Source organism: Haliotis asinina, chromosome 15, assembly GCF_037392515.1.
Source record: "Haliotis asinina isolate JCU_RB_2024 chromosome 15, JCU_Hal_asi_v2, whole genome shotgun sequence".
Lineage (NCBI taxonomy): Eukaryota > Metazoa > Mollusca > Gastropoda > Lepetellida > Haliotidae > Haliotis > Haliotis asinina.
This window is the reverse complement of record NC_090294.1, coordinates 13,121,815-13,383,466: the sequence shown is the minus strand read 5'-3', so window position 1 is coordinate 13,383,466 and position 261,652 is coordinate 13,121,815. Positions and strand designations below refer to the sequence as shown.

Here is a 261,652-nt window from a genome sequence, read left to right as displayed (position 1 = left end):
CAATGTTCTTATTCCAGCTAAAACATCATTTTCATACAGTTAAGTGTAGTCATTTGGGTTAATTGAAATCTAATATGTCATTGGAAACATCAAGGTACATAAGTTCTTGGAAAATGCATATGTTTATACATGGCAATCCTGTTGAATGACAGTGTTATTTTGATAGTGACAGGTGACTCAAAGGTGTTTGATACACAGATGATAGAAAAACTATGATCAAATTCTTATACAATAACAAAGATTTTCACCTTTACAGTACTGCTTGATCATATTTTGAAAATCTTCAGACATCTTCTTACTTTTCTAGCAGAGACCAACAACAAACACCAATGTTTACCTCTCATAAATCTGCTTTGTGATTCCCTTATGATATTGAAAATTTTAATAACGATGTTTGATATGTGTATTTTAGAGCACAAAACCATTCAAAATATAATGTATCATGGCACAGATGTGTAAATGTGATGGATTGTTTTTAAAGATGTTAGTTTATGTCAATGTTTACTTTTTGAGATGTTGTATGGGGCAATTTCATAAACCGAAAAAATGTACTTTTTTAAAGATTTTGATGTGAGCAAAAGCGTGACCCACCACAATTTTTTAGGTGTACATTCTAATTTACTCGCTTCATATGTGGTGAAAAAATTGGGATGGGTCACGCTTTTGCTCACACTTTTCTATCACTCTGAAAATCAGAAAATGTAAGTTTCTAGAAGATATTGTAAAATATGTTAACTTTGAGGTCTTCAAAGAGGAAAACTAACAACACTAGAAACATAAAAATGCAAATGGAGGTAACTTCGACAATTAATTTAGCTCCTTTTATGCTAAAATTATCGTGTTGTAAAATTTTGATAATCATGACATGCTGTGGGCCAGTAGGGGCCTCTATCATACCTTGTCCTTTCCCAGGAATTGTTTTCAGAACATTTTGGGATATTGCAAGAAAAATGACATGGGCATCGAACAATCATGTCTTCAGAATGGGAGCAATGTCTCATTCGAGGGTGAGTGTGTGAGTGACTTTATTTTTACGCTGCTTTTAGCAATATTCCAGCAATATCACGCCCTGGGACACCAGAAATGGGCTCCACATATGTAGAGAATGGAAGCCGTGTTTCCGGCGTGACAGGCGTATGCCTTAACTACAAGACTAAGACTACCCTGCACTGCCCAGCAACATGAATTGGGGCCTCTAATTCTTGTAGTCGTTTTATTTACCTACCTCCATACACTTCTACCTCGCACAACACTAGAAGAATCGATCCAGGTGATTGTATTCTTATTTCGCTGCCAGTCAGGACGCTACCACAGGTCAAGGTCATACCACTGACCACACCATCATAATCAGAGCAAACGTCTCCGTCAACATAGACAACGAGGTGAGCCCCCTGCAGAGCTGTAACTGTACGTCGTACACATTTACAAATCGGACATGTACATGTTGGCAAGTAAATTTCAGCAAATGTTGGTACTTTATTACGTTTTATCAAAAACAGTCACTAGTCATTGAGTGAGTACTTGTTTAAACCGCTTTTAGAAATGTTCCGGTTGTGTCACCTGGTATTGGCTTCACACACCGTATCCTCCTGGGGAAGCAAACAAGGGTGTTCTGCTCGACAAGAAGATGTTTTAACCTCTGCTAATAATGTCATAAGAAGATTCAAATCGGTATTGCCTTTATTAGCTAATTTAAAGTGTTTGATTCCCTTTATGTGTGCAGTCTGTGAAACCCATTTCGGGTGTCCCCCGCCGTGATTGTGGTGGAATATTGCTAACAGCGGCTTAAAACAATATGTACTCGGTCACTAGCATCAACTAAGTGAGTTGGGTCGCATGATCACGTTACTTGCCTTGTACAACGGGAACGGGTTGATGAAAACTGTATCTTCACGTCAAACGTGGCAGGCATGGACTTCATTTATATTAATTTATAAATCTGACTTACTGATTACCACTCGGGCTACTTGGTAGTCATGTTGCAGTTGCACACTCCACCATGGGTTTGCTTCTAGATTTGTAGCGCTGCATTGCCCACTCAGACCATCCACAGCAAGGTCAGAAGATAGTGCCTCCTCTCCTAACATAGTTGTTGATGACTGCTCTGTCGGCTTTCGCAAGGCAATATTCGAGGATTCATCTGACGATTGAGAAATTATCATACTATCACATATCAAATTTGGAAGGTTGGGTAGCCTAGTGGTTTGAACGTTCGCTTATCCATGCCGAAGGCCCGGTTCGAGTCCCCACATGTGCTCAATGTGTGAAGCCCATTTCTGGTGTCCTGGCAGTGATATTGCTGGAACATTGCTAATAACGGCGTAAAACCCAACTTACTCACTCACTCACTCAGCCACTTAATATCACATTGGTTTCATAATCAGCTGGCTGGATTCTGTTTACAGTAGTGTTGGTTCGATTATTCGCCGATTGGAACACTATGTCTTTCCTTCATCGGACCATAAGCCCGGGTACTGAGCCGGGTATCATAATCAACGAATCCCGAACTGGTTATGGGGCCCAACTCTGTTGTCCGCTACATTGAACTTTTCAATCACTGATTCGACTGATTTGACCCTTTCGTATAACAGAGATATAAACAGATTGGCTCCCATTCCTAAACTGGCGCTAATGACGAAATTTCTTAAAGGAAAAAAACAATTCAGTAAACACACTCTAGGGGGTATCTTGCAAAGACTCAGTCGTGCATTCCAACAGGCTCAGGTAAGGATTTTAAGTATTTTATCAGCACCTAATTCTTTACACATGAATATATACCGTCCACAGCTTTAGAATACGTGAAGACTGAGTGAGTGAGTTTAGTTTTACGTCGCACTTAGCAATATTCCAGCTATATGGCGGTGGTCTGTAAATAATCGAGTCTGGACCAGACAAGCCAGTGATCAACAACATGACCATCGGTCTGCGCAATCAGGAATCGATGACATGTGTCAACCAAGTCAGCGAGCCTGACCACCCGATCCCGTTAGTCGCCTCTTACGACAAGCATAGTCGCCTTTTATGGTAAGTATGGGTTGCTGAAGGCCTATTCTAGCCCGGGAACTTCACGGGTTCAATACGTGATGAAATGGAATTAAGACTGTACCTAATTCATTATCGCGGCCTAGCTGTATGTCACGCTACGCCATACCTCACATCGTATTTGCATGGCGTGGTTCTTACCAAAAACTCCTCTGAGAAGGCAGACATTATTTATCCGTTATGTAAGACTACTACAGCCATTAGCATTCCCATTTCACAAGGTCCATATCTAGAACCACGGCATTATGCATCCATATTTTTTTTGTTTCAGGAAAGACATATTTGAATGCAAAGGAAATAGAGGTAATTAATTATAGCATGTTTCCATTAGTATCCGGTTGGAATTGGCCTTCAGCAACCCATGCTTGTGGTAAGAGGCGACTAACGGGATTACGCGGTAAGGCTCGCTGACCTGGTTGGCACGTCATTGTATCTCACTTGCTTATCGAGGCTTATGCTGTCGGTCACGGGATTGTCTGGTCCGATACCATTATTTACAGACGATCACCAAATAGTTTGAATATTGCTGTGTGCGGCGTTAAACAACCAACCAACTTCACACTCTCTTTTTTTCGTTCTATCGATACATCTCCTCCCAAGAAAGTCTGGATTTTCTGTCAACACGGCTGTAAGTTTTGGTGCTGCAAGGATGGGTAACATGTTCTTAAATCAGTACGGGTTTAGGAGCATCAGTAGCCATGTACCATACTTGACACGACATCCGACACGACAACATGAAACACGATACGTTACACGACATAGGTTATCCATATGGGGCCCAACTGATTTTGAAAGACACATTTACTCAATATTTCACCAGGAGGTCATTATTCGCAGTATACTTACTCGTGTATACTTCAACCTCGCACAGATGTAACGCGCTGATTTGGTGGATCTCTATCTGTATGAAGCGGCCGAAGCTGTCGCAGGAGATGTTGGTGACACGATCTGCAACGTCCTCGTGGAAGGCGCACTGACTGGAGCTATGGCCCGGCCCTCCATTACAGCTAGCACCCCCGAAGATGTCCACAGAGAAGTTGGACAATCGGGACACTGAGAAGTACAAACAACAAATATGCTATAGAGATAGATAGATAGATAGATAGATAGATAGATAGATAGATAGAGAGATGTTTGCTTGGGCTGGCTTCTACAGATCGATAATCGGCAGCTATCAATGTTTATCGATATGAAATTGTGTCATTCATATTACCATACATAAAAATCAGGTTGCAGACGTGTAATAAACCCTAAAACCGAATTTCATTGGTCAGTTATCCGACCATGACCCCATTGGAATGTGGAACTACTTTTTTCATTCATAACTTTTTACTACAAATTTACTACGAATGTTCAGTCTCACTACTACGAGAACAAACTAGTGAAATGGTATCAAGTACAAATTGTTACAAATAAACAATTTTCACATACCGCGTTTATTGATATGAGATTTCAAGAGAAGGTATAAAGAAACTCGGCTCGATCAAGACAAGTGGAGCACACGCCACTGGCGACAAGCGGCTAACTAATCACAGTGCCCGCAAACATTTGATTCAGAAGTTGCAAGACAATTACGTAGGTTCAACGCAATTCAAGCAAGTGTCTGGACATAAAAATTATTCACGCCTTTCTGATGCACAACACTGGGGAAGTGAGGAATGTGTTGTCTTCGACCGGAAATCAGCCTGCCATGTTTGATGCTCGCGTCTCGCGTCTTCAATCGTTCCGTCATCGGCAGTTTCTCCGAAATAAATCTAACATCCCAATGCATGTCGTACACAAACAGAAGAAAAGCCTTGTCTAGTGATGTTGTTCACGCTATCTTCGGAGGTCCAATATACAGGGGACATTCCACATCAAAATTGACAAGTCTTTTATGGCAGTGAGTGAGACCCTGCCGTTGCAAACCCTGCCGTCGCCGTGTTGCTCACTCTCCTCCCAGTGACTCTTCTGGCGACGAAAAACTTTCCCATTAACAGTGTTTCCAGTTATACAATTCTTAATGTGTTTGTATTTTTTGTCTTCGTGCAACAATAGCTAGTCAATATTGCGCGCTCTTTTCTTAGTAGCATTACACAGCGAGTTTACGCGACCTTGACCTTGATTTCGTTTTACATGACACGCTCGCTCGTGTATTAATCTCTATGTAATGAAATACAGTGCTAGTGTATCGACACAATATACCAAACTATATAATTAATTTTCTATTCATGCATTGTCTCTAAATTGTCATCCGCATACGTTTATGAATTATCGCGTTCTTGAAAATGTGTGCCTTTCCTGTCTCAAAAGCAGCATTCGCTACAAACATATGCGAAGGCAAAGCAAATTGTCCGTCGTGACAATGAAGGCTTTTCAGTGGCACACACCTGTAAAAGGACCCTATGTTACATAAAATGGATTTCGGTGCTTATAGCCACACCAATCTAGATGTTTCATTACATCCTTTGAATAACGAACCCACTGCTAGCAAGTTATTCGTTATTCGACACACAACAAAACACGAGTCCAATGGGATTTTGGTTCCTAATATCTATCATTGCATGTCTGAATGGCAAACCCGATGTTGGATAGCTTCTATCTTATATTTCACTTTTGATAGAAACTATAGAACCTATACTGAAGTGTGCTAGCTGCTTTATTCGGAAAGCGACCGACGAATCCACCGCTTCAAGCTGCCAAAAAGACTAGAACGGTTTCAATACTGTCAGAACATCAGAAAGGGGGTGGTGGTGGGGTCGTTCATTTTGACCCAAGTTTCGATGGTTGTTTGACAAAATGTCAAGACAAAAGATCCGAAATGCACTAACCGCAGCATGCATCTGTCCGACTGAAGATAACAACGTTCTGTATTTGGTATGTTTCGCCAAGATCAAGAACAAACCACGGGTTTCGAGTATACTTTGTTGCTGTACAGGAATCATCTGTGAAACGTCCGCTGGTGATACCGTCCGTGGCTCGGTCTGCATTGCCGCCATTGCTTGTAGTACTCTGGGTTGCATCTTTCCCACGGGCAATATTAATATACCCTGGTGACACTGAAATTAGATCGTATACGCTTCTTACAATAACATTGTTCACCTTTTGACCATTTCTGGTCTCCCCTGCTCTGATATTGCTGGGGTATTGTCAAAAGCGACGTAGAACTATATTGGCGACGTTATCGAAAAATGACGTCATGATGACAGTGTATTCTCGTGAGATTACCCAAACCTAGTTCTTCATTGTTCTTTGCGATTTTCCCCGCAGCCCCCTCTGCTGTAGTCCAGTAATATGTTTGTGTGATATCTTGACCTTGCGGGGCAGTGGGGTAGCCGAATGGTTAAAGCTCGCCACGCTGAAACCCCGGGTTTGATTCCCTACATGGGTACAAAGTGTGAAACCTACTTCTGGTCTACGACCCGTGATTTTGCTGGAATATTGCTGAAAGCGGTGTCAAACATACTCACTCACTCTTCAACTTCAACATGGCATTTGACAAGAACATTCAAATGTGTATTATGTCTATCATTATTCTTTACCATTTCTTAAGATTATTAAACCCATCACACTCACATGTGCTTAAAAGGTTGGCTCGTCACGCCGGAGACCCGGGTTCGATTACCCACATGGACACAATGTCTGAAGCCTATTTAAGGTGTCCCTAGTTATTACTGGAATACTGCTATAAGCGACGTAAAACTAAGCTTATTCACTCACTCATTCACTCACTAACTCACTCACTCATCCAACATATATGCATATTATTCTTAAAAGCTAAAAGAGCAAAGTTCGTTCACTTAACATCAACATGAAATGGAAACTAAAAACACCCAAGCGTTTATCAATGATATCAAAAGAAGAGCAGTGCACCATATTAGAAGGGCGAATTTCTATCAATTATGTTCAGTTATCCATGTATATGATTCTTAAAGACTCGAAGAGTACCGTTATTTCATTTCATTTCAACATGAAACAGAAACTTAAAACATCCAAGCGTTTATCAATCATTTATCAAAAGAAGAGCAGGGCTCCAAATAAGAGGGCAGGATGCCAAATGAGAAGGGCAGGGCACAAAATTAATAGAGCTCATGCCCATGAATGATGTTAAGTTATTCATGCATATGATTCTTAAAGGCCCAAAGAATACATAGGGTAGCTGAAACATCTACTTTCGTCTGTTACGTACCTTCCGAAAGGGTCGTCATAAGGAGACATACGGCTATGATTACAGCTTGGCATCCCATCCCTGCTGTATCAACTGTTGAAAAATGCGTTATCATTGGTATATGTGACTGCAGCAAGGGTTCTATGTATTCATCCACGTAATCAATAAGTAAATATTTAGATCCCTACGGCCGCATTGCAAAGACGATAAAAGAAGTTTCGAATCGGTGGTAGATAATACCATTCGATATATACTACCCACCAAAAAAGATTCCAGAAATTGTTGAATGAAGCTATTATTGATGTGTACAATTACAACACATAGGCATTGACCACGCTGAAGAACGTCACGTGATGTTCATGCTAAAATGATTGTTTCAAACTAAGAACTGCAAAATAACTCAAAATAAGGAGTGGTCTATTAAATATCAACACGGCGTACTAGAACAAATACCCTGTACCTGACATTACCTTTGTGTTTGTAATTTTTAAAACTTTGGGGATTTTGAGTTCTCAGTGGTGTAGAGAACGCTAACAGCTCCACTTCCGGGATGTTGTAAAACATGAATCGCATTGTGGTGTGGAGACACGGCAGAGTGTCGCCAGCAAAGTCGCCCGGTACTCCGGTAAGCTACGTGCCCGTCTGTACAGATCGCAGTTATGGCTGGTTGATTGATGTTTAACGGCACACCCAGCAATGTTCCATCAATATGCTGGAGGTGTGTAATTAATCGCGTCTGGTCCAGACAACCGAGTGATCAACATCATGAGCATTGGTCTATGCAGCTAGGATACGTTGACATGTGAGAACCAAGTCAGCGGGCCTGACCACCCGATCCCCAAACAAATCTTACATATCTACTATACTTCGAATGTTGACATGTTTAATGTCATACTCAACACCATTTGTTTGAGAGTCATTTTGGAAGTTGTGAAGATGAGGGAAAACCTAGTTCTATATATGGACAGTCAGCTCCTTTGCTGCAGTGAGGAAGTACTAACAAGACGTACTAGCAAGTACTAACACGGATATCAAGCACCACTTTCCATAGAACTTGGTTTTTCCCCAGTATCAGTGTCTGCAGGGCGTGTCAACTGACCGAGGATAGCTTTATTAAAAGCAACATTCTCAACTTGCGGAGACTGTACCGCAAGTCCTTGTACCACATGCTTTCATCTTTCTCTTTTAAGTCACCGGATGATGTAGTTTGGATGTATTCCAAGAGGACTATAGTGTCACTCATATATGCTATCCACTTTATCTGGTAGATATGTGGAGGGTTGATATTTGTTCAGCTCTTCAAGTCCATCCCAAAAATTTTTTTAGCTTTCAACGATCCTTTTGTGAATTCTGTTATAAGACAGTCTCTCTCTCTCTCTCTCTCCCTCTCTCTCTCTCTCCCCTCCCCCCCTCTCTCTCTCTCTCTCTCTCTCTCTCTCTCTCTAAGTGGGAACTGACCCTCTAAATTCCCTCTTCCTACATCAGAACCATTGTCGTTACACATTCACTATCAGTTCATCAATTCCCATGTCTATATACTTAGTATATAAGTCTGACTAGTCTCACTCGGGGCCATACACTCAAAGAACAACCAAAAAAACACGAAACGAATAATGCCGATGGTCAATTCCTTCAAAATAAATAAAAAACCTTCGGAATGTGTAAACCAACAGATGAACCAGTATATGATGAATCAATAGGAAGGGGTGATACCGTATGTGTAAGACCTCATCATATTGCTTCACCAGTGCGTACATAGTAAATATCCGCGAACAGACGTGATGAAAGACTGCTCTAGACAATTACATCTATAATCAATTAAAAACAATTTCTGAAGAAAGAAATAACAAGAAATGTATCAATGACTGTCAGTATTTGACCATGTGAATAGAACATGTCTACATTGTTTATACTGTGGCACATATGTATCTGGGCTTTGTACAAGTCTATGGCTCAGGGTATTCACATCAAGTAGGGCAAGTTGGACAAAAGGGCACATCATTTCTCAAGTGTTTAGTACTGAGGCAGTAATGTCCATGATCACTTGTTTGTCATCGAACTGTATATTTACACCGAGGTGCACTTGTACTGGTATTAGGAACAAATTAGCAATATAGCATCGATGATCAATTTCTTGTAATAAAACGGCATTCGAACTGTCCATTTGTTCGACAACATATTAACATGCATAAACTATTAGGTCATGTGCACTCACTTTAGTCTCCTTAATACTTGCCTGAAATCGATAATTGAGACTTCGAGACGAACATCCCAATTCAGAGAACATTTGCCATTTATGGAACTTAAACCACTGCATCGAAAACTGTCGCACACTGTGTTCTGGGTGTTTGCCGACCTGGATTCAATCACAAGCTGTGGGTAAGATATTCTTGAAAGAACGCTCCAAGGGACATAACTCTGTGACTTTTGCTTCAAATAATATTAAGCTGGTTGAGCGGGGAGAGTTGGTTTAATGCAACGTTGCATTAATTCATCCGAACTTTTTGTTTTAAATTGTAATCTAAACGTGCAATTGTTTTGGAATACATTATATGGTAGCTTCCATAAGGACTGATAATCAGTATAATAGAGAGAAATGTATAATTGAGAGAAATGCATTAGATATTTTTAGAGAAGTGTGGTGTGACATTATTGCTTGTTTAAAGTCTACACTCAGTGAAATTAGGTATGCTATAACAAAGAGTTATGTGGCTCTGCTTCCTATGGTTTTGATAATTGTGTGCTTAACGATACCATTAGCAGAAAATTCCAGAATGTTTTCATTACTGTTCTTCCCGAGAAAGCTACAACAACATATGTCTTCAACATAATTATACTGATATTTTGAAGGGACACGTGTTGTATTTGAAAAGAAATCTTTATGGGAATCGTTCCCATATTCTGCAGTAACATGTTTTCATGAGTTATATAGAAACTGAATTATCATTTCTTGAACAACATAACTATTTCTTTATGTGTTATCATTATACTTACCTGAAAACAAACCTTGTAAGTAGTAAGCATTCCATGCAGAAATATGTATATCAACACAGCTTGTAATCTGTGCCACGAGGCCTTCATTACTGGAAAAAGACTTTAAGACTTTAAGATAATTATGTTGTTAATTTAGTTCCTTTCGATAGCAATTCGATGAGTGCCATTGTGACAAATATCCGTGTGCAAACAGTCACTACTCAGAAATACCAATGATGATAAACGTTTGCAGCCGTTGTAGTAATGACACCATTTATCACATGGGGGATATGTATGTCTTTCCCACCATCCCTTTCAAAATTCTTAGATCTGACCTGGATAATTTGATTTTAATGACGCTTCGATATAACTGCCTACTGCTATATGAAATTTTATCTGAGGTCCTACATGATAAATACCTAGGTCCGATCACAGGGCTTGTATCGCTTAGAAACAAAAGTTAGGGAGACATGTAGGTATGTAGACTCTACCCTATTACTACATAAAGGAACGGTATCTCACAAAAACAACTCCCTCCTTGATCCAAGTTCAGTTTCACCACGTAAAATACTTGTAAGGCCCCGCCGAGACCTACGGATCGATGGCTTCCCCACGTACGGTGCTGTAAATGGCCACATTGGGATTAATACTTCAACAGCAATATATATGCCACGACTCTCCGAAAACAGCTACCTGTTCAATTCCACGCCAAACCCAACGGAAAACTCACCTTTTGAATTCGTTTAATTCCAGCCATGTTTACAGCACCCAGGTAGCGCTATAGTACTGTCGGGAATAGATAAAACCGGGTTTTTCACGTTTATCTCTACATTTTATGTAATTGATATGCGAAAGTGTGAAATATCTGGTAAATAAGTTCGGCCTAACTACAGTTCCAGTGGTAGGGAGATAGTAAACGTGAAAAAGAACTTTACTGAAGAGAGATTAGCGCAGAAATGAGCAATGCTGATATTTCCAAAACCCAACGCGACTTATTTGGAACTGACCATGGCTTTATGCAAATTAGTGTGCAATGATATTGTATTACAAAGGGGGCTTTTTAAATGAAATGCCGATTTTGAAATTAGACATAGCTTCATTATAATGGACAGCTGTAAAAAAATAACTTTCATGCTGAAACTATTAAGGATGTAGTTACCATGGAGTCTCACGATCCTTATGAAAAGAAACAGGTAAAAGGGGTCATCTCAAAAGCAAAACTAGGACGGGTGAAGCAAAGCAGACCATGGTAGGGGTCGGGCTGGGGATATAGATAACAGCTAAGATATGTTAATCCCATAGGGGAATTACAGTAGAGAAGTACACGGCAAGTCCTAACATATCTAACAATATCCAGTGCTTTTCATCTTCAGGTGGTCATGCCATCAATATATTTGAGATATTCAAAACGATGCTTCTCTCTGGGTATCAGGTATCATACTATCTTACGTGCCTCAACATACACTTCATCAACGAAAGACACGAAAGATGTTCTACAGAAGAGACAACAATAAAGAAGATATTCAACAAATAGCACAGTTGCCCCCTTGCGCCAGTAAGCAGCGCATGCATTTCATGTCAGGTGTGTCGACTTTCCATCGTCATAACTCGCTGCGCGGCCTCATTGCCCAGTATAGTCTGATCTATTGTTTTTAGCAGCCATTCGTATTTTTTCTAAGTTTTCCCGATTTTACGTCCTTCACTTTGGCTGTTGAGCATACGCTTTGTAGTTGCATGAGTACTGAAAAAGATTTTCCAAGTCAAAATCCAACATGGCAGCATGTTGGTCATCAGTATCCCTAAGAGGCCATGACAGCGCAAAAACTAACACCCGGTTGAAAATACCAGCAGCCGCATTCTCCATGTAAAATTAATTATAAGCTTTGAAAAGGCAGGAGCAAGTATCGAATTATATGATCAGTTGTGATCTGAAAAACAATTACACGAAATCATTCAATCACAGCTCCTAAAAAATCTGTTTGTGAAACTGCCAAATCGTGCAGTATGAAGTGTAATGCAGGAGCATGAAGAGGTAAGTAACCCTCCGCTCGAGCGTGTCGCGTTAATTTAGTATTACATCATTGCAAGTTCGAGTTCGTCTGTTAAAGACGCGGAGTACTTGCTACGTTTTCGTCAGATAGGAAGTATACAACACATTATGTTCCGGTGTCTGAGAACCAATAGCATTGAGCTTCATGCCAACGGAAATAAAATAATATGAACTGCGAACATGAAATCGAACAAACTACAATATCTTTTATTCAACAATCTGTACACCCAACTACATGACATAGTATTCAGATCGTATTCCTGGAAAGGCTGTGTATCAAGAAGAAGAAATGGGGTAGGTATACGATTCCCGCATGCTTGACAGATGTACCATATCTGATATGAATCCAACACAATTTGCAGAGCCGTCCGTTACTGTTTACCACACGCCTCAATCACCACCAGACTCCGGAAGAGACTCTATGTTTGAGACACCAACCGTGACACAGCCAAAGACGTTATATTATGCTACTCGTTGTTCTCCTGCCTAAGAAGTGGGCGTGGATAAAACAAGGTCGGGTAGGAGATGGGTCTTAAAGTGCAACTACGGTATGACAGTTCAGTAAGATGGCTAAACCAGCGACATTAAAACAAACAAACATCCCCTTTAACTCTTTAGTTTATGGTGACAACAAATATGTTGTTAAGTGTATCATGCGCAACGACTCACGCCGTCGTGCTTTAAAAACAGTATTCTCAAGACAGAAGACTCCATTAAGAAACATATGTTTCACTGTAAACTGCATGTTTCATTCAAAGTCGTGACTCTTTTGTTTCCGTGGGATTAGTACGCTTTAGTATTAATGGAAACGCCACGAACATTTAACAGATCTGTTGTACTATGAAAGTATTACTGCTGGGAATATACACACACAGCAGGGCTTCAATGTCAATATCACAGCATCTGGTATACGGCAACAATGCAACAGAGTTGAAATCTACTGGGGATTGAGCACCATGCTTATGCAGATCAATTTCGAGGTGAAAAGGAAAGTCGAAAACAGTCTTTACTACGAAGTATCCACATCCCACATACTGATGTAATGTTTCAGCTTAATTATTCATCTATGCACTGGGAAAAGGCGTTTTTGCAATACTGGATAGATAGCGCGCCAAATCCAGTATATCCCAGCCAACAAAGACAAAGAAAGGCGTTGAACACACCAGAAAAACAATTGTCCCAACGGAATTGGCGACAGGGCTTGCGTCAAAGGCACTCCCCTTGGCTCTTAGCTGTTTTGACAACATAGCTTTGGGCAAGATGAGCTCCCGTACAATTTCGCTAATATTCACATCCGGCGTTTCTTCTTGATTCTCCTCGCACCAATTATGGCACTGTAACAGACGTGTGTTCATCCCCAGTGGAGCTGTTGTAGATATGGTCGTGTTTTGAACTGCTGTGCCGCTGTGTCGCCCACCTATAGAAAGACGCTCATATCTGAATATTTAAACACGCATTGATATCTTGATTTTGTATCATGCAGTCTTTTCTCCTTTCATGCTCACAATAATTAATGAAGTGAAAAAGACAATAACATGGATAACATGGCTACTTTCTGTTGTATTTCCCTTCTGGATGAGAATGAAATCTCGCGGGAAAGTCTGAATTGTAAGGTTGACATGACCTACAGAACCTGAAATACTCTTGTTTCCAGTCAGTGGTCTCAACTCTTCTTGTTTGAAATTACTTGGGATAGGATAGTGGTAAACAGTTTTTACGTCAAGTCAAAGACACATTCAAATCGTCAGTTTTTCACTATGTAAGATCATTTTGGTGTATTCCAGCGTGAATTTACTTACATACTCTTAAACATTGCGCAAGACCTTATTCATTCGTATTCCAATAAAAATTCCGCATTGTTTCATAGTAATGTAAAATCTTTGATAAGGGGTGCCATATGAAACATACAGACCTAGAGATGACCTAGAGAGACCTGATGATTAATGAATACATTTTAAACTTCTTTAAATATATTGACATTAAACATGTCTTACCCTGAGTACCGTGTGTGGTGGACATTCCTTGTGTTGTGGATCCAGATGATTTCGGAGCTGAAAATATGAAGTCAAAACGAAATCCCACCATTCTAAAATTCACATTACTCACATAAAACTGGAAAACCTGGATTCCTACAACTTAAACATGGACTTATACTTTTCTAACCGAAATGGGGATAAGTTACAGGCTTATTGCAAGTGCCCTCAAGTCTTTATGCTCAAGAGCTACGCTTGGTCATTACTCAAAGGGGCATTGCAATCCTCAAAGGCAAACATGATGGTGACATATTTTCTTTCACTGGTAATAAAAAAAAATGAAAAATGTTTGGATTTAAATGAAACAAAGAGTTCTTTGACTGACATTCTAGAAGTTGAGGGGATGAAGAATGAAGATGGATATAGAACTTTATTCTGTAAACGCCTCGACTTGGGTTCAAATGTCGTTGTCAAGTCACTTGCTAGACACCGACATCAAAATCTACGTCAAAACTTTGTCTATACGCAATGAGAACATGTAAATTTATATCTATTCAGAGTTATCTTCATTCTTCAGACAAAGATCGTCGAAGAAACGCAACCTAGCAGTTGTTCGCATTGCTCTGGATGTGCAAGAAGCAAGACATTGGAAGGAGAAAAAAGCACACAACCACCTGTAGTGGTTGTCTTGTCTTTGATTGACGTACCCCTTGAAGTGAAAGCTCCAGGATTGCACCAGTCTGGTACCGTTACGTTTCCACAGAAATACCATTTGGCACATATGGCAACGTATGGTTCAACAGTCAAGTTGACGACCACCCACACAACTCCACCAAATATCTCCACGAAGACACGTTCAGTGACCTCACTGCACAAGGTGGACACACTCGCTACTTGCTTGTGAACTTGCTTGTGAACCCTCACATGCTTTGAGGCTAATTTGTATGCACCGGGAGTGCTGTCTTTATAGACTGTTGCCATGATACCTTGTAACAACCGATGTTTTTCTTAGCCTCCATTTCGCCGCAGTAACATGTTCGCACTGACATTGTTTGTATGTCACAATACCTTTTGCCTTTTGAGTTAATATGCAGCTGATCCTCCTAATTTCTAAAACATACTTAAACAGGGACTACTGTTTCCATTAATTTCTTTTTAATCCGTCTATATTCAAGCTATATTTGAGTGTTTGTCTCGATTTACGTAAAACTGGAAAGCGATAACATGCATCGACAAGTTCATGGGTCTGGTCGGCAGATATTATTAGTCGCCTCTGGCGACATGCGAGGATCAGTGATGACCTATTCTAAAGTGGATCTGTCCCCTGGTAATGACGAATCCTGGTCTCATATTGCGAGGTCTACCTGATGGTGGGGTACCAACACGGGTACACTGTAAATGTTCATTTCTGGTGTCTCACGCCGTGGCTTTGCACGAATATTGCTAAATGCCACTTCAAACCTCACTTACCCATACCAAGGCTCTTTAGTTATTTACATTAGTTATTTACTGAATTAAAAGAATATTTTAATTACCATTCGGCGTTGTGCCAATGTTTCCTGGAACGCCGGTCGCATCATCTTCAATAAAAGTAAACGTAAACATTTGTTGTCATCCATAGAACAAATCCTGTTCAAATCTCTCTTCGGGAAAAAATAAACTCTAATTAAATTGTGACAAACTACTTTGCATTCCAACCCCAAGGATTTCTTCATAACAATAATTGTTTCGATACGGATGCATTATGTGCCCTCCATATTAGTTACTCTTATTGGTATTATTTAACAAATAATGCCGTTTATTTGGCGTTATATTACCACATCGCACAGCAGCACGTTTACAAACTCTGTTTTCATTCGGTCTGTAATTTAACCAGCAATGTTCACTCCATTTCAGGGGCGGTGGGGTAGCCTAATGGTTAAAGCGTTCAAGCGGAAGAACCGGGGTCTATCCCCCAATATGTGGAGCCAATGTTTGGTGTCCCCCGCCATGGTGCTTCTGGAATACTACTCAAAGCGGCGTAAAACCCAACTCACTCACTCACTCACTCACTCACTCTATTTGATTCTCAAATCTGTAAGGGTTCGATTCCGTACTTGGGTACAACGTGTTAAGCTCATGTCTGGTGTCTCCCTCCGCGATACTGCTAATACCGGAGTATCACGGCGGGGAAACCCAGAAACGGGTTTCACACATTGTACCCATGTGGGGAATCGAACCCTGATCTTGGACGTAACGATCGAACGCCTTCCCCACTAGGTTACCCTACTGCCCCTGAGACAAGAGAAACGAATATGGAATGTTTTTAATTTTTATACGATATTACATACAAACGTGAAGGACGAAGGATAGAATTACCGTGATGGGGCAGCTTTATCAGACTATATATATAACAAACCATTATATTACTTAGGAAGAATGACTGCAACAAGCTCCTTCTTGTGAAATCTTACCTCTCCCAGTTCCCGTCATACTTCGATCTGCAACAAAATTAAATAGTGATTTTAAGAGTCTGAACAGCTAGCGCTCTAATGACAACATGGCATGTGCATGCATGGTCTCTATGTGCACAGAAACAAAGCTACCTTAATTATTTTCTTCCAGTGACTAGATGAAAGTCTGTTCAAATCGTATGACATAAACGACATATTCTGAAAAAGATGCGCAGTAAATTTGTGCCTATCTCACTGCTTAAATTCGCTTGAACAAAATTTAACATGTATTTGATCTTCAGAATTTTTTCATGTTATTCAAAAAGCAACTGTAACTGTTGTTACAAATTATATAAACAGAAGTGGCAATCACCACCTAGCCCGTTTGATGTTAGAAAAAACCCGACACGATTCAGATTTCAGAAGTTTACCCTTTTAAAAGATTATCTTTGGTAGTCTATAAATACTCGAGCCTGGATCAAACAACCAGGTGATCAATAACATGAGCAGTAACCTGAGCAGCTGGAATATTATGACACGTGCTGACCACGTCAGCGAGTCTGACCACCCGATCCCGTTAGTCGCCTCTTGCGACAAGGGTTGATAAAGTGTGAACGGCATCTATCCCTGACATTTTAACATGTGCATGATTGAGTGTATATCGTAACTAAAACTTTGACTCACCCTGACACAGAAAAGGAAACAAAACTTCTCCTAATCCCCTTAAGTCTTCGTAACCTGCCACAGTAAATCGGTTCTCACTGGCCGGTGATGTCACGACATTGTCCACTTCCTCCAGTGAGGCCAGTCCAACACCGACAGCAAGGACGTGAGTCCCGGTCTTCTTCACTTCACTGGCTTCCTGGACAACTCTGTCCTTGTTGATGTTGGACCTCCCATCGGTTATCAGCAAAGCAACATTCTTCACATTGTGCCGGTCGCCCGTCCTCGGCGTGAACACCTTAAGTCTTAGTGTTTGAAACGCCTCAGCAGCGTTTGTCCACCCTGGAACATAGGGGATACCGTCAAGGGCGCCGTACATCTCCTTGCTTGTTTTGAAGTCGTTCAGATTGATGTGGACAGCGGTGTTTGTGCTGTAGGTCACGACGGCTGCGCGTACCTTTCCCCCATCAATGTCGGAGGTGGAGAGAACAGATTTGATATAGTCGACAACGAGAAGGAAGTGGTCATTTCCAACACTGCTGGAGGCGTCTATGACGAAAGCAATGTCCAAAGGGTTGTCAAGACAGACTGTGAAATACAAAGAAGGAAACAAATGGTCAAAGCTAGCAAATATCACTTTATATCTCTGTCTGCTGTAGATGATAATGATGTTCCTCAGTTTGAGATGCCCATTTTGCCAACATCGTGTGTCTTCGTATAATCGCACAGTTTCTAAAATCATCCCTACGGCGTTGAATTGACGTTGACGTTGACGTGATGTTAAGGTGACGTTGACCTTTACTCATAACAGTATGGCAGTACAGCATAACATAATCACCATGTCGCTGAAACCGACAAACTGATATTAATCTACGAGCTGATTCAAGTTTGTTTCAAATATCTTCAATTATGCTTGAGATAAAAATATGAACAGAATATGAGGAAAGAATCAATGCATCAAAATTCCTATTTATCCTTTTTTTCTTCACGCGTGTTTTCATTGCAATATGGGATTAGATCTGGATACCGAGTCGTACAATTAAATATGTTCATTTAATCGTTTATTTTCCACAGAGGTTTAATAGATTCGCGGAACTCATGTTATCTTGCATCAGGTTTCCAAGTTTTCTAGCTTTAATATCAATTTTAAGGGCATCAGACGTTGGGGCTTATCTCATACAGGAATTATTCTGTGAGTAAGTGAGTTCAAATGTAACGCTACCTTGGCAATATTTCAGTGGTATTGTTACAAATTATTTTGTGAGTACCTCTGGAGTCTGGTGTGGTCGAAGGAACAACTGCAGGTGTTGTAGTGAGAGGCTCGGAAGTGGTAAGGACTGTTGACGTTGTCGAGGGCGTTGTACTGGTCGTTGTTGGCGTAGTGTCTGGTGTGGTGGTCGTGGTTCCTGTAGTAGTGGTTGTTGATATACTTGTAGAAGTTGTAGTACTGGTCGTTGCTGATGTAGTGTCAGGTGTGGTAGCTATAGAGGTAGTTGATGTAGTTGTGGATGGAGTGATAGATGTTGTCGAGGTTGTTGTACTGGTCGTTGTCGGTGTTGTATCTGGTGTGGTGGTCGTGGTAGCTGTAGTAGTAGTTGTTGATGTACTTGTAGAAGTTGTCGTCGTGGTGGCAACTGTTGGAGTTGTTGTATCTGTGTTGTCAATAAACAATGTTGGTGTTAGCATCACGTGAATACAGTAATTGTTCTAAGAAACGACCGAGTGACTCACTGAAGTGCACCCTTTACTGTTTATCCATCTCTCTAATGTAATGACAAGAACTGCCAAATCTCCAAACAGAAAGTTGATGATGTGTAGGTGGATCTAGATGTTACCTTTAAAAATAAAGACAACTATGTACATGGGTATGGAACTACTCTATATTCTGTTGGGGCTTCTCTTATCTGTCTCAAAAACAGTTTATGTACCCGTTAATCATACTGAACAGCAAAAGAAACACAGTTTTTTGACAATTCTAAACAGAAGACATAAACAAGAATGCTTAGCTTTATGAGATTGCATTCCTTTAAACTTGCGTTTCTTTTGCTGTTCAGTATAATCAAGTGTCTGTCGTAAGGCAGAAGTACCGTTTCATACACTTTTGTATAACAGCTTTGTGTGGCGCATCGAGAACAGGAGATGAAGGTCCAGTGGGCCATAAGTAGGTCACGGCACTTTGCGAGACCTCAGTACTTCCGGTGACAAACAACGTTTTCGAATGGTCTCATGGTTGTCAGTAAGGAACCGATCATCCTGCCAGGAATAACCAATTCCATCCCCAAATTAGCCAACTATTCCCACTGTCAACAGTTCTGACAGTCGTGCATGGTTCTACTCTTGTTCCCGCCAAGTAAACTCATATTTGACGGTCGCGCAATTTGGATCAGAACTTGTTCCTAAATAGACACTTGTCACCAGGATTCTAATTAAGCTGGACCCTGTCTCGAATATCGAAATATGGACCCCGCAAAGGGACTTGGGAACCAGCTTATTACCGGAAGTAGCGCCTCGTGAGACTTACAGACCCTGTTCTCTATTGATCAGTAAACCATCCCTAGGGGTTTGCTAACTGCTCTGCCATTTAAGCATTCAAAACCAAGAATTTCTTGGATGTCGATTCTATATTTGAAGAACACGACCCTTCGGAGTATACTATTACTCGTTTGTCAGGTGAATGTTGTGGAATATGACCCATATGCTAGAAGAATGCGTAAGAATATTTTTGGAAACGTCGTGTTCTTAAACATATAGACGTTACGTTCATGTGTGTCATTTGTAAAGACTTTTCATTTAAGCACTATTGGCGATTTCCTTGAGTATAAATTATTCTTAAGCTTACCTTCAGTAGTTATTGCACCTCCATCAGGGGTGACGACTATAATACCGGTTGCGATGCCAGTATATTCCGGTATCTCTGTGATTTCTTCTGTTGTTGGGTTTGTCTCATGGGTCGTAGATGATGTTGTAGTAGATGTGGATGTACTAGGAGATGATGTGGGATTTGTGGTAGTGGTTGCGGCAATTGTGGTGGTGGTGGTTGGTGTTGTAGTCGTAGATGTCGTGGTTGTTGTAGTTGGGGCAGCTGTAGTGGTCGGCGCCGGTGTTATCGTTTCTGTGAATGCAAGAGCAGAACTTCAGGCGTGCTTGTAGCTATAGCGACACATATATAATGATTTCCATACAGAATTAGATAGATAACTGAACTTGACTCATTTTCAGCATCTTTTTAATTTCCATGACATTTTTGTTGTTGCTTTGTTTTGTATTTTACAAAGATAGAAGCCTATGCTACACAATGCCAAAGGGCATTTTGTCTCAAAAGGGTGATTACAATTATTGATTCAACTTCCTCATTTCCGAACACTGAAACGTTCTTGTGGGCTTACATGCATAAACAGCTCACAAAATGCTACGATACGTCGGAGTATTGATAAAATGGCCATCATCACATTGCACAGAAATGAACAGCACAAAAATAGTTAGAATCGACAAAAAACAAAGTAAGTGTTTTTACCCGCACAGGTAACAGACAGAATAGAACTCGATAAGCCAGCGAGTTTTGTAAAGTCGTCAACGTCAATTCGATGATCACTTAAAGGCAAAGAAGCAAGTTTGTCAAGTTCGTCCTTCGTTCTGTTGCTAGTGGTTATTCCAACTGCAATAATCTTGGCTCCGGTCTCTTTCAGAAGGTTTGCTTGTGGTATTGTACTGCCTTGATTGATATTGGAGATCCCATCAGCAATGAGTATGGCAACGTTTGGAACGTCACTTCGATCACCACGCTGCGAGACAAATATATGGTTGTTGGCTGCCCACAAACCTGCCGCTGTGTAGGTGCTGCTACTGTCGTAGCTGATGTTCTTAACAACCTCCTGGAGGGCTCTGGCTGTTGTGTAGGAATTTAGATAAGCATAAAGCCTGACTGAATAGGAAAAGGTTAATACTCCTATTCTGACCGTTCCGTCGTCCATGCTGGCAATGCCTATGAATTCATTCACAAAATTCTTGACTAGTTCGAAATTCTGGATTCCAATACTTCCTGAAGCATCGATGATAAAGGCGATGTCAAGCTTGTCGGCGGAGCAAGCAGCAGCCGCTGTGGAGTCAAGGAAGGAAAAATGATTGAAATGTCAATGTAAAAAATCAGAGAGAGAGAGAAAATCAGTATTCCATCTATTCCAGCGATCTGTAAATAATCGAGTCTGAACCAGACAATCCAGTGATCAACAGCATGTTGCAATTTGGATACGAGTGACATGTGTTAACCTGACCCCTCGATCCTGTTAATCAAACATGGTGTTGGTGTGTTTCAGCTCGCTTGTTTTAACTGTTTTTGTCATTGTTTCACTTCACTCAGACTATTGAATCAGTTGCTTCACTGCAAGTTCCAACTTGCCGTTTAAGTGCCCATTAAGCACACAAAAAGTTGCAATCAGCTTTCAGTATAGATGACCTCTTCTGGAACGTTAACGGTTTGACGGACAAAATATACGACTCTGAAATGTTAGTATATCTTCTGCAATTTGAAATAGTATGTCTGGTTGAAAAATTCCTTATCGATATGTTAGACTTGAATTAGTTGGATGGGTATGACGTTTTCTGTAGCCCCGAAGATTAGCTATCTGATTTTGCCTAGACTTTGGAAGTGTATGTATTTGTATCCAACATTCTATAGGCAAAATGTGCACTGTACTATTGACAATCTAATCTCCTTTAAAATTAATTATCAGTTGCAAAATATATTGACTTAAGATTTACTTTCAGCCCACCCTTGGGTTCGCCGTACTATTCTAACAGAGATTACAAATGTCACATTGAACAGTTTATTATTCAAACCCTTCCAGATATCAGTGATTCATTTACAATTCTATGTGGAGATATTAATGCTCGCACAATGTTTAACACTGGAGATCGCATTGATTCGTATCATTTCCCACTAGAGTTAACATGTAAATTTCCATGTGAAAACAATTCAAGTGAACTGGCCGATTTTTGTTATGATAAAGTTGTTGTTGTTGTTGTTGTTGTTGTTGTTGTTGTGTGGAATGAATCTCTGTGTAAATACTTTGTCGATAATGTATCTGACAAAATGTTGTCCTGTAGTCAACATTTACTTGCTTGATATTGACTTAAATGGTGCTTTCGATGATGTTAACCTCGTCCGACTGTATGAAGTATAAGATTAATGCTAAACATATTAACAGTACTAGAACGCCCCAACTGAAAGTGGAATGCTTATCAGAGAGGCGTGATGCCCATAAGACTCTTAGCGCACAGAATCGAGTAGAACGCAATATTGCAAAAAGAGAAATAAACACAAGAATTGATGCATAAGATTTAAACCGAAACTTTGTAAATAAAAGCAAGACTGACTCAGCAGTTCGATCAAATGTCCTTCTAAGTTCTGGAAAGAAATACGCCCCTTACAAAATCAACCGCACCATCAAAATACTATTCATAAAACCGAGTGGCTAATACATTTTAAGAAAGTCTTTTCGAGCGAGTCTGCATTTGATATCAATCAAGATAACGATGTTTTAAAAGACATGCTGTAACAAAATGGACAAAAAGTAACAAAATGTTACATGGATGTGGATGAATTGATTCTAGAATCACCAATATCAGAAAATGAAATATCAAATGGTATATCACATTTTCAAAATGTGAACTTAGCCGGCCTTGATCATATCATCATAGAAATGATAAAATGTTCGGAATTCGTAATCATGCATTTTCTAAAAAATGTTTTAACAGACTATTGATAATAGTATGTTTCCAACAGGCTGGATTTAATGATACCTATAACTATAGAGGCATTTCAGTTATGAGTATTCTGGACAGAATATTCACCACTCTGTAACAAATTGAGCAAATATGGGGGACGTAATCCCAGAACCACAAGCCGGTTTTCGAGAGAAATATTCTACAGTAACTTCAGATAACATTTTTAGATTGCATGCAATGATTCAAAAATGTCTTTTCCGCAATAAACACAAATTGTATGTAACGTTCGTCGATTTTGAAAAAGCGTTCCATTCTGTTCTAAATTCTGGTATTTTTCTGCTAAAGGTCGGATTACAAGGGAAAATGTATTATGTTTTGAAGCCTATGTATTCTAATATAAGATCATGTGTTCACAGTGGTGATGATTGTACAGAATATTTTGATTGCCCAGTCGGATTAAGACAAGGATGCATTTTAAGCCCTGTGTTATTTTCATCTTTCAATAATGAACTGTATTATGATATGGCTAGTAATGGAAACATGGTATTATGATATGGCTAGTAATGGAAAACATGGTATTCAGATGTTCCCGGATTTGTTTGAAGTGCTGATGCTACTTTTTACTGCTGATGTCATTTTAGTTTCAGACACTATTGTAGGATTACAAAATCGGCTTAATACTTTCGGACATTACACAAAAGAATGGAAGTTATTGGTTAATTACGACAAAACAAATGTTGTCATTTTCAGAAGGTGTGGGTCGTTATCCGTAAATGAAAAGTGGGTATTAAATGGGATACGTCTTAAGGTTGGTGGTCATTATAAATATCTTGGTCTTTTGTTTACCCAGACATTGGACGTTTCTAAAAGCATAAAAGCTTTATGATCAAGAGCATATAAAGCCTTATTCAATGTTATGTTGGTTCCATATAAAATTCGGATTACCTCACCTAAAATATTTGCTAGACACTTTGATTCGCACATACAACCAATAGTGTTTTATGGATCGGAGGTTACCAAAGATATGATTGTTTATAAAAAAAAAACCCTCATCTTTTAGCATATAAACGATATTTATCCATTGGATTATCTACACCAAACTGTATGATTTACGAAGAATGTGGAAGGCACTCATTATATATAAATTCTCTGATTTGATGCTTGAAATATTGGATAAACCATATTGCTGTTTATGAAAATAGAATTCCAAAGCTGGCTTATAATATGTTTTCACATTTAGACAACATCGGTAAAATTACAGGGGCATCCCATGTAACAAATATTTTGTTTCCTAATGGTTTTGTTTTTATCTGGATGAACCAAACTATTGCAAATATCAATCTATTTTTGTATTATTGCAAATACCACGCTATTGCTATGTTCTATCACGATAGGCATTCTACCCTTCATGTTAGCTCAAGGTATGATTGTCACATTTTTTTTATAGTTTACATCAGCCTGAAAAATATTTGTCTATATCATACTCTAAAGATCTGAGAAATAATTTTAGCAAATATAGACATGGTTTGTTATATTTAATAATAAACGAAAACAGGAAAATGTCCATAGATATGAACAGGAGAATTTGCCCGTTATATAAGTCCGCATTTGAAAATGAAATCCACTTTAGTTTGTACATCTTATTCCATTCTTAGAAAGAAATACATTCCACACCCGTTTCGGTCAAAACCAGCAGCTCTGTCCTTTACATCCTTAATGTCTTCTCAAAATTATGAGAATATTCTTTAATCCGTCACTGTTTATCAAACACCGTATGAGACTAAGGAATAAGTTGTTAAACAGCTTAGAAGGCTAAAACGGAACTTTACTATTGTCTGTTATTTTGCTCTCTCCATTATTTGTAATGTGTTTTATCTGTATACTGTGTTATCTACAATTGTATATTTGTATGTGGGCCGGTGACCTTGAGTACTGTAAACTCTTTTGACCTTGACCTTGAACTTGAACTTGACCTCACCAACTTTAAGTTTATACATGTACGTGAATCTCCGATTTTAGGATGAGCCTATACTTTTGTCAATAGGATATGTGTGTGCAGATGAACACTTGACTTGCCGTTACAAGAATGTGAGGAAGAATGGACTTAAGACAATGCTCCGTTTGGTCACAAGTTGTTTGAACAAGATTGCAACTTTGCAGGCCTAGGTAATATTTTATAGCTGTGTAGAGCATTTCAAAATTTGACTTGTGAGTGAGAAGTCTGAAGTTTGATGCATTTCGTTATTTCCATTTGCGCCAATTGTCTAACTTGAACAACTGTTTCACATGGTTTTAATAGCAAAGGTAACTTGAACAATGTTACAAACGGCGTTAAATCAAACTAAATTTCATCAACCCTCTGTGCTGAATAAATAAAATTCGCATACACAAGATACATCACAAATAGTACAAATTTGCTACAACTGGCAATAAATATGGAAAGTGCCACTAAAAACTAACATACAGAAATAAATTCATTCATACGGATCATCTCTCATATATATATACATAAATGTTCAGACCTCCCTCATTGCCGCCACCTGCAGCAACGTCCCCGTACACAGCGATGATGAGGATGAGAAGCAGCCGCTCCTTCATGATCCCGACTGTCAGCATCCCGTTCTTACAGTCCGCATCGTCTGTTCTGTCTTTATACGTTTTCGTGGTACAGAAGACGAGATCTGTTTACAGGCATCCAACAAATCCATGCAACGTTAACAAGCTAATCACATGTCACGTCAGTCAGACTGTTCTCTTTGCCCGTAGGGTGCTTCTGACAATACTTTGTGTGTGTGTGTGTGTGTGTGTGTGTGAATACCTATCCACCGTGCAGCACCCAAGCGATTCGGTATGAATTATACATGCGATGAGTAGGTAAATGAAACAAAAACCAACAACTGGACAGAACAGTATGAACAGTATATAATTTAGCAACAATGTTCTATTATCGTTAAAAGGACACCTCTGTGTCAGTTCTTTGTTTTTTAACGCCAAGAGAAGGTGAATGCGAATCCTTGTGGTGAAATTGTGGTCCTTGGGGCGTTAACTTTGAATCTGGCTTAACATGACTTTAAGCCTTTTGTATGGCGTTGTTTGAACCGCTCGTGCATGCTCGACTGCACCCAAAACCTTCAGATGGGAGGCTTCTGGAATATTGATGTGAATATATTGACAGGTGAAGTCATTTGCCTGTCATTCAGCTTTGGTGCCTGTAAAAAGGAGGATCGATATACCTGAGTAAGTGGGGGTGAGCATGGTTGTATACTGTGTAGCAATATTTATGAAAACCAAAAGCGGTGACAGAAGTAAATGGCCCCATACTTTGTACTGTAATAACCACAGTTAAATGCTATGGTAATGGTACTTGATACCTTCACTGTAGGAAAGACTACAGACTACACAATTTGCATTCAGGACAAAACCAAAAAGAATAATTGATGCATTGTTCAGCCTTTCGCAACAGCGCCGTAAACACGGGGAAGGACAAATTAGTGCGATTGTAAACTTTACAGAACCCATGAGATTTAGTCTGTTCATTCGTTCGGCAGCGCTCGTAATTGCTTGCACTTAAACTGGTCTACGTCAGTAATAGGTGGCTTTTATGTCCGTGTGTCATCGTGTTTTGCTACAGTAAGTAAAGGTAACACTTGAATGATTGAAGTCTGTATTTACAATGCAGGTGTATATGGCAATCTGCCTGTTTGACAAGGGCCCATTATGTCTTCAGTGAGCTTTTGTGTACGTTGAATGCTGAGCTATAGTTGATTTCAACATATTTTGATACAACTGAACTAGGAATAAGTTGCACCTTTTAGGGAGTGCATATTTTTAATAATATTTAATAGTGTCAGTGTTTACGGAATATAAGAACATACAGAGAATTTAAACTGGTAGATGGAATCACAATATTGCCGATTTTCTAAAAATACACGATATATTTGAACCTACAGTAGTTGGTACACTGTTTTGCAATGTAAAACGAGTTAATATTAGATTGTGTTTTTTTATAACGAAACTTAGCATGCTCTCATGAATCTTTCAGTGGGCTATTTCTAGATCGGATTGTACATTCAGGATATTTAGTCACAAATTTGGATATTATTGGGGTGAGTGAGTTTGGTTTTACGCCGCTTTTATCAATATTCCAGCAATATCACGGCGGGGGACACCAGAACATGGGCCTCACACATTGTACCCATGTGGGGAATCGAACCCGGGTCTTCGGCCTGACGAGCGAACGCTTTAACCACTAGGCTACCCCACCGCCCCTGGATATTAACAATAATAATGTTGCTATTGAACGTTTTCTGCGCGGGTTGAAAGCGAATGCCAAGTGATATTTCGCATATTCACTGCACGTAGGATCTGTATTTGAAACACTACACAGCTGGGGAAGTGAGCGATGGATTGTCGATGCCACATCCACCAATGCCAAAGGTACATCACGAATAAATGTATCTTAGTCAGACAAACCAGATGACAATTCCATTCACACGGGGTGGTCATGACACTACATGCGTCATGTCCCACATTGCCACTACCCAGTCCTCGGTAGCTGACTTACAACCACAACAAACAGGTAATCCTGGGGCTTGTTCTGTACCCGAGTCTCAAAGGATCAATATAAGGTGACGAATCAGCTTTGGCTCTATGCATATTAAAAACGAACCCTTTCTAAGCATCGTGGTCGGTTTTTTATTTGACATAGTCAAATGCACGTGTTTCTGAAGTACGGTATATAATTAAAATCTGGTGTCCAAATAGTTTTGACTTGACCATTGCAAAGAGTTACAAAAGAAATACTTTGATATATATCTTACAGATCCTATAATATGACTAGCACTCAATGGATGTTGTCATCAGCGGTAATGTTGGTCATTCATAGAACGACAACGTTTCAAACTGTAATTAACCTGATAGTTAATGTTTTGTTTTCTTGATGATCGGAATCAATCTCTGAAAGGTGCGAAAAGCAACTGATGTTCTGATCTGAACACTGACGGGCTGGAGCATGTTATTGGGGTCTGGAACCGAGGATACCAACACATTTTGGGTACACCGAATCCTGATCCCACAGCAGTTTATGATGTCACAGTGAGATACGTGTCTCAATCTTGTTTTTAGTACCAGTTGAAGAGTTGTTAAAATGGCAGCCTAGAGCCTTGAAGTGGAATGATGCATGTCTTTAAATGAGGAGTTGGCACTTTCATTGCTTTCAACACAGCCATATTCATGGTGCCTGCAGAGGCATCTCACTTTCTAACCGTAAGTTCAATTTCAGTTCGCCATATAGCTGCAATAATGTTGAGTGTGGCGTAAAACTAAACTCGCACAAATTCTCAATGTCTGTGCTCCGATTTTTGCTGAACTTTACAAGATGGTTCACTTTAAAACATTATACTATTGTTGACTTATTTATGTGAAAGGTATTGTTCGTATCAGCTTAAACAATCTTCACATCTGATTTGACAGTGTCAACAGATTTATCAGGTGCTCAAAAGTGTAGCTCAGCAGACAAGCTATCAACCAGATGACAACGATGAACTGTTCTGTGAACTACCGACCAAGAATCTGGACTCGAGAAAGTATTTAATTATTCGTAACTTTCCCACTGACCCATTCTGATGGCCATGCTAAATGCGTGTAACAACCCACGGATCAATGTCAATACTGTGTGTGAACTCAAAGGTCACCCCCAAAACTTGACGGCACTTAGTGTCGAAGAGAGACCCCTATCATGCATGTCGTAAGATAGTGACAAATGACGATCACGATGTTTTTCTTAATGTTGATGAAATGACAAGTGATGAGGTGACCTTAAGCTTCTTCTTAAAGTGTTCTCTCATTCTGACAAGTTATCTTGTCTATTGATACTGATATCAGTTGTATTGTACTTGTCATATTATACATGCATACTTCTTATGCGCATCCTTCAGGTTGTCAGATTTATTTCAGTGATCCTCTGTGACTGAAGAAGGTTTGACGAAAAAACACGTTCATGCTTAATAATGGCCATAAAAATCTCACCTTGCACTTTAAAATGCAATTAATAATAATATGCTATACAGTAGAATGAACATACTGCTTTGTTGCATTTAAAGGGATAAGTGAGCGACTTCTAATGTCACGGTTTTGAAGAGCAAAGCTCAAATCCCGTGAATATTTGTTTTTAGGGAATATATAAATTTGAAGAGGCATCGACATGAAAAGCCGTGTTAATAAATTCATACTTGGTCTGCTTTTGTGAATATTTTTATTTGTTTTAGTTATTATTCTCTCAAAATATCATAGACATAAAAATGTGTATCTGAATTTTATTCAAAATCTTCAAAAGTAGATTTTGCTTGTTACATACATATATCAATCATGGTGAGTAAGTGATGTTTTGCTCTTGAAAGGAATGACAAGTTCTTCACTAGTCACGTGACCGGCATGAGTTGATGTACCCTCATTGCTTGCTTATGTTCAATGAGCCCGAGAAGCGAGGGGAACATATACAAACATCGAATATACATCAATCCATTTGCCAGAGGGACCAGTGAACAAAGTATTGTCATACTGAGCACCTCAATGTTAATTTTGTTCTGTTTAAAGCATGTGTATTGGATCGTGCACTTCAGCCAATCTGTGTCAATCAAACGATTCGAATCTTGCACCTTGCTGTTTTTCCAGCAGGTATTGTCAAAAGTCGTCGAGGTGTAATTCCCCGTCTTAATGTTCACATGGACTACATTTGTATGTTTTGTTAAAATTTATTTATTGGAATGCGAGGAAAACCTTTTCGTAGCCATGACCAGCCTTTGCTGACGACACAAGGAAAAGAGTTATCTCCCTTCCATCGATTTGCATACTTGAAACCTAGTTAATTTCATATTCGAAATAAAGAAGTACTATCTCATTGACAGCGGGGTACATTGAAATGTACCTCGCTTGCAAGCAGGGTATATTGGAAATCATAGAAGAGCGCTCAGTCAGTCATAAAACGATATTTATTTGTGAGGTGAGATAATTGTGTTTGCACCAGTTTATGTTATGTCCGTATAGTCTTGAAGAGCCATGACAGTCGAAGCTTGTCTACCGAGGCTTGGTGGTCGTTTCGCACCACTTACTAAGGTCCACACGTGGAAGAGCATAACACGACTGGTAGGGGTTCCTAAAAACACAGTAGTTGAATAGCAAATATTAACAATAAGATATAATAATTCTGGGAATTATATTTCTCTTGTCACGGCAAAGGTGCGACATTGTTGGTACTATTGTCTGGCTATTAAAGTGTCTCCGCTCTCGCTGTGTTACTTAGAGCAATGTTAATGCTGTTGATCCCTGGATTTTCTGGTGCAGACTCGATTAGTTGCAGACCGCCACCATGCAGCAGGAATATTACACAGTGCTGCGTTAAAGAACAAAGCAGCCAGCCAACCAACTCTCTCACTTATTGATGGTTTCTCATCCACGGTGTAACTCACAAGCGTACCCGTGTCACTGTAATCAGCAGGGTTGAAACACCCAGTTAAACCGTCTTGGTCAGGGCAACCGGTGGTTGATAGCATGAGCACAATAACACTACACCGGGGTAATATGACGCGTAGTTGTTTCAGGTTACATTTGTAACCAACCAATCACGAATATGTTCTAGCCACAATTCCGGGTAAGTATGTAGTGCTCATGAGAGGCGGGCAAATGGTTCGGTGGTCAATATGCCTCAGTTTGTGAATCCCATGTCATGGAATCCATAGCGTGATATGATGCTCAGTATATCAATCACACGTTTTGACGGGCCCATCAGTTCCCATCAGTTCGTCATATTGCTGGAATGTTGCTGAGTGTAGCGTTAAAGAGAACAGATACCCTTAATCTACGACCTCAGACGGATTCCAGTAACGTACCCGGGACACTTTCCTCAATAAGACACGTGTGTCATGAGCGTAGAACGATGTTCATGCTGTTGACCTCTGGATTGTTTGGTCCACACACGAGTATTTACAGACCACCGCTATCAAGCGACTCAGTCGTAGAACAGGCCATGTATTTCACAGTAAGGTGAATGCAAGAGAATGCAATAAGTGGGAGCAAACATACCTGAATCTACGTGCTTTCCTGAAGGCATTTGCTTGTATGAAAAAGGTGTCTGTGTTGTCACAGATGATCTTGGACAGACTGGCCTTCCTGATCTCAGCCAACTGGGCTGTGGGTGATACAGAAGAAGTGACTTAGTAGTCATCAATAGAGCTCTACTCCTCCAACATCAAACAAATAAATACTAGTGTATCGCAATTATCAAGATGTTCGACTAAATAAATTTCAAATTAAAAATACAGCAAAATGCCAGGCTAAAATATATTTTGTTTGAAATTTAGGATCGACGCACAACATCTAGAACTGACAGAATTATTTCGTAAGCGTTCCTTCATGATATTGGATGACAAAGTAGACACATTTTGCGCATAACAATCCCTTTCAAATACTGTTATTCCCTTGTCAAACAATCTATCGTAATCTGGTTATTTTTTCTGATGGTATTGTTATGTGGTTAACAGATAACACTTATATTAATCCCTTTCAAGTAATAGTAATGGTCAGTTTATATGGCGCTCATATCCAAACACACGCCCGCTCACGGTTCTACGTCACATCACTATCCCCAGTCACAGTACACTCCTATGGAGATCCTTTGGGATCACACCACCATGCTGCATGTAAGACGCAGTGAACTAAACACTCACAAGTATGTTAATCCTTCACCAAGCGTATAATTTATGCCACGCTGAACATGCTTAACAGTGGTATAAGGTTTTATATGGAAGCGTCGCTATGATAGTGCTGCTATAACAAAGAGTTACTGGTATTGCTCAGATTGGAGTCCAGTATTGTCGCATCCGTTTCCACAGCAAATCCATATCATTCTTTACAACTTACCTCTTGAGAAACCTGTCACTGGTCTGTTTAGTTCGTACCAGAAGCGATCTCCTTTCTTGATGAGCCCAAACTGTCTCCCGATTAAACACGCAAAGGTTGGTCCGACAATGCCACCTGGCACAGGTCTTTCCGATACAGCGCCGGGGAACACATCAACATCATCGGGGCTTCTACAACAGAACTTACATCTTTAAAGCTGTGTGTATTTTGTCCAGTGTGTCACACCTCACGCTTATTGTAAATTTTCATTTCGTCGTGAAACATACGTACTTTACCTAGCACACGATCCCTGGTCTTTGGTGTGTCAAGCCAACACTTATACCACTGGGCTAGCCAACTGTCTCAAAAGACAATGAACAGTGGATGACAGTGATATTCTCTAAAAGGTCACAAACTTAAAGAATATGTATCACCTTCACAACAACAAAATAATTCTCGCCAGCTGAACCAAGAGAAAAGGCAAACGTCATTTGGAACAAATTTGCTAGAGATAGTTGAGATAGATGGGTATACCCACAAGCCTGCATATGCTTTCGCCAGTTGGCTCACGGCATCCGCGGTGTGATCAACGAAGCCTCCATATCCTGTTGTGAAGAAATAGGCCCTAGGGAGACCACAGAACTCTCTCCAGGCGTTGTAAGACTGAGTGCCATGATCCCTACCACGTTGGATGTTGAACGCTGCCAGGTCAAAACTGTTTGTTGCGCTCTTGAACAACTCATTAGTCAAGGTAGGGGTGATGAAACGGTCAAACCTACCAGCAGAATCCACGAGCTGACCTCGTATGAATTCATGAACAGCATTTCCTCTGGAGTCTCTGATGATCTTGGTCTTGCCAAACAGGTCACTGGTTCTGTGGATGACGTTTACGGAGTAGTTAGGAAGACGTCGACTGAAGAATGTGCGGACAAGGGTATGGCCAAACCGAAAGGCTGCGGCTCCAAATACATTCCGAATACTGGGGTCGATAGTCGGATCATAGACATTGGCAAAGCCAGACTCGGTTGAATCAATGTTATTTATCCCTCTTGTCTGGGGATCAAGTATGAGTTGCAACCAATCGCTGTAGGTTATTTTCTGAGCCATTGCACCAACGATCTTTCTACTTTCTTGAAAGAGTTTCTCATCGTTCCAATGTGGGTTGTATTTTTTAAGAGTCCTCGCAATTCGGTTGTGCTCCCTCATCATCAGAGTATGCATGCTGGTAAGACCCATCTGTTCGTTTCTACGAGTATCACCTGTAGAAGAGAATCGATCAGGTTACTGTCGCCGAAAACCATAGACTTTAAAATGGCCAGTTTGAGCCCGTGGATGTCAATACTATTGATGTATAATTACTACGTTAACCCACATTGAAGCGAACTCTTGGCGTAATTGATAGAGTTTCTTCTCGAGAGCTAAAGGTTATTGGTTCAATCGCCACTACGACATATCAAAAAAAAAAAGATTATACTAATATTTGTATAGCGCCATTGTCCAGCTCACCTGCTCAAAGACGCTTTGTTTTTCCCTCGATCATTGGATGTAAATCTTATACGTCACGTCATATTATCAATATCATCTCCCTGGAGATCATGCTATTCTTCTAGCAACTCGCTGAGGTAACGTGGCTTTCACATCCTCACGGGGTTCCCATTCACAACCGGGTGGACTGGGACACATAGTCACAGTACTTTGCCCAAGTGTACTGCACCTTGCTGTACCCGTAACTAGGTGTTTGCATGTATTCATAGGGTCACCGTCTGGTCACATACCAATGGATTCGTGGATTCTTGTAAGAGCACAGGGTTGTGTAATATACACTAGGGGTAGTGTCAACACTGAAAGAGTCCGCACAAGGCTTTTACACCCGGTCACTGCGGGATCGATCCCGGTATCTCAAGTTCTCTGGATCACTAGCCTGTTGTCTTAGACAGCTCGCCCACCAGGTCATTTGGGTGAGCTGATTCTTGTTACTCTGCCAAGCACTGATCTGGTTTGGCATCTTCGATGGCTGGCGCTATCAAACCGGCATTACTCCATACTTTTATAAGTAGCCTTTACCCAATCGCGCATCTCGGCTAACTGATTACCAAACCGTACAGAAATCTCAACAAATAACACTGACCTGCATCGAAACAAGGCGCATTGCAAACTCCCTGAGCTGTTTCCTCTTCGTCAGTTGGGAGAAGGTTATAGTCGGTGAAGTTTAGGAGACCTGAAGGTATTGCATAAAATAATCAACACCAAAAAACAAGCAGTTTCGATTATCCTCGATACCTGATACTTCCTGACCTAAAAGGCAAATTAGCGACGAATGTTAAATGAATAGTTCTGACACCCGGTGTTCGTGAATTCGGTTGGTCTGTCTTGCCAGATCCATATTACACGTCAATCAGTCAATTTGCATTATGTTCCGCATATGCATAGGGTACACCACAAAATATCTTCAAATTGCACTGCGAGTGATTTAATCAGGACCTCATTTGGCAAAGCACTTAGGTGATCCAAAGTTACTCAGGTAACCTTATTGCAGTGTTAAAGAATGGGAGTTAAGGTTAACCGTAGTAAAGGTTGATTCGTGACAGGAACCCCTGTTGTAGTTGCGTGATAACGATGTACAAACTGGTAACACATAACATATGGCAGTGACGTTTGACGATTGTAAGGGTTATTTGGTGTGAAATGGGGAATTTAAATTGCCGTTTCCTCTGTTGTAATATCGCCACGACTTGCCAAGCATTCATAAGTTGATGAGACATACTCCATTTGTGGCAAGGAGGAACAGTACGTACCACCTTGACGCCACATCGTTTCGGCCGACGTCGTCGGTGGCCTTTTACGTTGACGCTCACCTGTTACCTGGCGTTCCCTGAACGGTTTCGGTTGTCCATTTTGGTAAAATTGGCAAATTGTGAAATCGGTGTCTATTCTATAGGCGGCTAATCGTGGACCTTCCATACATTCAACTAGACACACCACGCCGTCTTCTGTAGACACTCCTCGGTAGTCCATCAGTAAATGAACTCGAATCTCAACACTATGACGATTAGAATCAGTTAAGACTGACCGAAGTGATGATCCACAGAGAACACCGACCTTGTTTGAAAATGTCTGGCATTGAAAGTTTCTCGTCAGCATTTATCTTTGCACTAATATTTGATATTAACGTTCATATTTCATGATCTACCCTACTTTTTAAGTGATTTCGACCAGAGCCTAATCTGTTTTGCGGTGAAAACGTACTGTTCTTTGAACAAGGTGAAAGTATGATTGTGACTTCTCATAATTTTATCTTTCCATTTCCATCTCAGAATTCTCAGTCTCAGAATTCAGAAGCCTCAGAATTTCATTCAGCTTAGGGTAAAAGATAAACTTAGGGTATAAACGATCACAGCTTCAAGTTTCTCTTTTTTCAAGTGGTATGCACATTACATGAAACACCGAGAACAAGTAGGGTTGGTCTAAGTTAACGCTCATCACATACCGCACGTGCAAATGTTTTATTGTTCCAACTACTGCACTTTCGCCCCGGTAACACAAACCAATAATACAGATTCGAATGTTTAAAGTGAAATTGAACGTTACGTTTTCACTGCAAACAGACCATAGTAGCAATGTATTTCCAAGTATCAAGCATGGTTGGCATATGCACATTACCGTCCACCCACAACCTATGGCTGTCAGACTCCTCCTGACTCGATCCGTACACGTTCGACGAATCTAAGAAGGCCGTTATGGCGTTCACCTGCTCAACTGGCCCTGAAAACATCAACTTTATTTATAAATCATACAAATAAACAAATTAGATAAATAAACTCTTGTTACGTTGCATACGTGTTACTTTCAAAGTGGCATTGAAAATACGTACTGACATCACGTGTACGCCAATACAGACAATAATGTTGTTAACACTTCGTCTTATAGGGGCGGTAAGGTAGCCTAGTGGTTGAAGTGTTCGCTCGTCACGCCAAACACCCGGATTCCTACATGGACCCTAGCTGGATTTACACCATCCCTTCAGGTGTTAGCGATCTTGGAGAAACTCAGTCGAACATTAAAAGAACAAATATCGTACTATTGAAACGGTGATTCTTCTTTTCCAGTCCAGGCCATGGCCACAATCACATCTAACAGGTGAAGATGAAGATATATAGTACCTTTGGTTTAAGTGACGGACCGTTTTATGTTTAAGCATCTGACTGAACTATTCTTTCTTGCACCCATCCATATCACCTGAGACTTATCTTAGTTGATTTAAGCTATAATATATGATCAAACACATTCAGAGCTTCAAAAGATTTCTGTGAACGAACTAAAATTAACTCTGTATCTCCGGGATATTGCGTCATCAAACACTAATTATTATCAACTGCAATTCCATTAATAACACTGTTCTTTCTGATAAGACCAGCCATGATCTCCACACAGAGGATGAAAATATACGGAGAAAGAGGATCGCATTGTCGTAAACCCGTTCAACAGCAAATCAAAGAAACATTGAACCATTAATAGTCAAACAAGGGTCAGGAAATAAAAAATTAAATATTTCAATTAAGGAAACAAAAAACACACTTACGAAGTAGCGTAGCGATGATGTCATTTGTTCATTTATGGTCTCAGCAGTGGCGGATTACGTACTTCCATATTGGGAAACACATTTCAGTATTGCAACGTGATTCTTCCTGAACTGCCACATATATGTTTAGAATAGCTCACAACCAACTGTAAAGGTGTTTTAATCTTGTTTCTCTTTTAACATTAATTGATAACAAAATTGTAACCATAAGTAAACTATAGGTGTTAAAGCTGCAATCTCTCATTATGAACAATGATATCACTCGCTGATTTTCACGTCAAAGTTTCTAAGTCATGTGTAAAAGTGTTTTAATGAGTGTCTGTTTGTCATTTCATGCATTTACCGTCAAGTTGGCACTGTAGATTAGGCGCTTGTATCGATCTCGTGAAGCTCAAACACGTGCGACCAACAAAAAACGGATCATTGGGTGGAACTGAGATGGGAAAGCAAGGATTTCTGAAACCGTACACAGTAAAGTAGTTAGGATTATTTTGAAACTGTTTTAGAAATATTTATTTCTCAAAATGTATTAGTAACTGGATTCTTTCTTAGACATAGATAGTCTTTAATGCTTATGTGACGGAACACTGAAAGGTGGGAAGCTCTCAAGCGTGCAGCACCTAGTTGTCAGCAGAGTTAGCGATCTAACCTACTCAGCCACCGAGTCTTTCACGTATCCCGGATGTACTAACACCTAAATGGACTAGGAATTCTTTTTTATTGAAAAAATTTAACCCAGTTAGATATGTTACATTTAATCGTTATTCTAAATATCTACTCGTGGTGATACTTACCCTCCGGGTAGTGCGCGCGCAGCGAATGCGGCGGCTCCTTCGAGACAACAGTCAGCAAGTAGTGGCCTTCTGTTCGGACCTGAATAAAGATAAGTGATTATAACGGATTCAAAGATTCAACTGATGTTCATACATTGCAACTGTAGTTCGATATAAACATTTCGGCTTAAATGTACCGGCTAGCGACCTGTTATCACCAACACCTGGCTATAGTGCTTGCAAAGACTCTCGTAGCCTATCGCTTTAGTGATGTGTCAACGTGTGAAATGCTATGAAAGTACAAAAAAAAATAAAAAAATCTTATCTTGTCTTATCTTATAGGATATTTATATAGCGCACATATACATGCAACTATTGCTTGCTCAAGGCGCTTGTATTTGTTTTCCCTCTGTCAATGGATGTCCCTCTCAGCGTCACATCGTATTATCAATCTCAACTCTCTAGGGAGTTTATTGTGGCTCTCCATCCTAACGAGGTACCCAATCTGGTCATATACCAACGGATTCGTGGGTTCTTTTAATTGCACATGGTTATGTACTGCACACTAGGGGTTGTGACAACCCCCAAACTGCACACAGAATTGACAGCCGGTGGGCTAGATCCCGACACCTCAACCTCTCTGGATCACTAGCCTGGCACTATAGCCATTCTCTCGCTCGCATTCCTGTGGGTACAAACCAAACACAAATTCACGGTACGGTATCCCAACATTATACTGGGCAATGGGGTAACATGGTGGCTCAAGCGTTTGTTCGTCACGCCGAGGACCCGAGTTCGATTCCCAGCAGGTGGAGCCCATTGCAGGTATCCCCCGCCATGATGATGCTGAAATAGTGCTAAAAGCGACTTTAAACTACACTTACTCGATATCATTATATTTGAATGTTCTTAAGTTTCCTATCTCAGAGAACGCAACTAAAATGTTCTACATTTAGTTGAACAGTACAATGCATTTGCCTAAATAGAACCTGTGGGGATTCGTTAAAGTGAAAAACTCTTGAAAGGGCGTCAAGCACAACTCAATCCGTCATTCTCTGACCTTAAGGGTGAGTGAGTGAGTTAGTTTGATTTTACTCCGCTTTTAGCAATATTCCAGCGATATCACGGCGGGGGACACCAGAAAATGGGCCTCACACATTGTACCCATGTGGGGAATCGAACCCGAGTCTTCGGCGTGACGAGCGGACGCTTTAACCACTAGGCTACCCACCGCCCCCTCTGACCTTAAGACATTCTAGGACATTATTTGTATTACACTATCTGGTATAATTTTGGTATGAGTGGGTATCATTTTTAAATTGTCATTTCTGGCACACATTTGTATCCCTACCAACGAATATAAGCGGGTTAGTTAAGGTGCTGACGTATTATCTGGATACTCACGGGTTTGCACTGGTGAGTGGGTGATGTCGTGGTCGGTGAAGTGCCCCCACTGCATGACCATGTGGGTGAAGTCTCGGTACTTGGGGATGTCATCGGGGTCCTCGGTGACGTGGACAAGCAAACTGATGAGGCGCGCGCTTGGAAGATCTGCACCAGTCACACTCTTTGTACGGGGAAGACTTATGCCTGAATTACGAAAGGAATTTGGTCAGTGTAGTTCTAGCACCACTCTCACAATATTACCTCTCTTCTCCGACCCATGGACATCCGGGTTACAATTGGTCTTCAGTAACCCATGCTTGTCGTAAGTGAGGTAGGGCGAGAAAAGTATATATTCCATAATTCTGTCCTGTCCGCATATGACGTTTTGCCTGCGTATGACAACAGGAGGCTTTATCGCGATTTCTCTTTGTGATATAGTAACAAAATGCACATGCTTTCAAATTCTGAGTCATTTTGGTAATTAATCCTTTAACTTATACAAACAATAATGCAACAATAACTCCAGAAAACGAGAGAGATTTCGTTGAAATAAATGATTGTTTTTAAAAAGTCTGTAAAAAGGATAGCAACCATACTTGTTACGTCACTAATTAGACCTGGGGTAATTCCTGGCTAACATTGCTATATTGTCACTTCCTTTGTTAAATGCCATCATTGGTATTCTCATCATTCATGTACCTGGATTAACAATCCCTGGCTTCCATTTGTCCACCCACTCTACCAGTGTTATGCTAATTAACTACTGGTTCCCCTTGTTATCAAAACACTGTTCTTTCAAACGTGCGGATATGCCTTTCTGCTTCTCAGTTTCTTTAATCACCTGATGAATGAATACAAATATGCTCCGTAACACAGTGTTCCACAAACATAAGTTGACTGACTTGGCTGACACACCGCAACACAGTTGCGTTGATCTATTTTCATTACATTGATCATTGGATTGTCTGGTCCAGACTCGATTATTTGTAGACCACCGCCACATAGCTGGAATAGTGCTGAGTGCATGTTAAACAACCAACCATCTAAAACCAATTCCCCACGTGGTTTAACGTTGCCAAAATCATGTTAAATTCTATCCTTTATTATCGGTGATGGAATTTTATACACTCTGTGGCTCTCATCTGTTGTTTTCATGTGTGTATATTTCAAGCGAGACGAGAAAGCGATAGCACGAGACGAGAAAGTAATAACACGAGACGAGAAAGTAATAACTCGAGACGAGAAAGCGATAGCAAGAGACGAGAAAGCGATATCATTGCATGATAGAGCGAGAAAACGATATTACCCACAATTCAGCCCACAGTACCTTTAAGAAGATCCTCAACTTAAAACCGGCTGGTAATATTCCGACCTACCATCTCCGTAAGCAGGTGGTAAGAAACGTCTCATCTGAGTAGGCGCCGATCCCCATCTTGGGTAGGCCAAATTGTTACAGACGCTGTTTGGGGTTCTGTAAGGGTACCAGATGCTGCACTGTTCTTGCACCGAGTTACAGAAGTACTCAGTCAAATTTGTCATTTCACTCCTGGCTAGAACCCTGTAAGAATAAAATAACCAATCTGACTCATAGCTATTGATGGCTGTTGGGTAGCCTAGTAGCCAAAGCCTTCACTCGTCATACTGATGACCCCCTTCGATTCCCCACATGGGTATAGTGAGTGAAGCTTATTTCTGGTGTCCCCTCCTCGCAACCTCCACCCCCTCCCAACCCCCGCTCGCACACTCACTCAAACCAAGTGTCTCAGTACGTGGTAGTCTGTAGTGTCGGCTGTAAGCACTTGGAACCCGTTCCCCATGTTACAGATGGTGAGTTTGATCCTGACACCTGACATCCTGATTCAGGATGTTCCGGTAGTACAGATGTAACCAGTATCTCTGTATCTCTGTAACATGTCGAGATTTGACTGTAGTAGTCAGTATATGTAAAAAGTCGACATATGATTGTAGTAGACAACATCTGTAGCACGTCGAGAGGCAACTGCAGAAGTCTCCATCTTTAACACGTCGAGATTTGACTGTAGTCGTCAGTATCTGTACCACATGGAGATGCTGCTGTAATAGGCAGTATTTTTAACGTGTCGAGATTTGACTGTAACAGTCTCCGTTTGTAACGCGTCGAGATTTGACTGTAACAGTCTCCGTTTGTAACGCGTCGAGATTTGACTGTAACAGTCTCCGTTTGTAACACGTCGAGATGTAAGTGAGTTGGCATTTACGGCGCCTATAGCAATATTCCAGCAATATGACGGCGGATGACGCCAGAAATGGGCTTTTAAACCCCTGTGGAGAAATGAACCTGGGGCTTTGATGAGACGGGACAACAAAAGATTATTAGGCTACCCACAGCTACGAAGAGTAACTGTAGTAGCCAGCATCTGTAACACGTCCTGGTGTAACATTTAGACAGCCGTCATATAGCTGGGATATTGCTGAGTGTGGCGTAAACCTACACTCACTCACTCACTCACTTACTGTAATATTTAGCATGTGTGATATGTTCATATGATATGCTTCATCTGATGTACAAAGACCAAGTATGGATTCACCTGCCGGCTCTGGTAGCCTGGAAGGCCTGTCCCGCCTGTATCACAGAATTCCGACCCCCGACAAAGGCGGCGAACTGACGATTTGTTAGATCGGCTCCACCTGGGACAAATACAATTACATAAATTCAACACTTGTTACGACCTGGAACCTTGTAACAAAACACAAACTCTATAAAAGACTCATAGAAGGTACACTGGACTCTGTTGAACTACACAGTTTTCGGACTCCATTCTGAAACTATGTCTGGAAACTGGTGTCTCCTGAATGATTCCCCAAAGCGGCGTAAAAGTAAATTCACTCGCTCAGTCACTCGTAAAACTTATGAACATGTTGCGGGGTGGCGTGTGGCATTTAAGGTTGTGGAGATATTGCATTCTTACAATGTCTCAAATGAATCTATTTTAGTTCAGGTACGAATCGCTTTGTTTGTTAATTATTAGCTAACGCCCTATATATAAAAGCAGAGGATTATATATGACATGTAATATTTTACATTTCACACGAATAAATATTTTTAACTAAAGTAAATTGAGGATATGCCATTCGCATTTGGCCCGTAATTGTGTCTTAAGTAGTTTTTAACCAGGATATACGTGACATGTGTCATCTTAACTTACCGCCAGATGGCTGTGACGTCACGAGTAAAAAGACAGAAGTCAGGACCCATATGACCGATATCCACGTGGAAGACACCATCTTTTATGAACGTAAGGGGGCCAATATTAAATATTAAAATACAGGAAGAGAGTTTCTAATAAAGAGGTTGAAAACAAATAAATTGTAGCATCACACGATGTTGCTTTTTGAAATATATCTGATATCTTGAGAATTATTTTTTTTTTTAAAACAGGAATGTTCATAAACGCTAAAACATTAAAATACATTAAAAGGTGTACGATTTATCCCTTTAAGAGGATTTCGTGGAAGAACTATCTTATGTTATTTATCGTCCAAGATACAAGATATATCTGCACATGTCAGATAAGTTTATGCATAATTTGATAGCATACGATCTGAGAAAGATATGACCAGTTTTCATATATAAGTCTTTCTGCAGAGGTTAAGTAATTTATCCTGGGACTCTAAAGTCTTAAAGCTTGACCATGTCTTACCTTGCACAGCTATCTACGGACTGACTTGAACCGAAGACAGCTCGTGCTTGAAATCCTCAATAAATGTTCACGCACGGTGACAGTGTGTGACATCTTGATTACAAATCCAAGTATGCACACGGCAGTCATAAATCCGTAAATAGGCGTTCTGCCGACTTGCAGATTTTATTGTAACTGATGTCATCTGGGCGGTTGAATTTTCCCAAACAGTATTGTTACTCATCGAGCACAACATGCACATATATTTTTCTCCGTTTTTAAGCCACAGTCAGGTATACTCCAGGTACGTAGACGTCGCTTAGACGTCGTTGAGGGAGATACCAATACCGACATGGTGAAATGAGTAAGTGAGTGAGTGAGTGAGTGAGTGAGTGAGTTTAACTTTACGCCGCACTCAGCAATATTCCAGCTATATGGTGGCGGTCTGTAAACAATCGTGTCTGGACCAGACAATCCAGTGATCAACAACATAAGCATCGATCTGCGCAATTGAGAACCGATGACATGTGTCAACCAAGTCAGCGAGCCTGACCACCCGAGTCGCCTCTTACGACAAGTATAGCCGCCTTTTATGGCAAGCATGGGTTACTGAAGGCCTATTTTACCCGTGGCCTTCAAGGGTCTGGTGAAATGAAAGAAATGCACGGGTAGATAGATAGACTGTTAAATACATTTTGAATCCCAGAAAATATGTACTTTGCACCTTGCGCCTTGAAAATTATATAAATATTATTATATATAAATAATTATATATATCCATGGGAATATGAAGTAACCACGCTTGTAAGAGGCGACTAAAGGGATCGTGTTGTCAGATTCACTGACTCGGTTGACACATGCCATTTCATCCCAATTGTGTAGATCAATGCTCATGCTGTTGGTCACCGGGATGTCCAGTCCAGGTTGGATTATTTACAGATCATATACAGACGCATTACAACTGAGTGCGAAGCGAAACAAGAAACAAAATCGTGCCTGTGACATGAAAGAGTAGGTCGCCTCTTACGACATACCTGGGTTGCTGAAGACCATCTCAGATCTTCACCTGTTCATCAGTTCGGAAACACCATCACTCGCGAAACTAGCCATCACTAGCCAACCCTCGGACTGATAACATCTGCCAGTCTCTTTTTTACTGACAATAAGTACTATTCAATGGAATCACGCGCTGCCCCATGTTTTGAACAGGAAAATACCCTAGCTAGAAATGGAAGTTCATGACAGTGTCACAGATATTTCATGGGAATTCTTGTTCTGCAATGGGCGATAAAACTCCTCGTTATTCGTGATGTCCAGCACTGACCTTCATGAACATCGGACGACTCACAAGGGGGTGGTTATCAAAATGTGGTACGAATCCCGTTTATTCAGGTGTTGCTTAATTTATCCCTTGTGTATAGGATATTCCAGTATGACAGCCACGTTACAGTCACATACATATTTTTAATACATTGAAATAACCATATTGCAAAAATAGTGGTTACGTCACGTCTTTGCATGACAATGTTGCTTACGGCCATGACAAGATAAATGATTTCCGCCATATCGTGCAGGAAAAATTTAACCCCATGTACATCATCACGTAAATAAAAAGGAGAAACCATTGTACCAGTCATGTTTTGTTTTCATAATTCTTATGATGACATATTTTAAACTATATACGCACTCAAAAAGCATTCATCCTAAAATCGTTGGACGGAGACACAGTTTCCAGAGCTTGACCGCGCCCCAACAGCCGCGACCCCAGGTTAGACACACCCTCTGTAAGGGAAACGGACGGAGCCCCACAAGACATACTGGCAACACGCCATGTCCTGGCAAACCGCCATTTGTTTCATGCCATTGTGTGAGGTCAAGCTTGGGGATATGGAAGCAAGACCTTCGGGGATTTCTGGAAACATAAAAGTCAATTGTCAGAGGTGACAAGTATGGATTATTGACTGAAGCTGCAGGAGTTACCATTCGACCTACAGGATAAAAGTAGCGGTGAATATTATATAAATGGATACATGGAAACCAGTGATGGTGTTTGTGAAGGATATCCTGATCACACACACAAAACTGTGCTCGAAATGTACTAATGGGAACTCATCCTTGTAATCTGCTCATCAATTATCTACCTTAAACTCGACAAACATTTCACTTTTAAACACATTCATGTTTTGTGGCCATATGTGAGTGTATTGTTTGTTGTATTGTGTTTTCAGTGTTAACCGTGCAAATCTTATCTCACCTCACCTCACCTCACCTCACCTCACCGCACCGCACCGCACCGCACCTCACCTCACCGCACCTCACCTCACCTCACCTCACCTCACCGCACCGCACCGCACCGCACCTCACCGCACCTCACCTCACCGCACCTCACCTCACCTCACCTCACCTCACCTCACCTCACCGCACCTCACCTCACCGCACCTCACCTCACCTCATCTCATCTTATCTTATCTTATCTTATGATGCTGTGGGGGAAGGGACATAATTCCACTCCAAGCCATCACGTTTTTCTATGTTACATATATGTCAGGATGTCTTACCCTCAAGATACGGGTTTGAAGGCGTCTCTCTGCGCGTGGAAGGCGTTAGTGTTGTCACAGAGGATAAGAGACAAGCTGCTTCTCCGGATCTCCTGCTACGAACAGAACATGACACCAGCTCGACACCAGCTCGATACCAGCTCGACACCAGCTCGACAACCGTCTAAGAATCAACACAGATACGTCGCTCTATGCAATACATGTATACGAGACGGTGACATCCCTAAAATTATAAGTTCAAAATTATGTACACGGGTGACAGTGTGCAAAGAGGTACGCAAATCATGGGTGGTTTGCATCTCAAAAACACTCGGCCGTAGTAATGGCGTTAGGGAACAGAGGTTACTGTTATGTTACAATGTGCCTCCCCACAAATGGTCCTTTTAAGGTGAAGTATAGACCCATTGTTTCTGACCATGAAGTAAATTTAATGTTCATGATGTTGATCACCGGATTGTCTGATGCAGCTCCAGATACAGACCGCCGCTATATAGCGGGAATATTGCTGAATGTGGCCTCAAACAATAATCAGACGTTATATTTCAAACATGTAATGTTCTGAATTGGAGAGGGGAATTGAAATTCCTTCATTATTCATATTTTTGGTTTTACTTTAAGCGTGTTGCTGGGGCGACGGGGTATGTGAAGACAGATATCCCGGGGTACTCTAAAAAACCAATGAAACCATGTGGGGTTTTTTTCTCACCAAGAGAAAAGCGAGTGTAAGGACGATCGACTTCAAACCAGAATCGGTGCCCCTTCTTCAAGGCGGGAAACTGATGTCCGAGAAGACAGCCACAGGTGGCACCCATCAAACCTCCTGGGAGGGGTCGCTGCTGACGCTCTGAACAGGTCGATGTCAGCAGGATCGCTGAAAATTAACAAACGTCTTTATTATGAGTTTACTGACCGGAAGCAGGAATTCCATTGTAAATATCTAAAATGTACACAAGCCACGAATTCCTCCCAAAAAGCAAGTCTGGAGACTATGAAAGTCTTAATTCATGGCCCAGTCGAACACAGAAGCACACGTGGTGTCCCCTTGTTCAAAAGGCTGTTCATTATCTGGGTACCCGGTAGTATGAGATGGAAAGGTGATTTTAATGTTGTGGCATTTCACAGGCGATATGGGTTGTATACTCCCAAGCGTGCTGATCCACTGACTAGAGTAATAATAAAGTATAACCTTGAGAACACACTATCTTATGGCCAAGCATAGGACACTATATTAAGAACAGTAGCGATAGTTGTGGTGGTGTGGAAACCACTATCATAGGTTCCTGGTGGGGTCCAAGGGACGCCACTCGTACGTCTGTAAAGCGCATTGTGGCGCCTCAGGCGACCGTTCCCGGACTCTTCCATATAACTGGAATATTACTGAGTGCGGCGTAAAACTAAACTCACTCACTCATGACACCTCCCTCCATCATCAACTACCAAGTTTTCAAAATGTCCCACTTCATGGGCACTTTCCTAATCAGCCGCTATATCAACAAGATGTCCTACATCCAGGACTTCTGGACTTCCTTCCAGATCGAGACTGGTGTTGGCTTGTCTGAAGAGGAAATCCGTTACTTCCCGGGTCATGAATCGGTCTGGTTTGTTTGACCGGTCAACCAGCGTCCCCCCTCAGCAATTCATGCACTAACTCACCACTGGACGCAGTTATAAGACGCAGTGTTGTCAAACATATCTCGCACCGAGAAGTTCGGCCTCCTGCTGCTGAAGGTTGATCTGATCCAGGAATGTCCAAATCTATAGGCTGCTGCAACGAAAGCGTTTCTTATGCTTGGGTCAGTGAGCTCATCATATACATTGTAATAACCTTTAGATGGAGACTTGAGCCGGAATTGAGACACGGTAGCCTTGTTCAACACCAGAGGAAGGAAGTGGTTGTAAGTGATCTTCTGGCAGATCGCACCGATAATTTTCCTACTTTCCTGAAACAGTCTTTCGTCATTCCAATATGGATTGATTTTCTGGAGTGTCAGTGCTATTCTATTGTGCTCTCTCATGAAGACGATGTGTATGCTGGTCAGGACTACCTGCTCGTTAACGCGCAAGCAATACCAATCACTTTGTGACTGGGCATAAAAAGTGCACACAAAATAATTGAAATTATTATCCAGACGAAAATAACATTTGTCCCAAAGGATAAAAGAGTTGCTGAATCGTACAAATCACGGATGAAACGTGCTTGGTTCGGTTACATTCATATGAAAAGAACTCGTATTTTGTTAACCAAACTTCCTTCACAAAGTTGTCAAATGAGCCGTAATTCGTTCTTCACGTTTGTCAAGCCTGACGCTTGTTTTGGGTTTTTTTGTTTTTGCTTTTGCTTGGGGTTGGGGGAGGTGTTAACTTTTGGGCGTAGTTAGTTTGCTGTGTAGAAATATTTGGTGGCGGTCTTAAAATAGTAATTAGAGTGTGGACCATAGATTCCATTCATCAACAGCTTTAGCATCGACCAACGCAACTGGGATACGTTGTGTTGTGTCAACAAAGTCAGCGACCATGAACATCCGAACTGTTTAGTCGCCTCTTACGACACACATGGGTTACTGAAGACTAATTCGCAAACGAATCTTCAAATCTTCAAGGATCTCCTACGCAGCGAACTGAATTCACCAGAACTGGATAGGAAATGGTGGGTAAATAGAATTTAGTATAGTTTGAGTAAAGTTTGGAGGTATGTGACTGGTCAACACAACCGAGGAATTCGAGATATCCGTTTCAAAATATGTATTACTCTGCAACGAATTTTAGTGTTCTATTTTGAAAAGAAGATATTTACCACCGACCACGGACCACCGACCACGGACCACCGACCTGGGAGATGACACCCGTTCGGGTGTAGAGCCGTAGACAAGAGAGGCGTCTATAAAGGCCGTTAGGATGTTCATCTGTTCCGCTGGCACTGCAGATGAAATTAACGGAAGTTTATTTTCGTTTGGTGAGTGAGAGAATTATTGAATTTTGCTGCTTTAAACAATATTCAGACAACATCACGATGATGTGACAATACCAGCATCTGGACCAGACAACCCGGTGATTGACAATATGAGCATCGATCAACGTAAATGGAGCAGGATGACAGACATCACTGAATCTGTTAAAGAGAAATCTTCCGGGACTAGCCTTGCTTTTGTTAAAGTATTTTTGTCATATGGATTCCCGGATAATATCCCCAAATTGTTGCGCCTTACGTAGAACGGATTGAAAGCAAAATGGCATAGCCTGAAATCGACAAAGATGTTTCACATAAGACTGTGTCAAGACTGCAACTAAACGGTTTGTGAAAGCAAGGAATGAGTGTTACGTGTCTTGCATCAAAGTACGTTGCAACGTGAATAAAGAGGAATGATTCTCTTCTGTGATTCAAGAAACGAATGAAAACAAAAAGCAAACACTCCAAATTGCAACTATTCACACAAAAATCATTTCGCTAGACAACAGCGATCAATCATTACAACTTAATATCAGTTATTCCTTTCAACAGGCACTGGGTACTCATTTAGCATTCATACATAAACACCTTTGACTAATCCACTGTGCAAGATAACAGTGATTAATCGATCAACGTAAAATTGTTAATCCTTTGAACGATGTTGGTTTTTTTATCTCAAGTGATTATTCCTTTCTTGCTGCGCTATCACATGCATATTATATAACATGTAACACATCAGTCATATTAAACGAGATACATGTACTGAACAGCAAAAGAAACGCAAGTTTCAAAGAAATGAAATCTCATAAAAGTAAGCGTTCATGTATATGTCTTCATTTTAAAAACTAGCTCGTTTCTTTTGCTGTATATCTGCTTGAGTAATTACTTACACCCTGAACACCTGGTGTTATCCACCTGGATGGATCTGGCGAAGTGGATACACCTTTGCTTGAAGTGACGGTCTGTGGGGGGAATTGGGATTGGAAAACATTCGTCTCTGTCGAAAATAGTGGAACTGATTACCAAGTGAATTTTCAGAAATGTTTGCTTAGTAAGACTGTATGACGGCAGCGATAGCACTGCAGAGTTAGGTCTTAACAATGCAAGACAGTCCCACAGTCACGCTCAGAAATAAACTGCAGAAACCTGCTTTCACAATTAGCCCGTTTATGTTGAAAGGGCGGGTAAATGTTGTTTTCCGCCCCTCTCTCTCACATTACACATTTTTCTAAACACTGCAATCCTACGTTGTTATCTCTGGGTTAAATGTTATACATCAAACACTTCATACAGTACTGAACTATCGATGAGCCCACCGTAAACTAACGTCTAACATGTTCCTCATTCTATGCCGGACATCTTCAGGACAACACGTCAAAGGATTTCTGGTTTTTTCCTGTGGAATAAAAGCGGCATTGATAAGGAACACATTTTACTTTTCCGACCATAACACAAGCAAGTAATTAATCCATATCAGTTAGAAAGTTTTACAATCCTGGTCCAGAAATGCCCTTTCAAAAATACACACTGAAAAATGTGGGTAAAATTCTCTCCAGGTCAAACAGGGTAACATGTGGTGCAGGTCAAAACTGGCAAAGGAATGTTATGGAGAGGGTGAAACAGATGGTTGTGGAGATAGAGTTTTATGGAAAGGAGAAACAAAGCGTTGTGGAGAAGGCGACTTGGATTATTATGGAGACTTACGGGGATTTGTGGAGATATTGGAACAACGGCTTGTGGAGAGGATGGAACTGTACGTTGTTGAAAGGGCAGACCCCAGTGGGACCGAATGTTGTGGAGAGGACGGAGCGCCGGCGTGGAACAGAGGATTGTCCAGATAGCAGAGCACAGTTTTAAGGAGCGGAGAGAAAGACAGTTGTGGAGAGGGCGGAACGCCGGTGTGGAACAGAGGATTGTCCAGATAGCAGAGCACAGTTTTAAGGAGCGGAGAGAAAGACAGCTGTGGAGAGGGCGGAGCGCCTGTGTGGAACAGAGGATTGTCCAGATAGCAGAGCACAGTTTTAAGGAGCGGAGAGAAAGACAGTTGTGGAGAGGGTGGAGCGCCGGTGTGGAACAGAGTATTGTCCAGATAGCAGAGCACAGTTTTAAGGAGCGGAGAAAACGACAGTTGTGGAGAGGGCGGTGCAGAGTTTCATGGAGATTTACTGAGATTTGTGGGGAGATTAGAATACAGAGTAAGGGAGAGGTTGGAATTGATCGTTTTGGCAGGGGAGAGTTTTGTCTAGAGAGAAGTACCGAATGTGGTAAAGAGGGCGGGATAGAATATTGTGGGAGGAGCAGTTTCATCCTTGTTAAGGGAAGATAACTACGGACCTGGATCGACCCCAGGTAGCTGAAACATTTTTGCGAGCGGTAAACAAACAAACAAACATAATGATCGTTGTGTACATGGTACCAGAAGAGTGGTGATAAAACTCACTGGTCATGGTCGATGTTGGGAATGACAATCATTTGCGCTTACTGTAGAGACTAGAGATGAACCATGCCCCTGGGGGAGTCTATGGGGCAACTTTGTTGTTAAAGCGTTCGCTCGTCCACGCAAGATCCGGTTTCGATTTCCCGCATGGGTGCAGTGTGTGAAGCCCTGTTCTTATCTCTCCAGAGTCCTCAGCTGAATGCTAAATGCGATGTAAAACTATACTTACTCACTGTCTTAAGAATTTGCATAATGTCAACACCCGTTGAGCAGTGCTTGATCTTGAGCATTCAGTTGTCAGTGGCCATGGGATTAATACATCTATTCCATGCCGTGAAGCATGTTGGTAAATCTACCTCCTGGAACGCCATAATGCACTAGTCCACCTCTCCTGGAAGGCGTCACCAAGTGCTCGAGCATCTGGACTGCTCCCTACAAAGGCGGTGTGTTGAGCTCTAGTCGATCTTCCCCTGCCGTTGTCCACATCTGGCGTATGTAACAGAAGAGCGAGTGAATAAGTCGGGTTTAACGTTGATATTTTAGTTACATATCATGGTCTGTCAGCTATATCAGAGAAAATGCCATGATGAGTTAGGGCACTAACACCTAGGATGACTGAGTATGGTTTTACGCCACTTTTAGCAATATTCTAGCAACATTACGCCGGGGAACACCAGAAACGGGCTTTACACAATGTAGGGCGGCGTCGAACCCGTAATGATATCAGAACGTTACCGCACCCTACCCAGAACTAGTATCTACTACTACATGGGAAAATGGTACTTGCCTGCATTGTTGGACGATTGGTATTATTGTTCCAATTTATAAACATGGTGATGCAAATAACCGAAATAACTATAGAGGAATAAGTTTTCACTTTTATAGTTAATAAGAGACTTGCAAACTGAGGAGATAAAACGGATAAGATAAATAAATCGCAAGCTGCAGCTGGATTTAGACATGGATGTACCACTGTTGACAGCATGTTTGTTTTACAAGGTATGACACGAACATATTTGAATTCAAAGGGAGAGAAGTTCTACGCCCTCTTTGTGCATGATGCGAAAGCTGTTCAAAGCAACAAACTATGTAAACTTTAGTCTAATATGTGTGATCACGTGAAGCACCTGTTAAACGTTCGACTTGGTGTAAGGCAAGGATGGATACTTAGTCCATTTCTGTTTTCATTTTTCATCAACGAGCTTGCTGTTCAAATCGAAACCAATTGCTCAAGTGGCAAACAACTTCATCCACAAATATTCACAACTTTCCTGTGTTGTTTGCAGACGACGTCGTGCTGTTTTTAAGCACCTTAGTGCCCTTCAAATAATTGCATTTGAACATCAGTATGGTAAATCGAAATAAAGAATAAATAGAGAGAAAACAAAACTTTCTAAAACCATTCTAAAATAATTTTGGTTAAGGGTATACATTTGTGTTAGCTGTTATATATATTTGGGATTTATTTTACCAATGTTTTTTTCTTGGACCATGCTCGTCAAATATGCTTTTCTTATCGGTATCATGACGACAACAGGTATACTTGGATATATTAAATTAATTACAAACCTGTTTTAAATTCCTAATGCAAAAATAAAGTTCTCGATTTTGACGAATGGGATGAGTGACGTTAGTTTTTCTCTGCACTCAGCAATATTCCAACTAAATGGAGGCGGTCTGTAAATAATCGAGTCTGGACCAGATAATCCTGTGATCAACAACATGAGCATCGATCTGTGCAACTGGGAATCGGTGACATGTGTCATCCAAGTCAGAGAGCCTGACCATCCGATCTCGTTAGTCACCTCTTATGACAATCATAGGTTACTGAAGGACAATATTCTAACCCAGACCTTTATGGATCTGACGCATTGAACAGAAGTCTGGGAAGTAGTAGACTTTTATCAGACAGAAAGAATGCACGTGTATGCATGCAAGAATCTTACTGTTAAACTGAATACAGTTAACGCTGTGGTTTATGGTATCAGATATCCAAACCACTTGTACACGAGCATGAAAGTTGTAAACACGTTATATCATTATGCTATTGTATGATGAAAATGGAAAAAGAAAATGGACATTTCATATTCTATTGACTTGTGAAACCTTTGGAATGAATAATATGTAGAGTCTCATGCGTCGTTCATTCAGTCGTGAACCATAAGACTTAAAGACCTATACCGTCCAACTTGGGGTGAGAAATCTTTCTATTTGCTATGTTCATTGATAATGCAATATTGTATAGAACAAAAGGTGTTATCACTGTAATGTAAGTATGTTTATTTATGAAATTCCACATCGTGTATGCATATGTACAATAGGCCTATAGTCTCTTCAGTGCGAAATAAAGATTAATTGATCATCGGCGTGACGAACTAGCGTTTTAACCGCAAGGCTATTCCACCGCCCTCTGACAGCTATAAATTTAGACAGGACAAACAAAGGGTCCTCTGTTGCTGGGCTAACCACTTGCCGCCGACACGTTTAAGTGACGGAGCGAACTCCAGAACCTACTAAGCGGTCGTCCATGTCCTCAGCAGGTGACGATTCGGTTTCATACTCTTGTCTTGTCTAATATATCAGTGCATCTCTATTGCAAATTGAAGAGATGACTATCTCTGTACCTTCTATGGTACGTTCACATAAAGAACCGAAAGAACCATAAGAATCGTGCCCAGCCAAGACAAGTGCTAGAATCTTGCTACTAAAGATTGAAAGCTGCATATACCTTCTGTGATACGTCCATGTGAAGACCGGAAGTAACTAACAATGAATCATCGAGAGTCTGCCATTGCTTTGTGTCTGATCAGTACAGTGAAACAGAAATGCTCATATGTGTTACACAGGGTCGTATCTTACCTGCGAACTCACTGTGTGTTTGAAGCTGAAAGAAATAACTGTCTCTTATCTCCTATAGTATCTGCGATGACACCCACCCAAACCCCAGCCAGCACACACACAGACGTCAACATCTTGTGGAGCATCGTGTTCATATTAACACCTGTATTCGCCCTTCTTCTGTCCAGGCGTTGATCTGTGTGAATCACGTGGGATACAAACTGAAAATAAAGTTCATTCAGTATGAGTGAGTGAATTCTCCGCCGCTAGTAGCAATATCCCAGCAATACCATGTGATTCACAATATTTTAGGTGAATTTGTTCATTTGCTTTCCCACTTGCGCGCAACCCAAATCTCTGAGCAATTTATACAAAATGATAGATTCCATATGAGAATCAAACATTTTTACACAACCGTTGTGGCTATGCAACTGCTTAATAGAAAAGTGAAAGAGTAATGATATTACTCTGATTATTGGAGGTCCTATTTACATATAGTACTATAATATCATTTTCGAGGTCAGTACAAACGTTAGTTCAGAAACGCACTTATTCCTATTCATTATTGTCTTTACATTACGGTTTACATGATTTCCCGTTTTGTAACGTCACCTCTACCTACTAAAGGAAGTCAGGGCATCAGCTTTCTTTTGCAGTTGAAATATATGTATGGAATATTTAAGACCTCTTTGAAGCACTCAGTCGACTGACAGCTCGTGACTGATGTGCATTAAAAAGGTCTTAAATATTCAATGCATATATTTCAACCGCAATGCAATGCTATTCATTACAGTTTTTTTTATTCAGAGCTACAGTCACAGAAAGGAAAGGACGTGTCTGAACAAACATAGCCACAAAGAAATCAAATACTTCTGATGAAAAAGCCGTTCACCGGCGATGCAGTTCTATAAAAGATTTGTTGCAAACAAAACATTCACGAATCTACAGTAACATATTAAAAACAAGTAAAACCATTTAGTTGGTATCCAGAACATAGATCTGTGCAATGCTGACACTAACAATATGGAATCTTATACTGCGCTTCACTCCACACCAAAGTGTGCTCAAAGCGCTAACAGAGTTCACATATATAACATGTTTACCATCCATTTGGAATGAACAGGTAGGGCTTAAGATGCTTCTTGAAACAAGTCAGGGTTGGAGTTGATTTCAGATCAAATAAGAGAGCGTTCCATTCAACGGCAGCATCGCGAACTATGCCAAGGATACGATGCTGTGCCATATCAGAAACATTAGTACAATCCCATTAGTCGCTTCTTACAAACTTGGGTGGCTGAACAGTGATTCTCTCACGGATCCTCACAGAAGTCACTTGAAGTTAGAGCCAAATATATACCAGTGTTGCATGTATTCGCAAGCACATGCACGCACAGACAGACGTGCACACAAACTCACAGACACACGTATACAGACATACAAACACACACACACGCACACACACACGTACGCACGCAAGCACACACACACATACATACATACATACATACACATAATACATACACACACATACGGACATACATACATACACACACAGAGACATACACGCACGCATACATACATACATACATACATACATACATACATACATACATACATACATACATACATACATACATACATACATACATACATACATACATACATACATACATACATGTGGAAGAATAAAACGGTCAAATAATGTCAATACTATGTAGCATCCACTTTAAACTTATGTATGTGTCAGTAACACTTTATATCAAATATATACCTTCGCGTCTCTTAATTTTCACAGTGAAAAATATAGACAATGACTGGTTCTTTAAAGTGTTACATCAGACGTGCTTATGAGATTGTGATGCATTGAAAAATATATCTGGGATGTCTAGGATACTGTGACGCGGTTACATTAAAGTGTTTATGGGATTGTGATACACTTTTATGCTTGCCGTAAGAGGTGACCAACGGGATCGGGTGTTCAGGGTCGCTGACCTTGTTGACACACCTTGTCAAAATCACGAGTGCGTAGATCGATGCTCATGGTGGTAATGTCTAATATGTGTAGTCTTACCCCAGCCCCCTAATTGTACATATCAGTAATTAAGGGTGACTATTGGGGGCTATGTAGCTATTCCGATATCGATAGACGATTGCATGTTACCACAGCGATAACTACTACGATATTTCAGACAAAATTCAAATTTCAGATAAATTGCCATTTTCTACCAACTTCATTTACATTAAACTAGTCATAACCTTTGAGTCAGTATTGCTCAAGTTGTCATGACGACTTCTTGATGAACACGATTTAGTGTTAAAAATTCAACAGGTCAACACATCCACACATGTATGAACTATTTATTACAAAGGTGTGATTTGCATCATGACTCTTTCATCCCCACAACTTTGTGTGTCAAATAACATACAAATTAATTCATAAATACTGGTTCTGTGGCTCTGTCACATTTTTGATAAATGGTCACCTTTTAATGTAACAAAACACTGACTGTGTTTAAGGTCGAAAATTAAATAATTCACAAGTAGATATGTTTAATTATAACAACAGGAACAAATATATCCAATGCACTGAACAGTCGACACACTCACCAGATTTAAAGACTACAATCATCCTTTGTCGCTATGAAAGTATCAATAAATCTCACAAATAAACTTGTCAACTTACTGACTGAAGTTGAACGATACGTTAACATACTTGGCAAATGGCAATATTTCACATGGCGAGGTGGAGGTAGCATCACCTTAACTAAGAGACTGTCACTGTTTGATGAAAGATGAGGGGGTAAAATGATTCACAATGCATCTGGCTTACTGGTTACTTCTGTTTTTGGGGAGTATTCAGTGTAGTTCTGTGACGCACAATGAGATTCATACAATATCAATTCCGTACCAGACCGTTAAAAGTTTCTAGAGGCAGAGGATCTTTTTCCAGGTTGTCAGAGCTCGCTGTACGACAAAGGCACGCTGTACGATGCGTTTGCACGGATTAGAAGGCGCGTAGTGTTGCAATATACAAGTGCTTAGATGCATCAAATCATGCGGATTAATATTTATGTTAAATGAATTGGTCTAAAAGTTCTGAACTGGTCATTGCACTAAGTTGGGTAATAGGACTGAACTCGGTTAAAAGGAAACGAGACTGTTCTGTAATCAATTATTTGACCTACAGTCATCAACTGAAGCAGATCATCAAACCACAAACATCTGTACCTGTAGCAAGGACATCCAAGGGCAGCTGAGGCATAACCAGTTGACAATATCAGTTAAGGCTCATTCGCACGTATTTCGAATTGACAGGAATCAAGGCGAATCAGCCAGAAAAAAATATAAAAAATCAAAATTCGAACCAAATTCGTGAGAGAAAGCAAGACAGTTTTGTCATGTCTTGTAGGAATGTCGTTACTGCCGCCTCCCAACTGCCACCTGTCCTTACAGTGACAGGTGGCCTAGTTTTTCATGCAATTCGGTGATCTTCTGATTGCGTCAAGGCTCATTTGAAAAGTACTGGGGCTATTCTGAATGTATTTGAAGTGGCTTGCCTTTTCCATGATTCACCCTTAAGTACGTTCAGAATATTTAGGACACAGAAATAGTGCTTAGAATGCAGTCAGAATGCACTCCAAATATCGTCGATATTTTTCCGTTTAGAATGTATCTCGAACGTTTTGAAAACATGTTGTTCAATTATTCGTGCATATTACTAGAATTGACCCAAATAGTTGGAACGTATTCGGAGTGCAGTGAGAAATTTTAAATTGAAGTTCGAATTTTCAAGAATCTCCAGGAACTTTCATTCCGACAGCATTCCAGCTTATTCCGCCTTGTGTGAAGGGGGTATTAGAAAGACATCATCGTAGCGATCCAAGCCCGTGATGTTTACAGCTTCTGATATCTTCCAGTATCTCCTACATATACAGATCATGATGTTTCTGGAGATGCGGATACTCAGGCAAGACTGTGTGGTCAGATCACTAGGCTGAGATAGTTGTGGAACACATCTCTGATGAAGACGATCAGACCATCTGGTGATCAACAGCATGGGCATTCATCTACGAAATTTGGGATACGATGAGTTGTGTCAAACAAATCAGTCTTACCACCTTGTCCCGTTAGTCGCCTCTGACGACAAACATGGGCTGCTGAAGACCAATTCTAAATTGGTTCGTCAAGGGTAAATGTCTCGTTAGATAGCTATTAAGTTGTATTCTTGACCTTTTATATAAAACAGATGCTAAAAGACCTGTTTTTGTGTAAAACATAAAGTAAAACATCGATATGGTCATTGACTTCATTGTACGATAATAACTGCTTATTTTCTTAAGCTTATCTTATCTTCTTATAACTCTGACGACAAGCAGAGGCACTGGGGCTGAAGATCAATTCTAACTCGGATCTTCTCGGGTCTCCTGAAAACGAAGAAGAGACAAGACATCATAGTATGAGTTTAGTTTTATTAGCTAAAACAGACCCGTGACGGTCCCGAGTAGAATAAGCCTTCAGCAACCCATGCTTGCCATAAAGGCGACTGTGCTTGCCATAAGAGGTGAGTACCGTGATCGGATGGTCAGGCTCACTGACTTGGTTGACACATGTCATCGGTTCCCAATTGTGCAGATCGATGCTCATGTTGTTGATCACTGGATTGTCTGGTCCAGACCTGAATATTTACAGACCGCCGCCATATACTAAAACTAAACTCACTCACTCACTCATCACCTAAAACAGATGAAGAGTTCCTCAGGCGATTCGTTCCAGATGCTAATCTTACTGTTGCTGATCCTCGAAGGTGAAAACGTGATCGACAGTCCCAAGCTGGGTGCATTCAGTGCAATATGCACTTCGTCAACCATACTACCCATCAAAAATTCAGACTCACTAGCGTTTATGTAGCCACTTACTTCAGGCAGCTGTTTAAAACTAGAGGTTGTTCCATTCAGTTTAAAGGGTCTGTTTACACTTGAACGGATGTGTTGTAAAACAAATTCGTAACGCTGATTAGAACATTGTCATGCGTTCAATAAATGATGAAACTCGGTGAAAATTGGCGAATTCTTAACAAAGTATTTACACCAAAATCGCAGTTGAGCAAATAAGAGAGCGTTCCATTCAACGGCAGCATCGCGAATTATGCCAAGGATACGATGCTGTGCCATATCAGAAACGTTAGTATATAATCCCATTAGTCGCTTCTTACAAACTTGGGTGGCTGAACAGTGATTCTCTCACGGATCCTCACAGAAGTGACTTGAAGTTAGAGACAAATATATACCAGTGTTGCATGTATTCACACGCATATGCACGCACAGACAGACGTGCACACAAACTCACACACACACGTATACAGACATACAAACACACACACACGCACACACACACGTACGCACGCACGCAAGCACACACACATACATACATACATACATACATACATACATACATACATACATACATACATACATACATACATACATACATACAACATATGGTGCGTGCTTTGAGTGAATCGAAACTTTTGATTTGTTGCATGTAGTGGATGGAGGGTAACGACCAAAAACACATAACCAGTACAGATCACAGAAGCATTTATCACCATTTTCACCCGCCAAACACGGAATGACAAAGGCGTTGCTAAGGAGGGAAAATTGAGAACTTCGTTTACGTGTTCTGTCGTTTCTCTGTCTAAATTCTCTTGCACCGGCCTCTAGACTCAAAGCTTGAATCAAAGACTGACTTCACCACTAGCTCCTCAATTCTCTTTCCATAGACCGCAGCATATCCACCACACAGAAGTACGGTATATACAACATACACGATTTGCATATGTTTATTTCATTATTTTATGTACTGATTTGTCTAACATGATCTAAATTCAGTTTTTGACGTCAAATGCTAAAACAGGATTTACGTTACATCAATGGCAATACGTTCAATGTACTTCGTTTTCACAGTTATTTCAGAATCCCTTACGTCATTATTAACTACACAAAGCGTAAACTGAACTATTATACCAGTGTAAAACACATTCAATATACTTCCCTTGTTCTCTATAAATATTTGAGTTTCTCTGATATAATCATAAACGAGATCCAATGGAATCGAAATATGCACACGTTGTCAGTACAGTATCTCTACAAGCTAAACTAACTATGAATGTGTATGCGTTAGATTCAACACTGACAGTTATATTGCATGTAGGGACATAAGATGGCCACGTTAATCAAAGTTATCGCTTGCTCACTATAAAGTATGGAGGCCACAGTTACATCGCCATGCTAGTTTTAATTACGCAAGAATACAAAGACGTTCTATAGACAAAGTATAATTTATTGAGAAAGGCATTACTCAAAGTCAAAACATGGGAGGGCGATTACTATAAAAGTCAAGCATCTTCACTGGTCAGTACACAACAACACTGACCGGTAACAGACTGTCATCGTTCCTGTTATTATTAAGGTAAGAACATTTACGCCTTGTTTCTTGATAGAGTTTGCCTTGCCCATATAGGTATAATCTAGATAGTTTGTCTTTTGTTAAAGAATGAGTTTTCCTGAATGTGCATGTATTATGAACCGATATGAACTAGATGTTGTGAATACATTTGTGTATATATATTATCAATATATGTGTGAATGGCGCATCCTACTTTAGTACACACACACACACACACACACACACACACACACACACACACACACACACACACACACACACACACACACACACACATACATACATACATACATACATACATACATACATACATACAATGAATGGATACAACATGGACTGGTAGACTATACATATGTATACAGTATACTGTGGATATTCACGTTTAAATGCGGCATGGCATTTCATTGACCCAGCACTACGAAACCAGGTTAAGTCTGGGCTAGTACAAGCAGCCACACATACACACGCTTGCGCGTCGTCCTATCAGCGAAATATTCTTAAGCGCGACTTTCAATACCATTTAACCTCACGTCACCTCAACTAACTTTTTTTTAAACTTTTTTGTATTGATTCCATGCATCCCTATTATACAATCTATACCAATAACAATAACAACAAAATTAGTTAGCACAATTATTGTTTTGTATCGTGTATATCTACTTACATTTAGTGATTAGCACATCCTACTTCTGAGGCAATAATCCAAAACATGTGTACATATATCTGTATTTACACTTAGAAAAATGCTCATATGTCACACGGGTTATGATGTAATTCTGTCTCTTGACATGACGTGACGGTTTTCTTATCTCCATAATAGGTATGGCGCGACAACTACCTATAGACTTTTACCTGAAATATTACAACAGTTGATTCATGTGTTCCTAATGTATTCATTCTATGTATATGTTGTTCTGTTTTGCATTTCATATCGTGCACAATCCCAATAACAGTAAACAACTCGACTGTAACTGTTCCTTTGCGTCTTACTTAGGAATAATTGTGTTCCAGAACATGGCCAAACATGCTATAACATGTCCTTATCTTGGCTAAGTAGAATTTAATGTCCAAGACATATGTCCTGTGGCTACGAAACTTTGGTCTTCCTTCAGATGCATAGCCCATAACGCCTTGTGAACCAGTGATCAAACGCTGGCATTCATTCAGTGTCAAACGGTGATTGATGAACAACTGTAAATACTGAACAATGCCCGGTTTAGGTTCAATCAAACATAAGTTATGATTCTGAGTAGGCTGAAGACGCTCGTATTTCACCTCGAGAAAATATGTATCAAACAGGAGGAGGACATGTCACGCGAGACACTGCAAGACTTTTATATATAAAATGTGTGTGGTCCATTTAAGGAAATGCTTCATATGCTTGATGTTGGTGTTCAACGGATACAATGGGCTAACTTCTGGTCTCTCCGTTCCCATCTTTTATTCCATTTAAACGAACTGACACCCTAATACACGTGATTTTGGTGTTTAATAGATCCAGAGTGCAAACTTACCAGTGTTCGCTTTAGCGCAGAAACCTGTTTTTTTTTTCAAGCACAACACTAATAAAAACACGAAAGAATATCTTGCGTGCGTGTTTTGGACGCATAGATTCTGATCTACTTAATTTAAAAAATCGCCTTATAGCAGCAACATTTTGAAGAATACATTTTGAAAAGATTCATTGCACGCTCAAAATATGTGGACTACTCATTTATAATATTTTATTTCTGCACGCACTCGTACAAAACCTACAGCGAACACAACGAACTGATACCCTACTCACATTACATACTCACAGCCTACCTACATTTCCTTGAACGGAGTGATATCCTGTTTATATTCTCTGCAAACGGACTGATATCCTATTTATATTCCCTATAAATGGACCGATATCCTATTTATAATCTCTGTTAACAGACTGATATTTTATTCATATTCCCTGTAAACGAACTGATACTTTGCTTATATTCCCTGTAGATGATCTAATACCTTCCATATATTCCCTATAAACGAACTGATACCTTCCTTATATATCCTGTAGACGTACTGATACTTTACTTATACTCCCTGTAAACGAACTGATACCTTACTTATATTCCCTGTAAACGAACTGATACCTTAGAAGTGATCTTCAGTAACCTATACTTGTCGTAAGTGGTTACTATATGGTCAGGCTCTTTGACATGCTTGACACATATCATCGTATCCCAAATGCATAAATCGATGCTCATGCTGTTGGTCAGTGAATTGTCTGGCCCAGACCCTATTATTTACAGACCGCAACCATAAAGCTGTAATACAGCAGATGTGAGACGTTAAACAGCCAGCCAACACAAAATCCACGAGAGGGATCCCATTCCTGTCACGAGGGATGACAGATGACTAAATATCTGTCACCTCTGACAGAATATATGTCGGATGCCTGAGTGCGCTACTACCTTGGGTCACAACTATATGGGTTATATACACTATTTAGAAAGAATGGCGAATATCTTTTGAATATGTAACTGGGGAAAAACACAGTACGCCCTTTCATCGCCGATAGTGAATACAGTGACTATGAATGCAATTCAGACACTTACTACAGCCTGTTATATATATATTTGTTTAGATATATACAGTGGGAGAGGACATCAGTTCAAGTCTAAGCATTGTCCAGTCTGACACCATTCCCACCATAACACACCTGAAACTCAGTTGGTTGCTTTCTTGTCGTAAAGTACAACCCCCAAAACAGTTTTCATGTGAATTTGCACGTTTTCATCACTCAAGAGACGTTTCAGTTTTGACGATGCTATTTTAAGCCGCTATGACTGACATCGACTCAGGAGTAAACCCTTTCACAAACTCTGCTACATGAGTAATACGAACTGTGCAGGCTGTTTTGCTCCTATTACAGTTTGTCGATTAAAACAATTTGGACACTTATTCTTATTACTTAGTCGGTGTTTAGACCCGCGAAGGTCTACCCGGGGTAGAATAGGCCTTCAGCAACCCATGCTTGCCATAAAAGGTGACTATGCTTGTCGTAAGAGGCGACTAACGGGATCGGGTGGTCAGGCTCGCTGACTTGATTGACACATGTCGTCGGTTCCCAGTTGCGCAGATTGATGCTCATGCCGTTGATCACTGTATTGTCTGGTCCAGACTCGATTATTTACAGACAGGAATATTGCTGAGTGCGGCGTAAAACTAAACTCACTCACTAGTCGTCGTTTATACCAGTTCTGAGTCCCGACCCACAACGCATTCGTGGTGCTACGACTTTCGCAAGCCAATTGTAAACTATAGAGTTACGACAGATCGTAACTTTACGAACTCTTCGTGGATCGGGACAATGGTCGGTGCATGTCATCATGTAATACCAGAAGCGCCACATTAGATTTCCTTATAATTAATCATCCGAGACATCCAAATCTATTCCAAGGGAGGATAACTAACTGACAACCGACATGTATTCAGTGGTACGGGGATTGTACTGCATGTGATCATATCACATATTTTTGGTTCTAGTTGGTTACTTTGGTGTTTATCGCCCCACACTGCAATATTCCAGCTGTATGGCGGCGGTCTGTGCACAACTAGACCTGATAATCCAGTGATCACCAGTATAGGCATCGATGAAAGCATTTGGGATACGATGATATATTGATATATTGGTCACAAACGCTTATATCTCAACCAAGTCAGCGAGTCTGAACACCTGATCCCGTGAGTCGTCTTTTTACGAGCCTGGGTCGCTGAAGACCAATTCTAACGGTATATGATATTTTGTTAACAGTTATGAATGTGAAACATACTTTATAAAACATGAGTCAATTGCACCTTGATTTTAGATTTTTAAAAATCGGTTTCTAATAATAATAATAATTATATGTCTTATAACGTGATGATCTCCACGCAGCTAAACATGCTCAGAGCACTAACACACTAATTATTATTACCAGGAGAACCCAAGCTGCCTGTTAGGAGCTAGAAAGTTAAATTCACATGACCTTATACTACCAGGTACCCATTTTCTGAGGCAATTCTGAATAAACTCACCAAGCGAGACATGTATCACATGTGCCTCGTTGTGGGGCAGGACGAAGTCCTAGAAACTCTCAGGAATCAGTAGTGAAGCTGTCAAACATGGTCACCCAGAACTATCCGAGCTCCAGGTTGCTTAACTATGTTGCTGTATTCTACATTGTTAAAACTGTTGTACATGGTTGTTGTGATGAGATACTGTGCTGTAGGCTCAGTCATATATATTATTGTAGCCTCCTCGATCTACAAAGCATTCGTAGGGTTACGATCTACCGTAACTCCGTACTTATTATAGGTTTACGAATGATCTAGCGGTACGCACCCATTGTGGATAGTGTCCATGAATCCTAGCTTAATTTTGGATTTGCTTTCACCCTGCAGTAGTGATTCTCCCCCGGATTCAATAAAAGGGCAACTTGAAAACAATATTTCGAATGCTGCAATCAGCTTCAGCGCCGCATTCATCTGAACTCCGTATGATTTCCGTGCAGCCTCCATGTAGGTTTCCTCTGTTCAAGCCAGTAGACAATATGAACATAAACGTTCTAGCCCGCGGTTGTCCACGATGCCTGAAACATCGTTCACAAAATGGGCGCCCGTGGCAAATGTGATCATAGTCGTATTAAAACCCCATCAGTAAATACCAGTCATTGTGAGTCAATAAAAACTATCGTTGTTGACAGATTGATGCATTTCAGGTCAGAGGAGTACACGACCACGTCAGTATATCGCCAACTACTACGCCGGTAACAGCTGCTTTGACGACCCTAAGTAGGTTTCAGGTAGGTACTCTGTTACGATTCGCTTCAGCATTCTGTAAATTTAACTGTATTAGTTCATTAATTCAATCCGTGAAAACTAAGGTCGAAATTCATGGTTTCTTTTTTTTTCTTAATGTTTTTTCTTGTTATGTATAAAAAAAAACATGTGCAAAATGGAATGTATCCAAACTGTCCACCCAAACAGGAAAAGATAATGGTCAGTAATGATGTCGTTGATCATTACGTGTAAATTAACACTCCCGGTATGGACAAACAGTCTAAGGGACGCAAAGCTACACTGCGAAATTTGACTTCTGAGATGCCACCACCAACAATGACCCATCCCACCCCCACATGCACCCCCACCCAAGACAACTCCATGACCTCTTCTATACGTGGATAAGGAACTTGTTGGTAACAAATCATGCCTTTAATCGACGCGAGTCTGTGATTCGAACCTACAATTACCGGAACATGCTGACACACAAACCGGTCCACCAAAGATAGTTACCTACTAATTATGAGATGTGAGCTCAAGCTCTTCACTCGCTTGATCTGTCAAGAGATGCTAAGTCAGAAGTGAGCGGTCAGTTGACCGTGACTGCTATGTAACCACACTACATTCATGTCTAGCACACATGCATTCAAAGATAAACGCAACACCAGGTTCCATACTTACATAGGTTTACTTTGCCCCAGTCTGCAACTGCTGCTCCAGTACACGACATGGAAGGCTCGTACAACAACGGGAACTGAGTGACGTAGACATGCTTCCGTTTCCTCTTGTTAAAGGCATCTTTTTAAATGGTTTGAGCCTGACCTGGTCTTGATCACATGTTTTCGACACATCGTTTTGATTCGTTATCAACTATATCTGACTTTAAACTCATTAGAAAAATATCGAACATTAGTGATCAGTGATTCATCTGACGAGCCTATCGTGTCAAAACCTCGCGAAACCTATGGTAAAAATTACTCTCCTGTCGATCTTTGTAACTCGAACTTTGTAACTTTCCATTCCATCTTTTGTATCTTTTATTTATGTGTTTCTTATTCTCGACATTCTCCTTTGTTCTCCTAGCATTAAAGGACACACGAGCAGCGTTCGAAACAGTCGTCGATCCAGACGCCCAGCGCCGGTTGTTATTACATCGGGCCGTCAGTTTCAGATATTTGTAAGGGCCTTGTGGCCTTAAGTAAATCATGTTTTGCTTTCAGTAGGATTTTTCCCCTTTTCTTTTCTTTATTAACGTTCAGGAATCATCCATGATCCAACATGCTACGGTTTCATTTCCAACTTACAGTTCCACTTCCTGTATTTCCTTGCTTGCTCATAGGAATGTTAACACCAGTCGTTAACAAACAAAAACGCCTCTCCACGACATAGGCTTCGTTATATGAAATAGTGTAGTCTGTTTTGCTGTTAATTGTTTGACTTCACCGAAATAGGCCTGCTGATTTTATTCAGAGCCTGTAGAATTGAAAACCTGCATGCGACGACAGGTTCTAATGACAAAAGTATTGGAAACACTGCTCATAAGAATAAAGTCAAATCTTAAATACGGAACCTAGTGTTATTTTCGAATGGGACAGTACGTCCAAGTCTTCAATAAGTGTTGTCAGTTAAAGAGAGACCAAACATAACCGTAAAATGAATAACAGTAAAGTACCAGTTTTATCGCGTTGATATCTAAGTCCGATATCTATTTTGATGGAATGACATTACATGAATGAGTACATAATCGGACCCAATAATGATGACGGTCTCGCCTCTGATGACAGATCACACGAGATTTGGCTGTCAAGTATATATCACTATGTGGTTGTAATCGCTGAATTGGAACAAACGTAACCAAACATAACCGTAAAATGAATAACAGTAAAGTACCAGTTTTATCGCGTTGTGCAACTGGACTGAAAGTAAGAAATGTACTTGTGTATGTATTTAACAGAGAAAGTGTAATCATAAATATAACATTACAACTTACAAGTTACAACTTCAAAGTCCTCAGTACTTTTATGGGGTCATAACATTCAGTATCGATATATAAGTCCGATATCTATTTTGATGGAATGACATTAAGGAGGACATAATCGGACCCAATAATGATGACGGTCTCGCCTCTGATGACAGATCACACGAGATTTGGCTGTCAAGTATATATCACTTTCTGGTTGTAATCGCTGGATTGGAACAAACGCTCCAAACTCACTGAGATGCTTCTAAATATTCATGTCAGTTTTAAAACAACGCTATTTTAACAGCTATTATGGGACAAGCTTGTTTTTGTCGTGATAAATGAGCTTCTGTCGAGAAAGCGGCACAGCCAGGGGTAACACGCCGATATGACAAAATCGTGACATCTCTGTACCAGGGCACTATTTTATTTTATTAGTTTGCATAGATATATAATTATAAATGCTTAGTCATATCCTGCTTATCATTAGCACGAAATAACTTCAAGCAAGTTTATAGCTGCATGTAAGATTATGTATGTAGCCATTTTACTCAGTAATCTCCCGAAAACACACTTTATCAATGGATTCCTCAATTATTTCCTTTCATTAATATTATGATAAGTTTCAGAAAATCTCTGAATTCAAAAATATGACAATGAGGTTTGTGAACTTCCCTCGCATTTCCATGTTCACACAAATAATCGATTACAAATTCAGATATTATTATTAGTAGTAGTATTGTACCTGGCTGAATACTTAGTTTAATTATTGCAACTGTTGAAGAAATTACACTTCAATTATATCTATTATCAACGTTCGCATGCATTGGTAAAGACACGTAATATATACTGTACAAAAAAGAAACACAACTCTGGTCTTTGTCAAGTTTTATATTGAAGACATAAACATGAACGCTTACTTTTATGCTATTTCATTTCTTCTAAAGCTACGACCTTTTTGCAGTTTAGTATATTATGTTTGGGAACGATTAATTACAAAATATGTCAAAACTGGAAACAGTCTATTGGATCAACTGTTTATTTAGTCTTTTACGGAGGCGTCACATCGGTTTGAAGAACAGCGCAAAACTGTACAGCACGTGCTGCTGTTAATATTAACATAATATTATATTTGCCATTAATAAATACTTGAGATATAGAGTTTTTAAAACTCACGGTATGCCAGGAAGGAAGGAAGGATACATTTAACTATCTCGTATTCCCTCAAATGTAAAAGTACTTTATGCAAATAAGAGAGACTGTAACGTTTTCTACACAACGCTACTAAACAATGCAAACTCTATTACAAGCTTAGGTTATCAAGGTAAATAGGAAAAAGACCTTCATCGCAATTTTTCACCTGACTTATGGAATACCTGTCACTATTGACAAACTGACACTATTATAATATATATATAATAAAGAAAGCTCTATATAATTACAGTCTCTATAAATGCAACTCTGACTCTGTAATACATTAAGTTCACGATCTACTGGTCATCATTCCACAACCTACTTACATAACATATCCGATCTCAATTATCACGTTTATTCTCATTGTGCTTCGTATACAGACAGTGACAGACCTGCATGTTAGCCTGTCTTCCTAAAACTAGGACATTTCACTGAGACAAAGGCGAAGAAATACCTGTTTTCCTATGTGAGACTTTGAGAATGCCTGTCACACAGACTGTCTAGTCCATGTGGATGTAAAATGGTACCCATGAAATGACAAATAGATATAAATTAGGTTTCAAGATATCGTGTTAAATGGGATGAAAGTTGTCCATTTGATCATAACAAATTCTCACTATAATCCCTCATGTAGCACGAGGAAGGGGAAAAGTGGTTTGACAAATGATCATGTAAATTTGAAGTTTAAGGATTGTTGTAACAATGGGTTATGCAGTGTAGGTAGAGCAGCCCACCATGCGCACGTGACAATCCTACGTGTTTTGTCACGTCACTACTATCTGTTCTTCGATAAAAGATTGTCAGTTGAAATGTCCACCTCAAGGGCATATCTTTCTATAGTAGTCATTTAACGGAACATAAAAGGAGTCTGTAAACTATTCTCAAAGCAATTTTATGAATGCTCTCAGTGATGCGATTCAGATAATTATAAATGTCCGTAATATGATAAATATGTATAAGAATAAGGTCAATCATTATAGTACGACACATATGATTTGTAACCATAATATGACTATTCTGTGATCCATTTTACCCCATATCGTATTCGAGATGTCAACCAGATGTACTCAAGTAGCTTGAAAGTTTCATATTTATAATCTTCATGTTAAAACTTCTTTCGAATTTAGAATTTCAACGTATTCATTTGGGAGATATTTTTGTTTAGGCTGTGGTACACGTGTAAGTGCACGGGTTCCTTTATTATTTTCCAGGTTTCTTCACAAGGTATGCATTGCACTGTGGACGAAACTCTTGAACAAAAAGACTATTGTACTCTCGTGTGTTCCCTTATTTGTTTCCATGAGTATATGTGTTTCGATCTGAATCTGGCGTGTACATGTGTGTGTGTGTATAGATAGATAGATAGATAGATAGATAGATAGATAGATAGATAGATAGATAGATAGATAGATAGATAGATAGATAGATAGATAGATATTTACAGTGAACTCTTTTCACTGGACACAAGAAATCTTTTCAGGCACTGGACCAATATGCGGTCTGACATGGCACCTCGACAATGGCTTCTGAAGGCGTGTTTTCTGATTGGCTGTTTTGATTTGGTGACGTCAGCTGTCGGAGTAGAGTCGGCGAAGAATGACTTCGCCTTCCAGCGAGAAATTGACCGCCAGTTTGCGTTAACAGGTGTGTTGTATTGCTGTTTTGAAAATCTAAATAGTACCCGTAATTGGAATTCATGTGAATACATTGCGTTTAGGAATAGTTAGTGAGTGAGTATGACAGTATGCGAAATAGTTGTTAAACGAAAAACAAATCATGCCTGTAGTTACAGTGCCTGAAGATGAGTATGGTCGTTTTTAAGGAGTCTTCTGTACCTTCTATTGGTGGCCAGGAACACAGTACAATGCATGGCCCGTTCTTTCAGATTGTTGACACGTATCTGGAATACCAAGATGTTGTATGTATGGTCATTCTGCAAGGGCACCTCTGTACTTTTGATTGGTGGTCAAGAAGAAAACACATTGCACTTTTGTATTCAATTTCCTCGTTTCTGTTGTAGAGGTAGATTCTTTCGGGCCGTCGACTCAAGCTTCACACACCACCTTATTTAAGAGCAATGCCAAAGCCCGAGCTCTTGGGGAACAGTTTCTGAGTCGCCTATCTGCCGCAAGGAAGGAAGCACGAAGGTAGGTACCTTTTTATTTAAAGCCTCTTCACAATTCCTAGTGAGTTGATGGGCACCGCTGAGTTTGAAATAAATGAATTATATATCAGTGATTGGTACGTCGATGTTAGGGCGCTAACGTTTGTGTGTGTATTTAACGCCATTTGCATCAATATACAACTACGTGGTGGCTGTCTGTAAATAATCGAGTCTGGACCAAAAGTTCTGTTTAATGTTTTCTTAAAGTCTAAATAGAACAAAACGCTGCGAAATCTGAAGTTTTAATTACCTCCACCTTGAGGTTTTCACAAACTATACACATATGCAGTTTTTTTGTTTTGTTTTGGGTTTTTTTTGTTAATTGTTTTGGGTTTTTTTGACGGGGGTTCTGGTTGTTTGTTTGTTTGTTGTTGTTGTTTTTGTTTTGTTTTGTTTTTTTGGGGGGGTAACTTTTTTGTAGTTGTGAATTCTTTGCTTAAATCCCAATGGTAATTTCTTTTGGTACAGAAGAACAGAAGTGACTTCACATACAAAGCATAATACCATTAACTATTCAAAACGTCGGAGTATATTATGTCTTCATATTCAGTAATTTTAATCCCGACAAATATAGGCAAATTATCTGTATATTTTACCGTTTCCTCGAAGACAACGACCAGGTGCGACCCGGCGGACGTTCCCGGAAGTTGTGAAGCAGGTGTTGATGACATTGCCTGGAGGTGGGTGTGCAAAGTTCGCTGGCGTCTGTGACATCTCAAACATCTACCGCTCAGCCGACGGCAGCTGCAACAATCTCGCCAACCCTGCATGGGGCATGTCTGACACTCCACGGAGACGCTATTTGAGTCCTCGCTACGGTGACGGTAAGTTTGGTTTTGTGGGTCGCTGGTCAGTATTGATTTTGCCGGGTGATTTATACGACCTATGCTTGTCGTAAGAGGCGAGTAACGGGATCGGGTGGTCAGCCTTGCTGACTTGGTTGGCACATGTCATCGTGTCTCAGTTCCATAGATCGATGCTCATGCTGTTGATCACTGGATTGTCTGGACCAGACTCTAATATTTACAGACAGCCGAAGTATAGCAGGGTAAAACTAAACTCTCACCCACTCATCACTGATTTTCTGCTACCCGCTCTTTTAATGTTACCTGTTTTGAATATTACCCAAAAATAGCAGTCAGATGCTGTGAATGACTAACACCGATTATCTTCTACCGCAACTGCCTGCAAATTTACATTGTGGAAAACACCAAACATGGTCTTGTTCATCTTCCCATCACAATGGAAGTTCAGCTGCAGTTGCAGCCACGAAGAGTTGCCTCCCATGGTCCCCTCAGACAAACGTAGATTTATTTATATAGTATATATCTAGGTTTGGCTCATTCGTACTTCTTGGTGTGTAAAGACTTATCTTTCCTGGGATTCTCCCTCACAACATTGGAGGTAGTGTAGTGGTTTAAGCGTTCATCCGTCACGCCGAAGATCCGGGTTTGGTTCCCCACATGGGTACTATACGTGAACACTATTTCTGGTGTCCCCCGCCGTGATATTGCTGGAATATTGCTAAAAGCGGCTTACGACTAAACTCACTCACTCCTCGCACAACAAGACACGCAGTGAATTACCGTTCAAACTAGCATTGCACCAACTTTATCACTCACCTACTCAATCACCTGAACATTGCTGACATTACTCACTGAAATACAATAAAATGTGAACTTAAATATTTATAGTTTAAAACTTAAAGTTTCATATACAAGATTTAAGTGTCATTTGTCTTCCACTCATCCAAGACGGTACGGATTTGCGTCCCTTGAGTGCACCAGGATCTCATGACCATGGGTTCGAGTCCCGAAATCACTCTGATGTATGGGTTTCGTATTATCATCATCATTATGTTTTGCAGATTAAAATGAAAGTGCAGCAGAGAGGCTTCGGGAGATCCTTGCATAATAATGATATTATTATCACAGTCATCATGATCATCATCATGATCATCATCATCACCATCTCACCACGCTGTGACAGAACTTAAATAATCTCTAAAGCACAGTTTGACTCACCTCACCATCTATATTTAATGACCCGTGAAGATCTGGTTTAGAACTGTTTGTCATAAGAGGCGACTAACGGGATCGGCTGACTTGGTTGTCACATGTAATCGTATCTCAGCTACGTAGATCGATACCCATGCTGTTGATCACTGGATTTTCTGAAATATTGCTGTGTTCGGTGAAAACTCGCTCACTTTAAGATTCTCCACTCACCTATTGATGCTCTAAGTGGCCTAAGTCATCAAATGACAAATGAGTCTCCACCATAAGGCATGAGTCGGTAACAAGGTCAAGATCAGATGGATTAAACCAAAGGCATTACCAGTTGATTACAAAATGACAAGTTTCCTTGATAACGTGCCTGTAGAAGGGAGATAACTCATCAATGTTCTCAGACATGTCTGGTGAAAAAACTCACTCATATTTGATTTCCAGGAATAAGCAGTCCACGCACTCGAGGTTTTCGTGGCCATCCTCTCCCCAGTGCCCGACTGGTCAGCACCATCGTCCACACCCCTGACAACAACATCCCGAAGCTTAAGTTCATCTCAAATATACTAGTGCAGTGGGGACAATACGTGGTGTTCGACATTACAAGCACGCCAGTCAGATCAGGTAGGACTTACTGCGTTGTCATGTTTCTCTGAGAATATCTCTGTATGGGTCTACTCATTCTCTTTCCACAGAGGTTACTTGTCATATCTTCCTACGAACCTCTGTTCTAATACGACTATATTTCTCGGTTCTCATAAAATCCCCTAGTGGCAAAAATGGCAGCAGATTTATCTCCCTTTTTCTGTCCAATCAGAACACGTGTTACATTGACTTAGATTCAACTTAGATGCAAGCACTGTGGAGAAACAAAAATGACATGACTGAGTTCTGTCTAGAAGACACATTTGAGTATCGCGCTCGGGAAGAGGTTCTAGTTTTCACGATGTATCCGGAAATTATCGAGATCTTTCGAATGATCACTTTTGAAACAAGGTCGCTGATTGCACTACGAAATCTGATTGCCTCCAATCACGAGTCTGGAACACTCGTACCATGAAAGTCTCGTATTAGAACAGAGGGTACGTAGGAAAATGTGACAAGTAATCACTGTGGGAAGAGAATGGGGTCTACTTGGCGAAGGTCATGTTTAGAACTGGTCTTCAGGAACCCATGCTTGTCGTAGGAGGCGACTGACAAGATCGGATCAACAGACTCAAGATTGCCATTGTATCCCATTTGCGTAGGTCGATGTTTATGCTATTGATCACTGGATTGTCCAGACACGATTTGCAGACCGCTCAGGGTGCTGGTTTCCCACAATCCTTACACAATCATGTACAATCCAGTCCGTTAACCAAGTGCACTTTCCTTTTTATTTTCTTTCTACAGGCGCTGAAGACCGTCCTCTGACCTGCTGTCCTGAAGATGTCCCAGTTATGCTGAGGGGAATCCTTGACCCGTCTCTCAGGTACTAGACACGAGCACTTTTGGCAAATCCTTAGTTCAAGCTTGAATCACCCGTGAAGATCAGGGTTAAAATTGGTCTTCAGCATCCCATGCTTGTCGTAAGATGCGACGGGATTGGGTGGTCAGACTCGCTGACTTGGGTGGCACACGACGTTGTATCCCAACTGAGTAGATTGATTCTCATTCTGATTGATGCTCAATCACTGGATTATCAGGTCCAGATTCAGTTATCTACAGACCGCCGCCGCATAGCCTGGATGTTGCTGAGTGCCGCTAAAAGTTAAACCAGAACAACCACATAACGTCAACTTTAGTCCCAGAAAATGCTTTCATATGCTACTTTTCAAATATTTGTTTCTGAATACATCGCGACCATATTTGTTTCCACAGAGACGGTTGTTTCTCAATCCGCATTCCCCGAGGGGACAGGTTCTTCCGGAGGAAATGCATGAACTTCCCCCGATCTATCCAGATAGACAATACAAAGTGCGCAGGAGGTATGTACTCGGGACAGTCGTGAGTAAGTGAGGTCATTGTAACTTTGCATTCTACAATAATGAGACTGGCGTGTCAGGTCCACATTGGTGAGTGAGCTTAGTTTTACACCGTTTTAGCAATATCCCAGCAATATCACGGCGAGTTACTCACTAAAGTTAAACCTAAAACACTCACTCACTCGCAAAGAACTAATGACATCCATTCAGGCCATGTCACTACTTTTGACTGGGAATTTGAGTTTTGTTCAAATCCCCATGTATACATTGAGATGTAGAGGTTTCTGTAATAAGTATTTAGAAACTAAATGCAGTATTGAGATAATGACACCTCCTTAGTGCAGGCCACGGAAACCATGAAATCCCAAAGCATAATTACTGGTTCATAATTATATAATGTTACCGACTGTATTTTCACTATCGTAGGGGCGGTGGGGTAGCCTAGTGATTAAAGCGTTCGCACGTCACGCCGACGACCCGGGTTCGATTCCCCACATGGGTACAATGTGTGAAGTCCATTTTCTGGTGTCCCCCGCCGTGATATTGCTGGAATATTGCTAAAAGCGGCGTAAAACTAAACTCACTCACTCACTTGCACTATCGTTAAAGGTTTGTGAGGAATCACTCAGTTAGAACCGCGATATTTTCGCAAATGGTGAATGCATCGGTCGTAATGTTAAAAGTTTACGAGGAATCATTAAAAATTGCAACGGGAATATTTTCGTTAATGGTGAATTCATCGATCATTGACATCTTTATGGCTCTCATGAAATGCTTAGTCTTTTTTCTGAAAAAACACCCTTTCAATTGCTTTTTATATTCCCCGTGTTTGCAGTACCAGCAGAGCAGATTAACCAACAGACGTCGTATATTGACGCCTCCCAGGTGTATGGACCCACTGCTGAAGAGACTGCGCAGCTCCGGACCATGGTTGATGGTGATTATGTATTAATTTTCCACGGAGCAGGATCCGCTCATCTTTCCTCCGACATCTGGTATCATCACTGTTTTGCTGTGTTCCATTAACTCATGCTCGTGATGCAGCTGTCATCGTACAATTTACTCAGTAACCATGTCGATGAGTTTCATCGCGGTGTTTCACTATATATTTTACTAAAAGCAGTTCTTTTATCATCTGTTTCATATAAACGGTTAAGAAGAAACATTTTCAGCAACCCGTGTTTTTGTCGTGATAACGGAATTGGGTATCAGGGTCGCTGACTTGATTGACATATTTCAGTGTATCGGTGTTCATGATGCTGATCACTGGTTTGTCTGATTCAGACTCGATTATTCACTCACCGTCGTCATATAGCTGAAATATTGTTGAATGCGGCGTTAAACAACAAACAAATTGTTTGATTCCATTAGTTGCAAAAACACGTATTTGGACGGATCATTTACGACACTTGGTGTTCAGGATAAGGTATGTCGTATCCTGGCCTACCTCCAACGCCCAAGTAGTAAGATTATATGAATATCCTTTTCATTTGTTTGATCTCAAAATCAATGATTTTTCGATATCAAAGGGAAAATATTGTCTGTTCAGTCTTGTGTGTAATTCCAGATGAAATGTACAAATAGGCGATAAGTAAATTTTAAATATGTTATTCATTCACTATTGTTTGTTTTGACAGGTTTAGTCCAAGCGGCGACAACGGACAACCAAGCAGGTACTACTCGCACACTTGCACCCTTCATACAGTGAAACCTCGATAATCCGGTTCGAATGTTGCATTCGAAAGAAAATCACCCGGTTTCAAAAGTCCTTATGAGTGAATGTGTGGTTCGAAAATTGTCCTTATACATGTCGGGGAATGGTCAAAGCCGGACACTAATTCGGACTCATGTTAAATGATACACTACACAAGTTATTTATATAATGTGAAACATTAATAGACAATCGTGCTTTCTATGGTATGTTTGTACAAAGCATTCTGGAATCATTTTCACTCACCATTACTTCTGTGAGCATATCAGGCATCAACACAATACACCAGAAGCTGTCAGACGCGGCATCTGTCCAATCCGGCAAGTTGTCAACACTGGCATAATCTCAGTCCCACCCGTGGCTTCTACATATTTCATCAGCTCCATAATCCGGCACATTGTCTAAACTGTACATGATTTGCCTCAAGTCTGTCCATAGAAAGCTCTCAAATATAGGAAAGGTTTTTAAAACGTTTGCGAGATTCCTTAGATTAAACACTGAACAGGTACACGGAACATAATGAAATCTAGATTAAATCGAATATTGAGCATGTCGTAATGCTCTGGTTAACTCACTGGTCTATGACACCTGTAACCATTTTACTATAGAGACAGAAACACAGTTTATTTACTGAGGAATGCATAATACAGAAAGTAAGTCTCAAGTAACAAATGTTTGTAGGTCAAGAACCAGTCAACGCTCTGACCAGCCTCATCAGTTTACGAATCGTCTTTAGGAGAGAGCACAACAGAATCGCTCGCTCTCTCAAGAAGCTCAACCCACATTGGAGTGACGAAACGCTGTTTCAGGAGAGCAGAAGAATCGTAATCGCCATCAGCCAGAAGATCACTTATAATAACTACCTACCTCTAGTTCTGAACAAGCACGCGATTGACAAGTATAGGCTGACGTCACCCAAATCTGGATACTATGACGTTTATGACAGTTCCACTGACCCAGGCATCGTCAACGCATTTTCTACGGCAGCGATGAGATTTGGGCACTCTATGCTCAGAACGGTATTCACCCGACTGAGACCCGACTTCTCCGTGAAGGCCCAGGATCGTCTGTTCCAGATGTTGACAAACACAGCGCCTATATCCTCCAGGACCGGGGTAGCAGTGAATGAATATTTGAGGGGTAATTTGGTGGACAGAGCTAGCCAGAGTGACCGGTATTTGTCCCGGGATCTGACGGACAAGCTTTTTATTATGAACGGTAGCAGTCTTGATCTGGCTGCTGTGAACATCCAGCGGGGTCGAGACCATGGGTTGCCAGGGTACACGGCCTACAGAGAACTGTGTGGGCTTCCAGCGGTGTACAACTTTCGACCTGCAGTAGGAGGCCTCATCGACCATGATCCTCACACTGCAAGACTCCTCGAAGCTGTCTACAAGTTAGTTTGCTTTCTCTTCTTTTCTTTTCGTTTCTTTTCTTTAACGCCGAACACAGCAATATAGATATACAGCGGCGGTCTGTAAATAATAGAATCTGGATCAGACAATCCAGTGATCAACACCATGAGCATCGATCTGCACGATAATATCTGTGGAACATCCACATCACCGGTTTCTTTAAAGTCAAACACAGCTGTGTCGTGGTTGAAGGAATCTAAGTGCAAATATTTCACTGCGAGACTGTCTTCCTCGTGTTTTATAGATATACACTTTCAGTTCAGTTGTATATTTCAAGCATCTTTCAGCAGGAGAAGCCTCGCGAAGATATACGGGCTTAAAATGTACGTTCGTCAATGGGACCCGTAAAGATACGGGGTAGAAGAGGCCTTCGGCAACCCACGTTTGCCATGAAAGGCGACTATGCTTGTCGTAAGAGGCGACTAACGGGATTAGGTGGTCAGGCTATCTGACCTGGTTGACACGTCATCGGTTCCCGGTTACGCAGATCAATGCTCATATTATTATTATTACAGACCGACGCCATATATCTGGAATATTGCTGAGTGTGGCGTAAACAAAACGCCACCACATGCAGTAATGACATCAATCTGTAATCCACAAGAGTTTAATGAGATGAATAGTATATATAGTATTCCCAGAAATTATTGAGAATCATGTTGCGTCATGTAACTCATTACGTTTATTAACTTCTGGCGTTTTACTTACATAAACATGTTAAAACATCATCCTTTTACAGTCTCGGTCTTGTTTTAGTGCTTTGTTAGACCTCCTCGCTCAGCAATGCATGCCTGAATACGCCTAGGCACACTACCCATCAAAGTTTGTAGGTAATCGTGTGACAGGGTATCCCAAAATTGGACCACCTCGGCCGTCATATCTTCAATATTTCTCAGTCCCTTTTGGTTTATTCTGTCCTTCATGACTCCCCACACATTCTCAATTGGGTTTAGGTCTGGGCTGTAACTGGGCCAGTCTAAAACTTGAACATTTTCGCCCGACAACCACTGTTTTGTGTAGCGCGCAGTGTGTTTTGGGTCATTATCATGCTGGAAAATCCAATCATCTTCATACAATGTTTGTGCTGTCTGAAGAAGGTGACCATTTAGAATGTCAACGTATCTCTCTCTTTTGTCAAGTTTCCCGTGAAAACACACAATGGTGTCACTCCGCGAGCCGATATGCCACCCCACATGTGAAACTTCGGGCTATGTTTTGGTCGCTGGTAGATAGGTTTGATAGTATCTTTGGTCCAAATTTTCACACAATTAGGGAAAAGCCAAACAGAACTTTCATCCGAAAAGAAAACATTATCCCAATCTTGATTTTCATGAGCCCGACACCAGTTTAAACGTTTTTCCTTTTGTGCATATTTCACCCAGTTAAATCTCTGTAATTCCTGCCTAACTGTTTCGTTGCATACCTGAGGACTTCCTCTGTTAATCATTTCATTTCTAATGTTCTCAACACTTTTCAATTTGCCCCTACTCACAATCTGCCCAAGTCTTCGGCGATCCACAACACTGAATTTCCTAGGCCGACCTGCCCCTGCTTTGTGCTCTATCCCGGTTCCTGTTTGAATATTCTTCAAAGTTCTGTATACTGTAGACAGAGGAATACCATGTCTACAAGCTAACACTTTAGCATCAGCCTCACCCCTTTCAAAATCATCTAGAATGAGCTTTCTTTTCTCTCTTGCTGTAAGTTCTGCCATGTCAACACAGGAAGCCGTCTGCTCAGACAAGGGAGATAACTCTTGACGTAATGAGCTGCCTTCTAAGCCTTCAAGAGTTGTCTCCCTTATTTAGTACGCTTAGTGCATAGTGAAAGCCCTTTTTCCAATCTTAGCATCATTAGAAAAAAAAAACAAAGATTTTCTCAATAATTTCTTGGAACACTGTATATGAACAGTGTGTCATCGTGATCCGATTGCTTGGCTGGTTGATTTTGGTATCAGAAATCTCTACCATACAGGCTACCTTAACTTGAATGCGGCGTAAAACAATATTTCATATTATATATATTGTTAGTGTTTCATTAATTTCCACTTCTATTATGTTTTACATATGTTTTCTTTCCTTTGTTTTTGTTTTATTTTTATTTTATTTTTTTTTTGGAGTTGTTTTGGGTTGGGTTTTTTTTCCCCTGGGATGTGTGTGTTGGAGGCGAGGGGGTACTTGCCTAACAACTGTATTTTTCTGCAAATATCCCCGTCTGAGTTTGATAATCCTGTGATTGACATCATGAGCATCGGTAAAGCCAAGATATGTTGTGGATGGTAAGATTGCGACTTTGTGGATACTTCTTGTTCGGTGAGAATCGATCAGTTTAAACACGATGATGTGCATCAAATAAGTCAGCGATCTGACCATCCGATCCCTCTTCTGAAAGTCAGTGTCTGTGGACCGGTTCCAACATAAACGTTCCAACATAAAACGCATGGCGCTATTTCTTTACAGGCATCCATATGACATTGATCTGTTTACTGGAGGAGTCTCAGAGAAACCAGTCCCAGGAAGTTTGGTCGGACCTTTGTTTACTTGTTTACTGGGTAGTCAGTTCTCGGCCTTGAAGAGAGGGGATCGCTTCTGGTACGAGCTCAGTGACGCTGTCACGAGGTTTACTCCAGGTGAGTGGGGAGTGAATGAGTAAGTAATACTATGCTTTTACGCCGCTTTTAGCAATATGCCATCCATATCACGGCGGGGCACACTAAAAACGATCTTCACACATGTTTTGCCATCCATGTGGGGAATAGAACCCGGGACACTTTAACCATTAGGCTACCCAACGGCCCCCGTGAAAAGAATACTTGTATTTCATAAAAAGCGTGAGGGTTTAAGTGTGCTTGTGGGTGTTAGATGACACGGAACACATTGATACAGGTATGTGAACTTTATAGAAGGCATTTTTCACTTCTGAGATAGTCCCCTTTCCACGATATAACGTTTACCATAACCAGTATGGGGTCTGTGTGACTTTGAAAATGGTATACCGCACGTATGGGTGCTTATTGACGGCTAATATTGTGTTGTAGACTGTGTAAGAAACAACTAACATCAGCCCATCTCTCCTGACACCCACAAGTAAAGTATTGGCGATTCTGAGTACCATTATTATTTTTCTTGCAGCTCAGCTAGCGGAGATTAGGAAGGTCACCCTGTCACGTGTCCTATGTGACAACACCAACACCTTCCATATCCAGAGAGATGCATTCAGAGTCCAGTCCCCAGCGTATGTACATATTGTCCTTTCTCTTGGGTCATTTCTGGGGCGTTCGGGTCCACTCGGGGCTGTTCGGGTTGACTCGTCTGATCTCACAACCCGCCGACCACTCGGGGATATAATTCTTTAAACACACTGACTTTGTCTAATAATATCTTCATAAGAGTCCACAAAAAGTTGTCCCTTTATACCAAGAACTTGCGAATACGGGTTCGAACCGATCATCTCTCGCTCGTGTTCTCGAGTTCATGGACTTCGTCCACTCACTCACTCACTCACTCACTCACTCACTCACTCTTTGTTCCAGGAATCCCGTCGTCCCATGTTACAGCGTGCCTCGACTTGACCTGACCATGTGGACAGAACAACAGCCACGCTGGTCAGACTGGTCCGCCCCGTCACTCTGTACAAGCGGAAGTAAATTCCAAATCCAGAGGAGAGTGTGCATGCCGAAAAACGGAGGGTGTGTTGGACCGCAGGAAATATGGCGGTTCTGTCCGACACATGGCTAGCGGGACTGGACAGTCTTGAATCATTATCGCGTGGGGTTTTATGGAGTAATAAAATTGTCCAACAATTATTGCTTCATTATTACCTTAGCTTCAATCATCTTAGCTTGGCTAAAACATGTTGAGGAACATTGTTATAATCAGCATGATTGCCGGAAGCAGCAATGTTCCATGTAAATAACCGAGTCTAGGACCAGTGAGTGACTGAGTTTAGTTTTACGCAGCACTCAGCAAAATGGCAGGGGTCTGTAACTAATTCGGATCTGGACCAGACAATCCAGGGATGAACAGCATAAACATCGATCTACGCAGCTGGATACGATGCCATGTGTCAACCCAGTCAGCGAGCCTGACCACCCGATCCTGTTAGTAGCGTCTTACGACAAGCATGGGTAAACGAAGACCAGAAAAAGGATGTTGCGCCATAACCGTACTTTATCAAATATCCATTTTCGTTGTGACAGGGAAGATTGTACGCGATGATCGATGTTAATGCTGCCCATCCCTTGGTTGTCCGATTATTTACAGAACGCGGCTATATTGCTAAAATATTCCAGGCTTTGTAACATGGGTAATCGTATATCCAACAGTTAAGTGTTTTAAACGACACATATGCGTTCTTGCCCAGAGGGTTGATGGTAATGTACACGTGACAGTAGTTAGATTCAGAACTGAATGAATTGTAGTAAGCGGCCCATAAATCTCCCCTTCATCAGTGTCACGTGCCCAACACAGCAGAATTGGATTAATTTACCTACATGCTGTATGTTCAAACAAAGCAGTTAACCACTGGAGGGATTCGAACATGGAAATCTGAAAGGCAGAAACTACATTTAACAGCCGTACTATCCCAACGGTCGAGAAAATGTGTTTTGCTATTTTGCTGTTTTTGTTGTTGGGTTTTGGGGCTGGGTTGTTTTTAGCTTTCCGTTTGTTTGTTCACTCGTTTGTGTAAAATTATATTGTCATCTTCTATAATACTAAATATTCATTCATCCAAAGGTTTGAACGAATACTGACATTCCGTTATTAGAACTAGTCCGATGAAAAGCAGAGAATCATGATAACGGTGCGAGAAATCTTGTTTTATGCCGTAGTGAGTAATGCCGGTCTTCATCTGTCTGTAGTCAGTGAGTTTACACTGCTTTTAGAAATATTTCAGCAATATCACGGACACCAAAAATCACACATTGTACCCTGGTGAGGAATCGAACCTGGGGCTTCGGCGTTACGAACGAACGCTTCAACCACTAGGCTATCCTTACGGCGGCCTGTACGGTCTGGACCGTGAGCGACCACTGGGTGATAGCATGGGAAGACCAGGACGTTGGGTACCATAGCATAGTGAGACATCACCTGTCCATCATTTTAAAGTTCTATTCGTCTCCGCGACTGGTGGTTCTTTTTTTTTCCTTTTTTTTCTTAAATGGATCTAATGAAAATCAACAAGTAAATTATGAAAGGTTTGCATTTGGGAAAGACTGGTTCAAGGCGCCACATCGTAGCATTTACATAGCATAATACCTCGCTTTAGAGTCGGAAATGCAGTGAAGCAGTGTATATTCCTTATACTAGTCGTAGAAAGGTTAGATACAGTCTGCAGTCGCTGATCTGTTGATGAGATCGTGCCCTCTGTCAACAAGGCATACAGCTTGACACATTACCTGAAAGAACTCTTGCTTCTATTGACATAGGATTCATTAAAGTCACACAGTCGGCCAAAATACTCACACCTTTGCCAGTAGATCCAAATGACCTCTCTGTGTTTAGATCAAGTTAAGACGAGGAATCTTTTGTTTCTCACGTGGATACAGTTTTACGCCGTTTTTGCTTCATACTTCTAGAAACATTACAAAAACTTCCAAGAATACTTTAAATTCGGGATTAGTTCAGGTAGCCACACAAACGTACTCGCACGTCTGTGTTCATTCGTAATTACTCGTGTCATTCCGGAAAGCCGGATGGCGTCTCGTATCCCTTTCGTGCCCATGTATACGACTGGGTTTTGTCTAAGCGCAAACGAGCATGGAAATGAAAATAGCCTAGTACCATATTATCAAGGAAAGATAACTCTGAATTTCCAATTATGGCTCTTAGAATATCTACATCACGGGGGCAAAACAGCAATGCTGTCATTCCCTTTGGGAATATGTTTCACTGTTGAAGAAAGTTGTTCATCCTTTAGTTCAAATTGTTCATCCTTTAGCTCGAAGTTTACGAGTATGTTTAAATTGTGCTTAGTATAGCTTAGCGAAGTTTCAAAGTTCAACGGTTCCGCCATTTTCGTGTTTTGAAATGCGTTTTACTACGCGCTATTTGATTGGTTTGCCACGATCCTTGGCAATAACGGCATGCGAGGGGGTACGAGTCTTCTTGTAGGTCACAGAAAGAGACGAATAGTTACGAATGGTCTGTTTTTAGATGCAAGAATCCTTGATGCGACGTTAAACTTCACCTCTCCTCATTTAAGCCACCTCCTCTAGCCTGGGTGATCATGGCATTTATTGTTTTAAACAACAAGAACTATCGTAATAACTGATTCAAACATATTCATGGTAAATACCAACTGCGTTACCTGCATGAAATTAATCGAGGCATACTTCTTACATAACAAATGATGCGTAAAGCAACAGACTCATACTATATACTGCGTTTTCAATCGTTCAAATAACGGTTTTACTTTTGGCTCATCAACCGCTCTTACGTGGATCATGTCCGCACTACACAGGTTTTCCCCTGGGGGCCTATCATCAATCACGGGGTCAAGGTCATTGTCAAACTCATCCTCCCGCAGACTATGAAGCCAGTTAAACACCTTCAAATTCCGATGTGTCCTGTCCAGGTTCTGGCCTCGGTCCCACATAGCGAGATCTTGTACCGAGATCTCGTGATACCGTGGTCTGCCCATGCGCACTTTTATATCCTGCTGAATGACACTACTCAGCTGCGGCGATATGCGAATCTTCTGCACAATTTTGGGTAAATAACCGTAGTCCTCCTCGATAAGATATGGGAACTCCTCCAAGGGTCCTGTTGTAGTCCTTAGTCCATTGTCGTCCCCATAACCTGTAGCACGAGATAGGGCACGTGTTGTTGTTGCAATCTTCCTTTTCACCTTCGTAGTCATCTCTCTGTTCATATCAATCGCCAATATCTTAGTATCTCCTGCCCACATCGCTGTCTTCACTTCCAGTACCTCCTGTGACGTCACAGGGGCTACAGATTCCGTGGGTGTTTTAAACACGTCGACGCTGACGGTCGAAGCCGTCGACAGTCGCCTGATGCTGCTTTTCCTGCTTCGACTTTTCCGACCGAGTAAGGATGCCTTGGAGCTCTGTCTTGACTGAATCATCTGTTTGCGCACCTGCTGAGCTAACCTCTGTTTAATCATCTGTTCTTTTAACTCTTCAAAATTAAGAGGTTTCCCTCGAAACTTTGTCCTCCCTGCAGAAGCATGACGCCTCTCTGGACGCCTTACATCGTTCCTGATGTCTGTCATGCTGCTGCTTTTCTTCATCCCTGGTGCCAGATTGAGGCCCGTACTCTTCCCACAATTAAAAACCATCCTCTGCTCGTCCTTCTCCAACATATCAAATATGCTATCATTTGAATCTGGCATTCCAGTACCTACTGTCTGAGTGACCTGTCTTTTCATCATCTTATCTAAAGCGCCGACCTTCCTGCTGGCAAGTGCAACCCACTTACTCACGGTAGGTGTTTTTTCTGAGGTTTCAGATTTCGGCTTTCTTTTCCTTCTACGTCTCACCAAATGTATTCGCCTGCCGTTTGACGAACACGAGAGCAATGACAGCTGGGTCGTGATGGATTCTTCGCTGCATGTTCTCTTTATCCGGGGCTCTCTGCCAAGTCGGGCGCTGTAGACGAGTTCCCGATCCAAGCGCTCTCGAGGTTCAATGCCACGAACGGAATATTCCGGCATCCAGTCTTGCAAAGCACGTGATATCCGTCCTTCATCTGTCTCGAAGTCGCTGAAACTGGACCCGGAAGCGAATATATCCGAATCGCTGTCGCAGGTCTGGATGAAGTCATCCAGTTGGTCATCGGTGGGATCACCTCGACTGTCAACCAGTCTCACTTCCTTAGTTGACACTGCTCGCACGCTGGATTTGCTACGGGCACTCATTTTCAATCACATTTACCTTGTTAACACTGCTAGTCATTGAGATGCCATCCTTATTGTCTCGGCACTAGAAACAGAAGTAGTTTGTTGTCTACAGTGGTTGATTCGGACACAAATCAAACAAAATCAGATCACTGTAAAACAAGGCATTTCCTTACATCTTACTGAATACAGGCAATGTTGTCACTGTTCACACAAATGTGTGTTCCTTAAACTGGTTGTCGTAGACCGCTGTACAGTCTAGTCGCTGCTCGGTTGGTTGGACCGTGCCCTGTGTCAACAAGGCATAAAGCTTGGCACATTAACAGAAGGAACTCTGACTTCTATTGACGGTGAGTTCATTAAAGCCTGTCGGCCACAATATTCACACGACCTTTGTCAGTGGATCCATATGGTCAGCTCTGTTCAGTCACGGTAGAGACGTGGATTCTTCTGTTGCGGGTTGCTGTTGTATGTCCTCAGATTGTTACTGATTTGCCTGCTGCGTTTTGTCGCCAGGCTGGTGATCAATGACTCGCCTACCCCTTTCCGTTGACTGACTGCCACTGAACAGGTCCTTTCTACCGGATTAATAACTCTGATTGGATTTTACTGGTCAGCCACTTGTATGACGTCACTGTGCCGCTCGGTGGGTAATTGACGTCTGCTCGCACGCTCTGTCAAGTAGGGAAATGAAGTGAATAATTCATATATTAACCAGATGAGAATTTATCGTACAAAACTCCGACCTGGCGTGATATCCCCTTTCATCATTGTAAGAACAATCATACGGTTCTTTAAAGACTCGAACAAATTGGCTTCCTAAGTAAGTTCTGTATGTACGTGTGCGGAGCGTGGTTTAGGTCTTATCGAAAAGGAAAGCGCCAAGTTTTCTAAAGTGTTGGTAAAATGTATAACAATCTAATCTCATTACGACCTGTTATCGCCTAGTACCGTACACTAAAGGGCTAAGCTGACTTGACATTTCAAGCACGCGGAGAGGTCCATGTGGGCAAGATCCCCACAAGTCTATTAAGTAAGAAATGAATAAGCTAATAAGGGTTATACCGTTCAATACAACCTTACCTAATAAACCTGTCATACAGGTTACGTACAATACAGATTAGACCAGTATTTTGGCGAGTAAGTAAGGCATATACAACGTAATATATATTCTCTATCAATACCAAGAATGACATAATTCCAGTCTTGGCAAGGTGTAAAATATCACTTCCATGTGTTACAGTTGATTACTTTTTAAATGACATTGTGCAGTCAAGACTTTGGTTGTTTGGGGTTTTCTTTTTTTGTTTGGTTGGTTGTTTTGTTTTGCTTTGTTTTGTTATTTCACTCTTGGGATTGTTTTTCTGTTTGTTTTTTGTCTGTTTGTTTGTTTGTTTGTTTTGTGTGTTGTTGTTGTGTGAATGCGTGTGTGTATGGGTGAGTTTTATTATTTTCGCGGTGAAAGCAAAAAGAGTCCTGTAACCCGACAGCGTGGTGGCGGTAATTCGTTTGTCGTAACTTTATAAGCGACCGTTCATAATTTATGGCTATATGGGGAGATATTATTTTAATGGAGAAGCATAACCCCACTACTACCCCCAAAACAAAGTTGATGACGCCTTCCTCCTGCTGTCACTTGTGAAACAGGTACGTAATATAGGAGCGAGACAGTATGGTTTCACGTCTCATTTAGCAATATTCCAGCAATGCCACTGTGGACACTCCATGGCAGTGTGACTCACACATTGTACCTATGTACGAACACCCGTGGTTTCAGCATCACGGACGTACGCTTCATTCATGAGGCTACCCCACCTGCCCCGGGAATCAAACCCTGGTTTGGGCGTGACATAGCATGTTGTTGATATGCTGTGTACTAATGTTATATCCTATCTGATTAATCCTCTTACCTGTTGAGGACGTTCGCGCTGGGTAATGTTCCCTGTGACGGTGTTAGATAATAACTGTTTTCGTATTGATCATATCTTGACATGTCAAGCTCTCGAGCGGTAATACATCCAAAACATATTTCCAAGAGTGATATTTCGTATTGAAAAAATGGTACTAGGATATGCTACATAAGAATGTTATATTTAGTTATTGTCCCTTGTGCAAAGATACATGTCTAAAACAATCGCTGGTAGTGTTTGAAAATAAGCAGGAATGGCCGTATTTTCACCCAACTGTCTATCCTATGTATGTGTCGCGTTCTAGCGTTTGTGAGTATACATAAGAGAAGATATTTTATTCCCTACACACCTTTACCCGTAATTGAAGAACCACATATCCATGTTGGGATATCCATATCAAATCTTACAAATAGATGCAAACGCTGCGTTCAAGCTTTTGTGAGTAAAAATAATGTACGTAACTGTATTGTTTCTATAGACACATATACAGATTATTGAAGAAACAGATAAATGTATTTCGACATTCGACTAGATCTAAAAATAATTGTAAATGAAATTTGAAAAGAATACCTACCTACACAGGATGTTATACTATTAATACCCAGGTCAAGTAGTCTCTTCACAAGAACACAGCACCAGTCTGTTCACAGGTATGTACGAGGAGACTAAAATACAGGTGTGTACAGGTAAGTATAACTACAGGTAGACAGGTAAATGTACCTGAGAGGAGAAGGGAGCTCAACCCTGTCCCTCTAATGTACACAAGCACTTAGTGCAGTCAAGAGATATGAGTGTGTGTTAATATGTGATTTGTGTATTGTTGTGTTATCTATTGTCTGTCATACCCCCACCCTAACTGATTTCAATCAGATATCCGGTGACGCCGGGGCTGAGGGGTGACAGGATCGGGAGGAGGGGTGGGGTGGGGGAGTGGAAACTTGTTAGAGGATTAGGCTGTTGTTTTATGTAGATTTCTGTACGGTCCACTTCGTGTTAATTGATTTATGACGCCATCGACATATACGCGCTTAATGCGAAGAGCTGGGGATATACATTCACCTCACTGTCCGGGTATCACTTCGATGCCATGACGACATGTGCAGAGTTTGTGAGTGAGTTTGGGTTAGTGACACTATAAATGGTTCCGATTGTGTCACAACGTCGAGAAGATGAGTGAGTGAGTGAGTAGTTTTAAGCCGCAGTAAGCAATGTTCTAGGTATGTGGGGATGGTTTGTATATAACCGAGCCTGGACTAGACAACCGAGTGATCAACATAATGAACATCGATCTACCCAATGGGATACGATGACATATGTGAACCAAGTCAGCGAGCCTGACCACCCGGCGATTGTGTTTTGTTTGTTGTGTTTTCTGTTATCACTTTTTGGGTTTTTTTCGTTTTGTTGTGTCTTTTTTTTATTTAAGGGGACTGTAGTTTATTAATGAAATGATGACCTATGCCCATGCTTTTTCCAAACCACAGTTAAATATCATAAAATGTTAATGCGTTAAATTATCATGGTTATAGTACGGTTCACTTTCACTAAACAATGTGGGGTGCCATGTTCAAGTCAGTATTCTTAAGAAAATGCAGAAATTCTGCTTGCATGGATCAGCATTGGGAATCGTTTCGGTGTCACTATACATGACATTCGTGACAGATATGTGATGCATTATAACACCGACACACATACGATGACCAGGGGCAGTTCTCTTTGATGTGTGTAACCCTACACGCCAAGTCACCAGTATCAAACATGCTTCTTCAGGCCTATGTACATAGCCGTCATTCACTCTGAATGTCACCAATATCACATAACACACGGTTTTATATTCATGTACAACTTGATTTTTGTGTGTATCACATAGCACTTCATACAGCACAAGTAGTCCTGTTTCTAGAAGTGTGTATATGAAATAAGTGAGTTTATTTCAGTTACATGGCGGTGGTCTGTAAATAATCGAGTCTGGACCAGACAAACCAATGAACAACAGCATGGGCATCAATCTGTTGGAAACCGATGACATGTGTCAACCAAGTCAGCAAGCCTGACCATCCGATCCCGTTAGTCGCCTCATACCACAAACGTAGTCGCCTTTTATGGCAAGCATGGGTTGTTGAAGACCTATTCTACCCCGGATCTTCAAGGGTAAGAGAAATAGGGGTACAGTTAGCCGGAAGGTCTCGAATATGACTTATAATCATATCGTGAACACTCAAACGACAACCACTGATTTTTAGACATCAATGCTTTACACAGTATTAATCCTAGCTGGGGTAGCTGAGTGGCTTAAGCGTTCACTCGTCACTCCGAAACCCCGGATTCCTTACCCCGCATGGTTACAATGTGTGAAGTCCGTTACTTGTCAACCTGTAACGATATTTCTGGATTTTGTTCAGTGCGGCATAAAACCATACTCACTCACAAATCGCTCATAACTTTGACTGCATGTATGTTTATGCTTGATTAATTTACGCAAATTCCGATGTGTCCGTGCACAGAAACGTCTTCATTATTGGCGAGTATCACGATATGTACATATAGTATCCAAGTATTGAAAGTGTCACCTCCCTGTGTCGGAGACCGGGTTCGATTCCTTTTTTTTTGTTTTGTTTTGTTTTTTGCTTTGTTTTGGTTCTTGATTTGTTCTGTTTGATTTTGTTGTCTTCTTTTTATTTCTTGTTTGTTTGCTTGTTTGTTTGGGTTTTATTTGTTTTGTTTTTTGTGGGGAGTGGGGCCTATGTAGTTAGTAAGTTATATAAAATTTACACATTCGGCAATTTCTTAATGCAGCATTAGACTTCACGGAAATGTCACCTGTACACCTTAAAACACTTCAGCAGCAGTGTGTAATGCACTTCATCCTGTGTGGCAGAGTAGGTAGCGTTAAGGGGAACAGTATATATACCAACAACACGCTGCCTTTATATATGGCTACTTCGTGTTAAAGGAGGCACCTGAAACGTGACAATTTACGTACAGAGTTGCGTCCCTTGTGTGCTAGAATCCCGGCATTTATTAGGGTGTGGAGTGATTCAAGTGTGTGAGTGAGTATGATTTGACGCCAATTGTAGCAATAACCCAGTAATATGAAGGCGGGGGACACCAGGAATAGACCTCACACATTGTACTCATGTGGGGAATCGAACCCGGTTCTTTGGCGGTACGAGCGAATGCTTTGCTACCAGACGTCCCTACGACCCTGTTGTATGTAAAGGTAATCGTAGTCATGAATACAAGGTTACATTATGTAGTGCGAGTTCAGGTCGGACCAAGATGGTTGTCGCTGTACATCTACTCCTGATTTATAGAAATCTGTGACATTCGCCAATATACTCACGGCAATGAAAAACATCACAGAGACTTTTATTAGAATGCCACTGACTTGAACTGTTTCATCAAATACTCCTCGTTAAACCGACCTTGTTCCATCAAAAACATTCCTAACTCAATCTGTTGTTGGTAGTCCGTTCTTCCCCAGCAACGGACAACTGGATTAATTTCCAAATTCTCAGAGTTATCGAGGTTTATGGCGAGAATAATGTTGCCTGGTCAGGCAACAAGCAATTTCTTTAGTTAAATTATGTGAATGTCAGGAACTACTAGCAGGGTAGGCGTGTCCTCACTAACACCAGGTGTCCACTCAATATTCATTATCAGTTATCCATCCATTCAATTTTCAATTCTATTATTCCGTTTACGCTTTGAGAGGATAGTCCAGTTCGGTTATTTTCCGTCGTTGACGCACGGGGTCCAGTTCGAATAAATGCTTCAATAACAACCATATGTACAATTTAAGTGAAAAACAAATATCTCTACATATACTCTCGAAATACACTCACCTGACGTTCAAATTAATTGCGTAGTGTGGACTAGATTCTTCGGGAACCGATCGCTATTCCTGATAAAGCACTCTTCCACATACAACGAGCCGTCCTGTATTGTGCTGGTTGTATCCCAGGGTGCACGCTTGTAGGCTGGTAGATTATTGTATGTATGGTGTTCACTCGGGTGTTAACGAGACAACTGTTATAGACCGACAAGCTTGATTAAGTTTCATTGTCCCCGGGTTAAACCTGAACTTATTGTTCAACAGTCTGTCAGATGTCGTGTTCATGCACGAGTATGTAAATGTGAAATTTGTTCCAAGACTTTGCCAAGAGTGGTTTATATTGTGTATGTCATTCTTGACGTTGATAGAGAATCTGTATTACGTTGTATATGTCATTTGGAAAATATATATCATATGTAAAAATTATAGTTGAGCATGTCTGTTTGTGGATATTTTCAATGCTGAAAGGGTTTTGTATGTAAACAGCTAGGGCGGTTGTGTCTTCCGTTCAAATTATGTATCATTAGTTTTGTGTTTTCACTCACTCACTCACTCACTCACTCACTCACTCACTCACTCACTCACTCACTCACTCACTCACTCACTCACTCACTCACTCACTCACTCACTCCTGAATGTTGACATCCTAATGGCTTTCTATATTTTTGTGCACAACCACCCACTATTTCTAATAAAATTAAAACGTTCCTATTATAATTAAAGCGTCTACTACACTATCTCTGAAATGAGTGGTACTACTAGAACTGTCACTTCTGCGCCACTGCTACGACTACCGCTACTACTACTTGTTTATGCCACGACCACTACTACTATTACAGCTACTACCACTCCCAGGACTACTGTCCCTGCCATTGTCCCGTGCGTTCATTGTGTTTAATCGTGATCTCAATAACCTGTAGCATATTCACGTTTTTCTCTCATGTCATGATGACGTGTCGTGACATGACTGAGTTAATTTTCCAAAAGTTTCCAACCAGCAATACATCCAACCGTGAGGAGATTTATGCTTAACAGGCGTGACCCAAGCACAATTCGCCGTATCAGTTGTTCAGCGACATAGGCTAGGGGTTACGCGTGTGAAATGGCGTATTTACAGGCCGCTTTGTGCAGTTACAACAACGCTGGCCCGTCCTGCAGTGAATGAGTTCAATTGTGCACCGAAGTCAGCCATATTCTCGTTTTAAGGCAGCTGTCACTAAGAAATCGAGTCTGGTCCAGACAATCTTATGATCAACATCACGAGCATCATTCAACGCAAATGGCTTACCATTACATGATCACCCGATCCCGTTAGTTGCCTTTAAACCTTGAAGGTCCCGGGGTAGAATAGGCCTCCAGCAACCCATGCTTGCCATAAAAAGCGACTATGCTTGTCGTAAGAGGCGACTAAGGGGATCGGGTGGTCAGACTCGCTGACTTGACTGACACATGTCATCGGTTCCCAATTGCGCAGATAGACGCTCATGTTGTTGGCCACTGGATTGTCTGGTCCAGACTCGATTATGTACAGACCACCGCCATATAGCTGGAATATTACTGAGTGCGGCCTAAAACTAAACTCACTCACTCAGTAGTTGCCTTTTGCGACAAGCATGAATTACAGAAAGTCAATTCGGATCCTCATGGGCCCTGGCTGGTCAAACACTTCCAGTCGTTGTGGAATTATTGTATTGATTGCAGATATTTTGGATTCGTCATCAAGGCCTCAATATAAATGTTTTGCATAAACCAGAGACAGTATGGAATCCCCGATCCACGTTCAGATGGCAGACCATAAGCGCGCACTTTGCATGTCAAGTATTATCGTTTTTCGAAACGACATTTTAAAATCAATTTTAATAAAATCAGAATGTTAAAGTGGTTTCAGATCATATATTACACTCACATGGTGTCCAGAAATAGTGATTCTAGTTTTAAACTATGTTTTTAGATGATTATTTCCGTTAACACGGTGTTAATAAAACAAACAGATTTTAGAAAATATACAGCGTTAAGGTAAAATATTTAACAAAGATAAGGTATCTATTTAACAAAGAGATGGACATGCTGATTAAATAAATAGAAATAAAATAAACAAATTCCATCTGAGCTGTCCTCTACAATAACAAAACGTAGTTAATCTTTAATTACTATGTTCAACTAACACAACATTTCCTTAAGCATAAACTACGTATAAAGTACCACATTGGTCCGCTATTGATAAGCCCGTTTTCTTTGTATAACTACAAGCTATGAGATCACAGAGATAAAGGCTCATATTTAACCTATGTAAATTACATACGAAAATGTATACTCAGGGTAATGGTGGTAGCATTTTTACGGTAGACAAATAAGTGTTGTTTCTAGCCTTGATCAGTACGCCGGTCTCAGTTACCTCCCTTACAGTGCGTTGTAATTAGCTTATTAGAGGAATGCGTTATTCGGGTTTCGAGGCCCACTCAACTCCGCCGCTCGTCTCGATCCACTATCAAAGCGGTATGCTTGGGCATAAAAGATTTACATGAAAAAACAACCAAGACAATGAACTTGGTAATTTGCCAAATTGCCACTTCGTGAACCTGTTCTCTCATCGCGCTTCTCCCAGGATGTATGGGAGTTGTTGTTGTAGGCATGTAGGTATATATGTTATTATGATACGGGTATGTTGAGTCAGTACACCTGAGGTAACAAGTCGCGATACCCGAGTCGAGCCGCTGACATACCTGAGGTGAGGAGCTACTTTACTTACCTCTAATCAGCGTTTACTGTGGAGTATACCCAGGTACACACCATGGACTGTGGATAGATAACAGGTGAGCCACAGTCTGTGTGTAGTGTCTGTGTAATATATTTATGTTGTAAACATTTACTTAATTGTGATTATTACAAGGGGAACGTTTTAGCACGCAGGCAATTTGCAGTCTTTTTACAGGTATTTTGCTTTTTGCTCCTCTGTCAGGTGAATTGACATGACGATAACAGGAAGTAATGAGGGTTTGAAGAGTCAGTAACTTGACCAGAGCACCCTTGACCTGATGATGAGGCAAGGAGCCATGATACATCGTTGTATGTAGTATCGACAGTGTGAAGGGGTTAAACCCAAACAAGTCTTGAAACGATGTATATGTCCAACAAAGTAGTTGTTACCTCAAATCCTCTGCATAACTACTTCTGATTTAAAGACCAGTGATCTCTGTATTGAATGAAATGAAATACCGTACGTTGCCCTGTGATCAATATAACGACATTGCCAACAAAACCGCAAAACAAAACCTACACGTTGTTCTTACTGTTATTGATTTTACGCGCATTTTTAATTATACCTGTACGCTTTGACCGATCTGATATCGATTTTGAACGATTATAACCTTTTTACGTGTACAAGTTGTTCGAACCAATATCGATTTACACATATTTTAAAAATTATGCACGTACAGTGTAAACAAACATACCGATTTGCAAATATCTACGTCGACATACAGGTTTACAAAATGATGATTTGTGTACTACGCCACCTGAGTTGTCAATTTCACAATGCAACCCAAGCACTTATGAATGTCATTCTCGATTAACACATCAGCTTAACTTACTGAACGGCAACATCATCTTTCCCATTGTAATTGAAGATATGTGTGCGGTAACGAAAACGGCAATTTGTTATGGTTAGTGATACAGGCTTAACTCGATAGATGGAGAGCAGGAAGACTGAGGGGTGGGAAGTCTGAGGTTCCACACCCAACTGTTCATACCAAAAGACGTTACCCGAAGGTTTTTGTTGCCCTGTCTGTCTTTCAGACAAGGTCTGCTGGGTTTAAATACTGACTGATGTGGTGTGACAGTGACACTCTCAGTTTACTGCTTTCATACCAAATGCACGTCATATAAATATGACGTGACATTTCAACTAGGCTGTGGACCCTCGTTTATACTGAACCTGTTAGTTCTGAACCCTCCTGTATCTTCATGGAGTAATTCTGTACTAAAAGTAATCAGGTATCTCACTGATCACTAATTTGTTTAACACTGGGCTTCTTGGACGAATATCGTCCGGATTGACGAGGTTATGCTGTCAGTCAGAATCTAATTCAGAGAGAGGAGTACTTTATTACAATACCACCCAAAGCACAGAGTCCAGGGCCTAGATTTTCGAAGCTCTCTTAGCGCCAAGATAGTCGTAAGTTGATGTTAATGTATGACCATTACGACTATCTTATTGCTAAGAAAGCTTCGAAAATCTATAGTCTATAGTCTATACAGCATAAACATGCTTGTAAATATATGTTTGTAACGTATGTAAATAGTGGCTAATTGATACACCCCGGCAGTACATGCATGTAAATATATGTTTGTAACGTATGTAAATAGTGGCTAATTGATACACCCCGGCAGTACATGCATGTAAATATATGTTTGTAACGTATGTAAATAGTGGCTAATTGATACACCCCGGCAGTACATGCATGTAAATATATGTTTGTAACGTATGTAAATAGTGGCTAATTGATACACCCCGGCAGTACTTGATTACATATTTGATCACACATGATACAGACGTGTGAAAGGAGAAACAGATAATAGCACCATTGTACATGAGTGCGTGAATAGGTTTGTAAATAATTCACCTCACATCAATTTTATCAGTAGATCGAATCTGCGACTATTAATAAAATATATGGATGCTATGTAGAAGATACGGAAATGATAAAGTAAACCTTGCAGTTGCGTTAGAAATTATTTTTCTGTGTCTTAAAGGAGGCCTCGCTTGACTCATGTATAGATTCGCACGTGTTGAGACGCCTGCCCAGTTCAAGCCACGCGAACCTAATCACTGCACATGCGCCATGGGAGCAGCGCTGCACAGGTGGTGAAACCGCTTTCCCCCAGCGCTGTGGGAAAATTAGTGAATCGTTTGAACTGCAATTTCGTGGGCCTTTTTTCATTGCGTTACTTTTCCACTTTATAAGCTGAATTTGCAGTTTTGATAATTTGTTTCTGTAAGTACCCACCAAAAGGTATCAGAACCTACAAAGTTGTGTTTTGCATTGTTTTGCATGTGTACCCAGCGTATAACACTTTAGAACAGGTCCGGGTTATTCTGTATCGGGAGTCTCACCCGAACCACCCTTTTCAGTTCCGCCAACTTCTTTCTGCAACGGAAGGTGCAAATGAAGGAAATCTAGATTTTCCACCTGATCAGAGTCTCCTTTTCTATTTAAATGTTATCATTTTGTTTCTATACAATTCACAAGAATTCAGTCTGCCTGTAACTGGTTGCTCCGCCATAACAACTGGAGTATTTAAAAAATGTATTTCGGTACAGTATACAGTGTGAAGTTATAAGCGATATTTATCATAGAATTCTTTTCCGTCAACTGACATGCCATCGAGAATCCATTTGAGAAAAGACATCGTTTATTTTGAACTGTGACAGACTCAATTCCTAAGTTTGAATATAGGATTACACACCAAACCATGCAGGTGGCCTTGCTGATTGTGAAGAATTACAGGTTTCACGACAGTGACGAATTTTTTCACCCCTATATCTGCTACTGAAACTTGGGGTTTAGGAGCAACAAGCTCTGCAGTATTCATCTATGTGAACTGGCATATAAAAGAAAAGAAAAGTGTATACCATGTTTGTGACTTGTAAGCTGACTAGGAACTGTTTTGCCATATTTAGTGTATACCCTACAAGGCGGTGGGGTAGCCTAGTGGTTAAAGCATTCGTTCGTCACGCAGCAGATCAGGTTCGATTTCCCACATGTGTCCAAAGCGTGAAGTCCATTCCTGATGTCCCCCGACGTGACACTGAATAATGCTAAATGCGGCGTAAAGCTAAACTCACTCGCTCCGGTGGTATCACCCTTACAGAAATATTGTTCACCGACCTTGTGCTCTCCACTCTCTGATCTATCTACTGACAGACGCGGCATGACGCTGCCACGTTTGATACAAGAATTCTTCGTAGTTAAAAATATAAAAATATTGTTTTCACGATGCTATATAAGGCTGCATAAAAAAATTAAATGTTACTCGGGCACATATTTTTCAAATGTGACAAGGCAGTAGGATTTGTTTTAATTTATTGACAGAAAAAATCTGACGAAGGAGGAACACGTTTTCATATTTTTTTCTCAGGAATACATCTTGGGATGTTTAGTACGTGTTAGTTGTAGATGCAACCACACTCGTTCTTACAGACTCATTCGTATAGTGGACAAATGGGTGATCGGGACGAGGCCAAGTCAAATTATTTTGATAACAAAAAATAGCTACGCGCACAAATAAGAGTGGCGTGCCGAAGCCCGGGAAACATTTCACAAGTTGGCCTAATACATCTGAAAAATACCCAACCAGGTGGTTGATGGCATGATCAAATGTGCACACCGTCTACATCATCGAGGTAGGAGTTCGGTCGGTTGGCCACCCTAGTGGCAAAAGCGTTACTACACTTCAACTTAGAATCAAGTTCGATTCCGGGTTCGAATGCTAAACTGCTTCTTCCATTGTCATTTCAATGACCCTTCGATTTTTCACATGGGTGCAATGTGTGAAACACATTAGCGGAGTCCACCTTAGTGGCATAGCTTGAATATTACAAAAGATCGGATAAAACCTGCCTCACTCATCCCATGGCTAGCGCTATAAATAGGACATTAGAACATGCATCACATGCACACACGTGTATGTACAACACTTTAAGTGAAATAATAACATTGATCACCTCTCTGTTACCCCAAACCTGAAATATACTGAACAGCAAAAGAAACGTAACTTTCGAAAAAAATGAAATCTCATAAAGGTAAGCGTTCTTGATGAAGTCTTCTATTTAAAAACTTGCGTTGCGTTGCGTTTCTTAGGTGGTCAGTATTTACTGCAGTGAAGTAATAGCAAACAGTAGTACCTGTTAGTATTCGGGCACCCTTCACTATAACAACGCAGTATAATTCTGTTTTATTCTATTAATGCACTGCCTCCGCAACCTTTAACCCCTTTCTTATACCGAGGGATTTCAGTTGCTAGGTAGATTGTCAACTCTCATGTCAACTAAGGCTTATAAATAAAATCTCCGTATCTAACAGAGGTACGGTATCAACTTTGAAATGAGACACTGTGATAGACATATAATCCACAAGCACACTATGCTATATTTCATTACTTGATTAATGCATGTAACAAGATCATCGTGTTTCAGTATTCCGATCATGTTATTGATGGCTCGCGACTGATTTGAAATACATTGACGAGACACGGATACATTGATCACTCAGCGGGGGTTAGGGGAGGGGCCTCCTCAGGCAGTACAACTAAGACTTGTATTTTGTGTACATATATGTAAATACATCTAGGGTGTTCGTGAGATCAACATGGCTGTGAGAGACGAGTCGCGGCACGTATATGCTCCCAATACCTACCCACGGTTAATGTGATACCATTAAATCTTGGATACGCTGAAGATCTATACAGGGCTTGAATAACAAACACGCATGTGCCTGGAGTTATTTTGTATTTTATCTACGTATACACGTACGTAGATATAAGGCAAACCCACATTTACTCACAGGTTGTGCTAATAGACCCGTCACTGGCACGGGACATGGAGATACATCATGCAAATTGTGAAAATGAAATTTATGGAAGTTATTCCCCAAAACGTATTTACACTACCAGGTATCCATTTCACTATTGGGCAAAAAACTAAACAAATAAACTTGAAAATCGGATTTGAGCAACAGACTGCAAACGTCAACAGATTCACTGAATTGAGGCAAACTTAAAGCCCAATAAGTGATGGTGATGATGATGACGATGATGATGAAATAAAGAATATTTTCTGTTGAATATGTTCATTTCAGAGAGTCGATTTCAAGCCACATTCAAATCGTTACGTTCTTTCGTCTGACAGTTATTTTGTGTAATTTGAAATTCCTGACCCACATTCGTGAATATTTATATATCATAACTATCCCTTCTTGTTTTAATCATATGCGTCAAATGTCCAGTGTAAACAACCGGCGTGTATAATTATCAATAAATTATAGATAGAAACATACAGGTAGTACACAAGGGAGATAACTGCACAACTAAAAGAAATGTTTTAGATGACGTCACTGTAAAATCAATCCGTGTAAATCTATCGATCAGATCAGATAGTGTTCAGCTTGTCAGTAACGCAGTAAGATACGATGTAAGGAGGTGGTGTGTGAGGCCAACGCCATGTCGAGGACGACGTGTCTCACCACTCGCAATGGCCGACACTATCTGTGTCATCGGAGTCGCAGTGGTGATCTGCTGTAATAGGTCCAGGTCAGCGCTTTTCTATATAGCAATGGCAATTTTCAAATGTTTCAAAAACTAATAAGTAAAACTAAGATTAAAAGGAACGCCACCTGAAATGTTTACCCGAGACTAGCGAGAAATCTTGATAAACTTTGACCGATTATTAGTAACTATATTTTTAGGTCTTTTTATGCCTGATCCGCAAGAAATGTGTAATCGTAACATGAACACAATTTTTGACACAGTTGTCTTTCAGTCGAACAAGGCTTTGCGATACGACGCAAAATAAAAAAAGAGGGAAAGGTATGAATGAGCAAACTTTAGCAACTGACAAACTAGTAGCCTCTGGTCATAGGGTCAACATACTGTATGGGCAGAGTTCTATGCCTCTATCTTCCCATAGTGGTGCGTAGCTTCACACATACGCTCGCACGCACGCAGATAGGCGGACATGCACACACAGTCGCTTGTGCTCACACACACACACAACATATACATAGTAACACTTCTTTAAGAGGCATTTAGTGGGTATGGTTATGCGGGAATACAAATATATGGACTAAGCTCTTAATTGCAGTTCTTAATAGATGCCACGCTTCTGTGTAGATAAAGGCTGTTAGCATTTATACCGAATCTATTACAACTAAAAACGTGTCAGCTCATAAAATTGGTTCCTCTTCATACAGCAATACGTCCAGATAAAATGCATTTCAGTACTCATGCATTTGTACCTGCGCTGTTTCCCTAGGAACTGCAAAAAAAAAAAAACTCAGACAAAACGAACATATTAATGCCCCTTGAGCAACGTGAGGACGCCTGTGGAAACGGAATAAATGTCTTACATACTATGATCTTTGAAATTAATATCATACTATGATCTTTGAAATTAATATAAGTTACTAAAAAACTTCTTCCATGATTTTTATCAAAAACATTTATAAATAGACCAGAGACTTTTCTTCACCTTCAGAAGCTATACATGTATAAAGTTGTTAGGACTGTGTGGGATATAGATATCAGGATCTCTTCTTTGAGTTACACTTAGAATTTGAGAAGTACAATATAAACAAACTTAATAAACTTTATTTCTTTAGTGCTATGTTTAGATACAGGGCAAGCAGTTCAAACGGCACATGAATACGTATAGAATCGTCTATTGTTTGGGGAAATGCGTGAAATGTTCATCTGCCCCCGCTGATAACGAGGATGATTTGGACATTTAACATAAATTTCGCATGTTTTATAAAAGCCACATGGTGTTTGCGTAGATTGCAGGAAAAAAGAAACGGAAAAGGGAATCAGGAAAATACAGCTTACAAAAAGTTTACAGTCAGTGTATTGTTTGCTTCAAATCATTTTTACATTAGTTTTGATAGAGGTACCATAGATCTTTATATCTATAAATAATATTGGTTTTGATAATGGTTCATTATCCCACCAATAAATGTGTGGACTGATTCTTGATTTCCTGTTTCTATTTTTTCCAAGGAAATATTTATTCTTTTTTCCGATTCCTTTTTTCCTGATGCTTTTTCCGCTTACCGTTTGCGTATAGCAGCATGCGGAAGAATGATAGTATCGCACCTCGTCCTCGCCGTGCGATGTTGTGTCAACTAAAACTACTGTTTGGTTTGAATGCGCATACACATAGCTATCTAGATACCCCATATCTAGACTGACACCCCTGCCACGTGTATTTTCGCGGCCATATCATGATAGTTCCTACTGTAAACAATGACTGGTTTGATGATCCTACAGTCTGCGCTCAGTGGCACTGATTGGATGACACCTGTCTGTCTCCTTCCGATAAACTTCTCCAAGTTCCAAATCCCTACAGACAATCACTCACACATTTCTCAACACATTGCGACCCGTACAGCTGCCATTCAAGAAAACACCACTAATTGTTGTCCTCACCAGTAAATCCCCTTATTTTAGTACGAACGATTGTTGTTACCTGGCCTAGCGTCCCTAAGAGGGTAATGGGAGAAGAGATCGCTCCTACCTAGCCCCTCCCCCCATTTCCCATACCCCCGGGACACAATCACCCCAATTGGCAGTAGTTAGATCGGCGCCTTACTTCTCTGTGTACATATACGTGATTGCCATTGACCTACCCTAATCACAGTTACCGCGGCTGCCAAATCGACCGGCGATAAAAAGCTTTAATTCAGGCTTTGGTCTCTAATTGTCTTTCCATGTTTCGCTGGTATGGTTATACCTTCTTTGAAGATTCAATGGTGGCCCAACCGTGAGGCAGTGGTTCAGTGGTAGAGTTAGTAAGGGTGTGTCGGACGTACCAGAAGGACGGGACACTCAGCGTCCTGATTTGAACAGGTGAACAACTTCAGTCATATCTTTCTGTCCTAATGCATATGAAATCATTTATTAATTGCTAAGTGTATTACCGAGTATTTGATTTAGGCTTTAGGACGTCGGGTTGGTATTTATTTGTAGTTTTTCTAATTTAAATATATATTTGCATTTTTTGTGTTGACGTAGAAGGTTTTAGGATGTGCTTGGCTTGCTGACGTTTCCTCGTGAGTTTTCAAAAATTGTCAGTGAGGGTGAGGAGGGGTGTGGTTTTTTTTGGTTGTTGTTTTCATTAGGGCCTCTTGTACTCTTGTATTTTGAAAGGTCTGTTTGTACGTTTAATCGGGAGTGGGGCATCTCGTATGTGTTTTGAGTTTTTCTAAACTATTATTATCATTTTCGATTTCTGTTTGGCAATTCTTTCTTTTTTGCTCCGTTTTTGTGGAGGCGGCATTTTTGTCCTTGGCGACAATCGTCATGCTGTGGTAATATTTTATTACAAGGTTTGCTGTTAAGTTCCAATGGCAGGTTGTCATTTGACCTAACTGACAGATAACATCTTGTACGAGGCAAACATCATCTTAAAACCTTAACCATATTCTCGTATACTGCGACGCAAACGTCAGCCTGTCAACAGCGACAATTATCCAATTAACAGGCGTTAGAAAACTGAAAATTTGTAGGACGGAGATTTGCGTTATATTGAAGTTAATCTTGTTCTTACGGTAATCCAGATGTATATCCTCTGTCAGATTAATCCCTTAATCCTTCGTTTGGCACGTACAATCGTTAACGCACCTGCAGATCGGTGACAACTACGAGGCAAAAGCTTGACGCACAAAGTGACCCACACAATAAGCCTGTATAACGTGTGCACGAAAAAACCCATTTGTCAACATACCCCAATAACCTGAGATAATAGCTTGTAAACTTGAAGAAGAATGTCCTTCACTTTAGCTCTTGATCAAGCTTTCTTTGGACGTATGGAAGCAAAGTAGCAAGTAGGTTTGTTGCTTGTTGGTGAAATTAGTTTCTTTAATTGCAATTTGTTCTCTCAACAGTAGAGACCGATGGACAAGTACGCTACACTTAATACAAGTTCAGATTTGTTCATGGAGGCATGATGACACGATGGAGGTGCATACTCATGAACAATATTACAAAGAAGCATGGTCCATTTCTTCACGTGGTATTTAGAAACTGGTTTGAAGAACATACTTATATTGCAAAAGATGCGACGGCGACGCTAACAAGTAAATTATGGTCCAATGCACATTATTACAGCTGTTGTCCTGTTACAGAACAAATTATGATCATGTGAAACTAGCTTCTTACCTTATAGTGGTATACAAACGTGTATAACAGTGCGTCTTTTGTGGGCATTTTAGAGGCTGGGGTTATGAAGAATGATGATAATCTTGTGGATATACTGCCCTGCCCTACATCTAGCACATGTGATACATGTAATTAACTTTTGGCAAGTGAATGTTCAGAATTGCCTCTGTTCACACACCAGAAAATACAACTTAAGCAACACATACAATTTCTTTATTCTGTGAAAGGCGACGTTTCGACAAGAGAGTATAATGTCGTTGTCAAGAAAGTGATAACAATGATACAAGAAGAAGGATAACTATTGTCATTAGCATCTCAATTCCAGGTTTTGCTATTCTCCACGACCCTCCTGCGATATAGTGAAAGGATCCGTTAACGACAGTTGCAGGACTCGTTCGAGCAGCCCATTAATATTGTTGCATCTCCTTACACATTAGTCCCTTCTAACTTTACAGACGAGAGCGCTTTCCATTACACTGACTGTGCTATCTGTCGGGAATGCCATGCGCTACATTGTGATCTAATCCCTTGTAATTCGTACAGCCGTGATTGTCACCCTGTATGTGCCATGTTAACGTTGTCTTTGTGGTGGTCGTGACAAATTTATTGCCCTGAGCCCGTCCCTCATGAGTTGTTGTCTGTCCACAGGTATCACTAGCAAACCGCCACCATGCTGAGAACGTGTACCCCGGGGCCAGCTCCTCATCTCCGAGCCTCGTCCCCCACGGAGGGACTGCGACGCCAGATCGTTGATATGGTCAGGATTACAGACCATGGACAAGGACAACGTTCGGCCACCATCATATACGACTTGAGGCAGAGGCAGGTGGTCCAAGGGGAGACAAACCGTGGGAAAACACCGGACATACGACGAATCCCTGCCAGAAACCGAGATTTTGTCCATGACCTTGACACATCCAAATCATCTGGATCTTTTCCTCAGCCGTGTAAGACATCGACGCCATACACTCAAAGGCGTGAGGTAAAACGAGACGGCGAGGCAAGAAACCTGTCCCCAAATCGCTTTAAGACAGCTTTCCATATCCCAAGTCCCCCGCGGACATCTCAGGGTGTCCCTGAGACGACAAAGAGGCCTCGGACAGGTCAGGGTCGTGAGCGAAGAACTGTGAAGACAAAGAGCATCCGGCTTCAGAATGACACTGCTGGTCCTCATTGTCAATCCTCGGATTCCTCCAGTCCATCGGACGAGAAGACAACCAGCAAAACATCAGGAGAACCTTGCGAAGTTCGTGGCAACGCCATCAGTTCATCGCCAACACGATCAAGAGTTATGTCCCCTGTAAAACGGGCTGAGGTGCAGCGCCGTGCTACGCTGTTCTCGACCTCGCTTGAACTGTTCCGAAGACGACTAAAGATGAACCAAAGCAAATTTTTCAGTTGTAATAAAGTTAACCCAGAGGAATACGTAATAAGGAAAGAAGAGAGAAAACCATCAGCGAAACAGCGACTAAATGTTAACAATATTCCAAATTCGAAAAAAACGCCCTCACCGGTTCGTGTCGCTCAAACGCAGCTGGAGGATTCCACTGACAATAATCTGGATACGAAGCAGACAAGATGTTCCTACAGGCTGCCCGAAGTAACAGATGAAGAGAAACAGGTATTGTGGGAAAAACTTGGTTATACAAACTCACATTAATTTTACTCTGAAGAAATATATACCTACTTATTGTAAATCATAGACTGACCAACTCATCGCCCCAGGATTACCGTCATGCCGAATGCCTTTATAGGGCGTCAATGAGGCTTTCAAAGAAATGTTTATTTGCCCTTGACAATCATTGCACCTCAGTCTGCGCTTTTATTGCACATATTATACCCAAGGTGAAATTTGCTGGGAAACCTGTTTTCCACCATTGGAACTGATGTCAACCCAAACAAAAGGCTAATGTCACTTGACCTTAGGCAAGGGGGTGTAAATAGAGGAAACAATACCTTTTTCTCCTGGATATAATCCCCACAATAAACATTACCTTTGCTCCAACCCCCATTCAATCAGACTCTACCTCCAAGGCCAATTAATCTCCCCATGAAAGCCTCATTATGACACAAAACATAAGACCGCCAATAGCCGGCCTTGGTTGAAGTGAAGTTAATTAGACCGGTACCGACACACCCGCTTGAGATAGGATACAGATACCAGGTGGGAGATTGCTTCAGTAGCAGGTGCCCGTTCAGGGAGGTCCTCTGATGGAGACGCAGTGTCCAGTTAGGCTGGACAGGCAGTGGACGATGGCCAGCTTCCACCCTCAGAATTATCCGTTGCAAGGGTTCGTGTGGGACATGACCAACCCTTGTTACCCGTACAGACCAGTGAGATACCCTCTTGTTAGCCTCCTTTCACACATATCCATCAAAACTATGCATTTCTTTCATTATTTGATTTCAGATATCTCGTGTATTTTGTTATTACCCTTTAAAATGATCCGATTAACAAGCCAGTGGATATCTGAAATTACAATATAATGGGTTATCTGCTTTTGCATTTTATATTATTTCTACTTCACAATTTTGACTGGTTGCAAATTTCCATATTCTGCAAACGAATTACTTATGACTGGGCTTGATGTCTGATATATGTTCATATATTCGACATTTTTATGCTTTATGTTGGACGATTTTGTAAATCGTTCGAGCATGCCTTTTGTAATGTAAAACAGTCATTCTTTGAAGTTTGATTTGTTGACAGTGGTAACTAGCTACTGTAGTACAGTAAAAACGTGATTTGTTTAAACAGACACAAACGTGTTTGCATGTTTACATCTCTTGTCAGTACATAACCAATCTTAGGAAAATCTCAGAATGCAAATAGAAAGATGTATTAACTGCAGAGATTTCCTTATTTATGGAATATTTTGAAATGAAACCTACCGTGATGTGTTTGTTATCGGGGTAATGTATATTTATGTACGCAGTAAATACATTGAAGCTTTATATTTCACCAGGTGTCGTTTGGCGACCTTCGCAGCCTTCCGCAGGTACAGACATACGTCCTAGAAGATGACGGCTCAGACCATGCCCGTCGTCGCACATTCAGAGAACCTGCTCCACTGACATCTCACAACCTCGGCATACACAACATGTTTATGGACCAACAACGTCGACGACCTCGCATTGAAGCTAATGGGGTCATATACGACGCTAGAACATGGCGTTGGGTAGAAGAGTCGAATGCACAAGGCCGAGTGCAAAGAATGGTTCGATTCAACATCTCGTCAAATCCCGTCACAGAAACGGCGTCGGACTCGAGTAGAGTGGTCTCGGACGGGTCACGTGATTAGTGTTTTGTTGTCCTTATAAACATAATAGGGAACAGTCCCCTAGTGCCTGTGATAATGGAGGGCAAAGTGATATTTCATTCCTCGGAGTACCCCAGTGGATTACGACGTCATATATTCGGATACCTATCAGTTTGACAATGATCTCGTAATTTAGTGGTGATGGCTATGGTTCATTAACCCCAGTTTTTGCCTTGATGTTTATATTTGATGGATATACTTTTATATAGCATCGTGTACATAATTGCAAGTTTCAAACTATTTACCATATTATAAATGTCTTGGCATAGAAATAATCTACATGTATTGTGTCAAAGGGAGCAGTTGCGACAGACGTAGTTCCATATAACCTTATTTCGCTTTCTAGGGGCAGTAGGGTAGCCTTGTGGTTAAAGCGTTGGCTCGTCACGCCGAGGACTCGGGTTGAAATCTCCACATGGGTGCAATGTATGAAGCCCATTTCTGGTGTCTCCCGCACTGATGTCGATGGACGTAAGTCAGTATTTCGCTTTCCGCCACTGCTTCGCTCCTCCTTTCGGTTTTAGGGAATTTTAAGACCTCCGTTTTGTTTCCTGTAACGGAACTTCAACAACGGATTATTTCTGCTTGTGAAAGTTGGTCTCGTGAAGCTCTTTTCGGTGGCGTCATTTCGGTGGCGAGTAAAGATAAATAGATTCAATGGGGTATCCAGTGTGTCAAGGACTAAACACGCGCCCCCAACACTGTCAAACGTAGTTTTGATGGAAGAGTGGGTTGATGTTTCTTCCATCACGCGTCATTCTGATCTGATGTTTCGATGTCCGATATTCGTATGTTGCGTTTCGTGTGTCTGTGCATCGACTACTTACAGTTAACTGATCACCCATTCCATCAGACCGTATTATTAATTAACATCAATTTCAAGTAACTGATATTTCGCAGAATATTTTGCTGACACGCCGTCCATTTAGATCATATTGTCAGTTAACATCCGTTTCGAATTACTAATATTTCGCATATATCTAATACCATCAGATATATTATCAGTTGATATAAGGTCGTGTAACTAACATTTCGCACAATATTACCATCAGATCATATTTCAGTTAACACGAGTTTCGAGTAACTGATATTTCGCAGAATATTTCATTGACACGTCTTACTATCATATTGTCAGTTAACTTAGGTTCGAGTAACTGTTAGTATTCGACATTTCGATTGCTATTTCGGTAATACTGCAATATCAATATCAGTAACTGATAATTCGCTGACACCATACACTGTCATATTATTAGTTAACATCAGTTTCGGATACCTAATGTTTTTCAGAATTTTCAGCTGACGTATTATCAGTTAACATCAGTTTCGGTTAACTGATATTTCGCTGAAGATTTCACTTACACCCCATACCATCATTTTCAGATAACTAATATTTCGTCGACGCCGTATGTGTCAAGTGACATTTCCCTGTTGATATATATTCAGTTAACACTGTTTCGTAGATTATTCACTGTCACTCAAAAACATCATGTCAGACTATCAGTTAACATCACTTTCGGATAACTGATGTTTGACACAGAGTTTTCGGCTGACATCCCATACCATCAGGTCATAATATCAGTTAACACCAGTTTCGAGTAACTGATATTTCGTTAATGTCACGTACCACCACATCATATATAATCAGTTAACATCAATTTGGGTTAACTAATATTTCGCAGAATGTTTCGCTAACACCCACACCATCATGTGATATATTACCCCTTTCGGATAACTGATATTTCGCTGAAACCCAATACCATTAAATCATAGTATTAGAACATCATTTTCAGATACCTGATGTTTCGCAGTGTTTTCGGCTAACACCCCATACCACCAGGACGTATTATCAGTTAACATCGGTTTCGGTTAACTGATATTTCGCTGAAGATTTCACTTACACCCCATACCATCATTTTCAGATAACTGACATTTCGTTGACGCCGTATGTGTCAAGTGACATTTCCCTGTTGATATATATTCAGTTAACACTGTTTCGTAAATTATTCACCGTCACTCCAAAACATATCATACCATCAGTTAACATCACTTTCGGATAACTGATGTTTGGCACAGAGTTTTCGGCTGACATTCCATACCATCAGGTCATAATATCAGTTAACATCAGTTTCGAGTAACTGATGTTTCGTTAATGCCATGCTCCAGCACAGCATATCACCAGTCCACATCAATTTGGGTTAACTAATATTTCACAGAATGTTTCGCTAACACCCACACTATCAGGTCATACATTACCATTTCGGATAACTGACATTTTGCTAACACCCCATACCATCATATTATCGGTTAACACCATTTTCGGATAACTGATATTTCGCAGAATTTTGGGCTGTCACCCCATACCACCAGGACGTATTATCAGTTAACAACAATCTCCATAACCACCATATACCATCAGATCGTATTATCATTTAGCATACCTGTTTCGGTCAAATGATATTAGACTGTTGGTATCCATTGAGCTAAAGCTGAATGTTTCGCTGAATAGTACCAAATACCATCGGTTCATATTATCAGTTTCGGTTAAGTGGTATCTCGACGAACATTTCACGACATTCTGATTGAGTTTCGTTTATCCGGTCATCTTTTGGAGGGCCAGCACATTAAATCATCATTTATCGTCGAGGTGACGTTCAGCGTCGACCAACCTGAGACAACGGTTAAGTGGTACCTCGACGAACATTTCACGACATTCTGATTGAGTTTCGTTTATCCGGTCATCTTTTGGGGGGCCAGCACATTTTATCATCATTTATCGTCGAGTTGACTTTCAGCGTCGACCAACGCTCATGGCACCCCAATCGTCGTTTTCGTGTGAATATTAGTGAATTGTGGCACTGTCTGAAAAGGTGAAATAACTCATGGATATGAGATGCATATTTCGTGTTTATTCCCTTTGATTGTACATTTTCGGATTTACTCCATCAGTAATCGTACTCGCCTCTTTCCGTGACCATTCGACTTGCCGAAATGACACGAGTAGTTACGAATGCGCACTGTCTGTGTCTGCGTCGCAAACACATGGGTCGTTTCGCAGACGAAGTGTTTCAAACGTCTTGATTCTCGCACAATGCATGCTTTTGGGGAAACTGTACATTCGTAACTCGTAGACGGTCACGGATAGCTCCGCCGCTTCGTTCCTCCATATTTCGTATTTTGTGGCGGATTGGATGTGTAGTGTTTCTATGCCAAGACAGATCTACCTATTACGTACATTACTCTTCATGGATTACCTATCAAACTTAATAGTCAAATCAAATGGAAATTGATACATCCCCTCCCCTTCCTACCCCAAAGATGCATAACTGCTGTAAAATGAGAGTCAGTTTAAAACTCTGGTTAATTAATTTTCTTCTCAGCTATACAAATTATGATACCCGGGAAAAGGGTAAATAAATGTTCACGACGAAGCAATAAATGCTTGTACATAAGTATCACTGTAAATATACGGATCTAAGTGCCATGTTTTATATGAACGATGTCCATGTATAGTGTGTACACCATATGTATGTGTCAGTTATGTACCTTGTATGTTTTGAGAAATGTCAATCTTTAAATGATGCTCAAATCGGCTGGAATTCTATACCTGCACCTGCTTTTGTTTTGATAAATGTGTTCCAAGCATACGATTTTCACTTGTATTGTCAATGTGATTTTATGTATGCACATGTTGTTCAAGGGGCACATTGACATTTCTCATAGTTTGAAGTATAGTGTGACCAAATAAATAGTAAACAACTGCGTACCGACATTATCGTTTTCTTTCGCGTTTGTTATTTTACGTTCTCTTCTTTGAATTCATCATGTTAGAATGGTCGGATGGTGGTCTCGGTATTATAGAATCCATATGCACTTTTGAAACATGCAGATACGTCTATTTAATATCGCGGTGGCACATCAAATCTGCCGCCTGTGTGTTTGAATGCGCCGATTCGATGTCACAATTGTTCACAATGATCAAACCTGTCACAGTGATCTGTCGCCTCCCTGTGTAGACGCGCCGACTTGTGGCTGCGACAATACAGTGTCACGGTCGTCCACAATGATCAAACCTGTCATGATGATCAAACATGTCGCCTTCATGTGTAGATGTGTCGTTTGAGTCATTCACGATGATCAAATCTGTCACCTATGTGTTTAGATGCGCTGGTTCGGTGTCACAGTTGTTTTACAACTGTTTTACAATTACACTGCCGCCTTCATGTATTGACCCGCCGATTTCAGTGCCAGTTCACAATGATCAAACCGGTCACCTGTATTTCGATGCGCCGATTCGGTGTCAAGGTCGTCCACGATGATCAAACCTGTCACCTGTGTGACCTGTCACCTAGATGTGCCTTTACAGTGTTTACAATAATCGAACCTGTTACCCTCTGTGTGCAGATGCACCGATGCAGTGTTAAGAATGAAACCTAAGTCTGTATACAGTATGTGTAGATCTATCGTTCACGCCTGTATGCCACAGCTGACGCCTGAACGGCACGTCAATACGTCCCCGCTGTATCCTTCTGGTGTGTGTATCTAATAACAGTCACATCAGGGGTTCCGTGTACAGGCACATACTCACTGGGACATCTGGTAATTCAATAGGAGTCATGAAGGCACACGGAAGGAAGGATCTCTGACGTACGGTGTAAGATAAAAGGTAAAGTATTTTGTGAACATCTCTAACATTTGTAAGCTATGCCCGTGAAGCACATTTTTTTAAACAGTACCGAGTGTCGGATTAGTTGTTGCATAACCCCGTGAAACCAGATGATCGAATTCTTGGAAAGTAACAACTGGTCCACATTGTAGCATGTGCCCATGTGTCTGGTCTTGTGTGTGTGTGTGTGTGTGTGTGTGTGTGTGTGTGTGTGTGTGTGTGTGTCTACCTCTACCTCTCTCTCTCTCTCTTTCTCTCTCTCTCTTTCTCTCTCTCTCTCTCTCTGTGTATACCCCTCGCTCTCGCTCTCTCTCTCTCTCTGCTTTTACGTTGTCTTACGATTCTTAGTTTCTTGAAAATCTCCTCGTAAAATCCTCAGAATCTTTCAGTATTTAATCTCAGATATAAGTATAACTGAAGTTTAAAATACATACATTTACATATCGATGTTGTGTTTTCATATGTAGTATCGACGTGATGACAATAACTCATTAATTTGAAGTAACTGACACGATCAATATATACGATATCCGTTCCCGCCACCTGGCGGCTGTGTCGACACCAACTGCGTATCATATGCCTTATATTGGAGATTAGTTGACGGTTTTAGCCCCAAGCTGCGCTCTTTCACTACGGACAGTAAAGGACGAGGTGTGCATATAGAATGATAGCCTGGTCAACACGTCCCTTGACCGATCAGATATAACACCGGTCAGTTATAACACCCATCTCCCCAATCAATCTCCAGGTAGCTCACCTGTCGGCGGTCAGTACAACAGGTGAGTGTGTCAAATGCTAATGCGTATCCACGTGTTATAGGCTGTGTGGTTGGCGTGAACAGTGTGATATGGGAATGTGTTGGTAGTGGTCAGCTCACGTTTTTGTAAGTTGTGCACTGGCCATGAGGGGGGCGTGAGTCGGGCTCAAGGAACATAAACAAAAATCGAGGGACCTGTGAAAAACACATTAATCTTACCGAACACAACAATGCTTAGTTTGACTGTTTGAAGCATGGGTATCGGATCGTACACTTGAGACAACCTGTCTCAATCAAACGATACGAATCTTGCATCTTGCTGTTTTTCCTGCAGGTATTGTCTTTATAAAGTGTAGCGGGGTAAATTCCCCTTCCTAATACTCACAGTGACTACATTTGAACGTTTTGTCAAAATTTAATTATTGGAATGTAAGGCAAATCTTTTCGTAGCCATGGCTAAATTTTGCAGACGGTACAAAAACACATATTAAGAGTTACCTCCCTTCCATCGATTTGCATTCGCAAAATATCGGTACTTTCCGTGCATCATGTGTGATTCAATGTTATTCGAGATAAAGGAGTACTACCACAAAGTACAGAAGGAGTTGCCACTGGCAGCGGGGTACATTGAAAATAACGGAAGAACACTTATTCAGTCAGAAAACGACATTTGTGTGTGAAGTAAGATAAATGTGTGTCCCTGCTCTACGTAAAAAGAAACAGTTGTAGAAATAGTTCTAGCAGTCGTACTAGTAGTAGAAGTAGAAGAGGCAGAAGTAGTATTAATGCAAGTAACTGTATCATCAGAAAGTAACAGGAGTAACATTAATACCACCACCACCAGCAGTAGTAGTAGTGGCAGAGGTAGATGTCGAGGAAAAGCATGTTACACTAAGTTGTATTCAAGTTAGAGAAACTAAGAGTATCTATCATTAGTTTTGGAGTTTTTTTCTCCTATAGTATAGCGGGTATTAGTACGTGGATGTAGCGCTACATAAATACCCACACTATTATTATTATATTAAACAATATTAGTAGGAGTAAATGTTGTTGTAGCAGTAGCAGTAGAATCAGCAGGATAACAGTGGTGGCAGTAACGCTGCGAAGAAGGAACTCAACACATTTTGTGGTGCACTAAGAAGCAAATAAGGTACAAAACATTATACCAATTTTCATAACCATTATTTGTCAGAATAAAAACTGTCAAGACAGAAAACGTCTGTAAATTCCACACGTACATGTATAGTGACAAGTGGCTGCGGAAATGACCAAGAGTTCCTTCCCCCTCCTCGTTACGTCTGATAAACACAGCAGCCGGGAAAATGGTGATTTGAATAAGCTTTATTACGTCATAGAGGAACAATAAAATCCATACTTTTAAAACTCCGACACGCAATGGCACAGCTGTACTTCCCTTGTAGATACATGTATTCAATAACAATTCCGAAATGTTAATTTCCAAATTATGTATTACAAAGATATGATGCTTTGATGAAGGGACCGGAAACAGACGGAAATGCCCGATATATAATCTACACGATTTATCGATAAACCATCCAGCTAAAGTCTATCCAGGGCTTGACTGAACTCATAAAATGTTAGCCCCCAGTGAGAATGTGCCGCCTCATCAGTTCTCCCGCCTTCTTCCATCACCCCCCACCTCCCATCCTACCCCAGCTTCCTCTGTCCCCACTTCATTGGGTCGATAATCCGAACAGGTGGCGATGCCCTGATAACCTATGTGTGTCTGTCTGTTCGTTAGGACATGTGACCATATATTCAGTCTCCACCACACCTATGCACAACCCTGCTTGCAAGGCCATGAGGTATGTGTACTATCAACGTTCGATTAATATTGACATCATAATAACGCTTGTATTGATAAATGTGCACAGTCAACCCTGTGGCACTAACAGACTATAGTAACTGTTATTTTCGAAATTCGGTGCTTAATGGTTTGTTGTTATGTTTCGTGAGTTTATGTACATATAGAAATGTGAGTTACATCACGGAGACCCGTAAACAGTTACCATAATCAACAAGCACTCAATTGTGTGGTGCAAAACTCTTCTCTTGGCCATAAAACATAAACCACGCTACTCTCTGGGTCGTGCATTGATGATATATTTGTTCCGAAACACTGTGTATCAGCCTGTTTAGCCATCTTTTTATATTATTTTAATCAAATAATGTGTATTATAATGACAATAGTCAGTGTCTCGTGGGCCTTGGCGGCCGGGTGTTCACTTTTACTACATGTGCAATATATTATATGTACTTTTATTAGTGATTGTATCGTACAGCATGTTACACTGAAATATAATATCTTCTGTATCGGATGCGTTCGTGCACGACGAGACTGACAATTAGTGGCCAGATGAGAGTTTAATATACAGCTTGTCCCTTTAGGGCAGAATATGAGATTTGATATCCGATCTTTTGCTTCACCTGTTTTAATGTGTTGACTGTTGTGTCTGCATGATCAAGGCCGGATTCAGATCGTCAGCATCACAATCATGCCCTTCTGACCAATCCTATTTCATCTGTATTACTCCATTACAGTACTACCACCATCAATGGTTTCCACAAAACTCCATAAAACACAATACAATTTTCTTTCTATATATTAATAATATTATTATTATTATTTATCATAGGATATTTCATTCTCTTCCCACAGTGGTTACTTGTCACATCTTCCTACGTAACCCCTGTTCTAATACGGCCCTTTCTTGGTGCGAGTGTTCCAGACTCGTGAGTGGAGGCAATCAGATTTAGTAGTGCAATCAGCGACCTTGTTTCAAAAGTGATCGTTCGAAAGATCTCGGTAATTTCCGGATACATCGTAAAAACTAGAACCTCTTCCCGAGCGCGATACTGAAATGTTTCTTCTAGACAGAACTCAGTCATGTCATTTTTGTTTCTCCACATTGCTTGCATTTGTCAAGTTGAATCTAAGTCGATGTCTGATTGGACAGAGAAAAGGGAGATAAATCTGCTGCCATCTTTTGCCGCTATAGGATTTTATGAGAACCGCGAAATATGGCCGTATCAGAACTGATGTCGTAGGAAGATATGACAAGTAACCTCTGTGGGAAGAGCATGAGGATATTTACATAGCTCACATATCCATGCAACTATTGCTTGCTCAAGGCGCTGTTTTTTCACCACCATTGCCCAACCCACACTCACCACCACACAACCATCTCCCTCATCCACCCGCACCAAACAAACCACATCCAACTACCAGCAATGGTCCACCGACCTCTCTACCACACCTTCTGTGTTCCCAGAAGTCTGAAAATCTTTATTTTCTCACACTGATAACAGAAATCTCAACATATATATTTAAGTAAAACCTTTATAGTTACTATACATCTTCTAGATATTTGCCAAAGCAAATTTCACAGTAGCTGCTGGGAATACTGTACCACCACTCCACGTAGCCATCCGCTCACCCATATCATCATCATTATCGCTCAAACCGACATAGTGCCAAGCCTGTTTATCGCCCTCCCCTCCAAACACCACATTACACCATACCACACGCACACCAACCAACATACGCCGCTACAGCACCTCACCTCACCTACACCACACCACACCACACCACACCACACCACACCACACCACACCACACCACACCACACCACACCACACCACACCACACCACACCACACCACACCACCTACATTTCACTGTCACCAACAAGCCACGTCACCACCGCCACCTAACCTACGCCACACCACCACATCATCACCTGCGCAACTTCACACCACCTACACTTCACCATCACCTAACATAAGCTATACTTCACCGCCACCTCACCTACGCCACACCACCAACACAACATCACCTACGCCACTCCATCTCACCACAACCTCACCACCACGCCACCTCACCATCTCACTACCAGTTCCTTCTCTCCTCCCTCTTCCCCGAACGTAAGTAAATGAACTGAACAGAAAATTACCTCCCGCCAAATCGACCCTGCTGCCAGATAAGTGAGTATGTATTGTTTTACGCCGCTTTTAGAAATATTCCATCAATATCAATGCGGGGAATACCGAAAATGTGCCCATGTCCCCAGGTTTTCGGCGTGACGAGAGGACGGCTGCCATAAGAAAGCAGATGCAGTGGAAGCTGTCAAAACCGGCATCTGTTCAATCTGGCAAGCTGTCAACACTGGCATAAAATCATCACTGTCCCAACCGTCGCTTGTAATTTGTCATCAGCTCTACAATCCGGCACATTGTCTACATTAGATTATTGTATCACTCCCAGTGAGTGCCGGTTTGGACAGCTTCCACTGTACCATGCTATGAGTATATGAATGAGCCATTCAAGCGATGCCATTTTCACTTGCATACATCCATGGTAGGGGTCACAAAATCCGACCTGCATAAAAATGATTTCTCAGACAAAAATGTAATCAGTTGTGATCAAATAGGCTTTCGAGTTGTTACATTATTGTTTATGTTAAAATACTTATAGCAGCATGATAATGGCACGTTTTAAACTAACAGTGAGTGGAGTGTTGAATTTGAGCAATATTATGTCTAGAGTGTCAGCTAAGGTGTGTGGGTATGATCTTACGAAACATTTTGCAATATCACGACAAAGGACACCAGAAGTAGGCTTCACACATTGGACCCATGTGGGGGAATCGAACCCGGGTCAACCGCGTGACGATCGAACGCATTGGTCATTAGGCTGTCCCCGTATCTGCCAACCGTGGCAAGAAAGCCAGGTCCACCAAACCCGCAACAAGTGGTGCAAACAAACCCAAAAATATAATCAGGAGCAACCGAAATTCGAACCCAAACATTGGAAAGGTGGTACAAATGGTACCGTATACATCGTGACTATTAATAAAAAAAACCACTAGAGATACGTTCAAAATTATCAACAACAAGAATGATAAACTCAGCAACTGTGCCTATTCCCATATCTTCTATACGACCTTCGGAGCGTTTATCAATAATAGTCATATCGGCGTAATTGTCATTGCTGTATAATACTTTCACTTGAAGTATGCACGGACGCGTGTTAGTAATACTAATCAATGTGGAGACTGAGAACAGCTGACTGTGGCTATGGTTGGTGTTGTTGAAGATATACTGCAATGAAGCAGCTGTTCTTTCGAGATACAAATCCGTGGATGTAAATAAACACCGGTTAGCAGTATATTGAAAAAATCTGTTTCGACCAATAATTAAAACTCTCCAAGTTTATGCTGTGTATGCTGTTCAGTATGCTTGTTCGTATGGAAACATGTTGGATCAGTACACACATTTGTTTATATGGTTCTGGTGCACAGTACATATTGGATTTGTGTTTCTGTAGCATAACCACATTGTTATAGAGAAATCTACATCTCCGACTAGAGTGTCACGAGCCTCAAGCTAACGAACCATGCAGTAGCTAATATACAGCATCCACATGAAAGTATTACTCTGGTGAGTAAGTGAGTTGCTGTGTGCTGCGTTAAACTACAACTCGCCACCATCTCACCAACCACTCCCCGGAGAGATACATCGAACCTGGTGTTGGTTTTACCAGGGATACTCTACAACACATAGGCTCCCTGGTTTTACACATCGACCCTGATTCATCGGCGTGACGAGCGGACCACTGAGCTACCCCACGACCTTACTCTGACCTCAAGGGGCGGTTGGCTAGTTTTTTGGTTCCCCACATGGGTGCAATGTATGAAGCCCATTTTCGGTGTCTGCAACTGCAACATTGCTGGAATATGGAACAAAGTGATGTAAAGATAAAATTAATGAAAGTTATTCCGAACTAGGGTAATTTCCGTGCTACAATATTTAGATCATGTCGTCAATATTATTCTAAAATATAAAATTAATATGCCCAGAACCCTTGTCTACAAAAAATTCAGTTCTGTCTTATATCTTCATAGAAGAACGGATTTCAAGTACGGCTCATGTCCAGTTGATAAGAATCCTATTTCAAGGAAACTCCCGTGTGATTTTTGCAGAAACTCAAATTAAGGGAAATCACTCTAACCGTCAAAACAGACAGTGTCCATTTTTATCTGCTCCACAAGCGAGCACTGCCGAACATTTCTGTCAAAACTTGGTGGGAAAAACGGCAGTAATGCAGTTCCGTCATAATGATATGTGTCCACAATTATTTAATTATGATCGACACATTAACAAGACATGATTACAATATGCGGGTACACACCCAAAGTCGTGGCGTAATACACATTCTGGCTCAGTACCAAGGGCAGGGTTCTCCCGACTGCAGTGACCCTTGCGCACTAATGCGATGAGCTAACATTACACACAAGGTAAGCAAAACCAAGAATACATCATAGTAGTAATGTAAATTAAATGGCGCCCAGTTTGAGACTGCAATTGTGACATAAATACCCAGCGTTTGCATGGATAGCCAAGGTCCTCGAGAAGAGGACATCTTATTGGTAAAAGGTCTGTCTCAAATAACACCTTGAGACCACCCTCACCCTCATTCTGCGATATCCATGAACACTGCTTGTTTCTGTTACCCTATGTCTAACAGAAAATTCTCTACACGTAGGAGTAATTTGTACGTCTGAGATTGTTTATAACTATTATCCAAGGCCTACTCGGGTACTGGATCCCATTTCAGTCAATGTTGCTTCTAACCTGCCTTACAGATGGTCTGTATACACCAGCGAGCACTTGACTGAGTAATAACACATCGCAATATTTCATGGAATAATTTTTACCTTGATTGTGAACTTTTGAAAAAGTAATCAAATGCTCAGTCACAGATTGTCTATTTAGCTGTATTCACCTCTGAAAATCATTATTTGTTTGGGTTTGATTGTAGGTTTGATTGTGTTGTAATGATTTTATCAATATGTTTGTGTTTATTCAAGTTAATACTATCTGTTAATACTCGAGCCTTGACCTGACAATCCAGTGATCGACAACATGAGAGCCTGACCGCCCGATCCCACTAGTCTCTTCGTATCCCACATTGGTTGTTGAAGACCAATTCAAACCCGAAAAAGTAAAAGAAATCATCATGATTATAATGTACCCTTGTGCGGTACGTTTAGTGAGTGAATGCGTTAATACAGTCCTGTTACCGACCATTTTAGAATTAGGCTTCAGCAATACATGCCTCTCTCTAGGGCCACTGACGCTATCAGACTGCTTGACTTGGTCGATGACTGTCTTAGAACAACTACGTAGATAGATGCTCATGACGATGCTCATGACGATGCTCATGGCGATGCTCATGACCGGATACTCCGGACTCGATTACGACTGGGTACTGCAGACTCGATTATGACTGGATACTGCAGACTCGATTATGACTGGATACTGCAGACTCGATTACGACTGGATACTGCAGACTCGATTACGACTGGATACTGCAGACTCGATTATGACTGGATACTGCAGACTCGATTCACATAGCTGATATCGTGTAGCGTGAAACGAATGAGTTTAGTTCCACGCGATACTCAGCGGTATTCCAGCTATATGGCGGCAGTCTGTAAATTAGCAGTCTGGAACAGACAATCCAGTGATCGACAGCATGAGCATCGATCTACCCAACTGGGATACGCTGACATGAGTCAACCCTGACAACCCGATCCCATTAGTCGCCTCTTACGTCAACCATCGGTTGCTGAAGATCAATTCTATCCCGGATGTTCAAGGGTAAAGGTTCAAACGACAAGACAGTTCATCTGATATTGGTATTGCATTAGAAACAAGTCTGTCAACATTGTAACACTTTCGTTTTTCAGGTGCACGCATCGGAGGTCAAGAGACGACAGAAGACGTAGCATCAAACTCAAACCAACACAAAAGAGAACTGAAGATATAGTCATCATTGTCAAATAGAAAGTCTCGGACAACTCAAGACTGTCACCATCGTGAAGACCCAGTCTCATTTATAAAGACAGAAACTCGTCGACCAAGAGCTTTGTAAGTGATTGTAAGTTGTGAATGTAAGGAAACAAACAACAAAACTGAACACATCGAAATACAAGGTCAAATTCAGGGTTTCTAATTCTCCTCCTAATGAACATCGTCTTTCCCCCTGAAAGGAACTGGGATGAAGGGAAGATAACGATGAGAACTGCCATTCAGGTCAACACAGTAACAGTGAATGCTGCTATGTTCACGCACTACATTGTTATCGGATCATTCCTGCTACTTCCGGCTATGTTTCATATAGCTGAGCAGCAGCGATCTAAGCGAGCTTCCGGTTGCAGTTATATCCTCATGGCCGTGACCTCCGGTTCTCTTCTGTCCTTCATCTTTGGCGTTTCGGCGATGGTACTGATTCTGACTGGTATCCCTAGTGACAATATTTGCTCATGCTATGTAAAATGTGACATAGCTGTTCTTGTCTTCTTGATGACAAGTGTTGTGTTGAATAATATGAACACTAATCACGTGAAGGAATGTACTGTTACTGACATCGTTTTAAGCTGGAACTGCCTGGCTGTTGTATCGTGGGCTGTCTTTGCCGTTGGGGTCCAGACGGTATTACAGAACCCCTATGCTGACGGATTTAAGTGTGTTTCCCGTTACGCCATCAGCTTGCCATTGGACGTCCATATCTACATGCCGGTGTTCTCAGGTAGACAAGACTCCACTACCTTGGTGGTACTCAACGCATTGGTGTATATGCCGCCATCGCTTGTCATCCTCGTCGGAGGCATCATACGCCCATTTAGCAGCCCATACATTCCTGGTAAGGCTCTCCAGAGTTGAAAGTAGATTCAGAGCGAATTTTTTTGTGTGCCGCTTTTAGCAATATTTCAGCAATAGCACGGCGAGGGACACCAGAAAGGAGCTTCACACAATATACCCATGTTAGGTATCGAGCCCCGGTCCTTTGCGTGACGAGCGAACGCATAAACCACTATTCTAACCCACCGCCCTTACTTGGGCCAGACAGTGAAGTTACTGATGAATGTTGGTTTACGTGTGATACGCAGTGGACCAACTCACTGCGCAATCCATTCCCCTTTGTAGCCTCAAAGAACCACTACATTTTCCTAATTAAAGGGGGACTTTGAGTCTAGTCATTCGAAATCCGGTTTTGGAGTGACCCAGAGATCAAGAGCTTAGGTTACTCTGTACAGCGGCCTCCGTGGTGTACCCTTCTCAGAACGGGCTCTGCCTATGATATCAACCCGTCAACAACCAGGTTGGAATTGGCCTTCAGTATCCTATGCTTGATGTAAGAGGCGACTAACGATATCGGATGGTCAGGCTGGCTGACTTGGTTGACACATGTAATCGGTTCCCATTTGCGCAGATCAATGCTCATGTTGTTGATCACTAGATTGTCATCGTATCTCATTCGAAAGCCAGCCAATCGTTAACCATGCCTTAACCACGAATCTACCGCTCTGTCGCTCAATCGAAAGAAACGATTTAGTCCCTGAGTGAACGGCCATTACTTATTATTAATGTTGTCATTGTATTCTTTCAGGTGCGCTGCTCAAAGGGCAAAACGAATGTACAACCTGCCAACGTACTTTGAGAATATTTCATAGTCGGACTTGGATATTATTATTAATCCTCATACTTTGTGTTCTCAGACCAATCTGGTTGCTTAACAACTGGTTCCGTCACCATGACTACAGTGATATTGCTCCGACTATACCCATCTTGATTCTGTTCTATCCAATCAGCATTGCACAGTTTATGAACTTTCTCAGTATTCATAATACCAAGTGCACCACTTTGTCCCAGATATACCATACTTGACTGGCTTCAAATGCTTACCAGGAAATGTTTCTTTCTTAATTGTCTAATGTATTAAATCTCCATTCGATTACGATATGTATCCAGGATCGGTTCGCCACCATCAAGTTTGTTTTCAGCTCTGTCTACCATTTCCATTAATTACTGCTGACCTGGAAAATTCGTCCTAGAGTTTCTTAGGGTAGCCTTTCACTCACTATTTTCAACGTTAGTGCTGTTGGAATCAAATCGAAATCAAAAGACTTGGTGATGAAATGATCAGGCATACTTGTCCTACCGGAATAAAGATTTGATACAGGAGATAATCAATGGTGCCAATTTCACGGAATTCATTATACGACAAATGTGGGACTTCTCCGGCATGTATTTCTTGCTACTTTCAACAAACGACGGTGAACCGTTTCAGTCACTGCACGTTACAGTCATGTGCCGAACTGTGGGACATATACGTTTTCTTTATTGACAATGGTATTGTTTCTCTCAGAGACATGTATACGAAGCTCTTCAGTCGCTGCTACTCAGACTTTTGCCCATACCATACGAATGGTGAACTTTTTTATTACCACGCACTGTAAAAGTGCCGAACTGTTGTATATGTGTCATTTGCACTAACGTTAACAAACACGGAGTCAGACACAATTGACGGAACCCTTGGCGTCACAATCTGAAGTTCTAGAGACTAATTCAGCCTCCTGATCCGTGTTAAACGCTGTATTGTGGAAGTGTCCAAATAGATCTTTTCATGCCAGTGACATCTTTCAGTTCAACTTTACAAGAACAAGTTGCAGTACTGCCATCGGAAGCGCTAACCACGACCAAGGGGCCAAGCATGTTTCGAACGTATTTTACTATCTGAGTGAGGACAATATTGACGCATACGAATAGTATATATAGCCTTTTCGCATAATCCGGTGAATAACGGGAATCCGATAATCCCTAAGAAAAGATGACAACTTCGTTGATTTATTCTTTCGCGACGTTTCGGTGTAGATTTTTACACCATTTTCGGGCATTAGAATTCTTGCGATCTCGCACCAGGCAACGGTGTGGGAATCTATAGCGAAACGTCACAGCATAACATAATTAAGAAGCTGTCATCAACAAAGTATCATATTTTCGAAAGTTAATATTACTCATCGGCTTCCAAAATGTCAGTCAGATGAAACCCTGCCGTCAGCTGTGTCATTCCAACCTCACATGGTAAATTGGTCAAAGTTATTTTGCATCGTAAGGTATCAGTGCAGGACAGACAGCAAGCATGCCTGTAGACACTTACAGCTAAGGTGAAACCCCTGAGTTAGTATATGTTACAGCTCAGTTTTTCTGATCTCGGTGAGTCTGGAATATACTTTCCTCAGCGAGTTATGTGGCATAACGTTCATGGACACACCTGTGAAACAGAAGTAGTTTCCCCATCGGGGAGAGATGATCCTACCCTACCTTCAGGCCTGTGCGTTATTTGTTGCATATCGAATACTGTTAATGACATTCAAACGATCTCGCGATTACTCGTTCTGGCCTCTTAGATATGTTTGACTCATTTGCAAAGGTCGAGATCGCCAGAATGTCACTTACAATGTTCCACACAAGCCCACGATGTGTGAAGCCGATTCTCTGCAATGTTCCAGCATTGTCACTTTAGTTTCTGGGTCAGGAAACCCTGTGAATGACATCATGAGCATCGATATCTACACAATAACGGACGGCATGACCCAACCAAGTAAGCAACTCGGACCCCATAGTCATGTCTCACAACGCGCATAGGTTGCTGGATAAACAGTACAATTAGGGGATCATTATCTGCGGGTATTCGCACGGTCGTTTTGAATTTGTCTTTTCATTTACAAAATACGACGTATGTTACTGTTACTTACGATTTACATCTACCATACATGTATTATCTATATCACAATTTGTCAATGAAGGGATTTGTTTATTTACAGATGTATTTGTATTTTGTCGCATCAAAATGGCGACTGGCTGAGCGGGTAGGATACTCGACTGCAACACCTTGACCCTAGGTAAACAACTTTTCAGAACTGTCGATATTACCGGGGTTTTGCAAATACGTATCATGGGATAGCTGATTGAGGGATTACAATTATAAACACTTAATGTATTTCGACAGGTGTTTGTTATTGATTGTGCAGATAACATGTCTTTTGTTTGTGTGTCTGAATATTGCCAGACCGGAAGTAACACGTGTAGTATCCACGATGTATATCTAAAGATTTAATACAATACTAATACATGTATCTCACTACCAGTATTTAGTACAGCATTTTATGCTGGGACAGATTTCAGTACGACTGAAAAACATGTCATACGTATCTCATGTTTAGCCGAGTCAGCAAGAATCGTATTTATGCTTACACATAGATAGGATATTTATATAGTGCACATGTCCACCCAAAAGTGCATGCTCTGACAATCCAGTGATAAACATCATGAGCATCCATATACACAACTGGGATACGGTGACACGTAGCAACCAAGTCAGTGAGCCTGACCACCCGATCCCGTACGTTACAACAAGCATGGGTTGCTGAAGACCAATTCTAACCCAGACCTTCTTCATTGCTGAGTGCACCATACATCCACCGAAAAGCGCTCCGGAAAACACTACCAACTAAACCTAACATGCCTATACCACACACACACACACACACACACACACACACACACACACACACACACACACACACACACACAAACACACAAACACACAAACAATACAAATACTGACCCTCACTTCGCACAAGCAATATTTGTCATGCATCAGTCAGCAGAGCGGGAGCGTCGTAATTCGAAATGTTTGAAGCGTACGTAAAATATGCCCGGTGATTGCACCATACATCCACCGAAAAGCGCTCCGGAAAACACTACCAACTACCAACTACCAACTACCAACTAAACCTAACATGCCTATATCACACACACACACACACACACACACACACACACACACACACACACACACACATACACGTACACAAAATACAAATACTGACCTCAAGCAATACTTGTCATGCATCAGTCAGCAGAGTGGGAGTGTCGTAATTCGAAATGTTTGAAGCTTACGTAAAATATGCCCTGTGTTCCCGTAATCTTCACTCCAAATGAGGCGACATGAAACCTTTACCGGGACACAAAGCAATAGCCAAGATATGTGGCGACAGTCTTATCGAGTCTGGACTAGACAAACCAGTGATTGACGTGATTATCAACAACAGTTAGGGTACAGTGACATGCAATTTATGTATAGATATATGGGATTTATTATAAATATGTATAAATCATTGTAAATGAGGTGAGACTATAATAAAATATCTACCTGTGTGTTTGTGTGCCCCATTGGTCGCTCCTACGACAAGTATGAGTTGGTAAAGACCCGTTCTAACCCGGATCTTCACGAGTTTCACGCATATGCATGAAATTTGACATGTCATTACTGATTTAATATTGCAGCCACATTTAGTACACCAATATACATTTACAAAAAACACATTCACACACGATATGTACGTAACAATGCTTGCTATATTAACCTAAATAGCAGACCATTAATTAAAATGAAAAACAGGGCGAATGTCCACTACTTCTGGCCAAAATGAAACCTGTTTTCGTTATACCTACAAAACCGTTACTCATTGGGTGTGATGTGTTAGGAATAAATAGCAGGAATTTTCAACAATCGCTATTTTGGGTGTGTATGAAGACAACAAGGCACCACCCACTTGTCATGAGGTGAAACCCAAGTTATTTTTAGAATGAGGAACTTGACCTGATATGACGTCACTTCGTGGCAAGAACGCCAATACTACTTTCCTAACAAACATCTTTATAACGTTAACAATGTTAACGTTAACAACGTAATTTTATTACTTTCACTGTACTTGTTTTCAAACAAATGAACAAGAAAAACTCAGTGAACCCAAAATACATGAACAGTACTAGTAGCTTACACAATCCTTGCCTAAAGCAAGAAAATTGTGTTTCCAATAAATGCAATGCATGACGGGTTTGAAGGTAAACTTCAAAACACTGAGAATGATTGCGTATGGTTTTACGGTACTTTTAGCAATATTTCAGCAACATCACGACAGGAATGATGGACCTCGCCGCTCATAATTATATATATATATATCTTTCGTGTTTTGTTGGGTTTTTTTGGGTTTTTTTCTGTTGGGTTTTCTTTGTTTTGTTTTGTTTTTTTTGTTTTTTTTTTGTTTGTTTGTTTGTTTGTTTTTTGATTGCTTCAATTTTGCAATGGAGATATATTGAAGAAGACTTAAAAATGGATGTCTAACCATGTGAAGTTGAAAACTACAAGCTCTTACAGCTATTTGGTTATTTTATTTTCCAGCAGACTATCTTAGTTCAGACGCTCGTTAATGGGGTTAATAACGCCCTTCTTCCAATAAAACAGCTTCATCATAATGTAAAAGAAGTCTTTTTGCCACGTGTCATATTTCAAATCTTTGATACACAAATTAAGCATATCTCTTATATTGCACATAAATATGGGGTTTTCAGGAGTGCTGATTCTAGAAAGATGTAAAACACAGTAAACATGTTCTTGGTGTTATTAACACAACAAACGTAGCTGCTTTATCTGAATGCAGTCGCCATTATATTTGTTGTGATTCTATTATAAGATGCTTTAGGTACTGGTGTAAATTACTGATTATGGAAGAGACTAGATATCCAAAACAACCCGATATTATGTTAAAATGAATGGACTATGGAATGAATGGAATAACCGCAAGTCATGCGATGAAACTGACAGATGTTTATGATTTTATCTATTTGGAATTTTTAGAATACTGTTAACACTGGCTTATTTGTTAAGCAGTTTCTCAACGAGTTAAAGATTATACAATCTAGTGTATATTTTCTATGAAATATTTTATTCATGTGTCCAAAGTACGTTTAATATGGAATCATGTTTGTCAGCTTTATATAACAACGGTCTAAGTAAACTAAATAAAGTCTCAGTAGAGTTTATACGTGTATAAGGAACAACACTGAGACTAAGTTTACTGATCTAACAAAGATTTAGGAAGATTTTGTATCACTTTTAATAATAGGTGAATTATATATCACGAAGAATACAGGTAAAAGAAATAAAGTCCGAAAGGAACTATGATTTTGTCCATTTTATAAGAAATTTTAAAGACGAGGTTCATTTTATGCCTATATGTAAAATATTTACTGTAAAAATGTAATTCAATTAAACAACCTGTCAAATATGAACTCTTTTTAGTCTCCCTATTTGTTTTACGTGTAAACATCATTTGATGTAAATATAAATCTGGCAAATGTTTCGGAGGTTGATTAGGGTTTGACGACTGATGTTTAGTTATTAATCGTAAAGTAATATGAGTAGTGAAGTCTTTGAAGGGCATTTAGAAGTGAAATACATAAGAATGAAGATTTTTATGGATATCAACTTCTTTATATGAGAACACAACGTTTGTGTTCCACCTGATGAAGGAGTAAGCATTAGCTCCGAAACGTTGTGTTCTCATATAAAGAAGTTGATATCCATAAAAATCTTCATTCTTATGAGTAGTGAAGATAGTAGCATTGGGATATTTTGATCTCCATTGCGCATGCGGAAGACCGAGCAAGATGGCGACTGTCAAGTGAGGGAAACTTTACGATGAAAACATTCAGGGTCTGCTAAAATTCGACGCCGAAGACATCGACTGCCGGTTCAGTAGAATCACTTTGGGTGACAGGATTCCATTTTCATGTAATGTGAGGTGACTTCCCACTAATCGGGAATTGCATTAAACCGGAAGACGTCTTGAAACCAGAGGAAACATTATTCGGAGAGGTGGTACACCTCAAACTGGATATACATCATGTCCGGATTTTTATCAAGTTTCAAGAAATTGTTGCGACTTGGAGGTGAAGACTTCAATAAGAAGAAGGCACCAAACAAGAACATCATTGTTGATGTCGATCCTCTACAGCAGTGGGATATAATAGGCGAGATTGGCGATGGAGCATTTGGCAAGGTTTACAAGGTGAGTTTGGCAGGACATTCGCTGGCAACAATTTAACTATTTTATGTCAAGGTAACAGATGGTTGCTCTTTATTAACATAGCTGTCATATTTGTAGTGCACGAATATATTGTGATATGTAATAAATGATAGTATCTCTAAGACATGGTAGCGTCATGGGTGAATGAACATACACCAGCACAAGGCCTGAACAGGTGCAGCTATTAACAGGATCTCAATACACTGTCAGTGGTGTGGATTCCAGTTCATGAGGACCGTGATGAGGGTTTGATTCGTGTGAACAGTCACCAGGGAGGAGTCAGCTTAGATTTCCTAGATTGTAGATTGCTGGTAATGTTTATTTTGATTCTACAGGAACAATATGAATGCCCAAAGTCACCACCAGTCCTGTCTAATCCATGGGAATTCATCTCTGTGCACATGTAATCTTCACACGCTATTATCCATTCCAAATGTATGATATCTTGCGTTAAATACCAATGATGTCAACCTGAGCTGAATCTGAAACTGAAAATAAATGCAGTATGTTATTCATTTTATTCATGTAGAGGCAAGGTTCTTCTTATGACACAGTTGTTAAGAGGAGGTTGTCAAGAAAACATTTTGACCCTTCCCGCTTAATTTCTACAGTCTTGTTAGATAATTCACGGTACCCTTGGCATTAGGCTATCCGTTTTTTATGGCCTTGCTGTCTGTTAGATGAAGAGAAATGTTCCAGCTAACCAAACATGAAACATGGTTTTGGGACTGCTGTTAAGAATATTTAAGTTATAACTTTGATTCATGACATTGGTCTTTGATTTCATGCATTTTGTCTCTAAAATCAATGAGGTGTTTTATAGCATCATTGCCAGGAGTTCCCAAATCACCCAGCAAATCATTGGCATGATTACAATGAATGCATTAATTCTACTTGCTTTTAAGCAACAGTGAAAATCACCATAACGCCCCAGAAAAAATCTGCTTTATGGACACACAAACAATGCAAATTTTAGAAATTGCCTTTAAATACATTCCTGAACCCAGCAATGGACCTTTTATGTAAAAATTGAAGTGTTTGATTTGTTTACCTTTAGGGGTAATGTGTCTAATAACATTTGAGATTTAATCAGAATTAGAAGTTTTGTGCTGATATAAGGTACTTCTAGGTTATCCTTTATTGGATATTAGAAATAACATTGATTAAAATAATTATAAAGCAGAACAGTCAAGACTGGCAACACCTAACAGGAACGTGTGAGAGACACATGTATGATCTGTGAGGATGAATGTAGGTCATCTGTCAGCTGGCTGCAATCAACACAGCCTGCACACATGGTATGTGTATATAACACACCTTGTGGTCTGCAGCCATTACAGTTATCACCAGCCAAATAATGCTACACTTTCCTGCAATAAAAATTGCTTTTGGTTATCCTACATGTCATACATGGTAGGTGTGGTTGCATTACAATGATATCTACAAAAGTTTTTATGTTTTATCAGTGAATACTTAAGTAGAACATTCTGTATCTAAAAAATATAAAAAACTGAAAATCACTGATAACATTTCACTGTGTTCACAGATAACATGTTTGTATTGTCAGTTTTTTTCTTTTTTTGTATAGTCAGTTCTAAACATTCTCTGACCTATGACATGATGATAAACAATATGTCCATTTCCTATTTAATTTTTATAACACCACTATGTGTGCAGTGTAGGGATGAAATGGTACACCTCAGTATTAGTGTAACTGCTGTATTTGGCCTCCTTTTCCATATACTCTAGTTCAATCCCTTAATTGTTGCTATTTTGTAACATCATTTTATTAACCTTTTAAAACCTTACCTAGTATGTCTAGAAGTTGAATAATTTTCTTTGCTAGACAGACACTATTTTCCTGGAAGTATGTTCTCATATGTTGAAATGGTCTGAACCAAAGGTCTTGTACTTCAGCAACCCATGCTTGCCATAAAAGGCAAATATGCTTGTTGTAAGAGGTGACTAATGTGATTGGGTGGTCAACGTCTTCACTTGGTTAGCACTTGTCATCGACTCCCAATTGCACTGATGTTCATGCTGTTGATCACTGGATTGTCTGGTCCAGACTTCATTATGTACAGACTGCCACTGTATCACTGGAATATTGCTAAATGCGTCATGAAACTAAATTCACTCATGAAGGTCTTGTACGGCAATGCATATCACACTGTGGCAAGAACATACTGTTTCACCCCTTGTGCAGTGCTTGAAATTAAGTTTTAATGATGAGAGATCTAGTGATGAGCTTGATGTTAAAAGGAAAAGTTACAATTTAGGACAGACCAAAGTTCAGGTGCAGTGGGCCCAAAGCTCACAGAGCTCAAGAGCTGCATTAATACCGAATGCTGGTATGCATGCATTGTCATGTTTCATGTTTGTCTATGATTGTGGCAATGCTGAACACAATGATAATATCGAGTTCATAATTGATGGCTGGGATGCAGTATGATACATGTGGCAAGAACTCAAAATGTTAACAATGGTAGTGGGACTAAGAGGACTATAGTGTTTATCAAAATAGATACAGTTAAGGAATGAGAAACAAGTTTTTACTTGCAAGGTCATCAAGTACAGTGTTAAATATTTGACAGTGGGGTCTATGGATTACATCATCTTTGCATACAGCAGATATATTCAGAACATAGACAGTGTCATTCAGTCTGGATTTATTGCTCTTAATTTTTGCCAGGAGGCATGAGTGTGTAAACAGTCTTGGTCTTGTCATCCAGATGGAAACTGCACTGGATTGTTTCCTAGGTGTACTTTTGAGAGCAGGTAGTTGTTGTTAGTTACATAATCGGAACTGGTTGGTAGTGTTCCCCAGTGACATGAGTGGGTGATTTCAAGTTATAATTATAGATTTCAACTATATATGGCAGTGGTCTGAAAATAATCGAGTCTTGGCCAGACTATCCATTGAGCAACAGCATGAGCATCAATCTATGCAATTCCGATATGATGACATGTGCCCACCAAGTAAGGAAACGTGTCTATCCCTTGTATTTAATCACCTCTTATGACAAGCATGGGTCAATTCTTACCCAGATCTTCACAGGGTCCGAATGATATGGATCACTATCATGTCTGTCGTGTGAAACATAACTGACTGAAGCATATAGATAGTTTCTACATTCCAATTCCAGGCTTGGTCATGTTGGTGTTTTAAGGCAACAGATGAAAAGTTATGTAGGAATTCTGTTGTACAGATGAATGCTCATTTAGTCATTATGTCTATCACTGGATTGCTTTCAGACTACTCTCAGCTGGGATATTTCTAAGTGAAATATGAAACAACAATCCTAAAGCATTCATAATAATAAATCCAAAATCTCTTCCATTTCGGTCTTAAATAGTTGAAACTATGTGTCTCTCAAGTTGTTTTTAAGCAAGCATTGTCAGTGATAACCTGTCACAGGCATCACGGTGCCGTTCATTGGCAACAAGGGGTTTGGCTTGTGAAAAAACATCACTCTACATACAGTGTCCACTAGTCCTGGCCACTCTGTTTGGGGAAGGAGTTGCTCTGCAACACTGCATTGGCAAATCCAATGGGACGTTTTTTCATATTTGCTTAGCTTTTAAAAAGTAATTGTTTCTGTGGTCAGCTGTGGAAAGGTGGCGGTGATTTATGATTGTTCAGCTCAGGTAAATACACACATGCCATGTGATGACTGAACTTGTACACATGCAGCCAGTTCGACTACATGTTGTGCTCCCACCGACTACACTTTTTTCTCTTGTTTTACCTCTTTCCTCCATAATATTTTTTTTAATTTATGTATTATTATTCAGTGAAATCAGTAGCTGCAAATACACATAATACAAAATGCAACTGTTAGTCCCAGTCTTCGTTGGTTTTAGTCATAGTTTATTTTTAGTTCTGTATCTTCCTTGACACAAATTCAATGGGCCAGGGAAGGTAGTGGTCAAAGTTGGCATGTTGTGTTGACTAAATGGCTTAGTTTGTTCCCTTCATGGGCACTAATGATTTCTGCTGCCCATTTTGGTTACGTCATGGCTAAAATCAGCACTCAATACACTCTTAAGTCTTGGGGTCTTTGTCATGTTCCTGAAATTAATGATTAGATATTGCATAGTGATCTGATATAAGATGCCATCCAGATCTTGAATTTCAGTCTGTGTTTCGTAAAATGTATTCTCCGTAATAAAACTAACTGTACCCATCATAAAAAAAATATGCCAAAAGCACACTAAACTTTTTACTTACCAATATATGATAGTTCATAATTTGACTGACAAAAACATAGGATGGTGGATGTTGACATTTATTTTTCATAATTTATATTCGCAATTGAATCATCTTGCATCAATCTGCATTATGTATCATATTGTCATTGTTGCATTTCATCTAGAGTAACTAAAAAATTAGTCTCTGAGTATATATATGATAGGAACAAAGAAGAGCCCCAGTGAGAAAGGAGGTTCAGAACCGAAGAAAATCTAGACTTGCCTTTTTTAAGACTGTAGCACTGCAGAAATGTTTAAGCAGAAGTGACAATACTGCTGTCTGAGGACTATGAGACATTTCATCCTCAGTAAGGGTGTTACGGATACATGCGTCATAAGACACAGATTAGGAAGGATGGCAGTAGAAGGTGACCAGGAAGTAGGGTCTGTACCATGGGGAGAGGAGACAGTGGTGGTTACACAACAAAAGCCTTCTTGAGGAGATTAGGTAACATACAACACCAGTCACTCTGTCACGCTTGATGACCAACCGGAGTTAACAGTGTTGTTCAGTGTTCAGATACAATGAGCTAGTGTCAGTAAACAGTCCTTGATTTAAGACCACAGTGATATGCTACCAATCACCATGTAAGAGTATAAAATGTATGATTTGTGAGTTTAACAGATATCTTAATCTTATAAGTATACTCAAAAATTTGACTATTCATGTCCATTTCTTTATATTCAATCCCCGTCTATGTTTGTGTAATTGTTTGGAGCATCTCTAAAACCTTTCAAAAACAGGTGTTACATCCCCAGGATAAGGACATCAACTGACTCAGTGATTTTCATGCTTCAGACCTCAGATGTAAGTCCCAATGACTCACAAATAGAAAAATCCAGGCAAATTTGGACCTACAGTAGCCTGATCTTGCCTATCTTTGGCGGCAGTAATCTGTCAATCTGGCGGTGATTTTATTCGCAAAGCCAAATTCAGTGACTGGAAAAGTTTGTTGCAGGCTTGAAATTTCAAGCTCAGCCAATACTGTTACCTATGTTAACACTCTACACAGTAAATCTGCTGAAAGTTATATGGCAGTGAGACATCACTAAACTTTTAAACTGAACAGTTCTTTGGGTGCAGACCATGGTTGTCTGTTATGACTACTTAGGATATATAGGAGCCATCAATATCAGTAAGTCTAGTTTGAATTACGCTTGCATATGTGCATCATTTAATGACTATTGCCGACCTGTGAAGGTCCCAGTGACCTTATTATTATTATTATTATTATTATTATTACAAGCAGCATATGATCCTTAGTTACTCACACAAAATACTATTACAGTGTTTCTTTTTCCTGTTGTTAATGAGATATGTCTGCAAAGAAAGAACGTAATAAATTTTCAACAAAACAGTTAACCCAATTGTTAAGGCATTCACTTGCATATTGCTAAGCGTAGTGTTGGGAATCAGAAACCAAATCTACTATTGATTATCACAGGACTTGTGGGGAATGATTATCAATTATGTAATAGAAATATGTACAATTTTAATGTAATCACCAATTTTAAGGGGTTGTCGCAAGATTTTTTCTAATTAGTGTGTTTTCATATCTAGATTTTAAAGTGTAGTAATATTACTTTCAGCACACAAATCTTTCTGTGTATTTATGCAACAAATATTTATTAGTATATTTCGTTACGTCCACTATAGCTGTAAAATTTATTCGTAGACAGGGTACAGGAATACTTACAACAGTGATGAGTACTATACTATGGATACAATGGGCACAGATTTACAATGTTGAGCACATGTTTGTTCATGAATATACTTCAGATTGGTTAGTTTCCTTTATTCAAATGTTTTATACTAAAACAACAAAACAACATTATTCTGATTGATCAAAATTTTTTATCCTTCTCTCAGCCAATTTTCAATTATTTTCGATCATCAGAACACCACAAGCTGAGTACACTAAAACTGAAATCTTTCTTTAACAATAGCGCTTCAAGCAAACTGAGTGGTTTTGTCAGCCAGGTCCTCATAGCCAGTGAAATTAGTGAACTATTAATATGTTGCTGCTGCTACTTATACACAACACTAATAACATAGTGAACACACATTTAATGGACCATAACTAAATATGTTGTAGTCTGATAGAAGACCTGTAGACAAGTTTTATTGCATGGAAGACTGTAGTATAGTCTAGAGTCTTTGAAGGGCATTTAGAAGTGATACACAGAAAGACAAGATCTTGTTTTTATGGATGACAACTTCACCTGATGAAGAAGTAAGAACATACTTTGAAACATTGTGACTCTTCACAACAAAGAAGTTGTCATTCATAAAGACTCTTGTCTTTACCTGTAGCATAGTCTGTCGTTCAATTACAGGTATGTCTTCGGTAACCATCTATTGATCTCTCTTGTCCATCTGTTGCAGTCCTATCAGCTTCATCATCATTCGATGTAGATGTCCTTCAAAATTAGCATCATGGTTAGAAAAGCTGTTCCATTTCATGTCTTCACTATATGTCCACTGAATGAAGGTGTCATGGGTTTCAGTTATAACTGTCCATTATGAGTTACCTTCCACAGTATCAAAGGTGGAATAGTTCTTCAGCAACCCATGCTTGCCGCAAAAGGCGACTATGTTTGTCGTATGAGGCCACTAACAGGATCGCTGACTTTGTTGACACATGTCATCGGTTCCCAGTTGCGCAGATCGATGCTCATGCTGTTGATCACTGGATTGTCTGGTCCAGACTCGATTATTTACAGATTGTCATTATATAGCTGGAATATTGCTATGTGTGGCATAAAACTAAACTCAGTCACTCAGTGTTTGAGGAGAAGGGGGATGCACTGGTTTCCAAAGACCCTGCAAATCACAGTGCAGAACTGTCATTATTTGGCATGCTAGTAACCTGTGACTGTGGTTTGGAATCCTGAATCACCACAGTTATGTTCGTAGGTTCGCCAGCACCATGTCATGTGCTTTGTACCAGGGTGGTAAACATCAGAGTCCAGCTTCACGTCCGTCAGTCTTTCCTCCCACATAAGCTAATATAGGAATACAAAGCGATATAGTAGTAATAATTGTTAAAGTTATGTTAAAACTCAATTGCCCCTGACGCTCTCTCAAGATGTTGGAAACTAAAGGTGAAAGTAATCGAATTATTTTCATAAGCCAGTAGTTTATGAAAGAATTAGAGTTCCCTAAACCTGTATACTGTATGCACCATGAATATTTCATGTCATGTTTTTAAGTGCTAGGTTAGGTATTTAGTAGTTTACTTGCAATTAGGAAGACTGATCCACTGTGATTAAGCTTGTTTACCCATTATAAGTGTGTTTCTTGTTCACCACCCACATAGAAAATGTGTCACTAATATGAATACATTTAGGCTTTTCTTTTTAGAGAGAATAATTTGAGAAAACTAAATCTTCTGAAATTTAGCATCATCCATTATTTATCTTGTACGTGTGGGTTTGCTTGCATTCATGTGTGTTTGAGAGAGAGATAGAATAACTGTATTTCTGCCACTAAATCCTAGTCTGAATAGAGGTGAATAAAGTCTGGACCAGACAGCCATGTCATTGACCATGGTGACCATGTGAGCATCGATCCATGTAATTAGGATAAGATCACATGACATGCAATCAAGCATGACTCCAAGTCTGATCCCAATCTCCCAAGTCACCTCTAGTCTATCTCACAGTCTCTGTACACATTATTTCCCCTCCACCAAGCACTTTCTGTTGTGATAAAACAAATCTAGATTTTCCTCTGGTTTCAGCTTGAATTTCCTATTTCACTGGGACACACTTTCAATTTATTGTCTGTCAAAATTATATATCTGTCAAAGACTAAGCGTTCTTTTAAGCCATCTCTTCCAACTAGTTTAAAGTTGCTAGGGACATCTAGTCTTTCACAGATGCCTTATGTGTATGGACAAGCAGGCTTATAATGATTGTGTCCTGGAGAAAATATCTCTCCTGAAAATACACTACTCACAAGAGATTACATTTCATACTTGTTGTGGTATTCAGACAGTTTAACTATGAACATATCAGGTAGTTCTTCACTTCTTTTGAGTAGTATATGTTGCCCAGACTCTTGTTTCCTCGGAACAGGTCCTCTTTGATCATATTGATTTATGATCATTGCATTATTTAGTATTCTTGGTTGAAACACTGACAAAGGAAAATCTAATATAGGTAATTTATTGAGGTTTGTGTTAATATTTAACTGACTGAATGACTGACTGAGTTTGATGTTACACCGCTTTTAGCAATATTCCTGTCTAAGTAAACTCAGTCTCAGTATTATTCATTACACTCCACTACTGAGTCTAACAAACCCTAGCAGGAGGTCGCATCAGGTAACCTTTGAGCGACCTGTGACTGCCCAATCAATAGCGAGATGATTAAATAGATTTAACCAATCAGACAACGGCTACTACTTTGGGATCGGAGGGACTTACAAAATATTCAGGTCACTGACACAGATCTCTCCACAAACAAAAATCTGTATATAACACAGTTATTTCACCTGCAGTATATACGCTTTTGGGTTTCTGTTGACATGGTTACCATTAGTTAATATTTCCGCAAGATGACATCCTTGAATATTGCCCAAAACACTATTTACAAAGACTCTTTACTCACTGTTGTCATGGTTGTAACGTGGTTGTTTGGGTACGAACTTTTTCGAGATAAAAAGTTCCAAAGGTACGTGGGAATGACCAATTTCGCAATTTGGTAAGCTGTGTTCTGATTGGTCAATCTCAAAGGTTACCTGACACGACCTCCCATAAGGTTTTGCTAGAGTCAGTAGTGGAGTGTAACGAAAAGTACTGTCACTGAGGCTAAATTTACTTAGACTGAGCGATATTCCAGTAACATCATGGCAGGGGACTTCAAACATTGTACCCATGTGGGGATTCAAACCCAGGTCTTTGATGTGTTGAATCAATGCTTAAAATCTAACCACTAGGCTACCCCACACCCACCTGTTAGGATTGGATAAACACAAAAGAAAACAGAATGAATCTTTTTGCGGAATTTTGATTTGCTTTGACGGAAATAGACACTACCTGATTAAACCAGGCAGCAAGATATTTAGCTAATTCTGGCCTTGCATCTATGAGTCACAGAGAGCCAGTCAACGAAGGATACAGACTTGAACAGCTCGGTGGTTTAGATATGTCTCCATTGTGTACTAAGTTTTTCTGTTTGGAAACATATGTAAATGAGGCCAAACTGGTTGAAATGCGATGAATGCAGTTGCTGTGAGATGTGTGACTGGTGTACATCTTCTCCACATGTAGCCTCCAAGGATGTTCAGCCCTTGGGCGGTTTTGAAGCAGTACAGGTTACCTCACCCCATATAAGTCTGTCTCACAGCCCCTGAACAACTTTCTTTTCCCTGCTGCTTAGTCCTCCCTGCAGTTTAGAGTCCTAAATGGAAAAACTCTAAATTTCCTCAAATTCTGATCTCCCATCTAACTTGAGCTCCTTTTTTATTTAAATAGGTTTATTTGTTTATTCTGTCAAAAATATATGTATTCACTAACTGACAAAGCATCAGTCTCTGTCACCCATGCTTGTCGTCCTGTGAGACTTGAAGAGTATAACAGTCCCTTAGACAATTACCAAATCGCTTATATAATTTACCAAAAGCGAACAACTCGATTTGAATTGAAAATGCACCCCAGAGAGATGTACATTCAACCTGCGCCTGAGGAAATCTCAACTTGCTTCATTTTGGGCATTTCGTGTGTTTTCCTCCCGTGATATTGTTGAAACATTGCTAAAAGCAGCTGAACATTATTTAGATATACATCTTAACTCCCATACTCTATCATTATGTTTAAGTTAATCTAAAATTGTTTTGTGAAAGTTGGCCACCAGCAAAAGGATATCATTATAAAACTATAAGGCAGACAAAGTAGACTTTATCAATATCATTTCTAGTTCTACAATGGAAGTCTCATGTCCTGTTAAGTCAGATAACTAAAAAGATTTTCCAAACAGTGACATGATGTAAGCTAAGTACTGGGGTGAACCTATGTTCGGCAAATTTTTTTAAAGGTCACTGATAAGAAGAGGTGAAATAATAGCTGGTTTGGGAGGATGGGAGCTTGCTAATATACAGAAATATCAATGCTTTGTAGTACACTGTTTTCTTATTATGTCAACAGGTCATTTTAGGGAACAACTGATTGTCATCCAAAGTTGCTCCATTTAGTAGATTGAGCTTTTAAAATCATGTACGTGTCCTATCTGTCACTTACAAAATTATTGAATAATTAATTCTTTTGGCCATTGTACTATTGCCTAGGTCAGTAAAGGTGTTTTATTTTAGTGTGAAATGACCCCTTGTATCTGTCTGACCATTCTTGTTTGGATGGGCAGGAGCAGACTACATTTGTACTGCTGAGATCTCAGATCCTGTTTTCTTGACAGCTAATTAACAGACCTGATACAACATCTGGCTACATTCTTTTGGTCAGAAGGTATACTGAGTGTCTGTCTTGCCGTTCTCCATTTGGTCAGGAATAAACAAAACAGCCATGTTTCTGAACATGTTTGCTGCTTGACATCGTTTAAGTGTTATTCCAGTTATATATTTTGCCAGTTTGTAAATGATAAAGTCTTGATCAGACAGTGACATCATGATTGACATCAGTTTATGCAAGCAGGACACAATGAGTAGTATCTAGCAATTGGTGAACCACTACTCACACCAGTGATCACTTTCTAAATCAGTCTTAAAGAATTTACTTGTTCTGTTATTCTCCAAGCCTTCATAAAAAAGGATTTTCTTTTAAAAAACTGCTATGGTTTTTGTGTACCACAAAGTATCACATGTTCCAGGTCATCCAACCATTAGATCCATCTCTACGTAAATTTATATCCATGCTGACCCATTGGAGCCTCGCTGTTTGCAATATTTTCATGTTCATCAGCCAAACATGACATTTCTTTTCAAGCCAGTATGATATATATTGCAAGAAAGCTTGCATCTTTTGACTAGTGGAAACATGGGCTTGTTACAATCCCTGGTTCAACAGTTCACAATAGTAGGTTTCTCTTGGGACTATGACTTATTGAGAATGTTCTTGAATATTAGGAAGCTTCACAAAAGCCATGTGTATCAGCAAGCGGTGAAGGCTAGCTAGAAATGTGACAATGTTTTGTCCCAACTGACTACATCAACACAGTCAACAAGGACGTGTGTTGAAGCAAGAAGACAAACACTAGCCAGTGAAATCAGTTTGATGGACAGACGGCAACAACCAGAGCCAACCGAACTGTTAACAATGTCAGATCACAGTGGTCCACTGGTTTATCTGATGTCCCATAGCATTTGTCACTGGTCAGCAATGGTCAAGGACAATGTGCGATACAAGCGATACAAGCGTGAGGTCCTCCCAGGCAGGCTGAATGGAGTAGAGACAATGTGTTACAACAGCTCGGCCTGGGGACAGAGATTGTAATGGTGGTGGTCTACTAGCTGGAGGACATGGTCGGGAGCTGTAGGTCATCCTAACCAGGCTCACAACAACACCTCAGGCCTGATCTGACATGATTAGACCCTCTCTCACAATCTAATGACATGGCTTGTCAGATGTTATGAAGAATGGTGGATTTGTTGCAACACTTGGGTTATTTAGTATCTTCTGACCCTTGCACTTGTAACCTCCAACCCAACCTGATGTCAGAATAAGTAATAGTACGTTTATATTCATGATAAAGTACTGTTTCATACATGTAATGATGTCAAATTAATATAATGTAGGGTGTATGTGAAATATCACATCACATCGATATATGCATGGAGAAGGTAAGACAAAAGTGACTAAAAGTGAATTAGGAATAAAGTTTATGTGAAAAACAGAACAAAGCAGATGATTTGTTTGATAATGAAAAAAATATGACATCAATTTTGAAAAAGCAGTTTTATTGATAAGGTGAGAACTTCTCAAAAGGTCACAGTGACCCATCTTCCTGAGTACCTCTAACAGGCTTCACCATCAATGATTTACAAGGAGGTGGAGAAAGAGAGTTTAGTGTTGATTATTGCAGTTACATAGCAACATGCATGCACATGTGAGGCTGTTCGTTCTGGCGTGGACTTGCAGTGATTCTTGCAGTGATTGTATAATGCAAAACCACTCATTCAGCATGCCACTGAAGAAGAAGGAGCGTCTACAGTTGATATGTTCATTATAATGTAATCCTTGTATGTTTTCCAAATTTTGTGATTGGTGAAAGATGAATTGTTTGCCCTCTAATGAGCTGATGTGAAGATTCTAGTTTTGACATGATGCCCACTCTGTTATCATTCATTGCAAGTCAGTGGCCTGAGTGATCAGACACAGTGCCTTTGATTAGTTGAATTTGTGTTATGAACAAAACATGGTTCTGTCAATTCAGGGTCAGTAGTGGGTGGTTTGAATACCAGTTCACCATGATAATTTTTCTGGGTTTGTTGGTACCATACCAAAGGAGTTGTGGGTTCCAATATAAAAGCCCATACTAGTCTAGGACCAACAGCTCAATGGACTTTCTTGCCACATCAAGATTTAGTCTTCTGTAACCCATGCTTATCATAAGAGGAGACTATCGGGATCAGGTGGTAAGGCATGCTGACTTGGTAAACATGTGTCATCGAATCCCAATGTGTAGATCAATGCTCATGCTTTTGATCACTGAATCGTCTGATCCATATTTGATTATTTACAGACGTCTGCCATATATTTGGGATATTGCTGAGTGCAGCATAAAACAGAACTCACTCACTGACTCTCTCACTCACTGTTATAGAACAGTGAACAGTGCAGCATAAAACAAAACTCACTCACTTGCTGTGATATAACAGGAATATTGTTGAAAGTGTTGATAAACTCCCTCATGGATGGTAAAGTCAAAACGTGTATCAGTATGATTTAATACCAGAGTAAAAGATCAAAAGGAAGTCATGTATTAAGTGCTATATATCATCATCACAGTTATATATATGTTCTTGGTTCTTTTTGGTTATATATTCTAGTTTCCTTGAAATATGGCTAAGGGAATAAGTCAGTGTTGTATACTTGCGGCTGTATAGTTTCTAAAATAAGTCACATTGCCCTGAAGAAATTGTATTAATGTCTAAGTATGCTAGATGATGGATTACAATTGTTACTATTGTGTTTTTAGCATTTTAGGTTGAAAACGTCATGGCACTGTTTGACAAAGTTCAGAGTGATTGAATGTCACACTTAGAAGGAACTATTTATTTTGTCAAAGTAAAGTTAATGTCTTTATAAGGAAGCTGGACACAACAACTAAAATATCTGGAAATTCAGAACTGAAAATGGTATTATTAGTTTTAAAAACAAAGAAAGCGACCCTTTACACATTTACACTGCTTATTATCAAGCTCCCTTGTGCAGAAGTTAGATTCCCAATTTCAAAGGCGGGTCCGAAGCATACTTGTTTGCACACTTAAAATTCCGAAGGGCATATTTGAAAGTCTTTTGAACACCCAGTGTCAAACTTGAATATGTATCAATTTCTTTGTTGACCATTCTGCCTCTGTCTTTCTGATCTGTGGCAGGTTGTACTAACTTAACACTGGTATATCACACTGAAGCAGAGTCTACATTCTATAAATACCTACCATGATTGATAATGTTACAGTTTGACAGAAAAAACATTTGTCGCATGTGGTAGTGCATTCGTGTCACATGGTCATTTTATGATGTAGATATGCCTCCAACGGTGGGCGTAACTACACTACTGGTTGAGGCAAATATTTTTAAAATTGACTTGTATTTTTCATATTTATGAGCACCTTGGTCTTTTCAGAGTTGTTGATGTCTTGAATTGGGTTTTCATGATCATTTAATAACTTGCTGTGTGTGTTTATTACAAGGAAATGCGGTATATTATAATAAATATATACTCATGGAAACAAATACTGCAACACATCAAAGTCCAAGTGTTCCTTCTTGTATTGCAGGATTTTCACCCACAGTGCAATATACATCTTGTGAAGTAACCTGGAAAAGAATAAAGGAACGTTTGTACTTTCATGTGTTCCCTTATTTGTTTCTGTGAGTATATTAAACAGTGTTGAAGGTGGTTGCTAGAAGCATTATTAGGGTTTAGTGTATCTCGCTTCTTTTATAAAGACCATAAACAGTATCCTGGTGTGTGGGATATCTGCTGGATCTGAAAATCAACTATGAGGAGTCTTCATTGTATGATACAATGGGCTGGCTTCTCGACAAGATAACGTCAATGGTTAAATGTGGTGTTCATTGGTGTTGAGTAAAGATGACTGTGCAAACAAGAGGTCGTGTGTCAGATAGGTATTTGCAATCATCTTTCAGAATTGACCATCAGGGATCTAGCCAAATTACGGGTATAACTGGAATTAAAATTCACCAAATATTAAATACTAAAAATCAGCATCCATTGGAATAGAGGTGAGGTCTTTTCAAGAGTGGACAACATTATTGATATGAACAAATTTAGTGAAGACATTAGAATCAATTTCATTCTTCTAGGCCTGCTTAATGTAAGGCGTGACTGTTTTAAAAACAAGTTGGAACTATTGTTTGTCTTCTCCTTTTGACACACCACTGAGCTTTAAACATAATATATTTATGTGCACATTCCAGGAAATCTTGAGTGTTTTTGCTAACAGTCATAAGGTGTTTTATTTTGTCAGCCAAAATGGAAACAGAGAACACTTTATGATAGTTAATAATTTCTCATCCAGTTCCAAAAACAAACATATCCAAGAAAGCATATGAAAGTTTATATTATGTGGCATGGGTAGATTACTGTAGTTACTGAATATGAAGAAAGTGTTGATCCACTGAGCTAGATTTTGGGGAGATGTTTTAGGAAATTCTTTTTCTGTAGAATATGTTCATTTCTGAGACTGTTCGTCTAGATAATGCTTTAGTGTTTAATGGGAGAGAAATGTCCTTTTTAAAATGACTCTTCAAAATATAAAGTGTTTTTTTCCTAATACAGGATGTGCACTGTCCCAAAACACACAATGTGTAGTCTGCACAATCTTTGTATAAATAGAGGATACTAAACGACCTTCCGTGTAATACCATTTTTATTCAATGAATTAATGATTTGGTATCAAATGAGCAAAAGCGAGTTTGATACTAAATCTTTAACAAGTTTAATGAAAATGGTATTTCATGGAAGCGAGTTTAGTATTCTGTTTATTACTCGCCAACATAAATTGACAGAAACTGAGGCGAAATTGCCTACAGTGTGAGGACTCTCAGCTTTCAAGTCAAGCAAGATCTAGTAAAATCACGACATCAACATTAGCATTGTGACGTCACAACTTTGAAAAATTTTGACGTCATAGGTCAAGCGGTATTACACTAGTGTAATATTGAAGTGAAAATATTACAATGCAGTATCTTCAACGGGCGAGTGATAAAATGTCTTATGGCTCTTTCACTTCTTCGACTACATTTGATTCTTTGCTTGGCCTTTTTTGAACTGTGAAGATGTGGGTTAGAATTTGTTTTCAGCAACCCATGGTTGTCATGAAAGGTGGATTAAAGGAACAGGGCGGTCAGTTTTGGTTATTTGGTTGACATATGTCATATATTCAAAAATTATGTCAGTGTTTGAAATACTGACTACTGGATTTTCTGGTTCAGACTGACTCCCTCACAGTGGTCAGTGTAGCTTAATGGTCGATTGCTCAAACTGGTTGCATCATTTTACATATCATACCTGGAAAGTTTCAGCATGCAGTCCTTGTTTAGAAAAGACAGGTCATTTACAGTGCTTACAATAAACAAGTTTCATGTCATATGAATATGTTCAAGAAGGACATGCACATCTGAATAGGACACTCTGGACTATCGAACACAGTTTCTACTGTTGTTAACGTGACCTGATTACTGAACTAGAAGTATGTCACTGAATCAATCAGATGCCAGACATTGCAGTGGGTGTGGCACTGACAGTACAGATAACACATCACGCTAATAACACCAGACCTGTATTGCCGCAGGAAATGCTGAGATGATATCATCATTAATGACTTTGAAAATAAGTAAAATCTAGGCGGAGTTTCACATTATACATGAATGTATTTGATGGATAATGCAAGAAACTAAATCTAGGTGCAGTTGTGGAAAGCAATCTTAATGCTATGGGACTCGATAATGTAGAGTGACACAAATCTTAGCGCTAAGTTTTTTTTGGCACAGTAGCACTTTGATAAACTTAGTGACGTGATCCAATAATTATGCAATTGCTGTGACCATGCTTTAATTTCAAGCTCCATGAACACATGTGATGCCTTCACAAGGGTCCATTTCTGGTGTTCACTGATGTGATATTGCTGGAATATTGATAAAAGCCAAAAACTAAATTCATTCACTCACTGAATAAACTAATATACTAATCATGCTAAGGTTCTCAATATGCTTAGATAAGGGTTGGAAATGCTACTATATGAAAATGTTATAGTTCTATGGTATGATCTTTAGCATACAGAAACACACTGTTCCAATTATTATTGTACTGTGCTTCAAGGTTATGATGAACATTCATCACATGAAAGCAAGGAAGAAACCTCAAATTTCTCCAGCCCACCTACAGCTTTCAAAATTCATTCCTCTCTGCCAGAGCCTGAAACTTACTAGTATGTGCTAAGGACAAGGAAATGTTCAATGAAAGTAATCCTCAATAATTAGTAACATTGCAGAACGAACTCAGTAATATAGGTGAACATAACTGACGGAAAATGTAAACATAAGTGGTGTAGTGGTAGAAGCATCCAGTTGGAATGTTAAAGACCTGGGTTTGATTTTCTTTATGGATACACTTGCTCGCTGGCTCACTCTCACTCACTCACTCACTCACTCACTCACTCACTCACTCACTCACTGATGGAATTACTGTGTACATAGGGATTAGGACAACAGGTTGCAATTGAGTCCATGAGCAGAGCCCTTAAGAGCCCATCCCAACAAAGTACCAGGTGTTGAATCATTGACTTGAATTCTCCAAAGTAGTTCGTGATATGCCATACAAGTTTGAATCCATTAGCTCCTCTGTGAGGATATGCTTATCTAGAAGACTACTGAAAAGTTGACTTGGTCATAAACTTACACGTCCACGTCATTTGTTAACAGGTTAATGTCATGAGATATTAACATCAGAGGCTAGTAAGGCAGTCTGATAGTAATGCTATTTTAACACTAGCACAACATACCATAGACCTGTTTTCATTCAGGACACCAAGTAGGTGTTGCTGTTGGTGCCATTAACCAATTCGCACCTTCAGCTACAGTTGTGAGTGAATGATACTTTATTCAGCATCCCAGCTGGGAATAGTTCAGCAAACATGATAATGACAGTAATCCGTAGGTAGAAGTTTAAACCAGAAAACAGAAAGTCCAGACTGTGAAAACATAACAACATGAATTGAAACTGAAATCTATTAGCCCTTTTGGGCTCACTCGAGTAATGGTGTTGAGGCAGCGGGAAGACTATTAGAGTTAGGATGATTGTGGATTAAGACTTAGGAAACTGTTATCTGATTAACTGATTCAGGCCAGTGGAGTTGTGTGTATTTCTGTTCCTGCTGCAACTAGATAACTCAGGCCTTTATAATCTGTGGGTGATAACATGAGCATTGGCTCAAGACATTGAGGTAATCTGACATGGAAGACAGCTGTACAGGTGATGGACAGGTTTCTGTTGTCTGAAACCTACCTAATAATGATATATCACAAATTGTGATGTAGGGGCATATTTGAAAGTAAATAAATAAATTTGTTTATTTCTCAATACAGATTTTATCTGATCTGTGGCTGGGGAAGGAATCAGAGTGGTTGACATGGTTGAGGACAAAGATTTCAATTACTTTTCAATTCCTGTAACATAAAGGGGAAAACTAGGCTATTGGTTAAAAAGATTATGCCTGAATTATGTCATTAATATCTAACACAATGCATACTTGCACACATAGTTCATGCAGGCACATGCATGCACACACACACACACACACACACACACACACACACACACACACACACACACACACACACACACATCGCTATATTAGTGCAGTAATCTTGAACGTGTACAACTCTGCAATAATCAGATGCTCAAGGACAAAATGCTTGAGATCTATACATCAGGCAGTTTGTTTGTCTGACTGTCATCAGATCATGTCTGATTTGTGTGTAGTGCTTGATTGTGGTGTTTGGCATCCACACATCACATCTGGTGCAATAAAAGAAGTTGTCAATCCATAAATTTTATTCCCATTCATCATTCCAACTTCTAAATGCCACTTAAGCAAAATCAGATGGATTCTTCACCATGTTTGTGCATCTGCAATGTTCATGCTGCACCTTGCACCTTAGTTACCTGGGGCAACATATTTGATTGCATTTTAAATGATCTGATGCATCAGAGATTATCTTCACTTACTCAGAGGGTTGTTTGGGCAGCAAATGTCAGTAAAAATTCCCATACTTGAATTAAAACACTCCCAAGTGTCTGTGTGATGGATTGGTCGAGTTGTTCTTAATTTCACTGATGTTAGTACCAATGAAGAAAAGGCTTGAACAATCTTCAACACATGCTTGCCAATGGTACATAGTTTAGAATCCTAAATAGATCCATGTGCTAGACTCAAATTTCAAAATAATTTTCATTATTTTGCCCAGTTGTGATTTAGCAATGTCTGAAACACCCCCACACCCACCCTGTTAAAAAAGAAAAAGAAAAAAACAGAACAAAAAAACATTGTTCCAAACCACAGCTGATAACCCAAAGGCAACCAACCAGTCCTATCAACATTGCCTGAAAGTATTTAATTTACAACACAGTTAAGTATGTTCGATGAGCTTTTGAATGCACAACTTCCTCAAGCTGATAACCTTTGACATATTGGACCCACATCAAGGGGTCATCACAAATAAGCTCATGACATTGTCAAACTGTCCATGGGTCAGGAAACTTCTAATTTTATTCAGACCTGACTCAACGTTATCCAGTTTCATGTGTTCTTGCTTGAAGGTTGTTTTGAACACTCTCTTTAAGCATATATAAAGCCCAAAAATATCAAACCAGTAGTTTTGATAACAATCAGGTAATGTCCAGGGCCTAGATTTTCGAAGCTCTTTTAGCGTTAAGATAGTCATCAGTTAATGTTAATGTATCGCACTTAAGACTGTCTTAGCACTAAGAGAGCTTCAAAAATCTAAGCCCAGACAAGAAAACCAATCTGGACCCCTGTTTTAGAAGTTTGGCAACAGGTGGTCAGGCTCACTGATTTGGTTGACATCATAATATCCCAACTCAGACCAACCATACAAACGGTGAACAAATCATCAAAGCTGAACTCATATACACCAAAACAGAACAAAAATCACACAGACGCAATATCCTCTAGAACCGAAACAAAGCCCCTGTAACGGAAAATGGAAACAAAACTCACGTATCAGCTACAACAGCATCCGAGAATGGTTGCTGAGCATACAAAATGGCTGTCACAGCATCCAAAAACGGCAGCCATAGCATCCCGAAGTGGCATAAATATCATCAAAGACGGCGAGGAGAGACGAATAGGCAGTAGTCAATAATGTTTTTCGTCACCATGAGTCTGATTTTGAAAATTTGATATTGGGATGTAGTGCATCAACCCCCTTTTGCATTAAGCTTCAAACCTATGTTCATACTTCCCTGTCCCGTCACGCTGAAGACCCAGGTTCGATTTCCCACATGGGTACAGTGTGTGAAGCCCATTTTCTGGTGTCCTCCACCGCGATATTGCTGGAATATTGCTAAAAAGCGGCGTAAAAATAAACTCACTCATACTTCCCTGTGTCAGGTTTGCGATTTTGCACAATTTAGTCCCCCATTGGGACAGTCTCGAGTATCACATAAGACCATATACAATTTAACTCATCCTCGATATCTTCAGGGTAAACGTTCCAATAAATTGCCACTATACCCTGGATGCATCTCTGGGTCGGCCTGATAATTTTATTACCTCCCTTTGCTGGCTCCCCATTCTCACAGTAGCCAATCAGCTAAGCTGCCGCCAATCAGCTAAGCTGCTGCCAGTGTCAACAAAGATAGTAGTCGCAGCTGCAAAGGTTTATTCATAGTGTGATTTAGATTTGGGGGAAAACATACAGACAAATTGATAGGTCTGAATTTTTTAAAAAAAAAAAACATATAAAAGATATATGCAAGAACTACTTCTACCTCTTTCAGAGCACTTCTGCATGGTTTGTGTTGCCAAGTTTAATCGGTTTGATAATTTAGGATGCAAAAGCAACTTGTGATTGATTCGTCAACTTCCCAGCATAGACACCTGATTTGATGAAAAACCAGTCAAGGGAGGTAATAAATTTATCGGGCAGAGCCACAGATATATCCAGAGTAGAGTTGAGACTTATTGGATAATTCACCGTGGAGATGTCGAGGATGAATATAACTAGACACGCACAAATGGTTACAGTGATGGGCAGTCATATCAAGAGTAGTTAACAGACATGTACCAAGATAAAATGCAGCAATTTCCGAATAGATGTTCAACACAGTATTGAAAGAAATCCTACTCCTGCTTTAATTATACTGTACCAGGAAGTGGGCTTATCAGTGACGTGCATGCAATAGATATTGTACTACATTTAGAAAATATGCTTTTGGGCAATTTCAGAACAGCCCACACCTGCTGTTAGATCTCTATTTGCAAAGATAATGTACAAAAGCAAATGTATTGATTGTAGATTGTAATATACTTACTGCTGAGTAAGTTGTTACACATAAGACAAATATCAAACTCTTCAGAGTGTGCATGTACATAGAGTTTCATCTGTCCTCTCTTAAACTTGTTTTCACACTGTGGGTGATTGTACTTTATTTCAGAAAGTGAGTTGATTTTAATGTCCTGTACACTGCATTTCATTTGTATTTCTGTGTAAGCTTAGTCTGGGACAAATTGCCCCAACTATGAATATTGTACTGACAAAACTTAGAACACATTCAGAGCAAAGCAGGATCCAGGATTGGAACGTGCAGTCGTAGGTTCCTGGTGTGCTTGGTGCTGTCCATCATACTCCCTTTGATTTCAGGATTTGCAGTTTTGCTTTATATAGACAGGGTTTCAGATCAGTATGTATTTTTAAAATACTTACAAAAAGTAAGGGAGATCTTTACAAATTACAGATTTGATAGTATATAAGAATGTGTTATTAAAAGTTGATATGCGATTGAAAGTCACTGTGTGCATAACAGTGAATGTCAGGGTGTTGATAAGTACATTATACTGAACTCTTCCACTGTCAAGAGTTTCTTTCTGTCACATTTCCAAATAGCCTCACACAGCTTGCCTAGATCCTTTGACAAAAGGATTTTTTATGATTTTAGTGTGATAGCACCATTTTGTTCTGGTAGGTTCAGTTGTAAATGTTCTCAGCCATTTTGTCATCATATGCTATCAAACGTTTTTATATTCTTAAGCATATTTTGAAGCAATATCAACAAAGTTTATTGGTTACATCTTCACTTATTTTATGAATGTGATTTATGTACCATTGTATCTGTATTGAAATGTCACGTTCCTGAAATAAAACAAGTTGTTATGAAATTTGGCATTGTTCTTTCCCAACTTCTACAATGCCTCTCAAAGACATTGTTGAAACAGATCACTATACGGAACTAATGAGTTCAGCTTCATTCAGTTTTTCCTCTCCATATTTTGGAGCAAATTGAACCCATTGTACCAAGCTAACATAGAGCTACTCCAGTCGTAAGTCTGTGCTATGGTAGGGGAGCACCAAGACCACTTTGTACAACAGAGTCAGTGTCCAAGACTCCATGTTCAATCACTATCACACCTATAATTCTGTTTCTTTTCATGATACTAATAAACTTGTTTCTGTCTAGGCGGAAAACAAGGAGAAGAAGACTTTTGCTGCTTTGAAGCAAGTGGAGATCAAGGGAGATGATGATCTCGAGGACTTCTCTGTGGAGATCAACATCCTGTCAGAGTGCAAGCATGAGAATGTCGTCGGATTACATGAGGCCTACTTTTTCGATGGAAAATTGTCTGTAAGTAAAAATATTTTTTCACTTCATATGCATATAAACTAGTATGTGATATCGTAAGGTTATAGATCGAAACTGCTCTCATTTCATGAGTAAGTGAATATGATTTTATGCTATTAGCAATATTCCAGCAAGATCACGGCCAGGGACACCAGAAATGGGCTTCACACAGTGTACCCATGTGAGGAATCAAGCCTGGGTCTTCAGCATGAAGATGCTTTAACCCTTAGGCTACCACACTGCTCCCTCATTCAAGAAAATGTATCCTCTTTTGCATTAACACTTTACTATGAGGTATTTTTCTTGGGAAGTTCAAATCTGAAACATGAAATGACTAGATACAGAATTATCAAAGGAACAACCCCCTCAAAACTTTACAGTGTCAGATTCTGCCAGGCTGATAACATAGGCAGCTTAATGTAATAATTATGAAATATTATTGGGAGTAAAAACATATTCTCATGATATGTGTTCCCTGAAACCTTCACTAGATTAGCTGATGTGCTTGTGTAGAGAACACCTTGAGTTCTGTAGAAAATGCTGACAATGCTTGTTTTGAATAATGTGACTGTACATCATGATCATGACCTTTCAGACAGGTGCTCATTGTTCTCTTTGTTGCCAGTCCAACAGCTTATTACCTTAATAGTTTATCCCAGTTAGAAATCAATTTGGTTACAGCCGTAAGTAACAATGATAGACTCAGAAAGAAATGTGCACATTGACACAGCTCATACTAAGCTAGTTTGCTTCTTGCACAACAGTTAACTGCTAAAGGAAAATAATTCTAAAAGTGATTGCTAGACAAAGAGAAAAATACACCCTTTTAATCCATGAGTGATTATTCTTTAATTTGATGTGCTTCCATAGTCACAAGTCTAAGTGATAGTATATATTTCTTAATCTAATCTGCTCCTGTTAGAGGGAGATGGGGTATCCTTGTGGTTAAAGCGTTCCCTTGTAACACTGAAGGCCTGGGTTTGATTCTCCACATGGGTACAGTGTGTGAATCCCTCACCATGAGACTGCTGGAATATTGCAGAAAGCGGTCTAAAACCATACTCACCCACTTGCTCATATTTGACAAATGGCATCAAGTCATGACATACTGCTGCACTCATTACTCGACAAATGCATGTGTGACAGTCACCTGTTAAAAACAACAATCCAGGGATCAGTATCATGAACATACATCTACCCATTTACCACCTGATACAGTTACCTCTTAGAAGCCTAGGTTACTGGTGTTTTGACCTGAAATCACCATTAGTGTACTCGGACATTAGTTCAGTTGACCTGTAAGGTCTGGGTTGGAATATTGATCTTCAGTAACCTATGCTTGTTATAAGAGGTAGCTAATGGGATCATGTGGTCAGACTCACTTACTAGTCATCGGTCCTTGATTGTGCAGATCGGTGCTCATGCTCTGGATCACTGGATTGTCTGGTCCAGAGTCATTATTAGCAGACTATCGCATATAGCTGGTGTATAAATGTGTGAAGCTAGTTCAATACATTCCAGTGTCCTTGATTCTGCTTTCGCTACTCTTCACTTAAGCCTTTTTTTGTATGATTCCCAAGTTGGTAACATCTTTTGGAAATGAGGTAGCCAGGTGTTTGGCTTGTTAAACTGAAGACCCAAATTCAGTATCCACATGGGTACAAGGTATAACGCCTTTTCTGGTATCTCCCTCCATGTCATTGCTGGAATATGGGTGAAAACAGCATCAAACCAACCTCACTCCTTGACCTGCATCATACGCAATGGGTACAAGGTATAAAGCCTTTTCTGGTATCTCCCTCCATGTCATTGCTGGAATATGCTTGAAAACAGCGTAAAACCAAACTCACTCCTTGACCTGCATCATATGCAGACATGCAGTTGTGTTACTGTAGTATTGGTTAAACTTACCCATTTCCCTGATTCTATGGGTTCCAACACCAGGTCCCCATTCAAACTTACGCTGATTGCAGGAGACCGAATTAATCAGGTCATCAGAGACCAGGGTGATAATGCATCATTGTAGCATGATGGTGTGGATTGTGGCTCAAAATGCTGAACATTGGAATTTCTGGTCTAAATATTAACAAGCTGCCATCATGTAGATTCAGTATAGCTTTCTGTGGTATTAAAGAATGAATGAACAGACACAAGTCAGATCTACAAGATTGTGTGTTGCAAACCACTGGCCAAAAAAGAGACATGAGAATAGCTGTAACACAGGAAATGTCAAGTGATAACCAACAAACAGAGGAAACAGTACTCACAGTTACTGATCAATACACCATGGACACTACACATTACTCATGAGGCTAATGTTAACTGTGCTTGTGATAAGAGAATTTCAACACGCAGTGTTGTAGTCTAGCAGATAAGGAAATGTTTTGCTGTCTGTAAGCGTCAATGTATCCATGAATATACTGAAGAGGGAATATAAGGGATCACATGAAAGTACAAGTCTTCCTTTTTTTTCACCCTGGTTTCTACACAAGCTATGCGATACAAAGCTTGTGAAGAAACCTTTGAAAAAAGTAAAGGAACATTTGTCCTTTCATGTGATCCCATATATATATTTCCCTTCGTATATTATTACTTGATTATTTGTTGACATGATTTCATGGTAGTGTGATGTAAGTGATCACATTCTGGTGTTATTTCTTTTCATATAATACGCAGAATGATGAATAATGCTTAAATATTGTTACAAGTAGAATTTATCCAAGCATTTGGCCACTGACTTGAAACTGCCACCTGCAAAGTAGTTAATCATGTTGGATGTGTTGCAAGTTTTTGGGCAGTTAGCATCTGGAACTGTTAGAGTACTTCCTACTCTGTGTAAGGTATGCTTGGTGTGTCCTTTGTTTGTTGTGTGAATTTCAGAAACAGAAACTGATTAATGTTAATGATATTGGCTATGTTAAACCTTTGTCAAGTGTATGTAAGTGAATATTGTTCCATGTTACTTTTAGTCGTAGCAAAGCAATTTCATGGCAAGGAGTGCAGTGAATGGGCTACACATATTTCACCCAAGTAGGACTCAAACCCCATCAACCCGTGAAGGTCCCGGGGTAGAATAGGCCTTCAGCAACCCATGCTTGCCACAGAAGGCGACTCAGCTTGTCGTAAGAGGCGACTAACGGGATCGGGTGGTCAGGCTCGCTGACTTGGTTGACACATGTCAATGGTTCCCAATTGCGCAGATCGATGCTCGTGTTGTTGATCACTGGATTGTCTGGTCCAGACTCAATTATTTACAGACCGTCGCCATATAGCTGGAATATGACTTGGTATACACATGTCAATGGTTCCCAATTGCGCAGATCGATGCTCATGTTGTTGATCACTGGATTGTCTGGTCCAGACTCAATTATTTACAGACCGTCGCCATATAGCTGGACAATTATAAAACTAAACTCACTCACTCACTCACTCAAACCCCATCCTTCAGCATGACTAGCGAACACTCTGCCCACTAGGCTACCCCAGTAGTGTTATGTGGTCCATGCAGACCAATTACTGAAAGCCTAAGCATCAGTGTGCTTTCAGCTAAGTCAAAAAGCCTAACCAGCAAATCTATTCAGTGTATTGTAGTGATGGACATAGGTACTGGATACTGGTTACAGGGCACCAGTTCTACCCACTAATGCCCACAGATTGTTTAGCAGCATCGATCTACGAAATTTGGAATATCATGACGTGTCAACCAAATCAGTGAACCTGACCACGCAATCCTGTTAGTCACCTCTTGCACTTTAGCATGAGTTGCTGAAGACCAGTTCTTATACTGATCTTAAGGGTCTTTCCATAGGTTCAAAGTCTAATATGAATCTTGCTTAACTGATTTCAGTCTGTTGTGGCATGCTTTTTCCAAATCATTTATTACCTCTGTGAGTGACATAAAACTGGAACCTCTTTATAAAATCCTAACCAGTCGTATTAAAGCTTTGAGTGCACCGCCAGATGCATGTGTTCGTTTAAGCTTGGTAGCATGGATTTCAGCAAGTGCAAACAGAGATTGAAAAGATAAATTACAGTTATGGAAGCTGCAGTTTGTAGTGATTGATTAATACTATATACTAGCCAATTTTGTCCTGATATCTTTAACTTGCACTGGTTATGAACATTGACAGGCACCTTGTATAAAAGCTAAATTGAGATAGAAAGGATGATGGTAGATATCTTTCTATAATTTAAAGGGATCCAAGGACAGTGTTTAGAAAATCACAGATGAGATCAATCGCTGTCTTGTTGGTGTCATCGATAAATCTTCATAATGTGACTTGTATTTATTTGCAGTATATTATTCCATTCTCCATGTGGGTACAATGTTCATCACACCAAAGAATGTGGTTCAATGTTTATCACCCCCCAAACCCTGGTTCACTTCCCCACTTGAAGTAAATCATTAAATTAAGCTAAATGAAAAATGGTTTTTCCTTATCTTTATTAAATCAAGACAAAAACAACTGATATAATTTCCTAATTCATAAAACTGTGATGTAAACAACATACTCACATCCATGTTTCAACAGGAAGTATCAGTATCCTCGATCATGGTATGTTGGTATTAATCGGCCATGCCAGTTTTGTTTGCACAGTGTTATGATTCTGTACCATTATTGACCATGTGAGTTTTGTGATTAGTTTTACGATTACTATCAATTGTTGATGGGTCATTAAGCTCCGATGATCAATCTGCACATTGTGAGGAATAATCAAACACGACTGTCACTACACCTAAAGAAGGATTTTCTTTGTATAGGGTCACATCAAACGTCATACCCTTATTCTGTGTTTTGGTCACAAACTGACCCAATCTGCAACTTAAGTCACAAGTTTGAAGCCCAAGTGTAGTAAAATTCTCTCCTATCTAGTAAGCCAAGTTGTTAGTAGTCTAAAAATAACAATAAAACAAAAAACAATGCTTTTTTGCATGATCACAGTGGTAGTCAAATGTGTTTTGTTTAGACTGTTGACCATGAAATGCCGTGTTGCAGATGTTCATCGAGTTCTGTGGAGGAGGAGCTCTGGACAGCATCATGGTCGACCTGGAGAAGCCCCTGTCCGAAGACCAGATCCGTTATGTCCTTCATGAGATGTGCAGTGCTCTTGAATTCATCCATTTGAAAAAGGTCATCCATCGGGACCTGAAGGCTGGTAACGTCCTTCTCACCATGGACGGGGATGTCAAACTGGGTATGTACAACTTTGGATACTGTCTAGTAGTCTGGTTGTTCAAAGACTCAGATGTGTTGCTAACAATACCATGACAAGGAAACAAGATGATGTAAATCCAGTGAATGTCCGCCTTTCATATAACTGGTCAGTGGAACATAAGTATGTCCTTTTGGAATGACAGGTGACAATCAGGTGGTTTGTTTTCATAATCTTGTGGGATTAGTCAGCTGAATTAGCCACAATCATTGACCCATGTTTTGATTGGTCAGATCTTGTGTTTGAGCTATTACGATTATGCTGAGCCTGTTTCATGGCTGACGTGGCACACTACGTGTGCTTTATGTATACTTTAAGGGGCGTGGTGATCAAATGGCCTAAGATAGCATGACAGTTTGCACAAAGTTATATCCCATACCTGTCTGGAATTGCTGGTTGGTGTGAAAGCCTTGATAACTCAGATTATTGAAGTCTTTTCCAAATCCGAACACATGAGTTACATGAAGTTATAAATCTGCTGCATTTTGTTTTTCATGCTGTCTGAATAGTACATTTGGTAAAGGTAATACAAGAAAAAATTTAGGAGTGGAAAACACTCACTTATGTCCTCAATTGGAATCAGCTGCCAATTTGTGACTGTATCATTGCATTATCAAAAACAGCCTTGAATCAAATCAAATCAAATCAAATCAGACATTTGTATAGCACTACATATCAAGAGCCCTGTTTCTGTGCCCTTAGTAGAATGCTCATTTAATGAGGATGGTTTTGTGACAGGATCAGAAACTGTTTGGATGAAAAAAAGCATGGATATTTTTATAGCTACATCCACACAGAAACATCATATATTTATGATCTAGATCTTTTAGCAGTCAAGGAGGATCATTACATCTAACTTATGTTATACCTTCAATGAGGCCTCATCACAATAAGGGGTGGTGGGATAGCCAAGTGGTTAAAATGTTTGCTTGTCATGCCAAAGACCTAGGTTCGATTCCCCACATGGGTGAAGCCTGTTTCTGGTGTCCCGTCATGATATTGCTGGAATATTGCTAAAAGCAGCATCAAACCTAACTCACTCACTCAGACAGTTCCATATGAAGCAGGTACACCCAAGTGGCCTTTATCAAAGACCCTGAACCGCATTATTTCCCCTTCTGCTCAGCTCTTTCTTCAATCTTAAGTGAAGCAAATGAAGATATTCTGAGGCTCAGAATCTACCACCTCAGTGGTACCCGCTTTAATTTATTTGGAATTATTTGTTTGTGTCAAAATATGATACATTCAGAGACTGAGCATTAGTCTAGTACCCAGCAACACACAATACATCAGGGTGGGTGAAGCTGCTAGCTATCTCCTCCTTTTCCTGTATGTGAGCATTTATATAGACATGGTAGATACAAAGCTGTGACCTGCCTGTGTGTGAAGTAGGTCAGCTGTACCAGCCTGTTCACTGTTGTTATTCTGCAGCAACAGGTTCATCTGCAGCTACATGACTGGTGTACAACCATTTGTATAGATTTGTCAGCCTAAGCCTCAGGCTCGACTCTTCTGCACTACAACACTGTTGGTAAATAACAGATGTGTAGTGTTGCTGGTTGTGGTTAATGGATTTACACTTTGCTGCTGCCACCCCTTTTAAAATAGAACTGAAAGTTTTTAATTAAAAATTATCACTTAAACAAAATGGTATTATAATTTCAGCCTTAATAATTTAATCCTACATTGAGACCACAAAATTAATGATTCTTACTTTGAATAGAATTGTAAATATGGTGAATTTACCATGGATCATTCGAATTTGTTGTAATATAATTTTACTGGGTTTTTTAATGACACATTTGTCAATTGATGTTGTGTGTGTATGGCATGGATTAAAGTGAAGCTGAAAAACATTATTTTTTAGGAGTGTCATATAACAAATTTGAAAGATTGTAATGGCAAGACAAATATCTGAACCATTATCAGGACTATACTTTGGGTTTGAATAGTATTTTTAGAAACAGGTTATGTAATTATTGTCTCCATTCTGTAAAAAAGTGGACCTGATGCCAGGTGTAACAAGATGCCATAGCAAGTCCAGAGTTCATTTGAAAAAAGTGTTTGAATACTCACTTGCAACTCATTCCAGATTCCGGCAATTGCTTTTCCTATTTTCGACTCACATCTATTTTGTATGTCTTGTGTGTCTGTCTCTCCATCTGTGTCTGCATGATTCAATCTGTCAGTTAGTGACTGCAGGATTGTGTCAGATATATATTCAGCCCACCCACACCATTTGCAACGTTTTTAATTTTAATTTTTTACATGGTTCTTCTCCCCTCCTCTCCATCCCCACCATTCCAGATGTGGCAGTTGTTTATGATCCAAGGACAAGTCAATGTATCAATTAAATTTCAGTTTTTTATGCATGAAAACATACAACTATCATGATATATTTTCATGTCCCACCCACTTTCACTGTGACTGTCTTCTTTATTTTTCATGAAACCCCATTTCCTAGTCTCACCACCCACAGGTTGTGGAGGGGTAGCCTAGTAGTTAAAGCATTGGCTTGTAACGCATAAGAACTGGATTTGTTTCATTCCTCACATGAGTTGAAGCCCATTTCCAGTGTCTCTCTACCATGATGTTGCTGGAATGTTGCTAAAAAGTGTTGTAGAACCATCCTCCCTCTCTCCCTCCCTCCCTCCCTCACAAACAAACAAACAACTTACCTAAATAATGATAATAGATGACCAGTCACAGGGCAAGGGGTTAGTATCACCTGAGTATGGGATGAACCTTCAGTTCAGAATCTAGGTTTAAGAGTTTAGGAACAGCGTTTTTGTTCTTCATGTTGACTGTTTCAGCACAAACATTGTCACTGATCACTTTTGAAAGGGAAGTAACTTTTGTGATTGAATTTCAAGTAAATTCAAATACCATATTTTCTTTTTATCATTATCACTTATAAATATTGTTTTTGTCTTCCTCGTTCCCAGATTGTGTTTGTAAACAACTGCAGTTAAGAAGAAAATGTTTCACATTGAGGATGGAGTGTCAGCCACATTTCAATCACATCACCAGACTCATTTCCTGATATTGTGCGTGTGTGATCCGTTAGCCCATGTGAATATCCTTCTGTGTTGGTTGTAGGAACTAACAGCACAGTGTCACAATAATGTTACATGATGTCACTTGATAAGATATTACTTCCTTGATCAATACAATGACAGGATCAACACGCAACATTGGCTGGTTTTCCATGCAGCTAAGGTGTATTATATGGTCTGAAAACACGATGCTATTTCAAACACAGTCAAATGTAGCATGTTTGGGATTACACTTTGTAAGTGAAGTACAGATGCTAATACAGATCTGGGATTCAGATCCATATCCTCAGACTAGTTACTAGGCACCTAGTTACCAGCACAAGGTTATTCCATCTTGCTTATACAGTCTCAGCGACTACCACAAATGGAAGTCTGATGACAGATCACAGACTATAGGTGCCTGATGCAAGAGTTTGGGTCTGAATCCCGGATAAGACTCAATGCAACAACAGTTCTAGAATCTGATCTGAGAAAGTATCACCCCAAACAGAAAATGTATTAGGTTGTATTACATGGTGAATCTTAATATACTGATATGCAGGTGTCCAAAAATATTTTGAAAAGCCTCTTGCCTCAGGGCAAGTGACTTCAAGAAAGTAACTTGTTCTGACTAATTTCCACTTGCCTTGATTTCATGACACAATGGGTGATGTTAATGTTTACTGGACTGTTTATCGAAGAGTGATAATTTCACTCTCTACTAGCTCTACTTTATTGTTATTGGAACTTTAATAGCTTCGTTATGAGCAGATATGAAATGAAATCCAAGATTTTTTGTAGATTGAAATCATGAGTGGAAATTATCTAGTAGTCCACAGACAAGTAAGATACCAATGTTTGATTGCCCAAAATGAAAACTGACTTGTCCCGCATGTCAGGCGATGGGATTTTTTAACCCATGATATGCCTTCCCGAAACATGCCATTCCACAGCTGTCTCAGTGATGTGATCTGTACACTTAAGTATCCCATGAAGATCCATGTTAGAAATGTCTTCAGGGACCCATGTTGTAAGAGGTGGCTAACGAAATCGCTTAGTCAGGCTCAGTGACTTGTTTCACACGTCATGGTATCCCAATTGGAAAAATCTATGCACATGCTGTTGGTCACTTGCTTGATCACCACACATGATTATTACTACCTGCCCCATACAGCTGAAATATTGCTGAGAGTTATAACAAACAAAACCATGAAGTATGGCCAAACCCACCTCTCTTTGTGGTAATAACCAGCCATTCTGTTCTAATCTAACATCGTCATCTATTGCAGCTGACTTTGGAGTATCGGCCAAGAACACCAAGACCATGCAGCGCCGAGACACCTTCATTGGAACTCCCTACTGGTGAGCAAGATACATTCAAGTGTCATTCCTTCACCTTGCAAGAACAGTGTAGGGATTGTGTGCAGATGTGGCTTTCAGACACACTGGTGACTTAATTCACTGTTTTGACATCCTGAGTCAATGTTATTATTGTGGTCCAGGTTCAGTTTATACATGTCGTCCTCAATAGCTGTAATATTGTTGAGTTAAATATGTGCGTTCTTCTTCTTATTAGCAACAGCAACAGCAATAATCATGTTGCACTAATATTGTTTCTACAACACGCATTGGCTTGTTTATGAAACATTAGTCAAAAAGCTGACACAAAGGAAGCCTGGAAAGAGACTTGGTGATTTAAACATTGGCATCACATCAGTTAATGTGTCATACAGTTGGTGAATGAATTTCTGTTAGACAATTCATTTTATGAATATTTATCATTTACTTGGTAAATGTATTTTATGGAAAGTAATTCACAGCAGTCACTAAGCTAGAGGAGCCAGTCAGTGTTGATGAAGGAATTCATTCATTTCTAATACAATAATCAAATTAAAGAATACAGGGTTTGAACTCACCTTTAGACTTGTTTTGTTTCCTTCAATTTGTCTTTAGTCCCTTGGGTCAGTTTCAAGTAATGAAGGGTAATGAAGGTTTATTTTGTGTATTCTGTTTTATAAAAGTAATTTATGGAAACACACACAGCTTATCTGGAGCTCTGAATTACTTATGTTTCTGTGTGGAGAACAACAGATTTCAGCCATGGTGGCTGTGTTGTGTCACTTCCTGGTGTCCCTGTAGGTCAGGCCTGTGTGCATGTTGATGCTTGGTGTAGTTAGCGAAGGCAGTTGTTTACAGGTGGATTGTCCAGCCTCATTCTAGTGTTGTAAAAGGTCAAGTATGTGCTGTGTACATTCTGTTTGGGTTTTTTTTTTCTGTGCGGAAACTTAAGAAGATTAAAAAATCAAATTCTGAAGAAATATATTCACATGGTAACATTTTACAGCTATATGTAGGATTTAAGTAGTGCAGTTGCTTTCATCATCACAAAATATTTATATCAGCAAGGTCCCTGTTAGAGAGGACAAACCTGTTTGTATTTTATGCTCATGGATATTCGTGCAAGATAGCTTTCATTTTTTACACTGACATTCATGTCTTACTTCCTACTTCCAAATATTTGAACAAACTGCAGTAATATTGAGTTGTTCTCTGTGTTTCTGTGATTGTTTTAAAGTGCAATCAGCTGTGGAGTAAGCATTAGACACAAGTTGCTGCACATTTGTATTTGTTTTGAATATGTTTTGAGAACTTTCCCATATTACAACTAAGACAATGGTTAAATGGTAAAAGCAACCTCGTTACAACTATTGTTAGGCACTGATTATCATGGACAGCATATGTTGTGAACATATTAGGGTTTTGTTATTGAAATTTGTAGTCAGGAAAACAGTATCCCTATTATTTGTGAAGAGGACCTGATTATATTAGTTACGTAAACCTGACAATGTGCCCTACCCATTCAGGATGGCTCCCGAGGTGATCCTATGTGAAACCCTGAAAGACACACCCTATGATTCCAAGGCTGATATCTGGTCATTGGGTAAGTAATGTAATGTCCTTGCGGCCTAGCAGTTTTGCATTTGAAGTTTTATTCCCACATATTTATAACAACTTATGTGCATTTTATGTGTTTCCTTTCTCAAAAAATAATGGAATATCTAAAACATTTTTAAAATCTTGGAATGTCCCCTTGCAAATAAGTTTGGAGATTATTTCTGTATCTGTCTGCCTATTTCATCACTTCTTATGTACTCATTTACTGATTCACCATTGTAAATGTTCCAGGTATCACTGCTATCGAGTTTGCACAAATTGAGCCCCCAAACCATGAGATGCATCCAATGAGGGTCCTCATCAAGATACAGAAATCCGACCCACCTCGTCTAGAAAAGCCTGGCAAATGGTAAATAAAGAAAACATGTTGTTAAAATGATAGCCTTCCAGATTAATTAACATTATTTAAGCAACAGTGACACTTTCACCAGTTCAGTCACCAACAAGGTCTTCAAAACACGAAGCTACATCTGCCAGTCCCGTAATGTAGTATACCTCCTCACGTGCAATCACTGCAAGAAACAGTATGTAGGTGAAACCAAAAGATGTTTCAGAATCCAACTAACAGAACACTACGCTGATATCACGCACAAGCATGACAAACCCGTCACACTTCACATCAACTCGGAACATCATGGCAAAAGTGATTTAAAATTTCAAATCATCACCCAACTCAAAGACAATCCAGACTCTGAGACAACCATGAAAAAGAAAAGATCTCTTGAATTAAAGTGGATTTTTTAGCTCCACACGTTCCAGCCGCAAGGACTCAGTTTTGACAGGATCGTAGGCTGAAATATCCCTTTCACCTTACCTAACATTATTTAACAATAAGACAAAGGCCAATGAGTCTCCCATGTTCCGTGTTTAGCAGATTGCTGTGATATTATTTTGGAAGGGTTTGTATTAATGTATCAGTCTATTGACTGAATAGGTTCATCTCTTCATACAAGGTGCATCAAGATACATGTAATTGGAAAGTGAATAACATTTTGTAAACTCTTTTTTCCTTCTGTATAGCTTAGAGGATTGTCATATTGATGATGCGGTGACATCAGTGTTAACTAGTAATCAGTGTATTGCAAGTCTTGCATAGTTTGTGGTATGGATAAGTGAGCATTGTTTCAGCACATCGATGCTTCAGCAGGTCAGTATTTTATAGGTCACAGCATTATTGTTTTAAGACAATAGTCAAAATAGTGTATTACAAGAGGAACAACTGAGACGTTGCATGTCTCTAAATTTGTTTTCAGGTCGAGAGAGTTTAATGACTTTGTTGGGAGATGTCTTCAGAAATCACCAGGTCAGAGGCCTTCTGCTGCAGACCTCTATAACGTAAGTCACAGAAATTTAGTAGATACACACACAGGTTAATTCTTATCTTGACATGGGTTGGGGAGGGTGGGGCAGCCTAGTGCTTAAAGCATTCGCTCATCAAGCCAAAGACCCAGGTTCACTTCCGCACGAGTACAATGTGTGCTCCCTGCTTTGATGTTGCTGGAATATTGCTAAAAGTGGCATAAAAATATATTCACTAGACATGGGGATGTTTGTCCAAATGGCATGTGATTCCACAATTAACCCAAAAGGACTAAGCTCATTCGAAGCTACTATTGAGCTATGTTACTGTTCTGTTATCATTACTGCCACCTATGTGCAAGTGCATTATTATGAACATATCCAAATTTTCCCTCGGTGTTGGTGAATTATTGTTATGGTTGTTGGTTTGTCAGACCCATACCTGTAGTTGTGATAACATTTTAACAACAAACTAACCTGATATATCTGGAATACGGTCCAGATCAGTGTTGCTTTTACTCTCAGCATTCCCACCCTCTCTGTTGTTTAATACCATGTTTCACCAATAAATAATTAGGAGATAAACATACTGTGTTGGAAAATCAGAGGTATATAACAAAATTATAATAATTTTGTTATATTCGTCTGATTTTCCAACACAATGAGTTTATCTCCATTCTGCCATAACTGCATTATTTAAATTTTAAACACGTACATAATGAAAATCAGAGGTATATACCGTGATTATATACCTCTGAATGACTTCAATTAACCAATCATAATCGAGTCTTTACTGAAGTCATGGTAGAATCACTAGTGAATTAAGCTGGGCTTAACATCACCTCAATGTGATGAGGTTAGTGGGATGGATTCTTAACCTGTTTATGATTTCAGCACCCCTTTGTAAGGAACTACACGGACAAGAAGCCTATTTTGGACCTCATCCTTGAGGCCAAGGCTGATGTTGTTGAGACTGTCACAGATCTCTCAGAGGAGGAAGATATCAAGGAAATCAAGGTAAGGGAGACAACTCTATGTGTTCTTATTTCTTGTTTGCCTGATTGAGAAAAATGGATTCTTGTTTCTTGTTTGTAAGATAGTCTAACACTGAGTTTTTTGTACAGATATTTTTTTGAGAATGCTGTAATTGTTATGAATGTTTATTGTCAAATTTAAGGTGTTGGTATTAACACCTGCATGTCAGATTTTCTCACGTTACTGTTGTTTGTGACAAAGACGTGGATGCTAAGGCTTCAGCAACCGACACAATGATGTTAGAGTTAAGTAGCCCAACAGCATACTCTGATACTCTCAGTCATTAGTCAGGGGCAACAGTTCAAAAAATGTCAAATTCTGAACTTGTTTACCATACTTTTAATAGAGTTATTTCAAAATCAATGAAAAGAAAATATTCCATATGAAAATTTTGTTGGCATATGAAATTTGAAAAGCAAAGTGTTGGGGGTTTTTTGGGTTTGTTTTTTTATCAAACCATTAAAGTATCAGATTTTAAGCTGTGCATGTTTGTATTTCAAGCTATGATCAGTGCATATCCCAACATACTAATACTGTCAGTGGAAGTTACTGATGAATCAACAGTCTGTTTTAATCTACATACCCCAGAGTTTCATACATACTATTTAAGAAAGGAACATAAAGATACCTTATAGCATGCTCAACTAACAAAGTATTTAGTAGACTATATGTTTGATTATTTTGTTATTTTTATGCCCCTTATGTACGTTTTCCAAAAGAAAGGTACTACCCAGTAGGTGATGCATTTTTATATCCAGTGTTTGAAATGAGGAGTGGCAGTTCAGCTTGCCAGTGAAATTTATCAGATAATGGGACACTGTGACATAATTAAGTTATAAAGAAGGGAGAGTAGGAACATTAAATATGGTTGGGACATGATGGGTCTTGGAGCAGGGCAAGCTACAGCATTTTGTCATTTAATTGTAGAAATCATGATATTGGTTGTATGATTGTTCTGATATATCAAGTATTGGTGCACACCACAGACAAGACAGAATTGTAGCTTGGGAAGGCATAATAATCAAAATTTGGGTCCAAATGAGAGTCAGACTGTCCCCATCAAATGTTTCTACCAATGAGGGTGAAATTTCCTTGACAGAATTTGACTGTATAATTAATAGTTTCTTCATATTATAATTTAGGAAAAATATTATTGATTATTAGGGTTTTTATCTTCAGCTTAGGTGAACTGCATTGTACTTTAAACTATTTTATAATGATAAATAAAAGCATTGTCATTGTCTTTTGATTTGAGCACATTATTTTGGAATAAGTAGTTACAGAACAAGAAACAATGACTGCCAAATTGCAGTTATCCTTCATTGGAAACAGGAGATTAAGCTGAAATAAATATTCTTTTTGGGCAATAATTCCTAGATATGACTGAGTCCGTGGCAGGTGATTTGGGGCCCTCTGATTTCCAACACTGAATATCTCTGGTGAGGTATATGATGACTCTTTCTGTATATCCCCAGTTAAACTTATCCAAAGATGAGGGTGCTGTTGAGGACATGTTGGAGGAGGAAGCCCAGGTATTCTGGTGTTGCCATGGCAATGTGGATTACTTTATTGTGATTTTAACCTCTCTTGTGTGTTTTGAGTTGCTTGTCTCAACCTCCTTCCTTACATAGCATCCAGGTACCCTTTGTTTCAACAACACTGTGTAATGGAATAACAGTATCAAAAGTTTTAATGCTTGTGTTTTAATTCTTTTAGCCCAGACCAAATTAATTCCATTTTTACTAAATTTTATAGTCAGTATGCATGTAGGGGAAATTGGGAGTGATTTTGCTCATTTCATGTTACACATGAATAATTTACCATGAGAATATTTACAAGAAAAATATCTGAAATACAAGTTGATTTGGTTGGGCTAGAATGTAAATACTTCTCAAGATCCTACACAGTATTTTGTACAGTGATGTGTGGCAAAAAGTTGAAAGTACTTATCTTTAACTTTGATTTTGTGTCCTGCAACTCAGTGCAGAAGGAGAATAAAGGATACCTCAGCCAATGCTTGTTTGGAAAATTTTTTCGATGAATGTGTTTTGAAAGATAAATGTAGAGGGAAATAATTACAGTGCATGTTTATGAGGTTGCAAAGAATGGTACAAACAGCAAGGCTAACATGTTTTGTGAAAATCAGTTAATATCAGTTTTCATCAATAAGGAAACGTTGCAGTGCATTGTTTTGTGAAGCAATTTCTGAAGTTTCTTTATGGACTTGTGTATAGAAAATGTTGTTATTCCTTTACTTTTCCTTTCTCCTTTATTGTTTTTAAATGTTCACATTCATCATATCATTTGCACTGACTGTGTGTTACATATTGTTTTATTTTGTCACCAGAACCAATTACTCATTTGACATGTGGCTGAAACAAGGGAGATAATCCAAATGTCCACAATTATCTCCCTTTGACTTGTGTTTGAATTTCTGAGTGCTTGACATCCAATCTTTTTTAACAGAAATAACTGAATGTTGAATTATGTTATGTTCCTTCACTCAACAAAATTGTCTTGCAAATTTACCTTTGATTGTCGTTTATGTTGATTCATGAAATATGTATGTTTATCAGTCGCAAAAAATGACCCCTTTTCTTGTTGCCTTCTTGCACCCACAAGGACAAAGCTTTGATTATGCAGGTAAATGTATGTTGTAAAGTGTCCTCTGTTCTTTAGTATCTCCTTACAGACACCTTCATGTGTGTTCTGTGTTCTCATGGTAGTGCTCATTCTTGCTCCCCACACCTATTAATGACCCACATGGCGATTACAGATGTAAGAGGTCACCAACATTCTGTGCTGGTCATAAGAAAAAGGGGGATCAGGTAGTCAGGCTTGTGACTCAGGGGCAGTTTTTTAGGTAGTTTGAGTATATGATGTTCTTTATGTATTAGATAATATTATTTGAGTGAAATAATCTTCAGAGGAATATTGATTAACTATCTTAATGTTATATGGTTCCTCTCCTGTTCACGACAGTCAATAGTTATATCCCAAGAGCTGTACCCACAACACAGAAATACCTCAGAGATGCACTACAGAAATTATCTGAACATGAGTGATATTAACAATAACATTTTGCCCACATGCCTTTTGTCATATAATATGTATTTCAGAGTAGTAAGATATGTTAATCACAATAAGGATTTTGTGCTAGAAGTAAATAATTGCACAGAGCAATATAACTGTTCTGTTCAAAACTTTCTCACAAGACATCTTTATTAACAGAGGTAGCCCTAGCTTTTATCCCAAGGAGATGCCTATTTGGACAAGGTTCTTGTCAAGCAATGCCTTTCACATAAGGATCAGGGTGGTGTCCAACAAAACAACCTCATCACTAAGACTACCCTGTGTTCATATTAAGATATGGGAGTTTCAGTCTTTTTAGTGATAGGATCGTTTTATACAGCAGCACCCAGGTGATCACCCAGGTGGTCACCCAGGTGGTCAGACTTAATGCTATGGCGCTTATTGTACCTCGATACCATGGATCATAGTCCTCAACTGTGGTCCCGATTATGTATTATAGTGATATCACTTTCCAGCTATTACTGCTGGCAAGGGCATTAAAGGAGACAAACAATAACATAACTATGTACATGTTTCTAGAGTTGTATGTCATGAGTAGCCCTAACTTACATTTTCTTCCTTGTCTGTTCATGTTTATCTCTGGTAGTTGCCTTTTAACAGTTCTTGTCATTTGCCTGCAAATTTCGTGCTAATTGTATTGTGTAACATCTTTAGTTATAGATTCACAGTTAGAGGATGTTTAACAGTAGAATTGCAGTTAACTGTTTAGCTTTCCAATTTGTCCTGCTAGGTAGACCTTCTTTCTTGGTTTGATTTGATAATGGGGAGGTCCTGACCAGATGATTATCACCAAGTTCTAAAAGTTCAGCTGGTGTTAAACTAAGTCACCTACCCATTTACTGAGATCGATGTTTGTAAAGTCATTCTCCGGAGGTCTGGTCCCAAGTCAGTTATGTACACAGCTGACAAGCTACTGAAGGAACAAACAATCATGAAACACTCTCTCATCCTGCATTTCTGAGATGGAGATTACTGCATACATGCTGATGCAGGATTGGTCCCAAGTCCCATCGTACATTTAAGCTAAAATGAGAATCAGATGGCTTACTATGAGAGCAACCTATGTTAGACGACCACTTGACTCTGTTGGTAGCCTGGTGGTTAGAGAATTGGCTTGTGAAGTCAAAGTCCTGAGTTCAAGACGTGTACAATGTGTGAAGCCCATTTCTCGTGTACCCTGCCATGATATTACTGGAATATTGCTAAAAGCGAAACAATACTTGCTTACTCACTGTGTAGGTCAGGCTCCATGCACTTGTTGATTTGACATCTTTCTAGTCCTGTGGAAATAGCTCATAATATCAGTCACTTGTTTGTTTGGTCCAAACTTGATTATTCCTTAGTAGACATTCATCTGGATTATAAAAAGTGCAGCACTGGCCAAACAGTTGTAACGGTACTGTGCGACTTGAATGTTTGTCATACCCAGAAAACACATGTTATCTATCAGACTGATGCACTCGGAGCACTCACCAACCACTCTAATATTCCTGAGCAAGAATTGAAACAGTTATAATAATATAGAACCATTTAATTAGTGTACAGACTGATGCTGAATTCAAACTCTTATTCATTTGTAACTCAACGTATGAAATACTTTTGCTCAGAATGTGACTTATTTTTGTATTTTTGAAAACATGTTCTGTTTCTGATAACTGTTGAAAGGAAGAATAAGCTATACTTTCAATTAGAATTTGTTATCTTCATCAGTAAAATTCTTTGTTAGATTTTACTTGTAGTTGCAATAGATGTGGGTGATGTTTATTGATTGTCATGATTTCTGGTGGTATTAATGTTGTATGAAACTGTCCTTCATAATAGATCTTTGTCATCACAGTCCCTTGTGTCCCCTGACATCTCCACACATTAACATGACAGTATATCACCAAGAAAAGTCAAGGACAACATGATTCTTTCAGTAACTATAGCTAATCTGTCACTGCAGAATCAGACTGTCTTCACTTTCTTGAAAATGTAGAAAGTCACCAATATGAGATGTAAAGTTGATCTGATTGTATTTATGTAATCACTATCATAAGCCTAATAATAATTATAATATTGAGACATGTCAATCCGATTAATTAGAAATGATGTACGTTCATAAAATGATTCGGAACTTGAGGACCAGTACATTATAGATCACTTTTTTTTAAAACACCCAAACAGCTGTTGTAAGCTGATTATTAAGTGGATACTGGTGTCCACTGATTTTTTTTCTGACATTTTCCCTGTGGCCAAATAAAAAAAAATTGTTGTGGTTCCAATTACACCTCTGTAAAATTTAGGGTTGGCAGGATTTTATGTTATTTATTTTACACATTTTTAGGCGAAAAGTACAAACTAATAACACATTTATCTATGTGTAATACCTCATTCAGTGAATCTTGTGACCAGCATATCGACTTGCTCTATCAGAATAATCAATGTCCATTTATGCCAAGAAAGATCAATGCTATTCTGTTCTTACTCTTACTATTTAAAAATAGGGTCAGCATCAGAATTCAAGGTTCAGTTGGGTAGTCAGAACCACAACATATCTTCAGTTAGGCCTGATGTCAGCAGTACAACACAGACTTGAATACACAACGCTCCTCAGCAATATAGTTTACTGGGCCAGGGCATTTCTAGATTTAGAGCTAGTCAGTAGCATCCGATGCTGGAGACTTTTCCAAGTGGTTAGGCTCTGTCATTTGGTTGATGTCATTAGCCGTTGTTTGCAATTAGTCTCTTGAGTGTCTTATCCAGACTTGGTTAATTACAGGCCACTTTCATATAACTGAAATATTGCTAAGTGGTTTTCGCTTTTCATTGTATAGGATGGGGTACAAAATTTGATAGTCCCTGTTACATATATTCAGGGACTAAACATCATTCTAGGAATAGGGCTAACAGGACTTATACATGGCTCCATTTTGTTAACTCTTTGAGTCAGTTTGACTCATCACTGTCACATCATAGATCAGCTAAATGTGTGCTGTAATTCATGTGAGGAGTATTCAAGTCATTGCTATACTCTCAAAACTGTTTAGATTGCACTGAGTATTGTTTTGCAACTGGTAAAAATTGCCACAATGTTCTATTCCAACCTTGTAAAGGCTGTCACTTGTGACCCGTGAAGGTCCAGGTAGAATAGGCCTTCAGCAATCCATGCATGCCATAAGAGGCAACTATGCTTCTTCTAAGTGGCAACTAACGGGATCAGGTGGTGAGGTTCTCTGACTTTGTTGACACATGTCATCGGTTCACAATTGCATATATCTATGCTCGTGCTGTTGATCACTGGATTGTCTGGTCCAGACTTGATTGTTTACAGACTGCGGCCATATAGCTGGAATATTGCTGAGTGTGGCATAAGACTCACTCACTCACTGTCACTTGTTAAATGAATTCCCTGTGCGCGATACCTTGGCTGAACTATCAGGTAGCATGGTACGAACGCTAAATCCGGTTGTCTGTTACAGAGGCATATGAGCGATGACTCACAGTCCATCGACTTGGACACCATTTCCAGCTACAGCGGAGAAACCGACAAGCATGATGACAAGGATCGTGATAAGGTAATGTTCAGCTACAAGATGATCTCCATGTGTTTTTAACATGAGGACCAATGTGCGCACTTTGTAGATCAGCAGGTCACTCTTTTCAAATATAGTGTGAGAACAGTAAGTACTCCAGGTTCCCTGTTGAATTTCATCATTGCAGTCCATCTATGTTTATCACAATCCAAGGTTTCCAAATGCCACATGGAACAAGCCATTGAATGTGAATTAGAATCCACAGCAGTTTTCTCAAGGAGAGCTGAACTTTCACTTGTCTACATCCTGATCATGAGCAATAGGCTATTCCATACCGGTCACAGCTGATTCACTAAAATGTCTGGTAGATTACCTTTACAGTATGGGTGACCTAGTCTACAGCTCTGCATTTCGCTGTGCGGAGTTGCCTCCCTTTGGAATGCTGGAATACTGCTCACCAAAATATTGGAAAAGGTGTTTACAATTGTTACAGTGATTGTTACAGAAATTATTTTTGTAATTTATTCCTTTTCTATACAGAGTGTTGAAAAAGAAACCACGAAAACCAAAACACCATCTCCAGACAGACAGCCATCACCAGAGAAGCAGAAAACACCTGAAAGAGCAAAAACACCATCACCAGTTAAAGAAAAATCACCATCCCCTGTTAAAGAAAAGTCGCCATCCCCAGTTAAAGAGAAATCGCCAGTACCAGATCACAAGCAGGTTTCTGAAGATGAGAACAAGAAAGCTCCATCCCCTAAGAAGTCTCCTGCTCCACCTCCACCAGCTGTGGTGGAGAGCCCCGAGGAGAAGCGAGAAACGTCCCCAGTCCCGGTGGTTAAAGAACCAACGCCGCCCATGGTTCCAGCTGAAGTACCAGTGGAGGCTGCAGCTGAAGCTGTCAATACGCAGGAGAAAGAGGAGATCGATAGGTCATCAGACGAGGGCATTGGTCCAAGTGGAGACGAGAGATCAGAGGGCAGCCAGGTAAATAGGATATGTATTTTCTGTACCCCTTGGGATTCTTATGCAGGGGGACATTTGGGGTAGCCAAATGGTTAAAGCATTGTCTTGTTACACACAAAAAAACGGGTTCGATTCCCCACATGGGTATAATGTATTAATCCCATTTCTGGTGTCCCCTGCCATGATGTTGCTAGACTATTGCTCAAGGCAGCAAGAGTCTCCCTCATTCACTCACTCACTCACTCACTCACTGTTATATGTCAAGGTTTGTTATCAGTATAACCTGACTGTAGGTTTCACCACAGTAGTCAGTGCCTCAGACCTGCATCAGCACGTAGGTTCTCCTCCCACATTAAGCTGACACTCTGATCAATCTGTTCAAGCTTTATCTTGACCCACTCCACCCTGAAGATCTGGATTCGATTTGATCTTCAGTAACCCATGCTTGTCACAGCAGATGACTAACGGGATCGGGTGGTCTTCCTCGCTTACTTAATTGACATGTCATTGTATCTTGATTGCAAAGATCACTGCTCATGTTGTTGATCAACGGATTGTCGGGTCCATATTCAGTTATTTACAGACCACTGTCATGTCGCTGAAATATTGCGGAGTGCAGTGTTAAACAGCAACCAACCAACGTAACCTACTCTGGTGTGTCTGGGCAGATTGGGTTATTTGAATGTTGCTGGAATTTTTATGCTTGCAGTATGAATTTGTTGCTGTATTGATTGGTTAGTGGTTTATTGGGGCGATAGATTTGATAATGCTAATGGCAGACATGTTTGCTTGTCAATTTGAAAGATTAGTGCATGATTCATAATGTTAGTTGTCCACTCAAACTGCTGCAAATTGCCATGCTTTGTTTGTTGTCAACAGTTGTACCAGAGAGATTGCTTCGTGAAATGGTGACCAGGATTAATATTCCAAGGAAGCTCCTTCCTTGTGAAAATGCTGCATTGATATGCTGAAAGTCACTTCAGTGTTAGTTCAGTAGCTTTGGAGTGACACATAGTTATATTGTATTTCCCCCATTTTGATATTGCTGATTATATTATATTGGCCAAGAACAGTTTGTAGGTTATGACATATTCAGCAACTGGTGAAAATACTGATTCACAGCTTTCTTTAATTCTGATTCTTTAATAATGATGTCCTTGTCCTTTAGACGGAGAGCCCTGCAAAGACACAGGATGTTGTGGAAAAAGAAACTGAAGACACCACCAACGTTATAGTCGCATATGACATCGCCGATGACATCATTGATGATGTCATTAAGTCTACACGCGTTCAACCATCAGTGCCGAGTGTTGTGTTTGATACAATACAGGACATGACCGAGGCCCAGATTGAGGAGGAACAAGCTGCCTCTGTAGACGTGAACACCACCTCCATCACCTCTGATACCACTGTGACCTCTTCCACCTCTGACACCACCATCACCTCTGACACGAAACCTCCCACAGAGGAGAAGGTTGAACCTGCTCCTGCTATAGTTGAAGAGGTGAAGGTAAATGTGCCCAGTAGTGATGTAAAGGTGGATGAAAGCGTTAAAGATGTTATAACAATAAATGGTCAGCCTGTGCCTGAAACTGGTGCTATTGTTATCAATGGACATGCCACAGTGGTGAAGGACACTGTCGTCACTGATGTAGACAAAAATGAAGTGACAGTAGAGGAAAAAAGACAGAGTGTCATTCCAGAAACAGATCTTGACACGTTCGTGACAAAGATGACGAGTGATGACCGGTCACCGGTTGACAGCAGGAATATAGGTTACTCTAACCCAGATGATGACCTTTCTGACAAGCGGTCAGAGACTGGTAGCGCCACCACAGATGGAAGCCTGGAAAGGGAGGAGTCCAAGAAGGCAGACAACAACATACAGCGCAGGAAGAAGATACGTGAAAGAAATGTAAGTGTGCAGATTGTGGATAGTGCTCCTGAGTCCCCATCCTTGCAGACATTCTTCATGTGCCATACTTCACGTACATCAACAAGTGCCATCCTTCACATGTTAGTGCCTTGAAAGGCCTTGAATCCGTTCAGGACATATGTGTACATGTGTGTATCTTGTTTCTGTAGTTGAGAACCCCTAACAACTCAGTATAACACTGTATTTGGATCATGTTCATGTGTCGGAATGTTCTCCTTTTTTAGGAGAGCAAGAGCCATTATCGTACAATGACCAAGACAAGGACATACATGAAGGATGGCAAGTTCGTCACGACAACAACTTCTAAAGTGGTGGCAGCGGGTGAAGAAAACCGTGTGAAGGAAGAACACAACCTCAGGTAGGACAAATACTCATTATATGGCGGGATAGCCGACATGCAGCTGCCTCCAGATGTCAGCAATTATCATGTCATTAATTCATGATGTGTAGATAATACAGTGTATACCAAACAGTCTGCCCACCATTGAAGATTGATGAATCAATATCCGGTTATCTCCCCTTATACCTGTTCAATGACACTGGAATATGGAACTTGTTGTTCCCTGCCTAGCGCTTGGTATTTATGGGCAGAACATAGACTGGTGGGCTCAGAGTCAGTATGATTTGTCAAAGTATTGCATTCATGCACAACTGCAGTATGGTATGTCAGTGAACGAGCACCAACATAGAACCTGCATAAGTCTGGGTTAGTGCGAGCAGCCACACATCCACATGCATGCACATCATCATAAGAGTGTAGTAAGTGCATAGAGCACAGATCAGTTGACGTTAACCAACGTTGTGCACGCAGTGTCCTTGGATGGGTTACCAAGTGTTATAGCTTGACTCCTGAGAGTTTCCAAGATTTCCATCCTGCCCCACTACAAAGTACGTGTTATACCTGTGTTCTCACCTTAGGCAAGTACGTTTGTTCAACACTGCCTTTGTTCACCCAGCAGAAAATGTGGGATAAGTCCTGTGACTATAACCTTCTAGCACCAAACAGGCAGCTTGGGTGATCTCAGGTAGTGATATGCAGTACAAAATTACTGTATTTCCCAAAGGGTGTTTAGATCAACTACCACTTACCAGTTCTGTTCTATTAAATGTTCTAGAAATTCCCTTTCAGGTGTCATTTAAGTTTTTACTGCACATGAATGTATCATCAAACTGATGCACACACAACTAGTATATAGATGCTTGGAGACATGTTTAGTCTTCTGACACTCAAGAATACACACTCACACAAAAATAACAGTTCTTCTTGATCGTCTCATTCAAATGTTAGGGTTCAGAAGTTAAGGGAGGTAACTCTGGTGGCATTGATCCTTTTGGACACCAGATTGTTGCTGTTTTTACTGTGATGAAGTAATCTGAGATACAAGATTTTGTAACATTGATGTCAGTATTTTGTACAAATTATACGAATACACATCAGTCAGTTGCTAATACTTTAATAATAATATTTTTTATCCAAAAATAATAATATTCTATTTCCAGCTACTGTGGTGTAGATTGTCTCCCTTTATAATCATCAACCTTTATACTCATCAACATATGTTCACCCTTTGATAATTTGTGAAGAAAGCGTTCTAGACTTCAGTTTGGCTCTAACAATATTCTCAAGGTTCCTCGTATTAATTTGTCCATTTGCTAAACCCATGGATCTAGGAAATATTTCATAATGTAGATTTTCACATTTTGTATATGAGTGTTACAGTCCACTAGAGAAAGATCTGATATGAACTGGATTTTAAAGTGAATTATTTCATGCTGACTCAATTGTGGTGTTATCTAATCAGGTGAATTATTATTATCAGTTTCATGGCAGCAGAAAATGAAGGACTTCCTCTTCTAAGGTCCTGTATGGGATACATGTCTTCCTTCCAAATATTGTGTTATAACAAAAGTAATGACATCGACTCTCAACAGTCAATGGGTCTTCCAGCAGTTGTGTAAGTGTTTGTTCGGATTCAAACATGTGCAAGTCTGATTTATATGATTTGTTCAGGCTAGGAACATCTTTCTTGTTGCCATCAATCTAACAGTTCCATGTTGTCACAAAAAAAACAGTAGTTTTTATACCAAAAGTTTCACCATCATTGTTTTGGCAGGGATTTAGATTTTGATAGAGTTCTTAGTATCTTAACATGCATTGAAATGCTATACTGCAAACTTTGTATCAATTCTTTGTCTCTTTGAGCAGTAGGCTTGGCTAGTAGTTGAAAGTGTCTCATGGCACAGAAGGTCCAGGTTTGATACCTCTAATGGGTAAAGTATGGGATGCTTATGCCCAACTCACTCACTCGCTCACTCTGATATAATTGGGATATTGTGAAAAGTGGCATGACTCTATATTCACTGACATGGTTACACATATTGACATGCCTCTGTAGATCTATTTGAAATGGTGGCTACAAAGGTACTAGTTAGCTATGACAGTCTTTCATTTTCAGCAACTACTCCTCATATACCACCATGTAAACTGCTGCTTTTCTTGTGCAACATTTATTTGTACATATATTTGAAAACAGTCATTGGCACTGAATATTTTCAAGAATTCTTCACAGTCCTTCAAACATAAAAAGATAACAGATCTCTTGCTGCCCTTTTCAATTCTTGAGATCTATTAAACATTTCAAACCATTTCCATTACATAGAAGAATATCTTGGATGACCATGTGAACCATCCTTCCGATTGGCTGGCTTAAGCAGACTTCCTGGTATGGGCTTCACATTGAATGCAGCAACTAAAAACCTGACTCTTGAATGCCTGTCAGATAATTCTGCCACTACTGCGATGAAAGTGTCCTCAAGTTTGTTCAGCTATACTGTTGACAAATGGCTGTGGCCATTACTGTGAACAACTGGATGACCGTAACTGCCATGTTCCCTACTCCCAAGCCAACGCTTCATTGACTAATCCCTCCTTTTTCTGTTTAAAGAGCGTGTTAGTCAGAATGGTGTGTATTGACATTCAGGCATGGATGAAGTAAGTGCCGCACATCCATCACTCTTGCTCAGAGATGTTTGAAACAGGATATATGTCTCAGATTATGTTTTCCAAGCAACTGATTACAGTGAAGAAGTTATTTTGCAGTTTAACAAAACAGTCCTGACTTAAGTATACTGAAGTGTGAATGTCATGTTTATTTCATTTTTGAGAGTCCTGAGTCATTACTGTCTCAAACGTCTGCAATTATGACCAAATATTTAGAAATGGTTGTGTAACAAGATATCTCTTTGAACTAGAGAATCAATCTCGGAATCATTCAATACGAGCAGATTGCAACAGTAACACCCATCAATTAGTGATAAAAATGCCCATATTTGATTGAATTCTCTGGTTGATGTACCAGCACAATGGTTTAATCCTTGTTGACTCTGAACTAAGTGGACTAATGCTGCTATATGGAATTCCTCCACACCAGAGCTGAAGCAGATGGAGGCTGATTCATTTGCTTGTTGGAGCTCAATGCCCAGCTTTGATTGGCATCAATATTTATGATGAGCAAATTGGTCTGTCAAGAAGGGTTTTAATCCAGCGACCCATGACAACTTGCCGAAGCGTCGAAGACAAGAGGGTGTTTGCAGCTGAGAGATTGGATAGGCAGAAAGGGCACAGGGGCCAAGACACAAGGATGCTATCCAAAGTGCTCATTAGGAAGATATTGGCAGATTGATTTCCACTTAACTTGAAATGAATGTTGTGTTATGAGCCAGTATGAACCTTTGAAGGAAGTCTGTTTTGGTTCAGTCAAGCCAATCTGGATGTTGGTGTTTTATCATTACATGATAAGCACCTTTCATCAGTAGTTCAAAGTCTAGTGAAAGGTTATAGGCCTTTGGAAATGTGAACTTATTGATGTTTTATATGTTTAGACTGAAGACTGTTGTTGTTCATTCATACTGAAGACATTTTTGTGGCACATGGAAGGACAAGTTTTCAAAAGCGCCATGATTGCTGTGCAAAGTTGTGTCCCTTAGGCCTACCAGGAGCTGTAGATTAGGGGCCTTGAATTCCACTTCCTCACAGTAATGCAAAGTGAGTTAGTGGATTTCATTGATGTTTGAAATGTGGAAGAGTTGCTCTAGTTTGGTCTTTCCTTCCACATTAGATCGACATAACTGGACAGTTCCATTTATACTGGAGTTTAACCCAACTCACTTACCCTCTTACTCACATGGACAATTTTCTGATGGTTTCTGATTCAGGCTGTCAACAGTCAATTTGCAGAGTATTTTTAAATGTAAATGTAATTTAACTAAATCCATAGTTGAAGTTTTCTGACAGCAACTGCAATGTTTTAAATAGTTGTAGGAATGGCATGTTAGTCTAGAGGTTCAAGTATTTGCTTGTCCAGAAGAAGGCCTGGGTTCGATTCCTGACATGGTTATAATTTGTGATGCCCATTTCTGGCCTCCTCTGCTTTGATGTTGCTGAAATATTGCTAAAAGCAACATAAAACAACACTTACTTCCTCACTCACTCATTCACTTCTTAGTTCATGTTTTTTTGGTTACTGATGTCACCCACAAATTGGATGTATGTTGGTTTAGATCCTCAAATAAGTCATCTAAGGCCCCAGTGTTTACAGTGCATTTACTTTATGTATTTGTAATCCGAATGGCACTTCCACAGAGCACATTGTTCATGCTTTATGCAGCACCCTGTACCTATCCCTGACTGACCATCGACTGGAGTGTTTGCTGGAGCATGTACAGAACAGACAGGAATGGCCCTCACTGTATGGAATCAATATTGTCTAATTTGTAAAACCTATCGCCTTGTATTAATTTCCATCTAAAGTAGGGGCTCTGGCCATTTAGGATATTGGTTTCGCTGCTATGCTCATGTTTCAATTCATCACGTCCATCAGATTCTTCACACTTCAACCAAAGACCACTGTGTCCATAGAAGTCTTACTGGTCACTGCTGACAGGCTCTTTCTTTATCCATTAGTAACTGGAAGAGACTGAGCATAGAACTGTGTCCAGACTGTTCTTGGAGTAGTCCATGTTAAGGACACAACAGCTCACACCAGGGAATGGTGGCATGCTTTTATTTATGAGCATTTCCCACAGGCACAAAGAGTGGCTTGATTGCCAAAAGCATTGATGTCCATTTTCATGACAACATTTGAAGCATATGAAGATTCTATTGATAGTAAACCTGTTAGAAAGCTGACCTATCGGGCACAGCTTGTCCATCTTGACTGTGTAGAATGACAAATGGGCCATTTTGCAGAACACAATCCTTCGCATAAATGTCATGAAACTATATGGAAGATGAGTTTTAGTGCTGTTCTGTTAATTTGGTTGTCAAACTTTCATGCTTTGGTCATGTTCCAAAATGTGATCAGAGAGCCATGACTGTCATAAGTCATTGGTAAAATATATGAGTTACACTCACCTAAGTGCTACAGTTGCTTACTAGAACAATTCGCTATTACTCAAATCACTTGCCTAAAACTGTTGCATGTACAATGACACTGGACAGTGAGTGAGCAGAAGAAAGCCAGTATTGATGAAGTCTCAGGTCTTTAACATCTTGATGACTATCATAATGAAAATCACAGCTTTGGTGCTGAAAAACTAATCAGTGTGACCAGAGATTTGAACCCATACCTGGTTTCTGGCTCTCGGATGGGACTCCACCATTAAAGTACTACACTTTCTTATATAATACTTTCCTGAGACAGTCTAACACCAAATATAACATGTTGTGTTTGATCACTTTCTAAAAGGCCTTTTGTATTCAAAACTGAAATCACTTGGGATGTACAGAAACAATTCAAATAGTAACAATCGGACAATCTTCTACATTTATCTGTGGTTTAATGGAATCATTTTTTGTCTACACCTATGATGAATATCAGTGACAGATTCAGTATATCCATTTTGAAAGTTCTGACTTCATGATTAAACTCTGTTCTTGCCAAGCAACTTGGCAGTTATCTATTGCCCTGAACATTGCTTAAGGGTCATTAATTGGTATCAATGGGGAGTATAATTACCTGAGCTTACTAGAACAGACTAATGGCTCAAGTCTCTTGATTTTGCTAAAGATTGATTGACACTAGTATCTCCATTTATCAGCGCTTGGTAGACAATATGGTGTGGAAAAAGTAGCTTATAGCATATATAGTACATGGTTCGGTGTTTGAGGCAGTAGCCTGTATCAGCTGACTGTTTTTCCAGAAATTTAATAATGTTGAATGTTCCAGACAATGGTATTGTATTCCTGAACCATGTGATGCATTGTGCAGTGGAGTCAGAGAAAATGAGCATGTTTAAGATTATCTGAAGTCACTGCACATTCACCTAAATGAAGTTTAAATGTCTTGAACAGCATCCAAAATGCAGACAAATCTTGCTGACCTCAGCACAATGAGTACTTCTCCAGACTGTTGAGGTATTCAACCCAGCTCTCTGTCTTATGTAATATCATGCACCTGTACCCAACAGATGCAGTACTCTCCTTCCAACACAATCATACAACTATGTAATAACATCCCACAACATGCTACTGCGCATCAAGATGAACTCGTTTGACACATTGTCTTCTTTATGTTATCTGTTTTTGCATGTTATTTGTTTTGTGAGGTACAGCTGAAAAGTAAACCAAGTTATGACGGAGAATTTTGTTTTTTATGGACAGATTTTGTACTCTATGAGAACAACTTTTAAAAATGGTAATTACCCTTCAGATGCCAGATTAACCAAAACACAACATCTATTGATTTGCTTTAGTGGCAATTGCGTATTTCTATAGGACCAAACTGCACTGCATTAGCCTGGCCAGATGGTAATAGCCAGGCCCTTATCTTTCTTTTAGTATCTATACATTATAGGATTCCAGCAGTTCCTCTCATTTCACTGCAGACTATTGCATAAAACAGGGGAGTACAATTAGTGAGTTACCTCAGACCTCCACCACCTCTACCTAGAAGGGGAGATGTATGTGTGTGTTGTAGTGGTCTGTATCTGATTAAGATGCTCAACATTGGCCCACATTTCTGTGGCAGCAGCCCACTCAGTTGAGAAGGCAGAAATAACACTGCTCAGTCGACTCTACAGGTGGATTGCTCAATGAGGCTACAGCCTCCATTACGGACAATACCTCGTCATACCTAGTGTCCTAGATGAAGTTGTTCTTCTGGTTCTCTTGGAGGTGAGTTGTTGGTCACTGAGGAAACTGTCACATGTGTCTGTTCTTGTCAAAATGTGACCCTTGAGGTCTTTGATTCCTGTTAGAAGTACACCTCCGCCCACATGTTGCACAGTGATTTTAAATGTCAAGCACTAATAGAAATAAATTGGGATGCTTATCGCAAGATTGCACTGCAAATGGTATCGATCACCTTGGAAGGCCATTCTAGACTTGCTTATTTTCTTTGGAAGAGTTGTGGTAAGCTTGCTGCATTTCAAGATTGAAGAAAGTCTATACTTCAGTAGAATCTTAATACCTTGCAACACTAATCATATTATTGATTATCTGAAATCGCGACTTACCGCGGTTGTGGTTAGGAATGATGTAAAATGTACACTTACCACGGATGTCAGTTCTGTCTAGTCTTACAACTATGGGCATTTTAGTCATGTTAAATCTAGACTTGCTAAACTTGTGGTTTAAGGATCAAAAGTTTTGCAGCCTTTTGTTCATTTTTAAGAAGACAAAAAATCTAGACTTACTATATTTGTTTGACATTGAGACTTGCAACTATGAGCATTTTATTATATATGTGAAATCTAGATGCACTAAGCTTGTTAGTGGAAATTAAAGCTGTGTAACTATAAGCATCTAATTTGTGAAGAATTGATAGCTAGTCTTTCCTAAGTTGTTGTTTGTATCTAGAATCTGGCTATTACGGGACAGTTTATAATGTCTAGAATGTTGTATCTTTATGTGGGGAAATGGATTTACATCAAAGATAAGTTGTGCGTGAAGTTATCAGATCAGTTGTGATTTTGCAATAACTAGGCTTACTTTTCCTCTTAATGATATCTAGATACTGGTTGCATGGGTGTTGAGCAGCTTATCTATTTCTGTGCTGGTAATACTGACAAAAAGCAAGATCTGCTTAGGTGATTATCTAAGCTAGACTGTCACAACTGTGTACGTTGTTGATAGCTAATACCCTCATGTAAGGCTGATTGAATTATCATCCTAACTTGCTCATGTGGATGGTAGGGGCTCCATTTTTTAAATATATACTTTCTGAGTTTTCAATACATCTGACCTTGAGCTTGTTACAACGTTTTTATGACGGAAAGGCCATATACACGTATGTTTTCTGTGTGGGGCGGTGATGGAGCTTTGTGGTTAAAGTGTTTGCTCATCACGTTAAATTCCCAGGTTCAATTCCCCACATGGATACAATGTGTGAAGACCAATCTGAGGTTACCACTGTGCTGTTGCTGGAATATTGCAAAAAGCGACATAAAAGTAAACTCACTTGTCTGTAGCAAAGACTACTTCACATTTATAACAGATTATTATTGGTTCTATGCATTTGCTTTATGATCAAACAACCTGTAAATCCTGGGAGATGATCAAGTAGCATTTTGTGTTAAAGCCTTGACAGAAGCAATGTAGCACTGTGTCCAACATCAACCAAATGCTGTCACTTGATTTTACTACTGAAACAGGCCTTAATGGTTCACAGTTCATATGGATCATAAAATACCCATTATACCAGCTTAATGATTCTAAACCATCATTAATGCATGCAGCTGTTGGTTAAGAACAGAGTTCTTCTTTGGGATGGTGAAGAATATGTTAATAGCTGCATAACTCTTAGAATAACTGAAGACCTTGAGTTCATCAAACTTGAAGAACCATAGCGGTCAGGGAATATAACTTGCTAATTACATTTGCTACATTGGTATTTATGTAAGCTACATAAACATGCTGTAATGATGATACATTATTTCATAATTAGAACAGTAATGACTGCATCTGCCATGTTCCGGTGCTACATGTGGGCAATATGTTGGAAATGTTGATTGAAGAAAGTCTTGTAAGTTTCACTATTAAACTTTATATGAAGCCTTCTGTTGCCATTTATGAGGAGTTTGCTCACTAGAAGGTGAAGAATTGTTCTAATCGTGGAGTTGGAGATTGGAAATGAGGATGAACCAACACACACTTGATGGAATATGGCCACATTAAGTGGAATATGGCTTCCATTGAAGTGTCTTTTTGCTTGATAAGGACCTGTTTGATATCCAAGTATATATACAAATCCTTCATTACAGTCTGTGATATTGCTGGAATATTCCTAAAAGTGAAGTAAAACCTCATTCACTCATTACAGCTAAATGAGGCAGTAGGATAGCCTAGTGGTTAAAGTGTTAGCTCGTCACACTGAAGACCCAGGTTCTATTCCCCACATGGGTACACTGTGTGAAGCCCATTTGTGGTATTTCCTCCTCCTGTCCTCCTTCCCCCATGATGTTGCTGGTATATCGCTAAACGTGTCATAAAACCGTGCTCAATGATTACAGCAAAATGTCTTCTAGAGTTATATCTCCTAACCATGTGGACAGGACACTTTGGCCATTATGCTAACAATGCCTTCAGGCCTTCCTTTCATCAAGATGACACTCCGTTAAAGAAAGTAATTACTGATCAAAGGAACATTATCCTCAACTCAGTCATTAAGTCTTAAAGGGTAAGTGGTTGGGTATGAAAAAAACAGCTAACCATATTCTTTTTGGCCAAGCATCTTAGTTTTATTCACATGTTATCTAATATAAAACAGACCAATTTAATTTCTGTCCAGGATTTCATATGGATTTGCCTTGATAATGCTGTTCAACATTAAACGACTATCTGGTAACCCTGTCTCATTGGTAGGGAAGACAAGGGCTGTTAGACAAAAATAGTTTGTTTGATCTAGACATTTTGTGTTCATTTACTTTGGCTATCAGTTAAGGCAGTTCCTGCATTTTGATGATGTTGAAGTCTTCAAGGACACTATACTTTGAGTGTTACCTTTCTGAGATAATTCAAATTACAATTAAGTTTTAAGTTTAGACGTAGAATACTCTTTTAATTCCTTTCATACAAATATATTTCAAGGATCTCCCTTTGGCGAAACTTAAAAGGAGGGTAATTTCTAGAAGAATTTGGTTATTGCTGCATTTTCTTGAAGTATTTTCCCAATTGTGATGGCGTTTTGTACATGTGGGAAGAGTGCCTTGGCAACTCAGATGAAATGGACTTGATAGGAACAACTCACCTCATAACGTCAGTCGATCAATGCTATCAGGCGGGAATACATCAAACTGGAATTTGGATTTGAGATGATTTTGATGCAATTGAATGTGAAATGGAGGAGATCTCCTGTCACATACAGACAGAAATATGACTAAATTCACTCCAGTAAAGAGGAACGTCTCGCTGTGTTCATTTTTCATTCACATTTTATGTTGAATCTAGATCTTTAGGAACAAAAATAAGAAGAAGTATCATCCAAGGAGAATTTACCCATAACAGTCAGTGATCCAGTGCTTAATAACACAGTTCATTGTGCTGAGATACAATCCTGCTATTTCAGGTTTCCTTGGTTATAGCTAGTTCCAAGACTTGCTCTGATTATCATCCATATTTGATATGATCACTTTCGACTTCCTGCTGTGTCATGATCAAAACCAGTTCATCCTCTCACTCAATCTTCCTTTCTTGTTCACATGATTTTGAATCAAGAACACATTGTTTATTTTGTTGTTAATTACTAAAATTTCTAAGCATATCTGCCCCTACAATAAAACAATGTAGAATAGTAACTGTTTCATTTTTTTAAGGTTTTTATAAAACTTACTGACATTTTTGTTAAGATGTAGGATATGAAAAAGGTTAGAAAAAATATATCAGGAAATTGTCGTGGTTCATAGTTCACCAGAAATTGCTTTTCATAATATATATTGAAAGCAAAACAGACTTTTAAAATGTTAGACACTCCATGAGGATGCCAAATGAGAATGAGCCCAGTACCCCTTCTTTGTATCAAGGGCATTACTGGTTAGAATTTGTTCTGAATCAGTAGGTGCAAGCGGGTGATATGGTTAATAGCATGTCATCGTATCCTCGCTGTATAGATGGTTGATAACATAATATGCAGATAACTGTCACATTAATGTTTCAGAGTCTGCTTGCTCGCTCCCTCCCTCCCTCTCACTCGCTCACTCACTCACTCGCTCACTCAGCATGTTTCTGATTTTATGTAGCTGGTTAGAGATAATCCATCAAGTCAGTTCTTTTTTAATTATATATTCAGTACTCTGCCCAGTCACATCTACAGATACCAATCAAGGGCATTCTTGACATTTTGTTTGTCAGAAACTTCCATTTTATTGGTATCAGCTAGTAAAAGGGCATACATAACTCCCCGTCCTCCCATGTCAAGCTGATGTATCATTATGCAATGGTATTGTTCAAAATGGTGCAAAAAACAACTATTTCATCCACTTAACCTGACTCAGTTAACACCAATCAGACTGATTTGATAGACACATGTGATCCTGTAGTCTGCTGGGAATTATCTCCCTGTCAGGGTGGGAGACCATAGCCTCAGGGTGTCGGGTGTTATCAACCATATTACAACACATTATGTCAACCCAGAATGTGAAATATAACTGTTCATACCAACCAGGACTGTATGGTTGTATCACTTCTATCATTAATTCATCAACAACTGATTGTTGTTCTGTGGACATTTACATAAGGGATAATAATGGCTAGGGGGTTGTTAATTAATTACATTGCTGAATGCACTTCAGGGAGCATGATGGTGTAGTCTTGTTCAGTTTCAATATAAAGAAATACAGAAATGGACCTTCATTCATTTTTTTAAACAAAAAAAGAATATGGATCATTGAGTGATTATATGTGCTTCTAAAAGAATATGATTTAATAATACTTTAACATCTAGTTTTCCTCAGTCAGAAATTTGTTTTCATATTACACCTGTAGTAATCAGTCTCCCAACTTACATGCTTCCAGTTAGATCAAAGTGGTGACAAAGTTGGCATCCACTCAAGGTCCTTAGGGATAAGACGAAAGACTGTCTGATGAAGTCTGCAACAGAAGTCAAAACTGGTAGCCCAACTGTGGTAATATTCAGTCTTTTAAGGACAGCTAATAAAATGATAAGATAAGTAGATGTAATGATACCACACAGTATTGTGGCCCTTAATAAAATATATGAAATTGAACAGCTTATTCAGTACATATCATGGTATGTTGATGTAAGAATATGTAAATGATAACAGAAAAAGAACCAGTTTATGCAGATTCTCTGGTATTTCCTTTTTGACTCTAAATAGCAGAATATGCCCAGTGCCTCAAGTTGACATGTTTTTACCCTGCAGTAAGCAGATAGTTTTTTACCCTGCACCATCTTTGCTTGTGAACTTTGAAAACAAAAGATTCAGGTTTGTGATTCAGGTGCAATCTGGTCTATTCTTTACACAGGGCAGTGAGGTAGCCTAGTGGTTGAAGCATTCACTCGTCCCACCAGAGATCCAGGTTTGAATCCCCTCATGAATAAAATGTGTAAAGTCCATTTCTAGTGTCCCTCACCACAATATTGCTGAAATTTTGCTAAAAGCAGAGTAAAACTAAACTCACTCTTTATTGTATACACCAACATTGATGAAGAGCTATGAGACATGACACTGACCCCACGCTTATGGGTGTAATGTCCTTATGTCATTGCTTGGCGATGCTGACAGCTTTGGATCCATGAATACTTATAAATGTATTTCTTACTTGACAAAGTACATTAGCTACCTTGTAATTGGATGTTCATCTTCTGTATTCTTCTTTCATATTCACATTATTCTTATTATATAAATGGATTGACAATTTCTTTATGGGCATAATTGAGTCCAGTGATTTATATTTATACTTAGCTTACTGGCTGCAGCAGGCAACATATTGAGACACAAACATTTAGAGCTACCAAATGTGATAACGAACAATCTTTCAGTGATAACACACCCATGTATAAATTATACCATAGTATTTCAGCTAGTCCAAAGTATTTCAGTCCTAGTCAGCATGTCATGTTTCAGTTATACCACATGGGGTGGTGGGGTAGCCTTGTGGTTGCAGCATTTTGCTCTCCACGCCACAGATGTGTGTTTGATTCCCCACATGGTACCGCATCATGTGTGAAGCCCATTTCCAGCTACTCCCACTGTGTTATTGGTGGAATATTGCTAAAAGAGGCATGAAACTAAACTCAATCAATCACTCCTATCAGTCATAATAGCATGACAGTTTTGGTTATATCACAACAGCTTATACTCAGGATGGGATATAGTTATTTTGAAGATCACCCCCTTTAGAATGTGAAGGTTGATGGCCAGCCTAAATTGTAAAAGTTTCTTGTGTTTTCACGTTTGTCAGGACAACAAATTGCTCGGTCACACGTGGAGATGCAAAAGGTACATCACATAAACATTATGAAAACATAGGCAATTATGTTTCTCTTTTTTTGTGACATCAATATGTCTTGTCTGTTATTTGCTATTTGATACTGTGCCTACGGTGTTGTTGATAAGAAAAGACATGATTTATTGATTTAAGTTTTAAATGTGAGAACTTTCTAACGATGTGAAAAAGTCAGTATAAAGATGTCATCATTAGAACAAAGTGAAAATATATTCCCACTACTTCATCCACTTTCCCTGAAAATGTGAATATTAAACCCACCTTATTCTTGAGGGTTCGTCTGGAGGCGTTGTATGACCTTGGTGCTATTTCTGTGGTGGCAAGGTGACACACTGCTGAGGGGATGACACAGACTGGTCTGTCTCCAAAATGGCCTGCTTCTGATCTGTATGACAAAGGCGCACATTGGATGACATCCCAGATCCATGTATTACAGTTCTGGGCCCACTTGCACAAAGCGATCTTAGCGCTACAACTATCTTAAGCCTATACTGGAGAATGGGAGTTACAATCATTGTAGTGCTAAAATCGCTTTGTGCAAGTGGGCCCAGATGTGTTCAGATATAGTTGTTTTAGTGCTTTTTCAGGATTTGTGTAATAAATAACTGGTCTGCAAATGTTATTCTCCAACTGAAAATGTTCAGTACTATTTGCTTTTGGTGAGAAAAGATTGAGGTTTAGGATTTTTGCATTATCCAGTGGGCTTCTTTAAGAAAACTGACAGGAGACTTAATTTGTGTTATGCAGTACTCTCCATCACCCCATATAGAGTGTCTAACAAGAGCTAGCATTTGTTTTCTGCAACATAGAGAGACCTGTCTGGAGACTGTATGATTTATGGTTTACATCACTACACCATGAGCACATGTAGAGAGTCTTAAAAAGAGCTAGCATTTGTGTTCTCCAACAGAGAGAAACTCAACCAGACTGTGTTCTGCAGCACTCTCTATCAGAGGGATCTGTAGAGAGATCTGCATTTATGTTCTGCAACATAGAGAGACTCACTGGAGACTGTATTTGTGCCTTACAACTATCCGCCTTCACACAATAGAGTCCTGACTGGAGACTGTATTTGTGCTCTGCAACTCTTCCCAACTCTTCCCAACTCTTCCCACCATTACCCAGTGGATAGGATCCAATGGCAGATTGTATTTGCCCCACAGAGCTTGGCTAAGGACTCAGATTGCAATTATTTCTGCCTAATGAGGGGAATTGATAAATCATTTTGACCGTCTCCTGACCTGAAGTCAGGACAAGCAACATTCCTTTTAAACAGTTTTATTGATTTGGGCTTGATTTGAGTTTAATTTGTGGATTGGCATTTGTGCTGTCGGCTGTCAGTGTTGTCAGGCTGGACAGACCGAACTAGTTATCAGCCATCTGAACATTGCCTGTAGATATTCGGCTGGGGGCTCACAAGTCAGGACTCTCACTTCCACTCAATTAGATTTGGCCACAATTGGACTGTAGAATCTACTTCCACAGTTTTAGTCCAGATCCTATTCTTCTCTTCTGATACTAGTCTCTGAGTTGTCAACAACACCTGATTGTCAGTGCTGCTGAGAAGTCAGGTGGAAGATATTCTTTAGATTTTCTTTGATGCTCCTCCTTTGTGAAAGAAAATAGATACGTGTCATGGAATGAAATTTTAAATGGGTTTGGGTGATTTTTGTAGGTATGGTTAATGGGATTGTCACTAGATGAATGTTATCGAAATGATAGAGATATCACTCTTATTTCTTATACCCAACACACTGGCCTTGCTTTTGTTTGAATTAATAGGATACCACAGAGTGAAATATTACACAGAAAGTGAGGAATTGGTTCCTAGAGCATAGTGCCTGTAGCTAATGCTGTTGGAAAAGGTATGCCCTGTGTGCTTGAAGCCAAATAATTATATAATAAATAGTTATGCCAATTGTCAGAGACTTTCTGTCGTCTGAACAGCCACATTTAAACACAGATTTGTTTACTTACAAATTTGACCCATTTCAAAGATAAGTTTTTTGAAAATTCAATAGATTTTGACATGTTTCCAGTAATATTCAATCGCCATCTTTATAATTTGTTATAAGATTGCCAATACACATAAAAGACTTAAAATACAGGTTTTGGTTGAGCTTGCTAGACAGGTGATAAAGTTGTTTTTCAAAACAAACATCACACTTTGGATCAATGTTTTCATCAGCAAGTTTGTAGTAAAGGATACTGAGAAATCTTTCAGTCAGGTTTTTTGGTAAGTGAATTCTTTGATGCTGACATAAATCAAGGTTTGATGCTGCAGGTAGCTCAGATTTGATTACCACATTTGTGTAATGCCAACATCAATAAGCTACATCTCTGCCCTAATTAAGATAAAAGAATGTTGTCATGGAAACCTGGTAGTCCTCATTGCTATGTAGTTGTTGCCTTGTGATGGATGAGAATCACCTTCTGCTTGCATGCACAGGTGAACAATGGGTGTAGGTACAAGGTAATTTACAGACAGCACAGCCACAGAACTTGTTCAGGGCTTGTAGGCTGTCCTGCAGAACCTGAAGCAATTATATCCAAGAAAGTCCACCCAAATGTGACAAGTCTACATTTCCACAGCTTCAGGAAATTGAGAAATTCCCAGGGCTCCTTTTCATTATGTTATATTTTTTTGCTATGAGCTTTTTACTGTAAAATATGTTCATTTCAGAGATTAGTCTTTTGGGTAACCTGATTCATTTGTTGGGAATTAATATCACTTTATTACAAAGAGTGTGAAAGTCAGTGTCATGCGCTGACCATTTTTGTATCAAGTTTAATGATATCAATGGGTATTTTTAAAAAAAAACAATTACACATAAAACAGGCAAGCATTAATACAGATATTTAACTAAAAACAATGACACAGTATTTTCAACACAGATATTAAAGGTTTCTGTGTCAGTTCACCTTGTATCAGGAACCACTGGCACTTCCTGAATCAGACTGTTTCTCATCTTCCCGTTTCTAACCTACATGTTTCTCCAGGTTGGACGGGTTGCCAGTGAAATCATTTACATCACTTTCCTTATTCACCATGTACTGCACTGTATATATCCTCATGGTTTTAACCAGTGGTAAGTCTGCAAGACTTGAGTCCATTAAGGCCAAATCTTCCTACATCAAGGTGATGATAACTACTCATAACACCATCTTACTCATTCACGTGGTAGTCATGTGGTATGTAAGCAGTTTCAAGCAGTGTGTTCATGAAGTATTGACAGACTTAGAAATAATAATCAGTGTGTCAGTGTGCATTGCCTGCATTCAGGATCAATGTAATGTCCAGTTCAGTGATACTTGATCTTATTATGTTAACATCACTCAGCATACTATGAAACGTGCAAAAACCGAATCAGACAAGTAGGTGCATTTTCGATCATCCGAAATGACAGTAACAAATAGCAGTGCTGGAAAAAGGAAATTAGCTGTCAATTTAAATGTTCTGAGAGTCAGTAAATATTGCTTCATGCAGCTTTAGCAATTTTGCAATTATTTGCACTTCAGATTTTTCAAAGTTTTGGATGGTCTAAAATTCTGCCTTATTAGTGTCACCATAGTTTTATCCTTGGAATTTGTGATTGTTTTCATGCTGAGATCACTAGAGCAAGTTCTGATATCTAGTCCCAGCTCATTGAAAATGATGGCTGTCGCAGGCTGATAAGCTTTCTGTACAGACTTATTTCAGTCATCGTATCTCAGTTTCATAGATCAATGCTCATGTTGTTGATCACTGGATCGTCTTGTCCAGACTCTATTATTTACAGACCTCCACTATATAGCTGGAATATTGTGTGATGCAGCATTAAACAACAACAAAACCAATCTTGTTGCCCAAAAAATGGAACATTGCCAGTTTGATTTTAACTCACCTGCATTCCAAAATATTATGTAAGAATTTTCCCATTTTCCCATTCACAAATGATCTCATCATCATTATATGTGTCATAGTCCCCAACAAACTGTTACTTGGAAATTAAAGTTGAATTTTCCTCATAAATTACCTCTCCCAACTCTTTGCTATTTAGTTTAAGTGACATGTGTTGACATTAAGCCTCATTTTAATGGGAGCAGTTGGAAGAAAGGGGAGATGTTTGAGAGACACAAACAGTGCTCATAGATAGAACGGAAATGTCACCTGAAATAGTTTGCATTGGAGCAGGTTAAGTCCAGCAATCTGTGATAACTGGCAATCTGGTCAGCATGCTTGTTTACAATACTATGTAGCAGATGGCCAAAAAACAAGATTAGCCTATCTCACAGCTCTGGTTAAGATGAAAATTGGCATAACATATAGCAAATATATCCCTCTACCCACCATAACACTGTCTGGAGGCCCCTTATTAGACCAGGTGGACCCAAGGGAGTACAAATAGTGTTGAAAACTGTTGCAGAACCCAGTGTGAATGATAACTTAATAAATACACAGTTCCTTAAACGATTGTCTGGAGCTATTATTAAACCAACTTTTAAACACTAATGTCTACTCATTACTGTAATATGCTCATACAGACTTGACCCAATGGAGTAGAAATTTACTGAAAAGCCATGTAAAAATTATCAATGTAAAAATTTTCAATGTCCTGTGTGAATGATGACGAGAACAAATACCCAGGAGTTCCGTGTCAAGAGACCAGCACTGACCAAGGGAACTTTCTATACATGTTGCAGCTGCAACATCATGACAGGGTGAGTGAGTATGGTCTGTATGTTTTTACATCAACAAAACCCAAAAATTTTCGTCTTTTCTTGTAGGTGTTACAGTGGTAGTAAAAGTGTTCTTGTGATCATATGTTCTTTAGAGTGACACCTGTTATAGGTCATATTTCTGGGAGATTACTAAAAACCTCCTTCGTCCCTTCACTCACACAGGCAATTCTTTGTGATAGCAGAAATTGTGATAATTTGAATGGTCTGCAGAACAAAACAATAAATTACTTGCTATGGATCATTCAGTCTCCATAAGACTTTGACTGTCTATCTGTGGATCAGTCATGCATCATATTAAAAAACATGGAAGGTCATTTTTACATAAAATAAGGTGATGACCACACTTTGATGACTTAGTGAGGAGTATTAAGCAAAAACTCATTTCAGTGGGTTGTCAAATTAATGACAAATTTGTTGAGAAAATTTCTCGTAGTGTTACAAGACCGTTACCCACTTTGTGGATATGATTTGTGGATAATTAAAATTCAATTTGCAATTTACATTTACAACCTTTTTTAATTGTTTTATGTCTTGGAAGACATTTGAGTGTTTTCTCTCATGGATCCTTTTCTGTCGTTATGATCTGAAAGAATTGCCTCCAAAAAAATGTGTGAATTAATCCATCAATTATTAAGGTAAAAAGAAGAGTAACCCTTCCATGATATTTAGACTTCTTCAAGCGGCAGCTGGTGATAATCTCTGTTTTATGAAAAAGTGATGAAAAGTTTGCTCATGATATGAAATCTGCAAAAAACACATTGAACATGCAGAGACGAGAATTATAGCCTGAGTCAGTGCTGCCTGTGTGAGTCATGTGACTTCAGTGCTGCCCTCTTGTAACCACAAGAACTTGATGTGAGATTGAGAATGTCCGCTCGGAAGAGTCCCATCTTCAAATCCTAGCAGACAAGCTCATGAGAAAATCCATCACGTTTCCATCAGAGAAATGAAGGTTCTATCACATGTGTAAATCTCCACAAGCCAGAATCCATATTTGCTTTACGAATTGAATTATTACTGGAATTAAAGTCCCATAGATTCTGTGCTCTAGCTGAAGACTGACCAATGAGTGGATGGTACCTAGATGTTCAAAGTCCCAGGCCTAAGGGCATCTAGATCATGTAACAATGATAAATCCTTCCTGCTTTGTTGGTCCTGATATACTTTCATGCAAAAGAATGAACAAAACATAGCTGAAATCATCTCATCTACAAGTGAAAAGGAAAAAAAACTATATCAGATTTGATCCATTTCCGTTAAGATTCTTGGAAATGGTTGTCTGAAAGTCTTGTTATGTAAACAGCAGGATGCTTTTGATTCCAGATCTGTTGAATGTGTATCTGACTTTGCAGAGCAATGTTTTTCTTGCAATGGAACCTCAAGGTGTGTTCTATTTTATACCACAGAAAAGAGGGTAGGAAACATCATGCGTAACCTAGCAATGTTATGACAGATTCACAAAAATGATAGGATTTAATTTTCTGTATTTCTATATTTGCTTCCTCTTGAGTAGCATGGGCCCCACACTTTTCTACCATGTACTGTTTTGTTTAGCTACTGTACACTTGATATATTGCAGTATAGCTTACTACAAATGCACACAATGCATCTTGTGATATACATACACACAAGTAAACAGGTCATAATAACTCTTTTTTTCTTATACTTAATCGTCATTTTTTTTAAAGTCTTATCAGCCTTAATTCTTCAGTTTGTTTAATAACTGAATTTATCCACTCATGTGGAATCACAGTCGCACATTGAGCAGGCATTAAATGTGCAGTGTGTAATCACTTTTTTTTTTTTGTGGATCCAGGGGATTCATACCTTCTGATGTTTAAACCAATTTCAGAAGGTAATGATCCCCATTGGCTGTAGTAGAAGACACTAACATTGTTGGTCTAAGTTGTCCCCTTTCTCTCCCTTTCTCACTCTCTTTCTCTCTGTCTTTCTGTCTTTCTTGCTCTCTCTCCCTTCCTTTCCCTCCCTTTCCTTTCCTCCTCCTCATCTCCTCCTCTCTCTCCGCCCTCCCCCCCCCTCCCCCTCCCCGTCTCTGTGATGTTACACTGTCCGGGCTATACACATGTACTTGCTTCTGACAAGGCTGAATTCATGGCCAGACAAAATCAATAAACAAATTCCAATCTACATAGATAATTTGACCATTCCTAAAACCATCCAGAATAATGTCTGTCTCTCTGTCTCTGTCTCTCGCTCTCTCTCACTCTCTCTCTCTCTCTCTCTAATTATAGAGTAGACAGACTCATTCATTATATATAGAGAGATGACCATTACCTGGTTAATAAGGTTAATTTTTACCTGCCTGTAATCAATTTCAGCTTTGTATTCAGAGGGTTTTCATTTCACACCCACATCTCTAAAGTATTCAGTATTAATGTTCAGACATTGACAGCATTCCTGTCTGCGTCAGAATATGTGAATATGAATCCTGACATGAAAAATTTGTATTTTATAAATTGTCTCAAATAGTTTCAATCTAGTCAGTGACTAGACGCAACAGTTAGATCTAGTGGAGAATTATTAAAATGAATTGCTTTGTGATACCAATCTTGTCTCTTTGAAAATGAAATGTCGCCTCCAGAATGATGTGTGATGTTCCAATCTACAACGAATCCAGTAGTTACCATCTTACCGGTTGTGTGTTGTCCGTGATGACGCACACGCGATGTCACAGGGGTTGACGTAGTCTGCAGACACACCTGTGGGTAACTCGTCATTAGCGACTCTCTGGGTTTTAGATAACATTTTCAGGATAATGATGAGGAATAATATGAAAGGATGACAGATGATGAGGTTCCCTGAGATGTGTTATGCTTAGTCCTGTATTCTTGGAGCTGCAGACTAGACTAACACTTGGTCTCTGAATTATATAATTTTTAGAGATACAAATAACTCCATTTAAGTTGAAATTTCAAGCCTGGTGAGTGAGAGATTCAGAACCTTTCATGATGAAAATCTGGATTTGCTACACTTAAGGCTTCTGCAGTACAGACGTAGCTGTGTGGAAGGAAATAAGGTATCTAGGAGTGTGTGAGACAGGCTAGCATAATACAAGAGCTTCAGATGAGCCTTGAATTTGTAAGCAAACTAAATCACTAGTTAGTTTGAGCACACACATTTATCAAAAAATCAAAAACAACATTGCATCATCAATTACCTAAAGCATCCTCTAAATGCCTCTCAAGAATCTTTCATGCACCTATTTCTTCACAGTTTTTGTTTACTAATCAAAGCCAAGGTTAATTCGTATGTGAATTCTACTTTATGTTATATTGTATGTTGGTGTTGTGGATGTGACATGTCACTCAAGTTCTGTAGCTCTTCAGAGGGAAATCAGGTGTGAATGCATAGGGCAGGAAAGTAAAACAAAGGCATTCATCCTAGCGTGTGTAAAACTCTTAAAATCTATAAACAGTGCTTAATCTTAGTCTTCCTGACACCCAGGTGCTTTTTCTAAATGTTCATAGGTCAGACGAAATTAATTTAAGTTTTCTTTCAGTTTAATTTGCATAGAATTGAAATATGAAAAAAAAAGACATTTTTGGGTCATGATACAATAATTAATGTAACCATGATTGGAACATGGATTTTTATTGGCCCATGCTGGTTCTTTTTTTCAATTACAGTGAATATCACTGATTAGATATTTATTATTTGGATCTTTTTCTAGATTTTTGGTCATTATATTGACAGTATATTGCAGGACTGCACATCGCAGGTGGTCAGTATTGTTGGGAAATAGAGGAGCAAAAAGGGGTTTCATCGCACAGTAGGATCAGTATTATGGGAAAAAAACCATTTTACATTTTTTAAATTTGATATTAAAAGTAGCAACCTGACTGAACCTGAATTTGAAATTCTTTATACTAGATCCTTTAAAAAGATCTTTACAAACCTGAAATTTTTAAATCATAAAATGAAAATTAGATTATGAATTTGGCATAGGAGCATTCCTGCCTTGTGTGTGTAACTGATATATATCCTGCTTCTCCATGACTTAAGTTGCCGATATACGACTCAAAAGAATTTAAGGAACAAGATTGTTTTGTCGTATGACTATAGTTATCATGTCACATCATTTGAAGATAACTGGATGGGTTTCTTTTAAACTTCTTTCAAATAGTATATATTTAGCCCAAGGGATATAAATGTTATCTTTGATTACTATGTGTATGCTACAGCTGAGCTTCTGCCTGTCAATCAGCACCTTGCCCTGTACATTGAAGTTGCAATATTGCAATTTTATCTAAAGAAAGCGCTCCGATTACTAATGCCCCAAAGACTTAACCTTTGAAGTTTGTTGTACTTGCACTGTTCAGAAGTGAGATTGAGTGCGTATTAACTGCAGAATCTAGTAATGCAGTATAGGTGAGAGATAGGTTGGGAGGGGATCACCCCCAAAGCCAGCTTCCTGTACTGGAGATGAGGGATCTGAGTGTAGGCAAATGACAGTCACTGAGCCTCCTGGATCTTCGCCAGGGGACAGGCTTCAGATGTATCCCCCATCAAGCTTACCACTATGTAATTTCAACACAGGAAACCAAAACTTGAGGGGGCTGCCAATATTTTGGGAACGAAAAGGCGGTGAATGCAATCCTAAAAGGAAATTCGTTTTCACTAAATTTTGCCAAGTAGAGTTCATCCCCATGTATAAAGCAGACTATCAGGTTTATGTTCTTTCATTTGAGTTTTTCAGCTTGCACTGTTCTGGTACTATTGGATCGATCTTGGCTGATTCAAGTCTTCAGTCATATCCCTATGGTTCATTTATGGTTTGGAAGTCATGGGAGATTTTCAAACGAGTGATGGACTAATTGTGGAATTCTTTCTTGAAGACTGATGAGCGTTGATAATTCAGTTTCCAAGGAGATTTACGTGACAGGAATAGACTACGTCCCTGTCCTCTGGTGCTGATGTACCCACATGCTCTAACCATGGTCTCACAGTCTGCACCGATATTGTGACAGTTCAGGTTTTCATAAAATTACTTCAAATTGATGTCACAAGATTTAAATTGGATTTTATCTGTTGAGTTTTGTTGAAAATTTAGGTTTGTGCACTGGTTGTCATGGAAGGATATTTGATTGTATGAAGGAAGGGTTTTGTATAAGTCTGGCAGTACAGTGACAGTCACATTGGAATGTGATGGAATTATGTAGGTTATTGTACTTATAGCAGGCACCAGCTTGAGCTATTTTCTAAACATCGTGGCATGCAGCAGATGGTCTCAGGTGAACAAAAGGAAATATTTAGCAAGGCTAATCAATATATCAATAATTACTTACATGAAGCTCGGATACAAACATTGATGAATATTGCCTGATGTGCAGACCTGCAGTGGGTTGACGTGTGCAATAAACTGTTGAGATTTTGATGGATATGTCATATCACCATGCCACCAAATCTTTGAAACTTTACAGTCTGATAATTCATTATTTTTTCTCCTTAACCAAGTTATTGGGAACATTGATTTATTAATGAATCTTATGTTTTCGATGCAACATTTAGTAATTTCACCTCATAATCAATCAGTTATTGTCACATGTTTCAACTGTCGTCACTAATGAGAACTGGACATGAATCTGTGAGCAGCTTAATAACGCTGTCAATACAGGTAGACAGTCTAATACCTGCATTATCAGGACTCCATACACGTGACTGGTGTAATACGCACAATACTAGATGCAGTCAGGCAAGACTCTAGTGTTTTGCTGACAGAATTGCTAGCCCTGCTGCTGAAGGCTTGTTTAAGTAGCGCTTAGCTTGTTTTGTCCTGTAGAGGGAGCCAACAAATTAACACATCCTACTGCCAGCCCTCACTCTCATTCACTGGCTGGCTCAGCCGCTTAGATAGCGACGTACTCGCCCACTGGTTGCCACGGAAATGCCAGGAAATTTCTGGTTGCTGGAATTACTCGGCATTGTGTGATTGTATGGTGGAGATGTGCATCTTGCATAACGGCTGTCTGGTGCCTCACACAGCTGTCTAGTGGAGTGTGTGTGTGTGTACATACATGATCATCTCTCTGCTCACCACAACCACCTGTGCTGGCAAAAAAAACCAACAGGAGATATAAACCAGATCCCGGTTGGAAACAGTATTAATTTACACCATCAGACAAATATCATCATTTGTCTTCAGAAAGTGTTTCAATTAACTTGGAGTCAATGAGTCATGGTTTGAAGATAATATGGAGATTTTTGTGACAGTGTTGAACTGTTGAGTCTGACACTGAACCCAGCAGCTGGTGTATATTGAATTATATATCCCAGGCTCAGGGATCTGGTGCCACCACACATACACTCGTGTCACATACCGGTGTGGTCTTCATCAAAAATGGATATTACGTCTGGATGAGGATATTACTGGAAAAGCTGATATTTCAAATATTGTAATGATGGTGTCTTGTGTGTGTGGAATACCATCCTGGCTGCTGATCAGCTGGGGAACAGCCACATCTCAGATGTGTCAATAGTGGGCCTTGTATTGTAAACATTTATCATTATCAATTATGTTTGACAATACTGGAGGAGAGGCAGCCAGTTCACGTGTTGGCCAGGCAGATAATGGGCTTACTCTTGTCCTCAAGGAATTGTTTCATTTAATATGAACATTCAGCTTTATATAGAGTTGTGTTGTGAGAGGTATGTTAAAACCTGAGTGAACTATTGTTTCTGTCAATGTCATAGCTGATGACAAACAGGTGCCTCGTTTGATAAAACTCTGGATCCGCCAAGGAGAGAGTGAAGCGATTAAAGCAACAGTCAGTTTCAGCAGTTGTAGGAATCAAGCCGACCATTATACAGCCACAGAAACAGTCTGATGCTCATCTCCATTAAGTTTTTTTCTATTTATCTGACATTCTGGACAATTTGATATAACATCATACCGTTGTCTTGCATCAGGAATGTGTGTTCTGCATTGTAAGGAGATCTGATTCTTTGATCATCCCCTTTCTTGTAACAATCAGGTGACTGGGCTTTCGCTTCAGAGCACATTTTGTTTATGGTTGAGTTTTTTATGACAGATTTCGTCGAAATGCCACCCATCACCCCGACCAGCTCATTGTACAGACAGACTTTGGCACTTTCTGACAATAGTTACCCGCGTCACGCTGCCCGATCAAGTTGGATCTACCTTGACATGGACAAGTCGCGTGATAGTTGTGGTGACAGCTCCGAGGGGTCCTACAGCACATGCACAACCACAAGCATGAGCAGTTTGTTCCCCATTCCAGAAAAGATCCGCAAACTGTCATGTTCCTCCGACTGTAGTGCCTGTCAGGCTACAACATTTAGGATCGTGTTCGACACTGCCAACGATCTCTGGAAAGAAAACCCGGACAGAGACCACTACAATACTTTCGCAGTCTCTGAATCGGACCTTACAAAGGCAATACAGCACTTAGAACAAAAACTGGGTCCACATTACGGCCTTAATTCTGAATCCTCCACGGATGGAGTTATCAATATACCCCATGATGAAATGAACAAGGCTCTTTCCCCTAGGATCACCTTCATACTGGACAGCTACTGCAATATATACATGATCAGGTGAGACTCCCATCAAGCCGGTACAACTTACAAATTACCTTATTATCAGATGGTGTGTTGCATGTTATCAGGAAATCTTCACTACTTTAGTCTTCTGAATTCCAGGCTTGGAAGCAAATTACATGGCAAAGGGTATGTGAATGGGTTTATTGAAATTAGTTCTGTGATCAGGATATTGATTCTGGGGTATGAATCATCAATAATAATGAATTTTTCAAATGGGAGCATAATAATGTTTTTTGAATTGTTTTCATCTTGTATGTTGTTGCATGAGTGTGGTGAATATTTGATTATGTTGTAGAGTGTGTCAGATTTGCTACCGGGTAACTTCTGAAGAATAATCTGGTCTTTCCGATTTGAGTGTGTGAAACTGTCAGAGACTGTGTCAGGCTGAGAGTCAGTGCACACCTGCTGGACATAGGAGTTATCTCGTCTTGCAGAACCAATCAAAAAGCCATATATTATGTGCATGTTCGATTTCCATCTGGGACAGTTGCACAGAAACCAGGGTTAAATCAATATATTCCTCTATCTCTGTTCAATGCCAAATCACTGAAGTAACGGTAATGTCATTGATGCAGTCAGGCTTTATTTTTCAGACTGATAAAATTTATATCATTTTTGCTGTGTAGTTCGTGTTTCACATACATATTTTATGCAAAGGCAGAAGAAATTCATTGTCATCATTGATCTCCCGGTGTTGAAGAAACTCATTTCAATCAGTATAGATTTAATGTTTTGTAAGTGCTGTAAGTACCTTGTTGAGGGTAAGATTTTCAGTGATGATAGTTGTTTTCAAGTCTTGAGCCAGAGATTGGTAGGATAGAAGGGCTCAATTTAGTGCTCTGTTACTTGCACTAGTGCAACCCAATATGACAAAATACAACCTAGTTATTAGGCTAACTTCCACTGAGTGCAAGTAATTTTTTTAAGTAGGTATACTTCTGAATTAAACCTCTAAATACTACATATTGCAATAGAAGCATTGCAAACTAAATTTGGTGCAAAAAGTGTTTTACTAAGGTTGCCCTTGAATGCAAGTAGGTTAGCAGGTCTTAAATCGAGACCTGTGTAGCCTGGTGGTTAAGGCAATCATTCATCACATGGAAGACTTACAGATTGAAAGGTTTGACTCCCTACATATGAAGCCCCTACCATGGTATTGATGGAATATTTTTATAGCGACATATTAACATGCTCGCTCGCTCACTCACTCACTCACTCACTCACTCACTCACTCACTCACTCACTCACTCACTCACTCACATCAGAGTATATATTTTATTAGTAGCTGGTTCTAGATAAGCCATCAAGGCAGTCATTTTATAATTTTATGTTCATTGCTCTTCTCAGCACGTTCTCGGTATCCCCTGCCTAACTTCAGAGCTGATGAAGATGATTGCAGGGTGTTACAGTGCTTGACATGTTTCATGGAGTGTCATGTCCTCCTCATGTGTATTGTCTTGCTATCAATGCTTATGTAAAGGCCAGCTGCCATGGTAAAACTTGCTAATGTGTTAAATAAGAGACACTCAAAAAGCCTCATCACAACCAGCTCAAATTGTTACTGAAGGCACCCCAAGCATCATCAGCGATCATCCATGTAGATAATCAGTAGTTTAATGACTTTAACCTTTTCTAGTGTTTGTGTGGAGAAACTGAACTCCAACACACACAAGGGCTGTGTTTGCCTCGACCCATCTGCCTGACCCCATATGCCTGACGGTATATATCCTTGCTGTACCATACCACTCCCAATACCTACTGGGTCAGTGTATGTTACCTCCATAGGAGGATGACGATCATCTTCAACCACTGTTCCAGTTCTACAAATGTAGATCTCTGGTCCTTTACATAACCCTACTGACAGCCATGTTTGTGTAAAGACACTAGGTTAACCTAGTGGTTTAAGTGGTTGGTCATCTCGTTGAAGACCCTGGCTTGATTCCCACATAGATGCAATGTGTGAAGCTTATTTCCGTTGTTCCCCACTGTAATGTTAAAGGAATATTACTAAAAGTGGCGTAATACAAAACTAAACTTGACTCACTTTGATATGCAGTGGAAGCTGTCTAAACCGGCACTGACGTCAGGACTGAAGAAATAATCCATATTAGACAGTATGCAAGATTGGAGAGCTGATGATAGATGTAAAAGCCACAAATGGGACTGAGATTTATATGCTGGTGTTGACAGCGTACTGGAATGGACAGATGCCGCTTTGGACAGCTTCCACTGTAACTTGATTATGATAGGTGGCATTAAACATATCTATCTCACTCACTCACTCGCTCACTCACTCACTCACACACTCAGACACACGTGTGTGCACATTGTCAAATAGTGGAATAGCCTTGAACATGACTTTAAACCTGAGATCACCTCATTTCATTACCCAGCTGTTAAATATCAAAAATGAAGAAGAGATCAGTAAATATTGAAGCCAATTTGGAAGGTTCCATGACTATGTCCACATGCTGTTACAGCTAAATTACACAAAAACTAGATATACAGATATGTATTCAGTAATTTTATCACTATGTGCATGGTATGAACTATTTTATTTTTCTGAAAAGTAACTTTTGTATTGGCTAATAAGGTTCAGCTAGAAGTAGCAGTATCACTGATTTAAAAAATAAAATTCATTGAAGTCTTGGCTCTGCTAATGCCATTGAAGTTGAAGGACTTTTAAACGCAAACATGAAATAGAAGTTTGAAACTCAGCAACTTTTTAATTAGAAGCATCATGGGATTACACTAACCCTTTGTTTCAATGAGATTATGAAATCCTGTCAGGAATGTCTCTCTGATGAATTATCCAGTATGACATTTAAAAACCTGCTTCATAATGAAGTAGGACATGAAGTTCACAACCACCGTTCTTCCCATTGCACAATCATTGGGCTTGTCAACTTTTATGAGAGTTGAGAAATAAGAATTCTATTTCACTGTGCTCATTAGAAACCTTCCTCCCACCTTCCATCTGATTTTGTCATTAGAATGCAGAGTGTATTCTGTGGAGATCCTGTCCTTGACAGTAAATGATGGAGACACTATCAGCCACATTACCTATTGTATGCTGAAACCCCCTTAGAGAAATCTGCAGCTGAAATTAAAGCTGAATGATTCAAAAACAATGGAAATAGAATTATATTAGTGAAAGGAATGTTTTCTTTCAGAGCAGCCTGTTTCACTGATCTTAATGAGAAAAAAGTTCTTATTTCAAATTTCCCAACTGACATTATTGCACTGTGGTTGATGTCAAATGTAATGTCACAGACAGGGAGGTATTTTGCAAGAATGCCAAGACATTTCAAATGACATCAATTTCAAATTCTGCAGGCAAGCGTGCCTGTTGCATGTAACAAGCAATTTGATGACCAAGCCAGGCTGATTCAGTGTGACCTTCAAACACAGTGGATATATCATGTAGCCAAGCAGGTGAAACATTTGCCCTTATGGGCTAACACTGAGTTTTAAGCCATACAGTGATGAATCACACAATGCTATCTTCTACTGATGTTGCTTCATTTGGATCTACGTGAGAATCACAATATCTCTCAGTAAATGAGCAACCTTTAAGCATGCTAGAATCTTATGATGGAAGATTCTCTTTTTCTTTTTCCCCTTTTTTTTCTGTTTTTTGGGGTTTTTTTTTTAATTTTTGTCAAGTTTAGCCAATTATGTTTCGAGACTTTTTTGCACCACTGCAATGCTTAATGGTATTAAGAGTGTTACACTCTCATCACTTTGGATCTTCCTTCAAAATTTAGATGATACACTTATGATGTAACTTTATTGCCATTAAAGGTGGCATTAAACCCAACTAAGTCATTCTCATAACTTTTACTTATTCACCCACTCCCTCACTCACTGTATCTGACTGAATGAAGTGTAGCTTGTAGTTCCAGTCAGTTATGTATGCCTAGTCACTTATTTGTCCAACTGCAATATTAAAAGCAGTCTAGAATTACGCTCACTTTAATCCATGTGCCCATCTCTTGGGAACTGGTTTGCCTGATCCAAGTCACGATGGTTAACATGATACAGCTGGGATCTAACTGGCATGTTGCCCCAGTCAGTAACTCACTACTCAGAACTGATGTTGCATTGGAGAGTTGCCATGGTAACAGGTTACTCTGTCAGAGTACACTTTTGTTAAGTGGCTACATAAGAAGTACTTTCATCTACAACCAATCAATACTCATATGCTCCTGACCACAAAGGTCAGTTTCTGTTTTGAAATTGAGCGTCTATGATTGTAGCACACGAACCCACTGTTTCATAATGGGCTGTCAAGATATCAGTGATGTATGGTGATAAGAACCAATCGCGACTCGAAAAATCAATTTGTGGAATGTACATAAGCTCTTCTCTCCTTTGTCAGGAAGTGTAGTGGTTGGGAGGTCCTTTTTGCATGTGAAAAATTAGATTCTGTTGGCGAAGGGTTAATCAAAACTAGGATACTGATTAAAAAACGATGACGCAAAAACTGAAAGTAATTTCATGACCAGTACTAGAAGACAAAAAAATCGAAGGCAGAGGAGGCATGTTTCTGCAGCTAGGACTGAAGGTCAGTTTGGAACACTTTGCTGAAGACAGCAGAAAGCTTAGGGCAATGCTGCAGACATATCGATAATGGGATCCTCAAAGAAACAATTTGAAAGTTAACAGGGAAAGAAATATGTAGTTGGTGAAGAAAACATCATTTATTGTGTGTTTTAATTACTTACCTAGTCACCAGGACTGTAATTTTGTTACAATGTCAAAAATTCTGCAGCTTAATGGAAGCTCAAGTGAACATTATGGATTTCTAGTCTCTAGTTTTTCAAGTCATAAAGTGTCTTTGGACACATTGTTACGACATGGCCACCTGAGGCGAGTGTTTATGGATCAGGTTGTCAGACTTGGTGACTTGGTTGACTAATAATATCCATCACTTGTTTATCTCATCCCGATTCCATTATTCACAGGTAATACTGCTAATTTGAGCATTTATTTTCCCATGAACAGGAAGTTAAAAATTATGATGTTTTACATAATCTGCTTAATTTCTGAAAAGAAAATTTAGCAATCATGTTCTTGATAATTATATCATGGTTTAGAAAGCTATTTGTTTAGATGTCAAAGGCTTCAATCTTAGTGGGTGATTCAAATGAAAACTTTTCCTTCAAAATCCCTGTAAGACAGAATTTCAATCAAATTTAACAAGAAAGAATGAGATTAAAATTGCTGCAGACATGCATATCTGTCCTTCCCACCCCCCACCCTCCTCCATGCACGCACGCACGCACGCACGCACGCACGCACCTTTTTTTGTGGCCCTTATTTAAACGTTTTGTTCCCAGACCAAATTCCTGATCAATGATGTCATTGGCATGGAATCTTTGACCTGTATACATCTACTACATGTAACAAACATCCAGTTCAAGGTCCGTGGTGACAAACACGCCTACTTTTTAACAGTGTATTGAGTAAATAATCTTAAGTGTAGCAACAAACAGTCTTTGAACTTGATTACAAAAACTGTTTAAATATTACTCCAATTGATCAAAGAATGTTCATCTGTCTGTGGTCAGAGGACAACTGTCTTTGCATTACAGAGAAGGCACTGAACTTTGTATGACCTGTGTATGTCATACATAGATCAGTAATGTATATATACATATATATTACCAGGTCAGCAAGGTATAAGCTGCATGGCGTCTGATATGTTACCATTATCACAGCAGCTGGAATGTAGAGCCATCAGTCAGATCTGTGGTACTAATGACTGGTCACATGTGCTCTGTTCAAAGTCTGTTATTGTCTATTACTTGTTTGATATTTTAGTCTATGTATTATTTAGATAAGAAATTGATATGGAACATTGTCTTATTATTGATTTTCTAAATCCATTGCTGTTACCATGTGGAAATCAATCTTTCAGAGATCTTACATACATGTGAATTTTTACAGCCTCCAGACAAGTCATTGGGTGTTTTGCATGCTAATTCATATTATGTTAAGATGAACTATATACTTCTGACATTGTATGTATTATCTTAGTATCTACAACCAGTTATTCAAACCATCCTAGGTATATGTTTATACAGATGATAGCAGAATTCTATATTTATTTGTCTCAAAAGTTCTCTTCTCATTTTTTCTGTTTACTCAAAATAAGCTGATGCATTTTTGGAATGTTACACTTGGGAAAGATTCTTTTGGTATTGTGACAGATGTGGTAGCTGGGTTGAACTAAACAGACAGACAGAATGTACAGGACTTGCATATTACCCATAAAATAAATTAAGTGGGTTTAGAACGTGACCAGGTAGTAGACACAGCCTCTGAATTAGTGGTCATTGAGTCACTGACAGGAATTAGTTTGTGGGGAAATAACCTTTGATTCCCCAGTGGTATTCAGAGAGTAATGTTCATTTCAATAGGTACATTTAGGTCTCTGGTTTATTCAAGCAGAAGATAATAGTACCCTAATGTCTCATTCTTGTCGGATGTGATAGTGGAATTAATAGGCATCCTTATTTCTTGCTCTAACTTCTAAATACCTCTCAACAATTAATCTTGTGTTGACCTTGGAGTCTTTGTTACCTGAGTCTTGGTCTTCAAAATAAAGTTGTTAGATTTTTGCTCAGATGTTTCTTTATGTGATATATACCATTAAAAAAAGGAGGGGATATTCCATTTTTCGAACATACCACTAGCCAATGCAAATGTATATGAGAAAAGGTAATATAAATCCATACATTATTAAATGTAATAAATAAATAAATTGTCACTTATAAATTGTCACATATTCCATTAAGTTCTCTTCATCATCTGTTACCTCCTTCAGTTCATCATTTGCATTTTATCAGTCTTGTAAATCCAACATCCCATACTTTTTGGGAATGGTGCATAAATTGAAAATGGCATCTGTATAACGCATGAATAGTTAGCTGTATGCATACTGCACAGTTCATCAAGTTCAGAAGACAACTTTAACAAACATACAGCCATACCAATTATTTTTGTCTTCGGGGACCTGAGTACAACAAAATGATGTGAGATTGTTTATAAGTTTGGCAGGCTGTTGATACCTATGGCTTTATGGCATTAATGTCCTGTGTCATATTTCTGTTTGAGACACTGATGTCACTTGAAGCCTTGCCCACCTTGTAGACTATTACAACAAGCATGGTTACTTGAGATCAACTCTAACTGGGATAATCACCTGTTTGTTGGAACACTTGTAGGAACTGTCATTGTCATGTTCACTTCGATTATGTGATTTTAAAAAGGAGATATTTGATGATTGTGAAAAGCCCTCAGACAGTACCATCCCACCCCTCTCTAATTTGTCTCTGTATGATACACAATATTGGAATATTATGCCATCTTCTCCTTAGAACTATGGAGCAAGTCTGTGTTTGTCTTGCTCCACTCAGTACTTATGTACATTTTAATTAACAATGAACAATCTCAGAGGAACGAGCGAGAATAGTTCAGTTTGTTGACAGACATCACTTAATGCTTGGATGGTATGGTCCATTCTACAGACAAATCCTTCTATTGATTCCAAGAAAAGATTGGCCTCATTTGAAAGTCCCCAGTCTGAATAAGGTCTTTCTGTGTGTGATCTACATGAACTGTCTTGCTGTTATTTTCTACCCAGACACATTTATTGACTCAGTGGGGCAATCTGAGGACTATATCACTGTAGTAGAAGGTGCTTCAATTCCTGCACATATCCTTTAGAATATAAATTGCCGTTCTCATAATTGTTGACCACTGGTCTTGCAGTTGACCATAGGGCATATGGAATCCAGACAGCATTTAAATAGGAAATAGGATTGAATCATGTGAATTAATGTGATTTCACAAGTCTGATAGAATTTGGTTGCAATCATGATAAATAGTTAAAAATACAAAGATGTGTTGATGCTGAATATTTCCTTCACATTTGTGTGGCCTCAGCTCTTACTATGTTAGTGATTCACGAACAAACAAAAACAATGTCCAATTCAAAACCGTTCTTGAACAAATGAAAAATATTGTACAACTTCACATAAGAAACATAGATTCCAAATTAGAAATGATAACAGAAACTTTTACATAACCAAAGAACCTAGTGAGTGTTTCCAGTCCAAATAATCATTTTAGGTGTGTTTGTGTGGAGGATGACATCATCAGTCTTGGATGAGGAGGACTGGGGAATGTCTTGAGATGCCTGCTTGATGGACACATTTTCAGCAAGCATGAATATTGAGCATCTGCCTGCTGAATACACTAGCCCGGTTCAGTCCTTCACTTCCAAACTTGAGACCAGTCTGTGTCTTCTGGGAGCACCAACAGGAAAAGAAAATGCTGGAGCGTTGGGGATCAATGGAATCATTCTCCTTAAATTGACTGAAATGTGAAATGTTTTACCAGGTCAACTTTGAAATAGTTTCTAAAGTCCTTGTGGTTGTGTATGGGAAATCATTTAAAAGGATATTGATCAATGAAATTTCAACCAATTTAGGTCAAAAGGTTGTTAGAAGTCAAATCTTTGTTGTTATTTTTGTTTGTGTGTTATCACAGATGATAATCAGGTCAGTAAGAATGAAGAAATAAGATGTTCTGTTAAGGTTAATGCATGTGCCGAATTGGTGGAGCAATGTTATTGGTGTTTTTTGTCAGAAATATAAGACAAGGCATTGTCACTGATATTAAATCAACTCTAATGCAAATTATATCTTTGACTGTTTCCATTGAAGCCTTACATCTGAAGATCTATTGGTATGGAAATTGAAAACAAGTTTGGCCATTCTTAGAAAGTGGTGTCATGCTGGACTTAGCAGTTTGAGGTTAATTTTGTTGACAGTCTGAGATACTGAAGATGCAAAATGTATTTGGCGAGCACATTACCTTTTTCCGGATAGTGTTGAAATAATTAATTTGTCAGAAACCACTAAAAAGCAACCTGCTTGCAAAGTGGTAGTTTGAAATTAGCTTGCAGCTACAATTATGACTGGAATTTTGCGCAAATAGGTCTGTCAAAAAACTCCCCTGAATACCCCTATTTTGGGAAGGTCTAAATAGTGCAATTATTTGCAACGTTAGCAACAGCCTCTTCAGTGACCACTTCACTGCTGCAGAAGAAATGACTGCTTCAATATTCAGCTTCCCAACTGAGGGGGTTCAACCCTGTAAATGACGATTGAGAAATAGCCTGCAGAAGGATGATGCTTCACAGTGTAAAAGTATTGATCCTCATCTTTTTGCTGTAAAAACAAAATGGAATTGGCAGGTTCTTGTCGGAGGTTTAATCCAGCTAATCAGGAGGATGTTTGGACCCCAAATTCTGTTTCCTTTGAAAAAAAATGTAATTTTCAAATGCAGTGTTTGAGCTTTAAAACTGGTAGTTTATGAAACATTTTGCATGTGTTCTATTCACAGAGGTAAGACATACATCACCATGAGTTTTCCTTCCACTGTTGGCTGACAAGCTGTGTTGTTGAAATACTATTCAAAGTAGCTTTACTCACTGACCTTTTCAGTGAGAACAGTAGTGGGCATACATGACGAACTGTTAGGAAAAAGTTCAAAATCACTTGACTGTCGTCCATATGCTTTATTTTATAGTGTAATGAAAGCAATACATAACTACACAGTGATTTACAAGACTCAAATTTACTACCTTTACACAAAAAAATGACAATGGAAGCAACGTAATGGATTGGCGCATCCACAGGGACACAGAAAAAGTACAATAAGTTATCACTGAGCCTGCTGTTAGCCAGGTTATGACATCATTTGCAGTTTAATTACTGTTGAGATCATGATACACAATACAATATCAGTAACTGAATGGCAACAACATTATAACATACTGTAAATAATAATATTTAAGAGTCTGGGACCCCAATTTTGTAGTCCAGGACCCCTGAAAACTATGAGTATGAGTCCCAGGGACCCTGAAATAAAGGACTTAGGGTAAATGACCCTGACTACTCTCATGTTTTTTTCATTTAACCATTTTTTAATCATCTCTGCCCTGTTCTGATCTATAAGTGTTCAGAAGTAGTGATAAGGAATACAGTCTATATGCAATTACATGTACCTCTTCTACGGTAATGTATGTGTGTGTGGACATGTTGATGCTTGCATCAGCTGCGTCAGTATAATCAGTGATGTAGATGTACTGCTTCCGTACTTCAGGTGTGCATGTGAGGCGAGTGACAGACATTCCATCTTGGAAGCTCATCCTCCAGAAACTGCAGTATGTCATATGCAGTACTTATCTTCTCAAATGTGTGGCTGTGAAGCTGTAGGAGTTAGTCTCATTTGCTTGTGCTGTTGGAGATAGTTTTAAGAGCATTTGTATATTTTACATGGGCACATTTGACGTCTACTGTTATAACAGCCTGTGTGCCAAATGTGGCATAAAACTCACACACTTTCTCTGTCATAAATCTCATTTGACAGTGACAGAGGATGAAAGTTCCATTTTGATCAATGTTTTGCTCTGCTTTGACAGAATTACCTTGTTATATTGAGATATGTGGGATGATAAAGGTGGGGCAATTTCATGTGGCTTGTGATATTTATGCTAATAAACTATCACGATAAAAAATATGAGTAACTCTCATGTCTGTAAGTATCAACATTACTTGGATCTATTCATAGACTTCATTGTTATGAGCTCAGTACTAATTGTATCCCATTTGACTAATTACAAACACACCTAATGATATCCCATAGAAGGATTGTGTTCCAAGATCTTTCGCCATAATATAGTCTTGTCAATATGAAAATTGCATGTGAAACCTTTCTCACCCTTGTTTGAGCTAATCAGACCAATGTCTGATTTTCAAGAGTGTTCCCACTGAGGCAAGATTATTAAATGGATGCATACATATAATTGCTTTTAATCAGACATTGGCGTCCCAACTTTCAGCCTGTCTCCTTCACGAGGCATTTTATTATTGCTCAGTGTAGTGCCTTGCACTTACTAGAAGTAAGTTTGTATTGACATGCGTAGATTATACATCTGTTATCAGGGCTGGTTCTGTCAAGGAGGTGCCATAAGTAGCCACCGAATGCCACTTGCAGTACTGGTTAAATAAGATCACCAAGGTTGGGAATTCAGTCAAGTTGGCTATTATTTTGGGCAGTGGGGTAGCCCAGTAGGTAATGTGGTAGTTTGTGATGTGGAAGAACCATGTTTGATTCCCCTCATGGGCCCTTGTCTGTGTCACTATGTTGCTTAGAGTTGTGTAAAATCACACTCTGTGTCAAGCTGGGAGTATTCTACAAACAAGGAATGCAAACAAATTTCAACAAGTAATAGTCTTTTGCAGCCTTTCAAAGTTTGAGTGAGTGAGTTGGGTTTTTCGCCACTTTTAGCAGTATCCAACACATCATTGTGGGAAACACCAGAAATTAAATCCATGTCTTCGGTATGCTGAGCGAACACTTTGAGCACTGTGCTACCCACCGCCCCCATCAAAGTTTGAACAAGTCTTAGAAGGCCATTAAATTTGAATAAATATTTGAAGAGGTTAACTGTCATATTAAATTCCATGTTATGTGGTGATTAGGCTGGTGAAGGTATAATATTGTCAGAATATTAGCAATAACTCTGAATCCAGCTTGGAGGTAATTAATTTAGAAGGTATGTTTATGAGACAGCTATTTTTGACCGAGCACTGATATTTCAAGAATTCAGTGACAGATGTTCTTTGAGGTCTGTCCTGTGACTGTTATGGAAAGTGATGTCAGTATAGGAAGTTTCATACGAAATCACAGGCCACTTCTATAATTACTCTGTTGATTCTTTGAATAAATACCTATGATGAATATTTTTTAACAGTTGTTAATTTCTACAAAAGTTCAAGAATTGGATATGAAAATATAATGATGGTGGTCCTCATAGACTCAGAACAAATGCTAACTACTTCAATTTTACTTCATTTAGGACTGAATAAAACTGAAGGAAATGTCATTAAACTCTTGTTTATTTAATACTTACTATAAATCATTGGGCAAGTTAAGTAAGATTTACTCATTTCCAAATAAATCAGTTTCTTAAGCTGTCGAGTGGTGGGGGGAACCTAGTGATTTAAAGTCGTCGCTTGTTGCACCAAGACCCCAGTTCAATTCTCCACATAAGTACAATGAGTAAATCCCATTTCTGGTGTCCCCCACTGTGATATTGCTGGAATATTGCTAACGTTGTTGGAAAACCATACTCACTTACTTACTCACTCCTAGGGTATGATGATACTGTGGTGCAACAAGACAAATGCGTAGTGACATATTGAGTCAGTGCATTAATTCATATGTCCAGGCATTCACAATAGACTTTCTGACTACCTTGTACCTACCCTGAATTAAGCATGCATCTAATGGCATTAGATTAATTGGTAGTCCACGCACCCTACTGACAAGTAGGCATGGAGACAGTCACCAGGCAACAGTCCTGCCAATGGCGCCGCCACCATACCCATGTAGAAGTGGCTCGCGCTTTTGGACAACAGATGAATATACAGATTACAGTAATGTCGTCAACTTTGATGTTTTGCTTGGAAACAATACTGCCCACCACTTGACTGGTCAAGTAGCTTGGTGCTGTCCCTGGACACATTTCCTGTAGATAAATTTACAATTGGCTTGTTTACACTGAAACAGTGTATCATTAGTCTGGAGTTGTTGCATAAGTTCCTAATGTGTTGTTACTGATTATATTACTGTGTATGATATAAAAGAGGAAGTATTTTCACTGAGTAGAATTCACCATTGACAGTGTTCCAAAAGGATATTCCACTTAGTTAATGTTCCAAAACAAGAACTTAGCAATCCATTGATCTGCCTGTTAAATCTGAATGCCAAGATTTAATTATGAAAGCTTCCTGTTAAGTCTGATTAATAGTAATTATTACCAAAGGATCATGTTAGGTGATGTAAGTGTTTATAGATATGATGACATTTTCCAAAACGAGAGGGCCTTTTCCTGCTTTTCCTGTTAGCAATCTTTTCAATAAGATTTGTTAAACAATTTTGTATCAAAGCTATAAATACATTATTTTAACATTTTCTGCTCTATTTAAGTCTTTTTTATTGTGACTAATGCTTGGATTATGAATTGTATGAGTCCCAATGTGTCTCTGATATGAATATTGCTAGAATGGTGTCGAGTAACTGATTATGGCTTTACACCACTTACAGCAATATTCCAGCAGTATAACAGTGGGTGACACCAGTAATAGGGTTCGCACATTGTACTCACCTGGGGAATCAACCATGCACCTTTGGCTTCAGAGCAAACATTTAACCACTTGGCAATTTAACAACTGTGGAATATTGTCTAAGACCAACTGACACAACTGTGATAAAACTGTGTTTGATATATACATAATTGGTGGTGGAACAGCAATTTCAAGTGGGTACGTTTGATATCCACACTGTTGTAATAACCTTTATGCCAAATGTGGCATAAATCTCACTCACTTTCACAAGCTTGAAAATCTGTTCCTACCTTGTCAGTGTTAGTTCTTCAGTTTTCTGTATCTGCTACTTTTTGTAACATGATGTCATATCTCTGTTGATCCTCCATCAAGAGCAAACATCAAACAAGTTGGGCTGGTCTACAGTTTGCTGCATACAGCTGATCACAAACTAAACCCGCATTATCCTTTGTTTCCCCTTCACCTTGACGTCACCCTGCTATGTCATTGTCCTCAGACCAAACAACACAGTCCCTTCTCACACCATAGCGTAATTACCACATTTGGGAGTGAGTTTGTCAAACAGGTTACCAACAGATAGGAAATATTGTCCCTCCTTGTCATTGTTCCAGGGCTGGAGGAAGGTGCCAAATAACAAATAATTACTCTCTCCTCCCAAACAGCCATATGATGATACAAGGGTCCATAATCCATGAAGATATTTACTTTTCATGTAGTTTTGAACTTGAACTATGTGAGTAGCAATTTTCTGTTTGTGTCTTTATGTTTGATTTTAATATACCAATACACTTTATGGCAATATTCATTCATTTGTTGTATCTTTGGAGTTGTCATTCAGATGTCAGCCAGTGTGGTTTTGAATATTATGTTTCAGAAAGAAGATCCTGTATTGCATTGTTGATAGTGTATTGAAATACTATTCTGATCACAATGTATTGGAGTCGGTGTTCAAATTGCGCGTGTTGGAATTTGAGTCTGTTGAGCTCTGTTATGCTGCGTAGTACTTGATGCTGGAGAAGGGTCATCCCTCTGAGCTGTGGTATGTGGCTGCATCTTATTCTCGTAAGGATGTAGGATACATTTGTTAGGTGCCAAGCCAGGGAAACCTGATCCTGTATCCATCCGTATGTCGGTGAACATAGGTTTGTTCGCTCATTGTAATGTATTGTTTATAGAAAACATGTAACCAACAGGCTTTCAGATCTTTTGATTTTATGACTGGCTGTCATCAGAAGTGAGCAAGCTATTTTTGCAAATTTGGTGAAAATATAGGAAAATGTTGTATCTCAAAATGAGAAAGTGTTGATAAGAGGGTCTGTCACAGCTTAATCTCTGATGAAATATGAATATATACCAGTGTCTGAAATTCAGCTTGAAATTCAAGGAACTTTGTCATAATGTTAAAAAGTAAGGAATAAGGTACAATCAGATTCCAATATCACAGAAAAGTTGGGGACCCAATTAATTCTCATCATTTCATGCAGTGTTGGTTTGAGATGCACTTTGAATTGAGTGTTAAAGCTATGATGTAATGATCATTGCTGACAGTTTTTCGGTTAAACTGTGTTTTTTCATCGGAGATAATTTAGTGAAAGCATATTCTTGACACACATGTCCCCGCACCTGTAATCTCACCTGTGCTTCCAATGTCCCCCAAGTCACTTCCTGCCCCCTATTCATTGAACTTCACCCCCTTCCTTCCCACCCTTCCTGCTGTTTGGACCCCCTCACTTCAGTATGAGACAAGTACAGACAAGTGTTACCATCAATTTGTTGCAGTACATTGCGGTCATCTATTCTAGGATCCACAGACTTTCTTGGAGGTCGAGCTGACATTTGTACATGGAGAACTAAGAACTACACCTAAAGATATGGGATATGTATCGTATTACACAGGTCCAAGGTGGAATATTTATTTCCAACCTTCTTCTAAACTTAACCAAGTCTTTCATGGCATCTTTTTATCTTCTTTTCACAACACCTGTTATAATCACCATTTAATATTGATTCATTGCATGCTTGTTGTATAGACAGGGCCACAGGATGGATTCTGTTTTCAAGCAGATATATGTTATTATGGAAAAGGTCTTATTACTTTAAGATTTTATTTGATGTGTGGAAGGCAGTGCCACCATCTGACCTGTCATAGGCAAGCAAACACACATCACTATCAATGTAATATTCCTTGTGTATCAGATAGGAAATGTAAAAGGTGAATATGCAATAAATTGCGTTGATATTATCATGAAGTTTAAACAGTGTTTAGGGTTACAATACTAAATATTTTCCATAGACAAATTTGCAGGGTTTGGGGACTAAGACTATCTGCCCTGTTGTAAATGTACATGTGACACTTTGTAAATGCTAAAATACTAAAACATATTCATTGAATCATTGAATGTATAACTTGATTTCAAACATTCAACTGTGATATTTTACTGCTTTTAGTAAGAAGTAGAAAGTTGCTTTTGAACATTAAGTTTGCATGTATCATACACCTGCTGTAGAGTATTTAAATCTTTTTAATATCAAAAAAGCTAATGTTGCCTATGAAGATAATTCATTATCGTGTAGCCTGTTCGAAGCAGGTGCTTTATCAAACAAGCACAAAAAAAAAGAGATCAGTTGTTCCAATACCTCCCCATTAACTTCAGCATCAAGCTCTTGCAAAAAGTGAAAAATAGTAGCAGTATGTAAAAATGTTTAACGCTTGAGTCAGTCAGTGCTTAACAGGGTGTAGTACACCAACACAAATTTCTGTACTTTTCCTGTACATTTTGGTTCGTAACAGGCAACTAGCAGGTTCGGTTAGTCAGACTTGCTCTCTTGGTTGGCATATGTTATCTTATCCCAATTTTGAAGATCGATACTCATGATATTGATCACTGGATTGTCTGGTATTATTGTTATTTATAGCTTCAATATTGCTGATTGTGGCATGAAACTAAACTCACTAGCTCACTCTCTGTACAGTTTGGTTAAGAAAGAAATGATTTGATTTTAACTTTTTATCTAGTCCTTATTATTGTCATTGATTTCCTCCCAAATTTGGTGCGATGCAGATAGCAGTTCAAGTCACAGAGTGCTGGCATGTAATAAAACTATATATCATGAGGTCTCAAATAATGTGTAAGGTTTCATAGTAAAGTATGGGGAATAAGAAAATTAATAACCATAATATAAGAATATTGCTGTCGATCACATTGTAATCAGCATACTGTGGACTTTGTTCAAGTGTAATGTGTATTGAAAGTGAGACATTATGTTTTCTCAGGTGACCCGTAATGTATCCTTTTTTTGCAAGCAAGGTTGATCCCCAGTTAGTGAGTAAATGACAAACGAGTCAATCTTTTGTGAAAAAAGAGGAAATCACTATTTCCGCCCTGAATTTGTCTAACCTAGATTGTTCAGTGGGAAATTACAAGGTTCTTTGTTGTGATGTGATCATTGGAAATTCCTGTTTTTCCCCAAGAATTACTCTCACACTTCGTCACCTGACTTGTTCTTGCAAGGAATGGCCTCTCCCCATTTCCTGGTCTGTTGTCATTCTAAGACAGTATTTTTCATCTGTATGATTTTGCCCAGGAATCATGCCTCCACTTCATTGTGTCAAACGTTGATATTTTAAGAAAAAACTAATATTTGTCCACAGTTGATTTGTATGGGAATGGTTTAGTATGTTTGTTGTATAAACATAGCATAAGACTTTGGGCTCGAGTCTCAGGGAATGTTTGACTGTCCGAATCACATCACAGGTCAATATTACCCAGCATGCCATGTCCTCCATTTTCATCATCCAACTTGGCGAAGATTCCGAGAAACAGGAAATGGCATATGTGCGCACTCAGACGGACACCATGCATTCTTTTTCATGACCAGTTGGACAAATATTGAACATTCATAACAGGCAAACAGAGGCATTAAATTCTATTATACTAATATTCCTCCCCAATCACACTGTAATGAAAGTTATGTAAATAGAGAGTTTTGTCAGGTTATTTGTCAGGATATTTATTATTTACAATTTTATGATAAACAGTTAGTGAAATATTTGTTTGAGTTACTAATTGAAACAAAAATTATTTCCATCACTGTTGTTCCCTCATTTGGTTGAACAGTTGAATCCTAGAGTCACTCTTGTTTGCTTCTAGATCAGAAGGAAGGAGAACAATTAATTATGTTAGTCTAAATATGTCTTGGAATGGTTTCAATCCCAAATGCGAATTTCAATTGGAAATATAACGACCAAGTGGACAAAAGGTATATCTAGAGTCTGACAGAGAATGAAAAGTCTTGATTGTTCTACAAGCTGTAAAAGCCCAAAATATGTTGAATTGATCACTGAAAAGCTTTGATGACAGCAGGTGTTACATTTATGACGATTTTGGGTTTAGGGATTATTTATTTTTTTATGTTTTTTTTTTTATCCCTTTGCAGACAATAAGCCAGTGCATTTGAAATCTGATATGGAAATATCATCATCCGTTAAAAATGCTTAATACTACATTCCTGTGATAAATATCACTTGACAAGCATTTCCCTAGCGTGAATTATTGATTTGCAATGGAGGGGAGTTCCAGATAGTTAATCTACTGTTACATTAAGTCTGTCAAGCGCTTGTTTTCTGCAACTAGGGGAATGCGAACATGTAGTTATCCTTCAACCTCACAAACTAAAACTGACATCCTTGTTGATGTAATTATGTCTTCACTGTAAGCCAACTAGGCCCCATTTACTTGGAACTGCAGTGGTGAAATATTCCTGGAATGTACTGGTGTACTCAGGTCTTTTCCCACAGCACACTGTATTGTGGTGTTCATACATGCCTTATATGTATCAGTGTGAGGTGTTGCATCCTGTCATACTGGTTGTGAGTTTGAATCCCACTTTCACCCTGATTATGATCCCATGAAGAATTATGCTAGTTTTTAACGGTATACAACTTCTTTTATTCTGTGAAATGCGATGTTTTAACATAGATTCTAATGTCGTCAGGCAAGTGATTAGAATCTGTCGAAACATTGCCTTTCCCGGAATGAAGAAGTTGTATATCTATGGAAATTGTCATCATTCTTCAACAACTCAACTTCTGAAATGTCCATCAAAGAAGTATGATCCTGTGTCAACATACTCAGTTGTTTCACTTCATCATGATAATTTGCTTGACGTACTTAAATGTAATCTGTTGATTTCTTTAACGCACTTCATCACTCCTTTCCCTCTTGTATTTATCCAGCATTATCAAGAATTCATACTATGAGCTCTGTTCATATATAATGGATAAACTAGGCAAATCAGTTTGTTTTAGAATGTGAATAGCTGTCGGTGAAGTCATTCTGAAATTCAAACAACAGATCATGAATAATTTAATGGGACTCTTGGCGCAAAGATATGTCATATCCAGTTATTACACTGTAAATGCTGAAAGTGTAATCCTGTACTAGGAGCTGTGTTGCCTTTCCCCAGTGTCCAGTTGTTGAGTGATCTGGTGGGGACCCGCCCCCCCCCAAGGAACATCTTTATCAAATGTACTCATGACTTATGACTGGTTGTTATCAATCTTGCATGGCATACATTAATTCCATTTGTCCTCTTGTGAAGATGCCTTTTCATCTCTTCATGAAATCCGGCAAAAAATGTGTGAAAGCCAATCAATAGCATTTTTTCATGTCTACTTGGTACTCAGCTATGATCAGACCAAGAATAAGTCAATGAGTAGTTTAGACTCTGTGATCATCTTGGAACTGAAGCCTTGACCATACTGATAGTACTGTGATTCGGGTCAATTTCAGACCCTATTTTCATCCATTACCAATGCTTCTTAAAGGCTGATTTCATTCTTTGTACTACTTGGTTCAGAAGGACATTTCCAGTCTATCCCTAATGGGTCAGATTCCCTTTAGGCAATATTGACCAATAAAATCTCATTACTGCGTGTCCAGTGAGGCCCTGTACTTCAGGACTAACCACTTTTGTTAAAGAAGATGCCCAAGGGAACACTTGGCCTGATTTGTAAGCTGGTAGAATTTACTATTGGCATTTCTGGAGGGACAACTGCCTAAGATCCATTCCAGCAAATGACAGCATTTCTGTGGTTGTTGTACCTGCACCATGACACTGATGTAACTGAAACATCATTACAGATGCGTCATATTGGTAGTGATGTAAAGCCAGGCAATAAACATAATATCTCCTGTGAGGAGAAACTCATTACATTGATTTCCGTGGCTCAGAGATGCTTTCAGCTGAAATCCCTGGATGTCTCAGGATGCTTGTGGTCATTCTGTCATGTAATGCTGCCACTATGTAGGTGCTTGTGTGGGAGGGGGATTCTGGCTTGTTGGTGGCTTGCTTATGTTACCATAAAGACCAAGGAGAGTATTATGTCAGTATTGATTTCAGTGCCAGATAGATTGAATTCTCCCACACAGAGATATTTTGGTAATTGTTTCAAATGCTATTAAAGGTTTTTTTTATATTCTTCTTCAAATCAAATTGAAGTATTTTGCAGGCATATTTTTAACCTTTCTCTCTTAAAGTAGACCTTCTAGCAATATTTTTAGATTGAGATGTCGGTGTAAATAATGTTATCTTGATACGTATGTGCATAATTGAGTTTAAAGACTATTCTGATTTATTACTTGACATCATCTGCTTTGTCATCATCATCATCATCATCATCATCATCATCATCATCATCAGAGTTAAATTCATCTCTCGTTCTGTACATACAGTAAGCCACTGGGCTTTGAAACAAAATTAATCTCAGTATTTTCGGTTTGTTTAAATGACATCTGGAGATCATACTTCAAGAGTTCCTTATTTTGGTAGGTCTTCAATATCTTGAGATAATTTTAATGCAGGTCATATAAATCATTGATTCTTGTATAGAAATGAAAAGATTGATCTACCTGCTCAGATATGATAGACACAGAAATGGAAGTGACTGAAATCACCGAACTGCTTTGCCTTTCAAAATGTAAAACATTGTCTATGAAAGAGCATGCTGACTACATTGATTTGCGTCACAAATGGTGATTGAAAATACAATGAACAATACCATCTCTTCAAATCAGCAAAGTTGTTTGTTTAGGTACATTCAAGAGCTATTTCTCCAACGCCAAAATGCTGTCTTCAGTTTGTCAATGCAGTAGGCAACAGTGCTAGACGTGATGACAGAATATGAAATGAATAAATATTTGCAACTTTTCATCGAGCGCCGTGGAAAGGTGGCTTGTCAGGAAGTTGCTCAGTAGCCCAAGAACAAACATGGTGCGGAGAAGCAAGGAACGGCCTGCTCTCAGTTCAGTGCTAGTTCATCATGAAGCCTGTGAGGCAGGGATATGGGCCGGGGCAGTACACACTCACTGATCTCATCAACCAGAGTATAGCCCTACTGGGCACCTGTCACCAACAAAGGTAGGCTGGTAGCACACCTGCACTTAGCGTGATGTCATTAGTGAATGAATGTAATATCATGATTAGCTTCTGATGAGTTCCTGGATTAAGTGCATACTTTCAGGCACACCTGTCATCAGGTGATGTAAGTCATGGAATTTAGTGATATAATGGTGTAATTACTTTTGGAATTAGGAGGGTATTATAAGGAATTGATGCTTGATTCATGTTGTAATAAACCCCTGGAGAAGCGAAGTAGAGAAGCAGATTGAAAAAGTTTGTGGGCATCCTTGATATTGTAGATCATTGGATAATGTAAACCAATCTCAATATCGGATTACTGTAGTACATCGGAAAGTCACTACTCATGTGAAAATCAAATTATGTGAGGCAAGTGGCCCAGTAGTCTGTTTTACTTGTCAGAAACATGTGGTTCTAGGTTCAAATCCTGGACACATCCTAACTATGTTTATCAGCACATATACCATGAAAGATATAAACATCTTAAATTGACATCACTTTAGCGGAGAGAAACGTAAAGAAACACATCATGCATGGTGTACTGAAATACCATTCTTGAAGCATAGTAAATCAAACTAAATACTATGGAAAATTTTCCATGATAACAAGGAAGCCTTGCTTTGCATATCTAAATTATTGTGTTTTGTTGTTTAGCGACTATCTTCTGACATTTTCAGAAGCTGTCATGGCAATGATCAGTTTATTCCATTTCATGAAGGATTGATTATTACAAGTTATAAAAAAACATGATGTTGAAGGAAAGGATCTATTTTGCTAAATGTCCGTCTGTAATAGTATTGAATTCTTTTTTAAACATGTCTGGATTGATGAAATATATTTTCAATGCTCACATTATTCTGTCATTGCATCAGTGAAGGGAACCATTAAATCATCTTTTGCAATCCATTAAGGAAACTTCATGAATTTGGGGGTGTTTTTATCACTGGAATCAAATATTCTTGAATGTTCAAAAAGGAGTGTTCATTTTACCTTAATATGGATGTTATTTATCAAAGCAAGATGTACTGAATTATTGAAAACATTCATCCAGGTCATGCATGATGATAGGAAACACATATATACTGGACTTGATAGTTATGTGAGAACTTGTCATTGTAATAAATTAACACCTTCAGCATGGGCAAAGTATAAAACAATAGTTGTTATTGTTTCACTGAATATTATGAAAAATACATCATGTATTGTTGTCATTGTTACCCAATATTCTTAACATATTTGCGTCAGTATATCCATTACAGTCCCATTATGGAGCATGTTTATTGCCTACATCTCAGAGTCATCATAATTATGTACATTTTTCCATCACTGGTTCAAATGTTTCTACCCACACAGATATTATTCAAAGTTTAACTGAAATAAGACTCTCAGTGAATACACTTGTTTAATGTGTTTTCAGCAGACTATTTTTTAATGTGTGTTTTTAATAATACAAAGATTAGTTCGGTCTCATGAGATCTGTGAAGATTGTCAGGCCTTGAGTATTGCTGAAATGTTCCACGTAGGGCTATTAATAGTTAACAACCTACACTTTGAAAGGAAATTTGCACAATGTGACAGAAAATATGTGTGTGCATGATCATGTTGCTTTATGGTTTGGTATGTGTTGATCAGAAAGAATTACACTGACATTAAGGCCACATTCCCACTTTGAACCTGGCATGTCTTTGTTAGTGATACATATCGGTTGGCTTTGTTTCCCTGCCAGCCTGTTTTTCAACCAAAAAAGCACAAACATAGTGATATTGATGATTCATACTGATTTATTCCAAGCAATCAGAAAATTTCATGTCGAGTCATCTCTACTCCTGAAGCTTTAATGATAAATTTCAGGTGCAAACAGATCCAGTGACTTGTATAAATATGAAGTTACGAGAATTTTTTAGAAACTGGCATCATATGGCTGAAACTTGGCTTATTGAGGCAATAATAACAACCCTCCAGGTTAGAATATGCAACTAGCAACATATGCTGGTGGTTTAAAGATGAAGCCTACTGGATAAGGTGACGTGGATCAGGCTTGTTGACTGGGTTTGTGGCATGTGCTCATGTTCCAACAGTATTGATCTGTGCTCATGATATTGATCACTAGATTGTCTTGATCATTTAGGGGCTGGTGTCATGTTTGTGGAATATTGCAGAGTGCAGTGTTAAACTGCAAACAAATGAGTATGTTGTAACAGGTGGAAGTCATGGTATGATAAATGTGTTTCACAGTTGATTACCATTTTTAAGGGTCGTTGGTTTCCCATTACTTTTTGTTACAAGCTTTAACGAGGTGTACTTTACAATTATCATTCATGTTTATCACTGGTTTAAGGTTTTTTTACAACTACATTTTGGAACAAATTATTTGCGCTTACAGAAACACTATTCTGTTTAGTTTTATAGTGGTAGTCTGTTAAACCCAGTGTAGAAAACAGCTACCACTTTCACTTAAGTGATAAAAATCGTAGACAGGATTTAAGATATTTATGATTCCTCTCAACTTGGTTACATGTGATTGTTTATTTGTCATATGTAAACAATGAACTGAATCATCGAAAAGTTCTGCTTCACTGAGAATGAAACACACCAACATCATAATGTTTGCTCAGTGTCTGTCATTCATATGAATTGTCAACACACAGACTTATATGAGGCATATGCACACCTGTTTTGACAATAAAACATTCCACATGCATTAACAGGGAACAATAGTTAATGTAACCCTTTGCTCCTTAGGACTATCTAGACATGCTGTCGCCGTTGAAAATTCTACTTTTAAAGTGAGTGGGTTTATTTCTCAGATTTTCTTGTGAATTCTTGGATCAGAATTTGTAAATGTTGCTGGACAAACGACATTGTTAAAGACATGCTTGGAATGTGTTCCATGCTAAGCATTATTGGTGAAACTATCTTCTTACCTTTCAGTATTAATTTAAGGAAAAATGTAAATGTACTTGACAGATGAATGCTGCTTTTGGAAATACGTAGAAAATATGGTTTGGGTTGAGGTAGTTAAGTGGTTAAACTGTTTAGTAGTCAACATTAACTCCTGGGTTCAATTCCATACTTCTGGTGTCCTTCACAATGATATTGCTGGAATATTGCTCTGTGTCTTAAAATAATATTCTCTTACTCAAGAATGCACCAATCCACCACCCACAAACTCACTCCCTTGCTCACCCAGCAGGTTAGTAGTTGGAAGTTGCAGTGTGGTTGCCTCACCACATGGGTACAATGTGTGAAGCCCACTTACGGTGTCCGTTGACGTGATATTGCTGGAATATTGCTAAAAGTGGTGTATCACATTCCCACTTACTAGTACCTGGGAACAACAGTAATGGTGATGAGACACATGACAACAGAAACACTGTGGCAGTATTTCATTGTTCTAAAAGATAAGCATTTATTTCATCTGCTTTTTTCTCAACTAAAACATGGCCTCCTCCTCGAACATTCTTCGTAAATATCAGAAACTTCATTAACAAGAAAATATCAGTCTTATCAGAAGTTCATCATTGCATCTTTTTTCCAAGTTAATCTTTTTCTGATTGACAACAGTCCAGAAAAATAATAGTCATGATCAGACTAGGTTCCTGCAAAAAATGGAAGCTAAATTGGCCCCGACGAAACTAGCTTCCTGGTGCAGTGAAGTGAGGAGCATGTGAGTGACGTAAGCTGGCTGATGGGGATCTGTTTGTATTTCTTGAGGATCTGCACTTCGCTCCCAGGTGAACACAGTCACTTGTTCTATAGAGGAATGCTTGAGGTTGACCTGAGTTTATTCGTACGGAATACACACAGTGGAGTTGTTAAATCAGATGCATCTATACAAGAGCCATATCGATCAAGCCTTTTCTCTTTCTTGGAACTCATACGTGTCCGGTAGCAATCTTGGCTCTGTGTTTTGGTTGGAGTGGATAGTTGCTGTGTATAGTCTTACTTGATGTCTGGTGGCGTGTTGACATAGGCTTGGTGGTAACATGCCAACCTGAGCCTGACAAACAGGAAGACGATGACAGGTGCCCTGCCAGGTTGACTTTTAACACTTGCACACTGGATCATATAGTGTTTAGAGTCTTCACAATATCTTTGCTGTGAAATTATGGGAATAGGACCACAGACCAAGGAGATGATAGAGACTTTTCTGCAGGTGTTTCTTGATACTGCTGAAGGTTCAGTTCCATACACTAGCACACTGGTGAGTGAGTGAGTTTCTTTTACACTGCACTCAGCAGTATTCTAGCTATATGGACTAGACAATTCAGTGACCAACAGCATGAGCATCAGTCTGCCCAATTGTGGACCAATGGTCAAACAAGGCAGCGAGCCTGACCACCCGATCCCATTAGTCACCTCTTACGACAAGCATGGTGGCCTTTTATGGCAAGAATGGGTTGCTGAAGGTCTATGCTACCCCAGACCTTCACGGATGGCACAGTATGGGAAATTATTTAATGTGTCATATGCTGAAATATTGGTAAAGCTCACTTAAGATCATGCTTGCTTGCTCACTTGCACTCTCACTCACTCAATCACTCACTCACTGAGACTAATATTTGGATGTTATCAGTCTCTCTCATTCCCATGGTGTAAAATTCATCTCCTGCTATTTCTGCAGTCACCTATTGCCAATACTGGTGAAACACCTCATTCATTGACTGATGCACTTTCCTACTTGACGTAAGTCTGATATATCACATTGTTATATACCTGCCCATTGTTTATAGTTTAGTGAACAATGGAATATTAACAGGTAAAAGTATAATCAGAAATACATTGTGTATTGTGTTTACAAAGTGCACAGCTTGCAAGACAGGGAGGTGTCTGTGTTTTGTCAAGAAGTGATTTTTTTTTTTCAATAATTAAAAGGAAGTGGTTTTAGAAAGGTCAGTGGTGATTAACAACCAGAGGAAGAGAAGACATTTATCTTGTGAATACATGCAATGTTAACATATGACATTACGAGTAATATAGTTATGGACATGTTGTGTCAGCAATTCTACTCTGAAGGCGCCACAGACACCAAAGTTTCTTCTTATCTCAGACTGCATGGTATTACCAAGGTGTCAGAATTGTCCTTGGTTGTAACCCCATGAGGATTGCGGGCTTGAATCCGTACAACCGACCTGCGCTGTTTGTGAGAGGCAAATCACTTAGACTAGTTGTTCAACACCAGTATTCCAGCTTTATGGTGGCAGTCTGTATGTAGTCAAATCTGGACTAGACAGTCCCGATCAACAGCATGAGCATCAACCTACGCAAATGGGATACGATGACACATGTCAACCAAGTCAGTGAGTCTGACCATCGATCCCGATAGTTGCCTCTTACGACAAGCACGGGTTAGAACAGGTGGTTGGACTTGGTGATGAGGCTCATGGTTCTTCTATTTTGACATGTAAGGTGATTGCTCACAATATCAATCATTAGTCATTCTGTAGTTTGTTGGACAAGAAAAACACTACATGTCAAATTGCTTCCTTCATGATGCTATTTGAATCTGTTGCCACAAGAACAGTGTTAGGTTGGCTACTACTGTCATCTCTGTCATGTTAAGTGGACAGTTACTGTGTCACATCCAAGTTTGTTTTTATTAGGTTTTAAACTCTGTTGTATTGGGGTCTTCAGATTCTCTGAAGAGAATTTGGCAAAATAAATTCTTTTTGTCTGTTAAATTTTCAAGGCTACTGTTCTAAGTAGCACTAAGGAAAAAATAAATGTGTGATCAGTGCAGTGCATGTTAGAGGTAGCTTACAATGAAAATTGATCATGTTTTTTGATAAGCCTGAGATGTTATTTTGAAGTTGTGGTAGTTTGTTCTTGTTTTGTTTTGATGTGTTTGTTGGTCTCTAACTTGTGTATATTGTGAAATATACAATCAGACAACTTTCCTCTGCAGAAACATCATTTTGTTGAAAGAATATACATCTATGCTGCAGTTCATTTGCTGAGAAAGAGTTGTCAGTTTGCAATCAAATCCCAGAAATTATTAATGCAAGAAATGTTATTTTTTGATTGTCTATTTTTTCCTCAGCCATTACTAATATTTATCTCCTTACTCCGTTCTTAGTGGACGTACAACCATCTGGTTACTGTTACCTTGGTAACATCCACAGGGTGACTTACAGCTGAGTATTGATGTACTGGATGTATCATCTGTGATGCTTGGTTGTGAGACTGATATTACCTTTGTTTCTATTTGGGTGTGAACCCTTGACAAGCACCTGTCAACCTGAAGACTTGATTTCCACACAGCAGGAGATTGCCACCTAAGTCAGGTTCTCCTTGCTTTGGCTTCTTGTCACACAATAGATAGATGACCTTCGATCAGAGCTTTGTACCTCTGTAGCTTCAATGAGGAGCTGTATGGTGTGTGTGGTTGGTTACTGTGATCACAAATAGCATCATCATGTTGAAGGACTTCTAAAAAATATTGGCACTGACCTTTCAAAACTGTATGAAGAGTTTGTATCGTGTGTGGAGAATATGATGCTGTTATGATTGTCTGTTGTTGGTAGCTCTGCTAATGGGATGTAAGGTAAACTCATTATGCGTCTTTGTAGAAGTAATTCTACACCTTCTCTTTGTATTTCACCTGAAACTTTAGATCTGCTTGATGAAGGTATTGATTTTTGCTTGATTCAACCTTGGTGCCTTTCAAAATAACGATCAGCTTTCGTGAGCAGTAATTATATATCAAAGATGTAGCTAAGCTTTTACCATCAGAATCTGAACCAAATGAGTATGGTGTAGATTGGTCTTTTCTGGTTTTATACATGTAATCCTGTAAAGATCCTTGCCATGTGTGTCTTCAGCTAGCAATGCTTGTCTTATGAAGCGATCCAGTGGGTCATGAGCAGACTGTTGATTGCCCAGTGAATGTATACTAAACAAAAAAAAAGAAGAAACAAACACAATTTCAAAAATATGAAATCTCATTAAAGTAAGCATTCGTGTTCATGTCTTCTGTTAAAACACTTGACAGAAGGCCATAGTTGCATTTCTTTTGTTGTTCAGTATACAGTCAAGTCTCAGTAATATGGCATCTGTTTATCTGACAGTTGACTTTATCTGACCCCTTTGTTGGAAACAAATTGTAAATTTAGTCCCATTTATTTAGTCCAAATGTGACAATTTACTGTGCAAGGGACAATGTCAGATAAACAAGACTTGACTGTATTTCATTTTATCCTATTCTTGCATGTATTGATGCTCTTGGTATCAGTCCTTTGAGTGTATGATCCAAACTCAATTATTTACAGTCATCATATAGCTTAAAATTACTGAGTGTGGCTTTAGACAACAAAATATCTGATGTTTACTAATTAGTAAATGATACATTACACTGAACTTGAGTGAAAATAATTTTTTTGGGTTGTGAACACAAAGATTTTTGGCAGGAAAGGTTATTTGTTTAAGTATATGTTAAGTCACATCAGACTTTCTGTATGGTCTTCTGACAACAGTACAGTGTTAACATATGAACAAGATGCTATTGCATGCTTTTATTTTTGGGATTACATCTCTCCCTCAAATAATGGTTCAAAATATTGCCTATGTTCAACATATTTCTTGTAACAAGACTGATGAGTGACCATCTCTTCAGTTGGCTTTTTTATATGCTACCCGACCTGATGATTGCTAAGTAGCAACATTTTGTGGAATTTGTAATTGGCAACTGCAGCAGCTCTAGAACATGAACTAAGCACTAGAGGTATCTTCGCACTGCACGTATTGGTGTTCATTCTTGTCTGAACAGAACCAAGTGAATGAGCACCATTTTCTCTGTGTGTAGAATTGCACTTTATTTCAACCATACCTAACTGGTACCATAAAGAGGGAAAATAGGAAGGCAACCCTATAGTATTGATCTGGCAAAATCCCTAATCACTAATGAAGCCATTTCCGAACACATGTCATTCCCCTCCTCAAAGACTGATGATGAATGACGGCCAGGCCTTATGTGTCCAGTTCTATGTATAGACACAAATTTATGAATCCACCACATCAGTGCTATATATAGAGAGTTATGTTGCGTCAAAACTATATGTAGAGAGGTACATCATGTCAGTTAGAAGGTACATCACGTCCGCACTATGTATAGACTGGGTATATCACGTCAGTGTTATGTAGGGACTGGAGTGAGTGAGTTTTGTTTTATGCCACTCACAGCATTATTCTAGCAATACCTAGCAGGAGACATAAGAAATTGGCTTCAGACATTATATCCGTGTGGGGAATAGAACCCGGGCCTTCGATGGGCCTTTGATGCTTTAACCTTTAATCTAACCTACCGCCCCCTTTATTAACATTAATTTAGTGTGCCTAGTGGCTGCAAGATTTGCAGATACCCAGAGAGTTGAGATTGATGTACTGTTTGAGTTTGACATCAGATGATTGAGGGAAAATCAAAAGCGCCTTTGAGTAGCTGAGTTGGATGTATGTGTCACACAAAATTAATGATAGTATAATAATGTATCTTGTCAGTACTATGTACAGCCTGGGTACATAACCTTAGTGTATGGACCAGAAGTGTTATAAATGATAAGGTGTTTATGGCTTTCGCCTTTGCTGTTTGAATCTATGTACCTATGAATTTCCTGTATATATTTGTGTTAGGAGCACGTTCACATGCTTGATTTCGAACACTTGAGAGAGTTGTTCACATATGTGTAGTCATCTTGTTCAAGTTAACAAATTAATTAAGTTTAGCTCCAATGGTATTTGAGTCCACAGAATCCCAAAAGTATTAAATTGTTAATTATCAGCATTTAATCTATGGAATATGACTTTATGCAAAATTTTAGACACTGGTTGTTTTTGTTTGCCAACTGCTAGAAAGTGCCACTGACCCAGTTAGGAATTCAAATGCACAGTGTTTCAACTTGCAGACAGAACCTCTCTTAGGAATTGCATAGCTGCAGGGTAATGAATATTTCAGTTTGTTGGAACAAGGAGCAAGATATATTGAGGAAAGTGTCACAATGATATGCAACATATTGTATGGATGGTAATTGTACTGCATCTGATGAATATTGATCAGGGCTTCTTCTCAAACAGCGTGATAGAGGACTTCTGCATCAAATCATAATGCTTGTCTTTTCCTTTACTTACCGGGTTAGGATACAGCAGCCCATGTTTGCCATAGGTTACCACTTTGATCAGGTGGTCAGACTCTGACAGCTAATGCATGTTACTGTATCCCATTTGTATGGATCAGTCTCAGTTAGTTACAGTCTCTTCTTTAAGTGTGACGATGAAAACATCCTGCTTAGCATCTGTATCGAAACATTGCACCCACAAATATGAGAAGTTGTTATCCCTTTAGTATTTTCTGTATTGTACTTATACTTCCAATGTATTTCTGAAAACATCATCTTGAAAGATTAAAAATTTCAAACTGACCAACACACACACTGAATCTGTTTGCTTCATATACATACAATCAGTGAATATTTCAAGGAAAGAAACCAATAACTAGTGGCGTCAAATCTGGCCTTAAGTACCTTCTCATGCATGAACATTTCAGGAAGACCAAAAATACCTAAGCTCTTACAAATAGCAATACTGATCTTAATCAATGATCAGTGAACATGCCGCAAGTCAAACAGATTAGGATTTAAAAGTAAAATTAGTCTCAGCCAACAAATTATGAGAGTTTATGGCAATATGTATCATAACCAGCCAATTTTTAGTGAACGTTATGAGATGACGTGTGTAAGTAATACTGTTGACATGGCAGATCTTGCAACTGATGTGTTCCGCTTCTGTGTTGCAGGAAGCAAGACCTGCGTGAGCTGAAGCTGCTGCAGAAGCAGGAGAACAAGCAGTACCAGGACCTCATGTACAAGGCCCATGTCGCCAGAGATGCTCAGGAGAAGAAGTTTGAGGCTGACATGCAAGTAAGTCACCTGGATGATGCTGGACAAGTGGTGCAATAACCTGGTGGTTAAAGGGTTCACTCATCGCGTTGAAGTCTCAGGTTCAAGTCTCCACATGGGTACAATGTGTGAAGTCCATTTCTCGTGTCCCCCACCGTGATATTGCTTGAATATTGCTAAGGGTTGTGTAAAACTAATCTCACTCATTCACTTAAAATGGACAAAGTCTGAGTTGCTGAGGATGTCTGGGTAGTGGGGTAGCCTTGTGGTGAAAGGTTTCGTGTGTCACACGAACCAAACAAGTTTCATTTCCTACATCTCTGCTATGTGTGAAGCCCCTTTCTGGAGTCCCCAGCCATGTTAATGGTGGAATATTGATAAAAGCGCCATTCTCCAGTGATGTCCAGAGAAGCAGCAACCATAACAAATACAAAACACGCTGTTACCTCATTGCTTTCCTGTACTTCAACTGTTATCACTCAGTGTAAATCTTTGAAAGTTCACTGCCATATGTCTGTTATTGTTAAGGACTTTGGGGTAGCATGGTTGTTACAGAGGTATTTGTGAAGGTGTGAAAGCCATTTTGGGTATTATCTCCATTGAAAATTGCTTCAACTGCCACAGCACTCGCTTTTGTGCAGTAAGATTTTCGGTGCCCAAGGGTCTTTAAGTACAATTATTGGCATATGCATCTTTCACTCAGTGCTCTTCTACTTCTTCCAAACTTTAAGTGACACATACAGAAACAATGAAAAAGAATAGGTTCGAGAAGTATCCATCTATGATACGGTCATTATATAAAACATGAATGACATTATCTCATTTCATTTGGGGACTTGTCAGTTGGCCCTAGGTTTCTGTACCCAGGTATTTATGTCCTGCAAACTTGACTTTCACAAACAACCTAGCCATCCTTACAACTTAGCTGTAGAAACTAGAGTTGTATAGAAATAAATAGTGCATTGGGACATTAGCTTAACATGTGTTCACATTGATCTTGTAAATAATACATCACCGCCATGTTAACGTTTTGCAACAGGTTGCTTCATGTCACTATAGCCTATGTTGTTTCCCTGGAGAATGTCAAGTTTGATTGCTATGCTAACTATTTATAAGCATAAAAATGCTGAAGAAAATGCTGAGTTATGGAAACGATATTCATTAAAAATTGATTTGTTGCACAAAAAATATTGTATTTCTATTGTTGTCATTTTCTTATCTGATTCATATATTCATGAACGAATTACTATGAGCAGACTTCGATATGGGATAACAGACAATATTGCACCTTGTTACACATCCAGCTCTGCTGGCTGGCACTTCTCCATGGCAGTATGCCTCTGTACTGCACTGCCGGAACGTATTCCACCTCTAGAGACACTAAAACTTCCTTATAAGGTCAAACTATTGATTACCATGGTGACTGATAGCTTTTAGCAGGAGTCCCTTCAGACCAGGAGACCGATCTGTCTGAGCTGGCCCAGAATGCAAGCTGCTAATATCCATGGGAATATTTCCGCATCAGCAGAATTTGCATGTTTTCAATTCCCCCATTGTGAAGTTCACTTTTTGAAAGTAATAAATATCGGGGGTAATGGTAGCATGGAGGATTACTTGTCTCATGCTAGATTGTGGCTTGTTCTGTTCTGAACACTTAGAGCATTGGAGAATACAATAGTTGTCTGTCAAACGGATTGGTAGGACAGTGGGTATTGCAGACGAAATATACATTAAGCACTTAGGAGATGCATGTAGGCTTTGCTTGCTGGGGGGATGCTTTGTGGTAAACGGTAGTGTTTAGTTCATGATTTATTTATATTCTGGAAAGTATGACAATATCTTGTTGCTAGAACTTGTTACATTTCAGTGTTAGTTGTAGTCAAGTGACAATCATAACATGTGACAAGGTTCATGTTTTCCTCTTGAAACATATGGCAGTGTGAGTGGTACTTGCTGAAACATGGTAGTGTTTGTGATACTTGCTGAAACATGGCAATGATAGTGGTGCTTGCTGAAGCATATGGCAGTGTGAGTGGTACTTGCTGAAGCATATGGCAATGTGAGTAGTACATGCTGAAACATGGTAGTGTTTGTGGTACTTGCTGACACATGACAGTGTTAGTGATACTTGCTGAAGTATATGGCAGTGTTAGTGGTACTTGGTGAAACATGATAGTGTTTGTGGTTCTTGCTGAAACATGATATTGTTTGTGGTACTTGCTGAAGTATATGGCAGTGTTACTGGTACTTGCTGATATATGATAGTGTTTGTGGTTGTTGAAACATGATATTGTTTGTGATACTTGCTGAAGTATATGACAGTGTTAGTGATACTTGCTGAAGTATATGGCAGCGTGAGTGGTACTTGCTGAAACATGATAGTGTTTGTGGTTCTTACTGAAACATGACAGTTTTAGTAGTACTTGCTGAAGTATATGGCAGTGTTTGTGGTACTTACTGAATCATGACAGTTTAAAAGTACTTTCTGAAGCACATGACAGTGTTAGTGGTACTTGCTGAAGTATATGACAGTGTTACTGGTACTTCCTGAAATATGATAGTGTTTGTGGTTCTTGCTGAAACATGTCAGTGTTAGTGGTACTAGCTGAAGCATATGACAGTGTTAGTGGTACTTGCTGAAGTATATGACAGTGTTAGTGGTACTTGATGAAGTATATGACAGTGTTAGTGGTGCTTGCTGAAACATATAGCAGTGTAAGCATCTGAAACGTGTAACAACATGGTAATGATTAATGTTTGAATATTATTTTGGACATCTTCCAGTGCCTACATCATTTCTGGTTTTCCTATCACACATGTATGAAATGTTCTGATACATACTACTGTTGGATCCTTCCTCATTCAGTCAAAAATTGCCTATGGTTAATAAGTTGCTTTCATGTTACATTGTCCAGATATGGGTTTGTTGCTACCCCTGCATATGCTTGTTGAATTGAATATTAGATTTGAACCTTGTCTCGTTTCTTGCATTTATCCTTTCTTCCTTTCACAAAGCTCTGTGAAACTACCTGATAGAAACCACCTTTAGATCCATATGAAATATCCTATATTTTCAAGTGTGGGTAGTCTTTCAATTTTACAGAAAATGGCTACAAAACATACTACAAATTTTCAGTCATACCATTTTTATTTTATTTTTTCAGAATCTGGTCAAGAATTTTGACCAGGACATGGAAACGCTGACCAAACAGCAGAAGCAGCAAGTGGAGAAGGCAGAACTGGCCCAGTCCAATGACATGAAGAATGCTGCCCGCAAGATCAAGACTGAACAGGTACAACACTGTAGGCAATAATCTCAAACCCAGCTCCAGGGTAGAACAGGTTTCAGTAACCTATCTGACGACTAGAATGGATCTGATGGCCAGGCTCTGTGATTTTTGTTGATTGTATGTCATATTTCACTGAGGGGGCAGGGAAATCTTTTTGTTTAAGTGTTCCCATGTCACAGTGAAGTTAACAGTTTGATTCTGCTCGTTCAGTCATGCCTTCATATTAAGGTTATGACAAACTGTCAAGTAAACATGATGCCCATAGTATTGATGAGATATACAAGTACAACACCATTTGAGGACCTTTTATGTAAAGGAGTGTAAGATTCAGGCATTCACTGAGTGCTGGTAATTGCAGGAGAAAGAGGTGAAGATATTCAAGGAACAACAGAAGCAGGAGCTGAAGCTGCTCAAGCAGGAGATGGACCTCCTGCCCCGAGATGGCAAGAAGGAAGCTATGCGCAAACGCAAGGAAGCCAAGGAAATAGAACTTACAGACAAGGTGTGTAGGAAAGTCCTTCAAGTTTGTTTTTATTTGATCTGAATTGTCATGAATGTTCATATCACAAATGCAGCGGACGCATTTCTAACACTTTCTCTGACCCAGAAATGGTTCCTGACATTGGTAGAATAAAATAAGTATAGACACATAGTAAGTCTTTCAAATAGTACATAGAGAAATAAGTACATAGAGAAAGGGATCAGATATTAATATATAATAAATCTCCCAGTATGATGTCTAATGAAACTACTGCTATTGATGTTGACATGATACCTTGTTAGATGCCTTCTTTTGATGATGTTGATGGTCATGTTGTTGCAGGAACGGTTGTTCTTGGAAAACCAGCAAGAGAGGATGGAGAAGCACATGAAACAGTTGGGAGACCAACACAGACAGAAGATAGCTCTCTTGGAGAGCCAGTTTTTACAGCAGAAGCAACAGCTGCTCAGAGGTAGATATAGCTTTATATAGACCAGAGTAGACAATATAAGTTGTCCTTTGGTCACAAGGGGGCCATGGGCTTATGTACCCTCGAGGTTTGTTTATGTTCCTTGAGCCCGCATAACATAAACAAACCTTGAGGGTACATGAGCCTATGGACCCCGAGGGACCAGTGACCAACATATTTATCTTATCGAACACCTGAATTTTAATTTTAAACTGTTTCATGCACTTGAATGCGAGGCGAATCGCCATTTTGCAGACAGCACAAGGTAAACAGATTTAGAGTTTTCTCCCTTCCATCGATTTTCAATCACAAAACATCAGTAATTTCTGTGCTTCATGAGTGATTCAATGTTATTCAAGGCAAAAAGTACTACCATGAAGCACCAGAAGAGTTTGGAATTCCCAGTGGTGTACATTGAAAATAATACATCGCCTGTAAGGGGGGTACATTGAAAATAATAGAATAGCACTTAGCCGATCAGAAAGCGACATTCATGTGTAAGGTAAGATAAGATCTGATGGATGCATTGTATAGACCCTGGGTGAAATAGGTGTACAGTGGCATTTTTAATGGACCCAGAGCAGAGAGGAAAGGGTGGGGAGGGGTAATCTTGTGTGGACTAGGAGCAGAGAGGTTAACAGGGGGAATTCTGTGTGGAGAGGCAATTGATGGGATCACTTGTCCTAGACTTCGGTTAACAGAAATACAGCCCCAACTCTGTATCATTGTGTGTCAGCATCAGTCATGTCGCTATGTGAGTCACACAACCAAGTTGCTATGGCCTATACCACATTTAGCTTTACTCCCACTTTAAGCTGAGACACAAGGTATGCTACTTTGGTGGCAACAAGCCTACACACTCTTCAAAAGACAGTTCAGGACGTCAGTAGATTTCCTAAATGCCAATTTGAGCATGTTTTCAAGCCAGACTGTAGAATGTTCTTCAGACAATTAAAGAAATGTTTGCTAATTTCCTAAAGTGATTCCTAAAGTGTCCTGTGATACTTGTGATAAACAGGAACACTTGAAATATTTTTCAGACAGTCTTGATTTGGGCACCATCAATGTTGATGTCAGCTTAAAAATGTATTTACAACAGTGTGTTTAGGGGAAATACCTGAATCAGGTCCTCAGTCCTCTACATGATGACTCCATTTGGGACACTTAATTTGGTCATTTAAAGATGTTGGCTGAAAGATTTATTGACTTGAGTAATGACTAGTCAATACAACACTTGGCCTTCTGTATAATCTGCTTAAGTAGAGCAAAAGCACCACAATCAATAGGGACAGCCTGTGAATATCACATTTGTGTAGAACTTTGAAATCGTATGGAGACAAGTTCATTAATTAGCATGATAAGGGGAACTTGTCAGAGCCCCATTCCACAAAGTGATGTTAACCTTAAGACGATCGTAACTCCCATCCTTTACCTCAGACTTAAGACATTCATAGCGCTATGGTTTTGATGGTTTGGCTGATGATTAATATCATTGGTCATCTCTTCACAATTGTCATATCTCTGTCTGGTGTATCTGGTAGAGATTCCACAGAAGAGAATGTCCCGTACAACCTGTGCTGGTCATTTAAAACCAGCAGTCAGCAGTCAGACTCAGTACTTTAGTATTTTGAGCATATATGTTATTAAACAATCTCATAATTGTCTGGTCAAGATTTAATTATTTATTAACCACAATCAGAAAACTGGAATGTTACTTACAGACGTATTAATCAACATAGAGAATTGTCTGATTAAAGAACAAGGTGTATGGAATGTATGTATGGTGTTTACGTTTTGATGTGGTTGTTCCAGCTCGAGAAGCAGCCATCTGGGAGATGGAGAAAGAGCAGCTACACGAGAAGCACCAGCTGGCCAAGGGGCAACTGAAGGAGATGTTCTTCCTGAAGCGGCATCAAATGCTCACCAGGCATCAGAAGGTATGGGGGCAAGACCCTGATAGAGAGGTTCAAAGGTTGGGTAGTGTATGTACACAGGGAACTCAGTGACAGTTCCCGAGGGTTTGTTGGCAGGTGACTTAGGTTGAGAAGGGTGTAGGCATGAACCTGATGCATAGGTTGAGAAGGGGTGTGGGCATGGACGTGAAGGATAGATTCAGAAGGGGTGTGGGCACGAACCTGGTTGATAGATTCAAAAGGGGTGTAGGCATGGACCTGTTTTAAAGGCTCAGGGGGGATGTAGGCATGGACCAAATGGATAGGCTGAGTAGTGACACTCAGAATGTGTGAATAGAGAGATCTCTCATTGTAGGTACATGTTGCTAAGGATTTTGAAGAATGGCTTTAGAGTGTGTTGTTAATTATCTGTGGCAGGAAATCGACCAGATGAAGCGCTACAACTCAGCGAAAGAAGAGGAAATGAAGGAGCGTCATGCTCTGGAGAGGCGCCGCCTACCCAAAATCCTCAAGAATGAGGCAAAGACCAGGGCACAGATGTTTAAACAGAGCCTCAGACTTAGCACAATATCTACACCTGATGACGACAAAATGAAGATTAAACAGGTGAGATATTATTGAGGGCTACAGAAAACTAATGACACCATGTAATAAATATTTTGTTGAAACATTACTTATTCAGTGGTTTAAAACCATGCATGATGAATAGGAATATGAATGAAAATTTTATGGATGTCAACTTAATTGAGGAATTTAACCTTTTGAAGTATATACTCAGTATGTATTCATCCCCTGATTAAGGAGTCATTATAGACTCCAAAACATTGTGTTCTATATTAGAAAGAAGTTAAAATATTATTCTCTTACTTACATGGATCACTTCCACATCCCAAGACCTAATGGGGCGGTGGGATAGCTTAGTGGTTCCTTTCCCCACATGGATGAAGCTCTTTTCTGGTGTTCCCTTACCATAATATTGCTGGGATATTGCTAAAAGCGACATAAAACCCAACTCTCCCACTGACTGAAATACCTAATCAGAATATAATTTGTTCTGGTATTTCATGACATTTCAAGTTGTTCCTGCAGTCTTGTAGAACTTTTGAATCTCCTCGCCTGGACTTTGGTTGTAGCATCACATTTAATAGACCTTGGTTACCATGGTTTTAGCTTTCTTTGACCAAGCTGACTGTACAATCTAGAGGTCTTGTTTTCAGTTTGAGGAGAATGAGAAGAAGAGAATGAAGGCCGAGCAACAAAGGCAGGAGTCGAAGCACAAGAAGCAATGGGATGACCTTGTGTTCCGCAATGAGTCGGCCCTGAAGGAGCTTGAGCAACTACAGGTAAATACAACTGCAGCTTCACTGTCACATTACATAGAAGGTCTCTCTGTGAAGGCCTGGGGTCAAAGCGGTCTTCATCAACCCATGCTTGTAAGAAGCACCTAACAGAATTGGGTGGTCAGGCTTGCTGACTTGGTTGACAGATGTCATTTTATCCCAATAGATCAATGCTCATGGTCTTCATTGTCAGATTGTCTGGACCAGACTGATTGATTTGTAGAGCACCTTCAAATAGGTGGAAAACTGCTGTGTGCAGCATTTAACAAGAAACTTATTTGATAACAGATATGCCTGTTGAAGGGACATAACTCATTAATTTTCTATTACATGTCTGGTGAAGCAGAAAAATTAGGTGGGATCACACGGTTTCTCTTAATGCATAAAGTAATATGGCTATGGTAAATTGAAACAGTACAGTTGTGTCAATAGAATGCATTCTTCAAACATCAAGATTGTTAATGTATTGTTGTTGATGGTGTAGGCTGAGAAGAGGAAGATGCTGATGGAACAGGAGACGCTGAAGATCAAGGAGGTGGAAAAGCAGTATGACTCAGAGCTCAAAGAATGGAAAGCACAGCTTGTACCACGAAAACAGGTAATCTTGCTCCTTATTGTGAGCAGCAGACTTCACCAGTCATTTAAGGATATGCATTGTATAAGTTTGGCCAAGAGTAAGGCAGTTTGTTCTGTTTATGGCCAATAAACCTGATATGGATCATTTAACAAGCAGATTAAAAGATAGAAATTAAACAGAATAGAATTAAAAGAAAGTAATTAACATGGGGCAGTAGACAGCCATTGCATTGTCTATGCATCAAGGTATTACAATATTGAAAATTTATACAGGTGGAAAATGTTTAGGACCATCCAATTCTTTCATACATGACATAGCATGATAGTATGGAATATTCCTAAACTTCTTGTAACTAGTACTTGTACCACAGTTCATAAATTGATTATGTTTGTTTGTGGTAATATGCTTTTATTCAAGGTCATTCAAGTTTGGGGTGGGGTTTTTTTGTTTTTTTTTTTTTTTTTGTTTCCCCAGGATGTAATGCAGGGGGATATAGTCAACGCCTCCTCTGTCCGTCCGTCCGTAATCAATTTGTGTCCGGAGCATAACTAAAAAACTTTCAAAATTTTTAGACCAAACTTGATAGATATAATGATCTCAACCTATAGTTGTGCCTTTTGCTATTTACAGAGTTTTGACATTTTTATTTTTTTTGTTTTTCCTTGGAACATTTTGATGTTAGTCTAATGGTGGGGCAGGCTTCGTTTCCGGAGAAGAACTCAAAAACGTTCAATATTTTTCTGCAAAACTTGGTAGATAAAGTGGTGCCTTTTGCTATTTACATGTTTTTCTGATTTATTATTTCCTCTGTTTCTATGGAAACGTTTCGGACTTATTCTCAAAATGGAGGGATGGGCCTCATTTCCGGAGTAGAACTCAAAAATCGTTCAGTATTTTTTTGCAAAGCATGGTAGATATCTCAGTCGGAACCTAAAGTGGTGCCTTTTGCTACTTACAGGTTTTTATGATTTCTTAGGTTCTCGGTTTCCATGGAAGCATTTCATACTTAGTCTCAAAAGTGATAGGTGTGTTCCGTTTCCAGAGCAGAACTCAAAACAGTTCTTACTATCTGTCAGTGTTACTTGGTAGATATGTGTGGCAGACCTTAAAGTGGTGCCTTTTGCTGTTTACAGGTTTATATGAAGTATTATTTTCTCGGTTCCATGAACACGTTGCTGACTTCGTTTCCGGAGCACAACTCGAAAACCATTTCATATCTTTCTAAAGATCTTGGCAAATATACAAGACAATTCTTGAAATGGTGACTTTTTCTGATTACAGATATATGGCATTTATATTTTTCCTGAATTCCATGGAAACAATTCAGACTTGGTCTAAAAACACAATAAGTAACTGTCGGATGATTTGTCCTATCAAATATGTGGGGGCCAGGGGGATATGTCATCTTCTTATGACTCTTGTTTCAATTTACATACCAAATCTTGTTAGTGTGTCCTGTTGCCTTTCCAAATACTCACTGCATAAATACTTCCATTGCAGAAACTTGAGGAAGAGTTTTCCCGACAGCGAGATGAACAGGAAAAGTTTTATGGTGCATATGTAACAGGAGATGTGGATGGCCATCCGCCATATTCCCGCTCTTCACAGGGTAGTGTTCGCAGCCGAGAGGACACAATGCGATCAAGACACTCAACAGTGATTTAGTTCCGACCATAGGGACATTGGTCACACTTACTTACATTCTGTGATGGGACAGCGTTTACCGGCAGCACAGCCACATCTGGGGATTCAAGGGAGGTCACTCTGCAGGTTCTTCTGTTCTGCAGATTGTTTAGCTGAAATATTTCCTGATGGATTAGCTGAGTTTGTACTTACCTTGTGATGTGACAGTGCTGAAGTGACTATACAGTGCATGGAGTTGCTAGATACTGCAGTTAAGCTTCAGTATGTAACTGATGGCCGGACTCTTTGCAGATCTGATTCAGACGTGATGATGCAATACTGATGCAACTGCATCAGTGCATGCGGGCCGTTCAGACTTCACCAGACCGAGGGTCTTGATGTTGATCTGTAAGATTCAAGTGCTGGATGTTGGTGCATCCCAAAGAATGAGATCTATAGACTTGAGGCCAAACTTTATCTCCTGGTGCACGAAACACTGTTAACACTTCCACTGCTAACAATGAGTGCTCCGAAGTGACATCATGTGCAAGAGGGATAAATAGTTACATATGGTGCACTATATGCTTTCAGTAGAAAACTAAATTGTAGAATTGTAATTTCACATCAACCTAAGAACTATTTCTTTGACAAGCTAGCTTCATAGTTATGTCTACCAGTTTTTCGTATTTGGCAGATAACTGGATACTTTCTACAAATCATACAAGAGATGATACGAGAGTTATCATGTGGATGAGATTGATGGGATGTGTGAGAGTCCTGATTTGGGGCTCTTAATGATGTATGTTGTACAGTGTTCAGTCAGTATGATTCCAGAAACCAGGAGGAACGTTGTTGAAATGTGTGTATCATCTCTGTGGTTACATGGGCTAAACACAAATAGGGCTTGCAGATGTCCTACAATGCTATTGAATAAATATTCATAACACTTATTATACACCATAAGTTAGTATGTATATAAGGTAGACTTGAAGACTGTTTGTAGAAACAATTATTTTACTCAGAAACAGAAAATGATCACCATACCCTCTTGGTGCAGGACACAGATATTTCGCTGTAGTTGTGAAGTTATGTTTCAAAAAGTAGTTTGTCAGTGTCACAGGCATTTTGTAAATATTGAAGTACTGATTCAGAGACTGTGACTTTGACAAGGAGACAGTGAAGATCATGTTTTTATGTTCACGTTGCTGACAGTCAGCAGACATAGTGTGAGCTTATTCTCACATCTGATAATTACAGGGTTTAAGAGCAGTTTTATGTCGATAAATGGTTTGTTGGTGGCACATTCATGAACTGACAGAACCAGAACAGATTTTTTTTTTATTTTTGTCATGAACATATTGTGATGATTCTATGTGGAATAATACTTTAGTTTCTTCACTTGTTAAAGTGTTGAGATGCACTGCATACACAACTCTCACACACAGCTCCCTCCCACGTGCCGATCTGCAAAAGTTTTGAAGAAATCTGTTACACGTTATTTTTTTTATATTTTTTTTTTTCTCCAAGAAACTTTCAAAGCCACAGGAATCACTTTGAGTAGGTCTTGAATCAGTTTTATGAAGAAAAAAATTAATTACACCAAAATTGACATTCTCATAACGATTGTTTTGTTTCTCGAGTCCTATTCTTTATGATAAATCAAGTTGAAGGCATGAACTTCAAATCACTTTGTGGGTTAATTTCCAGATAACAAATTTGATGATTAGAGCTAACATTGATTATGTTTTTAACTGTCAATCCAGGAAGGTTTATTAATTTTCCAACATGGAAAACTTGCAGGCCTGTTAACCTCATATCCCAATTTCTTTTTCAATCAATATCAAATTTTTGACCAAACCTAAGTTTACTTGACCTAGTCCAGCCATCTGGACGACTTTGCAGTTTACCAAGGTATTCTCAGTGCAGACCTTGGCTGGAATACAAGTTTAACTTTATGAACTAACTGGACTAGGGTTTAAGATATCACAAATGAATGCCTGGATAGAAGACAAAATTCTTACATGAAACAGTTTGATGGAATAAAAAAAAAGTATCATTTATTGACATTTTGGAGAGCACCATAAGGAGAGTGGTGTTCGAGAGTTTGTGTCTTCATCCTTTGTTATGTGGCTGTGCAGTCAACACCACTTGCCCTTCAGGCTTAAAATTACAAACAGAACTGGTGGTATTGTGTATGGTGCAAAGAAAGAATTTGGAGAGGAGTTATGTTTTCTGACCTTAGGTAATTTCAATCAGTGATTGTCAGTTATTTAAAGTTTTAGGTCTTATCATTTTGAAAATCATTGTTTCAGAATAGACGTAGTGGAAAAAGAAAGTAGTCAAATGTGTCATGAGGAAAAAAGCGTCAAACGGTCATCCCAATATAACATGTTATATTTCTTTAGATGTTTATCGCTGAAAATGTTTATCACCAGTCCACTGTCTTCTTAAAATTATGCAGTTTTTTTATATAACTTCTTTATGATTTCATTTTCAAATTCCTCCTTGTGTAATGCCTGTTTGGAGAATTTGCACCATCCTTTCCTTTAGAAACCATTTGGGAGATTGTGCAATTATTTCTGAGAGTGGACGTTAATGATGCTGTTTGTAATTTTATGTTCTGTCATACCTGTACAGATGTTATGTATGGATATAGTATCTGAAGTGTGATTCCTTCACAATATTTATGTTTCAGGGTTTTATAAAAAGCTTGCTTTGTACAGAACTTTGCACTGGCTTTGAAACTTTCTTTCAACGAAACTTGATTTTCAGAGGGAGGATGTTGTTTTAGTGCTTCTGTTGAGGTGTTTCTGACATCTTCGTCCTCTTGATGTTGTATGACCATAATTGAAGATTCCAAAACCTACCTGTAGTGTCCGAGTCAAGCACAGGTGAACTTTGCTTCCACAATTGCAATACTTCGTCTTCATTTACACTCACTAGATCATTGCAGTACCAGTATTACTGTAAATCTTTAAATTAATGTGAAAGATGATTAAATCAGAATACTGTGAGTTGTTTTTGTTTGCATTAATTTAGCTTCACAATTTGTGCAAGTGACGCAGTTTTGTTTAATTGATGACTTTGTGACAGAAGAAGACCATTTTTCACTAATTTGAATGTTCAATCATCTGCTAGGTCTGAAAAACCTCTCAAGGGTCCATTTTAAACTGGTTGAAGGTAATTGGGTGTGTGGCTTACAAAGCTCTACTATCTGTGAGTTCTGATAGCAGTCATTGTTACAGTACAGATGCAAGAACCGTTACCAAGCAACCAAGTCCCATGTTTTCTTGGATAGTTTAAGAATAGATATTTTGATGTGATGTAAAACTGAACAGTTGTTATAACTGTTATTTTACCACTGTTTCAAGGAAATGTTAAGGCATAAAGAGTTCACAGGTTCTTTTCATTGTGTCGGGGTCAAGATGCATTAAAGGTTTTTTTGTTCACTTTTCTTTTGAGTCTGCAATATCTCTCATTTCGCTGACATTTAGTTGTATTCTGTTATTTGTTCCAATGGAGAGATGTTTTAAGCTTATGAAATTGATGTTCATGTTCATAATATAAAATCCCTCTTCCCAGAACCCACACTGAGTAAGTTGGTAAGCTCAATATGAAATTGGTCCAAATAATGTTTTAGAATCTTTTTCATAACTCAGACGTTTTATGTCACGAGAAAACGCTGAAATGTGTCTGCACCTTCATATTATTAACAAAGTCTTTCAAATGATGGATTTGGATAAGGAATTATGGTCACTGGAACTAATTATGAGAATTCCAGTTGTGACAAGACTTACAATGGTACATCAGAATTCCGAATTGACAAAGAAAGGCAAATTTGTGTATGGTTACGTTTCCATATATGTTGACAGTATTTTGTTGAACACCTTACTCCATAACCATTTAAATACCATATCAAATATTTCACATCATTGTTTCAATATTCCTTTATTACACAGAGTATACTTAATGATGTTAATAACAGGGAATAGTAGAGTTATCGTCCAGTTAATATCTTAACACTTGTGAATAATAATGAATGAAAGCAAGACAGTGTATTGCAAGAAGGCACAATTCTGGCACACAATATTCTGAAGAATCATTGATATTCTGGTTGTATTCCATTTTCTGTAAACATTTGCTCATTTGTTATCAGAGATCCACATTGAAGACATTCAGGTACTTTGCACATTAATTTTCTTGCCAAGTATAAGTAGGTAGTGTTTTGGATTGGATTTAGAAATTAGGCTATCTTTACTTGTGTTACCTTTTGAAGTTGTGTGGGAAATAGTATCAGCAGTTTTCCTGATTGAACAGTTAGTAATTATCCATTGTGAGTAAACTTCTGAGTTTTTTGCTTCTGATGAATTATTGAGAAATGTTTGTTTATCTGTACATTTACACAATGGGTTATGTATACACGAAGAAAATCTGTATAAATTACGTAAAGCGCAGTTGCTTTGTATAAAGTGAGTCGTCTGTGGAGAGGACTTTTTCCCTGGTTTTCATACTCAATTCTCAACACATCATACTTTGTGATATATGCAAACTATGCTTGCTATTTATAGTTTGAAATCTTTGTCTTTTACTGTAAAAATGTACCTTAAGGATTCACCTGAATATACTGTATAATATATAGAATCAAAGTAAAGTCAATCAAATAACACCAGTGTCCTGTTTTTATTTTTGGCATTGTTTTGTGCCCCATTCGGCAATGCACCAGCTGTATGTATTTGTGATATTTGTATCTGAACTGCATAATCCAGTGATTATCATTGTGAGTATCATCTGCACATTTGGAATATGATGACAAAGTCAGCAAGTCCTTTCATTCAGCCTTGATCTTGTAATACCCCTCTAATTTCCGTAGTGCCCAAGAGACACAGAAGTGGGTTTCGCACGTGGGGAATCAAACCTGGGTCTTAGGGGGACAAATGAACACTTTAACCACTAAGCTACCTCACAGTAGATTTCAGGGTAGATTAGTTATGTATTTCTTGAGGGTATCTAGCATTTATGAAGAATGAGTAACAGACCCTTAGACAAGGAAATGACAGATGAACAATGTGGCACATCACTTACATGAACTGGCCTGAATGTACTGTATTCATGTCCTGGTGATTTTAAAATTTGGATTGACTGGTCACACTAAAGACATGGTTCATTTCCTAAAATACAGACAATGTGTTAATATTGTAAAACCTCTGACTTACACTCCATCAATAATGTGTGACAGATATAGGAAGATATATTGGTTTTTACCTGCACCCATTCCTATATACCTCCAATATACAACCAAATCATGTTAATTGTACTTAATAGCACAACATTCAAAATAAATATACATTTCATAATTATGGTTCCTTACGATTGACTGCCTTGACTGGCATTGTGATTTTGCTTTTGAATAATATTCTTTTCTATTTCCATAAGTGATCCCAGTTTTTGTAATTTAATTGATGGTATTGGATGCAGATGGATTTTCTTAGAAAGGGGAGATCACTCTTACTTCATGTCTGACTACATCAAGTGCCCAGTGAAGTGCTCGTAAAATACACCATATTAAAGTCTTGCTTCTGAAAGCCACTAAAACTGTTACATTAGAACGATCTGTTTTCAAATTGAAATTTTAAATGTTACGATCTAAATTATAAAGTGACCTTATGTCCTTGTGCTCATGCTTGCCACAAGAGGCGACAATACTTGTGGTAAGAGGCGACTAATGGTACTGGGCGGTCAGGATCGCTGACTTGTTTGACACATGGTAACGTTTCCCAGTTGCGCAAATCGATGCTCATTCTGCTGATCACTGGATTATCTAGTCCAGTCTCGATTATTTACAGACCGCTGCGTACAACGGCGTAAAACGTAACGCGCTCACACTCATTTCCGACGGCTGCATGTCATGACAGGCCCTTACGGACACAGCCATAATGGATCTGATCTTCACCTCTGTCAAGACAATAAAGGGTCATCCCATAGACCACGGGTAACGTTCCCTCAAGCCCCCTAAAACTCATAGATGTGTTTACGTTTTATTTTGGATATGTGGATATAATTATATCATCCCCTATTCCTAAATGGGTGGCGGGGGTAGCATTATGACCATGTAGGCTTATAGAAATGTGAACTCAGGACGTACAGACGACCCAAATACATTGCAGAAACGATAATCTACATCCACTACAAGAAAAGAACAAGACCCTCAGTTGCTAAATGTGTCCACTCACAACCCCTGGTCCACTAGCCTGAAGACACTACTAATTTATGCATGTAAAAGATTCGACACACCCAGATCAAGGAAATTAAATTTCATGATACCAGACAATTCCGGTCCATAGCTCTGGACCAGTTCTTGTTTCAATATGACGACATGCTGGAAACAAAAATAACCAATGTGTGACAGCGTTTCCAAATTTCCAGGCTAACTATGCCTGAAAGTTACTAGATCGCAAAATGGATATAATTCACGAGCGCGAAAATTGACTGTCGACACGGGTTTCACCATTAAGTTGCTAATATGGTTAGCTAACATGACAAGTTTTGGCCATGATCTGGCATGATTTACAAGTGTGTTTTAACTTCCGTCGAAGAGAGACATTTACAAAATGGCCTCATGAAAACTCACTAACCAGTCGGGCCAGTGACTATGCTGATGTACCGAACTGATTTTTACTTGCCTCGGGTTAACGGGCCAGTGGCTATTTCACACGCTGAATACAACTGACACAATAATGAATTGTAGAAAATAAATTGTTCAAGGAAGAATGGCCTCGGGCCATCTACAGACTCTGTCGAAGAGTCTCGTTAGTTTTACACTTGTGCTCTGGACTCATCCTTTGGGAAAAAAAGGATTTCATAGCGTCACATGAGGCAACAAAAATAGTCTCTCGACGTTTGAAGAACAAGTCTTCGTATTTCTGTGGACGTCCTGTACCGTTCCTGCAATCTTCTGAGGTAGCCAGACCCGCGTCCTCGACCTGAGTTGTGTTTTAATCTAGGCCACACCACAACATCCTGTAGTCTTTTCACGTTGGAATATATCCACATCAACAAATGTGTTCTAGTGCTACCGGCGAGGAAGGAAACATAGACCCGCTTATCACCATCATCTGAATAATAACTATGTACTACAGAGACCCATGCACAAAACCAGTATAATAACATATATAGTCGGAATCGTTCAGTGATTCCATTCATTCATTCATTCATTCATTCGTTCGTTCATTCATTCATTCATTCATTCGTTCGTTCGTTCGTTCGTTCGTTCGTTCATTCATTCATTCATTCATTCATTCATTCGTTCGTTCGTTCATTCATTCATTCATTCATTCACTCACTCACGCACACGCATACATTCATTCATTTCATTCTTTCATACATTCATTCATTCGAGCTAACTCCAGCATTGGCCGTTTGCCTTACGACCGTTCAGGTAAAACAACATTACGACGGTAATTACTGATCAGGATTTATGAACATTGGTAGGTGGAAAAAAATGAGGACGCCAAATTGACTTATTGTGCGAAAAACAAACGATATTCAGTAATATTGCTTACAACGTGATTCTTGAATTGGTACTTCATGAGAGCACAGGTTTAGTTTCTTAACAATTTGGACACTTGCTTCATAATTTGTTATTACTTTTAAAAAAGAAAGTGAGTTGTTCATAAAATAGACTAATCATCTCGAAAATTATAATGGACTCGTTAAGAAAAGACCTGGTGTTACATTCTGTATTTACATAATGGAACAAGTTTCATATTTTCTAGCGGGTCATAAGGAGGCAAGAGAAAGATTATCTCCCTTATAAGTTCAGCGTCAGGATCGGAAGAAGTAAATCAGAGAGAAGATGTGACAAACTTGTCACTTTATTGAAATCACAGACATCGTAATATTATTGTTTATTATCTAGCAGTGTTCTTTGCAGTTGAGTAGACAGCGCCAGTGTCGTTCAGAAGACTGACGACGAGCATGAGTGTAAGTCTTTTGAAATGTTTTTGTATATGTATCGGAACATTTACACGATTCAAAAACGTAGTTTCACGTTCTGTGAAAAAACAAACAAAACAACAAAACACAAACGAAAATCACATACATGCTCCTATTGTGTTCTTGTAAGAAGAATCCTATATTTGAAGATGACCAGTAAGTGGCGTTTTTGGTTTTTTTTCAAAACAACTCAAGAAATTTGAAATAGAAAATTGAGAAAGCTGTGAAATCAGTGTGATTAGATGTCACTTTTAGATGGAGATTTTAAATGATGTACCGAAAAAGGATTATATGATGAGATAGAAGTATGAATATTGATTATCAAATTCTGTTTTCTTGGGCCCAAGAGTTTAATAAACAGAATGAACTGGTATATTATGATGATTTGAATGTTGACCACTAACAGTCAGAATGCATCAATACTTCATTCTGTCTGGCATTAGTACTTTTACCTGTTGTCAGTGAAATTGAGGTGAAATCACTGAAATGGTTTTGAAACAATATGTTGTAAGTTATTTTCTAGTTCCCATGGTTCTTGAGATGTGCAGTGATGTGCATTCTTTCCCCATCATTCACAGAATGTAAATCCAGTCTTTCGAATTTACTTTATTTCGTTGATATTCCTTGATTCTGGGAACCCAACCTCAGTAATTAAAATATATTGTGTAACTTTCTTCTCTTTTAATAATGCCTTGGACTGACCCACCAACATTTGTCAGTTTGGTATCTCCTGCAACAACAAAATTGAGGGGCATATGGAAACGTGTTATGTCCATGCGTGCATCTGTCATACTTTGTCCAAAGCATATCTCCTAAACTATTCATGATAGCTTCCCCCAACTTGGTACACATGTCAACCATGATCCCTAGATATGCCTTTTGGGGGTTAGACACAGATATGAATTTTATTTGTTGCTGTTTCCATGGAAATATGATTTAGGCTGTGATTATGAGGATGTCATCTTGTCTGGAGCAGATCTCCTAAACGATGCATGTTAGCTTCATCAAACTTGGCAGATATGTCAAACATGATCCCTAGATGTTCCTTTTGGGGATTAGACCCAGATATGAATGGATATATGGTTAAATCCGTGCAGGTATCCAAAGTACTGTAAGTCAACATGGTCCCTAGAATCGTGATCTACCTTTCAGTTTTTGGCAATCCTCAGCATTTTTTATATTGTATTTTCCTCATTTGAAATCTTATTTTTAAGGTATATGCTAGTTTTCTTATTTTAAGATGCTTCAGTGAAAAATCAAATGCGCCCACAGTACTTTATTAGACGATTATGTCATAATGCCTTCCCCCTTGTTATGGAACACTTTTACTTTACGTCACAACTGAACCAACATCACAATGCATTTTCAGTTGTCATCGCCTTGTACAGCCTCCTACAGTAAACTGCTCCCTTGCATCCCGTTTCTTAGTTTGCTGTTGATTCACTCATCTAACATCACTGGGGGAAACATTATGTTTCTGTTTACATTCCCTCAATGCAATCGTGGAATGTCGATTGACTAGTCAACTCCATGTGAATGTACTGATCTAATCTTACATAGGTAGTAGATATGCCTTGTTCATATTGTCCCATATGGTTTAGGTTAATCACAGATGCATTTAAAATAATTTAGAGGAGATATTTAACCCGAACGTAAATGGTTATCAAACTGTTTTTCATTTGTTTTTCTGGTAACATTTGTCTTGACGTAGCTGGGGCAGACACATCAGTAGAACAGCACAAACAGCCATGTGCAAGGATTCTTAATTTAGGTCACCATTTGTTTTCTGCCTTAGATTAATCGTAATTATCATTAGAAAGTATTAGATTTGGCATCTTAGAAAAGAAATACATTGTGTTATACAACCGTGTATAGTGTAATAAAGCACACTTACACCCTGAACTGTTATAACGTTAAAACACTCAGATGCAAGGATTCTCATGCTGTAACAATAATAGTTCAGGGCAAAAGTGTGCTTTATTACACTATACATGGTGGTAGAGCAAACTGTATTGCATAATTACTGTGATATACTTGTTGCATTTACTGTTCTTTGTCGACAGGTTAATAAATTTGCACATTTATCATTCATAATTATTTTAAGTCACATTGTGACATTGTGAAATACTGCTGCAGTGGCTCACTTAAGCACTAACTCATTAACCATGTGTGCTGTAAGAAATGTTATGTGCCTTAGTCTGCATCTCTTTGGGTGTAATACAAGATATTCTTATGGGCATTTAATATTATAGCAGTCATGTCTTCATTCTTTCAGTTAGTTGTTTTTTTTCAAAACCTAGAATGACCCGTGAAGGTCTGGGGTAGAATAGGTCTTCAGCAACCCATGCTTTCCATAAATGGCGACTATGCTTTCATATGAGGCGACTAATGGGATCGGATGGTCAGGCTTGCTGACTTGGTTGACTCATGTCATCGGTTCACAACTGCTCAGATTGATGCTTGTGCTGTTGATCATTGGATTGTCTGGTCCAGACTCGATTATTTACAGACCACCACCATATCATGCATATAGCTGGAATATTGTTGAGTGGCATAAAACAAAACTCACTCTCTCATCTTTGTAAGTTTATCTGTCTGTACGTGTTTAAGTCCAAACAGGATGGGTATTTAATGATAGCGGACAGTGTGTCAGCCTGGAGAGACAATGATCAATGAATCCATACTATGTTACTCCAAAAGATGTCAAACAATGACACTTGTTGAATTGTCAAGAGATAAAGCCCATGTAGATCCATGTTACCATCGAGTGAGTGAATGGGTTTGCCCATGTGGGAACCAAACCCAAGTCTTCGGCTTGACGAGTGAACTCTTTAACCACAAGGCTTCCCCAGGGTAGCATTGATCCTCAGTAATCCTTGCTAACTGTAAGAGGCGACTGATGGGATTGAGTGGTCAGATTCACTGACTTGGTTGATTCATGTGACCTGCATTTCAATTGCGAAAAATGATGCTCATGCTTTTGATCACTGGACTGTCTTCTCTGGGTTTGATTCTTTACAGACTCCTGCCATATAGCTGGTGCATTAGTGAGTGTGGTGTTAAACAACAACCAAACCAAACCAGTAGACATAGGATGTTCATCTAACATTATATTACAGTCAGATGGCAACATGAAATAGGTGATAAGCAACTGGACACCCACACATGTTCATTTAAGTAACCATGTAGGAACTAAGTTTATTGTTTATGCATTGGATTTAACCAAAAGTAATCATAAACAATAAGGAAACGATCTTGTGTATTAAATGGGACAGTAACCATGGAAACAGTAATAATTGATACTTTCTGTTCTTCAGACTCCTTCAAGTCGACGCCGCACAAGTCGCCGTCACACAAGACGACTGAGTCAGGTTCGGTCCCTGTTGAGGCATACAACATCCTCCTCAACAGCCAGTGCTCCTGCAGATGTGGTGGATCTAGGTAATATTTTGTTAAAAAGATTCCTTGGTAACTGAACCTCTCAGTACTAACTCAGTTATTCATGATCATCATTAACCCATTAAGGTCCAGGGTAGAATAGACCTTCAGCAACCCATTCTTGCTATGAAACGTGGCTATGCTTGTCATGAGAGGCAACTAACGTATGCCAGGCTTGCAGACTTGGTTGACATGTCATCGGTTCCCAATTGCACGGATCGATGCTCATGTTGTTGATCACTTGATTGTCTGGTCCAGACTGTATTTTTTTACAGACCATCACCATATAGCTGGAATATTGCTGAGTGTGGCATAAAACTACACTGACTCACTCACTCTTATACAGCCATATTTCCCAATTCTTGCTGAATCTACTCATAGATCCAATATGGCAGCCACCATGAAGTTAGATGATCAATATGCAAAGGATAGATTCAGTATTTCATGCTTAACCATGTTAACTGAAAATCACAAACTAGCAATAGAAAGTGGGCCACAAATATTCCTCCTCTGCCCATAATTTATGGCAGCATTAGAAATACTTGACTGCCTGACCACCCAAGATGTCAGATTCACAAATTTACCTGCAGAAAATCGGGTTAAAATTTAGACAGTGAGCTGAATCTTAATTCAACGTTCAAATAAGTAAATTCCATAGCACAAAATTGCAAATTCTGCATGAAAGGTTTATTTTTGAGTGTGGCATAAACAACAAGCAAACTAGCTCAAAATCAGTGTGTAGTGACATCACTAAAAGACATGGCCGAAATATTTTGACAAAGAGGGCTTCAGAAAAAAGAAACTTCTGTAAACACAAGTGCCTTTCATGAATGATGTACAGACAAAGTGGTGTGAATGTTCTGATGTTCTCGTGTTTCAGATACAAATCATAATGGCATGTGCATTGATCTGACGACTGATGATGATGAAGTGATTGACCTGACCAGTGTTAATGACAGCCCAGTTGTTGTGAGTTGTTTAGTGATATTGGAACCAGATGAAGCACATAACTCATGTTTTAAGTCCACTGTTTGTTGCTGTCTTTTGATGGGGATACACACAGTTACATTTCTGTGTGGCCATATTATTAGTCACTGAATTGTGTGGTTCAGATTATTTATGGAGTGTAATTTCTGTGCCTAGTAACAATATGTTGGTTAGTATTGGTCTTTGTCAATCCTGGTTGTCTCAGGAGGTGACCAGCAGGATCCTGCTTGATTCATGCATCCTGACAGTCAAAGTAATCTCAGGCTCAGTATTATTCGTTACATGGCAGTACTGTCTAACAAATCCTAGTGGTCTCACCTTAGGTAGGTGAGTTTGTTCAAAATTGCCTCTGTTTACCCAGCAGAAATTGGGTACCTGGTGAGATTAGTCCTGGGACTATTAACCTTCTAAAACCCCAAAGACATCTTGGGTCATCAGGGGTGTGGATTTAGCACATTGTAGATGGACTAATTAATGTAATTGTCATGGAACTACTTAAACTGATCATTCCATTGTTTAGAATTGTAAGTGAAGTATCTTACCAGTGGATTTTATTGGAAATGATGAAGTTGGTGCATAGCCCTTCAAATAATTCTTTTTTCATCACAGGTGCTGTCAGCCATTGATGGTAAGTTGACTATTCTTTTCAGTTAATACCGTGGTGAGTTTTTCTTTCAACAAGTTTTAAGGGAAGATTTCAGAGTCCTAGTTTTAACAATAACATGTTTGATTTAGCACAAGGACTTTAAATTTGATTACATTTGAGGTAGTTCTAAATTTGCCACTTTTTGTTTTACCTCTGGAGACACCTGTGAAGATCAGGGTTATGTGACTGGTTGTGTGCCTGTCATGTCAGTGCACTTGGTTGTGTAACAACTTAGCGTTTACCCCAGCTTCTTCAAACCAAGGATAGGCCCCTTTCCCAGAGAGATTTTACACTGATTACTTGCCCTCCTGATCATGTTGATTGGTAAAATAGTGCCAGTAGTTACCTACACATGAAGTTCCAGGCTAGAAATGTCCTTCAATAAACCATGAAGATCCAGGCTAGAAATGTCCATCAACAAACTGTGAAGATTCGGGTTAGAAATGTCCTTCAACAAACCGTGAAGATCTGGGTTGGAAATGTACTTCAACAAACCATGAAGATCCGGGTTAGAAATGTCCTTCAACAAACCATGAAGATCTGGGTTAGAAATGTCCTTCAACAACCCAGTCTTGTCATAAGAGCCAACTAACAGGATTAGGTAGTCAGTCTCGCTGACTTGGTTGATGCAGTATTCATGATATCAATCACTGGATTGTCTTGACCAGACTTGATTACAGACTGCAGTCATACAGCTTGAATATTGCTGAATGCATTGTTAAACAAACTGTAAGATTTAGCAAGGGGAGTTGCCTCCATTATTTTCAAAACAGATTCGTTGTCTTACTGTTGTAAATGTTAGAGATTACGAAAGTGAAATTCAGATTTCATTTGGAATTAACTGCTTATGTGTGAGTGAGTTTAGTTTTACACCACACACAGCAGTATTCCAGATATATAATAAAGTCTAGACCAGACAATCCGGTGATTAACAGCATGAACATTGATCAGCTAAATTGGGAACCAATGACATGTGTCAACCAAGTCAATGAGCCTGAACACCGTTAGTCACCTCTTATGACACGTATGGGTTACCGAAGGCCAATATTTTAACCCAGACCTTCACAGGTTGAGGGCTTATGAGAGGAGGCTCTGTTTTTTTTAAACAATAAATACATCGCACATGTATTTCAGTTTGAAAACCAATTTCTCCCGACGAATCTCAATTTATTAAATTGTTTTAATGAAATTTTGCTTCAGTATTACTATCAGTGCTGATACATTAGAACACAAAACTGTTGTTGTTGCAGCTGACATCAGTGGGAATAGAAGGTCAAGGTCATTTAGAAGTAGAGGGCGGCGGAGGGGCCATAGTATATCTAGGCGGACAACACCAAGAACACAACGATTATATCAGGATTCTGATTCAGAAGATGAAGACCTCCCTGCATTTGATACCACAGGCACTCCTTACAGGTAAGGGCAGTTACGTGTGTCAGTGATTGGAGAGTTTAGTGTTTGAATATTGCATGTAAAATATATGATCCCGATGAAGGAGATTCTGTTTTAAGTTCATAAGAATGTAGGGATATCTCATGGCAGTACATCTAGGAATTTGAATTTGGATGGAAACTAGCATCGCAACACCAAACTTGGTCTCAGCATTCAAATGCAGAAGATGGCAATAGACCGTAAATTTCAGACTGTTTATTTTTTTTTTAGCAGTGTTTTGAAATAATCAAAGACTGGTCACAGCAACTAACGAATCAAGCAATCATTCCCATATTCTCAAAATTGAACACCAACTATTTTTTATCTACTCTTTTAGTGTTTGAAACACTTGACGATGGAACAAATCTTAGAAGAGTGAAAACATGTTTAATTCTTAGAAAACTCACTTTACTCACTGAAAGGTCTACATTTATAAGGGTATACAGATTTAATGGGACAGAATGCTCAACCCTTACAATCAGTAATCAGTAAATTGTGTGACTTGTAGATGTGAAATATGAAAGTGTTACGGTTAAGAATTTATCATGACAACAATGTAAGAAATCCCTTGTGAACCAGCAAAACAGAACAAAGACAAGTCATAACCGTTCAAATTGTATTATTATGCAACGAGAGCAAGGTATACAAAGTCACAAGTCTTTATAACATTGCTGATTACAAATACAATTCAAGAGAGACAAAATCTAAGTCAATGGGTCACTAAAATATAATATATCAAACTCACCAAATTCTCAGTACGAGAGGTAATCAACTATGCAGAATGTCAACACAGCGATCGGTGTGACAGCAGATAATGTAGGTCAGGCGTTGACGGGTTTTCAAGCGTTGGCGATGATGTGAATGAGTGTTGCCCTCAACACAGCAACCAGCCTTTTTATATATTCTAAGTGATTTCACAAAAGTTCGAGCACAAACGAACATTGTCAACACTGTAGAATGCACTAGAATAAGTCTCCTGGAAGTAAACACATCGAAAACTAGGAGCAGATAAATTCCGGAAAACCAGAATCCTAAAAGTGTTGACCAGTTATTAAAACGAAATGTGACCCATCGTGTTTAATATTCAAAACACTAAATGTTGTGACCAAATAATAATTATTACTGAATTAATAACAAAATATACAGAAAATACACACTCGAAACAAAAGTGCGTATCAACGTTACCATTATTCTGAGTTGCTGTTTGAAAATTTTTGAAATAACATACCCCAATAATTATGAAGTATTATCTTCTCAAAAATAGAAACACAGAAATAATTTTCAGGGAAAACTGTCTTTTGGCAAAACAGCACAGTGTGAATAGGATAATAGGATAATCGATAGTCGATAATAGGATCTTTTGAAAGCAGAACTCCTCTGTGGATCTTTGATGTACACCATGCAATCCTTGCTTATCAGATCTTGGTTTGATAAAGCTAGTTTACTGTTGACTGTTTTGTAACAGCAAGCCGATCTGGGCTTGCTGTCAACACTGAGAGTTTCAGTTTCAGGTCGTTGTTCATTATAGAGCTAGCATCTTTTTTTTTTCTAATAGAGTTGAGTAGGGATTAGTTTTAGACATCAGACTATTTAGGAATTGTTGAAGACATGAAGGAGACTTCATTTTCTGCAATGCTTGCTAAGGTAGAGGGGATAATAATATTCAAACAAGGGAGGTAACTCTCAGTATATTTTAACAAGTGAATGCACCGCTCAAGTAATACTCATTTTTTAGTACCTGGTTAAACATTTTAGCTCTTTGTTAGAGCAGTAACTCAAACTGGAACCAGAATAATGTTGACATGAAAAACTTTGCAACAATACAATACATGCATTTGGCCATGGAGTGACCAACAAGATTCTGTCGTGTCATGATGCTGTCTGTTCCATGTTCCAGGCCGAGTGGAGAAGGATCTGGAGTTGTGACATCTCCTCAGCACATCACCATTACCTGTCCCATCTGTATGGATGATGACAAACAGGTGTGTGAGGATTATGGTATATAGTAGGGATTCTTCATCAGAACTTGTCCCCATGAATCATTGCTGAATGTGATGGAGATTAGGTGCTCAGGCTCAGTTGCTCAGTAGGGATGCAATGATTCACCCAGGCCCTGATTCGATTTTCAATACTAGATCCACGATTATTTTTATTTGATTCTTTGTCCAAGTGAAAGCATCATATTTCATGTAACTCTCAGAGTTAGCCTTTATATTTTGAAATGCACCATCAACTTTGCAATGTCTACAAACAACAATTCACATCAGATAAATAGCCTGGTGTCAACCAATCATGTTTCGCCTTATTTCAGTGCTCAAAACTACTTGGGCTGGAGTCAAACTTACGTTCTGGCTGCATGGAAATAATTTAGATAGGTATTCTAATGTCAAATCAAAATTGTGATAATGGTTATTGGTGTCAGATTCTATTTTCCATGAATTGAACTGAATCGTTGCAGCCCTATTACACAGCATATTGTTATACCCCTTTATTTTGGATCATTTTGATCTATTGCTTATAAATCAATCACTCTTTGTCTGGTCTGGCCTTGATTATTTTCAGACTGCCATTTCAGGCTTAACTTCATAACTGCTTTTTTAAAGACTTTGACCTCCTTGCCAGATAACTACCTTTGTGCTGTCTAAACTCTTGAAATGTTATAATAATATTTATGAAGATAATCTTAGCCACTGGAATTTGTGTAATTAGAGGGCGTTTGAAATTTGTGATTTAAAAGATTTGGTTGGTGGCTGGCTTCTTGTTAAATACAACACTCAGCAATATCCAACCTTTTTGGCTGCTGCCAGTAATTGAGTCTGGACCAGACAATCCAGTGATCAATATCATGAGCATTTGATCTACCTTACTGGGAAAGTTGACATGTGTCAACCAGGTCAACGAGTCAACCTGACCCCATTAGTTGCTTCTGTGACAAGTGTGGATTACTGAAGACAAAGACTACTTCAGAGGAACTGTGTAAACTTTCTTTCACAGGACCTCAAATTTTGTTCCAAGTTCTGCATAAAATATGTTTACAATGTTAAAATTTTATGTGTGTTTTGTTCTTCTGTAACAAAATTTAAGACTGAGAACATGTCCATAAGTACTTGCTTATAAGTCTGTTTAGAGAACCATTATTGGATTTATGTATGTCCCCAGCACAATATGGGCTACAAGTTTGAATTATATAGTGAACACCAAAAGAATTGCAAGACTGGTATCTATTTTTTTTCAATTTTTTTAATAGAAGACATAAACATGAATGCTTACTTTTATGAGATTTTGTATTTTCAAAAATTGTGTTTTTCTGCTGTTCAGTGTTTTTCTACTGTTCACATTCCCATGTCTAACATTTTTTCCAGATTCGCCGAAGTGGCCGCCAGATTATGTCTACAACATGTGGTCATCTGTTCTGTGATGAATGTATTGGACAAGCCATCCGAGCTCAACACTGCTGCCCCACATGCCGGAAACGATTAACGCACAGGCAGACACACCCTCTCTTCTTGTGATAATACCGTCCATGATTTCAATAGTGATATCTCTTTGTGCATGCATGCACAGTCAACTTGGATTGCAACAAACTCAAACATTCTTTCTTTGCAAAGTCAGATTTGCATATTAAATTCAAAGTCTTAAATCATTTTGATTGCAACAAAACACCATACAGAGGTCAGCCATTGTGCTGAAGCGAAAAGGTGCTCTAGCACAATTAACTGTTGGTCGCTATTTTGTGGATCACAATTGCTAATAGAACATGGGTCAGCTTCCATGTAACTCTACACAATGATGTGCAATATATGTGAATAATGAGTTCTATTCTATAAGGATATGTTTCATTTGACATGTTTTTTGTAATGACTTCCTATTAGATCCAAACTGATGAACAGTTTTTGTTTTTGTTTTCACCAAATTCAACTTTTGGCCTGATTATGAACTGAAATGACATCAACATCAGAAAAAAAAACATAAAATGTTAGAAATCAAGTTATCATAGAGTCTTTTTATGGAATCTTATTTCAAGTTAAAACTTACTGTATCATACAATGTATAATATGAGAAATGAAGTGCTTCACAGTGGAAGCTGTCAAAACCAGCAGCTCTCCAATCCGGCAAGTTGTCGACACTGGCATAAAATCTCAGTCCCAGCCATGGCTAGTATGTTCAACATCATTTAAAAGCTCTGCAATCCATCAGCTAGTTCCTTATCTCAGCATGAAATAACCTACTCAACTGTATGTGTGTGTCAGTGCTTTCTAATCTGGGGTGAGGCAAGTAGTTGGGTGGACGTGCATTGTCACCACTTGATCCTGCTTTGAAGCTACATTGTTGCAAAGATCATAATCTTACTTATGGGTACTAGTATTCTTGTACATGTAATTAGTGAAAAGAGTGACTCATGAGGAATATTAAATAAGTCAATATGACCTGAAATCTTTGTCTTTCATTGTCAGTGTTCGCAGTAATTGATTAGAACCATGTGGTACAACAATGTATCTGAGAGTGACGAAACTGGTTTAGTTCTAGTCATAGGAATCAGCTCTAATTGAGCAGACCTTTCAATTGGATCATTTCTTCAGTCCGGATGAGTGCTGGTCTAGAGAGTTTCCACTGTACATATGCTATGGTATTTTGTTGCACAACAGTGCTTGGGATAAATGGTTTTGTTCATTCTGATTTGGGGCGATGTCTGACTTTGTTGTTTACAAAGTTGACTTGATCGTGCTGTTCAAGACAAACTGATTGCTATTTATTATATGACATGTTCATTATTGATGTGCAGTGTTTATCTGCTGATGTTGTTGCATATGGAGGAATATTTTGTACCGGTCTTATATGTGTTTTGTCATCTTTCCATTCCAATTTCCATCACTGAAGTTGAAGTATTCCGAAAAGATTTTGATGATACTAAAGATGGGAGTTTATATCCTTCTTTGTCAACTAGGGACCATACAGTTGGTTCCATGATTGACAGCTTAATGGAGTCAGACATTTAAAGCTAAAAATGAAACAATTCAATTCATGCCCTGTGATCAGACAAAGTAAACAGTATTATTTGTTACACTGCTGTACAAAGTCTTAACAACCCTAGGAGAATGTCACATCAATTAACCTTTGAGCGACCTCAAATGTGAAACGTCCGAATGATTTTAACCAATCAGACAACGGCTGGTGGTTTTACTTTTCAAAATTTACCAGTCACTGACACTGATCTCTCAACAGTGGAAAATCTGCATAAAGCACAGATATTTGACATGCTGTATATATGCTGAGGGGTTTCTGATGACATGCTTACCCTGAGCTAATATTTCTGCAAGCTGACATCTTTGAATACTATTTTCAGCGACTGTTTTCTCACTGTTTGCTCACTGTTTTAGCAAACATTGCTTGGATCGATTGATTTGAAAATAGCATACAGAATCCTTGGGATACAACCATTTTTGGTGTAACATATTTTCGAGGTAAAGTTCAAATGGTTGGTGCAAATGTCAACTTTCTCAACTGTGTTGTGACTGGTCATTTGGAAAGATCAGCTGGCACAATCTTCCACTAGGGTTTGTTAGATTCTGTATAAGCAGTATAAAGAACAATACTGACCTTAAGTTTACTTAGACTGGCTCTGTGATGCATGGTTTGGATGTGGGATTATTGGCAAGAGTTGGTTTGAAGCAGCAAAGTGGTCTGTTAATCAGGCATGGTGACAGGTTTAGTGTTCAACCAAAAACCTGATAATGTGATTCATTGCCAGCAATATTCATCACGAGATTGTCTGGTTCAGACATGATTACTCGCAGGCCACATGTTATAGCTGGAATATTTCTGAATGTGGAGTTAAAACTATTATTACTGATACAGTACATACGGTACATGCTACATATATTATGAATACAATACCAAATATTTCCAACTTAATCAGTTCTATTTGGTGAATGAAGTACTCTGTATATATAAAGAAATGACTGAACTGGCTTTGTCAGGTGCTGTCTGACTTGGATATAAGTGACTTTATTTTTGTCCCCCTCGCAACGTGATATCTCATACTTTTGTACCCAATGTCTTCAAATGTGGTTACAGCCTACATTGGGGGATTACGCAAACACCAGTCAATTTTGTTGACCATGACCTTATTTTCAAGGTCATTGTGACTCTTTGACCACTCTTCAAACTCTTACAAACGTGATACCTCATGAACGGTTGTACCCAATGCCTTCAAATTTGGTGACAGCCTACATTGTGGGATTACGCATATACAAGTTGATTTTGTTGACCTTGACCTTATTTTCAAGGTCACCATGACACATTCACTACTGTGTTCAAACTCTTGTTAATACTATATCTCATGAACTGTTCTACCCAGTGACTTCTAATTTGGTGACAGCCTGCTTTGGGGGATTAGGCAGACTCCACATAACTTGGGTGACCTTGATCTTATTTTCAATATGACAGCAACACTTTGTCCACTTTTGAACTTATGTGAAGACAGTATTCCATAAAACATTGCAACTAATGTCCTCAGTTTTGTCGACAGTCATGTCATGCATCTTGTGTGTTAATGAAAAGTAAAAAGTAGTGAATATACTATATTCTTTAGCAGTGGGGATATTGCGATGTTAGTGGCAAATACTTGTTTTCTGTAGAATTTAAAAAAATCTTTTCAGTTCATGTTATTTGTGTTCTTAGTCAGGTGTATTGATCCATGTATTGTATTGTGATTAGTATATTGAGGTATATGACCAGTGTCTATTCAAAATCGTCTGTAGTTTAAAATTTATTTCATTTCAATGATGGTCCTGTTTACAGGTACACTGTATAACAAATTACACAAATTATGTGTAGGGTGAACTATACAGTACCTTTGCAGTGTTTAACAGACCCAAACTTGTAGTGTCTACTGACTTGTAATGATGGAAATTTCTGTACATAAACTACACATCAAAAGGTTTTAATCACTTGTGTGAATGTAGCCACTTACTTCAGTGAACTGTTCTAATCTATTATTCCATACTGTGAAAAGGAACTGTTTACACATGAACTGATGTATTGTAAAACATATACATGTACGTAATGTTGAAAAGAATATTGTCATGAGTTGAATAAATAATGAAACTCAGTGAAAATTGGCACTGAAACTTTACACGAAAACGCAGATGTTCACATGGCCCAATTTGTAGATGCTTTTCAGCAATTTCATGCATAGTGCAATTCATATGCATAAGGTTTCCAGTTGGTTCCCACTAGTTAGTGGAAAAATCCATTTTCTTTGTAACCATATGCATACATATAGTGATTGCTTTAAGTGAGTCAAAACTTTTGGTGGTTAGTATATTACTGTAGAAACTCTGAAGATATTTGAAAAATGGGAAGAGGAATTATTAGTAAGACAAGTGATCAAATATGGTAAAAAATATATATAAAACTACATCTGATTTGAGATGGATGCAATACAGGCTACTACGTAGAATTATACCAATCAATGCATACTTAATCAAGATCAATAATTGTAAATAGAAAAACGTACATTTTGTAAAGCAGAGCTAGAATCAATAGTACATCTTTTGGGGGGATGTTGAGAAAGTGAATCGGGAATCTTTTTGGAGGAATCTCTCACAATGGGTTCTACTGAAATGTTCACAGAATAATATTCCATTATTTAATGTTAGTCAGTATTTCAGAATCCTTCCACTGTGATGCTATATTTGACTTGATAATTTTATCAGCTATATTTCATGTAGATAAATGATATAATACCACATTTATTTGAATTAAACACAGAATTGAACTATTACTACAACGTAGAAAAAATCAGATTCTGTAGCAAAGCACGGTTTCAGGAATACAATAACAAAGGGAAACAGTATGAAAATCTTTTCAGTAACACACATTGACAATATGAATCAATGTAGTTTTGGGCATTATTACTGTATTGATGTGTGAGCATGTAGTGTTGTATCTATGGAACATTGGTTATAGGTGTTAAACAAGAAACAAGGGTTTTGTAAAAATGGACATTTAAACTTATTCAACATCAGTTATGTTAGTCAATACTCCATATTCAAACGTATGTGTCACTTTACTTTTTATCAATGACATATTTGTTGATGTTTTGTAAGTAAACTCATGACATGATACCACTTGGTCTATTTGCATCATGTAACTGTGTCATCATGTAACTGTGTCATCATGTAACTGTGTCATCATGTAATTGTGTTCTTTGTCTCTACCTTCATGTTCTAAACAAGTCAGTCCTCTTGTACGTGGACGTGCTCATGTCTTTCATTCTATTGTTATACTAGATTGTCAGAATGCTTCTCATGTTCTGTCACTTTTTAACTTGGATCATACCACATATTTCTATTATTTGTATGATTGACCTCAGTTTACATCAAGCAGATAGTGTATGTTATAATTGGGTACAGAAAAGCATTATCGTTAAACTGTTAGGGACTGTACATATACCTATGGCAAGGTGTGGTTATCATGACTTTTTTGGAGAAGCATGTACAATGTGAATGAAACCGCTGAAATTTGGGTACAGAGAAAGCGACCCCCCAGCATGGTAGGTACAAAATCAGTCCCCCTCCCTCTCTCAAGATGGGTGATTCCATCTTTAAATAATCATCACACCACCTAGCCATAGATAATGAACAGTCCCTTAGTATGATGTCTAATCAAAACACTGAACTTAGATTGGTTGGGAAAAGGTGAGATTCTTTGTCTTGTAAGCATGACACAAGTGAGGATGGAGCAGAATTTGTTTCTGAAGATGGCTAGACATTTTTGTAATTTTGAAGATTAATGTCGTGGTAAGATGATATGCAATGCTTTGTTAGTACTTGCACATGGAGGAATCAAATGCTATAAGGTTACATTTGAAGAATATTATCTTAAGAAAATGCAATACATATACCTTGATGAAATATCTATTTAAGACAAGTGCAGTACATGGATGGAGAAACCATAAGATGAAACAGATTGACTGATTTAGTATGAAAATCA

General features: G+C 39.2%; 8 protein-coding genes and 1 pseudogene across 10 annotated transcripts; 5 read left to right on the top strand and 4 right to left on the bottom strand.

Moving 5' to 3' along the window:
- Positions 1 to 12,461: 12,461 nt before the first annotated feature.
- Positions 12,462 to 25,698, bottom strand: LOC137265672 (location of vulva defective 1-like). Its single transcript, XM_067801103.1, has 9 exons — positions 25,527 to 25,698; positions 20,795 to 21,376; positions 20,120 to 20,392; positions 18,549 to 18,932; positions 17,302 to 17,868; positions 16,639 to 16,665; positions 15,721 to 15,765; positions 14,207 to 14,263; positions 12,462 to 13,629 (listed from the first exon to the last, which is right to left on the bottom strand). The coding sequence occupies exons 1-9, from the start codon at positions 25,618 to 25,620 to the stop codon at positions 13,277 to 13,279; spliced, it is 2,382 nt and encodes a 793-aa protein (XP_067657204.1). The 5' UTR covers positions 25,621 to 25,698; the 3' UTR covers positions 12,462 to 13,276.
- Positions 25,699 to 29,974: 4,276 nt separating this feature from the next.
- Positions 29,975 to 42,437, bottom strand: LOC137265303 (thyroid peroxidase-like). Its single transcript, XM_067800663.1, has 13 exons — positions 42,318 to 42,437; positions 41,823 to 41,901; positions 41,205 to 41,304; positions 40,014 to 40,195; positions 38,656 to 38,841; positions 37,273 to 37,351; positions 36,822 to 36,934; positions 35,560 to 35,661; positions 34,028 to 34,117; positions 32,438 to 33,158; positions 31,921 to 32,090; positions 31,084 to 31,189; positions 29,975 to 30,157 (listed from the first exon to the last, which is right to left on the bottom strand). Exons 2-13 carry the CDS (start codon positions 41,899 to 41,901, stop codon positions 30,079 to 30,081), a joined length of 2,007 nt encoding a protein of 668 aa, XP_067656764.1. The 5' UTR covers positions 42,318 to 42,437; the 3' UTR covers positions 29,975 to 30,078.
- Positions 42,438 to 43,994: 1,557 nt separating this feature from the next.
- Positions 43,995 to 56,338, bottom strand: LOC137266119 (peroxidase-like; annotated as a pseudogene).
- Positions 56,339 to 64,283: 7,945 nt separating this feature from the next.
- Positions 64,284 to 80,549, top strand: LOC137265301 (peroxidase-like). 2 transcript variants are annotated; one of them, XM_067800661.1, is made up of 13 exons: positions 64,284 to 64,355; positions 68,967 to 69,130; positions 69,507 to 69,633; positions 70,260 to 70,474; positions 72,101 to 72,280; positions 73,049 to 73,127; positions 73,517 to 73,623; positions 74,456 to 74,557; positions 75,258 to 75,293; positions 76,013 to 76,727; positions 79,206 to 79,375; positions 79,878 to 79,980; positions 80,279 to 80,549. In XM_067800661.1, exons 2-13 carry the CDS (start codon positions 68,980 to 68,982, stop codon positions 80,481 to 80,483), a joined length of 2,190 nt encoding a protein of 729 aa, XP_067656762.1. In that variant the 5' UTR covers positions 64,284 to 64,355; positions 68,967 to 68,979; the 3' UTR covers positions 80,484 to 80,549. The 2 variants fall into 2 exon arrangements, with proteins under 2 accessions (XP_067656762.1, XP_067656763.1); XM_067800662.1 differs by lacking the exon at positions 64,284 to 64,355 and adding an exon at positions 65,118 to 65,141.
- A 2,394-nt stretch (positions 80,550 to 82,943) lies between these two features.
- LOC137265951 (uncharacterized) lies at positions 82,944 to 87,287 on the bottom strand. The gene is made up of 2 exons (XM_067801436.1): positions 87,088 to 87,287; positions 82,944 to 85,277 (listed from the first exon to the last, which is right to left on the bottom strand). The coding sequence occupies exon 2, from the start codon at positions 84,622 to 84,624 to the stop codon at positions 83,116 to 83,118; it is 1,509 nt and encodes a 502-aa protein (XP_067657537.1). The 5' UTR covers positions 84,625 to 85,277; positions 87,088 to 87,287; the 3' UTR covers positions 82,944 to 83,115.
- Positions 87,288 to 92,913: 5,626 nt separating this feature from the next.
- Positions 92,914 to 105,868, top strand: LOC137265809 (uncharacterized). Its single transcript, XM_067801267.1, has 3 exons — positions 92,914 to 93,161; positions 102,925 to 103,897; positions 105,243 to 105,868. Exons 2-3 carry the CDS (start codon positions 102,947 to 102,949, stop codon positions 105,576 to 105,578), a joined length of 1,287 nt encoding a protein of 428 aa, XP_067657368.1. The 5' UTR covers positions 92,914 to 93,161; positions 102,925 to 102,946; the 3' UTR covers positions 105,579 to 105,868.
- A 4,974-nt stretch (positions 105,869 to 110,842) lies between these two features.
- Positions 110,843 to 122,773, top strand: LOC137265304 (uncharacterized). The gene is made up of 3 exons (XM_067800664.1): positions 110,843 to 111,038; positions 118,788 to 119,743; positions 120,491 to 122,773. The coding sequence occupies exons 2-3, from the start codon at positions 119,065 to 119,067 to the stop codon at positions 120,766 to 120,768; spliced, it is 957 nt and encodes a 318-aa protein (XP_067656765.1). The 5' UTR covers positions 110,843 to 111,038; positions 118,788 to 119,064; the 3' UTR covers positions 120,769 to 122,773.
- A 3,600-nt stretch (positions 122,774 to 126,373) lies between these two features.
- On the top strand, positions 126,374 to 240,523 carry LOC137266425 (serine/threonine-protein kinase 10-like). Of its 2 annotated transcripts, XM_067801917.1 has the most exons (22): positions 126,374 to 126,800; positions 148,974 to 149,138; positions 154,133 to 154,331; positions 158,674 to 158,746; positions 160,249 to 160,325; positions 160,571 to 160,688; positions 161,593 to 161,674; positions 162,533 to 162,655; positions 164,149 to 164,205; positions 169,228 to 169,323; positions 169,822 to 170,271; positions 171,419 to 172,165; positions 172,411 to 172,544; positions 228,366 to 228,489; positions 231,633 to 231,761; positions 232,117 to 232,260; positions 232,582 to 232,711; positions 234,521 to 234,645; positions 235,039 to 235,227; positions 235,839 to 235,964; positions 236,446 to 236,559; positions 238,039 to 240,523. In XM_067801917.1, the coding sequence occupies exons 1-22, from the start codon at positions 126,636 to 126,638 to the stop codon at positions 238,201 to 238,203; spliced, it is 3,732 nt and encodes a 1,243-aa protein (XP_067658018.1). In that variant the 5' UTR covers positions 126,374 to 126,635; the 3' UTR covers positions 238,204 to 240,523. The 2 variants fall into 2 exon arrangements, with proteins under 2 accessions (XP_067658018.1, XP_067658019.1); XM_067801918.1 differs by lacking the exon at positions 164,149 to 164,205.
- A 5,463-nt stretch (positions 240,524 to 245,986) lies between these two features.
- On the top strand, positions 245,987 to 257,347 carry LOC137265754 (E3 ubiquitin-protein ligase RNF4-like). The gene is made up of 7 exons (XM_067801203.1): positions 245,987 to 246,141; positions 249,471 to 249,594; positions 250,472 to 250,560; positions 251,188 to 251,206; positions 252,475 to 252,640; positions 254,553 to 254,637; positions 256,018 to 257,347. The coding sequence occupies exons 1-7, from the start codon at positions 246,136 to 246,138 to the stop codon at positions 256,165 to 256,167; spliced, it is 639 nt and encodes a 212-aa protein (XP_067657304.1). The 5' UTR covers positions 245,987 to 246,135; the 3' UTR covers positions 256,168 to 257,347.
- The last annotated feature ends 4,305 nt before the right edge of the window (positions 257,348 to 261,652 follow it).

Excerpts from the sequence above, each read along its gene's own strand:
- LOC137265301 (XM_067800661.1), top strand. The coding sequence starts at position 68,980 with ATGCGGTCTGACATGGCACCTCGACAATGGCTTCTGAAGGCGTGTTTT. Across the intron at positions 76,728-79,205 it reads CTCCTCGAAGCTGTCTACAA|GCATCCATATGACATTGATC; the intron begins GTTAGTTTGCTT and ends ATTTCTTTACAG. Across the intron at positions 79,981-80,278 it reads TTCAGAGTCCAGTCCCCAGC|GAATCCCGTCGTCCCATGTT; the intron begins GTATGTACATAT and ends TCTTTGTTCCAG.
- LOC137266425 (XM_067801917.1), top strand. The coding sequence starts at position 126,636 with ATGTCCGGATTTTTATCAAGTTTCAAGAAATTGTTGCGACTTGGAGGT. Across the intron at positions 164,206-169,227 it reads TGTTGGAGGAGGAAGCCCAG|AGGCATATGAGCGATGACTC; the intron begins GTATTCTGGTGT and ends TGTCTGTTACAG. Across the intron at positions 236,560-238,038 it reads AGCTTGTACCACGAAAACAG|AAACTTGAGGAAGAGTTTTC; the intron begins GTAATCTTGCTC and ends CTTCCATTGCAG.
- LOC137265672 (XM_067801103.1), bottom strand. The coding sequence starts at position 25,620 with ATGCTGACAGTCGGGATCATGAAGGAGCGGCTGCTTCTCATCCTCATC. Across the intron at positions 21,377-25,526 it reads AGGTGGCGGCAATGAGGGAG|CGGCTGCTGCTTGCTCCGCC; the intron begins GTCTGAACATTT and ends TTGACTCCACAG. Across the intron at positions 20,393-20,794 it reads TCTGTCTGTTACCTGTGCGG|AAACGATAACACCGGCGCCG; the intron begins GTAAAAACACTT and ends TTGCATTCACAG.
- LOC137265809 (XM_067801267.1), top strand. The coding sequence starts at position 102,947 with ATGCTGAGAACGTGTACCCCGGGGCCAGCTCCTCATCTCCGAGCCTCG. Across the intron at positions 103,898-105,242 it reads TAACAGATGAAGAGAAACAG|GTGTCGTTTGGCGACCTTCG; the intron begins GTATTGTGGGAA and ends ATATTTCACCAG.
- LOC137265304 (XM_067800664.1), top strand. The coding sequence starts at position 119,065 with ATGAACATCGTCTTTCCCCCTGAAAGGAACTGGGATGAAGGGAAGATA. Across the intron at positions 119,744-120,490 it reads TAGCAGCCCATACATTCCTG|GTGCGCTGCTCAAAGGGCAA; the intron begins GTAAGGCTCTCC and ends GTATTCTTTCAG.
- LOC137265303 (XM_067800663.1), bottom strand. The coding sequence starts at position 41,901 with ATGGTGTCTTCCACGTGGATATCGGTCATATGGGTCCTGACTTCTGTC. Across the intron at positions 31,190-31,920 it reads AGTGACAGGTTTCTCAAGAG|CCCAGTTGGCTGAGATCAGG; the intron begins GTAAGTTGTAAA and ends TATCACCCACAG. Across the intron at positions 30,158-31,083 it reads AGGAAAGCACGTAGATTCAG|GAACCCCTACCAGTCGTGTT; the intron begins GTATGTTTGCTC and ends CTGTGTTTTTAG.
- LOC137265754 (XM_067801203.1), top strand. Across the intron at positions 252,641-254,552 it reads ACCACAGGCACTCCTTACAG|GCCGAGTGGAGAAGGATCTG; the intron begins GTAAGGGCAGTT and ends TCCATGTTCCAG. Across the intron at positions 254,638-256,017 it reads GTATGGATGATGACAAACAG|ATTCGCCGAAGTGGCCGCCA; the intron begins GTGTGTGAGGAT and ends CATTTTTTCCAG.
- LOC137265951 (XM_067801436.1), bottom strand. The coding sequence starts at position 84,624 with ATGAGTGCCCGTAGCAAATCCAGCGTGCGAGCAGTGTCAACTAAGGAA.